This window comes from Elephas maximus, chromosome 1 (genome assembly GCF_024166365.1).
Source record: "Elephas maximus indicus isolate mEleMax1 chromosome 1, mEleMax1 primary haplotype, whole genome shotgun sequence".
Taxonomy (NCBI): domain Eukaryota; kingdom Metazoa; phylum Chordata; class Mammalia; order Proboscidea; family Elephantidae; genus Elephas; species Elephas maximus.
Genome location: NC_064819.1, coordinates 193,728,576 through 194,016,933, shown reverse-complemented (window position 1 = coordinate 194,016,933; position 288,358 = coordinate 193,728,576). Strand labels below are relative to the sequence as shown.

The following is a 288,358-nucleotide window of genomic DNA, read 5'->3' as shown; positions in this document are numbered from 1 at the left end:
ATGGACTCATAAGCTCATATATCTGATAACAGCTCTAGCCATCTGGTGACAGGACGTCAGAGCTCCAAAGGTGAAAATAATCAAGCTAGCTCACTCAAGCAACCCATCTGGGCATATGAAAAGAAAACAAATCAAGAAACTAGGATACATTCAGCAAACATAAAATAAACTAATACAATAACTTATAGATGGCTCAGAGACAATAGTCAATATCAAAACACATGAAGAAACAGACCATGAACACTTCAACAAGCTCTCAGAAAAGAAAATCAAAGGATCTTCTGGATGAAGATGCCTTCCTGGAATTACCAGATGCAGAATTCAAAAGATTAATATACAAAACTCTTCAAGACATCTTCAGACTCTTCAAGAAGGAGATCAAGAAATACATGGAACAAGCCAAGGAACACATAGATAAAACAGTTGAAGAAATTAAAAAGGTTATTCAAGAACATAATGAAAAATTTAATAAGCTGCAAGAAACCATAGACAGCAATCTGAAACTCAGAAGATTAACAATAAAATTATAGAATTAGACAGCTCAATAGAAAGTCAGAGGAGCAGAATCAAGCAAGGGGAAGGCAGAATGGTGACCTTGAAGATAAAGCACTTGACACCAATATATTTAAACAAAAATCACATAAAAGAATTTAAAAAAATGAAGAAATCTTAAGAATCATGTGGGACTCTACCAAGAGAAATAACCTAAGAGTGATTGGAGTACCAGAACAAGGAGGGACAACAGAAAATGCAGAGAGAATTGTTGAAGATTTGTTGGCAGAAAACTTCCCTGACATCGTGAAAGACGAGAAGGTATCAATGCAAGATGCTCACCGAGCTCTACATAAGGCAGATTTTAAAAGAAGGTCACCAAGACGTATTATAACCAAACTTGCCAAAACCAAAGATAAAGAGAGAATTTTAAGAGCAGCTAGGGATAAATGAAAAGTCACCTACAAAAGAGAGCCAAGGAGAATAAGCTAGGACTACTCAGCAGAAACCATGTAGGCAAGAAGGCAATGAGATGGCTTATATAAAGCACTGAAGGAAAAAAATTTCCAGCCAAGAATCACATATCCAGCAAAACCGTCTCTCAGATATGAAGGTGAAATTAGGACATTTCCAGATAAACAGAAGTTTAGGGAATTCATAAAACCCAAACCAAAACTACAAAAAATACTAAAGGTAGCTACTTGGTTAGAAAGTCAATAATATCAGGTGTCAACCCAAGACAAGAACACTGGACAGAGCAATCAGATGTCAACCCAGATAGGGAAATCACAAAAATAAATCAAAATTTAAAAAACGCTCAAAACAGGGAAACAGCAATGTCATTATGTAAAAGAAGGCAACATTAAAGTAATAAAGAGGGACTAAGAAATGTAGTCACAGATATTTCATACAGACAGAAAGACAAGACAATATGGAGAAATAAAAGTTAAGTTTAAACTTAGAAAAATAGGGGTAAATATTAAGGTAACCACAAAGGAGACTAAATATCCTACTCATCAAAATAAAATACAAGAAAAAAACAGAGACTCAGCAGAAAAAAAAAAACCAATGACAATGAAAAAGAGGAAAAGATAATATATAAAGATAAAATACTCAGCACAAAAAATTAAGTGGGAAAAAGAAACTCCCCAAAACACACAAAAAACAACATCAAAATGACAGCACTAAACTCCTACCTATCCAAAATTATGCCCAATGTAAATGGACTAAATGCACCAATAAAGAAACAGAGAGTGGCAGACTGGATAAAAAAACATGATCTATCTATATGCTGCCTACAAGAGACACACCTTAGGCTTAGAGACACAAACAAAAAATCAAAGGACGGAAAAAAATATATCAAGCAAACAACAATCAAAAAACAGCAGGAGTGGCAATATTAATTTCTGACAAAATAGACTTTAAAGCTAAATCCATCAGAAAGGATAAGGAAGGACACTATATAATTATTAAAGAGACAATATACCAGGCGGATATACCCATAAAAAAAAATATTTATGCTCCCAAGGACAGGGCTACAAGATACATAAGACAAACTCTAACAGCATTGAAAAGTGAGATAGACAGCTCCACAATTATAGTGGGAGACTTCAACACACCACTTTCAGTAAAGGACAGTACACCCAGAAAGAAGCTCAATAAAGACATGGAAGATCTAAATGCCAGAATCAATCAACTCGATCTTATGGACAAAAACACAACACTCTACCCAAGAGCAGCCAAATATACTTTTTTTCTAGTGCACATGGAGCATTCTCTACAATAGAACACATATTAGGTCATAAAGCAAGCCTTAGTAGGATCCAAAACATCAAAATATTACAAAGCATCTTCTCTGACCATAAGGCCATAAAAGTAGAAATCAATAACAGAAAAAGCATGGAAAAGAAATCAAACACTTGGAAAATGAACAATACCCTGCTCAAAAAAGACTGGGTTATAGAAGATATTAAGGATGGAATAAAGAAATTCACAGAATCCAATGAGAATGAAAACATTTCCTATTAGAAACCTTTGGGACACAGTGAAAGTGGTGCTCAGAGGTCAATTTATATCAATAAATGCACACATACAACAAGAAAAAAGGGCTAAAATCAAAGAATTATCCCTACAACTTGAACAAATAGAAAGACAGCAACAAAAGAAACCTTCAGGCACTAGAAGAAAGCAAATAATAACAATTAGAGCAGAACAAAATGAAATAGAAAACAGAAAAATAATTGAAAGAGTTAACAAGACCAAAAGCTCGTTCTTTGAAAAAATTAACAAAATTGATAAACCATTGGCCAGACTGACAAAAGAAAAACAGTAGAGCAAGCATATAATCTGAATAAGAAAAGAGATAGGTGAGATTACAACAGACCCAACTGAAATTAAAAGAATCATCACATTACTATGAAAAACTGTATTATAAAAAATTTGAAAACCTAGAGGAAATGGATGAATTCCTAGAAACACAGTACCTACCTAGACTAACACGAACAGAGGTAGAACAACTAAGTAGACCCATAACCAAAGAAGAGACTGAAAAGGTAATCAAAAAACTCCCAACAGAAAAAAGCCCTGGCCCGGACAGCTTCACTGCAGAGTTCTATCAAACTTTCAGAGAAGAATTAACACCACTACTACTAAAGGTATTTCAGAATGTAGAAAAGGATGGAATACTCCCAAAGTCATCCTATGAAGCCACCATATCCCTGATACCAAAACCAGGTAAAGATAGCACAAAAAAAGAAAATTACAGACCTCTATCCCTTATGAACTTGGATGCCAAAATCCTCAACAAAATTCTAGCCAGTAGAATTCAACAACATATCAAAAAATAATTCACCATGACCAAGTAGGATTCATACCAGGTATGCAGGGATGGTTCAACATAAGAAAAACAATTAATGTAATTCATCATATAAATAAAACAAAAGACAAGAATCACATGATTTTATCAATCGATGCAGAAAAGTCATTTGACAAAGTTCAACACCATTCATGGTAAAAACTCTCAGCAAAATAGGAATTGAAGGAAAATTCCTCAACATAAGAAAGGGCATTTATACAAAGCCAACAGCCAACATCATCCTAAATGGAGAGAGTCTGTAACTATTCCACTTGAGATCGGGAACCAGGGAAGGATGCCCTTCATCACCACTCTTATTCAACATTGTCCTGGAGGTCCTAGCCAGAGCAATTAGGCTAGGCAAAGAAATAAAGGGTATCTAGAATGGCAAGGAAGAAGTAAAAGGATCTCTCTGTGCTGATGACATGATCTTATATACGGAAAACCCTAAAGAATCCTCAATAAAACTACTGAATTCAGCAGAGTATCAAGATACAAGATAAACATTCAAAAATCAGTTGGAATCTTCTACACAAACAAAAAGAACATCGAAGAGGAAATCACCAAAACCAAACCATTTACATTAGCCCCCAAGAAGAAAAATACTTAGGAATAAATCTTACCAGAGATGTAAAAGACATACACTTAGGAAACTACAAGACACTACTGCAGGAAACCAAAAGAGACCTTCATAAGTGGAAAACCATACCTTGCTCATGGCTAGGAAGACTTAACATTGTAAAAATGTCTATTCTACCAAAAATGATCTATAGATACAATGCAATTCCAACCCAAATCCCAACAACATTTTTTAATGAGATGGAGAAACAAATTACCAACTTCATATGAAAGGGAAAGAGGCCCTGGATAAGTAAAGCATTACTGAAAAAGAAGAACAAAGTGGGAGGCCTCACACTACCTGATTTTAGAAGCTACTAAACTACCACAGTAGTCAAAACAGCCTGGTACTGGTACAACAACAGATACATAGACCAATGGAGCAGAATTCAGAATCCAGACATAATTCCATCCACACATGAGCAGCTGATATTTGACAAAGGCCCAAAGTCAGTTAAGTGGGGAAAAGACAGTCTTTTTAACAAATGATGCTGGCATAACTGGATAAAACCCAACCTCCATCTGCAAAAAAAATGGAACAAGACCCATACCTCACTCCATGTACAAAATCTAACTCAAAATGGATCAAAGACTTAAATATAAAATCTAAAATGATTAAGATCATGGAAGAAAAAATAGGGACAACGCTAGGAGCCCTTATAGTATACAAAACATTACTAACAATGCAGAAGAGAAACCAGATAACTGGGAGCTCCCAAAATTCAAACCCTTATGCTCATCCAAAGACTTCACCGAAAGAGTAAAAGGATTACCTACAGACTGAGAAAAAGTTTTTAGCTATAACATTTCCGATCAGCATCTGATCTCTAAAGTCTACAAGATACTGCAAAAACTCAACTACAAAAAGATAGGTAACCCAATTAAAAAATGGGCAAAAGATATGAATAGATACTTCACTAAAGAAGACATTCAGGTAGCTAACAGATACATGAGGAAATGCTCATGATCATGAGCCATTAGAGAAATGCAAATCAAAACTACAATGAGATTCCATCTCACTCCAACAAGGCTGGCATTAAAATCCAAAAAACACAAAATAATAAATTTTGGAGAGGTTGTGGAGAGACTGGAACACTTATACGCTGCTGGTGGGAACGTAAAATGGTACAACCACTTTGGAAATCAATTTGGCGCTTCCTTACCAAAAACCAAACCAAACGCAGTGCCTTCGAGCCAATTCTGACTCATAGCGACCCTAAAGAACAGAGTAGAACTGCCCCATAGAGTTTCCAAGGAGCACCTGGAGGATTCAAATTGCCAACCTTTGGTTAGCAGCCATGACACTTAACCACTATGCCACCAGGGTTTCCAGCGCTTCCTTAAAAAACTAGAAATAGAACTACCAGGTGATCTAGCAATCCCACTCCTTGGAATATGTCCTAGAGAAATAAGAGCCTTTATGTGAACAGATAGATGCACACCCATGTTCATTGCAGCACTGTTTACAATAACAAAAAGATGGAAGCAACCAAAGTGCCCACGAACAGATGAATGGATAAATAAATCATGGTATATTCATGGGATATTACACATCTATAAAGAACAATAATGAATCCGTGAAACATTTCATAACATGGAGGAATCTGGAAGGCATTATGCTGAGTGAAATCAGTCAGCTACAAAAGGACAAATATTGTATAAGACCACTATTATAAGAACTCGAGAAATAGTTTGGACAGAGAATAGAATATTCTTTGAAGGTTACAAGAGGGGAGAGGGAGGGAGGGGCAGAGAAGGGTTTTCACTAATTAGATAGTAGATAAGAACTATTTTAGGTGAAGGGAAAGATAACACACAATACAGGAGAGGTCAGCACAACTGGACTAAACCAAAAGCAAAGAAGTTTCCTGAATAAAGTGAACACTTTGAAGGCCAGCGTAGCAGGGGCAGGGGTTTGGGGACCATGATTTCAGGGGACATCTAAGTCAATTGGCATAATAAAATCTATTAAGAAAACATTCTGCATCCCACTTTGGAAAGTGGCATCTGGGGTCTTAAATACTAGCAAGTGGCCATCTTAGATGCATCAATTGGTCTCAACCCACCTGGAGCAAAGAAGAATGAAGAACACGGAAGACACAAGGTAATTATGAGCCTAAGAGACAGAAAAGACCACATAAACCAGAGACTCCATCAGCCTGACACCAGAAGAACTAGATGGTGTCTGGCTGTAACCTATGACTGTCCTGACAGGGAACACAACAGAGAACCCCAGAGGGAGCAGGAGAGCAGTGGGATGCAGACCCCAAATTCTCTTAAAAAAGCCAGACTTAATGGTCTGACTGAGACTAGAATGACCCCAAAGGTCATGGCCCCCAGACTTCCTGTTAGCCAAGACAGGAACCATTCCCAAAGCCAACTCTTTAGATAGGGATTGGACTGGACTATGGGATAGAAAATGATACTGGTAAAGAATGAGATTTTTGGATCAAGTAGACACGTGAGACTATGTTAGCATCTCCTGTCTGAAGGGGAGATGAGAGGATAGAGGGGGTCAGAAGTTGGCCGAATGGACAGGAAAAGAGAGAGTAGAGGGAAGGAGTGTGCTATCTCATTAGGGGGAGAGCAATTAGGAGTCTATAGCTAGGTGTTTATAAATTTTTGTATGAGAGTCTGATTTGGAAACTTTCACTTAAAGCAAATTAAAAAAAAAAGAAAAAACACTCATCCTTCTAAATGTGTATCCTATTTATGGAACAATGAGCAGTTTAGATCTTGAGAAAATTGTATTCTTCTAAATACTCATTATATAAACAATAAAGCATAAAGTAAAATATAATTTGTTCAAAATTCTCCAAACAAATGATTTTACTGCTTTGGGAATGCCCTTTGTGCTTTGAACTATTAAATTAAGTTTTGTAATTAGTTAGGCTTTGTCATTTGAGCCATGTTTCTATTACATGAAAAGACAATAGGACAGAACTTTAGTTTTCAGATTAATACAAGCAATTCCCATAGCTCGTAAACCACAGAGCTGTGTGGCCAAGTGACTGAATCATCTGCACCTGTCTCAGGCTCATATCATTACAAGCACATGAAATCGTTGAAGAAAAATAGACAACTACTCATTAATTTTAAGATCGTATTAAAGCATTTGCATCTATATGTTATAGCTCAGGCCCATGTTTTGAATTTTAAAGGAAAGATATATATTAATTTTACAGTCATATACAATATCTAGCTCTCTGGTGAAATACATAAAATATACTGATGTATATTTTTAAAGTTTTAATGCATACTCACAACAGGTAATTTATATATGTTTCTAAGTTGATCGTGATGGTTAATTTTATGTGCCAACTTGGCTAGGCTGGGGTGCCCAATTCTTTGGTCAAAGACTAATCTAGATGTTGCTATGAAGGTATTTATCTGTGATTAACACTTAAAATCAGTTGACTTTAAGTAAAAAACAAATTACCCTGCAAAATGTAGGTGGGCCTCAGCCAAGCAATTGAAGGCCTTAAGAACAAAAACAGAGGTTTCCTGAGGAAGAAGGAATTCTGCCTCAAGACCGTAAGGTAGAAATCCTGCCCATTTCACGTTCCAGTCTGTTGTCACCTGACCTACAGGTTTTGGACTTGCCAACCCCCACAATCATGTGAGCCAATTTCTTTAAAAAAAAAAAAAAGGTTAGTCTCTCAACCTCATCATCTTTATCTCTATATATAGGTCTTGATCAACCTATCTCTCTGCTTCTCTCTCTGCCTGTCTATCTATCTCTCTGCTTGCCTATCTATCTCTCTGCTTGTCTATCTCTCTGCCTGTCTATCTGTCTGTCTGTCTGTCTTTCTGTCTATCTATCTATCTATCTATCTATCTATCTATCTATCTATCTATCTATCTATCTATCTATCTATCTATCTATCTATCTATCTATCTATCTATCTATCCATCTGCCTGTCTGCCTGCCTGTCTGTCTATCATCTATCTATCTATCTGCCTGTCTGCCTGTCTGCCTATCTATCTATCTATCTATCTATCTATCTATCTATCTATCTATCTATCTATCTATCTATCTATCTATCTATCTATCATCTATCTATCTATCTATCATCTATCTGTCCATCTATCTATATCTCCCATTGGTTCTGTTTCTCTGGTGAACCCTGATAAATATACTAATCGAATAAAATATTTCCAAAAATATGACTTCACAAGTCAGTGACTAATTCAACAAAAAATTATTTATTTCCTATAAAGTTATATTTTTCCTATTTTCTTTCATTCTAAATTACCTTCTAACCACTTCGTTTATTACACTGTATAATCTATGTAAACAAAGTAGGATGAATATTTATTAGTGGTTTAAGCATACTGACTTCTCATTCATTACAAAGTTAACAAAAAAGTTGCCTTTTTTAGTATAAAAATTGGTTGTACAAATTTCTATAAACTAGTTCATAGAAATAGTTCATTACTGAAGAGAAATTCAGTTAAATCAAGAATCTCAGTTTGTATAGGATTTTTTTGGTTTGTTTGTTTTTTAAGCTTTCTTCCTTAATTGTTATTATGATTACCACGAAAAACACCCATTGCCTTCCAGTCAGTTCTAACTTTTAGCAACCCTACAGGACAGAGTAGAACTGCCTCCTATGGTCTCCAGGGAGAGAGGCTGGCAGATCCAAACTGCCAACCTTTTGGTTAGCAGTGGTAGCTCTTAATCATTGCACCACCAAGGCTCCTTGTTGTGGTTGGCTGACATCAAGTCAGCCCCTGACTAATGGTGACCCCAAGCATAATGGGATTGGACTGTTGTAATCCATAGGATTTTCATTAGCTGATTTTTTGGAAGTAGATCGTAGACCTTTCTTCCTACCCATCTTGGTCTGAAAGCTCCACTGAAATCATTTGCATCATAGTAACACACAAGCTTCCACTGAAAGACTAGTCATAGCTGTGTGTGAGGTTCATTGGTCAAGAATCAAACCTGGGTCTCCCTCAGAGAAGGCAAGAATTCTACCCCTGAACCACCACTGGTCCCTCCTTAATTTCTCATGCTCATTAAATTCAAATGTGTTCATATTTCATAAGTGTTTGCATTTCACAATAATATTCAGAAAAGAGAAAATTTAAACCCATTTTCACTTGCTTAGGTGCTAAATGAATATCTTTGAAAAAAAATAGAAGAGCCTACCTTGACCGTTAGGATCTTTTAAGAACTATCTATATGGGATCAAAGTGACAACAGCAATGCAACCGGAAAGATTAGATAGGAACCTTAGGGGCAGGGAGTTTATGTTAATGGGGGAGGAACAACTCAGAAAGGGAGGGTGAGAATGGTTTCACAACTCAAAGAATATAATCAATGTCACTGAATTGCACATGTAGAAAGGTTGAATTGGTGTATGTTTTGCTGTGCATATTCTCAACAACAATAACAAAATAAATTTTTTTAAAAAACAGAAGAATGTGCTTCATTTTCATTTGTGAATTGTCTTATGTTCTTTTGTATGCATGAAATCTGATGTTTACTCTTCAACTGCGTTATATAAAGGTACTTATTCAGGTACTTAAGGAACCCTGGTGACATAGTGATTAAGTGCTTGGCTGCCAACCAAAAGGTCAACAGGTTGAACCTACCAGCTGCTCCACAGGAGAAAGATGTGGCAGTCTGCTTCCTTAGAGATTACAGCCTTGGAAGCCCTACTTGGAAGCAATTCTACTCTGTTCTATAGGGTATGAGTCGGAATTGACTCAACGGGAACAGATTGGTTTTGGGTTTATTCTGGTACTTGAGTTTATATTATCAGAGAATTTTCATATTTTGATTTATTCTATGGTAAATTTCGGAAACCCTGGTGGCATAGTGGTTAGGTGCTATGGCTGCTAACCAAGAGGTCAGCAGTTCGAACCTGCCAGGTGCTCCTTGGAAACTCTATGGGGCAGTTCTACTCTGTCCTATAGGGTCCCAATCAGTCAGACCAGCAGTGGGTTTAGGTTTTTTAATGGTAAATTTAACTTTGAAGAAATGAGAGATTAAAGACCACCCTGTGAGAATGAGTAGCCAGTAAAACCAAAAAACCAAACCCACTGCCATCGAGTCAATTCTGACTAATAGGGACTTTTTTTTTTTTATAGGACAGAGTAGAACTGCCCATAGAGTTTCCAAGAAGCACCTGGTGGATTTGAACTGCCAACCTTTTGGTTAGCAGTCATAGCACTTAACCACTATGCCACCAGGGTTTCCAAGTCAGAAAAGTAGGAAGAAAATCAAGCAAATGTGTTATCCTGGAAGCCAAGTGGAGGTGTTCCTAAAAAGAGGGTGGGATCAATGCCATGATACGCTGCTGACTTGGTATCATAAAGGAGCACTCTGACCCATTCAGATGAGCTCAAGCAAAGCATGTGTGTGTCTCCAGTCTCTTTCAGGCTCCACTTAAATGACAATGAAGAATACTTTAAATATCTGAGCCAACATAAACAAATAGAATAGAAGCAGAGGCCACCTCAGGCTAGCAATTGTAAGAAAGTTTGGGAAGTTGGAAAGTGGATGGACAAGCAGTGACTGACTTAGTTGAGAGGAGAGAGTTCCAAGCTTTCAAAGGGTGGAGGGAAGCCAACAAGAAGCAACACAATTCCCACTGCAGATCACTAGAGTGGATCAAGTATTAGAGGCGTACCTCTGAAGGGTGGGGGAGCTGACAGCAAAGGCTTGGTTGAAAATTGGTATAAGGAAAAGTTACTACCACCGGTGGCTGCTGAGTCTATTCTGACTCATGGCGACCACATGTGTGTCAGGGCAGAACTGTGCCCCACAGTAGGTTAGGCAGAGATGAATTTGGGGCTGAAATGCCAGACTAAAAACAAAGGCATTAAATAAAAGTTTTTATACTAACAGTGGAACTACCAGACTTCTTCCCCCACTAGGCCACCAGAATGCTGCCAGCCAGGTTTGTTCTCCCCAAGCAGAATGGAGGAACTCTTTCTGGAAAAACTGTCCAGGTCAAGAGAAAAGACCTACAGACAGCAAAGAAACAGCTGGTTTTATGACTTTTTCTACCCGATGACCCTGAAGAAGCATGTGTCATATATACCTGAAGCATCCAGTCAAGCTCACTTTTAAATAGAAAGCTTCCAGCATGAGAGTCAGAGTCCAAAATGAATAAGCAGAATAAAAGTAACTTGGAAGAAACAGATTTGAGATATTAGTGGTTCAGTGGTAGAATTTTTGCCTTCCATGCAGGAGACTCAGGTTCAGTTCTGCGTCAAGGCACATTATACGTATATTACGATGCTGAACAGGTTGCAACACAGTTTCCAGACTAAGATGAACTAGGAAGAAAAATCTGGTGGTCTACTTCCAATAAGCAGCCAGTGAAAAATATATGGATCAGAGCAGTCCAATCTTTAACCAATCATGGGAATGGCACAGGACCAGGCAGCATTTTGTTCCATCGTTCATGGGGCCACTATGAGTTGGGGAACAATTCAATGGCACCTAAAAACAGCAACAGAAAAAAAACAGATATATGCACAGAAAAGAAAACAGTGGCAGCTTAGTTTCCCTGAGAAGCAGACTTGGAGATGGAGTTTAGCCTGCAGGATATTTATGAGGGAGTGTTCTTGGGAAGAAGCAGAAGAAGTCAAGCTGCAAGACAGGCTGGATGATGCCCTCAGCCTCTGGGGCTAAAATGGCCTTTCACAGTGATCACAAGTTGAGCCAAGATGGCCAAGCCTTTATAATCCACATGGAACGTTCTTTGGATGTGGCCACCCTAGGAAGGGATGTGATCTTGAGTGAGGTGGCTCTCTGCAGTTGAGGTGTTCTTTAAAGGCTCACAGCTGAAGGTTCTCTGCTCCAGCACCCTCAGCAGCAGGTACAAGTCCTTTCTGAAGGGGGACCTGGGTAGTGCATCCCAAAGTGCATCCCAAAAAAGTTCGGAGGAACTATATTTTTCAGGTACTAACAGACGGTATTATAACCTGTGAGACAAGAAAAGAATGGGGTGTGTGTGTGTGTGTGTGTGTTAACATAGAGTATTCTGAGAATAAGGAACCCCTAGGCAGAGCAAATGGCTTAGCACTCAACTACTAGCCAAAAGATTGGCAGTTCGAACCTACCCAGAGGCACCTTGGAAGACAGGTCTAGCAAGCTACTTCCAAAAGGTCACAGCCTTGACAACCATATACAGCCGTTCCACTCTGTACCCAGGGGGTTGCCACAAATTGGAATTAACTCTACGGCAAGTAACAATAACATTCTGCAAACAAAATAAAGAGCTCTCGAAATTTAAATATATGATAACAGAAAATTTTTTTTAAATCACAGAAGAGTGGAAGATACATATAAGGAAATCTTCCAGAAAATAAAACAAGAAGAGAAATATTTGGCAATTCTTTTGTATAAAAGGAATAAGAAAATTAGAAGAACAATTCAGAAGGTCTAGTACCTAAATAATGAGAGTTATAGAAAGACAACAGAGAAAATGAAGGGAAGAAATTATGTAATAACAAATACACAAAAATAATACAAAAAGAAAAATCACTAAGGGCATATGTTTCAAGGCTAAAAAGTCCCATTAAGTCTCCAGTACTACAAATGCGGGGGAAAAAACATATTTTTTGTGAAATTCCGTTAACTCCAGAAATAAAGAGAAGATCCTGAAATCATCCAGAGAGAAAAAGTAGATGCTACGTGCAGAGTTAAGAATTAAAATTTATTGTTAAAAACTTCTTAACAAAAAAGTGGAAGTAGAAAATAATGGCACGTCTTTAAAATTCTAAGGGAAAATAATTCCCAACCAAAATACACTAGCTAGCCAAGCTTTAATGAAATGTGAGGGTAGAAAAAGACATTTTCATACTTTTTTTTTTTTTAAAGTCTAAAAACTTGCCTTCCGTTCAACTTTGCTTAGGAAGCAGCTGGAAAATAAGCTCTACCAAAAAAGGAGAGAATAAACCAGGAAAAGCATGTAACTCAGGAAACAGAAGCAAAGATGGAAAAAGGCAAGATTCCCCAGTTTGATGCTGAAGGGAAGTCCCAGGATGAGAGTTCAGCAGCGGCCGAAGGGAACAACCAGTTGCGGGGGGAGGCAGACAGGGTGCTTGGGGCAGGGGCTTAGATTCTCCAAAAAATGAAACTGATGGATTACTTATCATAAATAACTATTTTGAGAGGGGCTGTGTACTCCTTTCTAAGATTTGGGGGCTGAATCAATGCTAGATACATAAAAATAAGCTAGTAAAAAAAATGATACAATTTTTATTTTAGGAAAATAGGTAGTTGAAAAAGTAAAAGCAATACCAGCAGAGCACCAGCTTAGCTGGGCTGTGAATAGTATTTCCTTAGTCATAATAAAGCTAACAATGAGCACAGGTTAAACTAAAAAATGATCTAGCAGTATTTAGAGGATGCAGGAATAAAAAGTATATGTTAAGTGATGTGAGGATAGTTGATAGGGCTGTATTCTTTCCTCCTACAAGAGAACACACCAAAAAATGTCTACAGTTTTGTAAAAACACGTTGTTTAGACATTTGGAGTTATATGCCAGGAGAAACATCTAAATGAATTGAGATTGGTTTCCTCTGGGCAACAAGAGTTGGGGATGACAAGTGGTGGACAGGATAGTGTAGTTTTTCATTATAAATCTTATAACACTATTTGATGCTATACACTATACAACCACATTAAGTTGATAAAAATAAAATATTAATTAAAAATCCTGTTGCCATAGTAATTTTACATCTAATCCCTTTGAAAAACTTGATTTATGAAGTTGCAATTCAGTCCAAGAGGAATGAACCCAAGTTCAAGTATATTTTATGATATCTGGGAAAGACGAAATTGGTGAATCCCTGGCATTTGTACTAGGGCTGGCTTTAATGATTTGATTCCCATCTTGGCTCTGATGAAATACAAGGACTTTGTTCAGACTTGACCCATTTTACCCTTCATCTCAGCTAACTTTTCTTCAGCTACCATCAAGCAAGAAGAAACAGCTGTTGGAGTCTCCATAAAACTAACTTTAATGTTGATTTCTTTCCAAATTCTACATTTAACCTGGATGAGTGAATGAAGGGTTGAAGGGTCATCACATTCTCACGTCGTAATTTATGTCAGGCAAGTGAAGACTATTCATGTATCAAACTATCAAGTACTGTCACCTTAATAGAGTAAACAATTAAAAAGAAGAATTGTAACAATCATTTTAATGGGTTTCTTGTTCATTTATTTCATAGGAAAAAAAAAGACTCAAAGTGATTTGTGAAAATAAACTACCCATTCTTTGCCCCTTTCTCTCTCTTTAAAATGATCCATCAACCAGACCATAACAAGTGTTCAGCAAATCTATTTTGTTCCCTTTAATGGGAAAACAGAAGAATGGATCCAAGTGCAGAAAAAGCCATTGTCTGAGTTCCTGTGATCTCTTTTTACCCATAGGTCACAGGAGATTTTCAAAATTCCTAAAGTTGCACATTATTAAGAAAGAATTTGGTACCTTTTTTTTTTTTTTTTTTACTAGGTAAGATAATCCACCACCTCCCTCCAGTGGTCAGTTGGATTAGTTTTCTGTTTCCAGGCCTGACCTGTGGTTTATTGCCAAGAATTGTAGAGGCCTGCCTGGTGGCTAGGCCAAATGGATTCTTTTTCTTTAATAAAACCACTCGCCTTTGCGGGTAGGGAGCTGATCACACTGAATCGTCCTGGCATTTTAACTTCTCTATTTCAAATTCTTTTTTTTTTTTATTTCAAATAGAAATGGAAACCCTGGTGGCGCAGTGATTAAGAGCTACAGCTGCTAACCAAAGTGTTGGCAGTTCAAATCTGCCAGGTGCTCCTTGGAAACTCTATGGGGCAGTTCTACTCTGTCCTATAGGGTTGCTATGAGTCTGAATGGACTCGACTGCACTGGGTTCGGTTTTTTGTTTTCGGTATTTCAATAGGAAAAGATGCTTAACAGGGGCTACCAGTTGTGCACGGGGCTTGCAAACTAAGACTTGCTTTCACTCTAGCCCTTTCTGTTTCCACTTAGGAGCTTAATCCAAACGCCATCATTTATACCCAAAATTTTGTACCATTTTTTTTTTTTTCACTAAAGCAGAGGTGTTAATTCCTGCTTTCCGAGCAAATGCCCCTTTCAGTGATTACACGCTGCCTACCAAACCTTGCTTAGTAATATAGTTTTTAACCAAAGTGGAAAACTTTTTAAAATGTTTCCTCTGTTAATCTCTGAGAGGGAGAAGGGAATGCGAAGGAAGACTGACGCTATCTTTCCGATGAACAACAGTGAGTAAAATTCCTCTTATCTATACTCTAATCATTTTCAGGGCATTTAGCAGCAAAACTTTCAGGAGAAATTTATAACAAGGTACTGCTCTAAGTCATAAAGACTTATTTTAGTTCTAACAATCTTCCAGAATAAAATATACCAACGAAGATGTCTGTGGAGTATTAATGTGAATAAAAATATATGAGTTTATGATATTCATGTCACCCCTTAGGCCTCTGGAAGGGTTAAAAGGAACCTGACAGCAGACATAAGAGCAGACACAGGCATTACCTTTAGTGTCTAAATAATGTTTGTCCAAAGTTTTCAGGTTGATTTAGATAACACATCAATCAGTCTGATAAAATTTGAGGAGGAATTTTTAGCTCCTTCTCTTTTGACCCCAACCACAAGATAAACTAGCTTACTACAAAAATGGTCAGCCTCTCTGGTATTTTGGATGCTCAATTGATTTCTTGATGAAGCCAAAACTCTAGGAATGAAAAAATCTCCACACGTGCACACAATACTTGCTAAACCTGTGTCAAAAAGAAAAAAAAAAGGTCAAGAGCATAGGGGTGGGAGGACCCTGAACTCTCTAATCTCAAAATAAATCAAGGTATAGCGCGGTCTCACTCTTCCACCTTGTTTTAGTTGCCATTGAGTTGGCTCCAACTCATGGTGACCTTGTATATAACAGAGTAAAACATCATTGCCTGGTCCTGTGCAATCTCCATGTTCATTGGTATGTTTGAGTCCATTGTTGCTGTTATTGTGTCAATCCATCTTATTTATGGTTTTTCTTGTTTTCACTGACCTTTTACTTTACCAAACATGATGTCCTTTTTTAGCAATTGGTCTTTCATGTTATATGTCCAAAGTAAGCAAGCCAAAGCCTTGCCATCCTTGCTTCTAAGGAAGATTCTTATTGTATTTCTTCTAAGACTGATTTGTTCATTCTTTTGGCAGTCTACAGTATATTCAATATTCTCCACCAACACCACAATTTGATCATGCCAGTTTTTCTTCTGTCTTTCTTTTTCATTGTCCAGCTTTTGTATGCATATGTGGTAACTGAAAACACCATGGCTTCTGTCAAAGTGACATTTTTCTATACCTTGGTCTACTTTAAACTGACAGGAATACCTGGGTTCAATTTCTGTCACAATTCTATGAGTTTGAGACAGTAGGGTTGAGAAACACTGGAAAATTAGTCAGTGATATAAAACATTTCAATGTATGCGTCCTACTGCCTGAAGATAATAGGTTAATATTATGGTTGGGTAGTTTGAAGCCGGCCTGGGAAAACTGCCTCAGCCTTGCACACATAATAGGCTCCTTTTGATACAGTGTTCTATAAGAAATGGCTTGCCTGTGCTACAGTTGCTACCATCAAGAATAGATGTGGTTGAGACTCACCAGTGTTTCGTTCCTCTCATTCTCTCTCCCTCTTTGCTTCTCACTCTCCTGCTCCTCCTCACTTTGCCTCTTAACTCTCTCACTTTTTTTCCCCCTAAAAACCCAAAAGACACAGTTACAGTATGAAGTTGCAAAAGTGGCTTTCCTTTTTACCCACAAAGAACTAAAGAAAAAGACCCCTCAAGGTGGGGATGTAGACTGAGAATGTAGCAAGATAAACCTTAATTGAAAATTTTCAAATTCTACACAAGCAATCTGTGATAATCAAAGGGACTCAGTGTTGTTTCTACTTTATAAGAAGGGAAACCTCACTCATATTAGTTTCCAGGGAACCAATACCTTGGTTTATTTTTGTATGTAAAGTGCCAAATAGGAAAGTGTGGTTGGGGACAGTATTGCTTTAAGGGTTTGGGGTGGAGCTAAGCATCAACATTTTACTCATTATATGGGTAGAATGCCATAATGAAGTTTCCATATTTTGGTAAATTGAAGGTCATGGGCAGCCAAACAGATGTCAAGAAGTATAGATTCGAAATGTACTAAACCTGAAACTTCTGGGGGCTTTTTGTGGGCCTCCTGGAGTTTAATCAGAGAAGACTCTACGTGTATCTGAAATGAGACCATTCCTTTGTTTTCTGTGACTTAGACGCTTCTGGGTTTGGAGTCCTAGTTTAATAAAGAAATATATGCTTGTGGCCTATTCCATGATCTGTGACTCCACCATCATTCCTGAGAGCAGCCTATTAGGAGTGGAGGATAGTGGGGTGTGGGGAATAGTGGGGAGTGAGAGGTAACAGAAAGGTGAGGAGAGAGAGAAACAAGGAAAGTGTCTTCTTCAGACCAGTGGTCCAAATATAAATCAGATTCTAGGGTAGGTCCTGAGATTCTGTGTGTCCAACAAGCTCCCAGGATCACACTTTGAGTAACAAGGACCCTAGATCAGGGCTTCTCTCATTATTAAGAAGGAACAGTTTTTCCCCTCTAATCCCACACAAAATTCTGCTCTTATTTTTGTCAGGCATTGCCCTGGGGGGGAGAAAGAGTCCACAGTACACACTAATCACTTCTGCAGCACACCAGGGACCAGATGCATGGCCAGAAATTCTGCTGGGTTCCAAGATGGGGATCTGAGAAAGAAGACAAAAAGAATTCCTCACTTCACTGCTTGAGGCCACACGGTCTCTGTAACCCACTGGGGAATGCTGGGTTCTTTTGGTTTTCCTGAAAACAGCCCTGACACTAGCCTTGTATTTAGAGTGAGATTTAAAATCCATTCACAGCCTATTCTTTTGAAAGGAGCAAATCATGAAGTTGACTTTCCATATGCTTCTCATTTCTGAGGTCTGCTCACCAACTGACTCCTCATATTGTGTTTGCCTTGCTGCCTTGCAGTCCCTACAGATGAAATTCAAGATTCTATGGTAACTGTAGCAGGACAACTCCTCAGACCAGCGACCTTCCAAATAACCTTCTCATTCCTCTCTTGTTCAGAGAATGGGAAAGGATGCCAGAAAGCTATGTGAGGGTGAACAAGGGCCAGAATTGTAATTTATATCTATGACCTGATAGAAAGGTGGAAACAGAGAATGTTACTCAATGCTTTTTTTTTCTTCACTGTCCTCATCTCTCCTCAAGGATTTTTTGCTGAGACAAGTCAAATATTTTGCATGAAGTATCTCTCATTTGTACATCTTTGCCACAGTTGGGGAGGACGCCATAAACAGCCATTCTGAATTTAACAAAGGAAAAAGAAAACTCTTCTACTTGAATGTTGGAGCCCTGGTGGCTCGGTGGTTAAAAGCTTGGCTGCTAACCAAAAGGTCAGCAGTTCAAATCCATCATCCACTCCTTGGAAACCCTATGGGCAGTTCTACCCTGTCCTGTAGAGTCGCTACAAGGTAGAATCGACTCAATGGCAATAGGTCTGGGTTTTTGTTTCTTTTCCAATGTTGATGAAACCATGAGAAATCAAACTTTGTTCATCTGGGAAAATTAACTGTTTTATGTGAATGATGTCCACAAATACATGAGTCTATCTAGTTTATTAAAACAGGACCATGATGATTTTTCCAAATTATGCCCTTTCCCACAATCTGATGAGCACCCTTTTATGCCCAGTTAAGAACCTCTTCTGCAGATAAGGGAGTGTCATAGCTCTATGGCATATTAGTGCAGAGAAATGTTTGAGAATTACCTACCCCCAAAATCAGCTCCTCAGCATTCCCCTGGGCTGCCCAATCCCCTTTCCTGTACCTGCAAAGGTCTGACAACTCTTCACAGCACCCCACCTCTGGATTCTCCCTGTTACCCCACAAGCAAAATGTACTTCTCCTGTGTCCCTTTCCTTCACAGCTTTTTCTAAGAGAAAAATAATCCAATCTATCAGCTGCTAACTGAAAGGTTGGTGGTTCAAGTCCACCCAGATGTGCTGAAGAAAAGTCTGGCGATCTGCTTCCAAAAAATCAGCCACTGAAAAACCTACGGAGCACAGTTCTGTTCTGATGCACATGGGTTCGCCATGAGTCGGGGTCAACTCAACAGCAACTGGTTATTAGTCCATGAACAAAAAAAGTGTTGGGCCTTCTCAGATAGCTATTTGGACTTTCTCAATGGTTCTAAGTACAAAGAGGGACAATAAAGATGGAACATTTAGGCCCTGTGGAAGGAATGTAGGGGAGATCTTTATTGCTGACTTTTTGTGACTGTCAAATAGTACCAGGTAGCAGCAGCTAGATTACTTTTTCAATACCAAGTGGCAGCAGCTCCTGAATGCAGGCACCTGTAGTATTGATGGCTCACTGTAACACACCTGTGAGGTTTCTTCTGTGAGCAGGAGTCCCAGGTTCAGAGATAATGTGCACCAGGGCACTGTCCATCATCTCTGCCAGCTCTTGTGCTAATGGTTTGGGGAACCCAAATATTTGAACCTGACAACTAGACGAAAAATAAGCCATCCTGCTTTAAATCTTGGGCCCATTATTTTATACTTCCCTCTGTAGTCTGGAAATAGGGGAAAAATCCTGTAGGCCAGTAGGAAACTTTGTGAACTGCAGTAGCAACTGAAGTTTTCATTAACTCACAGCAAATCCCAAATACTCTCAGGAGAAATCACATTCTAACCAGTACCAAACTATTGTTGTTCTTCCTTAAATTTTCCACAGTATAACAAAGATATGAGAATTTTCATAAGGCTGGAGTACATTGTAACTGAAGTGGTTATGCCACAATATAGCAGCAGCCTCAGGAAAAAAGTTCTAGACATAACTTACTATTACTAAATACTGTTGTGTTTTGTAGGTTCAGATCAGTGGTACGAGCTGACTATACTTGCTATCTGCAAGCAAATGGATTGACTTAAAAGCCAGGAATATGAATTTAGAAGGTGCCAATAATTCAGAATAAAAAAAAGATTAAAGAACCATAAAGGTAATGTTTTAGTTATCTAGTGCTGCTATAACAGAAATACCACAAATGGATAGCTTTAATACACATTTATTTTTTCCTAGTTTAGGAGGCTAGAGATCCAAATTCAGGGTGCCGGCTCTAGAAGAAGGCTTTTTCTCTCTGTTGACTCTGGAGCAAGGTCCTTGCTCCTGGGTGATCTTCATGTGGCATGGCATTTCTCTTCCCTCATCTCTCCTCTTTTGCTTGCTTATTTAATCTCTTTTATATCTCAGAAGAGATTGATTCAAGATATACCCTAATCCTACCTCATTAAGACAACAAATATAACCTAATTCTCATTAACATAACCTAATCCTACCACATTAACATATAGAAACTAGGATTTATAACACATCACAAAATAGGGGATAATTACATCAGATCATAAAATGAAAGACAACCAGACAATACTGGGAACCATGGCCTAGCCAAGTTGGCACAATTCAATCTATGACAGGTGATGTTTGCAAAACCAATCTTACTGGGGAGGGGAGGGGAGGGGAGGGGAGGGGAGGGGAGGGGAGGGGAGGGGAGGGGAGGGGAGGGGAGGGGAGGGGAGGGGAGGGGAGGGGAGGGGAGGGGAGGGGAGAGTGATTCTAAGATAGTTTTAATTGCTTTTTTTTTAATTTAGTTAAATTTTAACATCACAAAACATACTTCCATCTAACACTTTGAATTCAAATACTTAGAAAGATACAGAGACCCTGAAGGTCAACATAAAGAAAAACAATATTTGTGATTTGCTGGATTTCCAAGCTTAAGTGATATTTCTACATAACCCACCCCCCAGGCTACCACCATCACCCCCTCATTCTATCTAAATGGAACCATGGGAGATATTATTTTCTACATAAAAGCTTCCAAGAAAATGGGTACACTTGATGCTTTTATTTAGCTTTGGAATATAGATTTGTTTTCTTTAAAAACAAGGGATGAAATTCAAGGAATATTATGATCTTTTTTTCTAAAATCAGATAAAAATAGCCATATTAGGATGGTCTCAATCAAGTTTTTGCCAGAAAACTTTCCAACTTCCTCTCCTTTAAGAATAACTTTAAAAGCTGGAGAGAGAGAGAGATATCAAACAATGTAGACATGAAATATCTTGTTAATAATAAAAATATATCTGTTTAGTGACTTCTTTACTCAGAAAAAGTAAGTAATAATCTAGTGGCCTGAAGAAGTCATTGCAAAGATTCCCTGCATAGGTAGCAGTGGGGACTAGAGAAAAGAGTGAGACAGAAGGGGCAAAAAGTAGTGCCAACAACATGGAAAAGTGTTTCTTTCAATAAGAGAGAGAAAATACATCTGAAGGAAAAACTTCCTGTGTCACAATTTTGACCAGGCTAGAATATATTTGTATGAAATATTTACTGACTATTCCTATGATTCTAAGCATGTGAGATAAGAATCACATAACTACCAGAGACTCTCTGCAGACCTGATGCAATACTGTGATGGCACAACCGTGACTAAAAATTTCATATAGGGGCTCTGCCACACGATGGGAAAGACAGATGGTTGACCAGACGAGTGTTTCCCTGCTCACATAATTTCTTGGAGCAATACTTAAAAGCAAACCAAAATGACATCTTATTCTAAATATCTCCCTGTCCTCGATGTGATACCTCAGAAATCCCCCCACAATGATAGAATGTTGGCTCCTCAGCTAAACTTAATGATGCAGAAATAATTCAGGACAAGAAAATGGAGAAAAGAAGATGTTGTACTAAGCAAAAAATGTTTTAAGGAGAATTCATTTTCTCTTTATTTTGATCAAGTAATTCAATCACTCCCACAATATAATCATTTGCTTGTGTTTCTAGTTGAGCACAGGGGGAAAATATTTAACTGTAAAAAAAAAAAAAAAGAAAAGAAAATTTAGTCTTTAAAGACATGGTTTCTTAACTCTGATTTGACAAAATACAACATAAAAGAAATGTTCCATATTGGTATTGTCACAGCCTCCACTAATGTAACAAACTGTTACAGCTATCCCTTCCCCAGTTCTGACACTAAAGATACTATGTCGGCAGTTCTAAAAAAAAAAAAAAAAAAGCTGTTGGTTTTAATTTTTCTTAAATCAGTTCAACAACCTGAAATAATTAAAAATAAACTAGAACTTCAGTAACCCAATCATAGCACATGGCTAATTGTGCCCACCCAGTCACCACTAGCACCAAGTTATAATGAAATGAAACCATTCCACTAACATATCCAGCACCACCACCACCGCAGAGCTGTCGGGACACAATGTCATATCTGTCACTGGCCAAAGGGTTACTACCTTCTGTTACCCCAAACACTCCCATTGTCAGAAGATGTCTGAGGGAGGGTTGAGAAAAAAATAATAAATGAACCTTGTTTTTTATTCCCATAATGCTATTTTATATATATATATATATAGTCACTTTTAAAATTATGTCCTTAGCCACCCCAGAATAATTTTTGGTGGGTTTCAGTAGGTTAAAACCAAATAATTTGGAGTTTCTTTCTTTCCATGGAGTACTGGGTTGTGCAAATAGTTGACATGCTCTGCTACTAACTGAAAGGCTAGATGTTCAAGTCCACCCAGAAGCCCCTGGGAAGGAAGCCTTCGTGACCTACTTCCAAAAAAATCAATCGTTGAAAACCCTTTGGAGCACAGATCTACTCTGACACACACGAGAGTCACCATAAGTCAAAGTTGATTCAACCATAAATGGTACCGGTTCTTTCCATAGTAATTACCTCATAACTGAGAGCAGCGCGACTAGCATGAAAGAAGGGGGTAAAATTTCAAAGAGTATACTTTAGTGGTTCTCAACCCTGCACATAAAAATCACCTGGGGCATGAAACGAAAAAAAAAAAAAATTCCGAATTAGTTGATCTGAGGTGGGACCTAGGCATTGGCATTTTATCAAAGCTTCCCGGGTGATTCTGTTGTGCCTTGTGACCAAAGTAATTCTCAATGCCTTTATATTTTCAACAAAGTTAAACCTGGAAAAAAAACCTTGGAGATTATCTAGTTTTGTGTCTCAAACCAGTGAGCACATGCATCACCTGGAGACCTCGTAAAAATGCAGATTCCTGAGTCAGGAAATGTGGGGTGAGGCCTGAGCTTCTATATTTCTAACAAGTTCACTGGTGACTCTGATGTGGCAGGATTGGGGACCACACATTCAGTAGCAAGGAAGTTCTCCCCCTTACTTTTAACAGATGAAGAAACTCAGGCCCAGAGATACTGTGGCTTCTTTAAGGTAATACAGCTAGCAAAGAGACAAAATAGCATCAAAACTCAATACGCTGACTTTAGGTTTAAGGTTATGATCACACAGCAGCTGTCAGAAGGAAAAAAAAATTCATTACTTTAAAAAGAAATTTTCTAATTTTTTATAGAAAGGAGGGAAACTGCATGTTACAACGGAATTTTGGCAATTTAGAGTATAAAAAAATGTATCTACAGAATAAGGTTAATGTAATGAAACTGCAGAAAAGCTACAATAAACACAAGTAAGAATCAGTTACTTTTGTTGTTTTTTTAAAAGCAGGAGGCATAAGTGTAGGGTAAGAAAATAGAACCGAACAGAAGAGAGAAATGAGCAGACCATGCATAATAGTGCATGAAGGAGGGCATGGAGTGGGACAAAATAAAACAATAGACAGAAAATAAAAGGCTGACAAAAGGAAAATAAGAATAAAAGTAGAGAGCTGGAAAATTAAACACAGATTCAAGAATAAAAGGAAAATGCAGCAGCATGAGAGAAAAAAAAACAGGAAAGGAAAGAAAACCTAATGTAAGGGAAGGATTCCTGGAATGTGACCATATAAAATGAATTGCAAGAGAACAGAAATCACAGGAAGGTGGTGTATTAAAGAGAGTCAGAAACATAAGCATGTATAGAAAAATATTTGTCCTATTTAGTATTAAAAACCAGAAAAAGCTTTTCTTTCATTTAGCAGGGATTTAATTTTCTCTGATTATATTTTCAAAATAGCAAAAAGTCTAATTTCTCCATAACCAGCTGAAACCTGAATGATGGGCACAGTCCTGACGGGAGAAGCAAGAACTTGCTGGAGGCTACCATGCCCCTTAGACACAGAAAGAGTTGAACTGAGAACAAGGTTTTACTAAATCCAAAAGCATTCATCGTTTTCGTCCTGTGTAAAGTATACAAGACCCAGAAACTTCCTTCCCTAGCCAGGTAACCAACCACCTGTTCTACCACAGAATGAGTTACAGGCTAATTTGAAGTCATAGGTCCAGTAGTCAATACCATCCACAACTGGCCTCTTGGATACATCTCCGCTTGAAATGTACCTGTGGAAATTAAAGACTCACTGCCTATCTGGTTCTGGCCATTTGGGCAGTCTTTCAGGCACTGGTAACACCAAACACTGACTGCCTGAAAGTACTTACGTTGTGGCTCCAATGAAGCCAGCTTATTTACATATTTTCACTGGCCTTTTCCATTCCCTGACTGTGGCTCATTTTCAATTAAAAAAAAAAACAAAAACTTTGACTCTCAATGAGGAAGACTGTTGAAGTTTTCTTTCCTATAGATGGACGTGTTGCAAATTTAAATGCCTACACAGACAGGACAGGCCATGACATGAGTGAAGGTGAAGGGTTAACAAGACTGTGAGCACGCACCCCACCAAAGAGAGACACCTTCTACCCAGATGCCCGGCAGACGGGCCGAAATGCAGGTGGGCCACCGCCACATGCACCCATTTTAAACAATATACTGGAAACGGAGATTCTTCAGTGCAGTCTCTTGATTTCTAAATGTTAACAACATTAAGGAATGCTAACAACATTTAGGATTGTTAACAACATTTAGGAAACTCTACGGGCCAGTTCTATTCTGTCCTATAGGGTCGCTAGGAGTCGGAATCGACTCGACGGCGCTGGGTTGTCACTGGGTGAGTTCAATTGGTTTTTTGTTTTTTGTTTTTTTTTGTCTCTGAAACAACTGTTTGCAACCTCTGCTTCATATCCTGAATTTTCTTTTAAGATGGGAGCTTATACTAGGGAATCAAAAGGTAAAGGGGTAGAGAGAATGGTATGGAACAAATGGATCCACCGCAAGTAGACTAACCTGTAAAATAAAGCAGGGGAAACTTAGTAGTTTTATATCTTTTCCTCCTAGGAAAGAGGTAAGATGGAAATTCCTACATGGAGGTCTGGATGACCAGTAGGACACAGCTGGCAATTAATGCAACCTTCCTTCTAGCATTTGTTCCTATATCTCTACACACTGGGAGCATTTTCTTCCCATCCATCAATCAACAATTTGGCAGTCATTTCATGTCCAGGAATATGTTTGGTTCTTGAATTTTGACTTGAAATCCTTAGGATGACCACTTCTTAAAAAATGAAACCAGTTGCCACTGCGCTGATTCTGACTCACAGCAATTCCACGTGTGTCAGAGTAGAACTGTGTTCCATAAGACTTTCAATGACTGTTTTTTCAGAAGTAGGTTGCCAGGTCTTTCTTCTGAGGTGCCTCTGAGTGGACTTGAACCTCTGACAGTTGGGTTATCAGCTGATCACATTAACCAGTTGTACCACCCAGGGACTCAGGCCACTTCTTACATGAGGTCAAAGCTTGATGGAATAGCAAAGGAGAAGAACTCCTCTGGCATTCCTTCTTACTATGAAGATTCTGTGGAAGAGCTGAGGTTGACAGTGTAGAAGAAGGATTTCTTAGGCCTCACCGCTCAGCATCAATATTCACTGACAGAGGAAGGCATGTTTCTTAAAGTGATAACCTGCTCCTAGAGCCTCCTGAGGCCCCACTGCACCGGCTCCAAAACACATCTGAAACCATCCAGTGCACATTCCAGTTGTAAATGGGAGGCACTGACCTATGTCCAAGTAAAAACAAAAATCATCCAAAACCTCCTTTCTTTCCAACATCACAGGCTTCTGAATGATATGTTTAGATTCTCCCAGGTTGGAGTTTTTCCAGACAGGTCTGGAGACCAAAGTCACGGTGAATGTCTCAGCTGACTGATTGGAAATAGGCAGACCTAAGCGGAAACACATCTGAGGTAGGAGAGAAAGAAGGCTGGCCTGTTAAGTGTATGAAGACTAAGAAACACACTTCTGTGATATATCACTTGGATAAAATTGAGAAACACTGATGATGAAAACCAGACACAAGTACAGATAAATACATACATACACAGAAATAGCCTTCTCAAAATTTCACTGATTCACTCACTTTATTTTTTATTTAGCCTGGCCACAGGATAGCAAATTAATGTTTTAAGAACTAAAATAATGGGTTTAGCAGGTGGTGAGTATAATGTGTACTGTGATGGTTAAGGTTGTGTGTCAACTTGGCCGGGTCATAATTCTCAGTGGTTTGTCAGTTATGATGTAGTTTGGCAGCTCTGTAATGATGTCATCACCTCTATAATGACATCTGTTATGATGTAATCACCTCCCTGGTGAAACCTGTTGTGAGCAGCCAATCAGTTGCAAGGAATTTTCCTTGGGTACGTGGCCTGCGTCTGATAAAGGTAGACTTTCTGGAAAAGCTCACAGGCTTTTGCCCACTCTGGATCCTGCAGCTGGCTCCTGTTCATCTGATCTCCAGTTCTTGGGACTTGAGCTAGCAGCTTACCTGCTGGGGTTCTTCATCCTCTGCAGCCTGTGAGCCAGCGACCTGATGCATCTATTACCTGCTAGTCTTGGGTTTGCCAGCCCCTGCAGCTACAAGAGTCAGGAGAAGCCTCCAGCCTGGAACTTGGGGCTTTCTAGCCTCTACAAATGTGTGAGCCATTTCCTTGATATAAATCTCTTTCTCTGTGTGTGTGTGTGTGTGTGCGCGCGCACGTGCACACGCGTGCATGTGCATGTGTGTGTAGGCTTTGCTTCTCTATAGAACCCAGCCTAAAACATGTGCCATAAGTAGAGTTTTATTTTTTGACTCACATTGGTTTGGACTTTTGTTTCAAAATTTTACTTGAAGGAAATCAGAGTTTCCTGGTAGGCTCATGTCAACCAATCACTTCTGTCATGCTTCATTTAAAACGAAGCTGTTGATTGGACATGGAAGTGAAGTTCTAATTATCATTTGCCTTTAACACTTGTGTGGTTCCCTGGGTGGCACAAAGAGTTAAGGCTACAAACTGGAAGATTGGTGGTTTGAACCCACCCAGAGGTGACTCGGAAGACCAGCCTGGCAATCTGCTTCCGAAAGATCACAGCCTTGAAAACCCTATGGAGCAGTTCTACTCTGCACACACGGGGTCGCTATGAGTCAAAATTAACTCAGCAGCAACCAACAACAAGAAGCATATGTAGCAAGGGTGTCTGCTATGTTCATTTGAGGATTAAATATGTCTGGTTATGCCTGCAATGATGGTAGCAGAAGGGTCAGGAGAAAAGGAGATGGTTCTGCCAAGAGAGTATTTGGTTAATGACCCTCCGGAAAAGAGCTCATGCTAAGGACAAGAGAGCAGAAACGTAGCTAAACAGCTCTCACGATCAGCACGTAGAACAATGCTCAGGCATGAAGTCTGTCCACTGCTGAGATGGCCATCATTCCTTATACTCCATTCAATCACTTCTGCCTTCCTTCCAGAAATCCATGGACTGGGGGATGAATTCTAGAAAGACGGTGGATCTTCTTCCAGGTGAAGTAGCTATTAAACACACACACGTACAAAACAACAACAAATACCTCTGAGATACATTATGTTAGGTTCAAAAGTGTGAAAAATAAATTTTCTCAACACCAATGAAGTACAGCATGCCCCTGGTATTGTCCTAGCCCACTGGGCTTCATTAATAAATAAACCCCCTACTAAAAAAAAAAAAAAAAAAGAAGAAGAATAACAAATAAATGGCTTTCTCATACGATAGTAGAAAGTGGGTGTTCCTGGTTGACAAGTGGTCTTCCTTCCTGCAGTGATTCAGATACCCTAGCTCTTTCCACCTTGTGATTCTGCCATACCCTAGGGCAGAGAGAGGCCAGCAAACCACAGTCCACAGGCCAAATCCAGCCCTTTGCCTATTTTTGTAAATAAAGTTTTATTGGAACAAAACCACATTATTTGTTTACATATTGTCCCCAGCTACTCTCGCACAGCAACAGCCAAATTGAATAATTAAGACAGAGACCATACGGTCCTCAAAACCTAAATATTTAGTCTCTTGCCCTTTACAGAAGAGCCCTGGTGGCACATTGTTTAAGCATTTGGCTACTAACCAAAAGGTCGGCGGTTTGAAACCACCAGCTACTCTATGGGAGAAAGATGTGGCATTCTGTTTACAGCCTTGGAAACCCTATGGCACAGTTCTACTCTGTCCTACAGAGTCACTGAGTCAGAACGCACTCTACGGCAGTGCGTTCGGTTTTGGTTTGCCCTTTGCAAAAAAAGGTTACAGACCCTTGGTCTAGGTTAATCATCATTAACATCTAGCCAGCACAAAGAGATAGAGAGTATGGAAGGGGCAAGCCAGCTCTTCCAGAAATGTCAAGTAACACTTCCAAATGTGTAATCTTGCCTAGAAATTAGTTATATGGACACACCAAATAGCAAGAGAGGCTGAGAAATACAAAATCACTGTGTATCCAGGAAAAAGAAAAAACAGATATTTGCTCAAAAATTTGTAGACTCTGCCCAAAGCATCAACGAGAGATGTCACTCACATCAGTGCAGTAGCAGCAGCCATGAGGGACCACTTACATGGGATTTTATGAATTCTAGGAGCTTCAAAAGAAGACATCATCAAAGGAAGTGAGAGCTGGGATGGGCAACAAGGGAGAGACAGAAAGATGCCACATGGTAGCTAAGAATGCTGTATTCCAGAACATATGAGTCATCATCTGGGAACATCCAGTAAATAACGTAAGAGGGAGAGACCTTTGTAGGAAAGAGAAGTTCCACAACAGCAGGTGGGAAATAGAGCCAGAGAAATTGTTTTTCCCTGTAATTGTGGTTCTACATTTATTCCAAGCTTAATGTGCCCTTGGCAATCTGGTTTACACTGAATCCAAAAGTAAGTAAAACGCAGACATTTTTTAAATATGGTACCATTTGGCAAAGCTTGCCTCCCATTTATATGCAGTTCTCTGAATCTTGCATATAAATTAAGGGTTCAGAGTACGAAAGTGGCAGTAAAGAGTAAATTATATAATAGATTTAGTCATTAAACATCAGCGGTTGCTAACATCACAAAAAGAGAGAAGACCAGACATTATGTGCCTCCTCTCCTCTTCCCAAGCACCACCTCTAGTCTTGCCAAACAGATCAATCTGAGTCTGATCCAGCCTCTGGATCCAGCTTCCAATGTGCAGAAAATACAGATGACAAAGGAACATGCTAAATTCACTGCGTGTATGCAATCAGCAAAGTCCAGACTGTGGGAAACTCTATGTAAAACAGCCTAGGTCTTCAACAGATGAATTATAAAATAAAATAAAGAGATAGAGGAACTATAGGTTAAAACTATAGTTTAAAAGAGTCTTAAAAGACATATTAAATTTTTTAAATGATGGGCAAGCTCCTATGGCACAGCAGTTAAGAGTTCTGACTGCTAACCAGAAGGTCAGCAGTTCGAATCCGCCAGCAGCTCCTTGGAAACCCCATGGGGAAGTTCTCTTCTGTCATATAGGGTGGCTATGAGTCGAAATCGACTTGACAGCAACTTTTTTTTTTTCTTAAGGATACCCACTTGACTATTAAAATCACACACATACACACAAGGAAACAAGATAAAAGTCAAGACAGTAGTTACATATGGCAGAAAGGATAAGGATTTTATAGGATAGAACATACAGAAGGGCTCATGGGTGGCTGTCCAAGTTCTATTGCTTGATCTAATAATGGTTACAAAGGTGTTAGCCTTAGAGTAATTCATAAAGCAATTCATTAATATATATATACTTTCGTTTTGTGGCATTTTCTGTATCTACATTTTATTACACAATAAATAAATATAAATACTAAACAGAAAAGAAGGAAAAAGTGATGGAATAACAGCAAGATAAAGAAAATAGAGTGACCCTTCTTTTTAACAAAATACACTGTATGTTAATAGAAATCCAAATGGGAATTTAATTTTTTTTTTTCACCAGGTCCATCTAAAAAATTTCCATAGCAAACTGGTGACTTAGAGATAATGCTGAAACAATGGATATACACCTACTTCTCACTTATCAATTATCCAATATTTCACACTTACAACAATAATAAAAAATCTACTATCTGACCGCTTTGTGCATTACCGAGGTACATCTGGCAGTAGCAAACACCAAGGAGTAAGGCAGAATGATGCCAGCTGTGGTGGTTAAAGTTATGTGTCAATTTGGCTGGGCCACGATTCTTAGTGGTTTGGCAGTTATGCAATGATGTAATTTGACGGTTATGTAATGATGTGACTTGACAATTATGTGATTTGGCAGTTACAGAATGATACAGTCATCTTCCATTTTGTGATCTGATGTGGTCATCCTGCATTTTCACATAATGCTTATTTTCACATAACGACCTGGTTTTTGGAACCTAATCAAGTCAATAAGCGAGGAGTGGTATAATATTTTTCATATTAAACCAATATAGTTTCAGTCCTGGTAAATCTGAAATCTTCATTTTCCTATAGTTCAGCATCCCTTTAATTCACTGGCATTCATTGCTTCAGGAAAAGGGCAACACATAGTCGAGAACAGCAGTCATCAAGCATCTTTCAGTTTTAAAACAGAAGTTTTTTTTTTTTTTTTTATGTACATAGCGAGACAATTATCTGAACACAAAGGCTTTTGGTTAGCAGGAGGCAGGCTTTGTTAAACGAATAAAACGTTTCATTGAAACTTCCCAATGCTGATCATTTTGCATATAAAAACTAAGTCTGAAGGATTCAAATCAATAAGACAAGCCAAAACCCATTGCCAGAGTTGATTCTGACTCATAGCAACCCTATAGGACGGAGTATAACTGCCTCATAGTTCCCAAGGAGCACCTGGTGGATTTGAACTGACAACCTTTTGGTTAGCAGCCATAACTCTTAACCACTATGCCACCAGGGTTTCCAAAAGTCCTAGGGTAGATAAAAAAAGAAGATAAGAAGGATATGACCCAGAGCCATTTCCTAGAAGACAAGAAGAGAAAATGGAAAAGCATTTCTAGAAGGAAGAGGAAAAGCAAGAGGAAGCAAGGCATTCATTAGAAGTGAGGACCTTCAGCAGACATTGGAAGTGAGGGCCCTACTTTCCTCCTCCCTATACAGTGGTCAAAATGCAGTCAGGAGAAGTACCTATATACGTTTGTGGGCATCTGAGGAGCCGTTGTTGATCCTCTGCTTTCCTGGGCAAAGACCAGGGCTATCACAAATCTTTTGAGAAGCTCTGCATTGAAATGGCACAGCACCCAAAATGGTGAAGTACAATTGCCACATTTGAGGAAGGTGCCTATGTATGAGCTTAAAAACCAGCACTATAATGTTCACATACTCAAGCAAAGTGTGGAGAAAGCAACCAGAAGTTCCCATGAGCCCTAGTGGAGGATGCAGAGGTCCTCTGAGCCTGGGTCCAAAAAATGTCTGCAACATTGATCAGGAATCTAAAAATCGAAGGTACTCAAGAATCAGAAAATCTAGCAGGATGCTCAAAAGACTAGTCACGCCTGTGACCAGCAAGCCTAGACACTGCAAACCAAGGACCAGAAAGACGACAAGTGGATCAGAGTCACTCCCCTGCCCCATGGCCATGACGTTAGGTGACCTCCCTGCCGCCACACCTTTCTCCCAGATGCCATTAAAGAAATATAAAAGAAGAGGATACTAGGAGAAATCCTAAAAGAAATTATTCCAGATGCTCTTTCCTGAAAAGATACCAAGCTTTGAAGTGCTAAAATGAACACTGACTAAACAATTTAACTTAGGCTGAAAAATCACTGGATCACTCACTGAGCCCTGTGGACTGGGAGAAATTATTTGCCCTAGGCTGACTAGGGTCTCAAGAGTAAAACTGAAACTGACTCCAGGAAAGAAACTCATTTTCCTGCCTGCCTAAGTCGTGGTGGGAGCCCTGGTGGCATAGTGGTTAAGAGCTATGGCAGCTAACCAAAAGGTCAGCAGTTCGAATCCATAGCTGCTCCTTAGAAACCCTATGGGGCAGTTCTACTCTGTCCTATAGGGTCGCTATGAGTGAGAGTCGACTCGATGGCAATGGGTTTGGTTTCTTTTTTAAGTTGTGGTGTAGAAATTTCAGCCTGCTACAATAGATAATACTCTTCCATACTTCGGTTAGTTCCATCACCTGTTAAAAATTCATTTCTACTCCTTAAACTTCCAACATACACATGCACACACAAGCTTCATTATCATTTAGCTTATCTGATATCTGACACTATCAGGACAGCAAAATCATCATAAAACTTGTTAAGAAAATTAATTATGATATTTAAAAATTTTTTAAATCTCAAGTTATATGATTCCATGTGTTAGATAACAGTACCCGATAAAAGTTGAAGGGTTACAGATAAGTGGTAGTGGAAAGGTCAGATTTTATTTATCCCACAGTTAGGAAGTGTTTTTAAAAAGCAGCAAATACCAAGGAAAAAGGTTTTCACTGCCAGTAATTGAAGAGAGGCATACACTCCTCCCAAGCACTAGTGGTACCAATATGGAAGAAACATGGCTGGCATCTGACGTGCGGCCACAAACACATCAGCCCACACATGGGGGCTCCAGTGTCAATGCAGTGAAAACGACTCACTGACAGTAGCCCAGGCTGTGTATGTCGTTGGAAAAGAAATTCTGGTCAAACATTGGTCTTTTCAGCCACATTCACACACATGGTTAACAGTGATCCTCAGCACATCATTTAAAAATACAATGTGCAAAACACGCAATGTGGAACACACTGCTTAAAAAGTTAAATTAGACGTTAATAAGACAGGGGTGGTGAGTGGGTACAGACTGACAATTTGAGTGGTCTTTTCCCACTTTATCATCTGTGATGTGGTGGTGTGCAGATTCGGTTTAACAAGTTTATAAACAAATCAGTCTGTCTGTGGCAACTAAAAGATCAACCCAGCTAAATAAAGAAAATATAACCAGTAAAAATATCCCCCATGGCTTTTTAAAGAAAGGCTTAAAGTAATAGTATCTTTACATGTAAAGAAATCAAACGACGTACGGCATTGAGCAAATCTGCTGCAAGGCCTTTTTAAAGTATTAAAAAGCAAAGATGTCATCTTGAGGACTAAGGCACACCTGACCCAAGCCACGGTGTTTTCAGGCACCTCATATGCATGTGAAAGTTGGACAATGAATAAGGAAGATAGAAGAAGGATGGTGAAGAATATCGAATATACCATGGACTGCCAGGAGAACGAACAAGTCTGTCTTAGAAGAAGTACAGCCAGCATGCTTCTTAGAAGCAAGGATGGCAAGACTTTGTCTCATATACTTTGGACATATTATCAGGAGGAACCAGTCCCTGGAGGAGGACATTTAAAAAAAAATTATTCTTGGTAAAATAGAGGGTCAGCGGAAAAGAGGAAGACCCTCAACAGACACAGTGGCTGCAACAATGGGCTCAAGCATAATAATGCTTGTGAGGATGGCGCAGGACCAGGCAGTGTTTCGTTCTGTTATACACAGGATCACCATGAGTCAGAACCAACTTAACAGCACCTAACAACAATAACAACATATATGTGTGTGTGTGTGTGTATGTATGTATATACATACATATATTAGCGGTTTGCAGGTGGCTACTGACCTAAAGGTTGGTGATTCAAACCCACCCAGTGGGTCCATGGAAGAAAGGAGTGGTGAGCTGCTTCCATAAAGATTACAGTACAGCCAAGAAAACCCTGTGGACCAATTCTATTCTGTAACACATGGGGTCGCCATGAGTTAGGGGTCCATTTGATGGCAGCTAACAAAAATATTTGTGTATATACATATACAACACATATATATATATAAATCACACATACATGAAGTATAAGCACATCATCAAAATACGACTTTACTCTTAAAGGAATTTTAGAACTGAATGAAATGCCGCAGACTAAAACCTGACCAGACAGCTTTAGTTCCGTTCACTTCAGTATCAAGTGAGTTTTGCCTATTGGTTCCCATGAATTAGCAACATTTGGACTCAAACATACTTTAGGGAAATGTTTAAGGATTTTATATGTAAATTTCTTTTATTATCCTTAAATAAAAAGTTATTAGCCATTTTAAAATGAATACAGTTGTCCCAAAAGTTTCTGTATGAATAATGTCATAAATGTCACAGCCTTCTTAAAGATAGCACATTCATGAACTTTCATTGACTATACCCAAGATACAATGTTGTTGAATAACTGAATGGATTTCCAAATCTTTTAGTTATTATGATTATAGACCTTTGAGAGATACTTATGTTTTCTGCAATACTTAGTTGTGAAAATCATCTAGCATTATGCCCTCAGTTTTGTGGATGAAGTATCTGAGGGGCCTAAGAGATTCAGTTATATTCTTTGCGTCTGAACGGGGTTTAGACTGAGGGTCTCTGAAGACCATTTTGGGCACCTTACATTCTCTCCCATAACTCCCTCATGTTCTTCAGTACTCGAGTTGTGACAAGGACAGAACAGAAAGGGCATGCGTTAAGACAGCAAATCTAGACTGTTTTAAAACAATAACCAAATCAGCACGGCTGCAATCTTTCTCCTTAGACTAACACACTGAGTCTAAAGAATTTGGGGCCAAACTTGGGGAAAAAAAATACTTAAAAGCAGCCTCAGCTCCAGCATCACTTTCCACTTTAGCCTGAGAAATAGTTGTTCTCATTTCCTGTATAAAGTATTCAACCTTGGAGAGACAGTTAATACCATTTTTCCATTCATTGTAATCTCTTAATCCCCATTGTCTTCTTCAAGCCTGAGGCATGTGTCTCCCAGTAATCTCTTCATTTAGTAACCATAATCTGTAATCTCTCTTTATAATGCCAATAATCCTTGGATTCTACCTAGGGCAGAGGGCAGTGACTTCCCAAGCTAGCCTTAGTTTTTTTTTTTTCTTTCTTTCTTTTTTAAAAATACACATTATCAAGTCAAAGGCAATTCTCTTTGCCCATTTAGAGATTGAAGTAAACTCGTGTCCACAGCCCTTTTGTTCACCACACATTTTCTTTAAAAGGCTGTTAAAAGCCATAAATGAGTTAACAGATTTTTTTTAAAAACATCTGATGAAATTGCATTAATCCGAAGCCCCACCAGCTCACCCACATTTTATAAAGTTATAAAGTTTTGTGCAAATAGGAATTTAATTTTTTTCTGTGTGGAGACACATGCTCCACCACCATATTTACCCCACCCCCCAAAAAGGAAAATAAACAAATCAGCAAACATACTGCTTATAGCAGAATAAAAAAAGAAATCTTAGTGAGAAAGAGTTGTGAGAGTGAATAGGAGGATCAGAGAAGTAGGAGATAATAGACAAATGCAATCATTTTTCCAAGAAATTGAAGTAAGAAGGTACATAGAGTATAGGAGACATAATGGTGAGATGAGAGAGTGGGTGAACAGATTCCACCATGCTCCTTGTCTGACCTAAGGTAACACCCTTCACTTGGGTCAACTCTGAGCTCTAAATTTAAGGTAACAAAAAAAATTTTTTTAAAGAAAATCCATTGCCATCAAATTGGTTCCGACTCATGGTGATCCCACGTGTTACAAAGTAGAACAATCCCATAGAGTTTTCTGGGCTGTAATCTTATGGAAGAAGATTGCCAGGCCTTTCTCCTATGGCACCACTGGATGAGTTCAAACCACCAACCTTTAGGTTAGTAGTTGAGCACAAACTGCTAGAACCACCTAGGGACCTAAAGTAATAAGTACAGTAAGAAATTTACCAATTTCGTATAAGACATAACCAAACCAAATTTGTTATTGTCGAGTCAATTCTGACTCATAGCAACCCTATAGGACAGAGTAGAACTGCCTCATAGGGTTTCCAAGGAGCAGCTGATGGATTCAAACTGCTGACCTTTTGGTTAGCAGCTGAGATCTTTACCACTGTGCCACCAGGGATTCATGTAAGAAAAAAAAAAAAAGTTGTGACTCATAGTTACCCCATGGGACAAAGTAGAAGTGCCCCATAGAGTTTCCAAGGAGTGCCTGGTAGACTTGAACTGCTGACCTTTTGGTTAGCAGCCATTTAGCAGCCATAGCTTTTAACCACTGTGCCACCAGTTTCCTATATAAGAAATAGAAGAAAGTAAATAATGAAGCTCCTTGAGAGGAAGGAAGGAAGGAAGGATGGAGAGAGGGAGGGAGAGATGGGGGGATGGAGAGGGTAAGGGTGGAGGGAGGTGGGGGGGAAGGAAGGAAGGAAGGAAGGAATGGGGGAGGGAGGAAGGGACGGAGGGAGGGAAGGAGGGAGGGAGGGAGGGAGGAACTGAGATAAAAAGGTCTTAAAACCAAGTAACTAGAAACCAAGGGTGTTTGGTTCTCAGTTTAACCTCTCTACCAAATTGCTAACTGATCTTAGGCAAGTTATGTGAGAACTGAAGGCTCATAAATGAAACAGGAAAGATAATTAGTTCTTTCTCAAAGGACTTTGTGGTATTTTAACAAGTAATTGAAAAGAGCTAGTGTTAACCTGACATGCTTTATGTACATTAATAATATATGAAAATATTCTTGAATGATAAAAGGAAAATAACCCCGATGTATATACAAATGCCATAAAGGAAAATAAATAATAATCCTCCAAAAACTAACAGTAAATGAGAACTAGTGATTCTGATGAGTTAAAATGCTTGTGGAAAAATCTAATGTGATGCATTTAGAAAAGAGATTTCAGCTCTGGTAATAGCTATATCACTCAAAGTACACAAGGGGAAAATACGCAGCTACAACTTAAAGGAGCTGACGTGAAAAATAATCTTTGTAAAAAAAAACACCAGGCACTTGGCCAGATTCAAAGTGCAGAACTTTCTTTCCTTGAAGGTTGCTTATGACCAAATGAGAACCCTAAATTATTAGAGCATTTGTTATTGAGGAAAGGAGCCAGACTTTAGGAACAGCAACATAGAGTATATTTTAATGGCCATTGAAATATTAATGTTTTTAAGTCAATCTAGAGTATCTGGTTCTGCTTGTTTGGGGTGGGTTATGCAGTAAGCACACATAAATCCATACTTTCAAATTTGTCTCCTGGGCTTTATAGATAGTAGAGAAGCCACCATGCCCTCGTATAATGTTTCTTGAGCACCTACTATAAACTCGATTCTACACAAGGTACTACAAAATCAACAATGAATAAAACATGGTGCCCACAGTCACATTTTAGTGATGTAGGGTACCGTGATGTAGGGTACAGAGAATCCAAAGCGAATGAAAGAAGTGATGAAATAGAAGAACTGAATAGAAGATTTCAAAGGACAGCTCAAGAAGACAAAGCAAAGTATTATAATGAAATATACAAAGACTTGGAGTTAGAAAACCAAAAGGAAAGAACATGCTCAGCATCTCTCAAGATGAAAGAAATGAAGAAATAATTCAAGCTTTAAGTTGCAATATTGAAGGACTCTATGGACAAAATACTGAACTATGCAGGGAGCATCAAAAGCAGACGGAAGGAATACACAGAGTCAATGTACCAAAAAGAATTGGCCAACATTCAGCCATTTCAGGAGGTAGCACATGATCAAGAATAGATGGTATTGAAGGGAGAAGACCAAGCTGTACTGAAGGCAATGGAGAAAAACAAGGCTCCAAGAATTGCCAGAATACCAATTGACATGTTTCAACAAACATATGCAATGCTGGAAGTGCTCACTTTTCTATGCCAGGAAATGTAGAAGACAGCTACCTGTCTGGAAAAAATCCATATGTGTGCCCATTCCAAAGAAAGGTGATCCAACAGAATGTAGAAGTTATCAAACAATATCATTAATATCACACACAAATAAAGATTTGCTGAAGGTAATTCAAAAATGTTTGCAGCAATACATCCACAGGGAACTGTCAGAAATTCAAGCCGGATTGAGAAGAGGATGTGGAACAAGGGATATCCTTGCTGATATCAGCCGGATCCTGGCTGAAAGCAGAGAATACCAGAAAGAAGTTTACCTGTGTGTTATTTGACTTTGCAAAGGTATTCAATTGTGTGGATAATAACAAATTATGGATAACATCTCGTACAATAGGAATTCTACAACACTTAATTGTGCTCATGAGGAATGTGTAAACAGATCAAGAGGCAGTCATTCAAACAGAACAAGGAGATATTGCATGGTTTAAAATCAGGAAAGGTGTTCATCAGGGTTATATCCTTTCACCATATTTATTCAATCTGTATGCTGCGCAAATAATCTGAGAGGCTGAATTTTATGAAGATGAATGGGGCATCAGGACCAGAGGAAGTTTCGTTAACAGCTTGAGATATACAGATGATACAACGTTGCTTGCTGAAGGCAAAGAGGACTTGAAGCACTTACTGATGAAGATCAAAGACCACCACCTTCAGTATGGATTAGCCCTCTAAATTTTATTCAGAGCATCATATAATCTCAGGATTTTTTTTTTAAAGGAAGACAAAAATCCTCACAATTGGACCAGTAAGCAACATCATGATAAACGGAGAAAAGATTGAAGTTGGCAAGGATTTCATTTTACTTGGATCCACAATCAAAACCCATGGAAGCAGCAGTCAAGAAATCAAATGACCCGTTGCATTGGGCATATCTGTGGCAAAAGACCTCTTTAAAATGTTAAAAAGCAAAGATGTTACGTTAAGAACTAAGGTGTACCTGACCCAAGCCATGGTGTTTTCAATCACCTCATATGCATGTGAAAGCTGGACAATAAGTAAGGAAGACTGAAGAAGAATTGATGCCTTTGAGTTATGGTTTTGGCGAAGAATATTGAATATACCTTGGACTGTCAGAAGAAAAAAAAAATCTGTCTTGGAAGAAGTAAGTTCAATGCTCCTTAGAAGGAAGGGTGGGGGACTTCATTTCACATGCTTTGGATATGTTAGCAGGAGGCTCCAGTCTTGGTAAAATAGAAGGTCAGGGAAAAGAAGATCTTCAATGAGATGGATTGGCATAGTAGCTGCAGCAATGGGTTCAAACATAGCAACAGTTGTGAGGATGGTGCAGGACCAGGCAGTGTTCGCTCTGTTGTACATACGGTTGCTATGAGTCCAAACCGACTGGACAACATAACAACAACAACAATATATTGCTAACCGTCAAAATTATTAAAATTGGCTATTGTTAATAATATTTATTATTATTCTTATTTAGAGGTTATATATCAGTCACTGTACTAGATGACTTAAATGTACTTTATGTTTTAATTTTCATGTTAAAAAAAAGCCTTTGCAATATATGCCATTATTATCTTTATTTTATAAGGGAGAAAACAAAAAGCTTATATCATATAGCTAATAAGTAAGGGAGACAACACGTCAATCCACATCTGTTTAGTTCCACTCACACTAAGTTATATTACCTTTCCTAATATGCTTGCAAGTAACGCTCAGACACAGTGGTCAGGGGAGCCTTCTCTTTATAGGAGCTTTCATGAGATAAGTAAAGCTAAAATGCATTTGTGACTTTTTTTTTTTATCATTTCTACACTTGGGTCAGTAAGTTTAGCATTAAAGGAGGCAGGTTGACTCTGCCAGGTAAGGTGGTACTCTGTTCAGGGCCCTGTGGCCTGACTGGCCAGGCTCTGGCTGAGGACCAGGCTAACTGAAAAGCAAACAGGGAAATACCAGGAGTGGTAGAAAACAACGATATTTATAGAAAGTAAAAAATTAAAGGAGTAAATCAGTAGGTACAATTTAGTATCACCTCTCTAAATTTTATTCAGAGCATCATATGATCTCAGGATTTTTTTTTTTAATGTCTTCCCAGTTTTCCATTTATAGTTGCAAAGAGAGAATTTCACTTATGTTTTTAATCTACATTTGTATAATCCCTGCAACCCTCTGACTCTTTGGATGGCTCCACTTCTTTTCAAGTTGCCACTTCCACAGCTTCCATCACAGTTAGGACCATGAGGAAGAGCTGAGGACAAGAGGTAAATGTAGGAACAGAACATTCCAGTAGCACCGTGAATTACCTATAGCTGATGATTCAATACAATTCCTTAATAAATGGAGGAACAACCATCACAGACATTAGATTGCGGTTTCGGGTGTTGTGAGTTTCCATCAAGTGGATTCCAACTCACGGTGACCCCATGTGGGTAGGTGCCGCCAAAGAGTGCTGCTAATCGAAAGTTTAGAAGTTCAAATCACCCCAGAGGCACCTTGGAAAACAGGCTAGGTGCACTACATCCAAAAACTAGCCATTGGAAACCCTGTGGAGCACAGATATACTCTGGCACACACAGGGTTACCATGAGTCAGAATCAACTCAACCACAACTGGTAACTAGCACAGGTAGTTCCCAACTTCTGACGTGTTCGAGTTACGACGTTACAATTCAATATACAATTGTCCATTTTGGGGGACTTTTTGGTACATCTTACTGTTAGTAATATGTACTACACTATGTTGCTGATGTTGTCATTCTCAGATGTTCACTCACAGGTGTTCAGTTTTATGATTCACTGTTCAAAACACTGCTGTATGGTTTAGTTTTCTAAACTAAATCAGAGGCTTCAGCTGCTTGAAAATGGAGACTCAAACACTAATCACTCTGATAAAGTCTATAGGCAGATTCAGGAAGAAGTGAGATGTTACCACTAAATATATGCAGAAAAAAAGAAAAGGACCATACAAACAACTCTCACTAATTTTCTGACTAGAAATACTACCCCCATTCCCAGGGACAATCCAGATGATCCAGAACCTTCTGCAAGTTGAGTTACTACCACAAATGACAAAATGCCGACGTAGTACAACTCTTCTTCATTGTTGATATAAATTTTTATGATTTGTGTAATTTTTATGTATGTATTATGTATTAAAATTATCTCTACGTTTATTTGTAGTGTTTCCAACCCCCAAATGCAAATAAAGATCATATTTATAAAGATACTGATAATAAAAAGGCAGTAATAATGAAAACTAAAAAAAAAAAAAAAATGAGGTATTCAACTTACATCAGAGCCAACTTACAATGGAGTAGTCAGAACTGAACCCCATTATAAGTTAGGAACTACCTGTAATTGAAATGTAATGCTTTTCCATAGAAATTTCATGTTACCTGTCGGAATTGACTCAACAGCAGTGGGTTTTTCTATAGGAATATAAACTCTTTCGATTTGCCTAAAATATATGTGTTCTTGGCTAACATTGCTCCCCAGAACAAATTCTCAAATGGTATACAACCACTTCTCAGTTATCACCATCGTTAGGTTCCAAAGACCAGGTCATTATGTGAAAATCAGTGTTATGCAAAAATGGAGGATGACCACATCTGATCACAAAATGGAGGATTGCTTCATCATTATATAACTGCCAAATTACATCATTACATAACTGTCAAATTACATCATTAATAATTGCCAAACCACCGAGAATCATGACCCAGGCAAGTTGACATGTAACTTTAACCATCATAGCCATCATTACTCTCACCTTGCACCTTGGTGTTCATTACTGCCAGATATGTTGTTAATGTACAAAATCGTTGGATAGTAGATTTTTTACTGTTGTAGTACATGCAAAATATCGGCTAACAAGATAGTCACTAAGCAAGGAGTAGGTGTACTTTCACATTAACAGCTGAACAATAAACAACCCAAGATTCTTAAGGATTTGAAGTGATATGATGTTTTGAGTTTATTTATTACTTTGGAGCAGGTAACAGCTAAAAAAAAGCAATGTAAAAGGGAAAAAAAAAAAACAGAAAGAATAAATACTGATAAATAATCCAGAAAAATGGCTCTGAGATCCTACACTCTTTTCTCCTCTGATCCCTGCTCTCCTGAACCTCAAAATCTCTTCTACATACTCTAAATTCCATCCATCCTTCTAGGTCCAATTCAGACCTCACTTCTTCAGTGAGATTCCTCACGCTCCGATCTTCTGGTTCGCATAAATCTTTGTTTTATCTAAATGCTTGCCAATTGAAACTATAGTTATTATTATACAGTTTAGCACTTAAACATCCTCTGGCTAATTAATACAGAGAGTCAGTGAAAAAGAGGAAGACCCTCAGTGATATGGATTGACACAGAGACTGCAACAATGGGCTGGAGCATAACAATGATTGTCAGGATGGTACAGTACAGGTCAGTGTTCCCTTCTGTTGTACATAGGGTCACTATGAATCAGAACCAACTTGACAGCACCTAATAACAAGAGCAGTTCATTAATATCTGATAATTTTAACTCCTCAACAGAATATAAGCTTCTTGAAGTTATAGCTAATAATATTATTAATGTAAATATTAATACAGTGAAACCTGTGAAAGCAGGAACTCAACAGGACTGCCTTGTTTTTCTGGGTCTTGAAAGTTTTCCACCTTTACAGGGTACAGCCTTATCGTTTTTTTATCGCTCAGTTTAGTGGGCAATATTTGAGTTTTCCCTCTCTGACAAGTTTCCACCTTAGACAGATTCCGGCTTTTGTAAGTTTTATTGTAATACAAGCAGCTGCTACTCTCAGCGAACTTAATATGTGCCAGGCACACATAACATTTCATTTAATCATCACATCAACCCTGAAGAAAATACTATTATATCTTCATTTAACACATGAGGAAATCAAATTATAGTTAGATCATTCTGTTAGAAGAACAGAGCTAGAATTTGATTCTACTCCCTAATCCTGCCACTTCTCTTTTCTCCAGAACAAGTAGGACACCGTGTTACAAAAAATATATCTCATGATAATGAGACTAATGTCTTTACTAGTGCTTCTGCTGGGAAAGCTTGGAAAATATCCAAAATACTGAATTATGAATGAGGTTCAATTAACAAGAATAGGCAATTTTTATATTCCTTCCTTACTTCAGAAAAATGCCAAAAATTCAAATTACCCAAAATGTCACTGAGTAAATACACACTTGCTGTCATGTGTGTCCAAGCTTAGTCACTGGCACATGAGAGCAATCATCCATCCTTTAGGTGGAGGCTAAATTCTCCAGGATTTGGTGAATGGGCCGCATTCATACTGTCTTCATGAAATAAAATGCATGGAATAAAATAAATCACGTGGAATATCTGACAATGAAATATAAAACCACAAAGAGGATAGATTAATATGAATCTTCAGCCAAATTGTGGATTCATTTTGAAGAGATGAAGATTTTGACCTCTAGAAGGTAAAGGGTTGAGGAAAAACGATAACATCTTTTGAAGCATAGTTACAAGACTATCTCTAAAAATAAAAATTTTTTTAACCATGTTTAGTTAAAAGGACTGAAGACAGAGCTAGAGATGCCCAACTTTACAAAACACAAAACGGAAATCAAAAGAGAATAATAAACAGAGAGAGAAGGCAAAGTGACGAGCTGAAATCTGACCCTGAAGTGGCTGCTGGACAGGGCTGGGGGTGCAGGCCACGAAAGCCTTTGCTGACCTGCCTTCTCCCCCTCCCACCTTCTCCTGACATTCCTGAGTAGCCCCTTCTGGGAACAAAACGCTTGGCAGCAAAAAAAGTAGCACGGCCAGGTCTATGACAAGGATGAATTGCCTTTACTCCACTGGGTGCCTGGTACTAAATGGAACGCTGGCTGTAAATATCCCCAGAGCCCCTCTCCCTATTTCTTTCTTAAGGCTTCGCCCCAACCTACTAGTTCAGTGGTTTCCTTTTTTCAAATCTGGCTCCTGCATGTTCTCCCTTACCATTTTGTTGCACTCTGTTCCTTCTCCACTTCCTTCCTCTCTACTGTGGTGTAAGGGGAAAAAAAAACTAAGTAGCAGATTAAAGAGGCTTATCATCTCAGCACCAATGGATTCCATTTCCAAAATGCTCCTTTACACTTGTAAGTGGAATTACACTTGTAAGTGGTTAGTCTCTTAAAATCTTTTGATTCACCCTGGAAAGTATTTCTTTTGACCTTTTTAAACTTGTTTCATCCAATTTTCCTTTCTAGAAGGGCTTAGTAAGTGGTATTTATTTGATCTTCTCTCACTTTTTTTTTTTTCAGATCTCTTCTATTTCCTTCCTGTAGTCACCCTAATGCTAAAGATTACAGAGATCCACTTTTTTGCTGGTAGTTTTTAAAAATTATTACGGAGCTCTATATTTACAGACATGGAAAAGTGGTCACACTGAATTCATTAAAAAATAGTTTAAAGCACAATCACACAAAAGCACAATCACACAAAAGCACAGATATAGCAGGCCAGACAGATCTGTACATTCCTCCACTCTGTGTTCCTCTCAACCAGACACTTCTCAGACATTTTTCCTTGTCAGTCCAACAGTAAAGACCTAAATTTTTTTATCTTTTTTTGTCAATCAAGCAATACATATGTGAATCACATATGTGTGTATATATACATATATATATACACATATACCTATGTACATATGTTGTTGTTGTTAGGTGCCACCAAGTCAGTTCCAACTCATAGCAACCCTGTGTACCACAGAACAAAACATTGCCCAGTCCTGTACCATTGTCACAACCACTGTTATGCTTGAGCCCATTGTTGTAGCCACTGTGACAGTCTATCTCGTTGAGGGTCTTCCCCTTTTTTCACTGACCCTCTGCTTTACCAAGCATATATACATATATGTGCATATATATATATATATATATATATATATCAAAGAATATAATTACAAGGAAAAATCAGGAGGTAAGAATTTGGCTGATTTTTTTTTTTTTTTTTTCATTTTCCCCATCTTAAAAATTAAATACACACAGATACGTATTGCTCGACTGACAAAAAAAAGAACAAAAAATGTTAAATCTTTACTGCCTGACTAACAAGGAAAAGTGTGTGATAATTGTCTGGGCAAGAAGGATGCCGAGTGCAGGAACATAGAGATCTGTCTGACCTGCTTTGGGTAAAAACTGGGGATGCTGTCATTGTCTGGAAAGATCTGGGAGAAGCAGATTTCTATTTGTTTTTGAGAAAAGCTTTTTAGTCATACAGAAACTCCACCCATACAAACAGCTTCTTTGCAGCCTCATTAGCTGGTTCTAAATAAATCACACATAATCTAAAAAGAAGAGGAGAAAAAGTTTGGGCTATAAGCAGGATAGGGCTGAAATGGTTCTTCATAAAGAACAAGGAGCCTGCCTTAGTGAGAAAAGAATTGACTAAGAACCTGTAATTTGGATGTTAGCCCTGTGGAAGTGATAATAACCCCATCAAATTCCCAAGAGGAAACAGCTATAGAAATAAAAGGAAAACACCACAACAATGTTTAAAGCTGAAGAACACAAAAACACTGGGCCTGAGCCTTACAAAATGGAACAATAGGACAAGTAAAGTCTAAACTGAGGGAGCGCCAGACCGTGAAATGGAGAAACAATGCCTGTTGAAGTGGGATTGAAGACTCAAAGGCAGCTATTAACTCAAGCAAGATCAAAACAGAAATCAATCTATTCATGTGACTTCCAAAAGATCATTAAAAACTAATTGCTTTCTGTCTACTTTACTCGCTTTGTTGTTTAACTGGTAAATTGTTCTTCCTTACTTTCTCTGTTTAGATGCCTGTGGAATAAAACTGTATGTTCCAACTTAGATCACAGTGAGTAGTGGCCCCCATCCTAGGGCCCAGACACTAACTGTATGTATTTCTAAGCATTACAACAGAACCCCCACTCATCTGCACAAAGCTTATGTACACAAAGGAACAGCACTTAATTACACAAAGAGATGTCATGTATTAATGCAATTTCAAAGCATAAAGGTTATGAGAAACATGCTGAAATTTCTCAAACTTTTATAATCTAATTTTGCAAAAAAAGTCAATTCCTTCTTTTCTTGGGGTATGGCCAGTTGATTTGGCATGTTTCTACTATATTGGTAAATCAGTTCTATTGTTCAGAAAGAGACTAAATGACAACAGGGACAGTCCTTATTTCTTTTCCAAATATGATGCAATTACTTCTTTTCTTAAAAAAAAAAAAAAATTCCGCCACTCAAACAAATTTATTCTAACATCAAGCAATGTTATCTTTATGACAAATATGATCTTTATTAAAGATACTTTTATTAATTTTCATTTGACCTTGCTAAATAATCTCATTTTTCTTTCAAACTAAAATTTTCCATCTGTTTTTCTCCAAATCATAACACCCAATCTTCTTGCATTATATGTACGTATTTTTCAGAGAAAATTCAATCTGCTCTTAGTTATTTCTTAGGAAGATAAGCACTTTCAGTAACCCACAATTGTACTTGCAAAGTAACAAATATCTATTGTCAGAAAAAAATCTTTTTTTTCAGAATTCTATTTGCCCATAGACTTAGAAAATGACCAAGGATAAGTGTGGTGCAATATGATCTTGGATATTAAGAATTCCTGTTTCATGAATGTTTATTGAATTTTAAGAGAAATTTTTTAAAGATGTAATACAATATGTACAGTATCAGTACCTGAATTAATACCTACTGAGTGACTTATATTTGATTACAACTCTATAATTTTCAAAGTTATATTGCATATAAGTTTTTCATTTGATAGTCACAAAATTTCTCTAAGACACATCATTTATTTGGGCAGATGCTTCTCTTTCAACAGTTGAGAAAATTGGGGCCCAGAACATTCACCGGAACTACGAAAATCATTCCCCATGTGTCTGTCAGTTTGTGGTGCTGTGAGGGCTTGCATGTTGCTGTGATGCTGGAAGCTATGCCACTGGTATTCAGATACCAGCAGGGTCACCCATGGAGGACAGGTTTCAGCCAAGCTTCCAGACTAAGATAAACTAGGAAGAAGAACCTAGCAGGCTAATTCTGGAAAGAATTAGCCAATGAAAACTTTATGAATAGCAGCAGAACATTGTCTGATATAATGCTTAGAAGACAACTGGGGAAGAGCTGCCTCCTCAAAGTACAGTTGACCTTAATGACATGGATGGAATAAACCTTTCAGAACCTTTATTTGCTGTTGTGGCACAACTAAAAGAAGAAACACCTACCTGCAAACATCCAATAATAATCAGAACCTGGAAAGTACTAACTATGAATCTAGGAAAATCAGAAATTGTCAAAAATGAAATGGAACACATAGAACATTGATATCCTAGGCATTACTGAGCTGAAATGGACTGGTATTGGCCATTTAGAATGGTACAATCATATAGTCTACTACACCGGGAACGACAACTTGAAGAGGAATGCCATTGCATTCATCATCAAAAAGAACATTTCATGATCTTTCCTGAAGTATAATGCTGTCAGTGATAGGATAATATCCATATGCCTACAAGGAAGACTAGTTAACATGACTACTATTCAAATTTATGCACCAACCACTAAGGCCAAAGCTGAGAACAATCAAAGATTTTTATCAGCTGTTGCAGTCTGAACATGATCGAACATGCAATCAGGATGCATTGATAATTACTGGTGATTGGAATGCGAAAGTTGGAAACAAAGAAGAAGGATCAGTAGTTGGAAAATACAGCCTTGGTGACAGAAACAATGCTGGAGATCGAATGATAGAATTTTGCAAGACCATTGACCTCTTCATTGCAAATACCTTCTTTCACCAACATAAACAGCAACTATACAAACGGACCTCACCAGATGGAACACACAGGAATCAAACTGACTACATCTGTGGAAAGAGACAATGGATAAGTTCAATATCATCAGTCAGAACAAGGCCAGGGGCCAACTGTGGAATAGACCATCAATTGCTCATATGCAAGTTCAAGCTGAAACTGAAGAAAATCAGAGCAAGTCCACAAGAGCCAAAATACAACCTTGAGTATATCCCACCTGAATTTAGAGACCATCTCAAGAATAGATTTGATGTGTTAAACACTAGTACCAAAGACCAGACAAGTTGTGGAATGACATCAGGGACATCATACATGAAGAAAGCAAGAAGTCATTGAAAAGATAGGAAAGAAAGAACCAAGACAGATGTCAGAGGGGATGCTGAAGCTTGCTTACGAACGTCAAGCAGGTAAAGCAAAAGGAAGAAATGATGAAGTAAAATAACGAAACAGGAGATTTCAAAGGGTGGCTCGAGAAGACAAAGTAAAGTAATATAATGATATGTGCAAAGAGCCGGAGATAGAAAACCAAAAGGGAAGAACATGCTTGGTGTTTCTCAACCTGAAAGAACTGAAGAAAAAATTCAAGCCTCCAGTTGCAGTAGTAAAGGATCCTATGGGGAAAATATTAAACAATGCAGGAAGCATCAAAAGAAGATGGAAGGAATACATAGAGTCATTATACTGAAAAGAATTAGTCAATGTTCAACCATTTCAAGAGGTAGCATATGATCAGGAAATGATGGCACTGAAGGAAGAGGTCCAAGCTGCACTGAAGGCGTTGGTGAAAAACAAGGCTCCAGGAATTGACACAATATCAATTGAGATGTTTCAACAAAAGATGCAGCACTGGAGGTACTCACTCATCTATGCCAAGAAATATAGAAAACAGTTTCCTGGCCAACTGACTGGAAGAGATCCATATTTATGCCTATTCCCAAGAAAGTGATCCAACCAAATGCAGAAAATATCAGACAATATCATTAATATCACACGTAAGCAAAATTTTGCTGAAGATCATTCAAAAGTGGCTGCAGCAGTATATCGACAGGGAACTGCCAGAAATTCAGGCCAGTTTCAGAAGAGGACATGGAACCAGGGATATCATTGCTGATGTCAGATGGATCCTGGCTGAAAGCAGAGAATACTGGAAGGATGTTTACCTGTGTTTTCTTGACTATGCAAAGGTATTTGACTGTGTGGATCATAACAAATTATGGATAACATTGTGAAGAATGGGAATTCCAGAACACTTAATTGTGTTCATGAGGAACCTTTTTATAGATCAAGAGGCAGTTGTTTGGACAGAACAAGGGGATACTGAGTGGCTTAAGGTCAGGAAAGGTATGAGTCAGGGTTGTATCCTTTCACCATACCTATTCAATCTGTATGCTGAGCAAATAATCCGAGAAGCTGGACTATATGAAGAAGAATGGGACATCAGGGTTGGAGGAAGATTCATTAACAACCTGCGTTATGCAGATGACACAACCTTGACTGCTGAAAGAAAAAAGACTTGAAGCACTTACTAATAAAGATCAAAGGCTACAGCCTCCAGTATGGATTGCACCTCAACATAAAGAAAACAAAAATCCTCACAACTGGACCAATAAGCAACATCATGATAAACAGAGAAAAGATTGAAGCTGTCAAGGATTTCATTTTACTTGGATCCACAACCAACACCCATGGAAGCAGCAGTCAGGAAATCAAAGGACACATTGCATTGGGTAAATCTGCTGCAAAGGACCTCTTTAAAGTGTTGAAAAGTAAAAATGTCACCTTGAAGACTAAGGTGCACCTGACCTGAGCCATGGTATTTTCAATTGCATCACATGCATGTGAAAGCTGGACGATGAATAAGGACGACCAAAGAAGAATTGATGCCTTTGAATTGCGTTGTTGGCGAAAAATATTGAATATACCATGGACTGCCAAAAGAACAAACAAAATCTGTCTCGGAAGAACTACATCCAGAATGCTCCTTAGAAGCAAGGATGGCGAGACTGCATCTTACATCCTTTGGACATGTTGTCAGGAAGGATCAGTCCCTGGAGAAGGACATCATGCTTGGCAAAGTACAGGGTCATCGGAAAACAGGAAGACCGTCTACGAGGTGAATTGACACAGTGGCTGCAACAATGAGCTCAAGCATAACAACAATTGTGAGGATGGCACAGAACCAGGCAGTGTTTTGTTCTGTTGTGTATAGGGTCGCTATGAGTTGTAACCAACATGACAGCACCTAACAACAACAAAAAACAACACCAAAATCGTATCATTACTGAGAAATAGATTCTGGAATATAATGATCTCTTTGTTAGTATAGTTATTGAGGAAAAGAGGAATTAATAGACATTGAGAGTCTTCAATGTCCCAGGCACCTTACTAGTGCTATACAAAGAACATTTCTTTTTCTCTTCACAACAGCCCTATAAGGTAGAAATTATTATTCCTACTGATGTATATATTGAAATTCGAAAATTGTGAGTGCCTTCAACAAATTTACCCAGTCAAAAACATGGCAGGTCAGCGAAACAAAACCCTCAAAGAGATGGATTCACACAGTGGCTGCAACAATGGGCTCAATTATAACAATGATTATGAGAATGGCACAGGACTGGGCAGTGTTTTGTTCTGTTGTGCATGGGGTCACCATGAGTCAGAACCAACTTGATGACACCTAAAAACAACAACAGAATTCCAATGTAGGTTTTCTGACTAAAAAGTCCATATTCTTTCCATTATTTTATGATGCCATTTCTACCCACAAAGTAGAAGTTTCAGTCTTTTGTTGCATACAATTCAGATTCAGTCACTTAGAAAATTCTACTGATTTGAAAATAAAATAGATAATACTGATGTTTAGAAATCGTAATGTAATACAAATACAATCAAATATAGATACCAACAGGCCAATCACAATACATCCCATGTTTGTGTCCCTCTTTTCTAGGGGTGTCTCTCAAGGACGTGGCATGGCTAGGCTAAAAAGTCTATTCCTTGCTCCCTAAAGAAATGCAAGCAAGATTTTCTTAAAAATCACCCCTCATCTCCTCTCTCCAGTTTACTATTCTCTCACGATAATTGCCTATCCATTCTCCAGGAGTGAAGAGTTAGGTAAGACACAGAAAATCTCCTTATCTCAAAAAAGGCAGGGACCCACCAAAAAAAAAAAAAAAAAAAAAGTAGATTTATTGCTAGGTGGTACCGTTTAACTTTCTTGAGGAGAATAATGCAAGGAAGTATAAATTACACAAACCTCTAACCACTTAATCTTGTGCCTTCAGACTGAAATTTTAGAGCAGTAAGACAAACGGTCTTTGCTTGGAAAAATTAGAGGTTCTTTCCCTGGTAGGGTGTAGCAGAGAGGGGAATTCTCAGGATTGACAGGGAAATGTGAAGGATAGTTGAAAAGAGTCTTAGAATAATGAAGTCTTAAGACAATGCCGTGAGAAAGAAAAAATGATTTCATTTATAATTAGTATAAGAGACATTTATCTTGTTAAGATTGTGTCACTAAGTTTCTCAGTGCTACCACAAGTGGGTGAATTTAGTGAAGAAAAACTCATTTTCTCACAGTTTAGGAGGCTAGAAATCTGGATTCAGGGTGACAGCTCTAGGGGAAGGCTTTCTTTCTGTCTTGGGTCTTTTTAGCTTCTGTCCCTCAGTGCCTTGGCAATCTTTATGTGGCATTTATCTTTTCCCTATTTGTGCTTCCTTCTCTATACCTAATTTGCTTTTTTGTGTCTCAAAGGTGATTGGTTTAAAACACACCCTAGACTGATACAGTTTTATTAACATAACAAAGAATCCTATTCCCAAATAGGATTACATCCACAACTATAGGGCTTTAGGATTTATAACATATATTTTTGGGACAAAATTCAATCCATAACAGACGATGAAATAAAAATACCAGAACTGAGCAAATATTGCCAAAGAGAGGTTGCTGAACTAATACTTAATGCACACCTTTTCAAAATACTGATTTAAGTTGGTTAACTATGTGTCCGAACTTAACAGAACACCTGGTTTAAGTTCTTGACCTCATCACCTGATCTCTTCTTCTCACATAGCCTTCACTGTCCCTACAGTTTTGGAAGTCTAGGAGTAGAGATGCTTCTCTCTGTACTACATTAATTTAAACTTTTGTACCAGAACAGCCTATAGATTTGTATCTTGAGACCTGCTACTTCATACAATCAGTGCTAAAAACAGCAAAACCATCTTTACTGAGTTAACATGTATGTGAAAATATGAACACTTTCAGCTACTTAACTCATTTGGCTGATTACATTGATTAAAACAACAATTAACTGGTAATAATAACTTTTTGTTTGGTTGGTTGGTTTGCTTTTAATTAAGCTGACTGGTATACTCATTTGATAACTGTAATTGGACAAAGCAGTCAATTTACAGTTTACCTTGATAGTTAATATCTAAGATAATTGGATAACAATCCAAAGCCCCAGATTCAATCCTGATGATAGAGAGAAAAGCTCTCTTATGCAAATATAAAGTTTAAGCTGAGTTAAGTACGTTTTTTCCGTAGTGAATTGTTTATATCAACAAAATTCCATCCCTACAACTTATCACACACAAACTTTGGATGAAAGCCAGTAGAGTCACCACGTGCTTTAACATAGCTTCCCTATGTGATAGCAAGGTATTATTTTCTGTTGCTTTGATGAGGAAACAAAAATTTCCTGAAAACTGGAAACCAAGTTCCTGACTTCTGGAGTCAAAGGTGGCATTATTGAAATGTATTACCACTTGGTAAAAGAAAGGTAGGAAGGAGGGGAGGAAAGAAGAGAGGGAGGAAGAAAGGAAGGAAAGAAGAAAAGTTTCTATGATTTTTCAGTTGCAAAATAACTAACATTGGAGACATCACAGAAACTAAAGCAGCAAATGAGTGAAAAATAGTCTATAGTTTGTTCTCCATCATGCATCTGTCAGTTTGTCATACTATGGAGGCTTGCGTGTTGCTTTGCCAGGAGTATTTCAAATATCAGCAGGGTCACCCTTGGTGGGCAGATTTAAGGTGAGCTTCCAGACTAAGACAGACTATGAAGGAGGATCTGGCAGTCTACTTCTAAAAAAATTGGCCAGTGAAAACCTTATGAACAACAGTGGAACATGGTCTGATATAGTGCCAGAAGATGAGCCCCTCCAGCTGGAAGGCACTCAAAAGATGACTGGGGAAGAGTTGGCTCCTCAAAGTAGAGTCAACCTTAATAACATGGATGTAGTCAAGGTTTCAAGACCTTCATCTGCTGATGTGGCACGACTCAAAATAAGAAGAAACAGCTGCAAATATCCATTAACAACCAGAACATGGAATGTACGAAGTATATATCTAGGAAAATTGGAAGGCGTCAAAAATGAAATGAAACACATAAAGAATGATATGCTAGGCATTAAACCAAAAACACCAAACCCATTGCCCTCAAGTCAATTCCTTCTCATAGCAAACCTTTAGGACAGAGTAGAACTGCCCCATAGAGTTTCCAAGAAGCAGCTGGTGGATTTGAATGCCCAAACTTTTGCTTAGCAGCCTGAACTTTTAACTTTGCCACCAGGATTAAGTATGAGGAAAGGATACAACCTTGGCTCACACTTTTCTGTACTCCCAGCTTTGGATGTGAGAAATGAATAGCTCATCTTCCTTTTTAAGGTAGAAAATTTAGCATACTTAGATGAACATGTTGCTGAAATGAACAATTTTGTAAAAACATATATAAATCTGCAAAATTGACTCCAGGATAAGTTTTTTTTTTAATTTCATAAACCAATAACAACTGAAATTAAATAGTCAAAGGGTTTCATTTCAAAAGACACCTAACCTAGAAGGTTTTAATTGTGAATTTTATCAATCTTTGAAGAAACAGATAATTCTCATTTTATATAAACACTTTAGAGCAAAGAAAAAGATGAAAAGCCATCTGACTCGTTTTACAAAGTAAATATAGCATTGATATCAAAACAAGACAAAGCCCAAGGAAAAAAATTATGGGTGAATTACATTTATAAATGAAGACATATACATCTTAAATAAAATATTAGTAAATCAGACATGGCCATACATTATTTAAAAACTAAAACATCAAGACCAAACTGGGTGTATTCCAGGAATGCAAGAATGGTTCAATACTAGAAAAACCTATCAATCATCTCTATTAAAAGATAAAAGGTAAACAATGCAAAGGTATTTAATAAAATTTAACACTTGATTTTTTTTTCCTCTTAGCAAATTAAGAATAAAAGGAAACTTTTAATTTAATCAAATGTTACTGATGGAAATATGCAATATACATCATCCTTAAATTGAAACATTAGGAACTGTATATGAAAGTAAGTAACAAAAGAAGATACTATCATTGCCTATTCAATGTCTATCCACTATTTCTGCCTATCCAATACTAGAAAAAATCAAATATGAGGACTAGAAAGGGATAAAATTATAATTATTTGCAAATGATGGATCTACCCCCAAATTTTAAGAAAATCACTTTATAAATTGTTTGAGTTCGTTAGAAAGTTTAGCAAGGTGGTCAAATAGAAGTTGCAAAATAACACATAATTATAATACAATTTGACCCAAGCCATGGTATTTTCAATCGCATCATATGCGTGTGAAAGCTGGACAATGAATAAGGAAGACCAAAGAAGAATTGATGCCTTTGAATTGTGGTGTTGGCCAAGAACATTGAATATACCATGGACTGCCAAAAGAATGAACAAATCTGTCTTGGAAGAAGTACAACCAGAATGCTCCTTAGAAGCAAGGATCGCGAGACGGCATCTTAAATACTTGGGACATGTTGTCAGGAGGGATCAGTCCCTGGAGAAGCACATCATGCTTGGCAAAGTACAGGGTCATCAGAAAAGAGGAAGATCCTCAAAGAGATGGATTGACACAGTGGCTGCAACAATGGACTCAAGCATAACAACGATTGTGAGGATGGCGCAGGACCAGGCAGTGTTTCGTTCTGTTGTGCACAGGGTCGTTATGAGTTGGAACCAACTTGACAGCACCTAAAAATAATACAATTTATATTTTAAAACATACACACGCATATAAGAAAAAAACAGTGTGATGGATATTCTACACAGATCTTACAAAAATAAAATTAAATGTAGCTACTTCTCAAAAACAGATCAGGATTGGTAGTGATGATCAAAGCAGATTATAGCCTTATCTATTATATTTTTGTTTTTGCCACCTGAATATACTTATTAGTTGTATTATTAAAATAAATATGTGAAATAGAAAATATGAAAAAATAACTCCAACTAATTATGTACATGTTTCAATAACTTTATAGCATTTCCTAATGTTTGATTTATACTTAACTGAAGGGCAGCTTCAGGAAAATAAAGGAGTATATCAAATATAAGGCAATAAAAGCTAACCTTGCTGCTAAGTATGCTTTATTGTTTTAATTAGTTAATATTTATAAGAACTAACTTATAAAGTATAATTGATTTCAATAAATGGATTTAAGAATTCCAAGGCCAAAGATTTCAAAGGTTTCCATATATATGTTTTATATGGAAACCCTGGTGGCACAGTGGTTAAGTCCTACAGCTGTTAACCAAAGGGTTTGCAGTTCGAATCCGCCAGGTGCTACTTGGAAACTCTATGGGGCAGTTCTACCCTGTCCTATAGGGCCTATATATAAATATGGTTTATACATATAAATATGTTTTATATATATAAATATGTTATATATATATAAATATGTATTACAGAGAGAGAGAGAGCAAGAGAGATAGACAGAGGTAAAGATAAATTGATTTTTCCCCAGAACTTCACTAGTATTACAATATAAAATTAATAGACTAGCCATAAATTCAGGTCAATGAAATAGGTTCATTGTGAAAAACATTGAAAGTTATTGCTGAAGATTACAACAACTAAATTTTTAAAATGTTATTTTTCAGAAAATACCACAAAATCATTGACTTTATCTTCTTTTAATTTCCATAATCTAATTTCTTTTTATCTCTCAGAGATGTTAGACATCTGGTAACCAGGTTCTTTTGTATGCTTTTCAGAGGCCTCTAAAAGTTCAGACTGATGGACAAAAAAAAAAAAATCTCCTTCAAAATCAAACATTTGCCTTAAAAATAATAGTAAACTTTTCAAAACTTCCATGTAGATGTCTGATGATGACTCACTGATTTATAGACACTACAACACCTGATAGTGACAGCCTGGCCCTCAGTGTGTGCTTCTAATGACAAATATTCTCTAGATGCAATGTTGAGAGAAAAGAGGCATATTCCTCCTGAAAAGACATAAAAGGTACACAAACTGCCCTATAAAGCTCAGTAAAAAAAACCCAAAGCTCACTACACCCTGTTAATGTTTGGAATTCTCTGGTTCTTGAATTCTGGAGTCACAGCTGGCATACTGAAATGTATTGCCACTTGGTAAAAGAAGGGAGGGAGGGAGGGAGGGAGGGAGGAAGGGAGGGAGGGAGGGAGGGAGGGAGGGAGGGAAGAAGGGAGGAAGGAAGGAGTCTTTTAAAAAATGTAATGCGGCGTTCAGACTACTAGTATCTTAGAGATTTTTATTTATATCATCTGATATTCACCTAATCACAACACACATTATTATACTTTAATAAGAACAATAAAGATATAGTTATTTTTACTTACACCTTCTCTAATTGAAATAGATTTTTACTAATATATCTTCCCAAAAAAAGAAGAGAAAAGGGGAGGGTGGACGACTAAACTCACTCTAGAAATCTCACACAAGAAATTCCTGGTTGTGGATGAATTTGAGATATAGATCGACACACTGAAAAGCAATTCTTTTTCACTGAATATGGAGGCTTAGTTGGCAAAACTTGCTAAAAGCAGTTCTGAAATCTTCCCTGAGATGATGAAACTGTAGTGAAACCCAGAACCTGTGTATCTTAGGCTATCTAGTAATGCTATAACATCCACAAGTGGACGGCTTTAACAAACCAAAGTTTATTCTTTCACAGTTTAGGAGGCTGGAAGTCCAAATTCAGGGCTCCAGCTCCCAGGGAGGCCTTTCTCTCTCTGTTGGTTCTGGGGAAGTTCCTTGTCCTCAATCCTCCCCTGGTTTAGGAGCTTCTCACCTCGGGGACACTAGGTCCAAAGGACGTGCTTCACTCCAGGTGCTTCTTTCTTGGTAGTATGAGGTCCCTCTCTCTCTGCTCCCTCCTCTCTTTTATATCTCAAAAGAGATTGACTCAACACAACTTAATCCTGTAGTTTGTGTACTGTCTCATTAACATAACTATCTCTAATCCTGTCTCATTAACATCATAGAGGTTAGGATTTACAACACATAGGAAAATTACATCTAATCACAAAAGGGAGGACAACCACACAATACTGGGAATCATGGGCTAGCCATGTTGACACACATTTTGGGGGAACACAATTCAATCTGTAACACTGTGTAAGGCAGAAACCTGTCAGAGAAGGAAACTCAAGATATTTTCCACTAACATGTTCTTCTAGCAGTTCACAGTATATTCAATATTCTTTAGAGTTCACTGTTTTGTATATGTTCCTTACTTTTTAAGCTTGTTTTTTTCCTTTACACAAAGGATATATTTTGGGCAATAAGCATTCAGATAATTCACTGGGAAATAAAGGTTTAAAAAATGATCAAATTTAGCTTCTTGACCAAAGCATATTGGTAGATAGGAGAAGAAACTAAAAAACTGCAAAAAAATAACATACTTTCCTCAGTTAAGTTTAGTGGCTCTCAAAAATCTTGTATGTTCTCATTTTTCACCCAAACTTAATTATTTTGTGGGTTCAATTTCTGCTTCCAGCAAAACACAACTTCCTAGTACTGCGGAAGAAAAGACTTATAAAATGGGTTTCGTGGAGCTCAAATAGCTCTTAAAAACAATATCTTGATGAGTTAAGTGTAAATGAGCCAAAACATATGGATTAAATGTCCCTTTAAGTACACATGGTTTTAAAAATTAAGGGAAAAAAGGTTTTGGCAAAATGTGTTTCAGATTTGGTTGAAAGAAAACATTTGAAAGAAATAGTTTGAGGGATTGGACTAACCCAAAACATACCTGAGCTCTTCCAGCCTCCTATAACAAAACCAACTCTAAAACATATGGATTTTATATTATAATTCCCCTACCACACCCACCCTGAGTTTTGAGTTCTTAGTTTTTCTTCCTATGTTGGAAGTCATTAAAAACAGTCATGGTGTCATTATTGTGTTGAAGAAATCATAACATACTGAGATCAGTTTCAGTCAAATAGAAAAAAATGGCATATTGCACATCATTCTACAAAAATAAAAATAATGTTTATTTCAAACTCATACTGTTATATAATTCTCACTAGCACCCATGACACAGTAATACTAGGTCATAGATATACAAAAGATAGGTATAGGTTCTCACCAAAATATGAAATGGCAGGATATCCAGGTTATGGCCATTCACTTAACAAAAGTCAAAAAGCAGACACAAGGTCAACAGGAGAAACACCAAGGTTCACCTTGAAATAGTTCAAGATGCACTTATCTGATGCAGGTAACCAGGAGCAAAAGCAATTGGCCAATTCAGAAGTGAATCCATAGAATGACAGGACCTAGAACCTGTGCTACCCGTGTCTCATGTTTGTCTTCAAAGTTGTCACCTCACACACAACCATAGATGTTATGCTAACTTTAAACTCTACAGGCAGTGAGACTTTTAACACAAGATGGGAGTTAAAACCATTAAAAACTGTGTATATCAAATAGATAACCTATTACCTTTATGAATTTATGAAATTATCAGTGTTGCCATCCCATTTTCCCACAGAATCTCACCAAGTTGATTGAGGCAGGTAGGATATTTATTGGCATTCTCTCCCAGATCACATTTGAAAAACAATAAAAAACATGAATAAATAACCCTAGGTATAATGCCACTAAATTGCCCTAATTAGCATGCACCCTCATCTGAGTCCCCCATGTGTCTGTCAGTTTGTCATACTGTGGGGGCTTGCATGTTGCTGTGATGCTGGAAGCTATGCCACCAGTATTCAGATACCAACATGGTCACCCACTGCAGACAAGTTTCTGCTGAGCTTCCACACAAAAACAGACTAGGAAGAAGGATCTGGCAGTCTACTTCTGAAAAGAATTAGCAAGTGAAAACCTTATGAATAGCAGCGGAACATTGTCAGATACAGTGCCGGAGGATGAGCCCCCCAGGTTGGAAGGTACTCAAAAGACAACTGGGGAAGAGCAGTCTCCTCAAAGTGAGTCGACCTTAATGACGTAAATGGAGTCAAGCTTTTGGGACCTTCGTTTGCTGATGTGGCACTACTCAAAATGAGAAGAAACATTTGCAAACATCCATTAATGATTGGAACAAGCAATGTACAAAGTATGAATCTAGGAAAATTGGAAATTATCAAGAATGAAATGGAATGCATAAACATAGATATCCTAGGCATTAGTGAGTTAAATGGACTGGTATTGGCTATTTTGAATTGGCCAGTCATATGGTCTACTATGCTGGGAATGACAAATTGAGGAGGAATGACATTACATTCATTGCCAAAAAGAACATTTCAAGATCCATCCTGAAGTACAACGCTGTCAGTGATAGGATAATGCCCATACGCCAACTTGGAAACTCTATGGGGCAGTTCTACTCTGTTCTATAGAGTAGCTGTGAGTTGGGATCAACTCAACGGCACTGGCTTTGGTTTGGTTTTTTGACAAGGAAGACTAGTTAATACGACGACTATTATTCAAATTTACGTACCAACCACTAAGGCCACAGATGGGGAAATTGAAGATTTTTACCAGCTTCTGCAGTCTGAAATTGATCAAACACGCAATCAGGATGCATTGATAATTACAGGTGATTGGAATGCGAAAGTTAGAAACAAAGAAGAAGGATCGGTGGTTGGAAAATATGGCCTTGGTGATAGAAACAATGCCAGATGGCGTGATAGAATTTTGCAAGACCAACAACTTCTTCATTGCAGATACCTTTATTCACCAACATAAACTGTGACTGTACACATGCACCTCACCAGATGGAATACACAGCAATCAAACAGACTATATCTTTGGAAAGAGATGATGGAAAAGCTCAATAGCATCAGTCAGAACAAGACGAGGGGCCAACTGCAGAACAGATCATCAATTGCTCATATACAAGTTCAAGTTTAAACTAAAGAAAATTAGAACAAGTTGACAAGAGCCAAAGTACAACCTTCAGTATATCCCACCTGAATTTAGAAACCATTTCAAGAATAGATTTGAGAACACTAATGATCGAAGACCAGGCAAGTTGTGGACAGACATCAAGGACATCATCCATGAAGAAAGCAAAAGGTCATTAAAAAGACAAGAAAGAAAGAAAAGACCAAAATGGATGTCAGAAGAGATTCTGAAACTTGCTCTTGAATGTCAAGTAGCTGAAGCAAAAGGAAAAAATGATGAAGTAGACTGAACAGAAGATTTCAAAGAGTGGCTCAAGAAGACAAAGTAAAGTATTATAATGATATGTGCAAAGAGCTGGAGATAGAAAACCTAAAGGGAAGAACATGCCTGGCATTTTTCAAGCTCAAAGAACTGAAGGAAAAATTCAAGCCTTGAGTTGCAATAGTGAGGGATTCCATGGGGAAAATATTAAAAGAATCAGGAAGCATCAAAAGAAGATGGAAGAAATACTCAGAGTCATTATACCAAAAAGAATTGGTTGACATTCAACCATTTCAAGAGGTATCATATGATCAGGAATCAATAGCACTGAAGGAAGAAGTCCAAGCTGCACTGAAGGCACTGGTGAAAAACAAGGCTCCAGGAATGGACAGAATATCAATTGAGATGTTTCAACAAGTGGACTGAGCTTTGGAAGTGCTCACTATGCCAAGAAATTTCCAGACAGCTAACTGGCCAACTGACTGGGAGAGATCCATATTTATGCCTAGTTTCAAGAAAGGTGATCCAACCAAATGCAGAATTGTCGAACAATATCATTAATATCACACACAAGTAAAATTTTCCTGAAAATCACTCAAAAACGGCTACAGCAGTATATCGACAAGGAACTGCCAGAAATTCAGGCAGGATACAGAAGAGGACGTAGAACAAGGGATATCATTGCTGATGTCTGATGAATCCTGGCTGAAAGCAGAGAATACCAGAAAGATGTTTACCTGGGTTTTATTGACTGTGCAAAGGCTGTGTGGATGATAACAAATTATGGATAACATTGTGAAGGATGGGAATTTCAGAACACATAATTGTGCTCATGAAGAACCTGTACGTAGATCAAGAGGCAGTTTTTCGAACAGAACAAAGGGATGCTACGTGGTTTAAAGTCAGTAAAGGTGTGCAAAAGGGTTGTATCTTTTTGCCATACTTATTCAATCTGTATGCTGAGCAAATAATCCTAGAAGCTGGACTGTATGAAGAAGAATGGGGCATCAGGATTGGAGAAAGATTCTTTAACAACCTGGGTTATGCAGATGACGTAACATGGCTTGCTCAAAGTGAAGAGGACTTGAAGCCCTTACTGATGAAGATCAAAGCCTTCAGTATGGATTACACTTCAACATTAAACAAAAATCCTCACAACTGGACCAATAAGCAATATCATGATAAACGGAGAAAAGATTGAAGTTGTCAAGGATTTCATTTTACTTGGATCCACAATAAACAGCCATGGAAGCAGCAGTCAAGAAATCAAAAGATACATTATGTTGGGCAAATTTGCTGCAAAAGACCTCTTTAAAGTGTTGAAAAGCAAAGATTTCACCTTGAAGACTACAGTGCACCTGACTCAAGCCATGGTATTTTCAATTGCATCATATGTATGTGAAAGCTGGACAATGAACAAGGAAGACTGAAGAATAATTGAATGTACCGTATACTGTGGACTGCCAAAAGAATGAACAAATCCATCTTGGAAGAAGCACAACCAGAATGCTTCTTAGAAGCAAGGGTGGCTAGACTAAGTCTTAGAAACTTTGGACATGTTATCAAGAGGGATCAGTCCCTGGAGAAGGACTGTGCTTGGTAAAGTACAGGGTCAGCAAAGAAGAGGAAGGCCCTCAATGAGATGGCCTGATACGGTGACTGCAACAATGGACTCAAGCATAAAAGTTGTGAGGATGGCCCAGGACCGGTCAGCGTTTCATTCTGTAGTACATAGGGTCGCTATGAGTTGGAAACAACTTGACAGCACCTAACAACAACAACTCATCTAAGTAAGTAAGTTATGATGCCACTGAGATGTATTTATTAAAAGACTGAGATTTTATCTTATACTCTCTAGGACAAATCTACCCTCCAAAGACCTGTGCTAAAGACTTTTTTTGCAAAAAAGATAATTGGTGGTTAAAATTTTAATACTGTTACAAAAGTATTGTGATCTGAATCAATTTGCTAGAGAAACAACGTCTAAAAAAACGATCCAAATAGCTACATACTATTTTAGCAGCCTAAAGTCAAGCCTGAAACTGATGTAGTAATGGGGGGTGGTAAAGGAGGTGGGTGTATTCTGAATGAAAATGATAGCCTCTCAAACATGTGACTAAAATGGACTGACAGGGAAACTGAAGAGATAAACGGTGGATTTGTCTCCAGAAGGGTCAGTCTGGCCTTGTTCCCATGCTCTAATTTCCTTTTAAAGGCGTGGTGTAACTGTAGCTTTATGTGTTGAGTTGAGGATTTACTTGAAATATACTTAGACGTACTGCTTCTACACAAGGGAATTGATGCAAGTTCTTAAAATTCCTGCAATTCTCTCCTTGGGGAGCAAACACTCTATAGCTAAATCCCATAATGCACCACCTTGCCAATACTGCTAAGCCCCAGATCAGTTATCTCCTCTGTGGACTGAGGTCTATGGGGGTGGAAGTTTTCAACCTAACAGTTATCCAGACTGTGACAGGGTCAGAATTTGCTGTAACAGCAATTCTCTTGTCCAGGATAAAATAATTCCCTTATATTTTATGCCTGTCTGTTGTCTTCAGACATGGAAGCTATTATTATCCTTTCTGTGGTTACCAAAAAAAAAAATTCTTAAGTATATTCTGCTTTGTTTTTCTACAGACTTGAAGTACTTTTCAAAAATGTGTCTGGTCATGTCTGCTTGAGGAAATAAATATGAATAACTACAAATATCAATGTAAGAAGACTTGGCTCCAAGAGAACACTTCCCACTATATGCTTAATAATTACAGAAATTATCCTGAAGGCTGATAGATAACCACCCAAATTGTTCAGACGTTATCTTTCAAACTAATAAAAAACCCAGGGCCGTCAAGTCGATTCCAACTCATAGTGACCCTGTAGGACAGAATAGAACTGCCCCACAGAGTTTCCAAGGAGCTCCTGGCGGATTCGAGCTGCCAACCCTTAGGTTAGCAGCCATAGCACTTAAGCACTACGCCACCAGGGTAGAGAATAAACCGATGGTGGCTTCTTTGTATGGAGGACCAAATGTTCATATTTACCTCACATCCGAGTGTTCATTTGGAAAGAGTCACTTGTTAACGCTAACGTTTTCCCATGAAGCCGGACTGCTTGTGGGGAGAAAAATACTTCTACCCTCCTGGAGAAAAACTTGAGAACTGGCTGCTTTGTGGTTTGCTGGGAGGTTGTGGTAAATGTTGAGAACCACCATTTCATAATCATATGGTTAGAGCTTTAAATCATGACCCTGTCAAAAATTCAAAGTTAAAAAATTATTGACCACTTTGGAGAATCAAAGACATGCTATAGACTAACAAAACCAGTGAAATGTTCAAAGAAACTACATTTTGCCCAAAATTTATTTCGCAGAAACATATTATCAAGTTCTCTTCTCTGAATACACGTGATAACACAACCTAGAGTCAGAAGACCCAGCTTCAAGTTCTGGCTTGGCTACCTGGCTACTTGCTGGCAAGTTATTGAACTTCTCTGAAACTCAGTTGACCCTTATTTTAAAGAAAGAAGAGATAGAATTAGTGATGAGAAATGAAAGAAGATAACATATATAAAAGGATTTTGTATGCAATGAAATTCTATGTAGATGTCAGTAATTATCTTCAAAGGCATACTATTCTCAGAATATCTAGAATACCACATCAAATAAGAGTGCAAACTCTTTGAGACCAAAAACCCAGCAGTTGTTTCTTTCATATCTTTTTTTCTCTCACCATCAGTGGAATATCTTCCCTCATATACACAAAACTAGAAAAAGACTATTACAAATCAAATGCTAAAAGGATTTAATTAAACATCTAATATATTGAACTGAACTGATTGACCTCCCATGTATGTCACTGAATCATCATACCCCAAGTCAGAATAAAAGTTTTAGAAGATTGAGGCATTCTCTGATTAGAGCCTTCATTTCCACTTTAAGACTGGAATATCCCAAAGATATCATCTCTGTGCGCCAGTTGTCTCCATCCATGCTAATGATGAGTTCTACTGAACATGAAAACAAAAAGGCCAACTTGTCTACATGGCCCTGAACACAGGATAATGAGTCAGATCCAAAAATACATTGTGTAAAAACAAATGCACTGAGCAACACAGGTAGTAAATGAAAAAAGCGAATTTTCCACCAGAAAAGGCATTCTAAGAACAGATAGAAGGACAACTTTATATTGCTGCTTAAAAGTGAAATGATAGAAAATAGATACACAAACTATCTAGTGCACTCCTGGTACCAGTTACAATGTTAGGAATTGGTTTTGAATTTTAACAATGCAAGCTGAGCTAGCACATTTTCAGCAAAGTAGCACCAAACAAGAGCTAACATGGTTATTCTGCTTCAGGCACTGTTCCAGCATTTACATGCATTAACTCATTTAATCCTGACCACGACACTAAGAAATAGACATCCCCCATTTTATAAGGTAGGAAGCTGAGCCACAGGGAGGCTAAGTAACTTGTCTACAGTTGCACACATTGCAAGGGGTGAAGAAAAGGAAGACAATGTTAAAGACAGGGAAAATCTCTCAGTTTACTGTCAAGGAACAGGAAAGCTGGCAGAGGCTAGAAATCAAGTTCATTTCATCTCCTTCATTTTACAGATGAGGAAGCAATACCAGAAGGCTCAGTGATTGGCCTAATGCCACATTACTAGTTAGTGGTAGACCTAGGACTAGACCCAGGTGTCCTGTGCTGTTTTATAACTCCAATATATAATCTGTGAAAACAATGGCTCACACCAACCACTGGACAAAAAGGCTGTCCCCACTTAAAAGCTGCATGAAAAAACTGCCAGGTGCATTTTCTGCCATGCTCCTATATGTTCAGAGCCTTCAGGTTTGTTGTGTCTCACACAATGGCAGTATCTATAACTTCTAAAGTAAGTTCATCACAACCTCACATGGGGTATTTAATAAGTGTCAGTGTATTAACTGGTGGGCTGAACACATGGTAAATAAATAGAACAAGCGTATGATAGAAATCATTTCAAACCGTATTTATTGAGAATCACTCAGTGAAGGTGAGGGCAATAGCTGTCGTGGAAATTACGAAAATATCTGAGAGATTTCTTTTTGCCATCCGCTGGAGGAAACAGACAAGCTCAGAAGACCATTCTCTAGTCAAAACACAGTAAGTGATCAGGAGCATGGAAAAAAAAAATGGAGAGAACTCATATTGAGGAGGTTGGGGAAACCTCAGAGGAGAAAATTAATAAAACTGAGTTTCATCCCATGTGAAAGAAGTGAGGCTGAATTATTCAATTATAGATCCTCCTAACTGTATTTTCCAGATTTAACCTATTCTTCACTCTCAGTGATAATATGAAATGAATATTTATATTCTTTCCCACTAATTTAGGAAGGAAGGAAGAGGAAAAAAAGGAATAAAATATTATTTTTTACCCAGAAATTGGGCCAAGAATTAGGAATCAACTGACATTTGTTATTATTCTTACTTTAATTGACCCTCTAGTGGAAAAAGCAGCCAAATTTATTTCAACAATGTATAGTGGCACCTGCTGACAAACAGAGGGGTCTAGTTTGCCTATAGGAATAATCCATAGACCAAACATGCTCACACATTAATATCTCATTATTACCACTATAATTGGCAGAATTAAACCAATACCTAGGATGTCTTAAAGCACTCACAACACTATGATTATAATTTTTAAATATGCAAGAGTCTCCAGTCATGACAATTTCAAACACACATAGACTCTCAGGATAGAAGGAAATCTTAAAGACCATCTGGCCCAATCATCCCTTCAATGAGTCAATCCCTTCTACAACATCCCCACCAAGTGGTCAACCACTTTATGCTTGGTTGCCTGGAAGTGCAGAATATTCTTTCTGGGCAGCAAATTTCAGCTTTGAACTACTCTTCTTAAAAACAAAAACCACCCCAAATCTGTCTCCCTACCCCTTTAACTACCTTTAATCCCTTAGAGTCATCCGTTCTCTCTCATATGACAATTTGTTGTTCCTTGCCCTCTTTTAAATTACCCACCTCCAAGTCTTCTCTTCTATAAGTTTACTCTTCCCAGAGTTCTTAATCACTCCTCAGGTAATAAGGCTCTGGGCTTCCACAGACCATCCTGAAGATTCTCCTCTAAACACCCTTTAGATTGTCTACATCTCCTCCTTTGAGCGGTATCCAGTTCGAAACACAAAGCTCAGAAGAGGGCTGAACACTGTAGGGAAGAATGACACCAGCCATCAACCTACTTCTAATATTGTCCATCTACTGAAGCACTCTAAGGTCATATTTGCTTTTATTTCCCTCATCTCCATTGAAGAAATCAGGTAGAATACAAGGAAAACATTTAAAGATTTATCCCACCCCCACTCCCTGCCCCAAAAAGGTGAGGAAAAATCAATCCTTGTTCATAAAGTTCCACAGGTGGAAAGTAATTATTCAGTTTATTTCAATAGTCCAAATCAATCTTAATATCTCAAGAGTATTCCATGCTGTTTGATAACTATCACAGCCCCTGGAGCTACAGGATGTCTGATCTTCTTTGTTGACCTTGGGAGGGATAGAGCAAAGCAGGGCTGGACCAATCAAGGGACTGCAGAGATGTAGGGGCAGAGCGCAGTTCTGTTAAAACACCTAAGTTAATAGAGGCACTTGTTGTTGTTGTGTGTTGTGGAGTCAATTCTGGCTTGTAGTGACCCTATACAATAGAGTAGAACTGCCCCATAGGGTTTGCTAGGCTGTAATCTTTACAAGAGCAGATCGCCAGGTCTTTTCTTCCATTGGTGGGTTCAAACCACTGACCTTTGGTGAGCAGCCAAGTGCTTATTAACCTAAGTAAGGGAGCCAGGCTAGGGCCTTTAAGGAATGTCCACAGCCCAAATACCAGGGAGGGCAAATATGAAGGCTGTTTCTGAAGAGAGCATGAGGTTGGATAAATGAAGCCATGTGTTCAGAACTCTGTGGAGACTAGATCAAAGTGAAAACAAGACAGACACAATTTGAAGGAGGAGGCTATAATCCAGAACAATTGTATGCGGTGATCTGTCACAGAAGGCCAGAAATCAAGATGATGATGGATTTCACAGAATAAAATACATACGAAGATCAAAACCCAATTTGGAATCTGCAATTCAGTTATTAACAATTACTGGTTGTGATGGATTGAATTGTGTCCCCCAAAAATATGTGTATCAATTTGGCTAGGCCACAATTCCCAGTATTTTGTGATTGTCCACCATTTCGTCATCTGAAGTGATTTTCCTATGTGTTGTAAATCCTACATCTATGAGGTTAAGGAGGTGGGATGAGTGGCAGTTATGTAATGAAGACACAACTCAATCTACAAGATTGAGTTGTGTCTTCACTTTTTGGTATGTAAAAGAGAGAAGTGAGCAAAGAGACAGGGGGACCTCATACCACCAAGAAAGCAGCACTGGGAGCAGAGCGCAACCTTTGGACCTGGGGTTCCTGTGTGGAAAAGCTCCTAGTCTGGGGGAATATTGACGACAAGGAGCTTCCTCCAAAGCCAACAGAGAAAGACTTTCCCTGGAGCTGACACCCTGAATTTGAACTTCTAGCCTACTAGACTGAAGGAATAAACTTCTATTTGTTAAAGTCATCCCTTGTGGTATTTCTGTTACAGCAGCACTAGATAATTAAGACGCTGCTGAAACAATTAAATGTTGAAACACATTTTAAAATATATAACTTGCTATATACAAAAGCAAATATTTCATATTTAGAAATATGTGATTAATAATAGAATAAGAACATAATCTGGGGAAAGAAATAGAATGTCTTATCTTACAAATTTACAGATTAAATGTTCATTTAGAAGTTTCCCCTTTTTTAACTAGCACTTCAGTTTCCTAATCTCTAGAGTAGGCTTGAAAAGTCAAAGGTCCATTAAGGCCAAACAAATAATGTAAATGTATATAAAACAGCCAGGTCTACTTCAATAGGAAGTGGTGGAGACCTCACCAAGTGGGACCGATCACGCCCTGCCTAAGGGGGTCAGCCCCTACTCCATTCTGCTTCATGTTGCCACTCAGAAAGGTGGTTCAGTGTTGCAGCCTCTTTTAATTTTTCAAAAAACCTAGAAGTCCAAATGTGTGTGTGTGCACACGTATGCATACACACACATGCATTAGAGACAGAGAGAAAATATCTTCATTTTTAAATATTGACAATATATTCCTTTTTTTTCAGTACTTTGCACTCTACTGAAGGCCCCAAGTCTTAAAGAAGTTATTTGCCCAGTATTTGAAATGAGAGCTGTGTGACTCCAAAGGCATACCCTTTCATCACTCTTATATTAGATTAAAACATTATAAATCACAGAGAAAAAGGGAGGTAGCTGTATGGTGTCTTCAACAATACTTACTAAGACAATGCAGAAAGAAGTGCATAGGGAAGACTGTTGTTAGACCATCTTATCACAGATTTCTTGAGGAGAGGAACCATGTCTATCATGTTCCTCACGGTTTCACCAGTGCTAGCACAATATCCAATGGCCCAGCATAGGACCTTGATAAATATCCATTGAATTAGCCAAGATAGAAAATTCAATAAAAAAGAAAGTATTGGTAGAAGAGTCAATTATTATTAATTACTAAATTATTCAGATAGATCTTTAAAGTTATGTCATTTAACACCACTGAAGTCATACCTATTAGATAAACATTCACAGGAAAAGAAAAAAAAACCAGAATTAGAATCAAGGAAGAAAAAAATAAATAACTGGAGATATTTCTGTTTAAACATGATGTAATGAAAATGCAGTTATCCCCACTTTCTCCTAAAATCCTTCTACCTGAGAAGTTCAGTAATAAAAAGGCCCAAGACCCAAGAACAAAGAGAGTCAATGAGGAGATCACAGCAAAGAAAAGAGAGTAGCAAAACCTCAGAAACTAGAAAGTAGATGGGGATATGTTAACTGACTTAGCCAACAGGAGAAAGCGAAAGCTTGGTACGAGAGAGGGAGAGTCAAAACTTAGCCACTCTGCTCATGCCTCAGCCCTGGGAGGGTTCAGGCAGGAATTGCTCATCAGAGACCTTTGAGTGTGAGGTCTAGTGTGTGGCTCATGAGAATTGGTCAGAGAGTTGTATGAGGTGCAGTATAAAGGCAAAGCTCTCCCTCACCTCATAGCTGATGACGTTTTCTCCCCAATCTGCGCAGAAGACAGGTTAATTTCTGAAGAAGTTTGTAGCCCTGAGAATGGGGTGAAACCCTATAGCATAAGTTACCTGTTATGGCAATAATGCTTTGTAACAAACAACCACAAAACCACAGTGGTATTCAACAACAAAATTTTATTGCTAATGAAGTTGGAGGAGGTTAGATAGGTGGCTGATTTTGGTTGGACATGCTCACATGGTAGGAGATCAGTTAGCTCTCAGCTGATCTAGGTTGACTTGTGTTGGGATGACTGGGGCAACTCAGCTCTGATCCACAATCCTCTCATCCACCAACAGAATAGCTCTGAATGTTCTCCTGTTGATGATAGGCATGAGAGAACAGGCAAAATGCACAGGGCTTCTTGAGGCCGGGGCTTAGAAGTGACAAACTGTCAATTCTGCACTATTCTTATGCTCAAAGCAAGTTACCAAACCAAAACCAAACCCACTGCTGTTGAGTCAATTCTGACTCATAGCAACCCTACAGGACAGAGTAGAACAGCCTCATAGAGTTTCCAAGGCTGTAATCGTTACAGAAGCAGACGGCCACATCTTTTTCCTGTGGAGTGGCTGGTGGTTTCAAACTGCCGACCTTTCAGTTAGCAGCCAAGCACTTAACCGTTGTGCCACCAGGGCTCTTTAGGCAAGTCATAGCCAGCCCATATTTAAGGTGTGGAGAAAGAGACTTCACCTTTTTAGTGAAGGTATGGAGAACTGTGGCTATTATTTTAATCTATTACACTGGTCCTAAAAAAAGAGGGTGATTGAGTTCTGAGATCACTGGCAGCTATCCTTATGCCTCCAAGACAGGAGAGTGGAAATTTTTCCTCCAGAGAAACTGATGGACCGAAGAGAAAGGAGCTAAGATTCAGGTATTTTAGGGACCACCCCGCCCATGAAAAATATTGCTTCCTTCCTTGCAAATCTTCTTTGAAGCACATTTCCAACAGTCTTTTTAGTACCTCATTCATAATTCTGAATTGATGACCAGAGTACACCAGATATTTGCAGAAACTAAACCGAAAAAGAAGAAATTCAAAGGAAACAGTGCAGGGAGTAGAGAAAACCAACAAACCAAGTAAATCTCTTCAAATGTAAATTTTTGAATATTACACCAAAAATATTCAATCAAAGGATTAGAAAATTAAGTTGAAAAAAAATCTCAAAAGGACAAAGATGGCATATGGAAAGTAGCAGAAAAACAAAGGAAAAAAACTAATAAATCATTTGAAGAGGTCTAATATCTGAATGCAAAGGGCTACATACCAGAAGAAAGTTCCTAAAGTGACAAAATGACTTAGCCATAAAGTGTAGATCAGGACACCAAAGCAAATGATATACTTCCTTTATTTCTTAATTATCACATAATCTGGTTACTTGGTTATCCACTCAAGCATGCAGTTACATTACTATTTCATTAAATATCCATGCTGCAAACAGAGGTAGGAATTACATCAAAAATTAAAGACATTCCATTATCAAGAGGTTCCTGTGTTTATTCACGTGGTCAGCAGCATTTGAAAAAAAGAAAAAGAAAAATCCAGTGGTGCCAAGGTTGAAGGACAAGATGTCTCAGACAGAGCCACCAGTTCCCTTGTCTATTTGCTGGAAGTATTCAAGTCTGTCGCTGCTCAAGCGATGCTCCTTATCTCATTTGGTGTCTGGCAACATTTTTAGTGCACTGTGTTCCTTCATTAGTGCTGTTAACAAATCCAAACCATAGTAAGGTACAAGTCTCCAAACCATATACTCCCTTCCTCATCCCAAAAGATGGTGCCAGGTCTACAACAGGAGCTTCATTTAGTAACTGGAATACTGGGGCCCAACATGGCCTTTTTAAGAGCTCCAACTTTTAAAGCAATTTATTGGAGTTGCTAACTTTTGTTGACATTTACTATGTACCAGGTTCCATAGTAAGTACTTGGCAGACATTAGCTCATTTTTATCTCAAAGCAACCCCAAGAGGAAGATATGATTATTATTATTCCATGTTATAAGTAAGTACAGTGGCAAGATTGTTAATCCAAGAAGTTTGGTTCTGGAACTCACTAAACTCTCCTTCTTTGCTAGTAAATTGTGCTTTGATTATGCAAAAGATTCATAGAATACATACTTATAACCAAGTAGAGTTTTACTGCTTACATGTGAGGTTAATTTTCCAGCTTAGTATTCCCTCAAAATTTTCAAAGGAACTGCTCTTTGGGATGATGTGTAATGGGAATAGGCTAGCAACTCCAGAGTAACAGGCCCAGAAATTAAATAAACACCAACCACCAAAATGAGGAGGCTTAACCCTGGCTTCCCAATAGGGCATAAGTTGTCCTAGACATGATGGATCCTCTTTCTTCATGAGTATAGACACCTAAATCTATGGCCAGACACTGCACTAAGTGCTTTCATGCATGATTTCATATAAATCCTAACAAAAGTAGATAGCCATTAATTAATTAACCTCCCATTCTACAGGTGAGAATTCTGAGACATAAAGAAGATATACGATTTACCCAAAATCCCACTGCCAATAAGTGCCAAGGTCAGGTTCAAACCCAGTTTTTTCTAACACTAAACCTCAGGTCATTCTACCATACTACTAAGAAAAAATAAACCCTGGAGATAGGCCCTGGTAACTCTAATCTTGATTAGTTCGTAGCTCTGTGTTCCATGTTTTCCATCCGTAAATAGTTTAGTCTAGAAAAATATCTCATGAAAACATGCAGAAGCTTTGAACATTTCATTGTGACTCTGAGTGGAGTAATTTTTGAGAGCTGATAGGTGGGTGGGAATTATAGCATCATTTCTAAATTGCATAAACAGCAGGGGTCAGACTCTAGGCCAGGCAAATTACCATCTGATTTCATTAAATATATAAGTTCAGTTGTTTGTGCCAAAATGGGCAAGGCATGGGGGGTACAAAGGTAAGTAAGACAGAGCGTCAAACCAAAATACCAAATCTGTTGCCATCAAGTTGATTCCAACTCATAGCAACCCTATAGGACAGAGTAGAACTGCCCCATAGGGTTTCCAAAGCTGTAAATCTTATTGGAAACAGACTGCCACGTCTTTTTCCTGCAGAGTGGCTCGTGGTTTGAACCACTGACCTTTCAGTTAGCAGCCGAGTACTTAACCACTGCATCACCAGGTCTCCTTAGACAGTTCTAGCCATTGCCATCAAGTCAATTCCGACTCATAGCGACCCTACAGGACAAAGTAGAACTGCCCCATAGAGTTTCCTAAGAGCAGCTGGTGGATATGAACTGCTGACTTTTTGGTTAGCAGCCCAGATTTTAATCACTGTGCCACCAGGGCTCCTAGACATAGTTCCAGTGCTTAAGAAATCGTCAATTTCATAGGAAGTTAATGTAAAAATAACATAAGGATGTCCTGGGGGTGTAAAGAAGGGGGAGAGCACACCCCTTTGGAGCAGCAGTAGAAGCATCAAGGAAGAGCTATGACTTAACAAGGGCCTTAAAGAACATGAGAGAAGTCAGATGTGAGGTGTATTCTAGGTGGAGGAAAGATCATCAAATGGTACCAAGGCAATGAGGACAGGCCTCCTTTTCAGGTACGTCAGATATATCTGATACATGAAAAGGAAACCAAGCTTAGAAAAAGGGTATTGATGACACTGGTCCATGTCCAGAGAATAGATGGAACTGTTAAATATATTGCTGGGCTGAGAGGAACTTATTCCTCATGCTTCCTCTGCTTCTTGCATGTTTCTATCATTGTCCAGTTCTAAGAAAAAAAGCTTAGAAACATCTCTCTATGCTAAACTCCATCCGGCTTGTCTTTATCTCCAATTTGGCCACAGCAAGCTACCATACTGTCCAAAATCAAAAATTAGGTGCCAAATTTCATCTTATGTAGACATCTTTATGCTAGAATTACAACCCTCGAACATAAAGGACCCATACGTAACAGAAAGTCTGACAGATCTTTAATTACTCACTGGGAAGTTGCTGCACAGCAAGAGTTGCCCTCCTTAGAGGACACCCATATTTTAGGTTTACAACCTTAATACAAACATTTGGTCTTGGATGAATTTTTAATAACTTTTTTGTTTTCTGAACCTAGAAGTAATAAATGACCAGTGTGGAAAATTTGAAAACTATAAAAAGGAATAAAGAAAAATAACAAGCATCCACAGATAATCACTACTGAAATTCCACTCTCTTGTCACTGCGTGTGTATTTTATATGCCTGAGATTATATCTTAGTCTATTTTATATGCCATTTTAGTCCTTTTTATAGCATAAACTCATTCCCATAATATTCTCCTATTAAAATTCAACTTATTCCAATATTTTTATATTATAAATAATGCCCTTAGAGAACTTCTGCAGGTCCAAATTTTCTCATTTCTGATTATTTTCTCAGGAGAGAGTCCTACAATTAAAATTATTATTTCTAAATATATGAATGCTCTTTATCCCCTTGGTAAATATTTCCAACTTTTTTATCCAGAAAGATATTCTCAATTTCCACACAGCCTAATGCTCATGGGCACATCCCAAAGGCTAATACAGTGTATATTGCGTCCTCACTCAAACTCAAGACATCTGCTAGACTACCAGGAAACCCTGGTGGTGTAGCAGCTAAGTGCTATGGCTGCTAACCAAAGGGTTGGCAGTTTGAATCCACCAGGCGCTCCTCGAAAACTCTATGGGGCAGTTCTACTATGTCCTATAGGGTCACTATGAGTTGGAATCAACTCGGTAGCAATGGGTTTGGTTTTTACTTTACTAGGCTACTAAGGAGCCATGGTGGCACATTGGTTCAGCCCTTGGCTGCTAACCAGAAGGTCGGTGGTTCAAACACACCAGGCGCTCCACGAGAAAGAAGTGACAGTCTGCTTTCGTAAAGATTACAGCCTTGGACACCCTGTAGGGCAGTTCTACTCTGTCCTATAGGGTCACTATGAGTTGGAATCGGCTCCATTGCAACAGTTTAGACTAGTGAGTCCCTGGGTGGCATAAATAGTTGAGGTCCGGCTATCAATCTAATGGTCTCATCCTACTGTATTTTCTTGTCAAAGGAGAATGGATCTTTTGAAGTCAAACACACAATGATATCAAGACCTTTCCCAGGGCCGTGGCCATTTTTTAAAGAGAATGGCCTAGAGAAGCTAGGTTTAACCCAAAGGAGTAATATGCTATTTGTAGAAATAGAGGTTCCACAGGGAAGGTATTTGGAACAAAAGTTCGCAGATTTCTCAAATCATAACACATAGGCAACCATGAGCTTTTAAGGAAAATTGGACTCGCTTTTATTGTGAAAGACAAAGCTGCATGGGGAGCTTTCACTTTGCAAATGACTCACATTCACATTTATCTAGTGACTAATGGCTGTGATGAAAGTCTCTTCAGAAAGGACTCCATGGGCCAGGCTTCAGAGGACTCACAGGACTAAATGTAGGAGACGAATGGTATATATTTTGACCCAGGGATTTGGATCCAGAACTCTGTGGAAATAAAGCGAAAGTCCATGCCTGTCAACTTGGCCCTTTGGGAAAGTGTATAAAAATCTTACCTACCTAACAAAATGTTTATAAAAGAGATTTGGCAGCCTAGGTAGCTGTCATTCTGTTTATTAATGAATAGTGATACATGCAATTTAGCTTTAAGGAAAGGGAAAAGAAATGGCTCCACAGTGAATAGCTGTTAAAATATATATGATAAAGAGGTCTAATCATACACAAAGTACCTGCCATAATTTTTTATTTGGATATTTCTTAATAGACAATTTTTCTACTATGGAAGGAATAAGGAAAGTTTGTTATCAAATTCTCAAAGAATCAAAAGAATATAAGAGAAAAACAAAGTCAGAAAACAATTCATTAGAGCTGCATTCAATTCTTGAATCACGTATTTGAAAGCTGGTCATTCCTTCAAGAAATAGAACCAATGCTCAGTTTCTCAACAGAATCACTTCATCAGCCTTTCACTCCAACCCCACCAGACAGAAACATTAGGAAACTACCTCTAACTTCTCCCTTGAGATGACAGAACTTTGTTATGATTGTGCATGCCTTTTTGTTTAGTATTGTTTTGAGTGATTTTGTTGTTTTTGTGAGGTTGGGGATATTAAAACAAGAAAGAAAATGTGATTTTTTTTTTCCAGAAACTTTTAGAACTCTTAGAAGATAAGGAAACATCCTCTGAACTAGAAATTACTAAGGACTGACAGCCACTTAGAGTGTTATCGTTTCCTGAGAGGGTCTGCCGCTGGTTTTGTGGGCACTATCTCCACAGTAGCAGGCACTTAGTCTTTCAATGTTATTTGAAGAGGTTTAAGAGGTGCTACAGCTGTTGCATCTCAGGGTTCTATTTTTAATCGGGATGAGCTTAACTGGGGTCTGAATCTCTTCAAGAGAGAGACTCTCAGGAAACATTTATGGGAAATCTACTGACAACAGCAGAATATAAAGATAACTCAATAATTAAATCCTCTGAAAATAAAGCACTTTTTCAAAAGTCAACCTGAACAGGTTGGTGGAATTTCTAGGCTCTTAAGAGTTCATCATCTGGGAGCTGAACAAAATGCATATTACAACTTACATTATACATCATAGAAGGGGAAACTAAGGTTCAGAGAAGTTAAGTGACTCATCCGTGGTCACACAGTTAATGAGTGGTAGTGCTTCCACTATAATCCACATTCCCTGACTCCATTCGCAATGATCTTGCTACTGTTTAGTGCCTTCTGGAGACAAAAGTTTTGAAGGGTTGTTTTCTCAATCATATGGCAGGCTTACAGTTAGTCACCCACATTCCTTTTAAATTAGTGAATGGATTTAGAGTTCTAGTGAACAGTTACAAATCAAAACGAAATGTTCTATTGATGTTCTAGATGGCACAAGATAGGCACTCAAACTAACTAATCAACATAAAAGTAAACTAGATTATATTAATAAAATGGCTTAGCTTACTCATTCAAGTTAAGAGAAGATGAGTGATTGTTCCCTGGCTGTTCTTATACAATAATGATACCATTTTCAGTCCAGATTACAAACAGGAAATGACTCTCCCTATCAAAGGGATATAAACCATCCCTCCCAACATCATAGAAAGAGAATGCTGACTCCACTGAAAAACAGACTCATCAAAAACTAAAAAAAACAAATTCACTGCCATCGAGTCGATTCCGACTCATAGGGACCATATAGGACAGAGTAGAACTTCCCCACAGAGGTTCCAAGGAGCGCCTGGTGGATTTGAACTGCTGACTTCTTGGTTAGCAACTATAGCACTTAACCACTATGCCACCAGGGTTTCCAACTCATCAAAGGCATTCAAGATTTCCTTGGATTAGAAAAAGAGAGATACGCTATCGCTAAGACAATTCCACAGATAACCCTACGAATGTTTAAATCCACAGATACTGACTTAAATTCTTCTATAGTTAATAATAAGGGTCAGAAACAAGGAATAAAGATCTCATTGGAGACCAGGCGGTGTAGAAATCATAGTGGAAGCTGTTATCAAATTTCCTTTAAATATACTGGTTAATAGCAGAGATATAAAAATCTAAAGTATAATCTTGACAGTTGATGCACTTATGGCAAAGTATCTCAAAAACATTCATGGGTTTAACATTTGTGGTTTCAGTTATTTACAAGTATCCCTCAAAATTCTTCCTTTGTGAGTTTTTGGTGTACCAATTTGAACCATAGGCTGGGATTGAGCCTCTATGCTGGTGCTTGATCCTAGGTACAGCATCTTAGTAAGACTTGTTTCTCTTTACACTGTTGCATTTGCAGGAATTCTCAGGAAGTGACTAAAAACTTGATTTTTAGCACACACACACAAAAATTCAAAAAAGAACATTAACTTGTAGTCAAGTGGTAAGACAGTGAAGCAGTCTAGGAAAATGGAGTGTGAACTTAGCTCTTCCTCATGAATGCTCAAAGCTCACTCATCTCAGTGTGTGAGTGAACTCATTGCTTACACAAAAATTGTTATAAAGTTAAATACATTAGGTGCTGTAGGTACATTTGGAGCAAGTGGGACTTCCCTTCATTTTAGAGTTGAGACACTGATGACCAGAATGGACAAACCTAAGAAAGTAGCATCTACATTATTGTCTTTAGTGGGGTTTATATCTACATAGACTTACTACATGTTATACAAGAACAGATAGGATGATCCCAGGCATGCCACTCTTGGCAGTAGGAGTAGTAAATCCCACACCCAAGAGAAGATTAACAATTTGTGCATCCCTATAATTAAGGACAAGAGACTGCAAACACAGAAAAAAATTATAAGCTATGGGTTTGTGGGAAGGAAAGAGGATGGAGGGCAGAAGGTTTGTGTTATTAACAAATGTCACTGTGAATTACTATAGGTTCTTTCTTGCTTATTTATCTCTGATTCATGGTCTCAGAGTTTTTCAGCTGAAACAGATATAGAAAAATTACGAAGGTAAGAAGGTTTGTATCCAGTGGCCTTTCGTTCCCCACATCTGCCCACATTTTTTTCACTGTAGCATCCTCTCCCCAGCCCTTGCCCTACTGGAAAATTCTTTACACACTCCCATTGCCCCACACCAAGACAAACTACCTGAACCTTCTTGTTCTTTGCCTTCTTAGAAAGCCCACCTTGTTACAAAGCCCTGTTTGTTAAACTAGATAATCTGAAGACTAATTTGAAGTACCAATGCCCGTTGCCAACCAGTTGACTCCTGCTCATGGTGACCACACGCGTGTCAGAGTAGAACTGTGCCCCAGGGAGTTTTCAATGGCTGATATTTGTGGAAGTAAATGACTACACCTTTCTCTTTAGGTGCCTCTGGGTGGAATCGAACCTCCAACCTTTTGGTTAGCAGCTGAGAGCACCAGCCATTTGCATCACCCAGGGGCTCCAATTTGAAGTAAGGTGTTCTAAAAGTCAGGATCCAAAGAACAGAAAAACAAATATTTCTACATAGGAACTTAATATAGAAAATTGGGTATACAAGAGGTAGAAGATAAAAAAAAAAAAAAAAAAAAGCACTAAGGTAACAGAGGTAACAACCATAAGAAATTACCACATCCTAAAATCTTGGAAACTATATGGGGCAGTTCTACTCTGTCCTATAGGGTCGCTATGAGTCGGAATTGACTCGACGGCAGTGGGTTAGAATCTTGGAAGAAGAGCTCCACGGAGCACTGACAGACTTGGATTTTGTTGTACCTCTTGGGGGTACAATAAAACCCATTCTGGGATTACCCAAGAAGCTGAAAACTAGTACCTACTGCCACTACAGGGTACAGGGCCACTTCCTGGTGTAACACTGATGAGAGCTGGAAGCAGACAAAAAGGAGTCTCCTTATTCTCTCCTCTAGTGTCTCCTGGCTGGCTAAGGAGAAATATACAGCTTGCAGAGTCCTAGCCCAGCATCACAAAGCAAAATATAAACCAAACCAGTTGCCATCAAGTCGATCCCGACTCATAGCAACATTATAGGACACAGTAGAACTACCCATGGTGTTTCCAAGGAGTGGCTAGTAGATTTTACCTACTGACCTTTTGGTTTGCAGCCAAGCTCTTAACCACTATGCCACCAGGGTCCCAAGTGGAATATAGAAGGGTGTATTTGAAGCCATGAGACAATGGCTTAATAGCCAACACAGGTGATAAGTCAAGTAATCATTTAATACTTTTTCCCTCCTGGATAATATGCACATTTTAACTGCTTTACCTCAGATTAAACAATAGTGTAAATATTTTCAGATTCAGACAGGGCAAGCATGAACTAGAAGAGATAGACTGAAGGAATTTCCTAAACTTTAAATATCAAGTGGTAGCTTTTTCTACCTTAACTGTTGTTCTTAATCTTCACTGCACATTGGAATCACCTGAGAAGCTTAAAAAATATTAATGCCTAGGCCCCACCCCCAGAGATTCTGGCTTAATTCGTTTGGAGTGCAACCTGGGCATGAGTATATTAAAAGTTCCTTGGAGGATGACAATGTGCAGCCAATGTTGAGAACCGCAGGAAAGGCTGGTAATGTTGACAACAGTTGTCGAGCACCAGCAATCACCGAGGCAGGAAAGGTTTGGACGTAGAGTTGGTAGGGAGAGGATGCGCTCTTCCATGAATGCACTCCCACTGTGGCACAGGTGTAACTAATAAAACGTATTATTTCGTTAATAAAAAGCTGGTTCCTATGAGGCGGGGGTTAAACATGTCCCAGATTTCCAACTTCTCAAGCTGCGGCACCACTCCATCATCTCTGACATCGGCCACTCCCCCGCCCCTCAATTCTCATCTTTTTTCTGTTGAGTTTGATAATTTGCTTCAACGTCTCACAGAACTCATAAACTGTACTTAAAATTATATGGTTTATTAGGCTAGTAACAGGTTACTACTTGGATTGGGATCAACTTGGAAGTAAGAGGCTACAACTCGCATCAGGGAGCATGCAGGTAAGGTCTAAGGTCTGGAAACCTCCCCCAGAGTGAAGAGCACATCCCTCCCTCCCTTCTTCAGTGTAGGAAGTTCTCCCAGCTCTTTCTCTGCCACAAAAACTCCCTCAGAATAGGCCTCCTCTAGGCCTTGTACACTGCTAGACTCTCTGCAGTGTTACAGCCCTTGACCTGTATTATGACACTTTTATTACAACACTGCAAGCCTTCTACCCAAAGGTACTTCTCCATCTCTCTCCCTCTCTCAGTCTCCCTCTTTTCTCATTCTCCCCTTTCTCTCTTCCTCCTTCTCCCTCTTCTCTCCTTTTCTCTTTACCTCTATCCATCTCTGGGGGGTTGGTTCCTTTTACAGGCAAGTGGCTCAATCCTATTGAGTAAATTTTCAAGGCACTATTTGCATAATAACTGACCAATCCCCTTGCTGGACTAAACTGACCAATCCCCTCACTGGACCGCAAGTGGCTCCAACTATTTGCATAATAACTGATATTTTCTGTAGGCAGGGACTGGCTTCTTCCCTAGGCGAAAGTAACAAGCTTTTCCAAAGAACTAGGGCAACTGTAACAAGAGCCATTGTTAACAACTCCTCCAACCTTAGAGGAAAAACCTCCCAAGCTGTTTTTTTTTTTTTTTTTTTTTCTTCACAGAACCAAGGCCATATAAAGGAAATCATTTAACCACAGCATGACTATACCCACCCTGTGGCACAGCCATGACCGTACTCCTACTGTAGCTTAGATGTAACCGACACCCTCCTGAAAAGTAGCTGGAGGATAGATCTTGAGGCCATGTTAATACAGCCCTTTAATGAATTAGGGAGCACAGTCTATGGAAGAAAGACAGACAAAGCAAGAAGTGCTTGGAGGTGAAAGATGGGGATGGACACATAGAACTTTACAAAAGGAACCAAATTTAAACAAGGGAGGTGAAAATTCAAACAATACAGCATAAATATTAGTGTCAAAGGTGATTTGTTTCCTCTCTATAGCTATATAGTTTAGGCCACAATAGAGTTTTTTTTCATGGGTTGTCTCTTATTTAAGACTGTTTACCTGTGTGCCTTCAAGAACTGCTGTAGCACAGCTGACCGAAAATCCTTTTTGCAGAATAATAGGGAAAATATTTGTTGGATAAATAAATTTAATGAGCATATACTATATTCTAGGTATTTAATTAAGCCAAAAAAAAAAAAAAAAAACCCATTGCCATCAAGTCAATTCTAACCCATAGTGACCCTAGAGGACAGAGTAGAACTGCCCTATAGGGTTCCCAAGGAGCGGGTGGTGGATTTGAACTGCCAACCTTTTGGTTAGCAGCCATATCACTTAGCCACTGTGCCACCAGACTCCAAATTAGGCACTGAAAAAAAAGAAAGATAAGTAACACATGGTTATTCATGAGGCAGAAAAGGCCTCAATTTGAACATGAAGTATGGTGAGTACTATAAAAGAAATGTCACATTAAAAAAAAAAATTCACATTACACTGTGAAAACTCCTACTATGGGTCAGGACTGCTTTAGGCTGTAGGTATGGCACACAGGATTTTTTCCCTGAGGAGTCCAAAATGTTGGGTCACACAAAAGCCTAGTGGCAACTGGCACATGTCAAATAATCATGCTGTCTCACTACTCGAAACACAAACTGCCACCCCTGATGGGGTATGTTCATAGCACTACTCTTCTCCTTTTCCCTGGAGTCCTCATTAGGATTCTGGATTATTCCAATGTTAATAGAATCCCTTTGGTGTAAGCTCTCTTTTCAGGCTGGAGTCATCTCTGAGAACTTCCTTCTGTGCCTAGATTAGCCAATCTAGAACAGTACTTTCAAACCTTTATTGACAGAGACTCATATTGAAAAATGCATTTTCATCAGGACTCAGTACACACATATATCCATCTGTGTTTGTCAGTATCTACCATCTTTACATGAAATGTACTCCAATTTTTTCTCTTCACACTTCTATATTTAAAATGCTTTTCAATATGCTGGTCACAACCCACTATATTGATTTCATGTGCCACTAGTGAGTTGCAACCCACAGTTTGAAAAACATTGGTCCAGTCCTTTACTACTCAATGTGTGATCCATGGACTTGTAGCACTGGTATCACCTGGGAACTTGCTAGAAAAGAACAAGAAGCTCTGGTCCTACGCAGACCTACTGAATCAGAATGTGCTCAAATCATCAGGGGATCTTTTTTAAATACAGATTCTGATTTCATAGGTCTAGATGGTCCTGAGATTCTTCCTTTCTAACGAGCTTCCAGGTGATGTTGATGCTGCTGGTCTTGGAACCACACTTTGGGTGGGAAGGGTCTACAGGGAAGACACAAAACAGGTGCATCCAATTAAAATCACTTTTAGAGGCTCTACTCTAAGTTCCATGGGAGCAGAGATATGTCTATATGGCTTATCACTGCATGCTTAGTGTCTAGTGGACTAAATGGCACATAGCACTCAATACATGTTGAATTCATCCTTTCAGCGGATGGATAAATGAATGAATCAACAAATTCCAGTGTAGCTTTAGAATCAATCCAGTCTCTCAGATCTACCCTAACAGGAACACTTGCTCTCTGAAATCATGTTGAATTCAGATCTAGATTTCTCCAAGACCAGCATTTGTTTTCACCTTCACACTGTAGCTAAACTATGAGGAATCACTGCAAGCAATTTTCTCCAGCATCTACTACTATAAGGAAGAATGGTATGGAGATTTAGAATAACAAAATATGAGTTTTGAATTCTTTTTTTTTTTTTTTTTTTCAGATATTTGTTCAATTCCTTGTCATGGACTGAATTATGTCCCCCCAAAAATGTATGTATCAATTTGGCTGGGCCATGATCCCTGGTATTGTGTGATTTTCCTATACTTTGTATTAGTGAGGCAGGGCTCAATCTACAAGACTGGACTGTGTCTTGAGGCAATCTCTTGAGATATAAAAGAGAGAAGCAAGCAGAGACACAGGGGGACCTCATACCACCAAGAAAGCAGCACCAGGAGCAGAGCATGTCCTTTGGACCCAGGGTCCCTATGCCTGAGAAGCTCCTTGACCGGGCGAGGGTTGAGGGCAAGGACTTTCCTCCAGAGCCAACAGAGGGAAAAAACCTTCCCCTGGAGCTGATGCCCTGAATTTGAACTTTTAGCCTACTTTACTGTGAGGAAATAAATTTCTCTTTATTAAAGCCATCCACTTGTGGTACTTTTGTTACACCAGCACTAGATGACTAAGACATTCCTCAAGGAGTTATTTTGAAACACAAACGAGTAAGGGAGAAGTCTTTTGAAAAACTCATTCTATTGTTGAACCTATTTACAAAAAAAAAAAAAACCTAGGGGCAGGGGCAAATGATTGTCATCTTATATTTGATGTACTTTGAAAAAAGTACAAGTATTACTGTTGGTGAAAAAAGGAACCAGGTCAGGAACCTACCCCACTTCCTCAACCACTAATACAAAGCCATGCAGCTTAAGAATTCTTAATGAATAGGAATGTAATTGCCCCCAGATCAAGTTAGTGTCATATATTGATTCTTGGTTTATAAATAGGGAGGTCACATCATTTTTCATCCAAGTAGAGATACTAAGAGTGACACCAAGGCCCTATTAATAAACCAGAACTTCCTGGACAGACAGAGACATATGGTCATTCTAGAAATCTAAATATTCTAGCTCACTTCAGATCAATGTGGGGACATATCACACCCCAAAACACTTTGTTTATACTTTATTTATAGCACTTAGCACACTGTATCACCATCATTTATTTAAAGGTTAGGTTTCCCAACTGGAATGTGAGCTCCTGAAGGGCAAGGAGAATATTTTACCTTTATGTCTCTAGCTGCCAACCTAGGACTTGGCCAGTTCAGACCCTGGGTTAATAAAGGTATATGGAATTGATTTGGTAGCCAAGTCTAGAAACACACCTCAGTAATAGTTTATTTGGGAATAACCATTGAAAAACAGCAGATAAAGAAAAACAGAAGACATGAGGAAAAACTAATTCAAAGGGAACTCAGTTTCCTTCCTTACAACTAAGAAAGACATTTAATCTCTGGTTCAGAGAAAAATCACAGTCAACGCTAGTGGCTGAAAGAAGGATGATGAAGTAGAGGGAATAGGCCAATCTGTAGTGAATTTGTGGTAGAAACAATGGATGAGAGAAGGCTAAGAAGTATGAGTTAGAAGTTGTCAGCAGCCAAGCATAAATGCAGAATAATTAATAAGGTTCACATTCTCAGACAACCAATTATGCACCCAGCAATTGTTATTATTACTGCAACAACTGATCATCACAGATGGCAAGACCAGGCTATCTGTAAGCTCTCCCACAGCCAAAATACCCTGGAGGAACTCTCGGCTGGCTGGCATCTAGCCAAGCTGTGTCTGTTGAGGGGAGCTTCATATCTTCACTATGTCAAAGTGAAACTGGTGTTTGAAGCAAAACAGAATTCAAGAGAAAACTCTTTAAAAAAAAAAAAAAAAGAATTTATAGATCCAAAGATCCAAGCAGTTGTAACCACAGGAATTACTGCACAGATCTAGAGAGGCTGAACCATTCCTAGTAGACATTTAGTAAAGGGTTGCTGACTTGGGATTTATTTAAGCTCTGTGGTGGGATCCAGAGAGATGTATCACTGAACACATAACTCAGTTCTCCAATAGGCAGGTGGTGGCACCAGGTCACTCACCAAGGAGCGATGGGAAGAAAGGTAAAGACTAAGCAAATCCTAGCCCCCAAAATAGCAAATACCTTTGCACAATATAGCCCAGTTCAGGCTTCTTATTCTGAATTTAGAGTAAGACTAGGATGTAGACCATCTTTTACGCCTTCTCAGCTTAGTTCTCAGAAGTTTACAAGAGGCTGGGATAGAGGGGAAAGAAGCTAAGAACCATATTTCCCTATGCCAACACCATATTATATGACTTCATTTAAGATTCAGAGCCACACAAGCAATTAGGAACCATTATCCCTAATTTATTTTCAGACAACAAAGAGGCAGACAAGTTACTTGCTAAAGATTTCACATAACTAGGAAATTGTACCAGAAGTCTAAACTTGAGTCTTTCTGGTCTCACAACTCTATTTGAAATGTCCCATAGAATCAGTGGTTACAGAGGCAGCTGATAGGGAAATCCTGGCTTGCTCTGCTCCACTACATCTTGGGACAATGTGCCCTTCAAGCCCAGATGGCAAATTTCCTGTGTGAGTTGCAGAAATAACACATGATTACCCAGGAAACCTGCAGTTTATTATTTCTGTCTTACTCTTAAAACACATGGTGGCCATAGCAGTTTGAAACAAATGGGAGGTGATCTGGTCCTGGGAAAGTGAGCAACCATGTAATTAGCGAAGTTAATATTGTACAGTTTCCATAAATAACATGCAGTTTACTTTTGTTATTAGAGGCATTTAATATTAAAAATGTGGTACGCCACTTTTGAGGTAGGAAAAAAAAGATGGTGTGAGGCACATTTTAAAGGAAAAAAAACTTATTCTAAGAAGTTATATCTTTATTTGTGAATGACATTTACATCCTTAAAAAAAATTCATTCAGGGTTTCCCTTGTGTTTGAGGACTTGTTACACTGGCTATGCAAGTGGTAGAGTAAGACTCCCACTTGAAAAGTTGCCTACAAAGAGGACAGCTTGTTATTATTATCCAGGACAGGGAGCCTTCTCATCAGGATTCCACCCCATGGAGCCTCAGTTGTGGTAGAGGAGGATTAAATTGCTAAATTATGCAGGCTGCATTATCCCTCCCAGGGTTTTTGGAAATGGCTGTGAACCAAACGTAAGCTAGCCGTTTAAGTCTCCTCACACTTTCTTCATTCCTAACTGCCTGGGTCAAACTCATTTTCTCCTTACCTACCTTTCCTGGGAATGTATTATTCAACATTTCTGTTTTGCAAGTATTTTCATCTTTTTTCCATTTTGTGGCTTTGCTATCTAATTTCAAACATAAATCTACTAAGCAGAGTTGACATCTAGTTCCAGGGTCTATCCAGGGGATTTTAGAAATAAATGTTTAGGCAATAAATGTTAAATCATGATGACAAGAACAACAGACCCAAATAACAACGTGATCACAGTGAAACACTTCATTTTCCCAATTCCATGAGTTCCGCAACACTTTGACCCCAAAACAGCCCCCGCAACACACACGTTTCTATGGCTTCTATTACCATAGGAAGAGTTGCCATTCTGTCCCAATGTATGTTTATACAACATCTCATTGCTATGGTCTCTAAAACATTGCATGAATTAAATTAACAGGAAATATGGGGAAAGAGAGAAAGAACTGAAATTTAAAAATCTGAAAGACAGCAGAGAATTATAAAAGGTAATAATTAAAAGCAATTATTTTCTGAAATAATTTGATTCTGACACATTTCTTTATTAATATATATTTCATTGAGCATTCCATTTCCCTTTATGTTTCATCTGCTCGAAGGTATGGAAAAGAAGCCATATTTCTCAGACCTAAGGTATTTCTTGGAAGGATACTGAGCACTGACAAAATCATGCTATGCCTTTCCAAGCCTAAACAGAATAATAGCCTTGAAAGAGAGAATATTTCATAAAATGACAAAATAATAATAATAATGTTGCTGTAAGGTGAGCTTGGCTTGGATTAGGTGAGTATAACTGCTCGTGCTGATTGCATAATTGCTGATTAGGAGCCTCAGACCTTTAACAGCGTAAGCTGGTCATGCTGTCAGACTTGGTCCACAAACTCTGTACCTCACTTCTCACCCAGCTGGAATTCTCTGATATTCTTCCTTGTTCCCTAAGACCAGTGGAGACCTTAGGCTAGAAGTTTAACTAGTTCTCTAGCCCCATTCTTGGGAGCCTTTATCAAGTGACATTTAGCACCAGCTCAGATTTGGTCTTGTACCCAGGTTCTGTAATCTTCTGATTTGCTCTCCTTGGCTAGAGAACCAGTCCCTGTATCTGCTGAATGCCCTAAGCCCTTTACAGCTGGGCTCTCATCTGTCTTTCCTCCGCTAATTTGCTTCTCCATCCACATCACCCTACACACTCACCCTCTCCATGTCCCATGACACTCACACACACTCACACAGACAAACACACATGTACACACACTAGTGGGCTACTGATACCTGTTAATAGGCTCCTAGGGTCATTATGAGTTGGAATCAACTCGACGGCAAAGAGTTTGATTTTTGGTTTGGAGGACCCACCTGACTACCTGTCCAAGTGCTTGCCTCCTACATGGTTTAACATAATCACCCACCGTTCACATGTAGCACTACCACATATTTTCCTACTCATAAGAGATAATGTTCTGCCAAACTGAGTTTCCTCCACTACATAGGAAGGATGCAGTTTCAGATGCCAGTCCTTCCAATTTAACTGAGTCCTGCTTCAATGAATTGGCCTTGTCCAGCAATGGCACAGACCTAATTTGACTACACTCACTATCTCCATTCAAGAGTAATTGCTCTAGAAATGGCTGTGCTCATCCATAATTTGAATCTATAATAAGCATATTTTTGGCACATGAGTATTCCAATATTACATTAATCTCATTAAAGGTTTACCAAATATTGAGACACTTTCCTAAGTACCAAGAGAATCATAACTTGAGCATTATAGTAGTAGAGATGAGATCTAGGTTAATACTCCCCAAAGCAATGCCTCATTGAATCACCACTTTCTACAAGACTGGGCCTGAGACTACAGGTCAGGAAACTAGCTTTTTCAGAATACCCAAAGCTTATTGGGTAATTGGGAGCCCTGGTGGTGCAGTGGTTAAGTTTTTGGCTGCTAACCAAAAGGTTGGTAGTTTGAATCCACCAGCCACTATTGGAAACCCTATGGGGCATTCTACTCAGTCCTACAGGGTTGCTGCAAGTCGGAATCGACTTGATGGCAACAAGGGATTAGGTGGTCGAACTGATTTGCAGGAAACTAGCATCTAAATTTAGTTTTAATTTTAATCCATTAAAAATTGTAACTTTACAGTGGAGAAACCAGTTAACATCATCAGTAAAGGGACAACTAAACATCATATGGCTCCTGATATGAGTCACTGAGAATCATGATCTCAGTGTTATTCCTGTCAACACTGTATAACTTCACTAAATCATGAGGCAATATCAGACAAACTAAAATTGAAAGGCAATCTACAATTAATGTGTATTCAAAAAAAAAAAAAAAGTCAAGGTGAAAAAGAAAAAGAGAAGTAGAGAAATTGTTCCAGACTAAAAGACACTAAAGAAACATAACTAAATGCAACATGTAATCCTTAGTTGGTCACTGAATACCCTCCTAAATAGTTTTATTGGGACAAGTGGCAAAATATAAATAAAAACTATAGATTAGATATTATCATTTAGCCAGCGTTAATATCTAATTTTAATAAGTATAATGTAAAATATTACAAATATTACAATGAAATGTGCAAAGACCCACAGTTAGAAAACCAAAAGGAAAGAACACACCTGGCATTCCTCAAGCTGAAAGAACTAAAGGAAAAATTCAAGCCTCAAGTTGCAAAATACTGACCAGTGTGGGAGCCATCAAAAGAAAATGGAAAGAATATACAGAGTCACTATACCAAGAAGAATTGGTCAACGTTTAACCATTTCAGGTGGTAGCGTATGATCAAGAACTAACAGTATTGAAGTAGTCCAAGCTGCACTAAAGGCATTGGCAAAAAACAAGGCTTCAGGAACTGACAGAACACCAATCGAGATGTTTCAACAAATGGATGCAATGCTGGAGGTGCTCAGTCATCTATGCTGAGAAATTTAGAAGACAGCTACCTGGCCAACCGACTGGAAGATATCCATATTTGTGTCCATTCCAAAGAAAGGTGATCCAACAGAATGAATAAATTATCAAACAATATCATTAATATCACATCCAAGTAAAATTTTGCTAAAGATCATTCAAAAGTAGCTGCAGCAGTACATTCACAGGGAACTGCCAGAAATTCAAGCAGAATTCAGAAGAGGTCGTGGAAGAGGGATATCATTGCGATATCGGATGGTTCTTGGTTGAAAGCAAAGAATATCAGAAATATGCTTACCTGTGTTTTATTGACAATGCAAAGGCATTCAACTGTCTGGATCATAACAAATTATGTATAACATTGAGAAGAACGAGAATTCCAAAACACTTAATTGTGGTCATGGGGAACCTGCTTAGACCAAGAGTCAGTTGTTCAAACAGAACAAGGGAATGCTGTATGATTTAAACTCAGAAAGGCATGTGTCAGGGTTGTATCATTTCACCATATTTATTCAATCTTTATGCTGTGCACCTAATCTGAGCAGCTGGACTATGTGAAGAAGAACATGGCATCAGGATTGGCAGAAGGCTCATTAACAACCTGCAATATGCAGATGACACAACCTTCCTGTTGAAAGTGAAGAAGACTTGAAGAACTTACTGATGAAGATCAAAGACCACAGCCTTCAATATGGATTATACCTCAACATAAAGAAAAGAAAAACACTGACAACTGGACCAATAAGCAACATCGTGATAAATGGAGAAAAGATTGAAGTTGTCAAGGATTTCATTTTACTTGGCTGCACAATCAATGTTCATGGAAGCAGCAATCAAGAAATCAAAAGAGGCATGTATTGGGAAAATCTGTAGCAAAAGACCTCTTTAAAGTGTTAAAAAGCAAAGATGTGTCACTTTGAGGACTAAGGTGTGCCTGACTCAAGCCATGACATTTTCAGTCACCTCATATGCATGCAAAAGCTGAACAATGAACAAGGAAGACTGAAGAAGAATTGATGCTTTTGAATTATGGTGTCGGCAAAGAATATTTAATATACCATGGACTGCCAGAAGAATGAACAAGTCTGTCTTGGAAGATGTACAGGCTGAGTGCTCCTTGGAAGCAAGGATGACGAGACTTCATCTCACAAACTTTGGACATGTTATCAGGAGGGACCAATCCCTGGAGAAGGACATCGTGTTTGGTAGGGTAGAGGGTCAGCAAAAAATAGGAAGACCCTCGACGAGATGGATTGACACAATGGCTGCAACAATGGGCTCAAATATAGCAACAATTTTGAGGGTGACACAGAACTGGGTAATGTTTCATTCTGTTATGCATAGAGTCACTATGAGTCAGAATTGACTTGACAGCACCTAACAACAACAATGTGATTATGTAAGAGAATTTCCTTGTTCTTAGAACATAAATACCAAAGTATTAGGTATAGTAAAGGGGCATCACATCTGCAACTTATTCTCCAATGATTCATAAAGATAATAATGATATAGAGAGAGAGAGACAGAGAGAAATAAAAACAAATGTGATAAAATATTAACAATTGGAGTATTCTGGGTGAAGGGATGTGGGAGCTCTTTATACTTTTCTTGTAGCTTTTTTGAGTCTAAAATTATTTCAAGTGAAAAATTACAAAAAAAAAATGAATCCACTATAATGGAAGATCCCTTTTTTCTAGTTATCAGAATGCCTGAGTGGTTCAACTACATTACTGCTCATTAGCAAGGCACCTGAGAAGACAATGCAATCCAACAAGAGTCAATTGGGCAACTAAGATTTCCTCAGCCTCATTCTTGGTAAAGGAGCCCTGGTAGCACAAATGGTTAAGCACTTGGCTGCTAACCAAAAGGTTGGCGGTTTGAACCCATCCAGCAGCTCTGTAGGAAAAAAGCCTGGTAATCTGCTTCCTTAAAGATTACAGCCAAGAAAGTCCTAAGGGTCAGTTCTACTCTATCATAAGGGGTCGCTATGAGTTGAAAATGATTCAATGGCACCTAAAAACCCAAACCCATTACTGTCGAGTCGATTCCAACTCATAGTGACCCTATAGGACACAATAGAACTGTTCCATAGGATTTCCAGGGAGTCCCCATGTTATCCTTCTTTCTACATTTCACCTTCTTTCTTCCCATCCTCCTCTTATCTTCTCTATTTGTTTAGGCTCTTGTTTTCCAGGGTATCACATTCAATGAAATGTATGTTAATGTTCTAGACTGGGAACCTAGCGCAGTTGTTAAAAGTAGGCTGTTAGGATGCGATTCCCCGCTCTTTGGTTTAATACCAAGGTATCCCAGGGTAACTTTATTTCTTCATCCCATAAATTAGGGTGATAATAACACATATCACATGAGGTTGTTACAATGATTAAATAAGATAAAAATATAAGGTACCAGACATTTAGGAACTTTTCAACAAATGTCACCTACCAGTATTATTACATCAAGTATATTGAGAACCTTGGAGAAAGAAGAAAAATTTGGATCTCATAAATAAGTAAGTTGGTACTATCCATAAAGAGTTCACATCATTAGAGCACAGTGGTCTAGAATTCAAGAAGGACTGTGGATTCAAGCAACTATATAGCCATGACTGAATTAAGAAACGCCCCCAAATCTAAACTAATAGAAGACATGAGCATAAATAAGCAACTTAATTCCATTTTAGAGCTGTGACAAATCTAAAACAAAGTGGAAATTACAGGCATCAGCTTAAGGAAAAATGAAACCAAAAAACAGTACCTTGCCTCCCAGTGGAAGACTTAAAAAGATAGGGAAGAATATTTGATTATGAGACAAAAACATGTGTAACTTTCTCATTTCCTGCTCACGAGATGCTCTGGCTGCCATTATTTAAGCTGTGTTGAAGACGTATAATAAGAGACTAAGCAGATATAAAAGTTCAGCAGGACGATGCTTTATGGCTCTTTGGCACTCCATGCCAAACATTAATAAGGTTTACGAGAAGCCGGTGAGCACTGTAAATTGCTCTCCTTCTAATTTGAATCATGCTGCAGAGTTCATTCGTTTCCTGCCTGTTGATCTGACACTGAGAGATAAATCTGATAAAGTTCTCTAACTTGGAAAGAGATTTGTTTTCTGTCCGGGGAATATATATCTCTATGAGGAAAGGTTATTGGGCCTAGAGCCATGGGCAGTAATATGTGTACCTGAACCACCCGTTAGATATTCTGAGTGTTGTCATGTAAGACACTTTGCTTATTCAGCCATTTTAAATGGTCCTGAAGGAATGTTTTGTGTAACCCCCTCAGCTGCAAACTCGCCTGCAGGGAAGTGATTTAGGACTGAAGTGTCATTAAGTGAGCTGTATTTCACTTGCAAGGACTGGGTGGCCATCATTTCAGCGTCCTCTGTCACCCCAAACTCCATTGCTTATTTACATTTTTAATATTTAGGAGAAAAATGGTTCCAAAACACATAATCTAGCTCATACCTTGTCCAAGGATCCTGCAAGCAGGTCAAAGAAAAAGGAACTGATGACCTCACCTTGATTTTCATGTATTTCAGACTGTTTTGCATTCTGACCCTAGTGATATTCTTCCTAAAACAGTGTGTTGTATTAGAATTGCATATAGGCAAAGTTATAAGTGACAGCTGTTAGAAAGGAAATTTTCCGTCTTGTGGAAGAAGATACCAGAAATTTCATATACATTACAGTATTCTCATTCTTTCCTAAAAGACTGGAATCACAAAAACTATATTTAGGAGTTAAAAAAAATATCCAAGCAATACTCTTCATCCAAAATAGTGAGGTTCTTTTAATAAATATGAGTAATAATTTCTTTTTTTAATGCAAGGCTCTCAAAATATACCCTGAAAAACTAAAGAAATGGTTAAGTTAGAACAAAAACAAATTATACACAGGACAATAGTTATACTGCCACATCTGAATCCCAACTTTAACAAGAAAATAAAAACTTGCAATTATTGATGCATTGCAGCAATATTAGTAATGCTTGCTGTTAGTTGCCCTCAGGTCAGCTCCAACTCATGGAGACCTTATGTATAACAGAACAAAACGTTGCCCAGACCTGTGCCATCCTCATTGGTATGTTTCAGTCCATTGTTTGTAGCTATTGTGTCAATTTATCTCCTGGAAGATTTCTTTCATTTTCACTGAGATATATATGTATATATACAATCAACTGCTAATCGAAAGGTTGGTGGTTCGAAACCACCAGCAGCTCTGCAGAAGAAATATGTGACAGTCTGCTTCCGTAGAGATTTATAACCTTGAAAACCCTATGGGGTCTCTATGAGTCGGCATCAACTTGACAGCAGTAGGTTTGGTTTATATATACGTGTGTGTGTGTGTGTGTGTGTGTATGCATATGTACACGTATATATACATAAAAAAAATGCATGTGCATATATATGTATATATGTGTGTGTATATACATGTGTATATATCGATGGCACTAGTTTTTTTTTTTTTATGTGTGTGTATGTGTATATATACATGTGTATATATATATATACATATATTTTTTTTTACAAGTAAGATGAGTGGATCTTAGAGGGATTAAATATTCTGCCCAAGGTCACAGTGCTCATAAGGGGCAGAGCCCATATTTGATCCCATGTCTCACTCCAGGGCTCAAGGTTAGCCTCTTTGCCATACTGCCTCTATATTGTTCTCTTGTCTAAACCTCAACTCTCTTCTAAATCTGGCTTATTTCTCCAGCAGCAGGAGCCTCCAGGTGATGTATAAGGTTGGTGGTTCAAGTCCGTCCAGAGACACTACAGGAGAAAGGCCTAATGATCTACTTCTGAAAAATCAGCCATTGAAAACCCTATGAAGCACAGTTCTACTTTCACACATGTGGGATCACCATGAGTTGGAATCAACTCAACAGCAACTGATAATCTCTAGCAGCAGTACTCTTTCCAAGACTGTTAAGTACTATCGATGCCATAAAGCTAGCAATGTCTTAGAAGACTCATCTGGAGTTCTAGTCAGGAAAAGGAGAAGGATGTAAAAATTAGGATGTCACCTGTAATGTGGAGGGACACAGGAAAACTCCAAGATCCCAACAATGGCAAGTAGCCTATGTGTTAAATTCAAAAAATATTTATTGAGCACCTACTGTGTGCCTGGAATTGTCCCAGACACTTGAATTTATAGAGGTAACACACATTTTGGTTTTACTGTATTCATTCAATGCTTTTATCAGAAACCCAGCAAGTAACAGGTTCTGTACTACTAGCCAAGGCATCCAAGTTCAATAAGACACAATCCTTCATTTCAAGGACCTCACAATCAAATGCAAGCCTGACAGACAAGCATCAGTCATGCTTTGTTCTATACTACTATGTGCTTTCTCCTTGCTCTTTACTCTCATTTCTTCTCTCCCCTAAAATACAAGGGTCATCTGCCCACAGACAAAATACCACATCAGAACTTTGAGATACATCATGTTGGTTTTTGTAGTTACCTTCTAAAAGAAGCAGTATGCAAAGAACCATTTTCAATTCATAGAATCAGAATGTGTGAGAGCTGAAAGGAACCTTAAAAATGGCCCGTGCTCTGAGTCTACAGGTGAGGAAACTGTGGCCTCAGTCTCACAGGGAACAACAACCAGAGCCTCGGCTCTGACCCATGTCATCTGTTCCCCAGTGCACCATGCCGGGCTACCTCCTGCATGATCAACCTATGTCCCTTCTGCCTGCCAGAAGAAAATGAAAAGTTTTATTGTTCATAATTTTGGATAAGTTGCAATACTGTGGGTTCATATAAATTCACTCACAAATTATACTCAATAAACCCCAGTGAGCAATTTAAAGGCATGATACCACCCTCTACTCTTGCTGTGAGGCCAAGGTAATGATGGAGCAGGAGGGAGGAGAATGGGGGACGCTCATAAATTATGTGAAGCAAAGGAGTGATTTCATCAAAGTGCCAAGCTTAGTCCATGGAATGTTTCAATTGTATAAAATTTATAGTTTTCTGAGGGGGATGATTTACGGGCTCTAATTTTCCACAATAAAAAGCTCAGTGGGGATTCTGTGAATGAAATATCTTTTTTAAAATAAATAAAAAATGTAGTTCAAAATGAGGGTCAATGGTGCCACGTCTGGGGAATAACTCTTTTTCGGATCTGTTCCAAAAATGAGTCACAGGAGAAAGACCCCATAAAACATGTGGTATTTAAAAAGGCATAGGAAGCTGTATAATAAGTAAGCAATACGTGGAAAAGCATATCTGATCCAATTTGTTTAATCGATAGAATTATATCTTCATCATCAGGTTTCAATGAAACCTATAGTAATATAAGGCTTTCAATGAAAGCTAAGCCATTTCAAGAAAGAAGAGTGGGGGGAAAGGAAGACAAAAAGAGAAATATTATTAAAGATAATTAAGGAAATGTGCCTTAAAGTGGTAACTTTGGTAAAGGGTAAGACAGTACACAATACCAGGAAGCAAGCACAACTTGTCCAAGGCAAGGTCATGGAAGCTTGAAAGACACATCAAAACTCCCTGAGGGACTGAATTGCTGGGCTGAGAGCTGTGGGGACCACAGTCTCAGGAAACTTGTAGTTCAATTGGCACAACATAGTTTACAAAGAAAATGTTCTACATTCTATTTTAGTGAGTAGCGTCTGGGGTCTTTCAGGCCTGTGAGCGGCCATCTAAGATACTCCACTGGTCTCACCCCTTCAGAAGCAAGGGTGAATGAAGAAAACTAAAGATATAAGGGAAAGATTAGTCCAAAGGACTAATGGACCACATCTACCACAGCCTCCACCAGACTGAGTCCAGTAAAACTATATGGTGCCCAGCTACCACCACTGACTGCTCTGACAGGGATCATGTTAGAGGGTCCCGGACAGAGCTGAAGAAAAATGTAGAACAAAATTCTAACTTACAAAAAAAGACCAGACTTACTGGCCTGACAGAGACTGGAGAAACCCTGAGAGTATGGCCCCTGGACACCCTTTTAACTCAGTAATGAAGTCACTCCCGAGGTTCACCCTTCAGCCAAAGATTAGACAGGCCCATAAAACAAAATGAAACTAAAGGGGCGCAACAGCCCAAGGGCAAGGACTAGAAGGCAGGAGGGGACAGGAAAGCTGATAATAGGGAACCCAAGGTCGAGAAGGCAGAGTGTTGACATGTCATGGGGTTGTTAACCAATGTCATAAAAAAATATGTGTACTATTTAATTAGAAATTAGTTTTGTTCTGTAAAACTTCATCTAAATTACAATAAAAAAAAATTCTGTAAACTGTAAAAGCTTATCCAAGTATTAGGAATTTGAATTCTTAGGGAAAGTTTTCCTGGAATACCTTATTTCTGTTTCAGTGTTTTCTCTTCACCGTAATGTTTTTGTGATTTGATTTAATTCATCGTCCATCAAAGCACCTCCTGTGCTCTATCTCAGGCTGGGTTCTGGGAAGGTGTGGTGAGAGGGATGCTGATTGATAAGTCCTTGCCCTTGTCCTCAAGGACCTTAGCCTTTGGTCTCAGTAAATTAAATTCTATGTATGTAGCTAGATTTTCTCTTTTTTTTTTTTTTTTGAGATAATGATGGTTAGGGAGAACTATTAGTAAAATCATGTTGATTGACAAAAAAAGGAAAATGTGCCTTAGGTTCAGGGAAAAACAAAAAGTGAATGTGTATTGCTTTGCCTAAGCTCAATCAATACAGAATCAAAGAGTACATTTCATGAGATAATTGTCAGTCCCTTCCTTCAGTGAGGCCTCCTACAGGGAGTACATTGGTAGACTCTTCTCTGCCCACAGGTGTAGCCAAGTACTAGTCCTATGAGAGAGAAAGACAAGTCCTCTGAGTCACAATCCAACCTCAACTCCATCTTCGTGTTGGTCCACACTTCATGGATGTGGCTCCACCTCAGCCTCCTGTGAGCAGTTGAATTCTTCAGTAGACTACCTCCCTGTCCTTCCAAGCTAAAACCTGGACTTTGCCAACTTCTCTTCCTGAGAGACTGAATGAACTATAGTCTTAACATATTCAACCCCTAGATGTCCACTCCCAACTGGATAGCCTTATATCTCAGCTCCAGCAAGAGTGAAGCTTGAGTTGAGCACACAACTTTGGAAAATGACTGTTTCACAAAAGCTATGAGTGAAGCTTGAGTTGAACATACAAATTTGGACAGTGTCTATTTCACAAGAAGTTACTTTGCTCAACAAATACCCCTAGTTGATTTATTCCTGGACTCCATCACCACCAGCCAGAACATGCTGTTTAGCCAAGACCATCTGAATTTTGATGATAAAATTTAGTAGTTAGGACAAGAAGATTGTAATCAGGTTTCTGAATTCTGTTTAAAGTACTACTATTGATTTGCTAAATGAATTTGATTAAGTCAAATATAGTGGCATCACTAGGGAGATGTGGGGGGCATGGACTGCACTGGGTGACAGTGTCAGAGGGGGTGACACCAAAATGACTGTCTATAAAATCTTTGTGCAGTGTTTCAGCAGAAATTTATTATTTTTTATAAAAATATACCTACAGTTAGTTATAACAACAAAAACATTTTCATAAGCTCAGCTTACCTGTATCAATATACCTAGAAGGCTAAAACTCCATGTTAATTTACTTTTTGAAACTTCTAACGCACTCTGGTCAGAGCTGCCACTATTACCCAATTACAGTGGTGCTTCGAATCACGTGGTTCCATCTGCATGTGCTACAAGCACATGCTGTTGTTTTCGTTGAGGTCAGTGTTTTTATAGTCACTCATTTTGTCAAATTATCATGTGCTTTAGCTACAATATTGTGGTAATTCATATTTGTGAAGCTACACCAATAACTTTTTGAGAATGAAGTAGTAATTAAAGGAAAAGTGATATATAGGAATTACAATTTATGAATAACAGTACAAAAAACATTACTAAGGATTCCGTATGGTTTGGTGTGGGAGGAGGTCCATGGGGTGGTGGGGGGGCGGTTAACACCATGAGTTACCATACTGGATGACACAAACCCTACTGACACCACTGCTCAAATATGTGTGCATTTGCTTCTTCTTCTTATACTTTTGTGATAGATTCTGGGATATTCCTCCCTCGATCCCCAACTCTTGATGCTCCTGCCCCTTGTATAATCCTCTCCCCTTGAGAGTGGGTGGGAACAGTAACTTACTTCTAACCAATAGAATATGGCAAAGGTGACCAGATGGCACTCTATGATTACATTATATAAGACTCTGTCTTACTAGCAGACTAGCTCTAGAGACTCAATTGCTGGCTTTGAAAATGGAAACTGTCATATTGTAAAAGGATATATGGACAGGACAATGCAGCATGGAACTGTGGGTAGCTCCAGGAAGCTGAATGTGGCATCTATTTGACAAGCAGCAAGGAAATGAATTCTAGTAACAACCTGAGTGAGCCTGGAAGTGGATCCATTGCCAGTCAAGTCTGCAGATAAGAACCAAACCTCCACAGAAGACTCAGTTAAAACATGTTGGGCTCAGAGGCAGAGCCAACATGGCACCCTAGGCAGTCACACCATGCCATTCCTCTGCAGCAAAGAATCAAAAAGTTAAGTAAAACAGATACAAACATCAGTCCTGGAACCCTAAGCATCAAATGAAGGGATAAAGAACTAGATCAAACACCGAATGGAAGAAGAAACTGATGGAAAACAAAGAACAATTTGACATATGGAGTGGAGATCCCCTGCCAACTAACACAGCACAGCATCACCATCTTGAAATACAGCCAGCAATGACCCTGGGCAAGGAGTACAGGAAGGCAACTTCATGGAGCGCCCAACAAGAGACAAAGCACGCAATAACTAGAGAAACACACTTTCCTGCTGCTCAGCCTTCTGGCTTCCACCTTGCCACTTCAGCCAGAGAGTCACCAGGCCACTGCCACCCCAGGTCTGCCTGACCCCCACCAGCTGGCTCCCATCACGGCACCATTTTTCTCCCTTTCTCCCTTTTCTTTCTCCCTCCCACCTAGTCCCATACACCACCTCTACCCTTTCCCACAAGCCCCTGCCATGCTGCGTCAGCTAGAGAGCCACCAGCCCGCTGCCACTCCAGGTCTGCCCTGCCCCTACATGCCAGCTCTCACTGTGCCACCATTTTTTTTGTCATTTTTTCTTCTTTCTCCTTTTTTTTTCTTTCTTCCTTCCACCTAGCCTTGTACATCACCCCCTCTTCCTATCTGCCCTTGGGTCCACCCACCATCACTCCCCAGCCTCCACTGTGCCAACATTTTTTTTCCCTTTCTCTCTCCCACCTAGCTTCATATGCCACCTCTACCCTTTCCTGCCAAACTCACATTGTACCACCACAGCTAAAGAGTCACTGGCCCACTGCCACCTCAAGTTCACCTTGCCCCCACCCACCAGCTCTGCCATGACACCATATTTTTTCCTTTCTCCCTTTCCTTAATCCTCCACCTATCCCTGTATACCACCTTCCCTATTCCCACCAACCCCTGACTTTCTGCCGTGGCTAGAGAGCCACCAGCCTACCACCACCCCAGGTCTGCCCCACACCCACCCACTGGCTCCCGCTGTGATGCCATTTCATTTTCCCTTTCTCTGTTTTCTTTTTCCCACCCATCTAGCCCTGTACGCCACCTCCTCCCTCCCCTTCCAGCCAGCCCCTGGTGTGCCACCAAAGCTAGAGAGCCACCAGTCCACCACTGCACTGGGTCTGCCCTGCCCCCACCCACTGGTTTCCACTGCACCAGCATTTTTTTCTTCCTTTTTTTTTCTTTCTCTTCTTTCTCTTTCCCACCTAGTCCCATACATCACCTCCTCTCCCTTTCCACCAGCTCCTAGATCCACCCACCCTCACTTGCCAGTCCCACCATGCTGCCATTTTTTTCCTTTTATTTTTTTTCTTTTCTCTCTTTCATCCTTTTTTTCTCCCTCCCATCTAGCCCCAATGCCACCTCCCCCACTTTCCACTGGCCCCCACCACACTACCTCAGCAAGACAGCCACCAGTAAACCAACCCACCACTGTCCTGGGACTGCCCTGCCTCCACCCACCAGTCCCAACACAATGCCTTTTTTTTTCCTTTTATTCTTTGTTTTCTTTCTCCCTCCCTCCTAGCTCTGTACATCACATACCTTCCCTTCCCACTGGGACTGGATATGCCTTGCCCCCACTTACGGGCCCACACCATGCCACCAATTTTTTTCTTTTGTTTTTCTCTTTTTTCCTTTCTTTTTCCCTCCGACCTAGCCACATATGTCACCTCCCCACCTTCACACCAGCTCCCACCATGCTGCCACAGCCAGACAGCCGCCAGCCAGCCCACTGCCATCCCAGGTCTGCTCTGCCCCCACATGCTGGTTCCCACCAAACCACCATTTTTTTTCTTTCTTTTCTTTCTCCCTCCCACCTATTTTATAAGTCACCTCCCCTCCCCTCCCACCAATCCCCTGGTCTGCCCAGTGCTCAACTGCCAGTCCCCACTGCACATTTTTTTTTTCTTTTTTCCACTCTTACTTTTCTTTCTCCCTTCCACCTAGCCCTGTAAGCCACTTCCTCCACTTCCTAGCCAGTACCCACTGCACCATCATGGATAAAGTGCTACCAGAGCACCAGCCAGTCACTGCCCCAGGTTTATCCTCAACCACCAACCCCCACCATACAGCCATTTTTTTTCTTTTTCTTTCTTTCTTTTACTTCTCCCTCTTACCTAGCCCTGTACATCACCTCCCCTACCTTCCTGCTGGCCTCCAGATCATCATGCCCCACCCACCAATTACCACATACCACCCCATTTTTTCCTTTCTCTCTCTGTTCTTTTCTTTCTCCCTCACACCTAGCCCAGTACAACACCTGCACCCTTCCTGCTGGCCCCCACCACACAGCCCTGGCTAGAGCATCCCTGGAGCTCAGGTCCACTGCTACACTAGGCCCACACCACCCCTCCCTATCACCACTCAACCAGCTGCTGAACAGTGGGAAGTGAGCCCATAAAACCCCCATCTGTCACCCCTGCCCATCTGGCGAGGGGCTATGAATCCACTTACACTGCTGGACCAACATCAGAAGGCACACAGCACCCACCTGGTCTGCCCTAGGCCACCTCACCAAACCAGTATACAGAAAAATGGCATCAACCTGCTTGCTGCTGCCCTGCCCACCCCGACAAGGCAATGAGAGCTATCGTGCCCACAGACAAGAAAGCAGCATATCATGCCCAGCCCACCTGCCCTGACATATCAAAACAAAACAAAAAATCAGGACAAAAAAACAAACATACAATTAATAAACAAAGAAAATAACACCTTAATTTCTTAGAGGTAGCCGGCAATATCAAAACATATAAAAATGCGGGACAAGATGACTCCAGCAAGTGAACAAAATAACCAGCTAAACTTCTGATACAATAAAAGGCAGTGGAACTACCTGATATGGAGTTCAAAAGACTAATATCTAGGGCTCTCTGTTAAGACATTAGGAAAGAAATCAAAGAAAACACAGAAAAACCAAGGGAAAATAGATAAAATCAGGGAAAACACAGACAAAACCAACAAAAACATAGACAAAATCAAGGAATCACAAACAAAGCAACAGAAAATTTCAGAAAAATAATACAAGAATAAAACATCAAAATAAATAATTAGAAATCATGCAAAAACAGCAACTAGAAATCCAAAAGATAAACGACAAGATTTCAGAAATGGACAACTCAATAGGTTTTAGGAGCAACTTTGTAACAATGGAAGACAGACTTGGCGAGATGGAAAACCAATCCATGGATGCCACTTTGTTTGAGGAAAAATCAGAAAAGAATGAAGAAAACCTAAGGATTAGGTTCAAGAGCATAATTTTGTGCATGATCATAGTTCAGAATATGAGGAGAAAAATGGAAAACATAGAAAAGATTGTTGAAGATTTGCTGCCAGAAAACTTCCCAAATATCATGAAAGATGAAAAGTTGACTCTCCAAGAAGCTCAATGAACCCCATATATGATATACCCCAAAAGAAAGTCACCAAGACATACCATAACCAGACTTGCCAAAACCAAAGACAGAGAAAGAATCCTGAGAGCAGCTCAAGAAAAATGAAAAGTCACATTAGAAAGTGGAAACAATAAGACTAAACTCTGATTACTTGGCAGAAACTATGCAGGCAAGAAGACAATGGGACGACATATATAAAACATTGAAAGAAAAAACTGCCAACCAAGAATAATTTATCTTGCAAAACACTCCCCAATATGATGGTGAAATTAGGACACTTCCAGATAAACAGAAATTAAGGGAATTTGTAAAAACCAAACCACGCTTACAAGAAATATTAAATGGAGTCCTTCGATTAGAGAACCAACCTCAGACAACAACCAGTGTCTAGGACACAGGACGGCACCAATAAGATACCAACCTCAGTAAAAAAACTCTGAATAATAAAACAAAGCAAAAAGACTTAAAACAGAGAAACACAGATGTAAATCTGTACATTACAACAATGTCAAAACAATAAAGGGGGAATAAATGACGTAGGTACAGAACTTTCAAATGGAGAGGAAAAACATACCAATACAAAGATGTTAACCTCACAACTTGAACAAATAAAAAGAGAACAGCAATGGAAGCCCATTGCCACTAGAAGAAGAGAAATAATAAAGATTAGAGCAGAAATAAATGAAATAGAGAACAGAAAAACAATAGAAAGAGTCAACAAGGTGAAAAGTTTGTTCTTTGGTGAAAAGATTAACAAAACTGACAAATTATTGGCCAAGCTGTCGAAAGAAAAACAGGAGAGGATGCAAATAACCCAAATAAGAAATGAGATGGGGGACATTACAACAGACCCAACTGAAATAAAAAGGATCATAACAAAATACTATGAAAAACTGTATTCCAACAAATTTGGGAACCTAGAGGCAATGGACAAATTTCTAGAAACACACTACCTACCCAAACTAACAAAAACTGAAGTTGAAAATCTGAACAGACCCATAACAAGAGAAGAGATTCAAGATGTAATTTAAAAAAACTCCCAACTACAACAAAAACAAAAAAGCCCTGGACCAGATGGCTTCACTGGAGAATTCTACCAAACATTCAGAAAAGAGCTTACACCAGTACTACTCAAACTATTTCAGAACATAGAAAAGGAAACAATACTCCTGAATTCATTCTACGAAGCCAGTATAACCCTGATAACAAAACTAGACAAAAAAAGACACCACAAAAAAAGAAAATCACAGATCACTGTCTCTCATGAATATAGATGCAAAAATTCTCAACAAAATTCTAGCCAATAGGATTCAGCATCATACCAAAAAATACTCCACTATGACCAAGTGGGATTCATACCAGGTATGCAAGGACTGTTCAACATTGGAAAATCAATCTATGTATTCACTACATAAATAGAACAAAAGAATCACATGATCTTCTCAATTGATGCAGAAAAGGCATTTGATAAAGTCTAACACCCATTCCTGATAAAAACTCTCAATAAGATAGGAATAGAAGGGAAATTCCTAAACATAATAAAGGGCATCTATACAAAACCAACAGCCAACACCATTCTCAATGGAGAGAGACTGAAAGTATTCCCCCTGAGAATGGGAAGAAGACAAGGGTGCCCTTTATCACCACTCCTATTTAACATTGTGCTGCAAGTCTTCGCTAGAGAAATAAGGCAAGAAATAAAGGGCATCCAAATTGGAAAGGAAGTGGTAAAAATACCGCTATTTGCACATGATTTGATACTATACATAAAGAACCTCAAAGATTCCACAAGAAAACTGCTAGAATTAATAGAAAGATTCAGCAGAGTACCAGAATACAAGATCAACACACAAAAATCAGTTGGATTCCTCTACACCAACAAAGAGAGCTTTGAAAAGGAAATTAGGAAAACAATGCCATTTTTAACAGCCCCTAAGGCAGGGACTGGAAACCCTGGTGGTGTAGTAGTTAAGTGCTACAGCTGCTAACCAAGAGGTCAGTAGTTCAAATCCACCAGGCGCTCCTTGGAAACTCTATGGGGTAGCTCTACTCTTTCTATAGGGTCGCTATGAGTCAGAATCAACTTGATGGCAGTGGGTTTGGTTTTGCTTAAGGTAGGGACTGGAAGGCAGGAGGGAACAGGAAACTGGTAATAGGGAACCCAGGGTTGAGAAGGAAGAGTGTTGACATGTCGTGGGGTTGTTAACCAACGTCATATAACAATGTGTGTACTAACTGTTTGATGAGAAACTAGTTCGTTCTGTAAACCTTCATCTAAAGTTAAATAAAAAAGAAAAAATATAACAGTCCCTAAAAAGATAAAATACTTAAGAATAAATCTAACCAGAGATGTAAAAGATCTATACAAAGAAGATACTATTGCAAGAAATCAAAAGAGGCCTACATAAATAGATGGAGAGATTATCCATTTATATAGATGGATACCAAATTTTGTTGAGAATTTTTGAATCTATATTCATGAGAGATATTGGTCTGTAATTTTCTATTTTTGTGGCGTCTTTGCCCGGTTTTGGTATCTTGGATAGGAAGACTCAGCACTGTGAAAATGTCAGTCCTACCCAAAGCAATCTACAGATATAATGCAATCTCAATCCAAATACCAGTAGTGTTCTTTAATGAGATGGAAAAACTAACTACCGACTTTATATGGAAAGGAAAGAAGCTTCAGATAAGAAAGGCGTTATTGAAGAAAAAGAACAAAGTAGGAGGCCTCACACTATCTGATCTCAGAACCTACTATATAGTCATGGTAGTCAAAACAGTCTGATACTGGTACAATGACAGGCACACAGACCAATGGAACAGAATAGAGAACGCAGATGTAAATCCATCCACCTATGGTCACCTGATCGTTGACAAATGACAAAATCCATGAAATGGGGAAAAGACAGTCTTTTTAACAAATGGTGCTGCCAAAACTGGTTGTCCCTCTGTAAAAAAAAATGAAATAGGATCCATACCTCACACCATACACAAACACTAACTCAGGAGGCAGAGCCAAGATGGTGGAATAGACAGACACTTCCGTCAAGCTCTCTTTACAACAAAGACCAGAAAAAACAAGTGAAACGAGTATATTTGTGACAAGCTGGGACCCCTGAGCATCAAAGGCAAGCTTAGACAATGAACTGAGGGGCAGGGAGAGGAATAGACCTTTCAGAAGTGGAGAGGAGTTACCGGACCTGAATTGCGGGGAGCCCTCAGGCACAATTCCCGGAGTGGCAGCGGCGGCAGGCTGGTACTAGCGCTTGGCTGCAGTTTTCTCAGGGAGAAGCAGCCAGCCACGCAGCCAACTCACACCTCCAGAACCTGAGGATAACAGAGCTCTCGGCAAAAGCTAAGTACTTGGTTATATTTTACCACACCTCCCCACCCCCAAACCGGCTTCAATGGCTGAATCCCTGGGCCTGAGATAGACCCTGGTGAGCACCTAGAGCCATCCTCCCAGCTTTGGGAAAGGAAAAAATTTGCAACTGAGGGGAAAAGATAATTTGCTAGCTCCATTAACCAGGGAGCTCAGGACAGAAGCGGCTCCAGTCCAGGCATAAACTGTCAGTGGACCTTGAGCACCTTTCCCTTCTGCATGGACCTAGTGTGGGCCTATTTCAAGAGAATAGGCCCTTGTTGGCAAACTCCAACCATTTCAGCTATGTGGTGGAGAGGTGGGTGCTTGAAGTTTGACATTGCTTTGCCTATTAAACAAGGTCCTCCCCTACCCACAACAGGGACCTAAGGACTGGTAGCTCCACTCAGGTCACCCGGCCACCTGTGACAGGGGTCCAGAGATAACTGGTACCTCACAGTCCTTACAACAAAAACTTTGGGTGCCTGTGGTCCCTGTGCAGAACCCACCCACCAGCACGCTCTAGGGAACAGAGACGCGTTTCCCTCAGAGGCACTTGGGGGTTGGTTCTCAGCCCCCTGCCTTGTTCAGAGCTTGACCCCCCAACTGCAATCAGATACCGCTATATATGCCAACCACCCCTGCCCCTCTAAGACTGTAGGACAGAGCCTGTACCACACACTTGATATCAGCTACCTGGAAACCTGAGCTGAATTCATACAAGAAAACTGAATGGACTCCTAGACTGATATACCTGATAACAGCTCTAGCCAGCTGGAGACAGGACACCAGAGTCCAAAGGCGAAAATAATCAAGCTAGCTCACTCAAGCAACCCACAGGGGTATAACAAAGCAAAACAAAGCAAGCAGCTACGACACAGTAAGCAAGCATAAACTAATACAGTAACTTATAGATGGCTTGGATACAACAGTCAATGTCAAGTCACGTAAAGAAACATACCATGACCACATCAACAGGCTCTTAAAACAAAGAATCCAGGGATCTTTTAGATGAAAGTGCATTCCTGGAATTACCAGATGCAGAATACAAAAGTTTAATATACAGAACCCTTCAAGACATCAAGAAGGAAATGAGGCAATATGCAGAACAAGACAAGGAACACATAGATAAAGCATCTGTAGAAATTAGAAAGATTATTCAGGAACATAATGAAAAGTTTAATAAGCTGGAAAAATCCATAGACAGACAGCAATCAGAAATTCAGAAGATTAACAATAAAATTACAGAATTAGATAACTCAATAGAAAGTCAGAGGAGCAGAATTGAGCAAGTAGAAGCTAGAATTTCTGAACTCGAAGATAAATCACTTGGCACTAATATATTTGAAGAAAGATCAGATAAAAGAATTTTAAAAAATGAGGAAACCTTAAGAATCATGCAGGACTCTATCAAGACAAATTACCTACGAGTGATTGGAGTACCAGAACAGGGAGGGATAACAGAAAATACAGAGAAAACTGTTGAGGATTTGTTTGCAGAAAATTTCCCTGATATTGTGAAAGATGAAAAGATATCTATCCAAGACGCTCATCAAACTCCACATAAGGTAGATCTTAAAAAAAAAGTCATCAAGACATATTATAATCAAGCTTGCCAAAACCAAAGAGATAATTATAAGAGCAGCGAGGGATAAAAGAAAAGTCACCGACAAAGGAGAGCCAATAAGAATAAACTGGGACTACTCGGCAGAAACCATGCAGGCAAGAAGGCAATGGGATGACATATTTAAAAAATTGAAGGAAAAAAGTTGCCTGCCAAGAAGAATCACATATCCACCAAAACTGTCTCTTAAATATGAAGGTGAAATTAAGACATTTCCAGATAAACACAAGTTGAGGGAATTCGTAAAAAGCAAACCAAAACTACAAGAAATACTAAAGAGAGTTCTTTCGTTAATAAATCAATAATATCAGGTATCTACCCAAGACTAGAACACAGGGCAGAGCAACCAGAAGTCAACCGAGACAGGGAGATCCAAAAAAACACAGCAAGATTAAAAAAAAAAAAAAAAGCCCAACACAGGGTAACGGTGATGTTATTATGTAAAAGGAGACAAAATTAAAATAATAAAGAGGGACTAAGAAATGTAATCATATACCTTCCATATGGAGAGGAAGATACGGCAATACAAAGAAATAAAAGTTAGTTATAAATTTAGAAAAATAAGGGTAAATAACAAGGTAATCACAAAGGAGACAAACTATCCTACTCATCAAAATAAAATACAAGGGAAAAATACAGATTCAGCACAAACAAAATCAACAACAACAAATATGAGGAAAGGACAATATATAAAGAAAATCTACTCAGCACATAAAATCAAGTGGGAAAAAGAAGCTGTCAACACACAAAAAAAGACATCAAAATGATAGCACTAAATTCATACCTATCCATAATTACCCTGAATGTAAATGGACTAAATGCACCAATAAACAGACAGAGGGTGGCAGAATGGATTAAAAAATAAGATCCATCTATACGCTGCCTACAAGAGACGCACCTTAGACACAAACAAACAAAAACTCAAAGGATGGAAAAAAATATATCAAGCAAACAACAATCAAAAAAGAGCAGGAGTGGCAATATTAATTTCTGACAAAATAGACTTTAAAGTTAAATCCATCAGAAAGGATAAGGAAGGACACTATATAATGATTAAAGGGACAATATACCAAGAAGATATAACCATATTAAATATTTATGCACCCAATGACAGGGCTGCAACATACATAAAACAAACTCTATCAGCATTGAAAAGTGAGATAGACAGCTCCACAATAATAGTAGGAGACTTCAACACGCCACTGTCGGTGAAGGACAGGACATCCAGAAAGAAGCTCAATAAAGACACGGAAGATCTAAATGCCACAATCAACCAACCTGACCTTGTAAACATATACAGAACACTCCACCCAAGAGCAAACAACTACAGTTTCTTTTCTAGTGCACATGGAACATTCTCTAGAATAGACCACATATTAGGTCATAAAGCAAGCCTTAGCAGAATCCAAAACATTGAAATATTACAAAGCATCTTCTCTGACCATAAGGCCATAAAAGTGGAAATCAATAACAGAAAAAGCAGGGAAAAGAAATCAAACACTTGGAAACTGAACAATACCCTGCTCAAAAAAGACTGGATTATAGAAGACATTAAGGATGGAATAAAGAAATTCATAGAATCCAATTAGAGTGAAAACACTTCCTATCAGAACCTTTGAGACACAGCAAAAGCGGTGCTCAGAGGTCAATTTATATCAATAAATGCACACATCCAAAAAGAAGAAAGGGCCAAAATCAAAGTATTATCCCTACAATTTGAACAAATAGAAAGAGAGCAACAAAAGAAACCATCAGGCACCATAAGAAAACAAATAATAAAAATTAGAGCTGAAATAAATGAAATAGAAAACAGAAAAACAACTGAAAGAATTAACAAGACCAAAAGCTGGTTTTTTGAAAAACTCAACAAAATTGATAAACACTGGCTAAACTGACAAAAGAAAAACAGGAGAAGAAGCAAATAACCCGAATAAGAAATGAGATGGGTGATATTACAACAGACCCAACTGAAATTAAAAGAATCATATCAGATTACTATGAAAAACTATACTCAAATTTGAAAACCTAGAAGAAATGGATGAATTCCTAGAAACACACTACCTACCTAAACTAACACAAACAGAGGTAGAACAACTACATAGACCCATAACAAAAGAAGAGATTGAAAAGGTAATCAAAAAACTCCCAACAAAAAAGTCCTGGTCCTGACGGCTTCACCGCAGAGTTCTACCAAACTTTCAGAGAAGAGTTAACACCACTACTACTAAAGGTATTTCAGAGCATAGAAAAGGATGGAATACTACCAAACTTATTTTATGAAGCCACCATATCCCTGATACCAAAACCAGGTAAAGACACAAGAAAAGAAAATTATAGACCTATATCCCTCATGAATGTAGATGCAGAAATCCTCAACAAAATTCTAGCCAATAGAATTCAACAACATATCAAAAAAAAAAATTCACCATGACCAAGTGGGATTCATACCCGGTATGCACGGATGGTTCAACATTAGAAAAACAATTAATGCAATCCACCACATAAATAAAACAAAAGACAAGAATCACATGATTTTATCAATTGATGCAGAAAAGGCATTTGACAAAGTTCAACATTCATTCATGATAAAAACTCTCAGCAAAATAGGAATAGAAGGAAAACTTCTCAATATAATAAAGGGCATTTATACAAAGCCAACAGCCAACATCACCCTAAATGGAGAGAGCCTGAAAGCATTCCCATTGAGATCGGGAACCAGACAAGGATGCCCTTTATCACCACTCTTATTCAACATTGTGCTGGAAGTCCTAGCCAGAGCAATTAGGCTAGATAAAGAAATAAAGCGCATCCAGATTGGCAAGGAAGAAGTCAAAGTATCTCTATTTGAAGATGACATGATCTTATACACAGAAAACCCTAAGGAATCCTCAAGGAAACTACTGAAACTAATAGAAGAGTTCAGCAGAATATCCAGATACAAGATAAACATACAAAAATCAGTTGGATTCCTCTACACCAACAAAAAGAACATTAAAGAGGAAATCACCAAATCAATGCCACTTACAGTAGCCCCCAAGAAGATAAAATATTTAGGAATAAATCTTACCAGAGATGTAAAAGACTTACACAAAGAAAACTACAGTACGCTTCTGCAAGAAACCAAAAGAGACTTACATAAGTGGAAGAATATACCTTGCTAGTGGATAGGAAGACTTAATATTATAAAAATGTCTATTCTACCAAAAACGATCTATACATTTAATGCAATTCTGACCTAAATCCCAAGGACATTCTTTAATGAGATGAAGAAACAAATCACCAATTTCATACGGAAGGGAAAGAGGCCCCGGATAAACAAAGCATTACTGAAAAAGAAGAACAAAGTGGGAGGCCTTACTTTACCTGTTTTTAGAACCTATTATACCACCATAGTAGTCAAAACAGCCTGGTACTGGTACAACAACAGATACATGGACCAATGGAACAGAATTGAGAATCCAGACATAAATCCACCCACATATGAGCAGTTGATATTTGACAAAGGCCCCAAAACAGTTAAATGGGGAAAAGACAGTCTTTTTAACAAGTAGTAATGGCATAACTGGATATCCACCAGCAAAAAAATGAAACAAGGCCCATACCTCACTCCATGCACAAAAACTAACTCAATATAGATCAAAGACCTAAATATAAAATCTAAAACAATAAAGATCGTGGAAGAAAAAATAGGGACAACGTTAGCAGCCCTAATACACAGCATGAACAATATACAAAACATTACTAACATTACTAACAATTGATAAAATCATTACTAACATTTGTATACTAACAGTATACAAAACTAGATAACTGGGAGCTCCTAAAAATCAAACACCTATGCTCATCCAAAGGCTTCACCAAAAGAGTGAAAAGACTACCTACAGACTGGGAAAAAGTTTTTAGCTATGACATTTCTGATCAGCACCTGATCTCTAAAATCTACATGATGCTGCAAAAACTCAACTGCAAAAAGACAAATAACCTGATTAAAAAATGGGCAAAAGATATGAATAGACACTTCACTAAAGAAGACATTCAGGTAGCTGACAGATAAATGAGGAAATGTTCACAATCATTAGCCATTAGAGAAATGCAGATCAAAACTACAATGAGATTTCATCTCACTCCAACAAGGCTGGCATTAATCCAAAAAACACAAAATAAGAAATGCTGGAGAGGCTGTGGAGAGATTGGAACACTGATACACTACTGGTAGGAATGTAAAATGGTACAACCACTTTGGAAATCGATTTGGCGCTTCCTTAAAAAGCTAGAAATAGAACTACCATACCATCCAGCAATCCCACTCCTGGGAATATATCCTAGAGAAATAAGAGCCTTTACACGAACAGATATATGCACACCCATGTTTATTGCAGCACTGTTTACAATAGCAAAAACATGGAAGCAACCAAGGTGCCCATCAACGGATGAATGGATAAATCAATTATGGTATATTCACACAATGGAATACTACGCATCGATAAAGAACAGTGAGGAATCTGTGAAACATTTCATAACATGGAGGAACCTGGAAGGCATTATGCTGAGTGAAATCAGTCAGCTGCAAAAGGACAAATATTGTATAAGATCACTATTATAAGAAATTAAGAAATAGTTTAAACTGAGAAGAAAACATTCTTTTGTGGTTATGAGAGCGGGGAGGAAGGGAGGGTGGGCCAGGGGTATTCACTAATTAGATAGTAGATAAGAACTACTTTAGGTGAAGGGAAAGACGGCACATAGTACAGGGGAGGTCAGCACAATTGGACTAAACCAAAAGCAAAGAAGTTTCCCGAATAGACTGAATGCTTCGAAGGCCAGCGTAGCAGGGGCAGGGGTCTGGGGACCATAGTTTCAGGGGACATCTAAGTCAATTGGCATAATAAAATCTATTAAGAAAACACTCTGCACCCCACTTTGAAGAGTGGCGTCTGGGGTCCTAGATGCTAGCAAGCAGCTGCCTAAGATGCATCAATTGGTCTCAACCCACCTGGATCAAAGGAGAATGAAGAATACCAAGGACACAAGGTGATTACGAGCCCAAGAAACAGAAAGGGCCACATGAACCAGCGACTACATCATCCTGAGACCAGAACTAGATGGTGCCCAGCTACAACCGATGACTGCCCTGACAGGGAACACAACAGAGAACCCCTGAGGGAGCAGGAGAGCAGTGGGATGCAGACTCCAAATGCTCATAAGGCCAGACTTAATGGTCTGACTGAGACTAGAAGGACCGTAGTGGTCATGGCCCCCAGACCTTCTGTTGCCCCAGGACAGGAACCATTCCCGAAGCCAACTCTTCAGACATGGATTGGACTGGACAATGGGTTGGAGACAGATGTTGGTGAGGAGTGAGATTCTTGGATCAGGTGGACACTTGAGACTATGTTGGGATCTCCTGCCTGGAGGGGAGATGAGAGGGCGGAGGGGGTTAGAAGCTGGCAAAATGGACACAAAAAGAAAGAGTGGAGGGAGAGATTGGGCTGTCTCATTAGGGGGAGAGTAATTGGGAGTTTGTAGCAAGGTGTATGCGGGTTTTTGTGTAAGAGACTGACATGACTTGTAAACTTTCACTTAAAGCGCAATAAAAATTATAAAAAAAAACTAACGTATAGTGGATCAGAGACCTAAATATAAAACCTAAAATGATAAAGATCATGGAAGAAAAAAATAGGGACAATGCTAGGGGCCCTAATATATGGCATAAACAGAACACCAAAGATAACTAAAAATGCATACACAGCAGATGAACTAGATAAATGGGGCCTCCTAAAAATTCAACACTTATGCTCCTCAAAAGATTTCATCAAAAGAGTAAAAAGAGAACCTATACACTGGGAAAAAAAAAATTGGCTACGACATATTTGACAAGGGTCTAGTCCCTAAAATCTATAGAATACTTCAACACGCCTCAACAATTAAAAAAAACAAGTAATCCAATTAAAAAATGGGCAAAGTATATGAACAAACAACATCACCAAAGAAGATATTCAGGTGGCTAACAGTCACATGAGAAAATGCTTGCCATCATCAGCAATGCGAATGAAAACTATAATGAAATATCATCTCACCCAACATTACTGGCACTAATCAAAAAAGCAGAACATAACGAATGTTGGAGGGGTTTTAGGGAGATTGGAACTCTTATATACTGCTGACAGGAATGTAAAATGGTACAACCACTGTGGAAAATGATATGGCACCTCATTAAAGAGCTAGAAATATAAATATTATATGGTCCAGCAATTCCACTAATAGGAATATAACCTAGAGAAATAAAACCAGTCACATAAATAGACATATGCACACCTATGTTCATTGCAGGACTATTCACAATAGCAAAAAGATGGAAAAATGCCCATCAACAGATGAATGGATAAGCAAATTATGGTACATACACACAAAGGAATAGTACAAAAAGTTAAAGAACAATGATGACTCCACGAAACTTCTCACAACATAGATGAATCTGGAAGCCATTATGCTGAGTGAAATAAGTCAATCATAAGTATTGTATGGACCACTATCATAAGAAAACAAAAATCTTCACAAGTGGACCAATAAACAGCATCATGATAAACAGAGAAAAGATGGAGGTTGTCAAGAATTTCATTTTACTTGGATCCATAATCAACACCTAGGGATGCAGCAGTCAAGAAATGAAACAACACATTGCAAAGGGGCAAATCTGCTGTAAAAGACCTCTTTAAAAAGCAAAGGACTAAGGTCCACCTGACACAAGCCATGGTATTTTCAGTGGCTTCATATGCACATGAAAGCTGGACAATGAATAAGGATGACTGAAGAAGAATTGATGCTTTTAAACTATTGTGTTGGCGAAGAACATTGAGTATACTACGGACTGCCAGAAGAATGAACAAATCTGTCTTATTAGAAGTACAGCCAGAATGCTCATTAGAAGCAAGGATGTTAAGACTTTGTCTCACATACTTTGGACATGTTATCAGGAGGGACCAGTCCCTGGAGAAGGATATCATGCTTGGTAAAGTAGAGGGTCAGCGAAAAAGAGGAAGACTCTAGATGAGATGCATTGACATAATGGCAGCAACAATGAGCTGAAGCATAACAACAATTGTGAGGATGGCTCAGGACTGGGCAGTGTTTCGTTCCGTTGTACATACAGTCGGTATGAGTTGAAACCAACTCGACAGCACCTAATAACAACTATTATAAAAACCCAAGAAAAGTTTTACAAACAGGAAAAAAACAACCCTTGATGGTTACAAGATAAAGGATTAGTGGGAATGGGGAATCACTAACTAGATAATAAACAAGTGTTAACTTTGGTGAAGGGAAAGACAACACATAATACAGGGGAATTCAGCACAACTTGACCAAGGCAAAGCTTCCTAGACACATCCAACCACCTAGAGGGAATGAGTTTCTGGGTCTGAGGGCTGGGGACCATGGTCTCAGAAGACATCTAGGTCAAGTGACAATATAGTTCATAAAGAAAATGTTCTACATCCTAATTTGGTGAGTAGCATCTGGAGTCTTAAAAGCTTGTGAGTAGCCATCTAAGATACACCTATTGGTTCTATCACACTCGGAGCAAAAGAGAATGAAGAACACCAAAGACACAAGGAAAATATTAGTCCAAAGCACTAATGGACCACATGAAGCAAATCCTCTACTAACCTGCGCCCAGAAGAACTAGATGGTGCCTGGCTCCCACCACTGATCGCTCTGACAGGAGTCACAATAGAGGGTCCAGGACAGAGCTGGAGAAAAATGTAAAACAAAGTCAAATTCACAAAAAAATACCAGACTTACTGGTCTGACAGAGACTGGAGGAATCCCTAAGACTATGGCCCCCAGACATCCTACTAACTGAGAACGGAAGCCAGTCCTGAACTCCACCTTTCAGCCGAGGATTAGATAGGCCTGTAAAACAAACAATGGCACACATGAGAAGTGTGCTTCTTAGTTCTATCAAGTATTGAAGACCAAATGGGCAACACCTGCTGAAAAGCAAAGACAAGAAGGCAGGAAGGGACAGGAAAACTGGACAAATGGACGCGAGGAGCCTGGCATGGAATGGGGGAGAGTGCTGATATATTGCCGGGGGGGGAGGGGGTTGCAACCAATGTCACAAAACAATTTATATATAAATTTTTGAATGAGAAACTAATTTGCTCTGTAAACTTTATCTTAAAGCATAATAAAATTAAAAAAAAAAAGAATTTGGACTCCTGACCCACAGAAATTGAGGTAATAGAGGTGTGTTGTTTTAAGCCACTAAGTTTGTGGTAATCTGATAAATAGCAATAGATAACCAATACAACTTCAATTCAAGCAAATCCAAAGAAAATCATTCATAACGTGTCATAATGTGCACTGCAGTGGATGCTACAGAAGGCATTTTATTTCAAATTCCTAGGACAAAACCACTAACTCCCTTTCCCTTGATGAAAAGATTAAACAAGGTTGAATAATATCATATGATAAATGAAAGTTGGTATAGGGAGGTTTTTGATCAATCACCAAATACATGAGGCAGACATAGCGCTCTGGATACACTGTAGGAATAAAGGTCACTGGGTCCCAGGAAGAATTCATGATAGAAGTAGAGCAAGCCCCACCGTTCCTGCAGGATGGATAGGGCTTGCTTTGGCAGAAATGAAGAACATCACCCTTGAGACAGCAAATATACCTCCTCTAAAAAACGATCAACACACCCTTATCTCTGTAGAATAAAAATGTAATTTTCTATGCGATCAAAAATTATATGGCCTTGGCAAGTTATGTCATGTCTCTAAACCTCAGTTCTCTCAGTTCTTGTATTCCCGTCATGTTGTTGTTGTTGTTGTTCGGTGCTGTCTAGTCAATTCTGACTCATAGCAGCCTCATATGAGAGAATAGAGCTGCCCCATAGGGTTTTCTCCTGTGGAGTTGCTGGGTGGGTTCAAACCACCAACCTTTCAGTTAGCAACCTAAGGGATTAACCATTGTGCCACCAGAGCTCCTTACCTTCCTTATTAGGTTGTTTTGAGAGCCAAGTGAGAAAAAGAATTAAAATGGTCAGCACAGTAAGTACCTGATGAATGTTCACTGTTATTAGCAATAGGATTGCTAATGTTTGCTAGCAGAAAATAGTGCAGTTCATAAAAGAGCTCCCTTTTCAGCAAACCTTTTACCTACTCAAAAGCAGGCTAAGAGTTTTGGCCTCTCTCCTAACATCAGGCCATTCCAAAGAAATGTTGCCTTTCTCTCCTGCCTCCTGCCTTGTGTTATTGTTGTTGTTAGGTGCCGTCGAGTAGGTTCCAATGCACAGCAACATTATGTACAACAGAATGAAACACTGCGTGGTCCTAACGGAGACACCCTACACTTAACCACAAGTGACTAGAGAGCAAAGGTCTTATTTATTTCATCTTCTTAACTCTCACCAGGTCCAAAGCAAAGGGCTACATGTAGTAAATCCTCCTTAAGTGGTTTTGTTTTGTGTTTTCATCCTTAATACTTAGGCCAGAATCTCAGGAAGCTAGGGGGAAAGGAAGCTAAAGGTATTTCCTAAAATTCTAGTCTACACCCTCTGGACTTCAAAATATTTTGCTTGAGGTTTCAGAATATAAACCCCACTCTGTCCAGCTTCAGAGGAATCATCCTTCAATTTGCATAGGCAGTTCAACCCTTTAGTTTTTTTAATATATCTGTTGCCTGTTTCCCTCTTTTCTTTCAGGATCCATTTTGAGAAATGTTCCTTGTTTGGAAGTCTGTCCACAACAACCGACTGCTGCGGCCAGTAACGGCAGTGATAACCTGAGGAAGTCCCATTGATTTGTCTACTTGCAAGCTGCCACTGACTCCACGGAGACAGGATGCAGCGCCTCTCTTGCACCAAAAAGTCAGATTTAGAATGTATTACATCTACTGGATATTTATAAATACACGGCATATGTGAGTCTTCTGGTTAGCTGATGGAATTTACAGTCTTCCTGTTGTTCAGTGCTGACACTGGAATATAAGTCCCCAGGAGTTTACTGGAATATTCACATATGGTCAAATATTACACATACATTTGGCATCTTGGTATACTTGCAATGCAATGTGTTTTCACACAGATAACCGGCATCTGGTTTGAATGCTGAAAAGTATAGAGGGAAACAGAGATGTTAATAGGAAATCAAAAGAAAAGAGGAGCAAGGAGAATGACTTTTCTCCCAACCATCGGATGATCAGCTACCCAAGTCCGAAAATTCAGTGTTTTTTCACGGTACTTTTATTTAAAATTAATCCAGAATGTTGCTTCCTTCAAATAAATGAAAAAGACCTAAACAACAATCAGAGTTGATTTCTTTTAAGAATTGAGGCCTTTAGGAAAAGAATGTTGTGGAAAAGTTGAGAGCTCTATCTCCATAATTTACCAGTTGTGTGCCCTTGGGCAAACTGCATAACTTCTCTGAACATCAGTTTCCTCATCTATAAAATGGGAACAGATTTACCTGCCACTTAACTGCATTGAGTAACTGTGATTCCAATAAGTTATGTAAAGTATATAGCCTTATAGAGATATAAACAATTATTATTATGATTAGATTCATTTTTATATTATTTTGTAAGTGGGGTATACATTAAAAATTATTTTGTAAGTGGGGTACACATTATAATTAATTTCAAAATCATTATTGTGCCACCCAGGTGGCACAAAAGGTTAAGCACTCAATTACTAGCTGGAAGGTTGATGGTTTGAACCCACCCAGAGGCACCCTGGAAGGGAGGTCTGGTGATCTGTTTCCAAACGGTCACAGCCTGAAATCCTTATGAAGCCATTCTATTCTGCACACATGGGGTCACCATGAGTTTGAATCAACTTGACAGCAACTAACAACAACTTAGTAAACTTTTTTTTTGTACACCTAAGGAAACCCTGTTGGCATAGTGGTTAAGTCCTACAGCTGCTAGCCAAAGGGTCGGCAGTTCGAATCCACCAGGAGCTCCTTGGAAACTCTATGGGGCAGTTCTACTCTGTCCTATAGGGTCGCTATGAGTCGGAATCGACTCGACGGCACTGGGTTTGGTTTTGGTTTGTTTGGTTTAAGGCCACACTTGCCTTTGGGGACTTCCCAGTCAGTTATTGCCCTTCCGCTATCAAGACCAGACTTCATCATTAGTATATAAGCCACCATGATAGTATAGCATGACTCCAGCCCTGGCCACAGATGACTGGGACAATGCTCCTGAAGCTTAGCCACTTTCCTCTTCTCAGTGTATGTGAAGTACTCCCATATTCATACAGCAGATTTCCCTTTTTGCTCAAGCTTGTTCAAACTGAGTTTCTGTCAACTGCAACAAGAAAGAAGTCTAAGACTGTATGGGAGACAATAAAGAGTTATGGATAAGAAGGGAAAGTGATGAGTAAGAACTGAGCCTGCCTAAGATACTAGTTTACAGCAGTTGAAATCTCTGTGTTCAGACTTACTAACCATATGACCTTGAGCAAATCACAATCTTCTAGTGCCTCGATCCTAATCTATAAGTGGAATTGGTTTGAAATGTTTACAACACTCAGGATGCAAATATGATCACCAAATATAATTAAAACCAACTCAAGAATCCACACACTAGCTAGATCCCCCACTTTCACTACGCCTACATCATCTGAAAACCCCCAGGTGTCTTATATAAACCAAAGAGGAAAGCCACCTAACTTTCTGCTGAAAGCATGCAGAAAGTGTCATGGACCGGCGGAGTCCCTGGAAAGAGAACAGGCTTCCTGTAGCACTATTCTCTTAGCCCTACACTCCACCCAGCCTGCCCAGTTCTGCCAGGCACATACTCAGCCAGTCCCCTCCAAAGTCTCTTCTGCTCCACAGGCTCCATACCCAGACTGGGGCAGGTGCCCATCCCTTCCAGAACTCATAACCATGTCTCTCTTTCCAGTCCCAAAGATAACCGCAGGAGTCTGACTTCTTACCTTTTCAATCGCTGGGGTTTTTTAAAAAATGGCTTACGCCGCTTCTTTCCCTGATACTGGAACTACCCATGTTTCGCCTCCCCCATGCCACCTCTTTGCCACAATAGCTACCTGGTCCATCTACCCTCCTAGAAGTATCTTCACTTTAAGCCTTAAACCTAACTATCCTCCCCATCCCTTTTACTGGGCAGATCTTTAGCCTTGTTGCCCTTCTGGACCACAAACTCCTTGACAACTGAGACAGTATTTTTCATTTTTCTTTGTGTCAAACCACCACCACCACTACATTCCAATTAATGCCTAGCAAAGTGCCAGGCACATAATCAGCTCCGAAAAGTATTAGTCAAATGTGAAATTGAATGATCTTTACCAAAGAAGAGAGCCCATTTGACTTTTACATTCCTCCAGCCACCTCCCAGATCATGCCATGGTAAGGGTCACTCTTCATGGGTAGGTCCGGCCTCTTGTTGACCACAAAGGGGTAAGTTAAACTCACACGAAAAGGACTGTCTAATCTGATCATGATTTTCAAGCAGAGTTAGAAGGGACACTTGTGTACTTTCTGTTTGACAAAATACTTTGCATTCAGGCTTGGCCCTCCAAGTACTCCACTGCCTTTACCCAAGAAATTTTGTCATCACCTGACCTTTGGCTTGTAAGAAAGAAGCTTCTTATAATAAAAGCTTGGAGCATTTAGATATTATACAATCCTTTAGACATTTTGTAAAGCCTCTGGATCTTTTTATATTCATGAATAACTAGGGATAGATTTAACCCATGATTCAGAAGTGAAAATTCTGGAACTGTCATATTTATGAATATAAATCTAGATTTTGTTTCACCCCTAAAACTATTTCTCAAAAATGAGAGAATTACCATATATTGAAGTCTCTGGTATTACGAGGGAATTTCTCCATTGTTTTAATTTGAACAGCAAAGTAATGTTGACTGAAATGACACCAATGTTTATAGAGGTCATCTGAAAGAATGAATTTAGAAAAATTAGGTAGGATGCAAAGAAACTTGATACAAGTTTAGCATTGTAAGCACGACTTTTGAAAATAACTTTAGAGTAAACCAAAAAACCCACTGCCGTCGAGTCAATTCCGACTCATAGCGATCTTATATGACAGAGTAGAACTGCCCCGTAGAGTTTCCAAGGAGCACCTGGCAGATTCGAACTGCTGACCTTTTGGTTAGCAGCCATAGCACTTAACCGCTACACCACCAGGGTTTCCAACTTTAGGGTAAGTAATTAAAATACAGAAATCACACATAGAATAAAATCTCCAGTTTTTGCATCATGTACAAAATCAAACAATATTATAACTCAATCAGTTTAGGTAAAGATGAAGATGATGTTGTTTGGAAGTTTTTGATAAATGATTCAAAGAGTTCTTCTAGTGATATAGTGATGTAAAGGGCACTCATGTTGAAGATGTATGTAATGTATTAAGAAAAAATATTTCATAAAATACAGTTTCAGGAAATATAGAAGTGGGAAAAAGAAGTATTTCTAAACTAACATTTTATATAAAATGTTATTTCAAATATGTATAAGTATTAATCGCATAAAAAAGGTACACTTCATCTGTTTTATCTGTGCCTAAAAGACTTTCTGTATGCAAATGGGCCACGGTACTGGGTTGAGTAGTGTCTCCCAAAAATTCATGTCCACCCAAAACATCAGAATGTGCCTTTATTAGGAAATAGGGCCTTTGTAGATATAATTTCTTAAGCTGAGAGGAGGTCATGCTGAATTAAGGTGAGCCCTGAATCCAATGACTGATGTCCTTATAAGAAGAGAGGGGGACACACAGAGAAGAGGCCATGTGAAGATGCAGGCAGAGACTGGGATGATGCAGCCAGAAGCCACCCGAAGCTGGAAGAGACAAGGAAGTGCTCTTCCCTAGAACCTTCAGAAGGAGCAGAGTCCTTGCCAACACCTTGATTTCTGACTTCTATTGCCCAAGACTTTGAGAGAATAAATTTCTATGGCTTTAAGCCACCAGGTTTGCAGTAACCTGTTGCAGCAGCCCTAAGATATTAATGCAACTGCAAAACTGTTTTTATTATCTTCTCATTAAAACACCTGGAAAATAGACTAATACTTGGGGTTGCTTCATACTTGGACACATATATCAAAATGAGGAGATATTTAGTAATATCAGTAAGTTTTTACTAAGGTCTAGTTTTTGCACACATGTCTGTCAGTTTGTCATACTGTGGGGGCTTGCATGTTGCTGTGATGCTGGAAGCTATGCCATCAGTATTCAAACACAAGCAGGGTCACCTCTGGCAAACAGACTTCAGCTGAGCTTCCAGGCTAACGCAGACTGGGAAAAAGGACCCAGCAGTCTACTTCTGAAAAGAATTAGCCAGTGAAAACCTTATGAATAGCAGCAGATCATTGTCTGATATAGTGCCTGAAGATGAGCCCCTCAGATTGGAAGGCACTCAAGGACTACTGGGGAAGAGCTGCCTCATCAAAGTAGAGCTCACCTTAATGATGTGGATGGACTCAAGCTTTCGGGACCTTTGTCTGCTGATGTGGCGTGACTCAAAATGAGAAGAAATAGCTGCAAACATCCATTTATAATCAGAACGTGGAATGTACAAGTATGAATATAGGAAAATTGGAAATCGTCAAAAATTAAATAGAATGCATAAACATCGATATCTTAGGCATTAATAAACTGAAATGGACTGGTATTGGCCACTTTGAATTGGACAATTATATGGTCTACTATGCTGGGAATGACAACTTGAAGAGGAATGGCATTGCATTATCATCAAAAAGAACATTTCAAGATCTATCCTGAAGTACAACATTGTCAGTGATAGGATAATATCCATATGCCTACAAGGATGACAAGTTAATACTACTATTATTCAAATTTACACACCAACCACTAAACTAACGATAAAGAAATTGAAGATTTTTACCAATTTCTGAAGTCTGAAATTGATCAAACATGCAATCAGGATCACTGGCAGTTACTAGTGATTGGAACATGAAAGTTGGAGACAAAGAAGAAGAATCAGTAGTTAGAAAATACGGCCTTAGTGATAGAAATGACAGACTTTTGCAAGACCGGTGACTTCATTGCAAATACCTTTCCTCACCGACATAAACTGCGACTATACACGTGGACCTCACCAGATGGAATACACAGGAATCAAATCAACTACATCTGTGGAAAGAGACAATGGAAAAGCTCAATATCATCAGTCAGAACAAGACCAGGGGCCAACTGTGGAGCAGACCATCAACTGCTTATGTGCAAGTTCAAGTTGAAATTGAAGAAAATTAGAACAAGTCGACGAGAGCCAAAGTACAACCTTGAGTTTAGCCTGAATTTAGAGACCATTTCAAGAACAGACTTGACACATTGCATACTAATGACCAAAGACCAGATGAGTTGTAGAATGACATCATGCATGAAGAAAGTAAGAGATCATTAAAAAGACAGGAAAGAAAGAAAAGACCAAAATGGATATCAGAAGAGACTCTGAAACTTGCTCTTAAAGGCGGGTACCTAAAGTGAAAGGAAGAAATGATGAAGTAAAAGAGCTGAAAAGAAGATATCAAAGGGTGGCTCTAGGAGACAAAGTATTATAACGATATGTGCAAAGATCCGGAGATAGAAAACCAAAAAGGAAGAACATGCTCGGCACTTCTCAAGCTGAAAGAATGAAGAAAAATTCAAGCCTCAAGTTGCAATACTGAAGGATTCTACAGGGAAAATATTAAACCACACAGAAAGCATCAAAAGAAGACGGAAGAAATACAGAGTTACTATACCAAAAAAGAATTGGTCGACTTTCAACCATTCAGGAGGTAGCATATGATCAGGAACTGATGGTACTGAAGGAAGAAGTCCAAGAGGCACTGGAGGGAATGGTGAAAAACAAGGCATCAGGAATTGATGCAATACCAATTTAGGTGTTTCAGCAAATGAATGCAGCCCTGGAAGTGCTTACTTGTCTATGCCAAGAAATTTGGAAGAGAGCTACCTGGACAACTGACTGGAAGAGATCCATATTTATGCCTATTCCCAAGAAAGGTGATCCAACAGAATGTGGAAATCATCAAACAATATCATTAACATCACACACAAGTAAAATTTTGCTGAAGATCATTCAAAAGCAGCTTTAGCTGTACATCTACAAAGAACTGCCAGAAATCCAAGCAGGATTCAGAAAAGGATGTGGAAGGAGGCTGATGTCAACCATTGCTGAGGTCAGATGGATCTTGGCTGAAAGCAGAGAATACCAGAAAGATTTACCTGTGTTTTACTGACTATAAAAGGCATTTGACTGTGTGGATCATAACAAATTATGGATAACATTGCAAAGAATGAGAATTCCAGAACATTTAATCGTACTCATGAGGAACCCCTACATAGATCAAGAGGTAGTCGTTTGAATAGGACAATGGGATACTGTGTGGTTTAAAGTTAGGAAAAGTGCGGATCAGGGTTGTATCCTTTCACCATACTTATTCAATCTGTATGCTGAGCAAATAAACTGAGAAGCTGGACTATACGAAGAAGAACAGGGCATCAGGATTGGAGGAAGACTCATTATCATCCTGTGTTGTGCAGATGACACAACCTTACTTGCTGAAAATGAAGAGGTCTTGAAGCACTTAATGACGAAGATCAAAGATCACAGCCTTCAGTATGGATTACACCTCAACATAAAGAAAACAAAACCCAAATTCTCCTAAAAAGACCAGACTTAATGGTCTGACTGAGACTAGAAAGACCCCGATGGTCATGGCCCCCAGACCTTCTGTTGGCCCAGGACAGGAAACATTCCCAAAGCCAACTCTTCAGACAGGGATTGGACCGGACAATGGGTTGGTGAGGGATGCTGGCGAAGGGTGAGCTTCTTGGATCAGGTGGACTCTTGAGACTATGTTGGCATCTCCTCCCTGGAAGGGAGATGAGAGGGTAATGGGGGTTAGAAGCTGGTGAAATGGACATGAAAAGAGAGAGTGGAGGGAGGGAGCGGGCTGTCTCATTAGGGGGAGAGTAACTGGGAGTATGTAACAAGGTGTATATAAGTTTTTGTGTGAGAAACTGACTTGATTTGTAAACTTTCACTTAAAGCACAATAAAAATTAGAAAAAAAAACCTCACAACTGTACCAATAAGCCATATCATGATAAACAGAGAAAAGATTGAGGTTGTCAAGGATTTCATTTTACTTGGATCCACAATCAACACCAATAGAAGCAGCAGCCAAGAAATCAAGAGATGAAAAGATACATTGCATGGGGCAAATCGGCTGCAAAAGACCTCTTTAAAGAGTTGAAAAGTAAAGATGTCACCTTGAAGACTAAGGTGCACATATCCCAAGCCATGGTGCTTTCAGTCACATCTTATGCGTGCAAAAGCTGCACAATGAATGAAGAAGACCTAAGAAGAATTGACACCTTTGAATTGTGGTGTTGGCAAAGAATATTGAATATAACATGGACTGCCAAAAGAAGGAACAAGTCTGTCTTGGAAGAAGCACAACCAGAATGCTCCTTAGAAGCAAGGATGGCGAGACTGTCTCACATACTTTGGATATGTTATCAGAAGGGATCAGTCCCTGGAGAAGGACATCTTTCTTGGTAAAGTGGAGGGTCAGTGAAAAAGAGGAAGACCCTCAAGGAGATGGACTGACACAGTGGCTGCAACAATGGGCTCAAGCATAACAAGGGTTGTGAGGATGGTGCAGGACCAGGAAGTGTTTGATTCTGTTGTGCACAGAGTCACTATGAGTCGGAACCAACTTGACAGCATCTAACAACAACGGTTTTTGCACAGTTTTGCAAAGTTGTAAGGAGAATTTTACAATCCTTAAAGTGTTTCATTTTCTCTTTCCTTCTCAAAATTTATTCAGGGAAAAATTTTCTTGCTGTTTCCCACTATTATGTTTCTGATGCCAAAGAAGAATCTGATTTTTCTAATACTCCCAAATATATCTGCTAATTTTATTTATTATTATTATTACTTAATCTAAGAGTCTATTTCCTCAAATGCAAATAAGGAAAATAAATGAAACTATCCTGACAGGATTAGTATAAGATTAAATGAGACAATGCACATAAAACCCATCCCAGTTGGCATCAATAAATGTCAATTGCTATCATTATTATTAGGAAAGTACAGGGATCCAATCTGCTATCCAGGAAATTTATCATAATTTTCTGGTAGATTTCAGCATGAAGTCACAATTACTAATACACAGAAAGTCAGTTAACTATAGTACATTATTGCTCATATCAGTTCACAGGTGGCCAAGTTGTGATTAATACATAAAATTTACTTTCACTTTAACAGGAGATATATACAGGAGATAACAAAACAGAGTTGTGATGAGCAGGTGCTATGATGGAGTGTATAGAATGTGCAAGTGAGGGCAAAGAGGTATGGTATTAACACCACACTAGAGAAGGAGAATGGATTTACTGAAATCTGAGACAAATTTCCCTCCTGAATTCAAAACACAGTACACTTGAAGCAGTACACAATTCTACACAATGCAATACATTCATAAAGGACAAGCAAATGATAGGAAGTTAACTATCAATAATATAAGGATGCCACCAAGTTTTTAGCAATAGTAAGTATACTGCAAAAACAAAGGTGTTGAGAGTAACTCCTGGGTAGATTTAATCCTAAGTGAGTAGCTCCCTAGTTTATCTATCTTCCAACTATGGCTGGTACATAGTTGGCACTCAATATACGCATGTGGAGTTAATGAATGTCAAATGCCTATATTTTCTAAATTAATTTGTGGTTTAAACCCATAATTCCCTGCCCCTTACTTAAAAAAAATTTTTTTCCTTTATTGGCAATTTTCTAAACTACTAAAACATGAAAGGGCAAAATGTATAGTCATCTGGTTATCTGGCTCCACCTGAGATAGGGTAACTGATCCTTGGGTGATCACTAGAGTGAGGGACTGGCACATAGATATCAATATTCCTTTGTAAGCTCCTACTAACTATGCTCTTCTTTTGCAACTTGTCGTGGCCACCCCTACACCCACCCAAACTCATCTTGTCAATCTCTGACAAGAAGGATAAAGAAAGAAAGTAATGGCAACTCTGTCAAGGGAGAAATACAGAATTGCTGCTTGGGAGATGAGATGAGTGCAGGATGGTAAAAGGGTTGAAGAGTAACTGTGGCCTAATGGAGTGATTTGATGCACACTTATAAAAAGCTCAGATCTTTATGGAATTCAAGAAACACACCATTCTTTTGCATGACAATGATACCTCTGAAGCATGCCCTTAATTAAGAGGCAAGTATGACTATGAGGAATTCCTGGGTGATTCAAATGTTTGACACACTTGGCTGCTGATTGAAAGTTTGAAAGTTCAAGAGCACCCAGAGATACCTTGACAGAAAGGCCTGTCAATCTACTTCTGGAAATCAGCCATTGGAAACCCTATGGAGCATAGTTCTACTTTGATACACAAGTGGTCGCTATGACTGGGAGTCAACTCAATGGCAACTACTACTGCTTCATATGTAAAAGGAATAAACATGATTCACTGAGTGAATCATTTCTTGAATAATTCCTTGTATAAGGATCAGCACAAAGCTGGTGCCTATGAGGCAGAGGATAAAGGTATCCCAAAAGTCCATCTTTCCAAATTGCTTTCCAACTCCATCATCTCTAACATCAACTATTTTTCCTCCCCTCAGTACTCTTCCTCCCATCTTTCAGTTCTGTAATTTGTTGCAACCTCTCACACAACTCATGTATCTCAAGGAAATGGCTCACACAGTTGTGTAGGCTGGCAAGTCCCAAATCCATGGGTCAGGCATCAGGCTGGAGGCTTCTCCCAAATCACATGGCCGCAGGGGCCAATAAACCCAAACCAGCAGGTCAGGTGACAGGCTGCTGGCTCACAAGGTTGTGGAAGCTGGTGAATCAGGTCAGGTAATAGGCTGCTGGCTCAAGGAGCAGCAGAAGCTGATGAATCCCAAAATCGGCAGGTTGGACAGCAAACTTCTGGCTCAAGCTCCAAGAACCAGAAGTCAGATGATCATGAACCATATGCAGGATCCAGAGAAAGAAAGGGCTTTGCCAAAGCATCCATCCATCCATCCATCCATCCATCCATCCATCCATCCATCCATCCATCCATCCATCCATCCATCCATCCATCCATCCATCCATCCATCCATCCATCCATCCATCCATCCATCCATCCATCCATCCATCCATCCATCCATCCATCCATCCATCCATCCATCCATCCATCCATCCATCCATCCATCCATCCATCCATCCATCCATCCATCCATCCATCCATCCATCCATCCATCCATCTAACTATCTACCCATCTACCCATCTACCCATCTACCCATCTACCCATCTATCTATCTATCTATCTATCTATCTATCATCTATCTATCTATCTATCTATCTATCTATCTATCTATCTATCTATCTATCTATCTATCTATCTATCTATCTATCTATCTATCTATCTATATGATGCATATCACACCCTCAAGGAAACTCCCCTTACTTGAGCAAGGCAATGCAAAGATATGACTTGAATAAGGGTGATAAGGGTGGGGACTTGAGTCATGCCCTCTGGTAAGGCAGTAACTCAAGATACATCCCACACTAATCCTGTCTCATTAACATAACAGGTTAACCCACTGCTGTCAAGTCAATTCTGACTCATAGCAACCCTATACGACAGAGTGGAACTGCCCCCATAGTGTTTCCAAGGCTATAATCTTCATGTAAGCAGACTGCCACATCTTTCTCCCAAATAGGACATATTAAGTAACTCATTGCACCACATCACACAGGATAATTCTTCAAAAATTAAATAGCACCTGAGACAAAGAAAACATATTCTAATAAGATGAGGGTGATGAAGCTTGGAGAGGGCAGGGCTGTGAGGGCATTATACCACGAGCTTGCCAAGGCCGCAAGGAACAGAGGCCAGAAGGATGTGCTGCACCTGACTGAGAAAATGAGGGCAGGGGCAAAGAAGACAAGGAGGGGAGCATAGATGGAAAGTGAGTGGACATCAAATTAAATAAATAATTACTTCAAATTATAGCTTAAATCTAGAGTGCAGGGAAGGAGGGGAGGGAGAGGAGAGCTATCTGGCTCTTCCATGAGAGGAAAGGCTATCTCCTCCAGGGTGGCCTGCTGAGTCTAGAGGTATGCCCTGTCCAGAAAAACAGTGGGGAAACTCCATACCAGGCCACATGCCCTTCCATTTAGTGTTCCTGAGGAAATTTTGAATAATTCTTCAAGTCATTAAAATCCAGGGAAAATTTCAGGGAAATTATCCTACCCAGTACTTTGTAAAACCACTTACCATAAGAATAAACAAAAGAGTTTGGAGACGTGTCTTTAAAATGGGTAAGAGTCATTTTTAAAGTGCTTTTCTCCACTTCCTCTCCTTACTGTCTGCACTCCCCAGACCTTGCCCCGAGAACACACACATATCGAAATATTAAAAGAAAAAAAAATTTTTTTGGAAACAAAGGGCTTAAATAAATTCTAGTCTTCATAAGCCAACCAAATTCCTAGAGGCAAAAGAAATAAAGATGAATGAAATTTTGGTTCAAGATCAGAGTTTTTTTTTGTTGTTGTTTTTTAATTTCAATTGATTAAATATGTAATTAGAATTTATGACTATATGATCTTCCCAATATACAATGTAGGTCCTGTGATACATACATTATTTATAGCTGCTTTTTAACAGCCTGTGGAACACCAACGATGCTAACAAATAGAGAGCCTGAGGCAGGGAAATTACCAAACCAAAGGGGAAAATCATTTTCCAATCTAGGTACTCTATTAGAAGTTCCTAACTCTTTCCCTGACAATATCATCAAAGCCTTTCTCTATTTCATAGCCATCATCTTCAAATTACAAATTTGGAGGGAAACACAAACCCACTTGCTTCATTATTTAGTCATCTTTAGTTTTTATATGTGAACATCCAATAAAAGTTATGCTGTTTGAGAGGAAGAAAAGTCTGCAAGTTGGTATCATCTAATGAGACAAATAACGTTCCCTGTAATTACAAATCATTATGGCCATTGACTGTGGTTATAAACCCCAAGCTTGTATCTGCAGCAGTGATTCGATGCCTTTAATTCTGTTCTCCTAATTTTAGTCTTACACATCTCTGATATAATGAGCCTCCTTAAAAAGTTCTTCAAGGAAGTTTGTTAACTTAAATCAATTTCATATTAATAGATACTGAAAAGTAGTAGCAAGAGACTGATTGTAGATGGAACCCAAAAATTATTTACAGGATAAGTATGACTGAAGTTGTTCTTTAGTGGACAGGACTACATTCACAGGACCATTTTAGACAAAAGGGGGGATACGAAAATGAGTAAGACTCATTCCAAATTACTAAGGTTTAAAGGCAAGGCCACAAGAAGCAAGAATACCCTAATGGTCATGACTACCTTTGATTCTCATGAAAAAGGAACTGCAATCTATTTTATTCAGGCTTTTGAAATTAGAGGTAGCATGAGTCAGTGATGTAAGCAATGAGCTAGGACTGAGAGGACCTGGAGTCTAACTTCAATGTGCTGCTAAGAGTTGGAGACAGCCAATTAAGGAAGTAGGAAATATCATACAAAATACCTGTGGCCCACAGAATGGTTTCCCATTGTGCAGATCAAAAAATTAAGTTTACCCACCTACCCAGAGTTGACTAGGCCCCAGGGGAGACCGAAACTTACAAAGCTTACAAATAGAATGAATAGTAACCCAGAACACCACTTTACCAATTTACAGTAGGCAATGAACTTAGTCATCAAGGAACCTGGAATTCTATGTTTGGGTCCACTGGCCCAAAAGAAAGTCTCAACAGAAAACTGAAATACTCTACTTTGCATCAAGAGTTAACTTCCAAGGGAACCAGAGTTCTCCTACTGGTCAGACATAGCAAACTCTCTCCCTTCAGCTGCCTCATCATTTTTTGTAGAATAACAGCCAAAAACCTTGGCCTGGCAATCAAAGTAACTCAATGTCTGATGGGAACTTGATGCCAGTTTCTTTTCTCTTGAATGCCTGCTCATAATTTCCATAAAACCAAGCTCCAGTCACACACAACCTGCCACTCTTTCCTCAATAAGGCATGCCTTGATGCCTTGATGCCTCAGTAAATGGCTGACCTGGATGCCTTAGTAAATGACTGATCTCACCTAGAAAGTTCTTCTCCCCTTCTCTCATACTGCAAGACCCAGATTAAGTGTCTTTTGCAGTGTAAACAATTTTATGATTCTTTCCTCTCCTCCACTTAAGCCTGGGCCCAGCAGAGTTAGTTGCTTCTATTGCATTCTGTTCATATCTCTGTTATATTAGATATCTCATTCTGAAGTAATTATTTTTTATATATTTAGTTTCTCTCTTCCTCCCCCATCCCAAGTAGACCATGAGCCTCACTGGGACAGGGACAGGGACAGGAACCACATTTCTCAACTCTAAATGCATACGCCTAGCACTTGGAAGACTCAAAACAATGTTTGCTGAATGAACAAAATGAGTCTACCTTGAAAGCCAAGTTGGTATCAGAAGCTTATACAGAAAACAGAGAAACAGAGCAAGGGAACTGAATATTTCTAATGAGCAGGATCATTCAGTGATTCTAGCATGATGCAGTCTTCTCAAATCCAGGGCAGTATCTGCCACAAGGACCAGGATGGTCATTCCTTAGAATGTACTTAGAACTCTGACAGGCTCTTACGAATAATTCAACTCTTTCAATCAACAGTAGGTAATATGTAAAACTAAAAAGATTACTTTTCAGTTCTGTACTCAGGTTACCTGCCTCCTCAGGGAGAACTTGAAAGCAATTTATGTTTTCTACATGATCACAAAGGAAAGCCAGCCTCATTCATTATGTGTTGATTATTACTAGTATTACCAGATCATTCCAAACTCATTGCCAGTGAGTCAATTTTATCTGATGGCAACCCTACAGGACAGAGTAGAACTGCCTCATAGTATTTCCAAGACTGTACTCTTTATGGAAGCTGACTGCCATGTTTTTCTCCTGTGGAGTGGCTGGTGGGCCAAACTACCGACCTTTTGGTTGGCAGCCAAGCACTTAACTGCTGCACTACCAGGGCTCTTTTATCAGATTATTACCAGTACCCATTTCCAAAGATTATGTTTTTCCCATGTTGTCCCTAAATTCTAGGGGCACACTCTATTGTGAGCTTAGAGCCAGTCCTGACTACATGTAAAAGTAGTACCTTGAAGATATAACTTAACCTCTGTGTTTTGGGTAAGGAGCCTTGATGGTGCAGTGGCTAAGCACTTAGCTGCTAACTGAAAGGTTGGTAGTTCAAACCCTCTAGCCGCTCTTCAAAAGAGAAAGATATGACAGTCTGCTTTCATAAAGATTACAGCCCAGAAAACCCTATGAGAGGGTTCTACTCTGTCCTACAGGGTCACTACATGTCAGAATCAACTCGACGGCAATGGGTTTTTGTTTTGGTATTTTGGGAGTTTATCTCTATGGAGAATGAAAATATAGAGAATTTTAGTAGCATCTTATTTTAAAGATGAGGAGATTGAAGCCATATATACAGTTTTTTCAGACTGGTTAGCAATATGCATTTAAGTCTGTGTGTGTGTGAGAGAGAGAGAGAGAGTGTGTTTTCACAGCTTGACAGCTACATACTATACGATATTCCAGCTACATGATATTCTGGAAAAGGCAAAACTAGAGGAACAGTAAGAATATCAGTGGTTGCCAAGGGTTCAGGGGGTGGGGGAAAGAAGGAATAGTTTGAGCACAGAGCATTTTTAGGGCAAAAAAACTATTCTGTATGATACTGTAATGGTAGACAGATGACATAAGCATTTGCCAAACCCATAGGACTGTACAACACAAAGAAAGAACCCTACTGTAAACTACGGACTTTAGTTAATAATAATGTATCAATATTAGTTCATCAATTATAACAAGTGTTTCGCACAAATGCAAGACGTTAATAACAAGAGAAACAGGTAATCAATTTCTTTTAAGTAATTGGTTCATTTCATCTATGTCATCTGACTCATTGGCATAAAGTTGTTTGTAATATTTCTTTATTGTCCTTTTGATGTCACATAATCTGTAGGATGACCCTTCATTCATTCCTGATATTAGTACTTTCTGTTTCTCTATTTTTTCACTCATTTAGCCAGAGAGCTGGAGTGATCATAAGGTTCTCCTTGTTTGTTTCTCTTTCCTCAAGGATCACAGTTCTGCATTGTCTAAAAACTTGTTTCACTTACTTAGTCCAGTTTTTTAGGTGTTTACAGCAGGAGGACAAGTCTAGTCCCATTTACTCTGCATGGCCAGAAGCAGAAGTCAGTAATGACTTTTCTAGATATCTTCTGAGTACCCAATTCTAAACCCCTCCATGCATGGAAATTCCTAGTAGGAAATAAAAGTTATTAGAATATTAATCTTGAGCTAGAATCGCTTGCTTCCTCCTACAAATTTGTGGAATCTTACTGACCATGCCTCTATTCAATATTAGATAGTAGTTTGTGATTTTATGGCTGACAATATAGAGGGCTGGCTTTTACACTGTCCCTTGGAGAACTAAAGTTCTGAGAAACGCCTCAAGGACCACAAGGGCTGCTGAGAACACAGGGGAAGGCAAGAGAATAGGGCTTGGAACTTCCTGCCCTCTGCTCCAAATAGAATAGTGTTTCTTTTACTTGTTTTATGTATTTGAGCTTAATGTCATATTTTTTAATTATAGAACCTTCATTCCAAAAATAAGCTTGAAGATAATTAATATGAAGAATGTATGTGCACTTATATGACCAACACCAATATCATAAGTTGAAGAAGGATGTTTGCATGCCTTCTCCCAAGGGCACTAACAGGAATATCTGCACTACTTCCCCCATCACCACAAGGATGGCCCTGCCTGTGAGAGGCAGACTTATGTTAACCAGGCTTTCTGGTTAGTATGTTTTCTTTTGTAAAGGCAAGATCCCTAGGATACTGAATTATGACCAGGGTATTGATTGCTTGGGGAACATAGAATTAAAAAAAACAAAAAAAAGATTTTTAAATATGACTCCAATGTTGGATGGCATTAGACTAGGATAACCACAATAAAGATAAGCTGGCCGCTCAGATCAGGCACATTAGTTCCCCAGTCTTCACTATTAACAAGTTTGGACAGACTCAGCTAATTTTAATTTCCATGAGTTTGTGCTTTCAACTGACAATCATGGGATTTTGTTTTTTAAATGTGGTTGACACAGTCTTTTTTCTGTTTTTAAGTTCTTGCGTGAAGTCCAGCACCCAGTACTAGGATCAGCCAGTACTAGGGGTAAAAAAAAAAAAAAAAAAGTCCCATTATTTGCACTGGAAACCCTGGTGGCATAGTGGTTAAGAGCTATGGCGGCTAACCAAAAGGTCACAGTTCAGATTCACCAGGCACTGTTTGGAAACCCTATGGGGCAGTTCTACCCTGTCCTATAGAGTTGCTAGGAGTCGGAATCAACTCTAAGGCAAACGCATTTGCGGTTTTTTTTTTTTTTTTTTTTTTTTGCACTAGGGTACCAAATAGGACACTTGTGGCCAGTACACTGAAGACTATGAGCAGCATCACCCCAGTTTCTCAAACCATACTACACTCATAAGAAGAAAGCAGTTACAAGTTCCTACTACTGGTCTCCGAACAGCTCATCCTACATATTTATACTAGAATTAATTATCTTTATATCTAATTTATCTCAAAACCCCAAATACATAGCACACCAGAGGGTATGCTATGAGGAAAGGAATCTCGTAGTGCCACAGGAAGGACCAATAGTGCTTGTTTCAGCCTTTCAGATGTCTGAAGTTCAAATTAAGCAAGGTGATGAAGTTAACATGCCAGAATTTTTAATTTATTATGTGGTTTTTATCCTATCCAGATAACTCACATTTATGATTGCCCAACTGTGAAGAAAGGAGCCTTGGTAATGTAGTGATTACAGTGGTCAGCTACTAACCAAGAGTTCGGTGGTTCGAACCCACCAGCTGCTGTGCAGTAGAAAGATGTGGCAATCTGTTTCCATAAAGATTTACAGCCTTAGAAACCCTACAGGGCAGTTCTACTCTGTACTATAGGGTTGCTAGGAGTAAGAATCAACTTGCCAGCAGTAGGTTCGGTTTTTGGGTTTTAACTGTGAAGATAACTTACAAAATTCTCAAAATTATACCTGAATTTGTAAAGAGAGAATTTAATTTCTTCCCAGGAAATTATCTCCCTCTTTCTACCTCTATTAAATTAGCACTGTGGAAAATAATTCATAAGTAAGAAATATTTCACAGAAAAGATTAAAAGGTAAGATTCCTTTTCACATGAACTCTTGCACAAAAGAAACTTGAGTGACATGTCCAAAGGACATCGAAATAAACTTTCAGAAGTGTCGTTTGGCTACACCAAGATTGGAAGAGCTCACCCAGGATCTGAATCACAAGTAAAAACTGTGTCATTGCTACCATTTGTGAACGTTCCAGCACCCAATTGATTAGCCAGCAAGTAATCTTCGAAAACAGAACCCCTGAATTGGTAAAAGTTCCTGGCATTTCCAGAAATCACCAGAACAAGTGCAGTAGTTCACAGTTGCCATGGACTCCAAATATCATAACAAAAAGTAAATAAATAAGCAAGCAAATAGCACAATCGATGAGAAAAATACCTCCAGATTGTATTCACTGAGTCTCCAAATCCTCATTCTAATGAAGAAAACCAGGTGGTGTACCTGAATTAAAACCAAATGTACACAGAGAATTCAAAGACTCTGAGCAAGCCATCAGGATTATTCATACCAAATTAAGTTTTTATAAAACTACTTTAAACCTAAGTCATCGAGTAATTGCCTTAACTGACCATTTTGTGTTTTTTGCACAGCTTCTTAATTTCAAAATCATATGGTTGTATATAATTTCAATGTTTCTTTGTATTCATGAAACAGATGAGTTATTTTTAACTCCTCTCTCCTGAACAATTTAAACACATGACATATATAGGAATACATTAGGAAGTCAGAATTTGGGCAAACTGAAAAGATCTGAGAAAATTGAATGAATTTCCATGTGGCTATTTTAAGGCCCAAGAAAATACAGAAGGAAAGGAATCAATGCGTCATCAAGATGCAGACCATCCTTTAGACTGAGAGATAACTGTTTGAGTTTTACTATTTCAACACAAAAGATAACTAGTGTCCTTTAGGCTTCTAAGTGAGAAATCAAGTTGCCACACTAGATTGCTTTTGCCCTCAGGAGACGTCTCACCCTTTGGCATTGAGGACCCACAGAGGGCTAGACAGATGAGACCTGATCCCTTTCACCCAGGAGACATTACACCAGATATTGCTGTTCTGTATGAGAGAGCACATCTGTTTTAAACAAAGGGGCTGGAAGTAGACACTGTTTCCCATATTAACAAACCGACACCCATACCCACATGAATGGATTCTTTCCCAAAGTAGGTATTTTAGTCACGAATAGCCCATAGACAAATGGCAGAATGAACCCAAACAGTGTTATAGGATCTCTTGGTATGTTAAAATTTATTATTACACAGAATATCAAAATTTTAAAAGAGGTAAACTGACTACATGAGGCCAAGATTTATTCACATACATAAATACTGCTATCTATGCTACTGTAAATCAACTAATTGCTTTCAGAGAAGCATTTATTTTTGCCCAATATTTAATATATCTATGTGACCTATGTATACCAATGTGGTTGTTGTTTTTGTTGTTAGTTGCTGTCAAGTAGGGTCCAACTCATGCCAACTTTATGTATAACAGAATGAAACATCGCCTGGTACTGCACCATATTCATGGTTTTTGGTATGTTTGAGTCTATTGTTGTAGCTATTGTGCAGTCCCTTCCAACCTAGGGGTCACCTTCCAGCACTATGTCAGACAATGTTCTGTTCAACTATAGAGTTTTCATTGGCTAAGTAGATTTTTTTTTTAAGTAGATAGCCAGACCTCTTTTCTAGTTTGTCTTAGTCTAGAATCTCCACTGAAATCTGTCCACCTTGGGTGACCGTGATAGAATTTGAAAGAATGGTGGCATAGCTTCCAGCATTAGAGCAACATGCAAGCTACCACAGTACAAAAAACTGACAGGTGATGGATGTATACCTATACTTCCCTTTGTTGTTGTTGTTGTTAGGTGCCATTGAGTCAGCACTGACTCATAGCATCCTTGCACACAACAGAATGAACACTGTCTGGTCCTGCACCATCCTCAGAGTTGTTGCTATGTTGAAGCCCATCGCTACAGCCACTGTGTCAATTCATCTCATCAAGTTTCTTCCTCCTTTTTGCTGACCCTCTACTTTACCAAGCATGATGCCCTCCAGGGACTGGTTCCTTCTGATAATATGTCACAAGTACATGAGAGTAAGTCTATCCACCCTCAGTTCTAAGGAGCACTCTAGTTGTACTTCTTCCAATACGGACTTGTTCGTTCTTCTGGCAGCCTGTGATATATTCAATATTCTTCAACAACACCATAATTCAAAGGCATCAGTTCTTCTTTGGTCTTTCTTAAGCATTATCAAGCTTTCTCATGTATATGAGGTGACTGAAAAATCATCTTTTGGGTCAGGCACACCTTAGCCCTCAAAGTGATATTTTTGCTTTTGAACACCTTAAAAGGTCTTTTGCAGCTGATTTGCCCAATGCAATACGTTGTTCCATTTCTTGACTGCTGCTTCCATGAGCGCTGATTGTGGATCTAAGTAAAACGAAATCCTTGACAACTGCAATCTTTTCTCCTTTTATCACGATATTGCTTATTGGTCCAGTTGGGAGGGTTTTTGTTTTCTTTATGTTGAGGTATAATCCATACTGAAGGCTGTAGTCTTTGATCTTCTTCAATAAGTGCTTCAAGTCCTCTTCACTTTCATCAAGCAAGGTTGTGCCATCTGCAGCATATCACATGTTGTTAATGAGTCTTCCTCCAATCCTGATGCTACATTCTTCTTCATATAGTCCACACCTCAGATTACTTACTTAGCATAAAGATTGAATAAGTATGGTGAAAGGACACAACCTGATACACACCTTTCCTGATTTTAAACCATGCAGGATCCCCTTGTTCTGTTCCAATCACTGTCTCTTGGTCTATATTCAGGTTCTGCATGAGCATAATTAAGTGTTCTGAAATTCCCATTCTCCACAACATTATCCATAATTTGTCATCCACACAGTCGAATGCCTTTGTATAGCCAATAAAACACAGGTAAACATCTTTCTGGTATTCTCTGCTTTCAGCCAGGATCCATCTGACATCAGTAATGATATCCCTCATTCCATGTCCTCTTCTGAATCCTGCGTGAATTTCTGGCAGTTCCCTGTCGATGTACTGCTGCAACCATTTTTTAATTATCTTCAGCAAAATTTTACTTGCATGTGATATCAGTAACATTGTTCATTAATTTCTGCATTCTCTTGGATCACTTTTCTTTGGAATGGGCACAAATATGGGCCTCTTCCAGTCAGTTGGCCAGGTAGATGTCTTCTATATTTCTTGGCAGAGATAAGTGACCACCTCCAGTGCTGCATCCATTTGCCGAAGTATCTAAATTGATATACCATCAATTTCTGGAGCTTTATTTTTCACCAATGCCTTCAGGGCAGCTTGGACTTCTTTCTTCAGTACCATCAGCTCTTGATCATATGCAACCTCCTGAAATGTTTGAACATCGACCAATTCTTTTTGGTACAGTGACTGTGTATTCCTTCCATCTTCCTTTGATGCTTCCTGCACCATTCAGTATTTTACCCATAGAATCCTTAACTACTGCAACTCAAGGCTTGAATTTTTTCTGCAGTTCTTTCAGCTTGAGAAATGCAATGTGTGTTCTTCCTTTTTGGTTTTCTAACTCCAGGTCTTTTTCATTTCATTATAATGCTTTACTTTGTCTTCCGGAGCCACCCTTTGAAATCTTCTGTTCAGTTTTTTTAATTCATCATTTCTACCCCTCACTTTAGCTACTCTGTGTTCAAGAGCAACTTTCAGAGTCTCTTCTGACATCCATTTTGGTCTTTTCTCTCTTTTCTGTCTTTTCAATGACCTTTTGCTTTCTTTGTGTATGATGTCCTTGATGTCATCCTGGAACTCGCCTGGTCTTCAGTCATTAGTGTTTAGTGCATCACATCTATTCTTGAGATGGTCTCCAAATTGTGGTGGGATATACTCAAGGTTGTATTTTGGTTCTCTTTGATTTGTTCTAATATTTTTCAGCTTCGATTTGAACTTGCATACGAGCAATTGATGGTCCGTTCCACAGTCTGCCTCTGGCCTTTTTCTGACTGATGGTATTGAGTTTTTCCATCATCTCTTCCCACAGATGTAGTCCATTTGATTCCTGTGTATTCCATCTGGTGAGGTCCACTGTATAGCTGCCTTTTATGCTGATGAAAAAGAGTGTTTGCAATGAAGTAACTGATCTTGCAAAATTCTATTATGCAATCTCCAGCGTCATTTCTATCACCAAGCTCATATTTTCCAACTACTCATCCTTCTTTTTTGTTTCCAACTTTTGCATTCCAATCACTATTAATTAACTATGAATCTTGATGGCATATTTAATCGATTTCATATTGCAGAAGTTGGTAAAATCTTCAGTTTCCTCATCTTTGGCAGTAGTAGTTCATGTGTAAATTTGAATAATAGTCGTATAAACTGGTCTTCCTTGTAGGCATATGGATATTATCCTGTCACTGACAGCACTGTACTTCAGGATAGACCTTGAAATGTTCTTTTTGATGATGAACATGATGGCATCCTCTTAATTTTGTCATTCCTGGCATAGTAGACCATATGATTGTCCAATTCAGAATGGCCAATACCAGGCCATTTCACCTCACTATGCTTAGGATATCCATTTTTATGTATTCTATGTCATTTTTGATGACTTCTGATTTTCCTGGATTTATACTTTATACATTCCATGTTCTGGTTATTAATGGATGTTTGCAGCTGTTTCTTCTCATTTAGAGTTCTACCACATCAGCAAATGAAGGTTCCAGATACTTTACTTCATCCACATCATTAAGATCGACTCTACTTTGAGGAGGCAGCTCTTCCCCAGTTGTATTTTGAGTGCCTTTTTGGGTTCCAATCTAAGGGGCTCATCTTCTGGCACCACAACAGACAATATTCTGCTGCTATTTGTAAGATTTTCACCGGACAATTTTTTTTAGAAGTAAACCCCCAAGTCCTTCCCAGTCTGTCTTAGTCTGGAGGCTCCGCTGAAACCTGTCCACCAAGGGTGACCCTTCTGGTATTTGAAATATCAGTGGCACAGCTTACAGCATCACAGCAACACACAAGCCACCACAGTACAACAAACTGACAGACATGTGGTAGACACTTCCCTTCGGGGAAAAAAAATACTTTGGGTGACAGGATTTCAAATGGAGTAGAAATCTAATTAAGTCAGGATGAAGGCTTTCCTTACCTTTCAGAGCATGATCTCTTAGGTAAATTCCAATTTTTCTAAATCATTATTCATTCAACAATTCAACCAATGATCTACTGAGCATATGCAATGTTCTAAGCACTGAGGATACAAAATCAAGAAACAATCCTGCCCAAACAAGGATTCCCAGCTCATAGGAGAAAGAAGTAGCAAATGATTGCTACTGATATCGGCAAAAACTGTAACAGAGCAGGTCATAAGGAATAGACTGAGGTAGGTGTACAAAGGGAAAAAGTTATTTAGGCCCCTTAGGTGTGGAGCGAGAAGAGATCAGGAAGGGAAAAGATTCCTGAGCACCTTTGAGGATGAGCTGGAATTTTCAAGTAGAAAAGGCCAAGAGGAGGGAGGATTATGGTCAAGAGGAGCAAATAGCATGATGAACATGATGCCATTCCTCTTAATTTTGAGTTCTACCACATCACATAGAAATCACAGAGGCATGAAACAGCACAGCACATTCGAAAACCAGCAGTTGAATTGTCATTGGATTTAAACATAGAGCAGTTATGTTAAACCATTCCTTATAAATAAACTTTGCATTAAAGCCACATTGCTACTATTCCTCATCTTCTAACACTGGAAAAAATCCCACGAATTTTCTTTGAAATTTTACAGGATCATCCAAAACACATTTTAGTGGAAAGTTACAAACACAATTACAGCAGACATAAATTCATAAATGACTTACAGTTGAACTTAAATGAAGAGGAAAACCCTTACAATTTATTTCTTTTCCATCACCCTTGGATTTTGGGTTAAGCGTCTCATTCAGTTTTTTATTCAGCTGCACCAGGTGGTAGAAATTATTCCCAGGAACACAGTGCAGAGGTTAAGAGTTTGGGAGCGAGACAGGCCTGGGTTTGAATCCTACCTTTGTTTCTCAGTAACTTTGTGTCCCTGGGTAAGATTTTTATCTTTTCAAGCCTTAGTTTCCTTGTGTATAAGTAAGTGTTATACTAGCACACGAAGAATTGGTGGTTCAGAAGCAGAATTCTCCTTTTCTACATGGGAGACCTAGGTTTGATTCCCGGCCAATGCACTCACGTGCAGCCACCACCCATCTGTCAGTGAAGGCTTGCACATTGCCATGAGGTTGGAAAGGTTTTAGCAGAGCTTTCAGACTAAGATGGACTAGGAAGAAAGGTCTAGAAATTTACATCCAAAAATCAGCCAGTGAATACCCAATGGATCACAATGATCCAATCCACAGCCAATCATGCGGATGGCAGAGGACCAAGCAGTGTTTAATCCCATTGTGCATGGGGTTACCATGAGTCAGGGCTGACTTGACAGCAGCTAACAATAAAAACAACACATGTCTCAGATGGATAGTCTGATAATTAAATGAGACTATATGTAAAGAGTTTTGCAGAGGGGCTTGTGTGAGAGCTTGATAAAAAAAAAATTAAAAAATAAGAACAAAACAAGATAATGTGATATCGGTCAGTAAATACAAGCAAAACAAGGAATTTATCAAATTACCCAAACAACTGAGAACGAAATACTTTGTTCTTGAGAAATAACTATTTTCTAAAAAAAATAATATAGGTTTCACATGAAAATGGTTCAAGGCTTGATTTTTCTGGAAAAGTAAGTCAATTCTCATTTTCCCTTTAAGTGTATAAACCTATCCTAAACTTCTGTTCTGCCTGTTGTTTTTGTTGTTAGGTGCCATCAGTTGATTCCAACTTATAGCGACCCTATGTACAACAGAACAAAACACTGCTTGGTCTTGCACAATCCTCATGATCATTGTTATGCTTAAGCCCATTTCTGCAGTCACTGTGTCAATCCATCTACTTGAGGGTCTTCCTCTTTTTCACTGACACTCCACTTTACCAAGCATGATGTCCTCCAGGGAGTGGTCCCTACTGATAACATGTCCAAAGCATGTGAGACGAAGTCTCACTATCCTCGCTTCTAAGGGACATTCTGGCTGTACTTCCAAAACAGATTTCTTCATTCTTTTGGCAGTCCGTGGTATATTAACATTTCTCGGCAACACCGTAACTCAAAAACATCAATTCTTCTTCAGTATTTGTTATTCATTGCCCAGTTTTCACACACATATGAGGCAATTGAAAATACCATGGCTTGGGTAAGGTGCATCTTAGGTCTTAAAATGATATCTTTGCTTTTTAACACTTTAAAGAGGCCTTTTGCAGCAGATTTGCCTAATGCAATAAGTCGTTTGGGCATTGATTGTGGATCCAAGTAAAATGAAATCCTTGACAATATTTTCTCCATCTATCATGATGCTGCTTATTGGTTCAGTTATGAGGATTTTTGTTTTCTTTATGTTGAGGTGTAGCCCATACAGAAGGCTATAGTCTTTGATCTTCATCAGTAAGTGCTTCAAGTTCTCTTCACTTTCAACAAGCAAGGTTGTGTCATCTACCTAAACTCCCTAAAATTTTTGGACTTTGGCTCTCCCATTTTACCCTTTAGTTAAAAAATGCTTATATAAACATTTTTTTTTATATAAACCATAAAAACCCATTGCCGTCAAGTCGGTTCCAACTCATAGCAACCCTATAAGGCAGAGTAGAACTGCCCCATAGAGTTTCCAAGGGGCACTTGGTGGATTCGAACTACCGATCTTTTGTTTAGCAGCTGTAGCCCTTAACCACTAAGCCACCAGGGTTCCCAATGCATATACAGTTTACTATAAACGGCTGTCTAAAAGAAAAGTACCTGTACTCCAAAAAAGGGGATGTTTGGATATTTAAGAAGCCTAAAAGTTCAGAAAGATCATGACGCACTTGAAATGGGCAGCTATTAGAGGCCCATAGGAGCAGTGGTAACCTTGGTAACCTTGAAGAGACTACCACTTCTACTCTGTCCTATAGGGTCGCTATAAGTCGGAATAGACAGCAATGGGTTTGGTTTTTTGGTTTCGTGCTCAGTGACCACAGTTGATTGTCTGACTATTGATGGCGAGCACAGTGCTTTCCAATCCTGGCTGAATGTTAGAATAACCCGGGGATCCTTTCAACTTTTCTTATACCTTCTGGTTTAATTGGCCTAGGCAAGAGTTTTTGCAACTGTATTTTTTAAATTCCTCGGGTGATTCAAATATACATTCATGATTGAAAACCACTAGTATGAGCAAGAATTGACTCAACAGCAATGAGTTCCAGTATGGTATAATGCTCACTTATATGGAAAACAATAGAGGGAGAAAAGAAAATACTTGTTATATACCGGGACACTTGAAAATGCTCACATTCTACTTTTTGTTTCTATTAATAATATTGCAACAGAAAAATAAACTTTGCCATAAAATGTCCTGTGTTTACTTTAATTCAATTTAACTGTAGTGTTTGTTGAATGCCTACTATACATTGTATAGTGTACTAATTAGTGTCAGGAATATTTTTTTAAAAAGCGACAGTTCTTGGCAGGGGGAATAATTTGGTTAGGGTGACAATATTTACACACAAAAACAACACGAGCAATTGAAAAGTCCAATTCCAGAGCTCCGGGGAGGTGAGAGAAGAGGGAGCAGCAAAAATGGCCAAAGTGGCTAGAATCACTGGGGAACAATTCAAGGAAACTGAGGGAATTTGAGACAGAGCTAAAAGTGGTAAGATTTGTATGGGCAGAGAGGAAAGGGGAAGGACTTTCAGGATTTTTCTCTTTTTTTATCTACAAGAAATGCCCTTTTTTTTTTAATCATTGTAAAAATGTAGATAATACATTTGACAGTTCAACATTTCTCAGGTGTACAATTTGATAAAACCAATAACATCAATCATGCATAAACATCACCAATATTCCTTACCAAATTTTCCATCCCCCTAAACAAAAACTCAGTGCTGTCTAAATACTGATTTCTCCCCCTATCCCCTTTTCCATCCCTGTAAACTCTGATCTCTATACATTTGTCCATCCTTTGTGGGGTTGTACATCGGGAAGAATCCAGTTTTTGATTAGGGATATGGAATTGTTCTTGTTGTTAGGTGCTGTCGAGTAAATTTAGACTCATAGGGACCCCACGTGACAGAGTAGAACTGCCCCATAGTGTTTTCTAGGCCGCAATCTTTATGGGAGAAGATTGCCAGGTCTGTCTCCCATAGAGCCACTGGGTGGGTTTGAATCACTAACCTCTCTGTTAGTAGCTAAGCACTTAATCATTGAGACACGAGGGCTCCTTGGAAAAAATCCAGTTTTAACGTCATCTCTCGGACTACATTTCATTTATCGTTACCTAGTTTAAAGGCATACCCAGCTTGCCCCTGGCCTCTTCTGACTGAGGCCAGACAGCAAAGCAACAACTATTTTTTCTTCATAACTCAGTGCCTGTGTAAGGTGTGAGCAAACATATCAAAAAACAAAACCCAAACCCGCTGCCATCAAGTTGACACCAGCTCATAGTGACCCCTTAGGGTTTCCAAGACTGTAAATCTTTACAGAAACAGACTGCCACATCTTTCTCCTGTGGAGTCGCTGGTGGTTTCAAACTAACTAAAGTTGGCAGTTGAGCGCTTTAACCACTGTGCCGCTAGGGCTCCCTGAGCAAACACACACCAGGATAAAATGTCAGCTGCAGTCTTTCTACAAAGGAAGAGTCTACTCAAGCCTCTGAAATCAGCTTGTGGGAAACAAAAAACAATAGGGAAAAACATATGGTAATCAGAAATTTTAAAACTCTTGAATTTATTTCATTTTTACTCATTGTCCAAATGGGCTCCCTGACATTTTATTTTCTTGGCTAACATTCTTTAACTTACCATTTGTCTTCATTCTGCAGCCTTAGTCCTTTTGATTTGACTGTGCACTCCCTTTAAAATGCTGGCAGTACTTACTTTAAAGTAGGTTTTAATATTGGTTAAGGATTTTTTTTCCTTTAATTTGCAATTTGTGGTTGGGAAATGATCTGCTTTTTGTTTCAGATTATTTAATGTTTTCCAATATAATATCCCTTCTTGCACTCCAGTGGGTTCATTTACAAAACATTTAATGTCATTTGTGTCTTTGAAGAACAGTGTATTTGGTTAGAACAAAAGTAAGTTCCTTCATAGAGCTTGTGATGGGTTATAATTGGTAAGCTATTAACTTGACTAGGTTTGCGAACTAATAAAGAGAGCAGGAAACTTTGGATGTTCACTCTTTTCCTTTTAATTGTTAATTGATTCACTTAACAAATGTTTACTAAAATACTCTCTCCATGCCAGACACCATGCTAGCCACAAATAAGGCTCAGCTCCTGCCTCCAAATAACTTATAATTCATTGGGAGGGAGGTGAAGTATAGACAGAAGACAGAAAAATAAAAAGATGGCTGAAGAACAATGTGAATAATGCCATGATAAAGGTAAGCACAGTTATGCTGAGTGAAATATGTTAGTCACAAAACTTTTTTTATAGGCAAATGTAGAGATACCAAAGTTTATCAGTGATTATCAAGGGGGTGAGGGAGGAGGAAAGAAGAAGTCATTGCTTAGGGGATACTGAGCTTCTATTAAGGGTGATGGAAAAATCTGGAGAGATACAGTGGTGATGGTTGTACAGTATGATGAATGTAATTAATGTCACTGAATTGTACATGTACAAAATGTCGGAATGGTAAATGTTTTGCTATATATATAGATATGTTGTTATTGTTGTTAGGTTCCGTCGAGTCAGTTCCAACTCATAGCAACCCTAAATGCTACAGAATGAAACACTGCCGGGTCCTGCGTCATCCTCAGTTGTTGCTATGTTTGAGAACTTTGTTGCAGCCACTGTGCCAATACACTTCGTTGAGGTCTTCCTCTTTTTTGCTGACCCTCCACTTTACCAAACCTGATGTTCTTCTCCAAGGAATGGTCCCTCCTGATAACATGTCCAAAGTATGCTAGACAAAGTTTTGCCATTCTCGCTTCCAAGCACTCCAGCTGTACTTCTTCCGTCTTCCTTCTTCATTGTCCAGCTTTCACATGCATATGAGGTAACTAAAAATACTATATATATACATATACATAGAGTTTCTGTGTATATTTATGCAATAAAAGAAGTAAGCACAGAGGGCTGTGGGAAATCCAAAAGTAAGTGGAATCCCACCCCACCGTGATGCCTTAACTTAGTAGTAAAAGCAAATGGGTTTAGCTGCAGAAATAAGAGAGGAAAAGTCACCTCAGGCAGAAGAAGCAGGGTGTACAAAAGCTTAAATCATGAAACACCACGAGGCTTCGAGTATGGAGGAAGTGACACGAAAAAAGACTAAAGAGATAAGCAGAAAGTAGGCATGGAAGATCTAGTATGTGGCGCCAAAGAACGTGAACTTAACTCTATAGGCAACATGCAATCACTGAAGTACCAATGAGGTAGGTGTAGAAATCAGTGAGAAAAAATAAGAATATGAACCACAGTAGTAAAAGTTCAGTTATAGAAGAAGGGATGGATTTGAGAGGCAGCAAGAAGGTAAAACTGATAGAAGTTGGTAAATGATTTAATGAGGATAGGGATGGCAATGGAGACAAGGATAAGGGTAAGGTCTAAGTTTCTGCCTTTGGAAACTGCATGGATGTGATGCATAACTAAACATCCTTCCCCTACACTCATCATAACTTAAGTAGATTTCACCCAGAACTAAACAAATGTTTTTAGATAGTAATGGAAGTTTAAGTAATTTGTTCATGATTCAATATAGAAAACTGGGCAAAATCTCATCTGCTGTTATATTTGGATGATATTTGAATTAAAAAAAACTTCTTAATTTGAATTTATTGCTTTTAAATGATTAGCACAGGAAAAAGAGACTAGCAAATGCACTGTTTTAACGTGAGTCACGTAAACACTTTTTCTCCAATTATTAAAATGATGAGCCTCTGATACCACTTCTCACCCATTTGGTTTAACATCTGAGCCTGGAAAAGAGAAAACAGGCAGGTATCACCTTGAACTCAGGATGGAAACTGGCCAAAGAACTCCCTTGTGTTAAGGACTGGCCTGTTGTAGCTCACTGACCTTCCTGAGCACATGGAAGACATTTAGCACATTCAGGATCTGAGGGAGCAGCTTTCTTCATATTACGTGTATTATGCTATATTACATATCAAATATTTTTCTAATTTTTGATGTTTAGAAGGTGAAAGAGTTTAAAACAGTAAGAGGCCAAAGGAAAATGTGAAAAGGACCTAGTCCTTCTATGAAATAAAAATAGGTGAAGTAACTTTACTATTCATGAGTCTAGAACACTGCCTGGCCCATGTAAACCAGTACTGAGTGTCAGGAACCAAGCCAGACTCGTGCCCTTTTTCTAGTGGAAAAGACAGACATTTAACCAATGATAAAGGCTTGCTGAGATTTAAGAAAAGGAAGGCACAGAATATAAAGGAAGTAAACAGCAATTTTTTTTTTTTTTAAACAGCAAGGGACCTAACTTAAGAGATCAAACCTAGGGTAAAGGTCATAAAAAAAAAGATATTTATGCTTAGACTTAGCTCAGCTCACTAATGCCTAGGATACAGGTGTTTATGCATTCCACTTCATTTTTGATGATTTCTAATTTTCCTAGATGCATAGTTCTTACATTCCAGATTCTGATTATTAAAGGATGTTTGCAGCTGTTTCTTCTCATTTTGAGTCATGCCACATCAGCAAATGAAGGTCCCAAAAGCTTGACTTCATCCATGTCATTAAGGTCGACACTACATTGAGGAGGCAGCTCTTCCCCAGTCGTCTTTTGAGTGTCTTCCAACCTGGGGGGCTCATCTCTTGACACTATATCAAACAATGTTCTGCTGCTATTCATAAGATTTTCACTGGCTAATTCTTTTCGGAAGTAGACTGCCAGGTCCTTCTGCCTAGTCTATCTTAGTCTGGAAGTTCAGCTGAAACCTGTCCACCATGGGTGACCCTGTTGGTATCTGAATTCTGGTGGCACAGCTTCCAGCATCACAGCAACACACAAGTCCTCACAGTATGACCAACTGACAGACACAGATACATACGTATACAATACAAAATAAAAATTGATCAGTTTTTTTTTTTTAACAAACGAATGAACTTTATGAACATGAATGGTATTTGATAAAGAATTTTGGAGATCCAGAAGGAGAAATGGCCTTCTTTTTCAGCTGAGAGGAAGAGGTAGCATCTGAAATGAACAACTCTCAAAGCGTTTGTTCAAATAACACATAAAAGCTGCCTACAGAGAGCAAAAAGTAAGAGGATAGTACCTGATTGTTTTCAGGGTAGACATAGTTAATCTAGATTTTCACAGATCATTGACAAAGTTTCTCTTAGAAAAGATGGAAAATTTTGCCCCCCAGGGAACATCTGGTAATGTCTGGAACTTTAAGGTTATTACAACTGGGGAGTATGCTACTGCCATCTAGTTGGTAGTAGACACAGCTGCTGGTAAACATCCTATGCTGCACAGGACAGCGCCTCACAATAAAGAATTATCCTACCAAAATTTCAATAATGCCGAGGTTAAGAATTCCTGATGTATAATAATGTGGGTGCCCATTCTGAGTGGTCCATCAATATACTTCTTCTCTAGAATTCCTTCTCGTCAGCCTTCCATTCCTGTCCCTTCAACATACATGACCATCTGGCCAAGCTCCTAGCAAAAACTCATAAACCAACGTATCATTCAAAGTTCTGCCCACTCGGAGGTTTTTCCTTCACCATTGTCCTTCAAGGTCACCCCTTAATGGGGTTATAATGATGCAGCTGCCCACTTTTGGATTGTACTGGCATAACATGCAGACCCATCTGTAAACTAGGTTCAAGATTTTTTCTTTCTCATACGGAACTTCACAAGAGGTCATAGACAGGGGTTGAGGATGTGTCACATAAGAGGCAATGTAATAGTAGTAAGTGTTGAAAGAGCCTGAACTACCTACTCAAGCAACTTACAAATACCTTCTAGACCTACCCAAGCCCAGTCTCTTATCCATCATTTCCACTTCATGATATATTGTTGCTGCACACACCCAACCTTACTGGCTAGGTAGGTCAAACACCACCCAATTCATGATGGGAAGCTCAAGCCACATGGTCACTTAATGTCCCATGGTTAGTCTTCAGTCCCTACATGGTCCAGTAGTAATACAGAAGCTGTTTTCAAAAAAAAAGAATAATTAATTACCTGCAAAAGAGGGAATAGACCTGCTCCAAAATCCAGACAATCTGCACTATGATTTTCCTTTTTTACCAGAATCTCCATGTAAATCTGCTGGGTCATAAGGCCCATGTGGTACAGCAGCAGGCATTGCAGCCTGGACTTCGCAGAGCATTTCATTGCTGCCACTCACAACTGGTAGCTTTATGAGTGATTCCGTACTTAGGTAGGAGCAGCACACTCAAATGTGCTATATGTGGCCAAAAAAAAAAAAAACCCATACCAAGTATTGTGCCACTTTTTCCATGATAGATTTTAAGAGTAACAGCAACTTATCTTTCTCCTTGGAGAGAATATCTCAATATACTCCAGACATCATCGATCCCCCAGAAACTTCACTGAGGTAGTAGACCCCTGAATCTTTGTGTGGTTTATGTTCTTCTCTTTAATTTTCATATATCTTAAAAAAAAAAAAAAATTTTTTTTACTACCCACTGCCATTGAGTCAATTCTAACTCATAGCAACCCAACGTGACAGAGTAGAAATGCCCCATAAGGTTTCCAAGGCTATAAATCTTTATGGAAGCAGATTGCTACATCTTTCTCTGGTGGAGCTGCTGGTGGGTTCAAACTGCCAGCCTTTCAGTTAGCAGCCAAACACTTAACCACTGCATTATCAGGGCTCTTCATATATCTTACTAAGGTATATAAACTGTATTTTCTGCTCATCAGATCCAATTAACATAATGTCATTAATGTACATGACCAGTGTGATGCATTGTAGAATGTCAAAATAATCAATTTCTAAGCAGACTGTATTATGGAAAAGGGTAGAAATGACATAATCCTGAAGTAAGAATGTGAAAGTATACTGTTGGCTGTGCCATATAAAAGCAAACTGATTCTGATGGTCCTTGCAAATCAGTATGGAATAAAATGCATCATCCAGATCAATAGCTGCATGCTAGGTGCCAGGGGCTGTGTTTGTTCCTGTAAAGATGCCACATTTGGGATAGCAGCTGCTAACGGAATTATCACCTGATTAAGTTTATGGTTCACAGTCATTACCCATCATTCAATGACTTCACAAACCAAACAGATGAGTTAAATGAGTATGTGACAGGTATCACCCTACATCTTGCAAATTTTTTATAACACTAATCTCTGCAATTCCTGCCAGGGATGCAATATTGGTTCAGGCTCTTTTATGTTTACTATCTTTGTAAAGGAAAGTTCCGAGAGCTTCCAATTTAGCGTTTCGTACTATACAGACCCCTTACATCATGGGTCAGAGAGACAATGTGGGGTTTCTGACAGTTGCCAAGTATGTCTATTTATTAAACATTCGGAAAACATAAAGCAGGTCCATTGGCCAAGTGGGCCCACTGTGAGTGGAACTTGGGCTAAGACTTCATCTGTCCCCTGACAACTGGAAGCCCCCACTTCATCTGGTGGGCTAGAGTGGGCATTTTGTGCCACAGGAATTAATATCAGTTAAGATTCAATGCACATATATGGATCTCTTCTAGTCGGTTGGCCAGGTAGCTGTCTTCCATATTTCTTGGCGTAAACGAGCAAGTGCTTCTAGTGTTTCATCCATTTGTTAATGTATAGTAATCCCTAAAAGATGTGAGTATTTCCTTTTCCACAGTCCCTTTGGGTAAAGGCTTAGAGGAAGATTTATGGTTTGTACTTATAGCAATGGTACAAGGAAACGTAGCCTCCCCTTCAAACACGGGCTCTGGATCTGTAAACTGACTTAAGGGCAGGGAAGCTTGGTGAGTGGCCCTAACTCTCCATTGTAGCAACTCAAGTTAGGTTTTAGGCCACCAGAACTACAGTTTTTTTCTATTATACAGATCAAGCAATACTCTAGTAGACTGCCCATCTATTTCATTCGTAAGGACACCATGACCAATCAGCCACTGCAAAAGATCCCTGGAGCCCAGTGCATTCTGACGACAAGTATGTCCCTGCTGCCCTTTAGAGTAAACATGCCCACCTTGGCTTTGGTAAATAAGTGCTTCTGCTTTGCCTTTAATATTTCAGGAATCCACCATCCCCATTGAAATCAGGTCACCCATCTTAAAGGTGGCATCTTCCGTGGTCATACCTGCCCTACAAAAGGAGAGCAATCACAGAGCTTTGCATGGATTCAGATGTTCCCCTTAATGGATTTTTCTAAGTCTTAGTGAAGCAGGTGTCTTCTAGCCTTTCTCAGTGGTTTAGGATGGGTGTGCAGCTTGTACATGATACATCCATTCCTACATTCCTATTTCCCCTAAGTCTTTGGATTCCCTCCTCCACATTATGCCCAGGAAGCTCTGGCGTCTCAACCTAATTCAATATAGGCAGTAGTGTGCTGAAGCCAGTTCATACCAGCTCACACAAGCCTAATGTTAAACTTTCAGCAATTTCACAAGCCAGTTGGTAAACATAGCCATTGTTAAAAATTAACTTTGTAAACCTACAACTTCAGTAAAGAGAAAACCCATACCATGGGAAGAACAAAAGGGTGCTTATGCATCTTGACCTGGGATTTGCACGGTAAAAATGATTCTCTCTGGAAAAATTGTAACATGAGGTTTGGCGTTCTGACTTATTCTACCTTTGTGGTCCACGGACTACCCAGTTGAGAAACTGACAAGCAGCTTTACCTTTCTAAGACCATAGTTTGCTCATCTGAACAACATAAATATTAATATTGGCCTTCCTCAAAGAGTAGGTGTGAGGATTAAATGTGACAGTGTACAAAAGCGCATGGCACAATGCAGGGCATGTAAGAAATTCTCTGTAAACATTAGCTGTTACTATTATTTCATAAGAGAAGAACAGTACACATAACTTCTACATACAAAAGTGCAACATAGCAATCATGCACTGTCCAGAGTACCCGGACAACAGCAGTCAAACTCCAGAATGTCCCAGGGTCATTTTTTGCCACTTGACTTCTCTGAAGCAGCTGTCCTCCCTCAAATTGACTGAAGTTTTATACCTCGCCTCCTCTGATGGCGGCTACGTGCATACCCACGGCACTGGCTAAGTTTGTCCTTGAAGCAGCTTGACTCTCTAACCTTAAGTAAACTCGGCAGTCCAGAGCCTATGACAAATGCACAGAGAGGACGACGTTACGACAGAGGAGCTGCTTGATTTATTGCGCCTTATGAAACAGAAACCTCCTCACATCATGGGAATTAGTCATGGAATTTCAAAAAGAATAACAAAATAAAATCAGGAACGGAAGAAAAAAATGTCCGGGTCCAACTTAAAAAAGAAAAAATTTCTAATAAAAAATGCAAACCAGATGCGGTTGGAGATGACTGATAATTAAGGATGATAAATGACTAATGTTTTCTATTGAATTATCCAATGCACACTATTGTTTCTACATGAGGGAACAATTTACATATGGCTGCTGGGCTATCTTTTTACCTAAGTTTGATTTCACAGGCAATTCTCCCCATCCCAAAGTACCGTTTCCATCACTGGGTCCCATATTTCCCTCAGGAAAGTGACTATCTTACCTTTCAGAAATTACTTTTACAACAATAAGAAAGGACAGGATTGATTATGGATAAATATTCTCTCCAATGAGCACAAAAATAATGCAACGAATCCACTGTAAGTAGGATACAAACCCTGTTTCCCCAGTGAAGATGATGTATTAGCATGGAGATACCCATATTCCCAAACCCAGTCTATCTTGTGACTAAGGGTGTGTGTTTTTCAGACACATATAGCGAGTGAGATACAGACACTGTGACTAAACCTTTCTTTAAATCCCAGAACAATCCAGCTTTCAAAGTTATTTATTATGGCCGTGGCCTTTTTCTCAAGCTCCTAAAGAGTTTAGAGCCTATGCCACATAACTGAGTATTAATAACATGCTGTCTTTTACTAGTAGCCATTGTTCAACCTATGCTAGTATTACCTGAACAACTAGATTGTAGACAAGGTAGAAACCTGACCTGCTGCCCCCATTGACTTAACACCATGTGAGCGCATCAAGTATCCTCAATAAATACTTCCTGATTGGCTAACAAGAAAAGTTCTCTCAATCATTAGAATTATGCTAATATTCAGCTGAGACAACTAGCTTCAACCTGCACTTGGTTTATATAACTTCCGGATTTTTTAGACATGAGGTGATCATGTTAATCACATAAAAACAAACCACCAAACCCACTGCCGTTGAGTTGATTCCAATTCATAGCAACCCTAAAGGACAGAGTAGAACTGCTCCATAGGGTTTCCAAGGAGCGCCTGGTGGATTCAAACTGCCCATCTTTTGGTTACCCACCGAACTCTTAACCACTACATCACCAGGGTTTCCTAACCACGTAAGGAGAGTTTTAATAAAGAAGAACAAACTAATAGTCAAATGATCAACCTCTTTTTACCTCTGGATAGTCCTACTTAAGGCCTAACATTTCCCAGACAAATTTACTTTTACTTTGAAATTGTCAACTGAGTTGCTAAATTTTTACTCAACCAGAGGGAAGAAAGTAACATTTACTTTACATGTGTTGAAGGAAAACAGCTCTACCTAAGAAAGGAAATGTGTTCTGAGAGAAAACCTGATTCCTCCCACCTTCTCTTCTAGGCCCAGTAACACTTTCTACCTAGCCAGTAAGAGGGTTTTGGTTTCATTCACCGTATTACCTGATGACATTCTACAGGAAATTTCCTGTGAATCCTAATGCAGTTCATTTAGTTATCTTCAACAATAAAACTTTCTCTACGCTTGCTGCCTTGCTTGTAAAAGAAGAAGAATTTTACTTACCAGAAAATGTTTCCAGTAAACTTTGACAGAATCAGATGACAGGAACTACATAAGAAAGGATCATGATCACTTGGAGCCCCTTATCTCATTTGGATGTCCACGTGTCTTGTTGGATTTTCTAGTCACACTCTTCAAAGCCCAGATGTTGCACATCTGGAACAGAGCAGGTTGGACGCCGTGGTGATGACAATGTTAAAGAGAAGTCACTCTTCAGTTCGATGTCAGACAGCCAAATTGCTCTGTTAGTTTTAAATTTTAAAAATTGGCCCCAGCTGTTCTAACTCCTTTTGGCTCCTGATTTAGAACACTAAATAAAGACAAATAATTAATCAGCTTATTGGAAAGAAAGTAAGCAAATGTCGTATGATTTAGAGGCTGAGGTTATAATAGTTTGGGTCACTAGAAAGTTATTGTGTATCTTCCTGCAGACTTTTCTCATGACAAGTGGATGAAATCCCCCCAAATATTCTGCAGAGCTTGGATCTGGTGGTGAGATCTATGCCCTTATGGTGCCATGGTAAGGAAACACATAAATCAAATTTACTTTAGATATTTGCAAAATACTGTCTTGCCTAATAGTCTATGCCTATGTCAAAATACTCTATTGCCTAATGAACTATGATTAGAAGAAACATATATGGTAACTATTCATTTCTCATTTATATAGAATCTATATCATAAAAGCAATAATTCTATAGCATAAATGTATAGCTCATAATTATGGGTACCTTCGTAAGCAACTTCTAACTATTTGGGCTTAGAGACAATGGAGGATAAGTTTAGAAGTTTTGTAGAGGGATAATTTCTAGCTCTTCTCTTTCAGTTGGCAGTTACAGAAACCCTACTCAACCCAGCTCAAAAGAAGGGAATGCATGGCTTGGCTTACGTAACTGGGGAACTAAAGATGTGAATCTTAGGCACTGCTTGATCCAGGGTTCAATCAATGTCGTCCAAATTCTGTCTCTTTTCTCTTGGCTCTACAGTCTCTTAGTTTGACTTCATTTTCAAACAGACACACCCACTGGTGGTACTATATTGGCATGGCTCTTGGGCACTATAAGCACGTTGTTGTTGTTGTGTATCGTCAAATGTATTCCGACTCAAAGCGACCTTGTAGGACAGAGTAGAACTGCACCATAAGGTTTCCTAGGTGGTAATCTTTATGGGAGCAGACCATCAGGTCTTTTCTCCTGCAGAGCTGGTGGTAGATTCAAACCACTAACCTTTTGGTTAGCAGCTGAGCATTTAACTACTGCACCTTGGAGTCTCCTTACTATAGCCATACATAGTCCTTAAAGCTAGGGATACCTGAATGAAGGGTTCTCCTTGTCCCAAGCCTATCTCTGATTGGTCAGGCTTAGGTCACATGCCCACCCCTGGAGGAAAGAGGAGGTCAAGACAGAACTTTATGAACTGAAATTGGGAGAGAGATGGTTTTCACAAGGCAATAATGTTCCGCTACCAGAACCTTTAATAGATAGTAGATATCTACTTCATATGGCCTCTTATCCTCAATTTCACCCTGGCCCACTAACCTCAATATCATATTAAGCAGGCAGAAAAGGGAAACGGAGTAAAATTCTAATTGCCAAGGTTTTGGGGGCAGAAGCACTTAGCGCTCACCAACCATCCACATGGTCATCTACATTTCTCAGCCTCTGCTAGGGCCCTGTGACTAGACATGTGACTCATGTCACTTCTGGGCTGAGGCAGCTAAGGGCCAGTGTATCTTCTCCATCTTCCTCTTCCTTTGTAACAGTGATCTTGGAGGCTCTGTGGTCCAGATAGTATGACTACCAGATACAGGGTGATTCTCCAACCCAAACAGGACTCCATGTGAGGTAAAAATGAACTTCACTGTGTTAAGCTACTGAGATTTTGGGATTTCCTTGTTGCAGCGTGGTGAGCAGCTAGGGTTAATTAGCCTAACTAATGCATTACTATTTTAGCTATAGGTCCTAGTCTACATATTTTAGCTTATATGTCCCCAAACCCATCCCAAGAAGTCTTCTTTGATGAGAAAAAATCTAGATATTATTTATTCATTCAACAACCGGTGTACTTCTACTATAAATAATCAAACTCATGCCCTGCATTCAAGAAACCTGCACCACAGTGCAGCAAACCATAACCAGCAATCATGGTGTGATAAGTACTCAGTGCCATGAGAGACAAGAGCAAAGGCAGGTAGAAGACTTCCCTGAGGAGGAGATACCTCAGCTTAGTCGTCAGGGACTAACAGCCTGGTAAAAACACCAAGTAAAGGGTATTCCAGGCAGAGAGCACAGGCACAGAGACGACAAGAGCAAGGAGGACTGGCTAGTTTAATATCTTATGTAATCAGGATATTCAGGACTCCATGTGAAACCATGGACAGCTTATCAAACTCATCCTTTTTTCAAAAGACATAATTTTACAGCCAGCTAAGCACTGCACTGCTAACTAAAAGGTCGGTGGTTCGAACTCACCAGTCTCTCTGAGGGAGAAAGACGTGCAAGTTTGCTTCTGTAAAGATTTAGCGCCATGTAAACCCTGTGAGGTGGTTCCAGGAGGCAGAACCCACAGGCTGAGCTAATTGGCTTTTTGAGTATTTGACTAATAGAAAAGGTGGACCCAAATACCTTGAGGTTCAGTGAGCTTCCTTCTGACTCCTGACTGTGGGGTGGACCCTTAGCCCAGATGTTTCAAGACCTAACTGTGGCTAAGCTGGTACAGATCTGCCACTCTAATGAAAACACCACTTAGAGACCATATTTCTTGCTTTTTGTTGTTAGTTGCCATCGATTTGATTCCAACTCATGATCCCATGTGTGCAGAGTAGAACTGCTCCATAAGGTTTTCAAGGCTGTGACCTTTTGATCACCAGGCCTGTCTTCTAAGGCACCTATGGGTGGGTTAGAACCACCAATCTTTTGGTTACTAGTTGAGTGTTTTTTTTTTGTGCCACCCAAAGACTCTTTTCTTGAGGGCAGGTCAGTAATATATTTCAATATAAAGGGCGGCATATTTTTACATAAAAGGTATATACTTTATTCATTTCCCCATCATAAAGATCATTGCTTCAGGAAACTACAGGAGATTTGCCTATATTTTCACCATTCAATCTGTATCAAGTTATCACATAACAGGTTTGTGTGTTTTCTGTTGTTGTTAGGTGCCATCGAGTTGGTTCCAACTCATAGCGACCCTACGTACAACAGAACGGAATACCTCCTGGTCCTGTGCCATCCTCACAATCCTTGTTATGCTTGAGCCCACTGATGCAGCCACTGTGTCTGTCAATCCATCTCTTTTTCACTGGCCCTCTACTTTACCAACCATAGGTTTTTTAGTTTGGTTATTCACGTATATCCTGCCTCTATCCAAATGATTTTAGGTAGTTTATACCAAGCCAAAAACCAAACCCACTGCTGTCAAGTTGATTCCAGCTCATAGCAACCCTATAGGTCAGAACTGCCCCATAGAGTTTCCAAGGAGTGCCTGGTGGATTTGAACAGCTGACCTTTCAGTTAGTAGCCATAGCAGTTAACCACTATGCCACCAGGGTTTCTAGGTAGTTTATAAGGATATGTAAAACACAGAAAGACAGCATAAATTAAAAATTGGTATAACAGAGACATGCTGTTTAAAGAAAAAAGTGGTTCACAACACAGTTACATAAATACATAATAATGCCAAAGTGTAATATAGAGATGTATAATATAATGGAGATATGCACATATGCATAGAAAAAGATTCCAAAGATATTTTGTTTTTTTGTTTTTGTTCTGCCTTTTGATATTTTCCAAATATTCTAAGATAAGCATAATTATTTATAATTATAAATTATTTTTAGCCTTTTGCCATTGAGTCGATTCCAACTCACAGCGACCCTAGAGGACAGAATAGAACTGCCCCATAAGGTTTTTTTTTTTTATAAGGTTTACAAGGAGCAGCTGGTGGATTTGAATCACCGACATTTTGCTTAGCAGCCGAGTTCTTAACCACTGTGCCGTCAGGGTATTTTTAAGTATATGAAAAAAATAGACAAGAAATAAACCAAAAAAAAGACAAAAGCACAAACCATAAAGTTAAATACACTTTTGACAAGGTGAACTCAAGCTAACAGCTACTATGAAAAGGGAAACTTGATTATTTACACATTTCATATTGTTTGTAGAATTAAAAGAAACTATTTCTAATGCTGATATTTCTGTTACTAATATTGAGAAAAAATTTCTCCCAAAGTCTTCCCTAAGACACTAAAAAAAAATAATATTACACTCATAAGAAATACAAAAGCATCTTGACTCACTATCTAACCAATCAACCTTTTTTTTCATTTTTTAATTGAATTTTGTATTGTACTTTTGATGAAGTTTTACAGAACAAACTAGTTTCTCATTAAACAGTCAGTACACATTACTGTTTTATGACATTGGTTAACAACCCCACGTCATGTCGACATTCTCCCTTCTCAACCTTGGGTTCTCTATTACCAGCTTTCCTGTCCCTTCCGGCTTTCTAGTCCTTGCCCCTGGTCTGGTGTGCCCCTTTAGTCTCATTTTGTTTTATGGGCCTGTCTAATCTTTGGCTGAAGGGTGAACCTCAGGAGTGACATCATTACTGAGCTGAAAGGGTGTCAGGGGGCCATACTCTCAGGGTTTCTCCAGTCTCTGTCAGGCCAGCAAGCCCGGTCTTTTTGAGTTAGAATTTTGTTCTGCATTTTTCTCCAGCTCTGTCTGGGCCCCTCTATTATGATCCCTGTCAGAGCAGTCAGTGTTGGTAGCCAGGCACCATCTAGCTGTACTGGACTCCGTCTGGTGGAGACCATGGTAGATGTGATCCATTAGTCCTTTGGACTAATCTTTCCCTCGTATCTTTAGTTTTCTTCATTCTTCCTTGCACCCAAAGGGGTGAGACCACTGGAGTATCCTAGGTGGCCGCTCACTGGCTTTTAAGACCCCAGACACTACTCACCAAAGTAGAATGTAGAACATTTTCTTTATAAACTATGTTGTGCCAATTGAGTTAAATGTTCCCCAAGACCATGGTCTCCACAGCCCTCAGCCCAGCAATTCGGTCCCTCAGGGAGTTTGGGGGTGCCTGTGGAGCTTCCATGACCTTGCCTTGTACTGGCATCCCCAGTATTGTGTACTGTCTTACCCTTCACCAAGATTTTCACTTATCTATTGTCTATTTATTGTTTTTCCATCCTTACCCCTCCCCTCCCTCGTAACCATCAAAGATTGTTTCTTTTTGTATGTAAACCTTTTTGTGAGTTTTTACAATAGTGGTCTCATACAATATTTGTCCTTTTGTGATTGACTTACTTCACTTGGCATTATGCCCTCCAGATTCATCCATGTTACAAGATGCTTCACAGATTCACCGTTGCATAATGCTCCATTGTATGTACCACTGTTTGTTTATTCATTCCTCTGCTGATGGGCATCTAGGTTGTTTACATCTTTTTGCTATTGTGAAAAATGCTGCAATGAACATGGGTGTACATATGTCTATTTGTGTGGTGACTCTTCTTTCTCTAGGATATATTCTTAGGAGTGGGATTGCTGGATCATATGGTATTTCTATTTCTAGCTTTCTAAGGAAGCACCATATCGTTTTCCAAAATGGTTGTATCATTTTGCATTCCCACCAGCAGTGCATAAGAGTTCCTATCTCCCTGCAACCTCTCCAACATTTGTTATTTCCTGTTTTTTAGATTCGAGCCAGTAATGCCAGGGTAAGATGGTATCTCGTTGTGGTTTCGATTTGTATTTCTCCAATGGCTAGTGTTCGCAAGCATTTCCTCATGTATTTGTTGGACGCGTGAATGTCTTCTTTGGTGAAGTGTCTGTTCATTTCCTTTGCCCATTTTTTAATTAATTGGATTATTTGTCTTTTGTGGTAGAGGTGTTGGATTTTCTTTTAGATCTTAAGAGGTTAGACCTTTCTCTGATTCTCGAGGAGTCTTTTGGGTTTTCTATGTATAGTATCATGCCATCCACAAATAGGGACAGTTTGACTTCTTCATTACCAATTTGGATGCCCTTTATTTCTGTCTCTTGCCATATTGCTGTAGCTAGGACTTCCAACACAATTTTAAATAGAAGTGGTGATAAAGGGCGTTCTTGTCTTGTTCCTGTTCCCAATGGGAATGTTTTCAGCCTCTCTCCATTAAGAATGATGTTGGCCATTGGTTTTGCATAGATGCCCTTTATTATGTTGGGAAATTTCCCCTCGATACCCATTTTATTGACAGTCTTTATCAGGAATGGGTGTTGGACTTTGTCAAATGCCTTTTCTGTGCCAAGTGAGATGATCATGTGAATCTTTCCTTTCTTTTTAGTTATGTGGTGAATTACGTTGATTGATTTTCCAATGTTGAACCATCCTTGTATAGCTGGTATGAATCCTACTTGGTTGTGGTGTATTATATTTTTGATATGATGCTGAATTCTATGGGCTAGAATTCTGTTGAGAATTTTTGCATCTATATTCATGAGAGATATTGGTCTGTAATTTTCTTTTTTTGTAGTGTCTTTGCCTGGTTTTGTTATTAGGGTTATGCTGACTTCATAGAATGAGTTCAGAAATATCACTTCCTTTTCTACATTCTGAAATACTTTGAGAAGTATTGATGATGTAAAATCTTCTTTGAATGTTTGGTAGAATTCTCCAGTGAAGCCATCTGGGCCAGGGCTTTTTTTTCTTGGGAGTTTTTTTTTTTTTTTTTTATTACCTTTTCAATCTCTTCTCTTGTTATGGGTCAGTTCAGATTTTTAACATCATTTTGTGTTAGTTTGCATAGGCAGTGTGTTTCTAGAAATTTGTCCATTTCCTCTAGGTTTTCAAAATTGTTGGAGTATGGTTTTTCATAATACTTTGTTATGATCCTTTTAATTTCAGTTGGGTCTGTTGTAATGTCCCCCATTTCATTTCTTATTTGGGCTATTTGTGACCTCTTGTCTTTTTCTTTTGTTAATTTGGCCAGTGGTTTGTTGATTTTGTTGATCCTTTCAAAGAGCCCACTTTTGGTTTTGTTGATTCTGTTGTTTTTCTATTCTCTGTTTCATTTATTTCTGCTCTGATCTTTATTATTTCCTTTCTTCTGGTGGCTGTGGGCTTCTTTTGCTGTTCTCTTTCTATTTGTTCAAGTTGTGTAGCTAATGTTTTGATTTTGCCCCTTTCTTCTTTTTTGATGTGAGCATCAAATGCTGTAAATTGACCAGTCAACCTTTTGATGCTCCCTAACTATAACAGAAGAATGAAATAGGTGCTATTTTATATTGATGTTACATAAATTCTTTCGGTTCTCAACGAGTAGGCAAATAACTATTTCCAAAGTGATTGATTTTATTTTGTGACTTCGTGATTCATGTGTGTATTTGAGAATGAATAACAAGAGTGGGTCGTAATTTCTCATTGCAGACTTCGTTTACTAACCAAGGAAATAGCCCCAGCATTTAAAAATAAAAAAATGGAATTATCAATATGTATTATTTGGTGTACCGAGTCCAATGATTCAGACGGTATTTTACAATACAGTATTGTTCAGTAGCCTCTCCTGTAGGCTCATGAAGACAGTGAAGGCTTCAGGCGAGTGCTCATTCTCCTGGACTTTTTGTAGGCAAAGCTCCCTCTGAGTTAGTTCTCAACTGGGGCTTCCAACATGTGCGCTATGACACAAAGCTGCATTTTCAACTATGTTCAGGCCCCAGCTATCAAGGGCTACAGGAGAAAGCCCTCCACAAGGGCACAGAACCAGAAAGATGCTTCTAGAAATCCTCAGTAGAGAAACACTAAAACCTTTGATGGAGAATCCACCATCATCTGAGCCCCAAATGCTCTATTTTGACCTTCAACTTTTGTGAAGATTAAGGAAGACAGAAAATTTGTTCTCCCATCTCTGTATAAATCTTAAATCACATATAAAGTATAATCATTCTGATTCTTCCATCTACTGGGAAGATACTATTTTAAAGATGAGCACATGAGGCACTGTTTACATTTAAAATCCAGTGGCTCCATTCAATGAGTATTTATTGAACATCTAATATATTCAAGGTATTCTATTAGGTGTTATGGAATCTGCAAGGACAAGAACACCAGCATCTGACTTCCAGAAATAACAAAGTTTTCTTTCCAAAATATAAGTGCTGAAAGTAATTATTGGGCCCCACTGCACTGCCTATGTTCAATGGTACAGCTTCTACATTCATATGAGGATCAGACTCAGAGGGATGTGTTCCATGATCTCATGCTGAAGAATATTAGTTCATCTTCAGAACTCTCCAGAAATAGAAAATCCTCACCAATGTTTTAAGCAAAGCAGTTCCCACTCAAAGTGGAAGAAACAATTAAGCAAATGTTTTTCTCAGCTGGGGTCCTAGCAGATGCCATTAGGTATCCCACAGTGATTCTCAAAATGGCCCATAGGCTTGCACTAGACATGATACTGATTTGAAGAACCAGAAGGCACAAAGAAGGGCTCAGGCCACTAGCTGAAATTTAATGTTTCCAGCTGTGGCCATAATGTTCTGAACCTGTTCTGATGCTCCATCTCAACACTAGAGCCCAATTATAGTGTGACTTCTAATCCCATATTCTTGGGAGAGCTCACTTTAGCTTCTGAGGAAAAAAAAATTATTTTCTCTCTTACTGATCAGTATGGCAGCTTTTATTCTTAGAACCAGGCCTGTACTGAATTATCTGCAAAGATCTCAAAGATCTTTAATATTCCACCAACACATGGGAAAATAAACCACTGACAATGTGTTGATGCCTTTTTTTTTTTTTTTTTTTTGCTTTGCTTTTCTGTGATTCAGTTACTGAAAACAATTCATAGTTTTTGCAATCCTGGGCTCTGTGGGCTAATGGGAGATCTACTAAAAGTGTCATAAACTCATAACAATTTGGTAAATGAAACTAAGAATTTAAGCTATGATACATACGAATGCCAGTGCCCAAGTGGCTTATGATTAAAACATGACGTACACTTTTCATGATTTTACAGCTAATTAGAAAGACTCATTGGCATCCCAAGGAAGCCCCCCAGAGGAAACCGGGCTACATGCAGTGATTAATGACGACCAGTTTCCACTTAGAGTGGAAAACTACTACACTCCAAAGGCTCATGTAGGACCTATTACTTGTGAAGGCAAAGAAATGATCAGAGTTGGGGACATAATAAGGTCATAAATAACACTGACTTGCAGGCTTCTTCCATGCATCCTTCATGATCAACTCAAGTCCCATCACCTCTACAAAGCTTCTCTCACTGGCCTCTTATTTCCTTTTCCTACAATGTAAATTATCGCAGCCTGCAAGGCACAGTATAGCGCTTAGTTAGAATTATATGCTCTGGAATCAGACCAGCCTGACTCTTCCATTTAGGAAGCATGCAATGCTGGGCAAGTTCTTAATCTTTCTAAGCATCAGTTTCCTCATCTGTAAAAACGTAGTAAATAATATTATCAACATCACAAATTGTTTTAAGGATCAAATGATGTTTAGCACATTGTTTAAGTAAATACTGGACAAGTAGTGCTGTTATGGTGTTATTATTGTTCAAATTTGGTTTATGTGTGATGGTGTCACCACCTAGAAGGTATTTTTTTTTTTTTTTTTTTTTTTGGAGGACAAGCAATAGGTCTATGAGTTTTTATAGAAGAGAGGGAGGGAAAGAAGGAGGGAAGGAAAGAAAATCATTCAAAATCTCCCACCAATTTGCTGATACCTGGAACTCCGTCTTCAGAGCTTCATTCCTTTGTTTTCAGTTTCTTTTCACACGAGTTTAACCTGTTTTTGCAAATATTTCTCCCTTAGGATGAATGCAAGACGTGAAATTATTTTTTATTCAAATTTGAATAAAGAGAACATGTGAGGGAACCATTTACATGGGAGGGGGCAAAAAGAAAAAAAATCAAGAGAAGAAGGTGTCTGTGGCACCAAAGATAAGACTTGCATAGTTCCAAAATTTCCTGGTGTCATGAATTGAATTATGTCCCCCAAAAATATGTGTATCAGTTTGGCTGGGCCATGATTCCCAGTATGGTGTGATTGTCCACCATTTTGTCATCTGATGTGGTTTTCCTGTGTGTTGTAAATTCTATCACTATGATGCTAATGGGAAGGATTTGCACAATTATACTGATGAGATCTACAAGATTAGATTGTGTCTTAAGCCAATCTCTTTTGAGATATAAAAGAGAGAAGCAAGCAGATAGATATGGGGACCTCATACCACCAAGAAAGAAGAGTAGGGGTGTGCATCCTTTGGACCCAGGGTCCCTCCAATGAAAAGATCCTAAACCATGGGAAGATTGATGACAAGGACCTTCCACTAGAGCTGACAGAGAAGAGAAAACCTTCCCCTGGGGCTGAAGTCCTGAATTTGGACTTCTAGCCTACTAGACTGTGAGAGAATAAACTTCTGTTTGTTAAAGCCATTCATTTGTGGTACTTCTGTTATAGCAACACTAGATGACTAAGACAGAATTTGGTACCAGGAGTAGGGTGCTTCTCTAACAGACACCTAATGTGTGGAAAAGGTTTTGAAACTGTGAATGAGTAGAGGCTGGAAGAGTCTTAAAGCACCCAATAGTAAAATGCCTTGAAAAGACTGTTGGTAGAATTATGAACATCAAAGATAATTCCGGTGAGGATTCAAAAGGAAGTGAAGACAGCTGTTATACTGGAGACGGCACAGACAGCAAGAAGCAGCAAAGAAATGGCAGCAGCAGAGAATCAGCAGCAGCTGAACCAGGAGACCGGCATGAGACAGTGCTGGAGATGACCCATGGAGCAAGAGAGCTGAGTGCCTTTGCACAGGAGACTTCCTGGCAAAGTCAGGTGCCTCCAGGCACTTACCAGTGGAGCTAGGCTTGCCAACCCAAGGAGCAAGAGAGATGAGTGTCTTCCAGCTGAAGTTTACTGGTGGAGTAGGGTGCCTCCAGCCATTTATTGGTGGAGCTGAAGATCTTTGGAACACTTCCCCCGGTAGAGCAGGCATGGGCAAAGAGGCCTGAGGGGCCAGGAGGCCATGGAACCAGGAAGCAGAAGCTGAAGAGATAAGGAACAGAGGAAGCAGAGCTGCTCAGTCTCAAAGTATAGAGTCACCACACAGGTCTAACTAGGAGAATGAGGCCACCCAAAGCCAAGGGAGCAGAATTGCCATTCCAGTGAGCCTGGAAGGTGGAGCTGAAGCCCAGGGCCAAGGGGCCTCCACTCAGAATCCAGAAAGCACGGCCAATACCTAGAGTCTGGAGGGCAGGGCCATTGTGTAAATGGTCTCAGAGAACAGAGGATTATTTTCAAGCCTTGAGGGTTAATATGATGTGTTCTGCTGACTTGCTTGGTACCTGTTATCCCTTCTTTTCCTCTAATTTCTCCCTTTGCAATGGAAATGTCTAGCTTGTACCTGTCCCACCGTTGCACTCTGGAAGCAGATAACTTGTATTCTAGATTTCATAGATGAATAGGAATTTTTGGATTCTGGGTTTGGAGTTGACTTAAGACTTTTGTTATGATATGGTGGGGTGAATATGTTTTCTATGTGGCATGGACATGAGTTTTGGTGGGCCAAAGGGTAGAATGTCATGGATTGAATTGTGACCCCCCAAAATATGTGTATCAATTTGTCTGGGCCACGCTTCTCAGTATTGTGTGATTGCCCACCATTTTGTCATCTGACATGATTTTCCTATGTGTTATAAATTCTGTCACTATGATGTTAATGAGAAGGATTAGTGGCAGTTATATTGATAACATCTACAAGATTAGATTGTGTCTTAAGCCAATCTCTTTTGAGATATAAAAGAGAGAAGCGAGCAGAGAAACATGGGGACCTCATACCAACAAGAAAGAAGAGCAGGGGGGCACATTCTTTGTACCTGGAGTCCCTGCACTGAAAAGCTCCTAGACCAGGGAAAGATTGATGAAAAGGACCTTCCACCAGAGCTGACAGAGAAGAGAAAGACTTCCCCTGGAGCCGATGCCCTGAATTTGGACTTCTAGCCTACTAGACTGTGAGAGAATACTCTTCTATTGGTTAAAGCCATCCACTTGTGGTATTTTTGTTATAGCAGCACTAGATAACCAAGACAGCTGGCTTCTGACCATCAGCAGCAAACTGGAAACCACTATAGAGACCAACATGTCTCTTGATTCTGATATGGAAATCCTAGCAAGAAAGCAAAAGAAGTGAAAATTTTTTGATTCTCAGATGAGGAGAACATCTTGATCACTTTCTCCAAACATTAGTCTCTCCTGCATTTAGCTTCTATCCAGAGAGCTTAGAAGAGGCAGCCCATGGCTAGTACTTAATGTGTCATCTGTGGGTTTGTTTTTATTTTGATTCATGTGGTTCTGCTTTTATAGGACCCTCTAACTGCTCCAAATCCACCCAGAGGGACCAATTGCAGAGTAGCAACATCTTACCTCCTCTATTTGACTCTTCATAAATGAAGGTAATTTTACAGGTCATTTCTAATAGATCTTTTTTTGTTTTCAGTGAAAATAATAAATTCCTTCTTCATCTGAAAAAACCATCTTTTATGCAAAGGTATCACTATTGTCAATCTTTCACCTCATGCCCACAGTCTCTGCCTTCAAAAACAGAAGAAAAATTGCTCTTAAAGGTCTCCAATGACCAGAGAAGCCACCGCCTCTGAATGCTGGCAGGTACACTGGTCTTGGATGACAGGTTCCTGAAACAGAGCCACCCTTCTGGCAGCAGCACATGGAGAGTTGCCAGCATGAAGCTGTTAACAAATGGGAGTTAAGACACCATCCAACTTTGCAGCTAGATGGTTATCTCCAATTGCAGGGCTCCGACAAGGATCCAAAATAACTAAAACCAGCAAGAACACCTAGGTATAATTTAATGTTGGGGTTCCATTTTATTTGAGAAATTTGCTTCATTTAAGGGGGGAAGAAAAAACTAGGCAGAACCAGAAAAATCCAAATAATTATTGTTTTGGGGATGTTGTCAGAATTCTCCCAGAAACAGTAAAGCAAAGCACAGTCAATAGAGCTAACAGCATTCAGGTTAAACACCATAAAGGCAAAAAACCGTGTCCAGGACCATCTCAGTGTTCATATAAACAATTTACTGAGCATCAGCTGCGTGCCAGCCACTTCCATAGCTTACTTTCTTACATGCTTCCAGTAGCTCATTTTATAAATGAGTAAATAGGGGCTAAGGGGATCGAATTTATTTATTAATTGAGTAATTAGTATTGAATTTATTTATTTATTTAAATAAATTACTTAAGACTACATAGTGTATAAGCAACAACATGCCAACTATTTCTTATATTAATCTCCCCCACTGGACAGTAAACTCTATGAGAACAAGGATTTTAAATTTTACTCACTTAATGCAATTACTTAAATGCAAAGACTCAAGATGCTCTTGAATAAAAATGTTTTTAAAAGAAAAGAGCATCTTGACTCTGCATTTAAGTAATTTCATTAAGTGAGTAAAAACCACTTCTTGCCATCACAGATTTTTAAAGGAAATATTTATCTTAGGAAAAAGATAAAATTACCAACCAATCTGAAGGATCAGCAACCTGCAAGCCCAGGTTCCTTTCCTCCAGATCTGGGTCCCATGTGGTTTCTGTGTTTTAGTTCAAAGCAAAATTTGCCTTTTATGGTTTATTGAGTATTATCATCTTGTCAGAAATTGTCATGGTTCATTAAATACACAGTTTCAAAAGAGTGTCTCTAATCTTTAACTGGAAACCCTGGTGGTGTAGTGGTTAAAAGTGACGCCTCCTAACCAGAAGGTTGGCAGTTCAAACCCACCAAGCACTCCTTGGAAACTGCATGGGGCAGTTCTACTCTGTCCTACGGGTCACTATGAGTCAGAATCTACTTGATGACAACGGGTTTGGTTTTGGTTAATCTTTAATTGTGACTTTAATTGCAGCTTGGAGGCAAATTAATTTTTTTGAGTCTGCCTTTCCAGTTGCCAAATGCAAGGTGATCAGGAAATGCAATCTAATAGAAATTCTATAAATTAAGTTCACATGTGTTCTGGACAGTGCAATCCTCTGTGCATTGAAGTGATGCTCATAATGCTTTCCACTCAGTGGTTCCTGTATTGGTAAGTAATGCATATGAGCAATTCCTGTCTCTATGCATGTGAACATGCTACCAGTAAGGTTAAGTGGTGAGGGATGAGAAGGAGATGACCACCCAACAAGAAGCATGGTTGGGCCTTCTTAATATTTTCCTTGTGGTTGCGGAACGACAGGGTCTTTATTAGTGATCCTTAAAGATTTGGAAAGTAGGTATAGGATCACATAAGAAGATTTTTCAAAATAGTCATGCAACCCTGCTCTGCATCCTGAAATTCTTACTGAGTAGTTCTGGAAGGGAGTCCCTGGGTAGATCAAATGCTTAAAACTTGACTACTAACCAAAAGGTTGGTAACAGCACCTCAGAAGAAAGGTCCAGCTATCTTCTTCTGAAAGGTCACAACCTAAAAAGCCCTATGGAGTTCAGTTCTACTCTCCACACATGAGGTCACTATGAAGAATCAAATGAACAACCGGTTTGTTTTTGTGTTTAGTTATGGAACACTAAGGATGATGGAGGACAAAGGGAAACAGGTTCCAGGCATGTATGTGTTAAAAAAGTTGCTCCAATGATTCCAATTTGCTGTGCCCACTCCCTCACCCCCAAAGTAAGAATCACAGGTTATATGTAAACGATGAACTGTGCAAGAAGCATGTTTTACTCACCATTGCATTCTCAGGTCTCTGCATTGTGCCCAACATTGTTGTTGTTAGTTGCCATTAAGTCAGCTCCAACTCATATTGACCTTATGTATAACAGAGCAAAACACTGCCCAGTCCTGTACTATCTTCATGATCATTTGTATGTTTGAGGCCATTGTTGCAGTCATTGTGTCAATCCATCTTATTGAGGGTTTCTCTCACCTTCGTCAGTCGTCCACTTTACCAAACATGATGTCGTTCTCCACAAATCAGTTTCTCCTGATGATATGCTCAAAGTGAGCAAGTTGGTCTCAGACAATATTCTGTGATCCATAGGGTTTTCATTGGCTGATTTTCAGAAGTAGATCACTGGGCCTTTCTTCCTAGCCTATTTTAGTCTGAAAGTTCTACTGAAACCTGTTCACCAGGGGTGAGCCTGCTGGTATTTGAAATATCAGTGGCATAGCTGCCTGGAACATACCATGTGCTTAAACATCAAGCTTTCCTCTAACATAGCATCCTCATTTTGCTTTGCCAACTGCACTTCATCAGGTTGCTAGTTCGAGGCTGAGCAGTAGCAGATGGGATAAAGCAGTTCGATCAGAACAGGTAGCAGGCGACTTTACCAGTCAAAAGACAGCATACGCTCTTTGAATGAGCATTGGACCAGGAGTCAGGAGGCCCCCAGGTTCCAGTCCAACTTTTGAGAGAATAAACTTCTGTTGTGTTAAGCCACCCAGTTTGTGATAACTTGTCACAGCAGTTCTAGGAAACTAATAAAATATACAGAGGGCTTATTGAAAGAAGGAACTTGCAATTTCCTAATTCATCTCCTGTTTTCAAAAAATTTTGATTGCCTAAAAGAAGCTCCTCCCCTAACACACAGCTATGCCTAACACTTCTCTGTGTCTTCTGCCCATATAGACATGGGCTGGGTGGTGGTGGTTGTTTTAACCATTACTGGCTTACTTAATCGTGGCAATGCCCCTGTGACATATTATACATCTCAATTTCATATATGAGGAAACTGAGGCCAAAAGAAGTTATGGAACCTGCCCAGAGTCACCAGCTAAGCTGGTGTCCTGATTCCTAAGCCAGGAAACCACCCCCTGTGCTATCCACCTCCCCAAAAGCCCTTAAATGCATTTGCAAAATTGAACTAAGAAGCACTGCAGTCTTCTTGTTTATAAATACAAGATTTTGGACAAAAAGATTGCCTTTATTTCATCTTTAGTTCTGTTAAATTGTCCATATATCAAATGCCCACCTCAGGTTTCTGCAGGAGGAAAAACCTGTGGGAAGCAACCATGTCCCCTGCTGCTTTCTAGGCTTTTCTAATTTGTAAGAAATAGTAATGAGTCCTCTATGAAGGTTTTATGAGTTGATCTGTGTCCCCAAAAAAGATATGTTCAAGTTCTACTTCCCCTATCCTGTACCTGTAAATGTGACCTTATTTGGAAACAGCATCTTGGCAAATGATATTAGTTAAGTTAGCATAAGGTCATACTGGAGAATCCTGGGCCCTAATCCAACGAGACTGGTGTCCTTATAAGAGGAGATGAGACACAGAGGAAAGACGTACATGTGATGACAGAGGAAGACCAGAAGCTGGAATAGGCAAGGCAGGGTCTTCCTCAGAATCTTCAGAGAGGGCCCAGCCCTGTCAAAATCCTGAATTCAGAATTCTAGCCTCCAGAACTATGAGAGAATAAACTTCTGTTGTGTTAAGCTGCCCAGTTTGTGATAACTTGTCACCGCAGTTCTAGGAAACTAATACAGAGGGATTATGGAAAGGGACTTGCAATTTCCTAATTCATCTCCTGTTTTCAAAAAACATTGTGAGTGCCTGAAAGAAGCTCTTCCCTTAACACACTGCTGGCCCATTTTCCCCTCACTGTCAAGTTCATGATGAAGCAGTGAAACCAGTCAAGAAGGAAAAGACAGCAATCAGTGCAGGACGGGTAGCGAGATAAAAAGTTTAAATTCTGCTCCTCTACTGCCCTGCTGTGTGTGCCTTGGCCAAGTTACTTAGCCTCTCTGAGCCCCAGTCTCCTCATCCATGAGACACGATTGCACATCTTACTCCACAGACGAAGCTGCTGTCATGATTTAAAGGGGTAACATGAGGACATGCCCAGCACAATCACTGGCTCCGACTGCTCTATACATATAGCTGAATTAGAAAGTGCAGGAACGGTGCATCACAGGATCATCATTTGTACATAACAGCTTTAGAGAAAACACTTCTCCTGAGATAGTAACAATCACTCTTATTTCCCCCAGTGAGGCGTATGGGACAAGCCTGCAGTTTGAACTGAATGACTTGTGAGCCTCAAGCAGATCATCCACCCCCTGACCCCTTCCCCCTCCCCGCCTCCCCACACCTGGCTGTTCAGGGGGACCTCAGCAGCCACCATCACAGGCCTGCCTGGTACTGAGCTAAAAAAAAAAAAAAAAAACAGGCAGCAAAGCTTGATTTCAAAGCTGCCTACCTCATTTTCTCCCATATAACCTCTATCCAGAGACCCACGGCTCTGGGCTGCCCTGGCAACTATGTAGTAAATTTACTCTGATTCCCATTGCATTCTTAAAAGGGTCAAGAGCTCTGGCTTAACCCAGGGTGCCAGTAGCAGCTGGCTGCTGGGGCTGTCCTCAGATACACCAGAGGTCGAGGGCCCTAAATTGTTGCATCGCCTGTTCCTCCCTCCATCCCACCCCTAGCTACGCTCAGGAGTCAGCATCAATGTGTAGACCTCACCATTTAAATTTTCCCTCCCCTCCACAGTTCTACTCTGTCATATGCAGTTGTTATGCATTGAAAATTTACCTGATGGCACACAACAACTACAAGAACCCCCCATGCTCACAAGCCACCACCCCTCTCCCATTCATCCTCTCCAAAAGTTGCCAATCTCTAGTTCTTTCTAATCCACTGAGTGAAGGAGACTAGCTATGGTATCATCAGGAGGATTATATTAAACAGTATTGTAAGAAATAGCCACACTGGTGGATGGTTTCACTCCTCCCATGGGCTCCCCTTGGCCCACATTGAAAAATTTTGATCCAACATCCCATCTTCATTCTTACTCCTAGATCCTGACCTCAGTCCCACTATTATGAAACATTCAAATCCTAGAACCAGAAGGCCCAAATTCTTCCAACTCTCTGTCCTGGGCTTCAAAAAGATTTGGCTCACCAAATGGTTTATTAGCCTTTGGCTTGTGATTTCCAACGTCATTAAAATCAACAACATTTGTCTAGAGACCCTCACCATTCAAAGTGTGGCCCGGCACCACCTGGAGGCAGGATGGAAAGGCAGAATCTCAGGCCCCATCCCAGACCCATCTGCATTTTCACAAGATGCCCAGAAAATTCATCTGCACAATAAAATTTGAGAAGCTAGAAGACAGAAATGTCTGTTGTAACAGAAAGTTTAATTTATTGTTTTCTTAATCCTCAACTCTAGGACTTCTTTACAAAATCAAACACAACTGTTTCAGAAATATTTTATTAATTTAACTTCCATTGAATTTGGTTAATTTAAAAAAAAACTATTAAGACTTTTCCAACATTCTCAAGGAAAATTAGTATTTCTACATAACCCTGGTGGCATAGTGGTTAAGAGCTACAAAGGTCAACAGTTCAAATCCACCACCCACTCCTTCGAAACCCTATGGGGCAGTTCTTCTCTGTTCTATAGGGTTGCTATGAGTTGGAATTACCTTGATGGCAATGGTTTTTTTTTTTTAAATATAACTGACATTTACTACATCCAGATAGCCAGACTAATCCTTAACATATCCCCCTATTAATTTATGTCCAAATTAAGCTAATTTATTTTTAACTAAAAATTACTTTTTGCTTGTTTCATGTTATAAAAGCATGTTTTTAGAGAAAAATCAGGAAATATACAGTTAGAATGAAAATAAAACAAATCAATGAAATAAAATAAAACTGCCCAAAGATAACCACTATAAGACATTGGAATACCTCCATGTATATGCAATATTATGATAAAAACAGGTTTTAAAATGGGATCACATGGCACATACTTTTTTTTTCACTTAATCTATTATGAACACATGTCCAATCAATATTTATCTACAATATTGTTTAATGGCTGAAGAGTATTGATTATATTTAGAACATCAAATCAACCAATGTTTCACCAGGATCAACTTCCATTTTTTCCAAAGACATTTTTAAAATAAGAATCGTCTGCTGTAAGTCATCCCCTAGGTTTGATTCCCACCACTTGTCTGTCAGTTTTTCACACTGTGGTGGCTTGCATGTTGCTATGATGCTGGAAGCTATGCCTCTAGCATTTCAAATGCCAGTAGGGTCACCATGGTGGACAGGTTTCAGTGGAGCTTCCAGACTAGGAAAAAGAATTGGAAATCTACTTCCAAAAATTAGCCAATGAAAACCCTACGGGCCACAAGAGAATATGGCCCAATATAGTGCTGGAGGATAAGCCTCCTGTGTTGAAAGGCATTACAACAGCTGGAACAATGGACTCAAACCTACCAAGGATCAGGAAGATGGTTCGGGACCAGGCAATGTTGTACACGGGGTTGCCATGAGTCAGAGCAAACTCCACAGTAGCTAACAACAACAGGCTTGAGTCAATTTATTTTTTATAAGACAGTGTTATTTATTCGCATGTCCCTGGGTGACACAAACAGTTAAGTGCTCCACTCCTAGCCAAAAGGTTGGTGGTTTGAACTTACCCAGAGGTGCCTCAGAAGACAGGCTTGGTAAACTGCTTCCAAATTGCCACAGCCCTGAAAACCCTATGGAGCAGTTCTACTTTGCAGGCATGAGATCACCATGAGTAGAAACCAAATCAACAGCAACTAACAACAATTATTTATTCGTTTGATTAATCTCTATGACCTTCAATCTCTCGTGTTCACTAATAAAAACTACATTTGTTGGAAAAGTGTGTGAATTTTTATGTAGCTATTTGGATAGATAAAGCAACTAAAATCTGTCAACTAAGTAATATCTTTTGATTGATGGTCATTAAATGGTTTGGCCTGTGCTAACATTAATGTTTTCCGTATGGTAGATTGATAAGTTATACATGAATTCTTGTTTGTTTGGTTTTTTTTTTGTCCTAGGGCTAATTTTTAACTCAAAAATTCTAAAAACATCTGAAGACCAAAGTCATAAGTTTTAAAACAAAAACACACTGAGGTTAAGGTGACAAAATGACCTATATCCTGGTGATTATTAATCAATATTACCTGTTCACATATATAAACCAAAATCAAACCAGTTGCCCTCGAGTTGATTCTGACACATAGCAACCCTGTAGGACAAAGTAGAACTGCTTCACAGGGTTTTCAAGGCTTTGAACTGGTGGATTTGCACTGCCGACCTTCTGGTTGGCAGCGCAGCTCTTAACCAGTATACCACCAGGGTTCCATTCACAGATGCAGACAAATATAATAAACTACAGCAAGTTAAGGGACAAAGTTTGAACAACCCTAAAATCTTTTATAGCTGGCTGTGGAATATCATCCAATCAAGGAAACGGGTGTGAAGTTGTAGTGATTGGTAAGCATGCCTGTTGTCCTCATTAAGAGCCAGATGGCTATTTTTCCAAAACATAAATGGCATTCAGATTCCTTTGCTCAGTTGGGGTACTTCGGTTTAAATCAACAGAAAGGGACTCTGGCTATCTTAGGTAAATAAAAACGGACCGTATTTCAAGGATATGGACTATGGAATAGCCACAGAAGGAAAAGCTGGACAGCTAGGCCTCAGACCCCACAGTAATCTGGGAAGTTTGGGGCTCTAGGGAGCGGTCTTTTCAGCTATTATGATAGAATATAACAAGTTTCAGGCTCATAATAACATGACAAACCTGGCCAAAGAAGGGGAGAGGACCTTGATTGACAGCCCCACCAACCTGCAGGCCTCAAAAAAGGAAGGTGCTGTTACCAAATGAAGGAGAAACAAGTGTCTGGGCAGGCACTCAACAGCCATTATTTTCTAACAGTCTTGTGACTTAATACTGGCTAATGGCAGCAAGAAGGAAGCCAATATACTCAAATGTCAGATTGAACTGATTACAGGTATCATAAACTAAAAACTCTGACTGATCCTTAGTTTATTCTGAGAATTGTGAAGCATGAAGGAAACAAGCAAGCCCATGAATTTAAAATATAATGATTACCAATTGTTGCTGTTGTTGTTAGATGCCATTCAGTCGGTTTTGGCTTACAGTGACCCTATGTACCACAGAACGAAACACTGCCCTGTCCTACACCATCCTCACAATTGTTGCTGTGTTTGAGCCTGTGTTGTGGCCACTGTGACTATCCATCTCATTGATGGTCTTCCTCTTTTTTGTTGACCTCTGCTTTATCAAGCATGATGCCCTTCTCCGGGGAACGGTCCCTCCTGATAACATATCCAAAGTACACGAGACGAAGTCTTGTCATCCTTGCTTCCAAGGAGCACCCTAGCTGTATTTCTTCCAAGAAACATTTGTTCTTTCTTCTAGCAGTCCATGGGGTATTCAATATTCTTGACCAACACCATAATTCAAAGCCATCAATTCTTCTTCCTTATTCATTGTCCAGCTTTTGTATGCATATGGGGCGACTGAAAATATTATGGCTTTGGTCAGGTGCACCTTAGTCCTCAAAGTGACATCTTTGCTTTTTAACACTTAAAAGAGATCTTTTGCAACAGATGTGCCCAAATGCAATGTCATTTATTTCCTGACTGCTGCTTCCATGTGTGTTGATTGTGGATCCAAGTAAAATTAAATCCTTAATGACATTAATCCTTATTGGTCAAGTTGTGAAGATTTTTGTTTTCTTTATCTTGAGGTATAATTCATACTGAAAGCTATAGTCTTTGACCTTCATCAGTAAGTGCTTTAAGTCCTCTTAGCTTTCAGCAGGCAAGGTTGTGTCATCTGCATATCACAGGTTATTTACTGATAGGCACCATAAATGGTTTCAAGGAGAGCAGGTGATTTTAGTTTAAATAAGCAAATGATGAGCCTTGACACCAAAAGTTTAAGAATTATGTTAATGATTTTCTTCATCTTTCTTTTCTGGTAGCCAGGGCTCGAACTCGTTCATTCCAGTTCAAACCCCTCCTGAGAATTTGCATTTCTACCCCAGATATACTGAATCATGATGTACGTTTTAACGATATTCCCAGGTGATTCTTATGTATCACAAATTTTGAGACCCATTGCTTTACTAGTGGCTCTCAGAACTGGTCCCTAACCAGTAGCGTTAGCATGGCCTGGGAACTTGTTAGAAAAGCAAATTCTCAGCAGGGGGTTAAATTGGAAAGAACCAGTTTGAAACCCTGGTAGCAACATATGTGGTGTTTTTAGTGTCTTGTTTTGAGTTTAGACCAGTGCTTCTCAAGTTCTAATGTGCATACAAATCACCTGGGGATCTTGTTAAAATGCAGAGTCTGATTCGGTCAGTCTGGGCTGGAGCCTGGGACGCTGCATTTCTAATAGGCTCCCAGGTGATGCTGCTGATGCTGGTCCACTGGGGACACTTTGGACAGTAAAGCACTGGAGGACTGGGCCTCCCCCTCCTTTATGGATCACCTGTGGCCCGTGATTCTCCTTTTACATTGTGCAGTCCCCCATTCAGCCGCATGACTTCTCACTAGCACTTCCAAAAACCAGAGGCCACTTACTTTTTGGCAGCTCTTAGAAAACGCTGGTGGGGAACTAAAATGTGTTTTGTGAGAAATGATCCCATTTCCCTGAGCACAGAAAATGCATAAATGACAAATGTGTCCTCTGATTCGAAGGTAGCCAACAAGCAGTCTATGTTGCCTTCACAAAATACTGTTAAACACAGAAATCTGATACACTGACTTAGATCCAGCTCTTAAAATGAGACATTGTCGGTCATCAGAGTTGGGGGATTCATTTCTCAATCAAAAGAAAAAGGGAGAAGCTTTGAAACTAATCTATTGTGTGCGGGCTGGACAGAACCCAGGCCTTGTCCTCACCTCCAGCAGTGACTAGCCACATCCTGTGAGCAGGGCCAACCCAGACTTTCTGGGCGCTGTGATGTTCTTTTATCTGCACCTTGTCACAGATGCACTGAGTGACGGAGCAGCTGGTGAATGGCCTATTCTCTAGGCAGAGATGCAGAGTCAACAGCCTTCTTGTACTGCACTTGGCCTAACTTGCCCGGAAGAGAGGAGGGAGGCCCGCACACCCGCTCTGGCATTTCACTTCTCTTGGTGGGCAGCTTGAGCTGGAGAGCTAATGATAAGATAAAAGCAAAAAAGAAATGGCAATGTCAGATTCTGAGGTGGAGCATTATTTTTAGAGCCTGTTGGGTTTGGGTTTGTAGGTACCCTTCAGAGAAAAAAAAAAAAAACTATTTCTCCATTTTTAAATTTAAGTTCTCAATTTACAGTTCTGAATTTAAGAAGTATACTAAAAATTGGGGGGTTTGGGTTAATAAAAATTCTTCAATGGAGGCTAGGTTGGGACTACAGCAGGAAGAAAGAAGAAAACAGAACCTGTTCAGGAAGAGTCTGTTTCAATACACTTGAAATAATCCATAAAAAAAAAAAATCCATAGGGTGTATATATTCTTTCTCTGGTTCTTGGTGGTCCCTGTCAGTTCATTTTCACTAGAATGCTGGGGAGTGGAGGACTTGGGAAAACATCAAGGTCAACAGAAACAGTTCTTACCCATATTTCCATTGACCATAATTTGCTTTCCTCCCTTTCCTCCAGATAAATGTTCTAAATATTTCTCAGAGCTGTCTTCGGACATGGTAACATACAGTTCCATGTCAATGGAGGCCTAATAGTTTTGTGAGAGGAGGATTTAATTCCATAAAACGCCCTATGGTTAGGCATTGAGAACACTAAGATGAATGGTCAGAGGCTTTATCCTGGAGAAACTTATAGCTTATGGGAGACAGTAGCTAGTAGCTACTGGTAGTAGAGTATAATGGTTAGAAGTACAGATCTTGTCAGGAAGATGTAGGTTCAAATCCCACCTCCAAAATTACCCACTATTAAACAACTCAAATTGCTTAACCTCTGTGAATTTTAGTTTCCTCATTTGTAAAATGGATATAATAATTTTTTTAGGTCATAGAATGGTAATGAAGATTAAATGTTGCATGAAAATGCACTTAATGCAATGTCAGCCCATTAAATATTTAGTATATAGTAGACACTATATAACCACTGGTTGCACAGTGGTTAAGTGCTCAGCTGCTAACCAAAAGGTCAGCGGTTCGAACCCACCAGCCGCTCTGCAGGAGAAAGATGTGGCAGTCTGCTTCCATAAAGATTACAGCCTTGGAAACCCTATGAGGCAGTTCTACTCTGCCCTACAGGGTCACTATAAGTTGAAATCAACTTGACACCAACAGGTTTTGGGTTTAGACACTTACCATCAGTATTGTTGCTCACTGAATCCCCCACTCCAGTCCCTGCCTTCTACCCCCTAACTGCATTTCCCAGTATTCATGTTCCGGCTCTGTTGATGAAGGCTGTCATGAATACTCACATTAGCCGCGGGCTTCCTCATCTAAAATATATTGAGAGTGAAGAGGAGCACCCTAAATACTGGGATTTGCTCTTGACTTGCTCCATCTCTGGTATCTTTCTGGAACCAGAATCTTAGAAGTGAATAGAAATGTAGAAATCTAATAACTAGCCCATTTTATAGTAGAGCTATTATCTGCTTCACCTTTGGCCATTGTCTTAGTCATCTAGTGCTGTTATAACAGAAATACCACAACTGGATGTCCTTAACAAACAGAAGTTTATGCTTTCACAGTCTAGTAGGCTAGAAGTCCAAATTTAGGCTAGAAGTCCAAATTCAGGGCATCAGTTCCAGGGGAAGGCTTTCTCTGTCAGCTCTGGGGGAAGGTCCTTGTCACCCATTTTCCCCTGGGCTAGAAGCTTCTCCACACAGGAAGCCTGGGTCCAAAAGACACGTTCTGCTCCCAGCACTGCTTTCTTGGTGGTATAAGGTCCTCCTGTCTCTGCTCAATTCTCTCTTTTATATCTCAAAAGAGATTGGCTCAAGACACAATCCAGTCTTGTAGGTTGAGTCCTGCCTCATTAACATAACTGTTGCCTATCCCACCTCATTAACAGCATAGAAGTAGGATTTACAACACATAGAAAAATCACATCAGATGACAAAATGATGGACAATCACACAATACTGGGAATCATGGCCTCATCAAATTGATACACATATTTTTGGGGGACACAATTCAATCCATGACAGCCATGAATAGAGAGACACTGGTGTTGATAAAGGGAGCAGAGCTGCAAGGAGCTGACTCATTCTTCACCTCATTCTCCAGAGAAGTCTAAGAGAATAACTAGAAGACTTGAGGCAGGCTCCTAGGCTGGTCTGAGGTAACAAAACAGTAACAAAAGCCAGCCAACTTAGCCATAGACATTGGCCCTGGCCTTTTGAAATACCACTGAGGAGGTGGAGTGCCTTGCTAAGTCCCTCAATCCTTGCTTGCCCTCTAGCAAAGATGCTCTGGTAGAAAGACTTTGAAGACAACCAAGGCAATAAGGAGGTAATCTCTTAGGCCCCCAGGTCTTGACCTAGGTTGCCTAGTTCCACCAATGTCAAAATGCTAAAACTACTTCACATCCAGGTGGTGGGTTTGACTGAGTGAAGGCAGTGGTGTAGATGACACATTTTCTGTGTTTCCATGAAACTAATTGCTCTCTGGGCAGAAGCATTTTAGCTATTTTAACTGTTACCAAACCCATTATAAAGCTCTTGGTGTCAACCAATTTTAAGCAATTTGTTTAACTGAGCCAGTTCTGGTTCATTGATCAATACGATTTCTTCTAGAATTACTGTATTCATAGCTCTGCTTTGTATTCAACACTGGCCAATAAGCCGCTAACCCCTTCCAGTCAGAAGCAGGCACTACACACTTCTCCAGAGATCCCCTACTAGAGCAGTGAACAGAATCAGTGTCTCCATCCAGACATAATTTACCAACAGAGACTCTTAGAAAAGTATCTGACTTTTCCCTGATACACAGAAGTAAATTTAAAGATAATCCACTCCCAGCATCAGAAAGTCAAGACAACCAGACACCATCAGATATTACCTGCAGAGTAACCTTTACTTCTTGCACAGAGGATTAGGGGAAAGGAGTGAGGGAGAGAAGAGAGCCAAACTTGGATACTCTCCCAGGCATCCAGGGCTTTGCTTAGGCTGCTCTGTGAAGGAAAACAATGTTCAAGTTTATGATTTATCAAGTCTCTGCAAATAAATAACTGTCTCTTGAAAAAAGAGCCTTCAAAGGGCATAAGCCTAGGATCACTTTGATAAAATTGCACCAGAGTAACTGACAGGAAGGACACTGGTCCCTTCCACAATTACTGCAGGACTCTATTTGGCACCCCACAAGACTCAATGGTCTGGACCAGAGCTCCTATCTGCACTGGACAGGGCTTCTCCAGGGCCACGTGCAGGCACACAAGTGAAAGCTCGCATTATCTCTGCTTTTTGCTTCCTATCTTCTGTGGATAAACAAGGGCTCCGGCCCCTGGATATCAGGCCAATTCCCCTCACACATGCAAGTTAAACTATACATTGGAGTCTGCATTCCTTCCTGAAGCATAATTTCCTCTGAAGTAAATGGCAAGGTTTGCCTCAGGGAGGGCGGTGACATCAGTCCTGAAGTATCAGCCCTACACCAAAAAAAAAAAAAAAAAAAAAAAAACCATCACTATCAACTCATTTTCGATTCATGGTGACCCCATGTAGAACTGCTCTATAGGGTTTCTTGGCTGTAATCTTTACAGAAACAGATTGCCAGGCCTTTTTCCCTGGTGCCACTGGGTAGATTCAGAACCCCAAACATTTATGTTAGTGGATGAGTGCAAACCATCTGCACCATCCAAGGACCTTAATAGCCCTATAAACCCTTTGCCATCAAATTAATTCCAACTCATAGTGACCCTATAGGACAGCACAGAACTGCCCCATAGGGTTTCCAAGGAGCAGCCGGTAGATTCGAACTTTTGGTTAACAGCCGAGCTCTTAACCACTGTGCCACCAGGGCTCCATTGTAACAGTCCTATAGCAGTATGCATTTTCTCCCAACTTACACATTTTTAAAAGTAGCCTTGACCATAGTTACATGTGATTGGAAACTACAAACCAGAAAGGAATCAAGCAGCCCAGGAAACAAGCCTCAGCTGACCCCAAAGGTGGTGGATCAGGCAGCTACAAAAGGAGTCACATTGTTTGCTTAGGTATGCACCTAGAAGAGTCAATGGTTTCTAGCTAGGTGATGGGAAAACTGAAGAGAGGATTTGAAAACTGACAGGAAATAAATCCACCTTTTATCCTTCCCTATTGGGCCCAATAGCCTCTCCACATCTCGACATTGGAAGCTTTGAAATCAAATGAAAGGGTTTCTTGGGTAACACGCTGGAAAATTCATCTCCTTCCCACGATAAAAATGCCTGATTGAATTTAGCTTGAGGCTCTGGCTTTTTTTCTTCCCTGGTCTTTATAACGCTTTTGTAATTAAAATCATATAAAATATGTTCATGTATATCATCTCAATGGATTCTCATACCGAGAGAGAGAGCTAAGGAAATATTACTAGTCTTAGATTAAGGGTGAGAAATAAGACACAGATGAATTAAGAGCTGACATGGTAGGGCAGGGGAGGACCCTCTAACTCCTGGTCCTTTGTTCTTGCCATTGTTCACCCTGGTGTTGCAATTTTTTTTTTTTTATATATAGGTCGATTCTGTGTGAAAAGCACTGAACTAAACCATCTGTGACCGTGGTTGTTTCCAGGGCAGGGAACTGGGTGACTGAGAGAGCCACTGGGAAGAAAAGAGGAAGAGAGAGATACTTTCCACTGGGTATACCCTTTTAAACTGTTTCAAATTTGAAACCATGTAAATTCATTGTCTCTTCAAAAAATTTAAATTTTTTAGAAAAGATTGTAGAACTTTATAGAACACTGAGGAAGCATGAGAAAGACGGCTGTAGACTTTAATAGGGAAACCCTGGCAGCCTAGTGGTTAAGTGCTACGGCTGCTAACCAAAAGGTTGGCACTTCAAATCCACCAGGCACTTCTTGGAAATTCTATGGGGCATGAACATACAAAGAAAATGGCTTAGACATTAAAAGAAAGAACATACTGTAAAGTAGGAAAATTTTCAGTCCCTCTAAAATTGACCACACTGCCCCACCCTTCCTCTCCTACCATTCCCGACCACACTTAATACCCCTTCCAGAGAACAGAGTATTGAAAGTAACATAGTCTTATTTTTTTGTTTGTTTTTTCAAGTACCAGAGTTTGGGACTCAGAATAATTACTAATATTTTGAACAAAAATTAATTAAATCAAAAACTATGTATGACTTTTGGCCTAAGAAACACATTCTATTCATCTTTGTGTTCATAGATCTTAGCCCAGTGGTTGGTGGTTGGCACGTATCAGGCATGATGTAAATGTTGAAGGAGAAGTAGGCAGGGAGAGATGGAGGAAGGCAGAGAGGAAAGAAGGATGTCAGACAAGGGCTAAAGGGTTCCACCCTGTCCTCCCTCTAGTCCTCATTATTCCCTGCTTGTTAAAAGATCATCAGAATATACTGACTCTAAAAAAGGCTGGATGCTCTCAGTAGGCTCTTTCAATGAGATGGAAAAGAGAAGTGCTGGAATTTCTGAGCCATTTTCTTTCAGGGAGCACTCTGTCTCAGAAGACAGCACAACAGACCTCAAGGCAAAGTTCTGAAATAAGCAACAGCATTTGAGTCATGAAGCATTTTTTACTTATGTCAGGTTCCTTGAGGTTGATCAGTTAAATATCCTTTATGTATATTGCTAGGATTTCAAAATCATGACACTTCAACTGCTCATTTGTCTTGGAGTAGGGAAGAAGCTCCCTGAAACAGTGTTTGTGTTTGTCCTTGCAGATAAGGACAAACACAGGCTGGCAATCCGCAATCATTATTTTCATCAGCTTGCTCTTCTGCAGGCCTACACCGTCAGCACTGTGAAGAGTGAAATCAATAAAAATAATCTCTCTCGTTGCAAGAGGCCAACTTGAGACTGTTTCTTGGCTTTGGAGCAAGTGTCTGTCAGTCAGGGTCAGGGAGGTTTCTGCTGCATTTATCTGGGAAATCTTTTACAAGTTTTTTTTTTTTTTTTTTAACCAGGAACATAAGGGGGTGCTAAAACTTCGGTCCTCAGGTGGTGATGCATTGCTTCAGGCAGCCTGAAGGATATGGTTTGCCTCAAGCTGGGCTCTTGAACACAGTTAAAAAATACATAAGGTAGTTTTACTTCTGTCCCACCACAGGCCCAATTCAGAAGTCATTAACTGAAACTCAGAACCAAGGGAGAAACAGACTCTAGAGTAAAGGCAAAAACCCCCTTTCCACAGACCCCATTTGTCAAGCAAGTGAAGTGCCTCGGCCCCAGGGCACCATTTTGTAAGAAGTTAAAACTTTGTCAAGCCTTGACATCACCACAGGGGGACCAACTAATAGGGAGTGACTTCTCCCAGGATCAAATTCTTAGCAAGGCATAAAACTCCTTTATGAGCTGACCCTCATGACCTCTCCAGCTTCATTTCTCCTCTTCATCTAACACATTTCGCTCCAGTGTACCAACTACTTGAATTATTATCCAAATGTGCTTTTCACACGCTGTTCCCTCTACCTGGAATCCTCCCTGCTCTTACCACTCAACTTCATCTTGTGACTGACCACACTGTATTTTAATTGCCCTGGTGGCACAGTGGTTAAGCGCTCAGCTGCTAACTGAAAAGTTGGCAGTTCAAACAAACAAGCTACTCCACGGGAGGAAGATATGGCAGTCTGCTTCCGTAAAGGTTATAGCCTTGAAAACCCTATGGTCAGTTCTACTCTGTCGTATAGGGTCACTATGAGTCACAACTAGACAGCAATGGGTTTTACACATCTCTTAGAAGCAAGGATGACAACTTGGCCCGCTTACTTTGGACACGTCATCAGGAAAGACCAATCTCTAGAAAAGGACATCATGTTTGGTATAGGGTCAGCGAAAAAGAGGGAAACCCTCAATGAGATGGATTGACATGATAGCCACGACAATGGACTCAAATATACCAATGATCATGAAGACAGTGCAAGACTAGGCAATGTTTTGTTCTGTTAAACATAAGGTTGCCATGAGTTGGAGCCAACTCAATGGCAACTAACAACAACTTATCTCTTTGTTTCCCCCGTTCCTCCTCCAGCAGCCTCAGACTGTAAATTCATTGAGGACAGGGGCTCTGTCTTACTCATTGTTGAGAATGGCAGCACAGTGTATGCAGATCAGCTTGACTGGCTTCAGGGTCTAGCTGCAGCTTCCAATATAATGGCTGACATTCCCTTGCCATAGAATGGAGTCTCCTGGACCAATCTGTCCAAACTTACACTCAAGTGAAAATGTGTAATACAACTTCCCTGAGAAGACTGATCATTACACACCAGTCTTACTCTTCTTTACTTAGAAACTCACTTAGAATCATAAAGGGGTCTCTATTGGGTTCAGAAAGTCAAACTAGAAGCAAAAACAAGGTTCTACTGTTTTCAGGCTCTTGATCTCTTTCTCCAAAACTAAGAAAACATGCTAACAAATCCAAGATCAAAAAAATAAATTTTTATTCATTTATTTTGCTCCAAAAGATAAGATTGTTTGTAGAATTAAAATGTCAAGGGACCTCATAACATTTCCTGGCAGAATTTGTGTGTGAAGCTTTTAACCAGTCAGTTTAATCCAAATTAGTAGGAGCTTTTTTTTTTTTTTAGAAAAGGCTTTTGGCTGGTCCACAGCTGGAAAGAGATTTTGTCATGAACTCTGCCAAATGCATAAGGATATATAAAAAGAGGGTTGGGGGAAATTCAGATTTTTGGCACAACATTTTTTAATAAATGAAAAAACAACTGAAACCCCAGATTTAATTAAAATGTTCCCCACACTCTGGCCTACTCTGCGATTTTTACGTCGCTGTCCAAAAGCTATTATGTAGTTACTTAAACAGGAGAAAGGAAGAGGAAGTATTTTTAATTTTAAAGGATAAGAAGAGGAGAGGAAAAATGCTTAGTTTTTCTTTTCCACATCCCAACAGTGGTGGCCTCTGCATATCTTTGGCTGGTTTTTCTTAGAGGCAACTAACAGCAGCTTATCAGTTCCTCCAGCTCCTGACTGTGTGACATAGCAGCTATAGAACTTACAGAACAAATGGAGCACAGCACATCCACCCATGCAGCTCAGGTAGGAGCAAGTCAACCCAAAGCTAGTGTTGTTCTCGGCAGCTTCATCTTATTAGCATTTTGAGTATAAATTGCTTGTAATAAACTTGGAATTGCTTGATCCAGTTTCATAAGTATTGTGCTATGCCAATTCTCTTTGCCAAAGACACATATCATCCAAGAAAAGGAAAAAATATACAAAATAAATCTTAGAGCTGTACAGTGCATCTTAACTCAGTGGTTACTTGTCCCATACTGGGCTCTTCCACTCCCACATATGTAATCATTGTCTGGCTTTGGTCTTGCATGGTCAATCACCTGCTGGGCAGTTCTTGGTGCCTGTTCCATATGTTCCTCATGTTCAGGAGGTCCAAATCTAAACTCCTCCTCTTCCCACCATCTTTAATTTCAGTTTGTGTCACACCACCCACCCAGACGCCCGTGACTCCTCATCCCATACCCAACCAAGCACCAGGACCTGCTTATTTTACCTCCTTCATATTTCTCCAGTCTGTTCCTTGTTCTACTATCACTGCCCCAGTCGTAACTCTTACATCTGTCACCTGAATGATGCATCAATCTTCTGACTAGCATTCCAGCTTCTAGTCTTAGTCTTACCTCCCTCCGCTCCAAACCACCACTGCCAGAGTGATAACCAAAACCAACTTTGACCATAACTTCTCGCTGAGAATCCCTGAGATAGCTCCCATCTCTCAAAGAGGAGAAAGCCCATGGTACTCAAGTAAGCATTCAGAGCCCTCCCTGCCATACTGCCTAGCCTTACTTTGTTGATAGCTAGCTCACACTTCACGTTCAGCAATCCTGAAGTGCATGTAGTTCCTCTACACAGCACACTCTTTCTATGCCTTTGCCCCCAAGGACCTTCTGTTTCACAGATCTCTTGAACTTTATTACCCATGGCATAGTAAGCAGCACGGCAATCTTCATATTTGAATCGATTATTCTTCATCCTCAAGTCCTACAGGGGTGATCTGGATAGGGTCAGATGGGTGCCTGCACCTGCAGTGGGTTCCATTATAGGAGAGGAACCCTGAGCTTAAGGAATACAAACCTTTTATAATGGGCAGTAAGCACGCCCACCCTTAACTCTGGAGAGAAGACATTATCTTCCAAGGCTGTATACAAACTTTTTCTTTGTCCAGCTGTGGGGAGGGCAGGAGAAGGAGAGACACTATCTCTAGCTTCCAAGGCTGTTTGCAAACATCCTCGACAAGAGTCCAGGACACAGGGAATCGGTGCCTCATTTACCAAGACATACAGAAATGCAAAAGATCCATGGAGAATTGTCTCCAATACGTATAAACTGCAGGAAAATAATGCAAAAGCAAAAACACATTTTACTGTTTGTTCTGGAAGTGCTCAGACTTGTGGTGAGATACTCCACTTTACAATTTATAAACAAATATGAAGGGACTCAGATTTTTAAAGCTCACCAATACCAGCTTTGACCATCTTGACCCACTTCACAAACTTACAACACGTTAGATAAATTACCCTGCAAGTCCAGCAAAGCACAACTCCCAGTATCATAAGCAACATTTCCGTTTCTATTTTAATTTTCTCCTCAGTCTTTTTTTTTTTTCCTGGTAAATTTGACTGATGTCGCACATAAGCCCAGCTAATCTTCACTGCTGGATGTCAGCCGAAATAGAGTACTTCAGCTAAGCCCTCAGGAGAGTCAGAGAAGCTTGATTAAAGGAGAGGTTTTAAAGTCAAGGAGGTTAAAGCCGATTCCTACTACAACATGATTATCTTTAGTAAGAACATACAAATTCTAGAACAAAAATTTACTGAGCACATCCTGATATTCCAAGAAATAGGGCTAGCAGTTACATAAGGGCAGTTGGCTTATCCTAACATTCATCTCTTAAGCACCATTTTGGTCCATGACCCAGGCTTCTTAAGAAACTGCCATGACAATTTAACCTCTACCCCGCAAAGATCCCATCTACAACGGCTTATGAAGGAAGGAATAAGAGCCAAATTCCAGGTTGGCCTCAGTTATGTCTAAATGTCAAGTTGCTTATCCCACACAGTGAAACATACGAACATCCTGAGGCAGGGCTCTGTTAAGGGAATAGGGTCAGGTTCTCCAGTAAGCTTTTTCACCTCAAAGGATAGACAGGAATGTGCTGCCTCTATGATTCCATGGCTAGATAGAATCACAGATATGTTTTATCATTCCATTATAATTCTTTACACTCTAGACCTTATGTTCTCAAACCACTCTGTTTTACAGAATATCTCAATATTTTAGTAAAGTGCAAACACCATCAGTCTAGTGTTACCGTGTCCATGTATATGTTCTGGAATGAGGCACTTCTTTTGTTTGTTTGGATTACAAGCCACATTACTTGATAAATATCTGAGAAAAATGGGACTGCGTGAGTTGGAAGGAAAAGTAGACTCCACTTATTCTATGAATACAACCCTTCTAAGAAAAAAGGATTCTCACAAGAGTTTAGTTTTCTAAATAACGTTATAAATGGAGCAAAATCACACTCTTGCAAAAAAGATCCAAGGCCCATACTCTGGTATAATTTATTCCCTTTTCGTGAAACAGGAAGATCAACAACAAGGTCACCAGTTCCCTCAGCAACACCCAATTCCATTTCCACACCTAGGCGCCATTAATGAATTTATTTACTTATACCCTGTTTTACCTCAAAGGATTTCTTTTCTATTAGAACTACTAACATCAGCTTAGTTCCATTGTGCTTTTTAAGGGAGATTTATTAAAACAGTAAAGAAAAATTTTTTTTAAAAGAAGTCAATTTTCAACACGCAAATTTTACATTTTATTCCATCTCCCTCTGATTAGCAATATTTGATAATTCTTCCAGAATAGGATGTCAGTAGTCCTTCCAACCCAGAACGACTAAGGCCTTTGATTCAAGAGCCAGATTTGCTCACACTGGCATTTAAATAGCACGATCTTAATATCAAATTAATTTCCTGATGTTAAAAACAAAGTCAAATCCCTGCTTTTAAAATTTACATTGTATAAAGCATATTACCTAAAAATCCATTTCCACATCTCAAACTTTTAAGTAGGGCTTCAAAACCAGTTCATTCGGGTTCAAACCCCTGCTGAGAATTTGCATTTCTAACAAGCTCCCAGGCAATGCTAATACTGCTAGTTAGGGACCAGTTGTGAGAACCACTAGTAGAACAGCCCCAAAGGGTTTCCAAAAAACCCAAACCCGTTGCCATCGAGTGGATTCCAACTCATAGTGACCCTATAAGACAGAGCAGAACTGCCCTATAGGGTTTCCAAGGAGCAGTGATGGATTTGAACTGCTGACCTTTTGGTTAGCAGCTGAGCTCTTAGCCACTACGCCACCAGGGCTCCAGTGCAGCAGCGATTCTCAAAATTTATTATACGGAAGAATCACCTGGGCATCTTGTTAAACTGAAGATTCTGAGTCAGTCTGATCCCCAGGTGTCTCTTTCACATAGGGTGGCTCTGAGTCAGAATCAACTCGACAGCAACTGGTTTGGTTTTTTGATTTCCCTAACCAGCATCATTAGTATTACCTGGGAACTTGTTAGAAACGCAAATTCTCAGCAGGGGTGAAAACCTGAGTGAAACTTTTGAAGCCCTGCTTTTAAAGCACATTTTTCATCCAATAATATAAACATACTATAGGGAAACTCTGGTGGCGTTGTAGTTAAGAGCTAAGGGTGCTAACCAAAAAGCCAGCAGTTCAAACCCAGCAGGCACATCTTGGAAACCATATGGAGCAGTTCTATAGGGTCCCTATGAGTCAGAATCCACTCAATGGGTTGGTTTTTGGCTTTATTCACTATAGTGCATCTGCTGATGTTAACTCATACCCTATTTTCCTCCACCAAACTAGAAATAAGAGTCTTTTTAATCACCATCTTTATATATATAGGAAATGTCAAAATTTGACTGTTTTTAAACATGGAAATAGTGGTCATATGGGCTTATCTCCCAAAGCTTAGACAGTTTGAAAATGTTTTATTGCTTAATTCTTGCATTTAAAGAATTAGACATAAGGAAGTTAATGGTGAGTGAGCTGAAAGCTGGGTCACCCTGGGCAGGAAGTGGCCGAGAAATCTGTAGCAGTAGATTTTAAACTTTTTTCATCTGCTGGTCACTTTGACTAAACACACCAAAGACCACCTACTCCACTATTCCCTCCCAGCTGTTATAGCAAAAAAAATACTTACCAGAATGAATAGGAAGTAGGTTACTTCTGATGAAACACCACCAAGGTAACCATCCGAAGTTTATGGATATTTAATGTATGCCAGAAACCAAATTTCAGACTTTGTCGTATTATAAACACTGAAGAGACTAGCCCACAGACCACCTAGGGTTCCCTCGCAGATTATACTGTAAATTCAAACTACAGGGCTATTTGAAATGCTAGCATTTTGCTAGGTGATATTCTTGCTGCTGAGTACATGAGGAATACAGTGGTCACATGCAAAATTAATCCTGGAAATGATCTCCTAATAACTTATGTAAAAAGTAATAGAACCCTGATGCCAGATAATAATGTCTCTCTTTTTAGAAAAAGAGGGTTTGAGACCTTGAGACCTATAATCAAAACTGGCTGAAAGTGATCAGGTTTCATTTTCACTTCTGAATACCAACTTTAAAATGACTACACAAATTCACTCTCTGAACCTAGTGACATTCTAGGAATGGGAAACTGAACTTATCTATATGAAAATAAGCCTCATAATTACTAGACAAACTAAAGATCAGAAGATTCAACTAGAAGTAACACAAAATAGTCTAATTTTTTTTTTAAATGTCAAGATAATTTTTAAAAACAAAGTGACTAAAACCAATGTTGCCTTTTTTTCCAGAACTACTCAGGCTAATTTTTGTGACAACAAAAAACGGACTAAGCTAAAATCTCGCATTACAAATTTAGTCGGCTACGAAGTTTCAAACTCACCCCCTCATAAATCTCAAATTTTAAATAAGATGGTTTATAACAGAAATACTGAAAATAAATCATCCTTGAATACTTTGATTTTCCCCAGTGCACCACAAATCACATCCAGAAACCCAAACAAAATCCCTGACATGTTTGAGATCTGCTGTGAAACCCAGGGCTGCAGGACAACAAAAGGAGAGAACGAAGCAGAGGGCCTGCCCTCTGCTCAGGCAACACTGGTCTTTTGGAGGTTTTTTTTTTAACCCATGCACATTAATATCGTAAGTCCATAAAAGCCAGCAGAAACTAAAATAATGATAATAATAAATAAAAATAGGCTCTGGTTAGAGGCACAGGATCCATTTACCGCTGCTCTGCTGAGGTACATTTGACCACTGAAGACAGGAAAGCTATTAGCATCCTGAATTAATGGGTAGATGGTTTTCAAATGAGATACTTTCATGATGGATACAACGTAGACTCAGCAAAGTTTCTCCTTCAAGAAAAATATAGCTTCTATTTCAAAGAGCACTGATTAGGCTTCATACCATTAGGGAACCATCAAGGATTTGTGTTGTTGTTACTGTTTTAACTATCAGTTACTTTCTAAACCAAAAATTGTGGGTAGTTAACGTGACCGACAGTCAAGGTTTAGGAATGCAAGAGCAAATCCAAGGTGCAGACTAGCTTCAGACGTAGACAGGCCTCGAGGAGTCTGGAAACTTTTTACGTTGTCAGGTCCTAACTTTTTCTCATCACCACCATTATCACTGTTATTACTAACTTGTCTGGAATTTATAATAAGAATTCATTTTACTTCATTGCACCCCCCCAGAAAGCACTTGAATACCATATGATTTTAAGAATTCTCAGTATCCTTTATTAGTGGCAAGGTAAATCAATTACAATTAAAAACCAAATTAAACAAGTCTACCTAATGAGTAATTCTCAACTACTAGTAACTGCCTATAACACATCTATCAATACCTGTTTAAAAACCAACAATAATTATTCCCTTTGTAAATTAAGGGTCAAAAATATAACTGTGTTGAGTCAATGTCCATTAATACTTGAAAGTACAAATATAAAGTTCAAAAAAACACAATAAAATATTCTCTAAAACAAAGCTAATTGTAAAAGGATTGCTCAATTTACTTTGTAGTTTTTTTTTTTAGCAAACTCATTTTTAAAACTATGTTTTCTGGATCATACATTAAAGTTCACATCCAGATGTCTTTTCTATGAAATCTTTATTCTTTCTTCATTGTCAAAAATCTTAATTTTCACTCCTGGCTGGACTTTTCTTCCTTGGCAATTCTTTTTGTTACCCCACTGAAATATTTCTCACGAAAGGAATTATGACCTTGGTACGGCAGAATCTGGTCACTCAACAGGTGTGAATACTGGTCCCGGTCCTGGTTGGTTGGAAAATAAAGATGTTTATTTCCTTAGTTAGCTTGCAACCAAAGCAGTCATTACTAGAAACAAAATTTCATTTTCTGTTGTACATTTGTGTTTTTTTTATTGCCTAAATCAGAAAAATACCACACTTTACTTTTGTATCATGCTTGAGTATCCAAAGTTTTCACTCCACCTCATGTGATACAATAATCCTCTGCAACAGAGAGGACAAAAACTCTGACTGAGAAAACAGGCCCAGAGAGTTCCGCTAAAGAGATCATCTCAGGTAGCACAGAACTACACCTGCATCTTCTGATCCCTAGTTCAGCACAAACTCAAATCACCTGTGACTATGACTAAGCATCATCAAAGAAGGAAGCTTCTACTCCAGATGAAGGTGTGTAACAACAAATCACTGCGTGTGAATGACATCACACAGATGAGTAAAACTGTTTGGGGATATACCCAAATTCACATATGAAATAAACAATTCCTAGCAACTTTAAGTAAACACAGTAGATGAGTATACAGGTCAAACAAGTGATTCCACACTGGTAGACTCCAGAGACAAGCTGACATCTGGACACTTAAAATATTCATCCAGGTTAGACTGCAAAACACATTTAGGCTTACAAAACTGAGTAACAGTAAGACTGGCAGGAAACACTGAAACACCAGTTTCTCATCTGATTTCACTAACCATCCAAATGGTGAGAAGACATTAGAAATAAAAATTTCATTTTTCATGCACTTCTGTAAATTCATACTCAATTACACATTGATCAATGTGATTTGAAAACAGGTAAGGAAAATCAACCAGACAACATGAAGCCTAATTTTTTATCCTGATTTCAGTAACACAAACTTGTTGTTGTTGTTAGGTGCCATTGAGTCGGTTCAGACTCATAGCGACCCTAAGTACAACAGAAGGGAACACTGCCCAGTCCTGCACCATCCTCACAATTGTTACGCTTGAGCCTTTTGTTGCAGCCACTGTGTCAATCCATCTCCATGAGGGTCTTCCTCTTTTTCACTGGCCCTCTACTTTGCCAAGCAAGGTGTCCTTCTCCTGGGACTGGTCCTTCCTGATAACATGTCCAAAGTATGTGAGATGAAGTCTCACAATCCTTGCTTCTAAGGAGCTTTCTGGCTGTACTTCTTCCAAGATAGATTTGCTCATTCTTCTGGCAGTTCACAATATATTCAATATTCTTTACCAACATCATAATTCGAAGGCATCAATTCTTTGGTCTTCCTCATTCATTGTCAGGTACTAATATATCTGGATTATATCAATCCTCAAAATATTTTTGTATTTTTGCTTATTCCTGTGTGAAATGAATTATCTTCATCCTTTCCCTCATCTCTAACATTAATAAAAACCTGAGTTCAGCTAAAATAAAATTATATTGGCTCCTTTGATTATTCACAAATTATTTTGCTACATACCTTAAAAACACACACACACAATATGTACTAAAAATTATTTCCTACTTCATCAAAAATAGGTGGCTACTTAAATTTTATGGTACTAAGTTTATTACAGTTCCAAATTCTTACATGCACAGGAAAATCAGCCAATGGTTACTAACTTCTAGCTATATACAATACCCAAAAGATAAATTTTATCTAGTCAGCCTGTAAGTATACAATTAAAAAATACCCAGAACTATGCTAAATGCTTTACATGCATCATCTAATAAAAATTCACATCAGCTTTAAGAAGTTAGTATACTATTAGCACCATTTTACAGATGGGGAATTATTTAAAAGTACAGGCTCAAGATAACACAGTTGGTAAGCAGCAGAACCAGGATTTGAACTCAGGTCTATTTGACCCCAGAGACTCAACAAAGTAGAAGGAGCTCTGGGAATAAACAGGTGATGGACTCAAGGCGTGGATAGCAGGGCTGCCTACCACGAATAGAACAGAACTGGGTGAGAAGTACAACCATACTTCTACTCCCTAAGAGGGTACATTTCAATGACACAAAGTTTTCATACACAGGGGAGAAATAAGGAGCCATGTTTGAGGGATACCATAACCCTAGCAGTACAGTCGACTTCACAGGAGGGTGAACCTGGGACAGCAGCAAGACAGAACAAAAACGTTTCAGATTTAACCTTGACTTTTTCATTTAAACTTTTATCAAAAGTTTGCCTGAAGGGTCGTAAGAAAGAAAGGGACATGCTATCACCCGTCTACTCCTCCAGGTATTTTCACTCTGTCCTTATGCCAAGAAAGGTTACTAGGAAGCCTGCCGACTTCCTGAACTACATTAGCTTAATCCTGGCAGAAATGTTTTCACTTGGTTATAGTATTTTAAGGCTATTCTAGATAATGTTCTCTTTCCTGCTCCTATGCGTCCCCTTACAGTTCTTTGCATCATTCTCCAGCCAGTCATCAAAATGAGAAACCTGGTGCTAACCTCTCTCTCTTCTCACATTTGATCAGTCAACAAATCTTAAAGATTCTACATCCTAAACATCTTAAATCATCTGCTGCTCTTCACCTATAATTCCGGTCATTTACTTTAGGCCTTCCTCATCTCTACTTTTTTCCCTAAGTGGCCAGTTGTCCTGCCTTCAGTGGCTCCCTTTCTGGTCATATTCTCCATACTGAGACCAAACTCAACTTATTAAAACATAAATCTAATACGCCAGTCTCCTGGCTAAAATACAAATGAGCAAATTTTCCCCAGTTCTGAGGTTTATTCCTTGACGTTTGGGAGTTAAGATTCAATGACACATCAGTTTGCTGGATGACGTCTCCTCACATTCTTTGCCTGTACAGGAAGAATCAGAAGACAGATGGGCAATAAAGTCCTTCGCGGCTCTGCCCTCCTGTCCTTTATTCTCCCTGTGGCTCCTCTAGATCACGCAAGATCACCTCTACCCCCACACACTGTGGACTACTTCTTGGAATATCCTGGAGCAGGAATAGTGAGGAGGGTAAGGTCGGATGGACATGGGTGATTATAGTGTGCAATATTGGAGGGAGAATCATGGTAGGACAGCTGAGGATGGGCTGGAGGGCTGACTCAAGGCTCAGTTGCTAGTGTGCCTAGCAGACCTCAGCTGCCCTTATGTAGCTATCAGGGGAAACAGAGGACAAATGCAGAAGCACAATGGAAGATGGGTTTCCTTCACTGACCTGAGAGAGAACTTAATGAAACAGCTTCTTTTTGACTGAAGGATATAAAGGAGGCAAACTGATGATAAAGAACAGAGAATATAAAGATCAGAGTCAGAAACAAGGAATGAATAGAAGAAGCCTGAAAAACCTAAAAGTAATGATTAAAATCTGTGCTAACCAATATTTTCAAGAAAACGTGTACTTCAGCATTCTTCTGAATAGTTTAGATTCCAAGATTTCCTCAGAACAAAGTAAAAATCAAATAAATCCTTAACAGACTGGGTGTTTAGTGGAAATGACATACATACTACCGGAAAAGTTGGGAAAGACCATCAACCTTAGAAATGCAACCTCTGGAGGAAAAAAAAAAAATCCTATTTTCTTTATCTCCCCAGCAGTAAAGAAGAATCCATGTGAAGTGTGGGTTTGGGTCCTACGCTGAAATGCCTAGTGCTACAGGACTGCTTGCGCTTGCACCCTGTGAAACAGAACTTTCATAACAAAAATTCCTGTAGAACCCAAAAGCTCCAAATTCTTTGTGCAGCCATTCTATTACCTAACAGCATAAATCCTGCTTCAAGGTATTCAAGGATTTGGCTACATTTTCACCTACGTGGAAAAGATATGGCTCACAAACTGTGCCACAAGATTCAATCTGTGTGACATATATCTATGGTCTAACACATATCATTACGTACATAGTCTCAGGTAAAAAGCCCGTATACCTATGAACAATATACACTTAAAAAATAACCTTTGTTGTTGTTGTTAGGTGCCACTGAGTCAGCTCCAACTCATAGCTACCCCATGTAAAACAGAACGAAAACACTGCCCAGTCCTGAGCCATCCTCAAAATTGTTGTTATGCTTTAGCCCATTTTTGCAGCCACTGTGTCAATCCATCTCATTGAAGGTCTTCCTCATTTTCGTTGACCCTCTACTTTACCAAGCATGATGCCCTTCCCCAGGGACTGATCCCTCCTGATAACACGTCCAGAGTATGTGAGATGTAGTCTTGCTGTTCTTGCTTCCAAGGAGCATTCTGGTTGTACTTCTTCCAAGACAAATTTGTTTATTCTTCTGGCAGCCCAGGGTATATTCAATATTCTTTGCCAACATCACAATTCAAAGGCCTCAATTCTTCTTCGGTCTTCCTTATTCACTGTTCAGCTTTCACATGCATATGAGGTGACTGAAGACATCTTGGTCCATGTGAAATATACTATTCATACCATTCAGAATTTATGTTGCCTCAATGTTAAGAAAACAACAAACTCAATTTTTGTTTTCTTTTTTCTCTGTAGCTCTCTCTCATCCTATCTATAGTTCAGTTTACCAGAGCTACCACTTGAGATGATGATGTTCAACTTGACATATTTTTCACCACCTTTTCATGTCTCTTCTTTATGCACATTCCCTACCCAGCTCAACTAAGAATACCTTCAGACTTTTTTTCAACTCAGTATCTCAAAGGCCACAGTGTTTACTTAAAAGGAAAAGAGCATCCTCACACCACCAACCTTCTATCTCCCTCATTAAACTCCAGCTTGTCCTGCTGTTTGAATTTTTATTTCTCTATTTCCAAATCTACATCATCCATGATAACATCTACATATCATAAAACCTGAGGTCTGCCAATTTTTGTTGAGCAAGAAATACTTGATGGAAAATAAAAACACACAAAGAATTATGAAATGCCAAGAGATAAAACTGGTGATGAAAGATTAGACTACCTTTCCCAAATTTCATAACTACTGTTTAAATTTGGAATATGGTTATACTAATAAGATATGAATAAAATATTATATTGAGACCACTGGTTACACTGTTTTTATCATTTTGTTATAACCAAGAACTAAGACTTTCTGTAGAAAAATTTCTGTTATCACAAATAGCTATATAATGGAAATACATAGCTTTCAGACCTATCACTTAACCTTATAAGATGATCAGTTATTAAAAATATTACAAGAAATAGGAGTACCTGGGTGGCACAAATAGTGCTTGGCTACTAACCAAAAGGCTGGTGCTTTGGGTCTACCCAGTAGTGCCTTCAAAGAGAAGCCTGGTGATATACTTCCAAAAGTTCACAGCCACTGAAAATCCTATGGAGTCAATACAATAAAAACCAGTTACTGTGGAGTTGAGTCCAACTCATGGCAACCCCATGTGTTGCAGAGTAGAACTGCACTCCCTAGGGTTTTCATGGCTATGACCTTTCAGAAGCAGGATGTCAGGCAGGCTAAAACTGCCAACCTTTCAGTTAGTAGCTGAGTGCTTAACTGTTTGCACCACTTAAGAGTCAGTACAATAGGACTCAATATATACGCCTAAAAAAAACTATAAGAAACATACAAGCTCTGATTCCAGAAGGAACTAATATATGTTAGTACCAACTAAGCTGAATTCTTTATATAAGTCAATTATTTAATTTTCTGCATCTTTTCGTGGTAGATTATTATCTATTTTGAAGGTAAGGAAACTGAGGCTGAAAGAGTTTAAATACTCTGCCAAAGGTAACACATCCAGTAAGCAGCACTGTAAGGATTGTAGCATATATCAGACTTCAAAGTTCATGCTTTTTCCACTACACTTTTTTTTAGTAGAAATTATATCAAAACAACAGCTGAAGAGTTAATTTCCATATGGTAGATTAGTGGGTCTTTCAAAATGGAGTTTGACATTTAGAAAACACTCCTCACTGAACAGCAACATTATGGTAGCACAGGTTTCAGATCTAAACTTTTAGACAGAACCCTGTTAACCACTATCCCACCCAACTAATTTCCTGTCCTATCAGTACTGTTAATTCTAAACATAAACCACTCAAGGAATTTTAAGACACTTGCCAAAGAAACCAAAGCCTTACAATTGGTAGTATACTTCTATGAGTACACTGCCCTCTGCTGGCTGGAGCAGACAAATCCTTCACAGTATTTCCCAATGTGGATTAAAATAGTTTAAAGCAATGCCAACCATGCCTCTGGCATTCAGGAGTGCTGTTTCCCTAGTTGTTTGCGAGTCCTGATAGCTGTAAACATCCACGTTGTCACACAGCCCCAACATGACCAGGACAGCTTTTTTTCCTTCAGGAAGAATTATTTATTCACACCATGTTATTTTTTAAAGAATGATGTGGAAATACACAAATACATATTCACTTTGGTGATTCCAAGATGCGTAACTGTCATCTATGTCCAACCTACAATTGCAAAATATTCTTTAGAACAAGAAAGAAGTAGTATATGGACCGGACCTTACTCAAGTTAATTCTTAACTATTTTCACAACTAACTGCACATCAAAAATAGAGTGCCAAAAATAACAAAAAATGACACTTCAAAATTTAATAATTAATTTTAATCTCAAAGACAACAAATTCACAAGAAATAAAACTGTGTTCTGTAAGTAACATTTGAAACAGACAATTGAAATGGATCTATTTGATATTTTGGGTTACTACTGTGAGAATATACATATACAAGTGTTTCTCAAGCTGAGAATCATAAACCACTCAGACATTCAAGGAACTAAAGATTCTGGATTGAGAACTCCACTTACATAAAGCTATTCTTTTCTAATTACTGCCTTTTCCCAGACATTTGCCATTCTCTTTTACCATCTCCTCCTTAAACAACTAAAGGGAAGGTGTTAGGATTTTCTACAGTATGGTGATCCAGCTGTTTTTTTTTATTTGCTTCTCGGCAAAAAGTGAGGTCTAAGCACCATGGGTGTTGGAAGAATACTGAAAATACCATGGGCATCCAAAAGAATGAACAACTCTGTCTTGGAAGAAGTACAACCAGAGTGCTCCTTAGAAGCAAGGATGGCGAGACTGCATGTTACATACTTCGAACATATTGTCAGGAGGGATCAGTCCCTGGAGAAGAACATCATGCCTGATAAAGTACAGGGTCAGAGGAAAAGAGGAAGACTCTCAACATGATGGATTGACATAGTGGCTGCAACAATGGGCGCAAGCATAACGATTGTAAGGATGGTGCAGGACTGGGCAGTGTTTTGTTCTGTGGTACACAGGGTTGCTATGAGTCAGAACCAACTCAACAGCACCTAATAACAAGAAGTACCATGGCATTACAATGTTTCCGTACCTCTGATTTTTGAAGAGTATCGTCACAGTAAATATTCAGCATACTTTCAAAGAGAAAACATTTGACTACTCATGATTATGTGGTTCTACTCTTTCTTCAAAAGGATGATTGAAGAACTATTAAATTCAATTGTTTTTATTTTACAGGGGACCAAAATAATCACTGAGCAGTTACTATTCATCCCATAAATATGTACTGAGTGGTAAACAAAACAGCCAAGATTTATGAATTCACAGAGCTTATATGCGAGTGAGAGAGACAAATTAAACAATATACACTCAACATACACTTCCAAACTGTGATTAAAGACTGGGAAAAGAGTACCGTAAGAATACAAGGAGACACCTATTTAGGTGGTCTCCTTATATACATAGGGTCGCTATGAGTCGGAATCGACTTGACGGCAGTGGGTGGGTGGGTATTCAGGTGGAGTGAAGAGGATGGGCTAAGGGAATGACTTTATCTGAGATCTAAAGAATGACTTAAACGTACTCATACAAAGAGTGGTAAAGAAAACATTCTAGGCCGACGGAATACAATGTAAGAAGACCTGAGATTGGAAAGAGTTAAGTACATTTTGGGAACTGAAAGAAAAGTGGGCTAAGGCTTGCGAAAAGGAAGGTGGCACAAAATGAAACTGGATAGAAGGGCCAGGACCAGATCAGGCTGGTTCGTGAAGATTATGTGAAGAATTTTAGACCTTATTCTCAATTCCACAGAAAGTCACTGATGAGTTTTAAGCAGAGTTTCATTATCTATTTACATTTTGACAGATGAGGACTGGCTACTGGGTAAGAAATGGAGGCAGCAATTGTAGAAGCAGGGAAACCAGTTGAGACTACCGTAGTAGCCCAAGAAAAGCAGTTTTGCACAGTGGTACTTTCTGTGGGGCGATAAAAATACATCCAAGAAAATTCCTACCCACTCAGTTACGCCAAGCCAGATTTCTGAAAGTCATACTTAACTCCTGTCTCCCTTATGCCAATTACGTAATCATTCACTAAGCTCTCCTCTATCTACCTTTCCAAAAAAACTCGATTCCACCATCTCCTCTACAACCTCCAACTCTACCTTTCTTAGTTTATGGCCTCAACATCTGTGCCTGACCATACCAGCATCCTCCTCACTGGTATCACTGGTCTCTTTCCATACCTCAAACTCACCTGCACATTGAAGTCAGAGTGACCTGCATAAAACATTAACTTCTGTCACTCTCCAAACTAATGACCCTCATGGGAACACCATCACTTGAAACTCTTTGGTATATAAGATCCATCAATATTGAGCATTGTTTTAACACCTTTAGTTTATCTCCAGCCATTGCCCCACAAATACTCAGTATTTCAGTCATGCTGAAACATCTATAGTTCCTTGAATGTACCACAACCCTTCCTATGTCTCTGGACCTTACCAATTTACCCACCTGGTGCAGTGCTTAAGTGTTTGGCTGCTAACCAAAAGGTCAGCAGTTCACATCAAACAGCCACACCCTGGAAACCCTATGGGGCAGTTCTGTTCTGTCCTATAGGGTCACTATGAGTTGGAATCAACTCAGTGGCAACAAGTTTGGTTTTTTTGTTTTTCTGGAGTGTTTTTTTTTGGTCACCTCAAGCATCATCTCCTCAGGTCACTGCTATATTTTACAGATCACTACAGCAACAACTCATTATGTTGGAATATTTGTGGGACAGCTTCTCCCACTGAACAAGTTCTCCAAGGATAAGGACTATATGTTAAGTGAAGGAAGCCATGGCTTTCCCTTCAAGGAACATGTAATCAGGTTGGGGAAACAAAATGTACAAAAATATAAAAAGTACATAAAGATAAAAAATAAAAACATAGCTTTCTTTCTTGTTTCACATAGCAGTTTTTTTTAAATTCCACCTATCCTCAAGTCCTTACATTAATTATCTGTTTATTTACTCTCAGCAAAAACTTCTCCTTTGCCATCACGTAGGATCCTCCTAATAGCCTTGTCTCTCACACGGCTCCCCCACCCGCACTCTGTGTGAGGCCAAAATTCTCTCTTGCAGTGTCCCTTTACTGCCCAAAAACTTCAGTGACAATATCTAAGGAAAATTATCAAATTATAAAATTACTGATCTTTATAAAACCAAGAGATCTTCCCTAGAAAGGTGTCATTTGGGAGATGAAATTGCAGGACTCTATAATCATTCAGGAAACCGTGGTGGTGTAGTGGTTAAGTGCTATGGCTGCTAACCAAAAGGTCAGCAGTTCAAATCCACCAGGCGCTCCATGAAAACTCTATGGGGCAGTTCTACTCTGTCCTATAGGGTCGCTGTTAGTCGGAATCAACTCAATGGCAATGGGTTTTTTTTTTTATAACTGTTCAACAGAAAATCGAATGGCTTCTATTTTAACTATAGGTCAGGTTTAAGTCGTCCTTTTACCCATTAACAGTTCCTGATAATGACATAACAATCTCACTCATATTAACCTTAAGTCATTTGTATTCTCAAAGCAACAGCAGTTTATACAAAACAGCAGTTTCACTGCAAACGTTTGAATACAAATGGCTTCTGAGACTTATTCTGTGATAAATGAAAACCAATGCTGCTATCACCATAGGTAAGCCACCAATCTGGCACTGCTCATCGAATTTGGTCAGGAAGGACTTTTGGACCATGGAACAAGCTAAAGTTACGCTATACATTCTTAAGTAAGGTGAGAGAGGAAGGCAGTGGGCAGATTTTCTTTTTTTAATTAGCACAGAATGAAATGAAACGTAAATGACAGAGCTGAATATAATGGGCCTCAGTTCAGCTTCAGGGTAATTACCCATGTCCGGCTTTTGTTTAAAAATCTTGCTCCCCTTATCAAAGCTTCCCACTGTTCTACATTCGGTGCTGGACAGTAGCTATAGAAACCACTTGTGCTAAAGTTATACAACTATAAACAGCACTAGGCCATTTCTAAACCAAGGTCAAGCAGGTCAAAAGTCCAGCATCTAATACTACTAAGAGGAACCCTAGCATTATTCTTAATGGGAACAAGGTAAGGTTGGAAATCTTCATCCTTAACTGAGGGGTTTACATATAATCAGTACTTTTAAAAAATATCATTACTCTGCAAGATATTAAATTACCTAAGCTCTATGAAAATCACATATGTTAATCTTCCTGTCTAAAGTTCTGAAACATGAATGAAATTTAATGACTGAACTTTGACATCTAACCCTTAGCACATAATTTCTTCCTAACTATAAAAAGAGCATTGTAGATCTTCATGCTGTCATGATGATAAAAAATTATTAGCACTTTCTACACGCTGTCTACTAAATTCTCTAACTTTTCATAAAATTCAAAACTTAACCTCAAATACTAAAAGAACACAGAGTCAACAACATCAGACAACAATTTAATGACAATACACACCTACTCCTCACTTATGGACTATCTCATTATCCAACATTTCACATTTACAATAGTAAAAAATTTACTCTCCAACTATTTTGCCTATTAAGGAGGAAGGCATTAAGGGGGTGAAGGAAGAGGAGGAAGTTGAGGGTTGTGAGAGGGAGGGGGCCGAGTCAGGCCGGGTCACGAAGAAGAGCCAGGTGGGCCCATAGAATGTGCCCAGTGGGCAGACAGCTAGGAGCTAGGGCTGCAGGAGCCAGGCAGGGGGCTCAGAAATCTCTTCTTCCAGAGGGGCCTCTCTGCCACCTCCTCAGCCTCCACCAGGCCCGGCAGCCAGGCCACACCTGCCCACAGGTCTGGGAGCCGGTCATCACTGAGGTCCGTCTCTGGGGCCTTCAGAGCAAGAAGGTGAAGATGTGAGGAGTGGGCGTCCTTGCAGAGGCCTGGAGTGCGGCCAGGTGATGGGAGGCCCCAGCTGCACCAGACAAGGCAGGCAACCCTTGATCACCGCCACCAACCCCACCAACCCCTGCAGGCTCCACAGTGGTGGGGAAGGTGTGGTGGGGAAGGTGGCCTGCTGCACCAAGCACATCCTAAGACACCCCTAGGTGCCCAACAGACAGTGAAAAAATCAGCGGGGGGAGGGGGAGATACCGGCAACAAAGACTGGATGCTGCCGACTCTCGAGTAATGCAGGTTTTCACAAAATGACCTGATCTTTGGAACCTAACCATGTGGATAAGTGAGGAATATGTGTGTAAGTTTTTGTTTCCAATATTTAACTAAAACTGAGAAGAATGTTGCTTCCTCTCTCAGACAGCAAAGGATGAGTAACAAAAACTTGCACAAGCACTCACATACATACTCTCTCGCTGTAATATGGAGACTATTCATCACCTGAGTGACTTTTTTAATATTCACAATCCATTAAAAGAAAAATAAAAATTCATATACACTAATACAAAGGTAAAACTATTCTCCTTAGAGATGAAGTCAATAGTGATAATATTACCAAATAAAAAAAGCAAGAAAATGGCAACCATGAAAGCCAGGACACTGGCTACATCCGCCAGGGGCTGGGGGAGGTGGGATGTTATGATTAGAAAAAGACACAAAAGCCAGTGGCTCTGGGATGCTGCACTACTCTGTATCTTGACCTTGGTGGTGACAACACATATGCTCACTTTACTCGTTAATTGTACATTTATGTTTCGGGCAAAAAATAAACATATGAAGCAGAGCCAAGATGCCAGAGAAGACAGATGCATCTGGCGAGCCCTCTTTACAACAAAGACCCAAAAAAACAAGTGAAACAAGTGTATGTATGACAAGCTAGGAGGCCTCAGCATCAAAGGTAAGCTTAGAAAACAAACAGAGGGGCAGGGGGAGGAAGAGACAGTTCAGAAGCAGAGAGGAGTTACTGGACCTGAATCGCAGGGAGCCCTCAGGCACCATTCCTGTAGCAGCAGCAGCGGTGGGCTGGTACTAGTGTTCGGCTACAGTTTCTTCAGGGAGAAGCAGCCAGCCATGCAGCCTACTCACACCTCCGGAACCCAAAAAGAATGGTGCTCTCAGCAAAACTAAGTACTTGCGTATATTTTACAACACCCCGCCACCACCAAGCCAGCTTTCGTGGCTGAATTCCCTGGGCCTGAGATAGGCACTGTTGAGCACCTTGGAGAAGGAAAAAATTTGCAATTGGGGAAAAGATAATTTGCCAGCTCCACTAACTGGGGAGCTCAGGACAGAATCGGCTCCTGTCCAGGAATAAATGGTCCGTGGACTTTGAGCACCATTCCCCTCTGCATGGACCTGTGTAGGCCTCTTTCAGGAGAATAGGCCCCTGTTGGCACACTCCAACCATTTCAGCTGTGCAATAGAGAGGTGGGTGTTTGATTTTGACATTGCTTTGCCTATTAAACAGGGTTCTCACCTACCCACATCAGGCGCCTAAGGACTGGTAGCTCCACTCAGGTCACCCAGCCACCCATGACAGGGGTCCAAGGATAACTTGTACCTCCCAGTCCTTACAACCGAAATCATTGGGTGCCCATGGTCTGTCTGCAGAACCCACCCTCCTGCATGCTCTAGGGAACAGGGACGTGCTTTCCTCAGAGACACTTGGGGGTCGATTCTCAGCCCCCTGCCTTGTTCAGAGTGTGACCCTCTGCTGCATTCAGATACTGGTAACTACACCAATCGCATCTGCACCTCTAAGACTGTACGACAGACCCTGTACCACACACTTGATGATCAGCTACCTGGACACCTGAGCTGAATTCATACAAGAAAAGTAAATGGACTCCTAAACTGATAAACTGGATAACAGCTCTAGCCATCTGAGGACAGGACGTCAGAGATCCAAAGGTGAAAATAATCAAGCTAGCTCACTCAAGCAACCCATTTGGGCATATCAAAACAAAACAAAGCAAGAAGGAACGACACAGTAAGCAAAGATAAACTAATACGATAACTTATAGATGGCCTGGAGACAATAGTCTGTATCAAGTCACATAACGAAACAGGCCATGATCACCTCAACAAGCTCTCAAAATAAAGAATCCAGGGATCTTCTAGATGCAAGTGCATTCCTGGAATTACCAAGGGCAGAATACAAAAGATTAATATACGAGACCCTTCAAGACATCAGGAAGGAAATGAGGCAATACGCAGAATAAGCCAAGGAACACACAGACAAAGCAACTGAAGAAATTAGAAAGATTATTCAGGAACATAATGAAAAATTCAATAAGCCTGAATAATCCAGAGAGAGACAGCAATCAGAAATTCAGAAGATCAACAATAAAATTACAGAAGTAGACAACTCAACAGAAAGTCACAGGAGCAGAATTGGGCAAGTATAAGCCAGAATTTCTGAACTTGAAGATAAATCACTTGGCACTAACGTATTTGAAGAAAAATCATAAAAGAATATAAAAAAATGAAGAAACCTTAAGAATCATGTGGGACTGTATCAAGAGAAATAAGCTCAAGTGATTGGAGTACCAGAACAGGGAGGGATAACAGAAAACAAAGAGAGAATTGTTGAAGATTTCTTGGCAGAAAGCTTCCCTGATACCATGAAAGACGAGAAGGTATCTATCCAAGATGCTAATCAAACTCCACATAAGGTAGAAGTTGAGTCACCAACACATATTATAATCAAACTTGCTAAAACCAAAGATAAAAAGAGAATTTTAAGAGCAGCTAGGGATAAACGAAAAGTCACCTACAAAGGAGAGCCAATAAGAATAAGCTCAGACTACTCGGTAGAAACCACGCAGGCAAGAAGGCAATGGGATGACTTATTTAAAAAATTGAAGAAAAAAAACTGCCAACCAAGAATCATATATCCAGCAAAACTGTCTCTAAAATATGAAAGTGAAATTAGGGCAATTCCAGATAAACAGAAGTTTAGGGAATTTGGAAAAACCAAACCAAAACTACAAGAAATAGTTAGAAATTGGTTAGAAAATCAATAATATGAGGTATCAACCCAAGACTAGAACACTGGGCAGAGCAATCAGAAGGCAACCCAGACAGGGAAATCAAAAAAACAAAGCAAGATTAAAAAAACAAAAAAAAAGCTCAAAACAGGGAAACAGCGATGTTATTATATAAAAGAAAGAAAAAAAAGAAGATAACATTAAAACAATAAAGAGGGACTAAAAAATGTAATCATAGGCCTTCCATATGGAGAGCAAGATACGGTTATACAAAGAAAAAAAAGTTAGGTTTAAATTTACAAAAATAGGGGTAAATAATAGCATAACCACAAAGGAGACAAACTATGCTACTCATCAAAATAAAATATAAGAAAAAAATAGAGATTCAGCAGAAACAAAATCAACAACAATGAATATGAGGAAAGGACAATATATAATCTACTCAGCACATAAAATTAAGTGGGAAAGAAACTGTCAACAACACACAAAAAAAGACATCAAAATGATTGCACTAAATATTTATACCTATCCGTAATTACGGTGAATGTAAATAGACTAAATGCACCAATAAAGAGACAGTGGCAGAATGGATTAAAAAACATGATCTGTCTACATGCTGCCTACAAGAGTCACATCTTAGACTTAGAGACACAAACAAACAAAAACTCAAAGGATGGAAAAAAATATATCAAGCAAACGACAATCAAAAAAAGAGCAGGAGTGGCAATATTAATTTCTGACGAAATAAGACTTTAAAGTTAAATCCATCAGAAAGGATAAGGAAGGACATTATATGATTAAAGGGACAATATGCCAAAAAGATATAACCATATTAAATATTTATGCACCCAATGACAGGGCTGCAAGATACATAAAACAAACTCTATACCTGCATTGAAAAGTGAGATACACAGCTCCACAATAATAGTAGGAGGCTTCAGCACACCACTTTCGGAGAAGTACAGGACATCCAGAAAGAAGCTCAATAAAGACACAAAGATCTAAATGTCACAATCAACTTGTCCTCTTAAACATATACAGAACACTCAACCCAACAACAACCAAGTATACTTTCTTTTCTAGTGCACATGGAATATTCTCTAGAGTAGACCACATTTTTTTTTTTTTTTAGACCACATATTAGGTCATAAAGCAAGCCTTAGCAGAATCCAAAACACTGAAATATTACAAAGCATCTTCTCTAACCAGAAGGCTATAAAGGTGGAAATCAAAAACAGAAAAAGCAGGGAAAAGAAATCAAACACTTGGAAACTGAACAATACCCTGCTCAAAAAAGACTGGATTATAGAAGACATTAAGGATGGAATAAAGATATGCATAGAATCCAATGAGAATGAAAACACTTCCTATCAGAACCCTTGGGACACAGCAAAAGCAGTGCTCAGAGGTAAATTTATATCAATAAATGCACACATACAAAAAGAAGAAAGGGCCCAAATCAAAGAATTATCCCTACAACTTGAACAAATAGAAAGAGAGCAACAAAAGAAACCATCAGGCACCAGAAGAAAACAAATAATAAAAATTAAAGCAGAACTAAACGAAATAGAAAATGGAAAAAAAAATGAAAAGAATTAACAAGACTAAAAGCTGATTCTTTGAAAAATTCAACAAAATTGATAAACCACTGGCCAAACTGACAAAAGAAAACAGGAGAGGAAGCAAATAACCTGAATAAGAAATGAGATGGGCGATATTACAACAGACCCAAGTGAAATTAAAAGAATCTTATCAGATTACTATGAAAAATTATGCTCTAATAAATTCCAAAACCTAGAAGAAATGGATGAATTCCTAGAAACACACTACCTACCTAAACTAACACAATCAGAGGTAGAACAACTAAATAAACCCGTAACAAAAGAAGAGACTGAAAAGGTAATCAAAAAACTCCCAACAAAAAAAAAGCCCTGGCCTGGATGGCTTTACTGCAGAGTTCTACTAAGCTTTCAGAGAAGGGTTAACACCACTACTAAGGTATTTCAGAGCATAGAAAAGGATGGAATACTACCGTACTCATTCTATGAAGCCACCATATCCCTGATACCAAAACCAGGTAAAGATACCACAAAAGAAAATTACAAACCTATATCCCTCATGAACTTAGATGCAAAAATCCTCAACAAAATTCTAGCCAATAGAATTCAACAACATATCAAAAAAATAATTCACCATGACCAAGTGGGATTCATACCAGGTATGAAGGGATGGTTCAACATTAGAAAAACAATTAATGTAATCCATCACATAAATAAAACAAAAGACAAGAATCACATGATTTTATCAATTGATGTAGAAAAGGCATTTGACAAAGTTCAACACCCATTCATGATAAAAACTCTCAGCAAAATAGAAATAGAAGGAAAATTCCTCAACATAATAAAGGGCATTTATACAAAGCCAACAGCCAACATCAGCCTAAATGGAGAGAGTCTGAAAGCATTCCCCTTGAGATGGGGAACCAGACAAGGATGCCCTTTATCACCACTTTTATTCAACGTTTTGCTGGAGGGCCTAGCCAGAGCAATTAGGCTTGATAAATAAAGGGCATCCAGATTGGCAAGGAAGAAGTAAAATTATCTCTATTTGCAGACGACACGATCTTATACACAGAAAACCCTAAGGAATCCTCAAGAAAACTACTGAAACTAAGAGCTTAGCAGAGTATCGGGATACAAGATAAACATACAAAAATCAGTTGGATTCCTCTATTCCATCAAAAAGGAAATCACCAAATCAATACAATTTACAGTAGCCCCCAAGAAGATAAAATACTTAGGAATAAATCTTACCAGAGATGTAAAAGACTTATACAAAGAAAACTACAATACATTTCTGTAAGAAACCCAAAAGAGACCTACACAGGTGGAAAAACATACCTTGCTGATGGACAGGAAGACTTAACATTATAAAAATGTCTATTCTACCAAAAACAATCTATACATTTAATGCAATTCCGATCCAAATTCCAACAACATTCTTTAATGAGATGGAGAAACAGATCACCAACTTCATATGGAAGGGAAAGTGGCCCTGGATAAGTAAAGCATTACTGAAAAAGAAGAACAAAGTGGGAGGCCTTACTCTACCTGATTTTAGAACCTATTATACCGCCACAGTAGCCAAAACAGCCTGGTACTGGTACAACAACAGATACATAGACCAATGGAACAGAATTGAGAATCCAGACATAAATCCATCCACATATGAGCAGCTGATATTTGACAAAGGCCCCAAAACAGTTAAATGGGGAAAAGACAGTCTTTTTAACAAATGATTTTGGCATAACTGGATATCCATCTGCAAGAAAATGAAACGAGACCCATACCTCACTCCATGCACACAAACGAGCTCAAAATGGATCAAGGACCTAAATATAAAATCTAAAACGATAAAGGTCGTGGAAGAAAAAATAGGGACAATGTTAGGAGCCCTAATACATGGCATGAACAGTATACAAAATATTACTAAAAATGCAGGAGAAAAAGTAGATACCTGGGAGCTCCTAAAAATCAAACACCTAAGCTCATCCAAAGACTTAACCAAAAGCGTAAAAAGATTACCTACAGACTGGGAAAAAGTTTTTAGCTATGACATTTCTGATCAGTGCCTGATCTACATGATACTGCAAAAACTCAACTGCAAAAAGACAAATAACCCAATTAAAAAATGGGCAAAAATATGAACAGTCACTTCACTAAAGAAGACATTCAGGTAACAGCTACATGAGGAAAGGCTCAGGATCATTAGCCATTAGAGAAATGCAAATCAAAACTACAATGAGATTCCATCTCACGCCAACAAGGCTGGCATTAATCCAAAGAACACAAAATAAGAAATGTTGGAGAGGCTGTGGAGAGACAGGAACACTTAATACACTGCTTGTGGGAATATAAAATGGTACAACCACTTCGGAAATCGATTTGGCGCTTCCTTAAAAAGCTAGAAATAGAACTACCATACAATCCAGCAATCCCACTCCTTGGAATATATCCTAAAGAAATAAAAGCCTTTACGCAAACAGATATATGCATACCCATGTTCACTGCAGCACTGTTTATAATAGCAAAAAAACGGAAGCAACCAATGTGCCCATCAACGGATGAATGGATAAATAAGTTATAGTATAGTCACACAATGGAATACTACGCTTTGATAAAGAACAGTGATGAATCTGTGAAACATTTCATAATATGGAGGAACCTGGAAGGCATTATGGTGTGTGAAATTAGTCAGTTGCAAAAGGACAAATATTGTATAAGACCACTATTATAAGAACTCAAGAAATAGTTCAAACAGAGAAGAAAATATTCTTTGATGGTTACGAGAGGGGGAAGGGGGAGTGGGATGGGGCATTCACTAATTAGACAGTAGATAAGAACTACTTTAGGTGAAGGAAAAGATAACACACAATGCAGGTGAGGTCAGCACAACTGGACCAAACCAAAAGCAAAGAAGTTTCCAGAATAAACTGAATGCTTCGAAGGCCAGTGTAGCAGGGGCGGGGTTTGGGGACCATGGTTTCAGGGGACATCTAAGTCAATTGGCATTACGAAATCTATTAAGAAAACATTCTGCATACCACTTTGAAGAGTGGCATCTGGGGTCTTAAATGCTAGCATGCAGCCATCTAAGATGCATCAATTGGTCTCAACCCACCTGGATCAAATGAGAATGAAGAATACCAAGGACAAGATTATGAGCCCAAGAGACAGAAAGGGCCACGTAAACCAGAGACTACCTCAGCCTGAGACCAGAAGAGCTAGATGGTGCCCAGCTACAACCGATGACTGCTCTGACAGGGAACTCAACAGAGAACCCCTGAGGGAGCAAGAGAGCAGTGGGATGCTGACCCCAAATTCTCATAAAAACACTCAACGGTCTGAGACTAGAAGGACCCCAGTGGTCATGGCCCCTAGACCTTCTGTTGGCCCAGGACAGAAACCATTCCCAAAGCCAACTCTTCGGACAGGGGTTGGACTAGACAGTGGGATGGAGAGGGATGCTGGTGAGAAGTGAGCTTCCTGGATCAGGTGGGCACTTGTGACTATGTCGGCATCTCCTCCCTGAAGGGGAGATGAGAGGGTTGAGGTGGTTAGAAGTTGGTGAAATGGACACAAAAAGAGAGAGTGGAGGGAGGGGACGGGCTACCTCATTGGGGGAGAGCAATTGGGGGTATGTAGCAAGGTGTATATAAGTTTTTGTGTGAGAGACTTACTTGATTTTGTAAACTTCTGCTTAAAGCGCAATAAAAATTAAATTAAAAAAAAAAAAATACATGTTAAAATTTCAGTGTTAGACTCCTGGTGGGTCATGGAGTGGGAGAAGGACACAAGTTCACGTCTGATTTTGAAAAACACAAGGAAGAGAATTCTATGTTAATATTATATATTATATATAACCATATATAATATTACACATTATATAACTATATACTAATGTTTATATGTTAAATATTCACATAAAGAATAAAGAAAAATACAAAAAATGAAGAAATGTGTCAGTCACACAAGAATTATAAAAGAAGCTCTACAAGATTATGCTGACTGCACACATTAACCTATTTGCCTAAACCATTCTTACCTTGGATTCCCTGGATCATACGTGACATATATGCAATTGACCCATGCCTGAGATCCTGTAACACTAATACAGTAAAGGCGGTTTTACTATCATAGCTGGAAAACATGAGCTTTAGAGCTGGAGCACAAAGAAAGATAATCTCTCTGCCTTCAAAGAACTGCTTGTCTTCTGCAAAAAGTTACATCCACATAGCACTATCTGTAGCAGGATCCAGACATCTTAAACCACTGCCTTCCGTGCCTGGGGAGAAGTTGATTTTTGCTTGCTCTAGGTTTAACGGAAACAATAATTTAAAACTAGTTACAGGTAGCATTAACAGAAATCCAATTTGTTTAGCAAAATCATTTAGTTGTAGAAGTATAAAAGTCTCAAAAACTGAAATTCCAGGAAAAGTAACATTAACAGCAAAAGCAATTCATTCAGAACTAAATAGGTCACACGACCCTTAAAACTGAATTCATGCAACTTGATAGGCGGTACTGGCAGCTTTTATAAGTCTTCTTCAAATATTTTAAGTTAAAACAGAATGTAAAGATAATGCAAATTTGCTTCCTTCTGAATTGCTATGCAAAATAATTTTGAAAAAGGCTGTCTTACCACTATTATAAGATCTTGAGAAACAGTATAAACTGAGAAGAACACATACTTTTGTGGTTACGAGGTGGGGAGGGAGGGAGGGTGGGAGAGGGTTTTTTACTGATTAATTAGTAGCTAAGAACTGCTTTAGGTGAAGGGAAGGACAATACTCAATACATGGAAGGTCAGCTCAACTGGACTGGACCAAAAGCAGTTTCCGGGATAAAATGAATGCTTCAAAGGTCAGCGGAGCAATGGCGGGGGTTTGGGGACCATGGTTTAAGGGGACTTCTAAGTCAATTGGCAAAATAATTCTATTATGAAAACATTCTGCATCCCACTGTGAAATGTGGCGTCTGGGGTCTTAAATGCTAACAAGCGGCCATCTAAGATGCATCAATTGGTCTCAACACACCTGGAGCAAAGGAGAATGAAGAACACAAAGGTCACACGATAACTAAGAGCCCAAGAGACAGAAAGGGCCACATGAACCAGAGACCTACATCATCCTGAGACCAGAAGAACTAGTTGGTGCCTGGCCACAATCGATGACTGCCCTGACAGGGAGCACAACAGAGAACCCCTGAGGGACCAGGAGATCAGTGGGATGCAGACCCCAGATTCTCATAAAAAGACCATACTTAATGGTCTGACTGAGACTAGAGGAATCCCGGCGGTCACGGCCCCCAAACCTTCTGTTGGCACAGGACAGGAACCATTCCCGAAGACAACTCATCAGACATGGAAGGGACTGGACAGTGGGTAGGAGAGAGATACTGATGAAGAGTGAGCTAATTATATCAGGTGGACACTTGAGACTGTGTTGGCATCTCCTGTCTGGAGGGGAGATGGGAGGACAGAGAGAGTTGGAAGCTGGCAAAATTGTCACGAAAGGAGACACTGGAAGGGCTGACTCAGGGGGAGAGCAAGTGGGAGTACGGAGTAAGGTGTATATAAACTTATATGTGACAGTCTGACTTGATTTGTAAACGTTCACTTGAAGCTCAATAAAAGTTAATAAAAAAAAAAAAGGCTGTCTTATGCACACACAGATACAACATTTTGACAGTAATGACTACTGTACTACATAAGACCTAGACTGAATTCATGTCCTAGTGCACATTCTTGGAAACCCTGGTGGTGTAGTGCTTAAGTGCTATGGCTGCTAACTAAAAGGTCGGAAGTCCAAATCCACCAGGCACTCCTTGGCAACACTACGGAGCAGTTCTACTCTGTCCTACAGGGTCGCTATGAGTCAGAACAGACTTGATGGCAACAGGTTTTTTTTTTTTTTTTTTGGCCACATTCTTACTTTGTGTCACTTAGTTTTCTCACCTGTAAGTGAAGTATCTATATCCAACCAGTCAATTCCAGCTCACAGCAACCCTACAGGACAGAGTACAACTGCCCTACAGGGTTGCCAAGGAGTTGCCAGTGGATTCGAACTGCTGACCTTTTGGTTAGCAGCCGAGCTCTTAACCACTATGCCACCAGAGGCTTTATATGATTTAAATATCTCATGCCTGATTTCTAATCTTTCATAGCTCTAATTAAAAGGAAAATATCAACAGTCTTGACAAAAGATGGGTAAAACACAAAGTATTTCAAAAGGAAAAGTCAACCAGAAGGAACTACCTTTAACTCAAATAAGTTCCAAACTGGTGGCGTAGTGGTTAAGTGCTACGGCTGCTAACCAAGAGGATGCAGTTCAAATCTGCCAGGCGCTCCTTGGAAACTCTATGGGACAGTTCTACTCTATCCTATAGGGTCGCTATGAGTCGGAATCGACTCAATGGCAGTGGGTTTGGTTTGTTTCCCAAAGAAATACATAACATTAATCCTTAGAAATGACAACGTGTAATGGAAATAGGCTTATAGAAGCATGAAGTCAGCAAAACACCGTATTATATGATTAGCAATCCTACTTTACTATCATCCTAATATGTAAATTACTTGTCATAAAGACTAATTTCTTCTACTTCAAGCCATTCATAAGTCATTTTCTCAACAAAGTAACCTCTGTGCCTTTTCCCCTTTTCTCATTTAAACAATATTGTTACAATGTTAATGGTTATCTCTCCGCACGCTCACAATCTTTCAGTCCCTTTAGTCATATCCCTAAATTCTGGCTACCTTCCATTCTGATTACTGTATTCATCAGCTTCATGTTACTGGTCTCTTACATTCAATCCAAAATAAAAAATTAGATTAACTTTCATCACCTACCTCTATGATCTCCCAATATTCCCTATTTTAAATCATCTGAGCTATACCTGGTAGCTATAAATAATATAACAGATTTACACAATACTTTTAACTTTGGTATAATATTAATCTACATATAACATCTTATCTATACTTTAGGTAAACAAACCACAGAGCAAATAGGACACATGTTGACTCAATGCAATGGTAACTTAAATAATTTTTTTTATATTAAAGCACATCTCTAATATAGAGTAGAATATAAAAGTTACGTGAGTTTTTGAAAACAATTTCAAGGAAACCTTGGAGCTTGAAGAGGGCTACTTTGAATACCCTTTTGTCTGTACAAGTACACTCTGGTAGAAAAGGCTGAGAGGAATGCTGCTCAGGTGACTTTCATTTCAGACCTAACTATTATATTCTGATATTTTCTGGACAACCCTGGAGATCAGCATCTTAATCTTTCGAATTTTATATGAGAAAAATGCTTTTTCAGGAGTAACCAATGTGATTTCAACTATATATACCAGCATCAATTACTTCTTGTTTCAACAGGGGAGATGAGTTCTAATAAAACAAATCACAGTCTATCATGGCCCATTGAGCAACACCAGCTAAACACAATAGGGGAACGAAAGGCTATTTTTAAAAGAAACTAGCTTTATATACCACTCAAGAATATTTCCCTTTTAATCCCAGAATATTCTAATGGTTAAAAAATATGCTTTGGTACAGAGGTAATACGTTACAGAAAAAAGACACAGAATTTCAAGTACAAAGTTCTGGTCTCAACTCTGCCACTTACTAAATTATTTAAGTGACCTGTAATAGGCCTGGGAGCCCTGGTATCGCAGGGCTTAAGACCTTGGCTGCTAACCAAAAGGTCAAATCCTTCAGCTACTCCTTGGAAAGCTATGGGGCAGCTCTACTGCATCCTATAGAGTCACTATGAGTTGGAATCAACTTGATGGCAATGGGTTTCAATGGGTTTTGTTTCTTTTTGGTGGTGAAGTGGCTAAGAGCTCAGGCTGCTAACCAAAAGGCCGGCAGTTCGAATCCATCAGCTGTTCCTTGGAAACCCTATGGGGCAGTTCTACTCTGCCCCATAGGGTCACTATGAGTCAAAATCAACTCGATAGCAATGGATTTGGTTTTTAGTTTGGTTTGTAGTAGGCCTAAGCCACTTCTTCATCTCTAAAATGGGAAAAATAATAAGGATCTAAAAGTTTTGTAAACAATGAAGCATTAAAAAAGTGTTACTTATCATTTACGTGGTTTTTCAAAATATATAAACAGGAAAAATGACCCCCAAAATGGCCCTTTTTATCCATCATCTTCATAATTCTAACATGGTTATCAAATTCTTTACTAGTGATGCTCAATAAGCAGGTCTAAAAACTATAGCCAATAATGTAAAGAGAGAAAATTTTATAAAATACCTATAGTTGTAGATAGTTTTTGCATTTATAGCTTATATTCTAAAAAAGGAGGTGAGGAAGGACATTTTATAACCAACTAATGAGTGGCCAAAAGTTATGCTGAAGTTAAACCTAGTAAGTGACCGATCAGAAATGAACACAGACAGCATACAAAAGCGTAAAAATCTAAAATTAATAGTCTTCTATTGCCAAAATCAACAATGCTTTATAAGCCTGAGACTAATCTGTTAGATACACATGAGAACTGTTTGACAATTTTATGTCATCACTTGCATTATAAAAAGCACTGGGATCTTGCTGCAATTATATACACTCCTCTCCACACAAACAGAAGGTAGAAATGAAGTAATTAATTAAAAACCAAACATGATTAATTTAACATGACAACCTATTTAACTCCATACTAGTTGCAACTCACTCATTAAATGTGATCTTATAAAAAAGTTTTTTTTAAAAATTAGTTAAACATTATTAGGCTTTTCTTTGTTTCTTTTAATCAATTTGAAAATGACAAAAATAAAATGATAAACGGCAACCAAACAAAAATTAACTGTCTTTATAAGTTTAAAAATACCCAAGTGCCCTCATTTATCATTTTTATGAAGGAGAAAATTTCTCAGAAGCATCCTTAGATCACTCCATCAGCTCTTCTTCTGAGTCTCAAATAAATTTCCTTAGAGAAAAATTATAAATCTGAGAAAAAAATACTATACTTTCTTAAACAAATTAAACTCGGGGGAAAGCTACATGGTTCTCCTTGCCACTTACAGCAAAATGAGAGAGGAAAGAGATGGACTTAAAAATGAACTGCACAAAATGAAAACAAAACTTAAAAGACTTGGAAAATTCTGTTGTACAAACTCAGGACACACAGTCTAGAATGTTCACCAAGGATGTGGCTACACAATCCTTCGTTAAAGAGATTAAGCCTGTGACTGATGGATCTAACCAAATACCACATCAGAAAACCTATCAGCTTAGACTGAGGGGACAGGGACAGGATGAAAGAGAGAAAAGCTGTCTGCCTCTTGGAATTCTATAGGCAGGAAACAGGCCAAAGGCGCTACATCTGTTGACCTCCAAGAAAAGAGAAGGACCATCCCTGGAGTAGCTCAAAGACCAGCAGAACTGTTGGAAGGAACATGGGAAGTAGGGCTGACTCTGTTTCAAGGGGTGGAGCCAACGTCTCCCGTGTTTCAAAGGCTGGGGCCACAGCCTCCTAGGTTTCAAAGGCTGGAGTCACAGCTTCCTGGGTTTCAAAGGGTGAAGCAGAGATGGGGGAAGACAGAGGCAATGCCACATAAAGATAACCAAGAGCCAAGGAATAGATATTGAAAAGAGACAAGGACCTTCCCCTAAAGTGGAGAGAGCCTTCCCTAGAGATAGCACCCTAAATTTGGACTTCTAGCCTGCTACACTGTGAGAAAATAAATTTCTGTTCATTAAAACCACCCATTTATAGTATTTCTGTTGTAGCAGCATAAGGTAACTAAGACACAATGCAATCTGGGTACAGAAACCTAGATTCTGATAACTTTTCCCAATCTTTTATAGTTATCTCACCCATTCCCAATTAGAATCTTTTTTCACAACTCAGTTTATCCTGTCTTTCTAAAGCATTCAACTTAGTTTTCATAGAAATGACAACTTTATTTTCATACTCACATTTTACTGGTTTAGCAACCATTTAATCAGATTACACAATTACTATAGCAAATGTAATGAGGATAAATAGCTTTGGCAACAAACACAACTGACTCTTGGTATACAGTTCAGCTGGTAGATGCAGAATCACAGATACAGCAGCGGGCAAGCAGCTAAATGGCTGAAAGCTTTCAACAAGTTATAGGCAGCAGGCAATGTGTTTCAGAGCAGGAACGGACACTATTGGTTAATCAACTGAGTCTGAAATGGAGATGTACATTCAAATAAATGTTGGTCATTCAAAATGCCACTCTGAAAGGTTTTCCCTGTGTCAAACAACCTGAAAATTCCTTTCAAAATCTGCATCTACACAGCATTTTAAGTGTTCAACACTATGTCATCCTCCTTGGGACAGGACTTAATTTCGAAAATTAACTTTAATTTAATAAGTGATATGTCTGGTGTGAAATGTGAGCAGCAAAGTCCAGCAATGCCATTTGAATTGAAAACAAGGTGTTACTATAAAGCAAAAGGACTGTTTAACATGAATAACAGACTTCTTTAAAGGTAAACCTAAAAGATAAAGTTTCAAAAACATGCTGAAAAACTACGAAATAAATAGAATGAATACATATATATGTCTATATGTGTGTATATATTATACACACACATACACATATATATAATAGATACCAATCAATTACTTATCTACATGTACAGCTTAGCTTTCTGAAATGCTCTAATACTTGAGCCTGATTACTGAGAAAAGTTTGTCATGCTGAGAAATTTCAACTTTATTCAGAAATAAAAATGAGTCACTAAAAGTTTTTGCATAAGGAAGTGACATAATGTATTGCTGAGATTTGTTTAATAGGTAAGAACTAGAGGTGTGAAAAATGAAAGGAGAGAGATCATTTAGGAGACTACCAATACAAACCAGGTATATGATAATAAGGTTTTGAATTAGAGACAGCAAATGGCAATAAAAATTAAATTATATGAAATAATACAAGCAGAAAGTGCTATACAAATGTTAGTTTTCATTACTGTGAAAGAATTTATAAGATATAAATTAGATGACAACAATCCAAATGCTTTGTAGTCATGGGCATCACAAAATCTTCAGGCAAGAACACCATATTCTTCTGCCTTGCCCTATAGATCCAAAGCAAAGATGGGGCTTGTCCAAGTTCCCAGTGAATTTGGAAAAGCTGTGGTTGTCAATTCAGGTTACGTTCAGCCCAAAGAGCACTCTGTAGATTTAATTAAGCTCCATTATTAGACACTGCGCTGATCAGTTCTGATCTGGACATGAAATGAAAGATGTTTTACTCTTCCTTCTCAAACTTAAATGAGGATATGTGTGTGTGTGTGTGTGTGAGAGAGAGAGAGAGAGAAGGAGAACACATGTGTTCTACCCCAACAGATGCGGAAGAAATTACTTTCTCCCTTACAAACCAACGTTTTCTCTTCATTACAGTCTGTAACCAAGTTAAGTTCTGCTTTTGGAGAAAAATCTTAACTAGAGATTGCTAATTAAACAATAGTTGTTTAACCAAGAGTGCTCTGTTTTCTGAGTTAGTAATAAGGATGTCAAGTAAAGTCTGAGAAGTTAAGATTAGCTTCTAGTTCTAGTCTTCTATTCAACTTCCATATCCTAATCCTACCCTCCACCCCAAACCACACACCATAAACCTCTTCGAATTCTGTCTATTCCTGAATTCACCCGTCATTGTCATTAAAAAATATAAGGCTAATATTTCTGTAATGGACTGAATTGTGTCCCCCAACAATGTCAACTTGGTTAGGTCATGTGTGGTTGTCCTCCATTTTGTGATTTTCATGTGTTATAAATTATAATTTCTGCCTGTGGTTAACACAGGGTAGGATGTAACACCCTTACTCAGGCCACATCCCTGATCTGATGTAAAGGGATTTTCCCTGGGTTGTGGCCTGTACCACCTCTTATCTCTCAAGAGACAGAAGGAAAAGGAAGCAAGGAGAGAGTTGGGAACCTCATACCATCAAGAAGCAGCGCTGGGAGCAGAATGCATCCTTTGGACCTGAGGTTCCTGCACTGAGATGCTCCCAGACCAAGAGAAGACTGATGACAAGGACCTTGCTCCAGGGCTGACAGAGAAAGCCTTCCCCTAGAGCTGGCACCCTGAATTCGGACTTCTCACCTACTGGATTGTGAGAGAATAAACTCTTGTTAAAGCCATCCACTTGTTGTTTTTCTGTTACAGCAGCACTAGATGACTAAGACAATTTCCAAATCCATTATGGGAAACCTATTTAGAAAAAAAAAGGATTTCTGAATTTTCCAGAATTTATCCTAAAAATGCCAGGATAATTTACCTCAAATGTCTTCACCTTTTCCATTGTTATCAAGCGCCTTGATGTGTGACTGGAAAGCTTCTGCTCACAGTTGCTAATAAGCTGCAGGCAAGGGTGCCAGGGTACCATTTCTTCGGTGTATCTGATGAAAGAACAGTTGATTGTTATGAACACTTGAATGTGCGCCCCACACAGAATTATCATGGGGTTACCCAGTGTGGAATGGAACATCTTTCTCGTACACATTGTACATATTTTGTAAATGCTAACTGTCCACATACTGCATAAACAACCTACCTGTACTTTCAAAAAGTACAATAGTTTAAAACTGCCCACATCCCAGCAAAAGCAGTTTAATTTTTTTTACCTGTATCTTTTATTGAAGAATGCCAAAGATTTAAACTATAAAAAATACAAGATGATTCCACTTCAAGGATCCCACAAGCGCAGATATGACAGAGAGAAATACACTCTACAACATCCCCTTCACATTCACAAGGGACTGATTTATCTGGAGATTTTGATAAATTCCCAAAGTATACAATCCGCTTCAGCATATCTTTTCCCTAGAAAATAAAACCAAGAGCCCCTGCAAAATTTTAATGACATCTTGAAACCTCAAATGATTTTTTAAATACAGCACTGAGGTTATTTATAAAGTGATTCAAATAAACTGCCACTGAAAAAAACACTACAGATTACATCAGTACTGTGGTCACATTAACCACGAAACACAACAGAAGCCAGGCTGCTGAGTGGTGGCGACTGCTGCTGCAGAGTACATGTCCTACATGGACGGAGATGATGACACCGGTACCGCAGGCCAGAGTCAGGCTGCAGCAGATCAGGACCTGCCTCCCGACAGGTTATTGGCATCAATCCTGGCAGCAGAAACAGATGACAGATGTGGGAAAACACAGCATTCATCTATAGAGCAGAATACGGAAGAACAGCAGGGGAAAGAGCCCACTAGCTATGAATCCCTTTGTGCGTAACTTTGTGTACACTGCGATTGCCAGTTTCTATTTGTCTTTTGCACATCTTTATACATTTTTGGATAGTCTGTGCAAGCATTATTACATCAGTAATCTTAAAGCTCTGATCCAAAATGGGAAAGGTGCTTATTACTATCTCATGCAAAGAGCCACTGCCATCTCAGCTAGACCATTCTAAGGCATCAGCGTTGTCTTCACCACCACTTCACCACCACAAAAGTTACCAACTTTTCTAGGTCTCTCTGACCTTCAACAAGCAATCCTTCATTACCTTTACCACATGCTCAAAACCATCATCACCCACTTACCAAGCAACATTCATAGTGCATTTCACTTTATTATCAGTGGAAGGAATTCTGCCTCCTTCCCTAAGGCTATCCAAGAAGTAATGCCCATTTCAGGTTTCGCCTCATCTAATAATTCCTTAATATTCACTTCGCACTAGGAAATGTTGTACTTTTGTAACATCAGCTGACATCAAATTGGAATCTTCATACAAAGCAGTTATAAGAATGAATACATTCTACGCCCTGGTTGAGAGATTTAAAAAAAAAAAAAAGTATAACAGAGAGAAAGAACAGCCTTGGCCTTAAGCTTGCTAACAGCAAGGTTTGTGGTTACCTGGAACAGTGTTTTTCAAAATAGTAACGCACCCACTTAAAGGTAAAAAAAAAAAAAAACACTCCTTTAATTTCCTGGCTGGACTAACAAAGTACTTTTATTAAAATGTTACTTCAGTATGTACAAACATAAATTAGACATAAACTCCTTATATCTGTATCTCTTGTACAACCATAAAAGTAAAACAAATTTATAAATCAAATTCAAAAGTACAATGCCAATACAATTTGAATTAATATTTGACTGAATGATAAACTTCTGACACAAAATTGTCAGTGTTTGGCCTGACAGCAGAAAAACATATGTACACGTTTTATTTTTTTTCAACTTTATTCTTTTGGTTTTAAGCATGAAGGAATATCATTTGGGTTAGTAATCTATTATTTTAATGAGTCAATCAATCTAACAGTATAGTCCCAAAATAGCACACTAAAATATAAAAAATATTTAACAAAAATTATTCACTGCATATCTATTAGTATATTTCATACCAATGGACTGCATGCAGATTGTTAATTAGAAGATACAAATTCGTACAACAAATGGACTATTATGACAGTATAGTATCCTATCTCAATTCCCTGTTTTTATCCCTATCCTCCTACAATCCAAGTGGTCTATTTAAAACCTAAATCAGCCGAACAGGCAAATCCACAGACAGAAAAAGCAGTCTGATGGCTGCCAGGGGTAGAGGCAGGGAGTGACAACTGCTAAGAGGTATGGGGTTTCTTGTCCGGGTGGTGAAAATATTCTGGAATTAAATATTGGGGATGCACAATTTTGTGAATATATTAAAAACCACTAATTATATGTTTTAAAAGGCATATAAATCATACGGCAGTTTTTCTTTAAAAAAAAAAAAAAGTATCTAGGCTCCTGGCTTTCTCATGCATCAATTTTACGTGACAGTCACTCGTTTTCCCGTGAATATCCTCATGCTTCAAGTTAACTACTTTCCAAATGTCACTACAGTTTTATTTCCCATTTGCGAAGAAGACTTTCCGCTGACTGAAGCACTTACTAAAGTTTGTGGAATCACCTTTCCCTGTTTCCTAGAGAGAGATGAAAAACGTGTTCTCTTCACTGGTCTGAGTCACCACAAAATTCACCTTACAATTAAAATTTATCCCCAAATCCTATTTTGGGGGACATTACTAGGATTCTTCACTTTGTCATCATTTTTATCACTAGCACCAGTAGGTGGACTTCTATTAAAGGTCATCCCTCACAAAGAAACAAAGTTTTTCATCACATCACAGAGTTATCTGTGTGTGATGACAATTAGATAACAAAGGTTATGAGGATATGTGGAACCTAGGCAAACAGCTACATTCACTCAGTACCTTAGTGACAAAGTATCAAAGACATATGAGTTGAATTTATGCACTGTCCAAATGAATATATCACAGGTCTTCAGATCATTTCCAAACTGAAACTGTGAATGATAAGCTCACAAATATCAACAGTCTAGAGTAACTCTATGTGGTAAGTTTTCTATGTGTGGTAAGAACAAACAACTGTAAGAACACAGATGAGGAACTGATTTATTTTGCTGAAAAGGGTCTGGAAAATTGTCACAACATTTAAGTCAGGCCTTAAAAGACAACTAGAATTTCACTAGCTGAGGAAAGGCTATGTCACGCAATGTGGGCAGGATAACCATCTCCTGCCAGTCTCTCCTGCCATAGTTTCTCTGCCACAGCTTCTCACCATCTGTTATGCTACAGCGCTTTCTCTCAGTCTCCTGGTTCCAGGAGGTTCTCGGCCCAGGGATCCCAGGTCCAAAAGACACACCAACTCTTCTTCCTTGGTGGTGGTGGGATCCTCTGTCTGCTCTAAAATTGGCTCTTTTTTAAGGCTAAACCGACAAATTCCCTGGTAGGCTACAATTGCCCTATCTGTACAGTCCCACCCAATCACTTGGGTGGGAGTTACAAGACCATTGCTGAAAAGGCCACCCAAAAACAATCCATCTCACCGCACTTTTCTACTTTTAAAAATGTCCCTTGGGTTATATGCATTTGGAAATTCCCCTAAAAACAGAAAAGTCACTGAAGAAATATCCAGTGGCTACTTTTTAACATCTTCAGAAATACTGAAAGTGATTAAAAGTACCTCCAACTTTACTTGTGTAAAGATGAAGAATAAATCAGAGAACACCAAAGGAAATTCTTAACCATATATAATTTCAACTATAAATAATGAATGACACAACAGTAGACGATCAGATATCTTCAGTTAAAACTCAGCCTTGCAGGCCTGCCCTTGCCATGTTCCATTCCTTTTGCTTCCCAATGCAGGGAAGGACAGAAGAATCTAGCCTACTAACATCCAAGGATCCAGGTGCTTGTAGGGTGAGGAGGTACAAAGGTAAGTGGATAGAGAAGGCAGCAGGCATGGTTGGGAGACTGGTTACATTGACCAAATAAGTAAAATGATTAAGGAAATACCTATGTTGGTGGCCTGGCAAAACAGCTATGACATATCAGGCACTGAGCTAAGTGTGGTATAAAACAGGAGTTTGCACATTTTTTCTGTAAAGGGCCAGATGGTACGTATTTTAGGCTTTGTAGGCCACATGTCTCTGACACATACTCTTCTTTGTTTTTTAAAAATGTAAAAGCCAATCTCATCTGAAGGTCCTTACGAAAACAGGCTAAAGACCAGACTTAGCCCACAGGTTGTGCTTTGCAACCACTGATGTAAAATAAAAAGATCAAAATAATTCAACCAATAAAGAAGGGGATTGTTTTATATGTAAAAGTATGTAAACAAAGGTTATCAATACACATTAAATTCAAAGATACTTAATCTGAATATAATTAAAAAAACAAACCAAACCTACTGCCATGGATCTGATTCTGACTCATAGCAACTCTACAGGACAGAGTAGAACTGCCCCATAGGGTTTCCAAGGCTGTAAATCTTTCCGGAAGCAGACTGCCACATCTTTCTCCCGTGGAGCGGGTGGTAGCTTCAAACTGCTGACCTTCTGGTTAGCAGCCAAGTACTTTAATCACTGTACCACCAGGGCTCCTTTGAATACAATCAGAGATAAGGAAAAAAATTATGTCCGATTTACAAATAACACAAGAAAAATGGTGTTATATATAAAATTATGTAAGACTACATACTCTGGTGTGTACACTGGTAACCAGTAGACTAGTCTTCCACCTAATACAAGGGTCTCAGCAGCAAAGTTTAATAGGTCGAAAAACATATCACTCAGATGGTAGCTCAAGGAAACAGGAACATGGCTTTCTGGACTAAACAAAGAAAACAGAAATTAAAAATCAGTAAAAAAAATGTTAAGACTGTTAAATTAACTAAAAAGTAGCAAAACGCTTCTCAAAGTAGAAAGTCTTCATATTTAAATTTCAGACTTACCATTTGTCTATTCCCTTTGGTATTTCCTTCTGCGAACCTGTTCTCCTGGTAGCTTCTCTGATACCATACGGGGCTAGACAGGACATGGAGGTAATATGGAGAGTCACAAGTCACAAGAAGGGCAGAAGCACACCTTGTGCCTCCAGATATGACACCTGAGGACACAACATCATCTAGGCAATGAGAGAGCTAAGAATGAATAACACAAGGAACATTCGATTTTTTTTTTTAAGGGGTAACTATGTTCTTTAAAATTGTCAACATCATAACAGACAAAGGAGGTCTAAAAGATATGATTATTAAATGCAATATCTGACCCTAGACTGGACCCTGTAATAAAAAAAAAAAGGAAAATATGCTATAAAGGATATTACTGGGTCACCTGACAAAACTGGATGACAGACTATAGATTAAAATATTGTACCGATAGACCGAAACTGGTAACTATACTTTGACTACCCTTTTCTTTGGAAACACACACTGAAGTTTAGGGGTGAAGGGCCACAATAGATACATCTTACTTAACTACTCAATTAAATTACTTTCCTGTCCTACAGTCATAATTTTTTCTTTCTCACTATGTGAAGAAGTTGGGGATGGGAGGAATACTAGTACAAGTTAGTATTTGTGTGTGTGCTGATTAATTTTGTTCTTTAAATGTAAACGCTTTAGGAAACTAACACTACTCTTACTTCCGTATAAAACCAGACTTACGATCAGTGATGACTGCATCAAAATATGTGCCCTTCCTCCAACAAGGTTTAGATGCATCTGAAACCAAGACATCAAGGTAGTACTTCTCTAAACCATATTGACGAAGATTTGCCCTAATGTTTTCATCTGGTCCTCTCCATTTCTGGTTTTTCCTACTAGCCTTTCCTGGAGAAGAAGAAAAAGGAAGGTAGAAAGTACTACATTAAACATTCTTATTTTCTGTCAATGAGCTAAAAGTAATAATTTAACTTATCTAAACCTACATTTACTCAAACAAAATTTGCTTTTATTTAAGGTTTAATTTTATTTATGTAAATAATTATTTTGATTTCAAGTTATTAGAAAAATGTATTTTGCACAATAAAATGTGTTGATATCTAACTGATCTGAGCCCATGTCGTTCTGTCACCTTTCAAGTAAAACTGCCTTAAAACACTTATTCAATACTTATTGAGTACCAATTATATTCTAGTAAGATACAAAGTTGAACAGAACATGGATCCATTACTCTAATAGCAAACAGTCCTATGTAGAAATTATTGATGAAACAGATAAACCAAACATAAATTAAGGGAGCTAACTTGGGAAATGCAGCAGCTGCATTTTGTACTTCAACTTAGGTGCCAGTTATATAGTGTTTACTCTATGTTGTTGTTGTTAAAAAAAGTTGCTCTCAAATCGATTCCGACTCATGGCAGCCCCACGTGTGCAGAGTAGAGCTGCACTCCATAGGGTTTTCAAGGCCGACCTTTCGGGAGCAGATCACCTGGCCTTACTTCCAAAGCACCTCTGGGTGGGTTAGAACCACCAACCTTTCAGTTAGTAGTCCAGTGCTTAAACATTTGTGCCACCCAGGACTCCTGTTTGCTGTAAAATCATTCTTATATTTTTACACACTCTTCTGTATTATGATCTAATTCACAGTAAAAGGAAACCCTGGTGGCATGGTGGTTAAGTCCTATGGCTGCTAACCAAAAGGTCAGCAGTTCAAATCCACCAGATGCTCCTTGGAAACTCTATGGGGTAGTTCTACTCTTCACAATAAAAACCAGACTTAAAATTCAAAGGAAGAATGACACAACTGAATGACATGTAGTATGATAGAAGGAGGAGTCCAAAGACAGACAGATGCCTGGAGAAAATCAACATTTAAGCAGGGTGTGATGAATTACTTAATATGGCCTTCCTCACCTTGGTCTTGTAACTCCCATCCAGGTGATTGGGTGGGACTGTGCAAATAAGATAATTGTAGCTCACAAAGAGGCCTGGTCACTTTTGCTTTAAAAGAGAGCCAGTTCCAGAGCAGAAAGGAGAACCCACCATCACCAAGGGAGAAACCAGCAAGAGGGACCGGCAGGAGAGACCCACAGGAGACAGTGCAGTGGGCTTCCCGGCCCACAGAGCAAGAAAGCTAAGCGCCTTTGGGCAGAGCCTGAGGGCCAGGGAGAAAGAAGCCTATGCCTGCCCCACGCATTTGGGAATTGCCAGCCTCTACAAACACGTGAGCCATTTCCTTTAAACAGGGAGTTCTGTGAGACGTTGCAGCAAATTAGGGAACTAAAAGAGAGGTAGAAAAGTACTGAGGGGAGAGGGAGTAGCTTATGTTATAGAGGATGGAGTGCTATAGCAGCTTGGATGAGTTGGACATTTGGGACATCTTTGACCTGCACCTCATAGGAACCACCTTTGTGCTGATCCTTACAAAAGAAATTATTCGTCTAAGAGTCAAAGAAAATTGCAGAGGCCTTAGGGAGACTGAGGTGGAACAGACAAAGAAATAAAAGAAGTACCCAACGAGATCACTGACGAGGAAACCAAAGGGGGTTTTATGAAGGTCAACACTGCCAAATGCTGTAGACCTGCAGCCTTAGTAGGAGTTTTGAGCAGAGTGACAGGCACAGAAGCTGGAAGGTAATGGGCAGAAGAGTGAGTGAGAGATGATGAAGAGGAGAACTGCAAGTAAATACTAGTTTTTCATGTAGCACTTGGACAACAAGAAGAAGAACACAAAGTGGCCCTATAGGATTGACAGAAAAGGTGTTTGTAGTTTTAGGAGAAACTCGGGACTATTTCAGAGCACAGGTGAGGTTAGAAGCATAGGGAACAGAGGACCTACCTGAAAGCATCTTGCCTAAGCTCTGAGGAAAATCTGCCTCAAACAGAATTCTACCCAAGTAGACTGGAAGGTTAGGACATAACTTTTAATCACAGCTTTAGTAAATAGAAATTTAAATAAATTATATACAGCAATTTATTTAAAGCAAACATATTGCCTGTACTAAAAGCCAACTGGAATAACTCTTAGCGCTTTGTCTACTCTCACATAAACTGCAGACAAAGAATATTCTTTTCCAGTTAGCTCATTTATATAAACTTGATAAAATATAACTCATTTTTCCTCATGAAAAACATTACTAAATTCCATACAGCCAAGACAGGGAAAAGACAGGTCATCAAGTACAATACATCAAATTGCTTTGGCAAATGAAAATAAACTATAATAAACTCTCAACTATGCAATAATTTACACTGGGTGAGAGACAGGAAAAGGGAAGTGTTTTAGGGATGATTCAAATTACAATAATGAAATGCCAGCATAAATACTGTTCCAAATTTATCGAGAAAAACAGCCATTTTTAATAATGTTCAGCTATAAGGAAATACTTTTTCAGTTTGATTCAACTCCATTTCATCACACACCATTACAGAAGCTTCAAAAATTGAGAATATTTTCCAAAATTGCCTCAAAAGCAAAGCAGATCCTTATCTCAGACTACCCTCAATCTAAGTAAAGCAGAATCTTTAAAGTTACTACTACTGTAAGTATTTTTAAGATGTTTTGGTCAATTATGAAATTAAAAACGTATATGGTACTTGAAGGACTCAAAATCAAAACAGTATATGCACAATGTATAGTCGCTGAATAAACGAATGGCGATAATCTTTAAACACAAACTGTGCATGTTTTACTAACATGTACATCCTGATTACAAAATGGCTAGTCCCTATCTCCTACCTCTTCTCTCCCAATCCTGAACTTCACAATCTTAAATATAGTTTTCCACATTTCTCTCTCTCTTACTAAGACTGCAAATACCTCTGAGGGGGAGGGCTTTATTTTACTCATCTTTGTGTTCCCCCAGGAGATCACTTGGACACACTGGATCTCTTCATAAAAAATAGATACCCAATGAAGTTTTAACGTTGCCAAAATAAGCAAAATTATATCATAACTTTGTATTCTAACATTAAAACTAGATGTATAATACCACATAAAACTGCTTTTACTATTTTAAAGGCACATTTGTTACAACAGTGAAGACTGTAACATTGTCTGGAACATGTACTCACCCACGCCATGAACTGTGTTGTAGTCTATGTCTGTCCCGTATACATACGCACCAAAATGGGCAGATGCTATCAGCAAGCCACCTGAAAGATCACACAAGTGTGATCCATTACCAGAAAATCTCAGACTCTTATTTTGTCCCCATTTAATCTGATCCAGAATCTTAAAAACTAGCTGCAGACAGAGTACCCTGGAATGACACTAGTCTTGGCCACAGGTAGTAGGCCTCAGAATTGAAGAGATAAACACCTAAACTATGATCACCGAAATGGTCACGAAACAGGGAATTAATGTATGCCCTAGCATGAATACTTTAAAAAGTGTTATCTGTTTTGATGAAAATAATGTATATTTATACGTTTTCATTTCGAGAGGTCAATACAAAAGCACCTTGCTCCTCTCTTACACGTGGCACATAAGGCTGCTATACAAACAACTAGCAACAAACAAAACCAACAACTAGGCTCAACTCCACCTTAACCCGAAGGGTTTCGAATATTTAAAAAGGGCATAATTAATACATGAGGCATTAATTTTTACAAAAATTAAAAGATTAGGACGAGATATAGTTATTCCTACAATCAGCCAAGTAATTGTCCCTCCTTTAATAACTGTAAACACAAATTTCAGAATAACTATTATCAAACACAGGTAAAAATAATTTATACAAATATTTGTCTGTGTAATTCTGTGACCAAAGTAAGAATAAATATCCCAATACACTTTGGCTAGATTAAGTTATTCAGTAGGCATGATCACTCACATACGAAGAAAAGCCCTAAGAGACATTTAAAAAAAATAATAAAATCCTTTAAAATAAAATGTGGTAGTATTTTTTTAATTTTTAAGAAAAGAATGTCATAAATTAAATAAATTTTATTAATTTATTTATTGATAAATCTTTATTAAATTGTACTTTTTCTAAATTTTGCTCTTTTTTTATCATCCAAATCAAAATGTTCTTAGTGGCTGGGCTAAGCCTTAATATTTAAAATGCAGAAAGACCTGTCAAACTGAAATCAGAAATATATTCTTAGACTACAAAACAGACACTGACAAGGGAAGAAACTAGGGTTCTTTCTCTTATATCTTTCCCAAACATAAGTTCTAAAACTAAGATGGGTAGTACCTCCAAAGGGTCAAGATCTATAAAGTAGTGGTGTCCCTTCCATAGCCATTTAAAACATCATCTGGTAACTTGTCCTTAAAAATACTTTGTTCATGAAAAATATTGTAGCTGACTGCTTCCTACTGAAGAGGGAAACGCAGGACTGAAAGTACAGCAGAAACCAAAACCTAGGTCCCCTCATACCAACTATAAAAATCACTTGTGTGAAAGGTAGAGTAAATAAGACCTCACAATTCTTACTTTGTAAGTGGGACAGTCCATATTTAGGGCAGGGACTATATGTGAGGACTTGGAATACTCACAAAATCACTTCACCCAAATTATGAGGAATTACTACGATTCTGCCAACTTAGGCAGATACTCACCTAGAAGAACTAGTTGTCAAGGGGAACAGAAAAGCTTTCCTGTGCTTCCTTAAACAGAACCTTATCCATTTGGTTACAGTGAGTATTGAGAAGACTCAATTTACAGTACACTGCTGAAAGGAGATGAATATTCTGTTAGACTGTATCTGTTAACTTTTTTTTAAGCTTTTAATTTTTAAAAATAAAATCATGATAAATTAGCTACTCTGAACTGACTGCTGGGCAATCACTGTTAATCCTCTAGTTGTTTTTCAGTTAAATTGAAGCATTTTTTGCATTTAGTCATACCTCAGCTGGAGTTTTCTTGGAAGCTGTTTTAGTGCAAGAAGGGTACAAAACAGGAGGGGTGAAGTGTTGACTCACTGATTTCTTATTATGCTACTAAACGTAAGATACCACACATGTGATCTAAACAAGCAAATCAATGTTTATAATTTCTCCTTACTTAAATAGTACCCACTTTATGTTTAAGGGTAAAGAGCCGTGGAGGTGCAGTGGTTAAAGCAATCAACTGCTAACTGATAGGTCCCCGGTTCGAAACTACCAGTGGCTCTGCAGGAGAGAGATGTGGCAGTCTGCTTCGGTAGAGAGTCGCAGCCTCAGAAACTCTACGGGGTCGCTCTGAGTCAGAATCGACTCAACGGCAGTAGGTTTGGTTTTTTGGGGTTTTATGTTTAAGGGTAATATCCTCCAGGCAAAAGAATACAACAGTCAATGAATTTTTCTCTACGGTATGTATATTCTATACAGAAAAATTCATGATTTCCATCTTTAGAGATTTAAGTGAAAATGTTCATAAATGTGTGGAGAGTCTGGGCTTTGGTTTGGCTGAAGGAAAGGGAAAAAAGAAAGAAGAATAGTGATATTACTACTTCTATTTTATCCTTTAAAAAAAAAGTTCTAATTAAGTAAACTAGCAGCCTATGCTAAAGAATACTGCTAGAAAATAGAAACGCTACTACACAAACCATGGGACTAAGGGGGACTACGAAGAGTTGGAGACAAAATGCAAACAGAAAATAATTACACAGATCTACAAATATCCATTATCTCATGCTCCTAACTTTCTCTTTTCCTTCCCATCGTTTCCTCCCAGACCTAGGACACTTTCCCAACACCTGGCTCCTGTGCCTCTGTACTCTGCCATGATACAATTTCAAAAGATGCCACGCTCCTTTCCTTACACCTATCTGAAGGACAAGAGGTCAAAGAGTATACATGAGTTTCCAGAGTGCATCCTGAATTACCAGAGAAGCTGGCTCACCTGAGAGAAGGGAAAGGGAGAAGAAATCAGAGCTATGGTTACAGAGCTCTGTCACAGAACCACACCACAGACACCTACAGCATTCAGCAAACACTTGAACCAACTATTTTAGATACAAACAAAGAATTAGAAGTTTACAATTTTAAGCCTCAACTTCTTTGTCTGCAGCCGTAATTTGCCAACAGTTGCAAATTATATATCCCCCCCACCCCATCCTGGAAATTAGCCACAGAGGGAAGTAGAAAATGAGTGCATGGCCAAACTATTCTTCATCACCATTCAATATTAACTATCTAACAGTTTTCACCAAAAAAAGCATCTACATTCTTAACAATAATTAAAAAATAATGATAACTACTGCAGTTGATTGTCTATCACGTGTCAGGCAACTTCCTAGAAACATTACCTCACTTAATATAGTATATTACTTCACTTAATCCTCACGATATATTCCTACTTCCACTTTACGAATAATAGAACTGAGGCCCAGACAAGTTAAGAATCTTGTCCAAAGTCACACCATAATTGGTAAAGGATTTAAGCCTCGTTCTATGTACTCTTTTCTCTACACTATATTGCCACCGTTGAGGATCAGCAACGGCTGAAGCAAATATATATGTATCAGTTTACCCATTTATATACAAAAGCAAAATTTGTTATTAAATACATTAAATAAAGTAATACTGCACACTCAGTTAATATGAGCTGTATACTATTCAGAGTCTTTTGCTACAATACAGGTAGGGCTGTGTCATTATAGGCATTCAATATACTTATGCTGATCATTCCTTTAGACACGCTCATAACTAGAACAGTTATTGCTGCTGTTGTTATCGGTTGCCATTGAGTAGATTCCAACTAATGGAGACTCCACGTGTGCAGAGTAGAACTGCTACATAGTTTTCAAGGCTGTGACCTTTCGGAAGCAAATTACCAGGCCTGTCTTCTGAGGGTCCTCTGGGTGGGTTTGAACTGCCAACCTGCTGGCTAGAAGTTGAGCACTTAACAGTTTGCACCACCCAGGGACTGCTACTACTTCCTAACAACTGAGATCCGACCCAGTGGCATGAATCTTCCCCTTTGCAAAATGGAAATATACAACTTAAAAAAAAAAAAAAATTTACTAAAGTGAGAATCAGTAAATTTGCTGAAATGGAAAGGAAAGTGTGCTTCTGCAACTCAGTGTCTTTCTAGACAGCAGTAGCAGACTGTCTGAAAGAACATGGAAAGGTTATTTATGCCGAAAAAGATGGTATCTCTCCTTTCAGTTTCTTAGCTTTCTAACCCACTCTGTAACCTTGAGAAAATCACAGGTCATAAGTAGTCAGTGGGTAATGCATTCGGGAAACTACACAGATTTCAATTTCACCTTTAAATTGTAAAAGGGATTATACACACTAAAAAAATTTAAAAAAAGAAGGAAAATACCATCTAATACTTTGTGAAAAACTATGGCCATGGAGGAGAGCATGTGACTACTTATTTCTCCAGTCCTTCAGAAGGTACTACCCAACAAATAGGCAAAAGGTCCAAGAAAGAGATCAACTTGCGCTTAGGAACTGTGCTACTCACAGTCATTGGCTATTACCAGTTCTAAAACCAAAGCACCAGAAACTGGCTAAAATCTGAAAGCTATGCTTAAAGCACAAATATAAATTACAAAAATGTATTTTAGCAGCATCTTTGCAAAGATCTTCATCACATTTTCCACTAATTGTCCTATATGAAGAATCAAATAAGCTTCCATTTATAAGGAGCTACTCTAAAGTAAATTAAGGAAAAGTCTCCTTGCTCCTCACCACACCGAAGACAGCCAGCACCTTGACTGCTGAGGAAGTTAGCATTTCAGAATACACTTGACTTCATCTATGTCCAGGGAAAGAAATTTAACTTAATACTAGAAATCGTAATTAAAGCTTTCTCAGTTCTCACTGTGGAAGAAGGTGCATATAAACATGAATAAAAAAGCAAAAAAAAAAAAAAACTCGCTGCCGTTGAGTCAATTCCAACTCATAGTGACCCTATAGGACAGAGCAGAACTGCCCCATATGGTTTCCAAGGAGCACCTGGTGGATTCGAACTGCTGACCTTTTGGTTAGCAGCTGTAGCACTTTAACCACTACGCAACCAGGGTTTCCATAAATATGAACAGTGGTAGGCAAAAAGAACTCCTGGAAAATGGACTGGAATTTGTAGTATAGATGAAAATTCAAGATTCCTAAAATATGTACACACACAAGCATTTCTAGGTGAATATACACATACTCGCACATACTTATGTAGGAGTATGTGCATATGGACATGCATGTACATATAGTGTACCCAAACCAAAAACCAAACCCATTGCCGTCAAGTTGATTCTGACTCATAGCTACTGTACAGGACAGAGCAGAACTGCCCCACATCTTTCTCCCATGGAGCAGCTGTGGGTTCAAACTGCTCACCTACTGGTTAGCCACCAAGTGCTTAACCACTGCACCACTAAAAACCAAACCCATTGCCACAGAGTTGATCCCGACTCATAGCTACCCTACAGGACAGAATAGAACCATCCCATAAGGTTTCTAAGGAGTGGCTGGTGGATTCGAACTGCCAACCTTTTGATCAGCAGCCAAGCTCTAAACCACTGCACCACCAGGGCTCCTATATTGTGTATAAACAAACATATATATCCTAGCATTGTCCACTGAAAAAACCTAGAAGCAAAGATACCGAGAAGGCAGACTATATGAAGAAGAACAGGGCAAGAGGATTGGAGGAAGACTCATTAACAACCTGCGATATGCAGATGACACAACCTTGCTTGCTGGAAGTGAAGAGCACTTGAAACACTCACTGGAACTTACTAATGAAGATCAAAGACTCCAGACTTTAGTATGGATTGCACCTCAACATCAAGAAAACAAAAATCCTCATAACTGGACCACTGAGCAACATTATGATAAATGGAGAAAACATCGGAGTTGTCAAGGATTTCATTTTATTTGGATCCACTATTAACACCCATGGAACAGCAGTCAAGAAATCATACGATGTATTTATTGCATTGGGCAAATTTGCTGCAAAAGACCTCTTTAAAGTGTTCAAAAGAAATGATGTCACTATGGTATAGAGCCCTGGTTGGTTAAGAGCCTGGCTGCTAAACAAAATGTCAGAAGTTTGAATCCATCATCTCCTCCTTGGAAACCCTATGAGTCAATTCTACTCTGTCCTACAGGGTTGCTATGAGTCGGCATCGACTTGACAGCAACAAGTTTGGTTTTCTTTTGGTAAATATATGGTCATCAATTTTAAAAGATACATTTTTTGACCTTGTGACTTAAAGTCTTTTTACCCTGCAAGAGTTTTCCTGTTTAAATAAGGTATAAAACTTTCTAACATTTCTACAATGTATAATTAATAAACAGCATTGCTAGTTTATCTGCTATAAACTCCCACCCTAATACTATAGTTTTATTTGGGGAAAAAATTCATAAAATTTTATTGACATTTTCTTTAAAGTGGCAAAATTGTTAAATACTTTCTATTACACATGTGTGTGGTTGTCTCTCAGTCACTACTGAATGATTATTAAGAGATTATTCTGTCCATTTAATCTTTTAACAGAAGTATTACTATGACCTTGACTAATACAAACAAGTAGCATCTCTAACATTGGCTTAACAGTTAAATAAAAATACCTGTTCCAACAAATGGATCAAAGACAATATCATTTTCTTTCACTTTTCCATGGTTGGCCATGATGAATGATAAACCAGCATCCATGCTTGTATTTCCAATAAAGTGTCTCTTTTTAACACTATAGGACTCAATAAGCTCCCTCTGTCCATCTGCAATCTAGATCGGAGGTATTTTTCAAATAAGTATAACCATTCAGAAAAGATTTAAGATAATCATTCACAGTAAAACCACAGTTTCTTAATGATGAGAACCTCAACACTTTCTACTGCTCTATACTTGTTCCTTTAATAGTTATGAATAAACACCTATTTCTTGATGTCTTTCAAATTACTGTGTCTTTTCAAACCAAATTTGAATTGGATTTGAATGCAATTATTCCAGGTGTCGGTGGTGAATAAATCTGGCATATCCTAAATAACATTATTCTGCAACATAAGCCACAGTTTCCACTTACCCACCTAAAGCCTTTGGGGAGTGGGCAGAACTGCTATGCAGTAATTCTACTTCTTTTCAGAATGGAAAACCACATCTGAAAAGCTACACAAACGAGATTCTTCAACCATCACATCTCTGCTTTACTAAAAAAAGCAGCCCAGATTTTCTAACAAGTCTTGTTTAAATGTTTCCAGGTACATCACCTCCTCCCAGGGCTCTATATTTAACAAGCCTCTTGAACTTCATAGAAATCTTTGCCAAAAAAAACCATAGCTACATACTCATCACTGATTTTAATTCATAAAGTAGTCCTGACCATTTAGCTACTTTAAAGCTCTACAGTTACGGGGTCGAGTTTAGCTTTTAAAGCTAACAACAAACTGAGATGGATAGGAAGAACATCTGCTTACCCATCTACCAAAATAAATATTATGTGGATTCTCAGGGATGCAGTTTGGGTTCAAACCATAATCTTCCAAAATAGAAAATACATGCTGTGGCTTTTTTAAATTCACTTTTCCTTCAAACGGCAGAAATTCAAGCGCCTGAAAAATAATTTTTTAACAAGTCTGTTGTCAGCATTAAACAAGATAAAACATAAAAGTACTTACCATAAAATGTGGTATAAAACAAGCACTTCGTAGACGTTAGGTATTACTATACGTCAGTAGTGGCTAAACTAGATTAATCTTACAGAACTTGTGTTAAATTTACTTACATCTATCCGTTTAACTTTTTCTTCTTGTGTCAAGGTTTTATTAAATGTATGAATCTTTATTTTGTACGTGGAGTCTGAATGTAGATATGGAATCTGAAATAAAAGCAGGTAACTTTTTAAGCTTAGTAATTCTACAGTATCTGCAGACCTGCCTATATAAAACCGTATTTTATTACGCACCATCTTCTCCACAGGGTAGTTTTTAAGAGATCTGTACAGCTCCTCTGGAGATCTTCCATGACCCCACAGTTCAAATATAGACCTAGGGGATAAATGAGCAGTACTAACCTCAGTAAAGAAATTAGTTCACACGCTAACACTTAACAGCTATTTCATTAATTCTTTATGCCCAATCCTCTAAAAACAAGTATTGCTAATGCTCTCTAAGCTATAAAAGAGAAATCCTGGATGCAAATACAGCTTAGAGCCAAACCACACAGAGTTGGACTTAACACAGAAGGAGGGAAAATTCAATGCAAACTCGGGTTTTTTCCCAATTTTTCACAACTGGATTAATATTTAGCTATGAGTTAGTAACATTTAGTTACTAATAATTGCTACGATAACTATTACAAGAACGAAATTCTTACTATAAAAAAATTGTCAAGCTCTCATCCAAGTCAAAGAACATTTAAACAATTACAAGCAAAATTTCACTGCAATCAGATTAAACAGCTCTTAAAGTCGGTTGTAATGGAATTTGATCTCTGTATCAGCAGTTTAACTCATCTAAGTTCAAACAACTACTTCATAACTGTAACCAATGCTGTGACTGGAATGTAAATGTTATCATTTGAAAACTAATTCCACCTTTTCTTTCTTCTAAATTAGAAAGAGAGGGCTTCTATTATACTACTACTCTTACTTTGTTGCTGTGAGCTGCGGTGGACCCCATACACATCGGGAACAAAACCCTGCCTGGTCCTGCACCACCCCCATGACTGGTTGCAGATCAGATCATTGTGACTGACAGGGTTTTCACTGGCTCACTTTTGGAAGTAGATCCCAAAGCCTTTTTTCTAGTCCGTCTTAGTATGGAAGCTCCACTGAATCCTGTTGCACATCATAGCAATGCACGAGCCTCCCCAGAGAGACAGGGGGTGGCTGCTCCAGAAGTGCACTGGCTGAGACTCAAATCCAGGTCCCCCGTATGAAAGAATTCTACCACAGAACCACCGTTTCCCCCCCTCCTTACTTAACTATCACTTAAAGATTAACTTCGACTATGCAAAACATACAGAGAATAAAACGCAGCCAAAAAATTAACAAAAAAACTATACATTCAGCTTTTTTTCTTATTCTCATTGTTTAAAAAAATTACAAGCTTGTTATATTCATTCATTCATTCATTCAACAAATATTTATTAAAGACTACTATATGCCAAGAATTGTTCTAGGCACTGAGGCAGAACAGAGAACAAAACTCACTGCCTTCAGGAAACTTATATTCTAAGAGAGAAGAAAGGTTCCTGGAAGCACAAACTGATGGTAGAATAGATAACCTTAATCTGAGAATGATTCTGGGTGCGGAAGGCTCTTGGTAGGGAATACTTTGAAAAGCAAAGAAAATAAAAAATAGTAACAGCCTAACATTAATAACATAATTCTAAGTACAAGGGCCACAAGCCATCTGATGCCTTGCATGTTGCTATGATGCTGGAAGCTACGCGAATGGTATTTCAAATACCAGCAGGACCATCACAGTGGGGCTTCCAGACTAAGAAAGACTAGGAAGAAAAGCCTGGTGATGTATTCCCAAAAATTAACCAATGAAAACCTTACGGATCACAACAGAACACTGTCCGATCCCCTTGCCTTGGACACGCCATCAAGAGGGATCAATCAATATAGGAAGACATTATGTTTAGTCAACTGGGGGGCCAAGGAGGGTGAGGGAGACCCTCAGTGAAATGGATTGGCACCACAGCCACAATGATGGGCTCACGCATGCTGTCGATCATGACAGGACCAGGCAACATTTCATTCTGTCGTAAATAAGGTCACCATGAGACAGAGTCAACTCGATGGCAACTACAAATCTAAGTTCAAGACACTGTTGAGGACATTTAATATTAACTCGTTTATTCCTTCTGGCAACCTTATGAGGTAGATGCCAGTATCATCACCCATTTAACCAATGAGAAAACTAAGGAACAAAGAGGTTAAATAACCCTCTCAAGTCACACAATAAGTTTTGGAACCACGATTCAAAGCCAGTCAGTCTGGTTCAGGAATCCATGCTCTATACTGCTATGGTATATTGCTTCTCAGAAATAAAAATGCAAAAAACATAGGAATCCCAGGCCATTCAGGAAAGAGAAAATTCTTCACAGCTCACAAGAATCTCTAATGAACTATTAAACAGTATAGTACAACAACTAATGCTTATAATGATAATGTAGAGTCAATAAAATACGAAATAACAGCTTTATATCCCTCTTTTTCTGAAGGAAATTATACAACATATTAATAAACCTTGTGGCATAGTGGTTAAGTGCTACGGCTGCTAACAAAAGGTTGAAAGTTCGAATCCACCAGGCGCTCCTTGGAAACTCTATGGGGCAGCTTACTCTAGAGTCACTATAAGTCGGAATCGACTCGACAGTACTGGGTTTGGTTTTTTGGGTTTATTATATTTAAAATGGTCAAAATAAAAAGATTTGGCATTTAACATCATAAGCTTTGGTAATACTGAAACATTAATTTTTAATTCCTTTTATGATTTATAGTTTTTCAGAGTAAACAATTTTCCTATATAATTGCACTATTATAATACAGTTTAAAGATTATACAGCTAACACTCATACGAATACCACATTTCCCAAGTACCACATCTATATGAATAACAACGGATATCACCTTACAACAATACAAAGTCAACAATGAACTAAAATATTTTATTATTAAAAAGCAATATCAAACCTTATTAGCAAATAAAAATGCTTTAAGAAACAGTCCTCTGAAGGAAGAGGGAAATGGAATTGAGAAAGGTGCACAGACAGCTTCAGTGGTTTACATTATAGTTTATCTCTTTAAAAAAAAACCTCAGTGGTAAATATCTTCACATGTTGAGATCTAACCAGGTAAGTGCCTAGATTTTTGTTACAGTATTCACTCTTTTCTTTTTTTTTGGTATGCTGAAAATATTTCAAGCTAAAAATAACTAAAACAAAATTAACTTTCAATCTCTGTTCTACAACACAAAAATTTAAGTTAATATTGAATCTTTGTCTATGAAAGTCTATTTTAGTTACTTCATTCTGTACCATTAATCAAATATACACATCAGAAGATAAGGGCTTTGATGTAAGTACAAAAGTTCTTGATACTCAAGACACTATTGTAAATTCAACAAACTATATCTTTAGAATTCATATAACCTCTTACAGTCATAAATTATAATATGCTAATCTAAAGTAGGAAACCCTGGTGGCATAGTGGTTAAGTGCTACAGCTGCTAACCAAAAGATAGGCAGTTTGAATCCACGAGGAGCTCCTTGGAAACTCTATGGGGCAGTTCTACTCTGTCCTATAGGGTCACTATGAGTTGGAAATGACTCAATGGCAATGGGTTTGGTTTTTTCTTTTGGAATCTAAAGTGATAGTTTTTAAAAGGTTGGGTTTTTTTTTAGTTATGTTTCAGTTTTCTAGTAATTTTTACTTAATAAATAAGACCCATTAACAAATTTCAGTTATACACTTAGTTAAAAGATAAAATCTTGGACTGGGGAATTCAACAGATTGATTTTAACTAAACACAGGGTTGTAGCCTATTCAATAATAGAGCAATTATACATCAAACGTTAAAGTATTGCTAACCATGTTAATAAAACTAGATCTATGTATAAGTTCTTATTTGAATTGTATTATTAAACATTATCATTTCTACAGAAAAGATAATTTCCAGCAATCTGCCAAAATATTCAGAAAAAAAAAGGCAACTCAAGGATTACACAAGCTGCCCAATTTTTAGGATGGTAATTGAGAATTCAGCTTAATTTACAAAGCTGAAAATAGAAAAAATATTTTAACAGTATAAAAAAATAAAAACACAGAAAAAGGAGTGGATTCCAGTAATAAAATCTAAAAACACACAGGTAGTATAAACAATAACACCAATACATTAATTCATACTAAGATATGAAAATCAGAATTCATTTCTCTAACAAATAAAATAGAAAAGCACTTCTTGACAGTCCTCACTCTATCATCTTGTACTTCACAAATCTACTCATCCAACCAAAAATCACACGTAAGAAAACATTTTTTGATTTCCAATACTTTGGACATAACTAAATGTGGCATCTACCTTATTAATAACAAAGCATTTATGTTTCATGTTATACTTCTGCTTAATATGCAAGTTTCAAAGAAGTCTTCTAAAACAAGTGTTTCTACACTTCGCCACTCATTCTCTCACGGTGTTTTGGTAGAATGGCTCTCCTCCATTCCACCACCACCATCTGGTGGCAAAGCCGTGTAACTGCAACCTAAATTGAGGCTCCCCCCCGCCCCCCGCCCCCCGCCCCCCGCCCCCCGCCCCCCGCCCCCCGACCCCCGCCCCCCGACCCCCGCCCCGACCCCGCCGCCGGCAACACGCACACCACCTCCTACTTTCTGACAATACAGCAAAATGGAGGTAGAGTAGTTAAGAGAAGTATGGTGTACACTCATACAGGAGAACATTGTTAAGTTTCTCTTACTTGGCACACACTGTCCGTTTCATTAAGTTTCTGGCAATATCTTCAGAGGGAATGCTAAGTATCCAAAATGGAGACTGAAAGGAAAGACAATGAACAATTTATTTCTAAGTGGTTATGTAGCCTCATATGCTTTCATTCAAGAAATCAAAAAGGAGAGATTCCTATCTCATGTACAAATACGTGATCTGACTCTAACCAAAACAAAAATCACTCCAACAGTAAAAAAGGAAATAAATAGGTGACCTGTTAAGATAGATAATACATAATAAATGCAAAAACACTTTTATAAATGACCCTATAAATGAAAATGTTAGCAAATTAAATTTAAGGTTATTTAAATTTAAGATTAATTTTGTATTTGCCCTTTTAGTAAAGTTGATTGACTAAAAGAACTAATGCATTTTATGCTAAGTATAATCTCTAAATTTTTTTCTATTGTTGTTAACCATTCCTTATAAATACAGGTATTTTATTTTTAACTTCTAAGTAATGTATTTGTTGCTAAACGATCTCTCTTTTTCTAGGTACTTGTGGCCACCCAAGAAGTAGAGGAGGTGCCCTTTGGAATAATTATGATAGAAAATCAAGGAATACATTTTTAAATTATCACTAATTTTCAGAGCTTTATCATTTCTTCTAAAGGCAAAAAGCTCCAGGTACATCAGTGGAGTTTCCCTAGTCCCATGTCTCAAAAGCCAAGATTGAGAGCGCTTTTAAGCCCCATGCAACTCAGATAACCTCTTGCCAGAACACAGCAAACCCAGCAGAATACCACACTCTCAGTTCAGTACCCTCACCCAATCTGACCCACCCTCTCCCTCCTTTTCTCCTGGGCCTCCCCTCAAGTGAAAGTCACTCAGGAATACAAGTCCAGCCCAGGGCACTTTCAACTTAAGTTCTCTCAGCTTGTGCAAAAAAATTCTCCCTGTCCATCCATTCTTTCTTCTTCCAATATTTACACTAGAGAAAATAACCCAAACAGGAAAAAAGGCTGTCATCTTATTCTTTTTACTAGGAAAATTTTAAAATCAACGTGACTGAAAATGAAATGGTTAGGTAATTATGGTAGAGCTGGTCAATGAACAATATTACCCAGCCATGTTAGTGCTGAAGGCTGTGTAGCACCATGTGCCTATGGTAATACTGCCTGTGAAAACCAAAGAACTCAGAAGCCCATGACCAGTGGGATTACAACTAAGACAGAAAAAGCATATGTAAAAAGACTGGAAGGTAGTACTACCAAATTATAAGCCAGGTCAAGGAGGAAGAATTGTGAATGTTTTTTTCTTTTTCTATTTCCCAAACTTTTTCTAATACACACTGATATATTATCATATACAAAATACAAATCTTATAAACTCACAATCTTACATAATACATAATTCCAAAGTTTAAAATGATTGCCAATGTAAGCTCAAAAACTCTAACATTAAAAACTCTAATTCTAAATTTATCCCATCAACAGAAGACGGCCCTTTTTTCCAATGAAAGGACACAGATACAAATTATGGTACAACTGTTTTTAAAAATTATAAACTAATAAAATCAATAAACACTGGAAGTAAACCTAAATTAGTTTCCATAACTACAATTTCTCAAAATATCCTTTTTATTCAATTACCCCTAGAAAGAGATATAAGCAACCTCACAAACATAAATTTAAGATTTTCAGTTCTTCTCTTCAAATCCCAAGCTTCCTTTTGTAAGTATACTATAAGGTTTAATGAAAATATATAATTTAACTTACCTTTCCATAGGTTTCCTGACTGGTAGTGAATTGACCTCCAAAAAGTGAAAGCAAAGATTTTATTTCCTATAATAAAAATATTATAGAGAATACATTTCAACATTATACTCATTCAGTTTCAGATTTTAGTAACAGCATTTATAATACTTGAAAATTGTTCTCCAAGTTTTATATCATTTATATCAGTTACACATATCACATTCTGCACAAAGAAAAAAAAGAACTGCTATAGGACATTGTAGAGAAGAGATTCAAATATTGGTTAAGGGCTACTGATCAATCTTTCAGATTCCTTCTGTCCCTCAGAATTCACAAGAAGTGTTGCAAGTATAAAGAGTAATAATCACTCAATAAATACTTGTAAGAAAATTAAAGCATTTTGGCAATCTCACATTAGGCAAAGAGAACTTTCAGCCAGTAACTTTACAGAGGGAAAAACCATCATTAATCCATTAATTAGTCGCTCCTAGTTTTCAGCATTAAGCACATATTTCTCCTAACAAAAGATGGAACATTAAGAGTAATTAATGTGCGCAAAGACTCAAGGGAACACTAAGAGATTGAAACCCAGGTTTCTTAATTCAAATCAATTTCTCAAACTGTTTACTGCAATGAAACTGGCTAGAAAAACAGGAAACAAGTTATTTTGGGAAATTACTATTAAGAACCATGTGAAAGTACGTGCTAATGTTTTTAGTCAAAGTGCCTGTGCTAACAAATTGGTAGAGATCAGGAACAAGGACGGGCAGCTTTTAAGCAAGTTTTCAAGAATTTCTGTAGTGGTCCCAAAAGAAATTCCTACATAAGCAGAAAGTTGGAAAACTATTTCAATAACTTGCAGGGCTTAATACAAGGGCTAGCACAAAATAGGCATTTAATAAATATTTACCAAAGGAACGAATAAATGAATGATCTCTTTGCCTAATGTACTTACTCAGCAATTTCTAGTCTATAAATCAAAGCTGGCTATGTTCCTAGTTAAAACCAAAAAAAATCAAACCCGTTGCCACTGAGTCGATTCTGACTCATAGCAACCCTACTGGGCAAGAGTAGAACTGCCCCACATGGTTTCCACCCAGCAGCTGGTGGATTTGAACTGCCAACCTTTTGGTCAGCAGCCAAGTTCTTAACCACTGTACCACCAGGTTTCCTGTGTTCCTAGTTAAAGCAGGTTTCAAAGTGTTTGTAGGAAAACTCTCTACCTTACAGTTTAATAGAGAAGATTAAGAATTCTTAGTACAGATGGAGCCTGGGTGGGGTAATGGTTAAGAGCTTGGCTGTTAACCAAAAGGTCTGCTGTACGAATCCACCAGCCACTCCTTGGAAATGATATGGGGCAGTTCTCTGTCCTACAGGGTCGCTAAGAGTCAGAAGCAACTCGATGGCAATGGGTTTTAATAATGATGGAAAGATGCTCAAAGAAAGCTAGAACTAAAAAATTCTAATGAGTCAGAAAAGAGTCAAACCCTGAGTTAAGATACTGTTAACGGAAAAATCTGATACAACATAAAGAACAGTAAATTCTTCACAATACTTAACTAAAGAAGTGTGTGGCTCTTCCCATAAAGTAGCAGCTGTAAAAGTGTGCTCCACAGACACAAACCCAACCAAACCACACCCAGTGCCATCGAGTCAATTCCAACTCATAGCGACCCTATAGGACAGAGCAGAATGGCCCCACAGAGTTTCCAAGGAGTACCTGGCGGATCTGAACTGCTGACCCTTTGGTTAGTGGCACTTAATCACTACGCCACCAGGGTTTCCCCACAGACACAAACCCCTGAAAAATCTCCAAGGTCAAAATTATTTTCGTAACAACATTAGTGTGCTATTTGTTGGTTTCCTGTTGATATCTGCAGTTACAGTGCAAAAGCAACAGTGGTACCTTAGCACAAATCAAGTTAGTGGCACCAAACTCTCGTAATAGTCACTGTATTCATCACCTTGAGCTCACATAAAAAAATAAAAAATAAAGCAAGTTTCACTTAAGAATGTTCTTGATAAAGAAGTAAAACTTACTGATTTTATTAAATATCAACCTTTTGGAAATTATAAAATATCAGCCCTTGAGTCTTCTGTGTGACAAATGGGTAACATACAAAAACCACTTCTGTTGCGTATCCAAGTAGAAAAGCTGCTTCAAGGAAAAGCAGTTGGGCAACTGTTAAAGTTTTGAGCATAATGAGACAGAATTTTTATGGGATACCATTTTTTACTTGAAAGAGTGACTGTAAGACAAACTATTCACACTAGGGTATTTGGCAGACATTTTCTTATAAATGAATAAAGGGAGCCTGTTACTTCAAGGAAAACACCTGACACATAAAGTGCCAATGATAAAATTGAGCTCTCAAGTAAAAGTTAGAATTTTAGAAAACTTGCATTGACCACCACGAGCTTAACAACTTCCCAATACTTAAGAGAGTTTTCTCATGCAATCAATGATATTCACAAATGTGATTTTTTGATAATGCATCAAGAAATGTGTCAGCATTTGGAACATCTGCATAACTCAGCGAACCAATATTTTCCAAATGATAACGCATGTTACAAAATCATATATGGGTTAAAAAAAAAACATTCAAAGTGCAAGGTAAGACCAATGGGTTTTAACGTAACAGTTCACTGACAAAGGTTCAGATCGCATTTTGCCAACTAACCTTTAAAAAACCGTCACTCATTGAATTTGGTGTAGTATTAAAGAATATTTACAATTATCTGAAAATTCTATTAAAATACCTTTCTCTTTCCAACTACCTGTGTGAGGCCAGATCTTCTTCATACTTTAACCAAAACAATATATTGCCAAAGATTGAATGCAGAACCAGAAATGAGAATCTAGCTGTCTTTCCTTAAGCCAGACATGAAAGAGTCATAAAAATGTAAAATAATGCCACTCCTCTCATTAAATTTTTTGTCGTGAATAATAGTTTTCATTAAAAAAAATTTATTCATGATAACATGCAATGAGTTTGTTTTTTTTTTTTAATTTTTTAAAATTCTTTGCTTTTAATTTTACTGTAAATATTGATAGATTTTGGGGTCCTCAATAACCTTAAAGGATATTAAGGGTTCCCTGGACCAAAAAGTTGGAGAACTGATGCCACAAAAGATACTTTCTGAAAAAAAGAGCATTCGTTCTTAGAACATTAAGGAATCTAGACAATAAGAGGTACAAAGAATAACATTAACAAATTCTGAAAAATAAGAAAAATAGTGAGTCTGAGATTACTTGCTAGAGCAGTGGTACCCAAAAGCTAAAGCACAGAACAATCTCCTGGGGAACTAGTTAAAAAGACAATTTTCCAGGGCCCCACTTTCAGAGATTATAATTAAAACCAAAATGATTTCTATGTAAGTGTGGCAGGAAAACACTGGAAGAAACACTACAGTGTAATGGTACTTAAACATCATCTGCATTAGAATCATCTGAAGGGTTTGCTAAAACCCAGATTGCTGGGCCTCACCCCTAGTGTCTGATTCAGTAAGTCTGAGAGGCGGCTCAAGAATATGCATTTCTGACAATTCCCAGGTGATGCTGATCCTGCTGGTCCGGGAACAACACTTTGAGAATCACTGTTATCGAGAGAACATAAACTGACGTGGTTGTGAGGTGTGCTCTGATGTACTCACATCAGAGAGAGCCAACGTGACAGCACGCATCCATCCCTCTTTTACCCAGCTTCAAATGTGAACTGTGAAAATTATATTGCCAGAAAAAACCTAGAGAAGAAATGTACACTGACTATAGAATTGAGATAGAAACAGATTTTGAGGGTGTGGTGGCTTTAAATTACGCCCATAAATTCTTAGATAGTTCTCCCTTCAAATGGTCTAACCTAACTGCCCTTCTCTTGAGTGTAAGCTGTACTTAAACCAAAATCAAACCAAACCCATTGCCACTGAGTCTATGCCAACCCATAGCGACCCTATAGGACAGTGCAGGACTCTAAGGAGCGGCTGGTGAATTCAAACTGTCAACCTTTTGGTTAGCAGCTGTAGCTCTTAATCACTGTGCTACCAGGGTTCCTTGAGCTGTACTTACTGACTCGCTATTCATGCACAGAACTTGAAGGAAGAGATAGTTTGTGACTTCCAAGGCTGAGTCATAAAAGACATTATGACTTCAGTGTGGGTTATTCCCTTGAGGGGACAACAATCTCCATGTTGTCAGGACATTTGAGAGGACTAAGGTGCGCCTGACCCAAGCCATGGTATTTTCAAACACCTCATATGCTTGTGAAAGCTAGCAATGAATAAGGGAGACGGAGGAACTGATGTCTCTGAATTATGGTGTTTGCAAAGAATACTGACTATACCATGGACCGCCAGAAGAACAAACAAATCTGTCTTGGAAGAAATACAGCCAGAATTCTCCTTAGAAGCGAGGATGATGAAACTTCATCTCACGTACTTTGGACATGTTATCAGGAGGTACCAGTCCCTGGAGAAAGAATATCATGCTTGGTAAAGCTGAGGGTCAGCAAAAAAGAGGAAGGCCCTCAATGAGATGGACTGACACAGTGGCTGCAACAATGGGCTAAAACACAGCAACGATTGTGAGGACAGCTCAGGAGCAGGCAAGGAACTGAAGCCTTCTGCCATAGCCATGTCAGTGGACAGCACTACAAGTGGGCAAGTGGGTCCTCCAATCCCAGTCAAGTCTTCAGATGACTATTATTCTGGCTGACACCTTGACTGTAACATCAGGAGAGACCCTGTGCCAGAACCACCCAGCTAAGCTGTTCCTGAATTCCTGACTCATAAAATCCGTGGCATAATTTTTGTTGTTTTAAGTCACTAAGTTTGGGAGTAATTTGTTATGCAGCAATAGGTAACTAGTACGGAAAGTACAGATAGTATTCCTATATTTTCTTCCAGTAGAAATAGGGAGCCTGACAAACTTAAGTCAAATTCCAACTCTGGCACGCAGGGTGTTTGATCTTAAATTCTGTTTTCGTTTTATCATCTATGAAACGATTACTGGGGGAAAAGGCAATAAAAAGATCAGGAAGAAGTTTGAGGGTCTCAGGTATATTTTAATAAACAAAGTAGAGTGGAGATAATAAATCAATTAAACTTAAATTTTGACACAAGGAGAAAAAAATGATAATGGTATCAAGATAATTGGGATGAAGTCAAAAATGGTATAATGAAAGAACATAATAGTTAAAGATATATCAAATAGAAACAGTACCACTAGAAGTCAAAAAGTATATTCTTGATTAAAATTCACAAACCTACAAGTTTGCAATAAGTAAAGAACACATGCAAAAGCCTAAAAGGAGAGAAAAGAGGAATAACAGAGATTTTGGGGTACTCTGCAGGCTACCTGGACAAAATTGGAATGCAGGCAAGATAATGATAGTTATGGGGAACTTCAATGACCCATGTTAAATATGACCCATATTAAATTTGATAAATTCTTTACTTGACTGAAATTCACCTCTGAGGAAGCAGAGAAAAAGAAAAGTTTGATACACTGAATTTCATCTCATTAACAACAGAAATCTGGCTGAAGATGTGAAAGTAACAAGATCCTTGGTACAACACAGGTGTGACATCCCAGAATCAAAAATACACAGGAGATAAATGAAAAACACAGACATGTATCACAGACATCAGGAAAGCCGATTTCTCAAAGTGCAAAATATGCAGGTATAAAGCCGTAAAGTCTAGAGGGTTTTTTAGAAGGGAAAACTGTAATGTTAACAGATGACACAGAGAAAAGAGAACCACAAATTTCTATCATTTCCATCTATCTGCAGAAAGACAGTCAAATCAGAAAAGATAAAACATTCGTAGTTAAGAAACTGTAGCCTAGAATATGAGATTTTAAGGAATGCCCATGTCCCATGTTCAGAGTAAGTCCAAGAACACAAAGATGAATAAGCCTTGGACCTTGTCACAGGCAACTCAATGTCTACTAAGAGGGACAGGTATGGGTCATATGACAAAGAGTGGCAGGGTGATGACCAACCTGAGGTATTTAAATTTCAACACCAAACAAAACTTAGGGCTCTGAAAAATTTCAGTTACAGCCACAGTAAGCTGTTTTCATTTCCAAGTGGTTCCATAACCAAAAATACCATAAGTGGGTGGCTTTAAAGAACAGAAATGTATTGTCGCACAATTCTCAAGGCTAAAAGTTCTAATTCAGAGCATAGCTCTAGAGGAGCTATGTTACTTTCAGCTCTAGTAGCCAGCAAACACATTAGCATGCTTGGATTTGTAGATGTATCTGCCGTGTGTATGTTTTCACACGGCATCTTCCTTGTGTGTGCATGTGTGTGTGTGTGTTAAGTGACACCACTCAGAAGGAATTAGGTTTAGGATCTATCCTACTCTAGTACAGCTTCATAAACATAACAAAAAATTGAAGAGGGAAGAGACAGATAAAATTACCAGGTACTAGGGATGCTATTCTTGAGACTATAGCCTAAGCACTCTATTCCCATTGCATTTCCTTACTATATTTTTTTATAGGCACTCATCCTTCTTGGCCTCTCTCTAGTTCCACTCCAGTATCCTTTAAGTGCTTTCCTTTATCTGATCCCCTAACATTATCGTTCTAAAACAAAAATGATCTTGGCACTTCCTGCCTTTAAAAAAAAAAATCGTCATCAACTCTCCATTACGTCTAAAATAGTCTAAACTGAGTGCCTTTGATCGTGCTTTTGTTAATCATTGAAGTAGGCTTTCCAGTCCTCTTCACCCAAAGAACATCTCCTTATCAATTAAAACCCAATTAAAATATTACCTCCTCTTTGAAACTCTATGCCCTCTGCACCTCTATCTTCCCAAGGCATCTGCCCAGCAAAACATTAATACTGAATCAATGCCATAATCTTCCTTCATAACGTCTAAAAGCCAAAAGATCGAGCACTACTTAAGAAAATCATAGAATCTTGGCACAATTACAAACAAATGATCTCCGCCCTCAGCTGAGTTTTTAGCATTGTTCTAATATATGTTGTTCTCAGTGACTACTTCAAATCCCACTATTTTTCCCAAGCGTCACATTCAATTGCTGTTCCCCATCTTTCAAGAAATAACCTTGGCTCATTCAAGGTTAGTGCCTCAGGCAGCCATCCCATCCCACCCCATCCTAACCCTCCTTTGCTCAATCTCCCCTTCTACTGAAAGGCCATCAACCGACACTCTGACCTTATATCTATCCTCCCCTTCACTCCTCAGCCTACCATACTCAACTGCTACACTTGCGGGGAGAGAGGGGTTCCTACCTTGACCGTAATGAGTTGCTGTTGAGTGGGAGTCAACTCAGGGCGACCCCATGTGTGTCAGAGTACAACTGTAATCCCCCTCAAACTTTAACCAATCTCGTATTTCCCCTTCTTATGCTCTTAAGAGCACTCTACCCTGTATCTCCTCCTCCTCATTTTCCAGTGACTAGTAAACCACTTTTCCACTTAACTCTCCACAACAGCTCTAAGAAAACTGATCAACTTTCTTCTAATTTAGAGTGTCAATGAACACTTTTTCATTCTTGTTTAACCAAAGAGCAGCTGCATTCAACGTTACCAATTTCTCCGTTTCCTAAAATTTTACCTTCCTGATTTCTGTGGCTTCACATCCTTCCTGTTCTGACACTTACCTTTCACACTGCCTCCTCTTCTCTGAACTCCCTTAATATCAATGTTTCCAAGCATCTGCACTAGGCCCGTCACTTTTTTGGCCCTACACTTTCTAAGTAATTTCATCCTCTTAGTTTTCCTATAAGGAGCCCTGGTGGTGCAGTGATTAAGCATTTGCCTGCTAACCAAAAGGTCGCAGTTTGAATCCACCAGTCGCTCCTTGGAAACCCTATGGGGCAGTTTCTGCCATGTCCTATAAGGTCGCTATGAGTCAGAATCAGGTCCACAACAACTGATTTTTTTGCTTTTTACTTTTCCTATGCAGAAGATTCTCAAATATTTATCAACAGTCCAGATCACTCTTATCATGCTCTTTGCATACTTACGTATCCACTGTCTCCTGGTCATCTCCACTTGGATGTCACACAAGCACATCAAATTCAGCATAACCAAAATTAAAGTATTATGTCTGCTTGTGTTTTCTAGCTTAAATGGAGGCACCTCTGTGCATCCCAGGAGTCATCTTGACTGGTACCTCTCCCACTGCACACTATTCCATCAATCATCAAGCCCTGATGATTTTATCACCTAAATATTTTCCCAGTCTGTCCAATCCTCTTACCCCTTGCCTTCTTAGTCTATTAATAAGACTATTCCAGCAGGCTCCTAACTGATCTCTAAGCTCCAGTCTTATTCCCCTCAAATCCCAAACCCACCCTCCATATTGTAGCCAACGAGATTTAAAAAAAAAAAAAATCAAATTGTCATTCCTTTGATTAAAACACTTCAATAAATTCCCCTTCCAAACCCCAGGGTATACAAGGCTTTGCTACTCTGTAGTTTACTTCTCCTGCATTCTTCTTACCATTCTCTGCCATCTATTTGGCCTGCCTAACTCCAATTCATCCTTTAGGTAACAGTTCAAATGTCATATTCTAATGGAATCCTTCTCCAAAGGCCAACCTGCCCCTAAACCATAAAGATGGTCTTGGTCCTCAAGAGTTCATTCTAACTGGTTTACAGGACATATGCTCTTGAAAAATTGATTCCCCCTCTATATGCTCTCACATTACTCTGTGTATCTATCACTGCACTTGCCACGTTATTATGTTTGTTTTGCTCAGCCCTTTGTCCAGACAGTAGTAAGTTCCTCGAAGGTGCAACCACTGCTGTGGAGTCCTTTCAACTCATAGCGACCCTATAGGACGGAGCAGAACTGCCCTGTAGGGTTTCCAAGGTGGTAAATTTTTACAGAAGCAGATTGCCACATCTTTCTACCATGAAGGGCTAGTGGGATATAACCACCGACCTTTTGGTTAGCATTAACCACTCCGCCATCAGGTCTCCTTCTCCTTGAAGGCAGAGGCTGTCTCTGTCATCACTGTATACATGCCTGGCACATGCAATAGCAGGTATTCTGAAAATGTTTGTTGAATAAGTAAAGCACTTTTCCCAACTTCCCCAACACACCTCCTCCCCCATCAATCTTGGCCCGCATATCTGACACTTAAAACACTACACTGACTGTCTCTGTTCGGATGTCTCCATCCTCCACCAGACCAAGGGGTCTAGGAGGGAGAGGACCCTCCATAGCTCCAGTACCTGGCACACGAGCAGAGGAATGAATGAAAATGCTTAGCCACAATGAGGTGGTCTGTTTCGTACCTCTTTTTCACACACCCTTCGCTGCGCTAGGACCTACCCCAGGAGCCGAGGGATTGGTGGACGCGTGATCCCCCAAAACAAGCACAGACCTCCAAATCCCTGACTACCCAGCCTGCATCTGCCGCCTCCGCACACTACCAACCCCCACCCCGCTGCCCTCTCCGGGTCGAAAGTTGCGAAGGGCGCTGCGGGCTCACCGGCAGGCGGAACTCCAGGTGCTCTTGCGCCATGAGGAGCAGATACCTGTTTAAGGGGCACGACAGCGCCATTGCAGCCGCCCACCATGCGCCTGCGCGGCCAGCGCGGACAGCATCCCCCCGTGTTTCCGCCGAGGCGGGGCCTGAGCGACCAGAAGCGGAAGCAGTGCGAGGCGGGCGCTGTCCCGTGGTTCCTCGCGGGCGCACGGAGAATCCCGGTCGCTGTGGGAGAGGCTAGGTGGGCCGCGTCTCAGCTTCTCCCCTGGAGCTCCCGAAGCCCAGACGCCTACGGACATCAGAGTCCGGACATAGTTGGTGTGAGGGGCAACACTGTTTTCCCGAGCAGGTTTCAACCAGGCAGTGTAGGTCCTAGCGGTTCTTCTGCCTGGAATGTGATGTAAAGGAATATTTTTTCTGTCCCCACCACCATGCGCCAGTAACTTAGTAGTGATTAAGAACGTAGGCTGTGGGTGCCAGTCCTAGGTTCAGACCTCTCAATCCCACCATTTATCACCTATATGTTCTTGAGCAAATTTCTTAACCTCAGTTTTCTTACCTAAACTGGGATAATACTGCTTCCTTCAAGGAACTGTAACAAAGATTAAGTAGAGTGTTTAACATAATACTTGGCATAGTGTATGGGGTTAATAAATGGTATTTATGGAGACTTTTCTCTTTTCAAAGCCATATGAGAATTTCTCTTAGGAAGTGATCTGCCTTAGTTAGGAAGATGCCTTCATAAGTCCACTTGGGGAGTCCCTGAGTGGTGCAAACACTACAAAAGGTTGGCGGTTCAAACCCACCCAAAGGTGCCTCAGAAGACAGGCCTGGCAATCTGCTTCTGAAAGGTCACAGTCATGAAAACCCTATGGAGCAGTTCTACTCTGCATATATGGGATCACAAGTCGGCAGCTGACAACAACAAAGGCCACTTGAGATAAGTATATCTCTGAGGAACATAGAAGTTTCTTGCTCCAAGGCTCCAGAGAAGGCGATAAAAGTGCTCTGTATGAGACAGGGAAGTTGTTTCCTCTTTAAGGAGAGGCCAAGGTGGAAGAGAAAACCAATGAAATATTAGGGAAAGGATGTGCAGTACGTCATATGACCCATTCTCAGAAATTGTGAAATCTTCAGTAAAATTTCCAAACAAAATTTTACAGGGCACTTTTTTAGGAGATATAAAAGAGTTAATTTTCATGACTGAATATGCTGCTGTGCAGAGGTAGCAAATGAAAATGCATAGCCTAGGAGAACCCAGATGGAATCAGATTACACTGGTTTTTCACCTGGGATCCTTTGAGCTAAGGTTCAACAAGTTGTACCTTATGCTAAATCCCCACTCCAGAAATTACCAGGAGGGCATCTGCATCATGAATCTGAAACTGTTGGAATCATGGTGTTATGGATTGAATTGTGTCTCCCAAAAACATGCGTCAAAGTCCTTACCCCTGTACCTGTAAATAGGACCCTGTTTGGAAATAAGCGTTTCCTTTTGTTAAGTGGAACATACCAGAGTAGGGTGGGTCTTAAACCTAATTACTTTTTTTTTTAACCTAATTACTTCTGAGTTATAAAAAACAGAATAGAGATACAGAAGGAAGATGGACACCATGTGAGGACCATCTACAACAAAGAAATGCCAAGGATTGCCAGCAGTCACCAGAAACTGGGAGAGAGGCCCATAGAAGGAATTGACTCACCCAAAACCCTGATTTAGACTTTTAGCCTCCAGGACTACAAGAAAATTAATTTCTGTTCTTTAAAGCTACCCATTTGTGCTATTTTTTGTTATAAAAAGCACTAGGTAACTAAGACGCATGATGTGGGGAAGTAGAGATTAACCTTGCACTGGCCATGAGGGTTAGTGTGGAACTACTCTGAGGTCAATTAAACTGCCTTCAGGGGACTGCCAGCCATACCTGTTCTATGATTTTGAGCTTACTAGAATTACTAAGGAGCTGCAGAAAAGTAGGGACTTTAAAAGTTACTGTTCAAACCAGCGTAGAGAGACTTGTTTTTATGTACTGGAATGGGCAAGGTCTGTCTCCAGGGAACTGATCCTATCTATGCTCCATCCATACTCTATCTACCAGGGCAGATCTAATGGAGGCTTGGCTCCTGTAGACTGCTATAGTGCAAGCATTAGAGCCTCTAACATAGGCTGCTGATTACAAAAACCAGAGCCATCCCTGGGAAGTAAGCAGCAGAAGTTATAATTTTGAGTTCTCATTAAAACATGCCACTACAGTGTTGAGACTGGTACGACACAAAGTCAGCAAAGAAATGAATAGTTAACAGGTCCCAGCAGCAGAGGTCATAGGTAATGTCCAAATTGTCCATGCATATATCTGTGTAACCCAAATCCCTATCAAGATATAGAATATTATCATCACCCCAGAGTTTCCTCATGTCCCTTCCAAGTCAATCTCTGCATTCACACCACCCCCAAAAGCACCCACTGCTCTGATTTTTTTACCTTATTTTTGCCTGTCCCAGAACTGCATATAAATGGAACCATATAGTATACTGTTGTGAAAGCTGCTTTTCCAACATGTTTCTGAGATTCATCCATGTTGTTGCATGAATAAATGTTCCATTTTTGTGGCTGAATAGTACTGCAGCATGTGAAAATACTGCAGTTCACTCATCCATTTTCCTGCTGATGGTTCTATTTCCAGTTGTGGCCTAGTATGAATGAAGTTGCTATGACATTCTTGTATGCATCTTTTTTGTAGATATGTATTTTCAGTTCTCTTGCTTTGCAGTAGAATTGCTGAGTTACAGGATAGTTATATGTTTAATTGTATAAAAAATTAGGATATGCATGATTTTTTGATAAGCATAGCGGGAACTACAAGTGTAACGGCAGGACCCAAGCCTGGTATGTTTGTGGAATGGCAAGAACAGTGTGACTGCAGCAACAAGCAAGAGAGATAATAGGAAATGAGGTGAGAGAGTTAAGTGGGCAGGGCTGATCATGTAGGGCTTTGAAAACAACTTTGAGAGCTTTGCTTTTGATGAACAAGAAGGGAAATCAATGGAAAGTTTTGAGCAGAGGAGTGACATGATCTGCCTTATCTTTGAATAGGATCACTCTGGGTGATGTGTTGAGAACAGACTGTAGAGTGGGCAAGGTCAAAGGCAGGGAGATCAGTGAGGAGGTTATTCCAAAAATCTAGACAAAAGATGATGATTTGGCCAAGGTGACAGCAGTAGGAGTGTTGAAAAGAGGTCAAATTCTGAATATATTTTGAAGATATTGCCAACAGCGTTTACTAATGTATTAGATATGGAGTATGAGACAAGTCGAAGACTCCAAGATTTTTGATCTGAGCAACTAAGAGATGGCAGTTGCCATTAATGATGGGAAAAGACTGTGAGAGGGGCAGGCTGGGAAGGGGAGGTGGGACATTTTAAGCTTGAGGTGCCTGTTTTATATCAGAAAATATAATACACTTACTTGGAAGCTTATTTGGCTTAGGGATAAGTTTAATTTATGCATAATTGTTGACTGTGGATCCATCTCTACCTATGTGGTTTTAAATAATCATACAATGAGGATCTGATTTGATTTAATGAATTTGAGATCTGATGTTTTGTATTTATATTACTAGAATAGAAACTAATTGATGAACAGATGAATTAACAGGTATCAGCTTCATTTCAGTGACCTCACACTTAATGAAATTGTGGGCATCAACTTTTGCAGGTGATCTTTTGACATCAAAATCTAGAAGTGTATGAGTGTTACAACAATATAGATTGTGCTCTTGACCTTGGAATCTTTACATTAAAAAAGAAGATATTTCAACACCTCTGACAGTGAATCACATATTACAATTAGCCAATTTATTAAAAACTGTCATTTGAAATTCTGTTTGTAGTACTATTAAAAAAAAAACCCAAGAGGCAAATTTGATGCAGTATTTTTCCATTTTTATTTAGCTTTCTCCTAGCTAAGTAAGCACAGTTTGAAATAGCTTATTATTGATAATTTTATAATTCTGCAATTACAAATAGTATCATAACATGCACAAATAATGCTCTCAATACTACTATGTGCATTTTTAAGAAAGGTTATTAGCCACTCCCTAGCTAGTCATTACATAGCTAGGAAGTTACCAGATACTACTGAAAAGGCTAAATGAATTTTAATTGTAATTTGATAATTAATCTTTACAAGCAAAAACAGAGAATCGACTAAAAATGTGAGTTTCCAAGGGTTTTACAATAAAGAAGAAAAATTTATATGAGTGGGGATATAAATTAAATCAATGGGATCATCACATTTTTGAAGAGAACCATGAGGCTTTAAATACCTTGAATACCTCACACACTATTGTCAATTATATCATTGCAAGTTCACATTGGAAAGCAAGGTTGTACACGTTGAAATTCCTGGAGCTGGTCAGATTTTAACTGATATATGGAAACGTGTAATTGTCAACCTAAATAGGTCCTCCACAAGCTACTTCACAAAGCAGTGCTGAAAAATCGCAATGCAATTCTGAGAGCCCATAACACCTACTTCCAAATCCCCTTTCCCACCTGCCTCTAGTGATTAAAATGAAATTTTGACATTCAGTTCCATTGTCAAAAGAATTTAAGAAAAGTACATGTGGAGATCTTGGCCTACACTGCCACTGTCTGCCTGCCTAACGTTGAGTCTTCAATACTTAGTTCCCCTGCCACTTGCTCTCAGAACTGTTTCCCCCTCCACAGCCTCTTCTGTGGCCATAAAACCATTATAGCACTTAGCACACTAAATTCTATTCACTAATTTTGTCTGACCCCAGAGTTAGCAATTGAAGGCAGACTGTTTTTCTCATTTCTATATTCCCTGAGCACAGGGTCTGGTACATGTTAAATATTCAACAAATGTTTGCTGAATGAACTAAACAATATTGACTCCAGATGTTTTAACGAAATATTGCAATACGTATTTCATTACTTAAAACAATGTTTTTAAAATAATGCCCCCCTCCCAAAAAAGTGAGAAGGGAAACTAGTAATCACAGCCTATTTCCAACATCAATACATGAATTTTTATGTTTGTTTATGTTCATGTACACTAGCAAACGCAGGATTAGCTTTGAGCACCTACTCTTCACATTCACCCTTGTTACTGTAGATTACACAGAAGTATTAAAATGGTTCAGCACCAAAAGACAATTCATAAGAAGTATGCCTTAAAATTTTATGAAATGATATATCAATATTATTATAGTTACTAAAATAAATTTTCTCATCTAAGCTTATCTCCACTTTCAAATCAGACCTTTTTTATGATAAAAGCTGTCTCACCACTTTTTATTCTAATTTCCCTTTGATATAAAAAACAAGCCATAAAGCAATAGTTTCAGCCAGTTTTAATAAATTATAACCATTTTATGTTTCTTCCTCATTTATGTTCTTAAAGGTAAAGATTCCATTACAGTGAATTCTGTTGGATAGCCAAATTAATTTTTTTTGAAAATTCACCATTAGAAATTATGTTCTCAGCTTTCAGGACCAATATATGACAAAGATACAAGGCTTCAGGAAGTGAAAACTAACATCTGAAATTTAGGTGAGAAGTGACACATACACAATTCTTTCCACCAACAAAATCACAAATTGGCTGTGTATTATGGTATTCTGTATTTTGAAAATTTACATGTAATCCATAGAATTGTCAGTAAGTAGTTCTTTTTCTCCTTCATAGTAATAAAGGTTCCAATAAAGTACTTTCTAGTTTATTCTTCATAGTGAATACACATAAATAAATATTGCTATTACAATTTGATTATCTACTGAGAAATGAAAAATTTGAATCTTTAATACAGAGCCCTTCTTTATCAACGGAATTTGTTTTAGTGGTATTTTACCTTTAATATCTTATAGCCTAGGTAAGTAATCACTAGAAACAAAAAGGTCAATGACAAAGTATTCGTGTAAATTATATCACTGATCTCGAGAAACACACTCATTCAGAAAGAACTTAAGGCTACTCAGTAAGAGCCTCTCATAAAACCCAACAAACCTAAAAACTGCAATTTGACCTCAAGGAGACCAAAATATTAGTTTATGTTAAGCCAAGATTAGGGAAATCTTCCACTGTTGACATTTTCATGTCCTTAGTTTTTCAATCAAATAATCAGCCTGTAATTTAAAAGGGAAAAATAAATTAATGCTATATATGATAACCTGTATCAAATAATTCTACTGGCATTCCCATTATAATAAGCCACATAGTAAGAGCTGGATACTACACATTTTGTTCCTAAAAACATTCTGCCAAAAAAATAGCAACTATAACAGTTTATAAACTATAGCGAAGTCTATATTGTATATAACCAGGCAGATTTTTACCTATTCATTTTGCATATTCACTAAAAAATTTCAAAAGGAAAATACATATAATACTAAAGTTTTAAAAAGTAAACTAAAATCTTCATTGTATCAATTCAGAAAGCTTTTCTCAATCATGGAATCTGGAAGATTATATAGAAGATTTTAGAATAAACGCCAATATCTTAATTTCTTCAAAGTCTCATAAACATCAATTTCTTCAAAGTCTCATAACATATACTGACAAAGTTCCAGATTTAAGAAGAGTTCAGATTCCTAGGATGAACCATTGGCAAATCTTACAATTTTTTTCATTTTTTTTCCAATTAAAAAATAAGTTAGCCTTTTGTATGAGAAAATACAGTTAAAAACATTACAGAAATGTATTTTGATTACTTTTTTATTACAAAAGCATGGATCTTGTAGAAAATATTGCACTTTTTAAAGAGACTACACCAGCTGTTCTACAGAATGTCCCACTTTTTTATTTCAAATGTATGTGTGTATGTGTACACATATATTTTAAATATACATTTTTTGGTTAAAATCATCTGGATAACCAGGTTAAAAAGAGGGACAATATGTATGAAATATAACATTTCTAGAAATCAGAAAATCAGATGCTTTTTAACTTCTATACTATACTAGAATAATACCATGCATTAACTAACGGTAACTAAGTATTATTTGATGGTTACTGAGATATAGCAACTATAAGTCACCTCATCATCATGGAGATGTAAAATAAAAGCCTGGTAAATTACTGTCCAAGAAGCTCTATGAGGACCAGAGTCATTTAATAACTAAGGCTTGACTGTCAGAACCACAGGTCTCTAAACAGCTGAATTCCATTTCACTTTTGCCTCAGCAAAGCAAAACTCTGCAATCTTTTAAGGCACAGAGCTTCAATCTCAGATCTGGCAGTTGGTGCTGCTACTATAGCCCTTTTTTATGGTGTTTAACATAAGTCATAAAAAGTCAGCTTCTGCACTGATGATGTTGATGGCTATTATGATGAAGGCAGAAGGTAATATTTATTCAGCACTTACTGTGTGCCAGGTTCTGTATTGTGTTATACATATGAATTACCTCATCATTCCCTTCATTTACCCTATGAGGTACGTACCATTATCTATCTGCAGGAAATAAAGAACTTGAGCCTTAAAAAGGTTAAGTAACTTGGACCTGGTCCCTCAGTTAAATACTGGAACCAGAATTTAAATCTAGATATGACTCCAAAGTCTAGGGCTTCTATATCATATCCCGTTTGCAATAGTGAAACTTAGCCACAGCACCTCTTCCCACCTATCTGATGACCTGGAAAATCCCTAAACTAAAAATATCATTTTGGACATATGCAAGTAATATGCTAAAACAGTTGACCAATTCTATGAAAGCTCTAAGTACCTCCTGTTGCCAAGTAAAAACTACAACAAAAAGGACAAGTATTTTAAATATATTTGTATGCTGTTGATACAACAATAACACTTACTGTTATAAACCAGTAGGAATTGGCTCTATAAATCAATTTTGATATGAAGCCAAGCTGATTCACCGGTGCTAGAACATGAAGGTGTAAGTGGGAAATGGAACAGAATGGTGGCATATGGAAACCCATCCTAAAACAGAAAGGTTGGTGACAATTGATGTATCTGTTCTACAATAGTTTAAATCTGTTTTTCAGGTTGAAACACATTAAAGACATCCAAAATAGTACTATTTTTCTTTGTATACCAGAGTATTCACAATTCCCTCTTCATTTCATGTTATGTTCACATTAACATAAAACTCTTCAAGTATCGAAGAAGGCCTTAACAGCATAGTATGCCTCAGTACAGCATTTATGAAGTCTGAATTGCTACTCTGTCTTATCACTTCAGTTCTTAACATATAAAGCTTTGATTCTTCTATGATTCTACAATGAATCTTTTAAAAAATTACTGAACTCTCAAGTAATTTACTCCAAGACATAGCCAGTAGATGGCGCTCTTTCTTCCTATCTCTAATAAAGTTGGCCAGGCATTTCCTTACCAACCAACAATAGTTCAGTAGTGAGATTAATTATATAATCATAAAAAAACTTCATCATCACGTAAGTTTCTTATTTAATACTTAAAATAAATTAGATGAGTTATATTTTCTTTACAAAGCATTTAAAAGAGAATTCCTTTAAACAGTTTTTTAAAAAATTAAAACATGATTTAAAAACTTAAAATTCAATTAATACACAGTTTTACAAGTCCACATATGCTGAGTGGAGCGAGAACACCTGTGCTGCTTCTGGCCAAAGTGTCTCCAATACCATCTGTTCCTTGTCATTATCAATAATTGGATTGTGCTTAACAGTTTTCAGAGGATTTCTGCACATATCATCTCATTTGAGCCTACAAGTAGACAGGGTAGGTATTATTCTGGAGAGTTTAACGGCTTGTCTAAAGTCACACAGCCAGTACAACAAGTAGCACAGGCGGTATTAGAATTCAGATCCTCTGACTGTATGCTAGAAGTAATCTCCACTACCCTGTACTGACAAAGCAAAGTCAGATTATCTTTTAAAAAGAACATTGCTCAGATTAATTAACAGTTGATAAATTGAACATTGTGTGCTTTTGTACAAACTCTGGCAATCATCAGCTCAGCAGACAATGACTTCAAATTAATTTCATGCTGTTGTTGTGTGCCAACAAGTCGATTCTGACTCACATCAACCCTACAAGACACAGTAAAACTGGCCTATAGGCTTCCAAGGAGCAGCTGGTGGATTCCAACTGCCAACCTTTTGGTTAGCAGCCTGAGCCACTTCGCCACCAAAAAGAAACAAAACCTGTTGCTGTCAAGTCAATTCCGACTCAGAGTGACCCTATAGGACACAGTAGAACTGCCCCATAGTGTTTCCAGTGAGTGGCTGGTGGATTCGAAATGCTGACCTTTTGGTTAGCAGCCAAGCTCTTAACCACTGCACCACCAGGGCTCCACTTCGCCACCAGGGCTCCTAATTTTATGCTAGAAGTATAATAATGTATTTTAAAATCACATAAAAGTTTTTCTAAGTAAATTCAATTTACACACAATTTTATAGGAATACATGTATTAAACAAGGCAAGGTAGACATGTAACTACTATTTTTACCTACTACCCATTGTGTAAGGAGCCCTGGTGGTGCAGTGGTTAAGTGCTTGGCTGCTAACTGGAAGGTCAAGGTTCAAACCCACCAGACCTCCACAGGAAAAAGATGTGGCAGTCTGCTTCTGTAAAGATTACAGCCTAGGAAGCCCTTTGGGGCAGTTCTATTCTGTTCTATAGGATTGCTACAAGTTGGAATCTACTTGATGGCACACAACAACAACAACAACCCGTTGTATATGCTTGTCTGCCCAAACAGTAAGTGGAGATTATTAAAAGATGTTAAGACCAAATGAACTATATTCTCACTTTTAGGAAAACTGCATTTAAACCATGAACTCTGCCATCTTTGCTTCCATTTTTCATTAAAAAATTAATGCAAATGTGTAATACTGATTTCTATCTCAAAGTAAACATACCTCACATTTTTGAAGTCAGTGAAATTATTCCTTTCAACGATGGTTTTTCCAACAGCTACCATGTTCTCAACTACAAAACAGAAAACAACAATTATCATTATACTATAAAATTTTTGTACTCTAGGAGACATTAAACCAAAAAAAAAAAAAAACAGTGCCATCAAGTCAATTCCAACTCATAGCAACCCTATGGAACAGAACAGAACTGCCCTATAGGGTTTCCAAGGAGTGGCTGGTAGATCTGAACTGCCAACCTTTTCATTAGCAGCCGTAGCTCTTAACCGCTGTACCACTAATGTCATTACTAATCTTAATGTTTAGGGTTCTAGTAAAAAGTCATATAAAAAAGCTAAACATTTAAAGACACATTCAATAGCCCTAAGTGACTCAGAAGATTGCTTATCAACAGCTGAAACAAACGTTCACATGAAGCCGCAGCTGTAACATCACTCTCAGAAAATATTTCATATAGGCTGACTTTGGCCAGCTGTTAAGGACTATCTAGGACACCTGAGCCTACTAAGGACTAATTCTAATCATAAGAAGACCAAGTAATTAAACATATTGTATGAGTTAAGAAGAAAAGACAGGAAAGCTTTGAATTTGTCTTTGAGTTCAAAGCAGGGATATGATATTCCTTCAGTCAGCGCAGCCTTGATCAGCCAAACATTTAAAAAAAAAAATGACTATAGCTTCCAAACTATACCTACCTCAGCATCTTTCTTGTCTCGGTGCTCTATAGCCTTCAGATGAATAATCATCCCCATTAGAAAAATTTTGGTAACCTCGGGTGTTCAACATACAATGTCAGATCTTAGGACTCCTTTATTTTTGAATTGGATAATCGTGTGTTTAAAAAGAGACCGAAGTGAAAGAACCTACAGAGGACCATTTTTATACCGAGGCATATAAAATCACTGCTAATGTTTATTTCACCAAGTCAGGCTTGAGCTAGAAGACTGCAATGACTAGGCCAATACCATAAGGTCAATAAAACGCTCTCAAGTTACTGCATGCCGGACTGTATTTTGTTTTCTTTTAAAATACCCCCAAGATCCCAAATATGTAGGTAAGTATAAAGGTCTAAATTTTTCCTTCTAATTTCCTTAAAAGACATACCCAGTGCCCTCAAAAAAGGAAAAAAAAAAAAAAAAGGGCACATAATTATTTAAAGCAAAAATTACAACACTATTAAGGAACTACAAAGTAGGTAGGTATAATATATATGACAAGAGCAGCACAAAGCTTGTTGTAAAGTTTCTTACATTTTACATGAGTTGGTACAATATTAACTCTAAGTAGACCATGAAAATTAAAAGATGCTCATTGTAACCTCTCTAGCGCAACCACTAGAAAAAAAAAATGCAAAAAGGAATAGCTAAAAATGCAACCTGTAAACCTGTTGCCGTCGAGTCAATTCTGACTCGTAACGACCCTACAGGACAGAGTAGAACTGCCCCATATGGTTTCCAAGGAGTGGCTGGTGGATTCAAACTGCCAACCTTTTAATTAGCAGCCAAGCTCTTAACCACTGCCTTACCAGGGCTCCAAAAATGCAACAGATAATTTAAAATAGAACACTAAGAAATATATTTGATCAACCACAAAAAGGCAGGAAAGAAGAAACAAGGAAACAAAAAAAAATTGGAACAAATAGAAAGCAAATAATAAGATTATAAACCTAAATCCAACTAATAAAAAAGCCAAGACCCAACAATGTGCTGCTTCAAGTCTTTAAATATAAATATTCTGTTCGATTGAAAGTAAAAGGATAGAAAAAGATACACAATGTAAATAAGCAATGAGAAAGCTGGGATAGCTAAATTAATATCACACAAAATAGACTCAAGGAGTACCTGCAAATATAAAGACGGTCATTTCATATTGGTAAAAAGAGCCAAGTCACTGAGAAGACATGACAAACAAAATTATTCACTTAATAGGAGATTCAAAACACATGGAGCCAGGAGGTGGCGCCAACATGGTGCGATAGACAGAAGCACCATGCCCATCCCTCTGCAGCAAAGACCCAAAAACAAAAAAACTAAATAAAACAGATACAAATATCAGTCCTAAAACCCTAAGCATCAAATGAAGGAATAAAGAACTCAATCAAGCACTGAAGCGAAGAAGAAACTGACAGAACAGAGAGCAAGGAGAGCCAGGGAGTGGAGGTCTCCTACCAGCTAACTTGGCATGGATTCACCATCTTGGACTACAGCCACCAAGAAACGCAGACAGGGAGTACAGGAAGGCAACTTCACAGAGCTCCCAATGAGAGGCAGAATACCCAGTAACCAGGAATACATGCTTTCCCAGCCTCCACCCTTTTTCTCTGTACATGGATTCCACTGCTTTCCAATGGGCCACAGTTGCTCAGCTGGAAAGACACCAGCTCATGGTCACCTGGATTCGCCATGTTGGACCCCAGCCACCAAGGACCATGGACAGGCAGTACGGGGAGGCAACTTCACAGAGCTCCCAACAGGGGACAACACCCAGTAACCAGGGATGCCACTTAACTCCCCCCCACGTACACACCCTTCTTCCCTCTACACAGCCCCACCACTTTCCAATGGGCCACAGTCACATGGCCAGAGAGACACCAGCTCACTGCTGCCTGGGTCCGCCCCGCCCCCACCAGCTGCCCCTTCAGTGCCATTTTCGTTTGCTTGTGTTTTATTATTGTTTTCTGTTGCTCCTCTCCATCTCCCTTTCTTCCTTTCTCCTTTCCAGCTAGCCCCATATGCCATCCCCTCCCCTTCTTGACAGGCTGTGCCACACCGCTCAGCTAAAGAGCCACTACCACACAATCACCTCAGGTTCGCACCGCCCCTGCTGGCAGGCTCCCTCAGTGCCACATTTTTTTTTTTTCCAGGTTCTTCTCTCTCTCTCTCTCTCCCTTCCTTCCTTTCTTTTCTCCACCCCACCTAGCCCCAAGAGCTGCCCCTGCCCCTTCTCAAAGGGCAGTACTGCACCACTGAGCTAGAGAGCCACTGATGAAGGGCTTCCCCAGGTCCAGGCCACCCCGATGACTGGCTCCTTTGGCGCCATATTTTTTTCTTTGTTTCTTTCTCTTTATCCCTTCCTTACTTTCCTTTCTCCTATCCACCTGGCCCTGGGTGGCATTTCTACCCCTTCTTGACTGGCTTTGCTGTACTACTTAGCTAGGGGCCCACTGGCACATGGCTCCCCAGGTCTGTGCTACCCCATGAACTGGCTCACTCAGCACCATGATTTTTAGTTTGTTTGCTCTGTTCTTTTTTCTTCTTTTATGTTTCTTTTCTCTCCTTCCCTTCCTCCCACTCACTTAGCCCTGTGCACCACCCCTGCCACTTCTTAAAGGGCCATGCTACACGGCTTGGCTGGACAGTTAACTGGCACACAGCCTCCCTGGGTTTGTACTGCCATCACCTCCCTCAAGCACCATTTATCGTTTGTTTGCTTGTTTTCTTTTTTGTTGTTGTTTCTTGTCTCTCCCTTCCTTCCTTTCACCCACCCACCTAGTCCCATGCGCCTCACTCCTCTTTGTGGACTGTGCTGTACTGCTTGGCTGGAGAATCTCTGGCACACAGCCTCCCTGGGTCTGCACCACCCCCACAGGCTGGCTCCCTCAGCACCATATTTTTATCTTTCTTCACCTTTCCCCTTCTCTCTTTTCTTTCTCCCTTCCACCTAGGCCCTGCACTACCTCCACCCTTTCCTGATGGTCTATGCCATGCTGCCCTTGAGCGATATGTCAGTTCACCACCACCCCAATTCTGCCCTGCCCCCAATGGCCAGCTCCTAAACCAACATATTTATTTATTTGTTGTAGCTTTTATTTTCTGTTTGTTTCTTCTCTCTCTTTCCCCTCTTCCCTTTCCTTTCTCCTATCCACCTAGCATCAGGCACCATCCACGCCGCTTCTCAACAGGCTAAGCCACACCACTTGACTACAGAGCCACTGACACACGGCTTCACTGGGTCTGCCCCACCCCCACATGCTGAATCCTACCATGCCAGCATTTTCCTTCATTTTTTTCTTTTGGCTTTTTTTTTTTCTTTTCAGCACCATGCCCCTGAGCAGCACTGATGCAGTTCCTGGACCCTGCCCTACACTACCCCCCAGCCCCATCCTGTAAGCCCCAGTTCATGCCACAAAGTACCTATCCCCATATCTCCCCCCTCACTGGACCTGCCCTGCCGTACCATAGCTGAGAGACTGGTTCTGCCCACCTGGACAAGGTGGTGAGAAGTATCACGCACACAGAGAAGCAAGTAACAAAACACGTCCAGCTTGCCTGCCCAAACATAACCAAATAATACAAAACAGAAAAAAAGCAGGATGAAACAAACAAATCTATAATCAATAAATGAAAAAAATAATCCCTGAATATCCCAGAGACAGCAAACAATATCAAAACCTATTTAGAAAATTGGGTAGGATAGCCCCAGAAAGTGACCAAAATAAAACCCAGATGACACTGCAGTAGAAAAAAAGACCCTGGAACTACCTGATATAGAATTCAAAACTCTAATATTCAGGGCTCTCCAACAGATAAAGGGAAATGGAAACAAAAATAAGGAAAAATGTACAAGAAATCAGGTAAAACACAGACAAAGCAATGGAAGAATTCAGGAAAATAATACAGGAACAAAATATAAAGATAAACAACTAGAAATCATACAAAAGCAGCAATTAGAAATCCAAGAGATAAAAAGATTTCAGAAATGGACAGTGCAATGAAGGTTTTAGGAGCAAATTTGAAACAATGAAAGACAGGATCAGTGAAATTGAGGACAAATCCTTGGATACCACTTTGTTTGAGGAAAAACCAGAGAAAGGAATTAAGAAAAATAAAGAAACCCTGAGAATGATATGGGATAAAATCAAAAGCAAAAATTTGCACATGATCAGAGTTCCAGAACAGAGGGAGAAAACAGAAAACACAGAAAGGATCACTGAAGATTTGCTGCCAAAAAGCCTCCCTAATATCATGAAAGATGAAAAGCTGACCATCCAAGAAGCTCAACAAACCCCATACAGGATAGACCCCAAAAGAGAATCACCAAGACATATGATAATCACATTTGCTAAAACCAAAGACAAAGAATTCTGAGAGCAGCCCAATAAAAAGCAAAAGTCACATACAAAGGGGAAACACTAAGACTAAACTCTGATTAATCAGCAGAAACAATACAGGTAAGAAGGCAATACAATGACATATATAAAACCTTGAAGTAAAAAAAACCTGCCAACCAAGAATAATATATCCTGCAAAACTCTCACTCAAATATGCCAGCAAAATTAGGGCATTTCCAGATAAACTGAAATTAAGGGAATATGTAAAAACCAAACCAAACTTAAAAGAATTATTAAAGGCAGGTCCATTAGAGAACCAACAACACTGGACTACAACCTGAATCTAGGACACAAGATGGCATCAGCCAGATACCAAACTAGGTAATGATAAGGATAAAACAAAACTAAAAGATTTACAACAGGGAACCAGAGAGGTCAATCTGTAAATGACAACAACATTAGAACAATAAAAGAGAAATAAACACTGTAGGTACAGACTTTCAAGTTGAAAGGAAGTCAAGGCAATATCAAGTAATAAAAGACTGGTTCAAACATAAGAAGATAGGGGGTAAACTTCAAGGTAACCACAAAGAAAGTTAGCACACCTACTCATCAAAATAAAGAAGAAAAATATAAGCTCTCAGTAAACACAAAATCTACAAAAACAAAAGAAAAAAGAATCCATAAACAAAAGGAATTCAGCACAGAAGGATAAGGGGAACAAAGTAAACATCAGCATCACCAAAAAAAGCACTACAAAATGACAGCAATAAACTCACTCCTATCAATAACCACACTGAATGTAAATGGCTTAAATGCACCCATAACAAGAGAGTGACAGAATTGATTTAAAAAAAAAAAAAGGACCATCAATATGCTATCTACAAGAGACACACAGAAACAAAAAAGACATAAATATATTAAAAATCAAAGGATGGAAAAAAATATATCAAGCAAACAGCAACCAAAAAAGATCAGAAGTGGCAATACTAATCTCAGATAAAATAGACTTTAATACTAAATTCACCATAAAAGAAAAGAAAGGACATTATGTAACGATTAAAAGGACAATCCACCACAAGGACATAAACATAATACATATCCATGTACCCAATGACAGGGCTCCAAAATACATAAAACAAATTCTAACAGCACTGAAAAGAGAAACTGATAGCTCCACAATAATACTATGAGACTTCAACACACCACTCTCGGTAAAGCACAGAACATCTAGAAAGAAACTCAGTAAAAAGACAATATCCAAAGCCCACAATCAACCAACCTGACTTCACAGACATATACAGAACACTCCACCCAACAGCAGCAAAGCGTACATTCTTTTCCAACGCACATGGAATGTTCTCCAGGACAGATCACATCACAAAGCAACTCTCATAAAATCCAAAACATAGAAATAATAAAAAGCATTCTCTCTGATCACAATACCATAAAAGTAGAAATCAATAACAGGAAAAACAAAGAAAAAAAATCAAATACATGGAAACTGAATAACACCTTGCTTAACAACAACTGGGTAACAGAAGAAATCCAAGAGGGAATAAGAAAATTCCTAGAATCAAATGAGAATGAAAACACATCATACCAAAACCACTGAGACACAACAAAGGCAGTGCTCAGAGGTCAATTTATAGCAATAAACATACAGATCAAAAACAATGGGCCAAAATCAAAATGTTGGCCCTATAACTCAAACAAATAGAAAGAGAACTGCAAAAGAGGCCCACAGGTACCAGAAGAAAAGAAATAATAAAGATTAGAGCAGAAAGAAATGAAATAAGAGAACAGAAAAACAACAGAAAGTATCAACAAGACCAAAAATTGGGTCTTTGAAAAGATGAACAGAATCAACAAACCACTGGTAAAACTGACAAAAGAAAAACAGGAGGGGAAGCAAATAACCCAAATAAGAAATGAGATGTGCGGCGTTTCAACAGACCCAACTGACATAAAATGGATCTTAACAGAGTACTATGAAAAACTATACTCCAACCAATTTGAAAACCTAGTGGAAATGGACTAATTCTAGAAATATACTACCTACCTAAGCTAACACAAGCCAGAGTCAAAAATCTGAACAGAACCATAATAAGAGAGAAGATTGAAAAGGTAATTTAAAAAACTTCCAGCAAGAGAAAAGCCCTGGCCCAGATGGCTTTACTAGAAAATTCTACCAAACATTCACAGAAGCTCTTACACCAGTACTTCTCAAACTATTTCAGAATGGAGGGGATATTTCCAAATTCATTCTATGAAGCAAGTATAATCTCAATACCAAAGTCAGGCAAAAATACCACAAAAAAAGAAAGTTACAGACCCATATCTCTCATGAATACAAATGCAAATTCTCAAAAAAATTCTAGCCAATAGAATTCAACATCATATTAAAAACATATATATACATATACACACAACCAAGTGGGATTCACACCAGGTATGCAAGGATGGTTCAACAATAGAAAATCAATCAACATAATCCACCACATAAATAAAAATCACATAATCATTTCAGTTGACACATAAAAAGCATTTGATGAAGTCCAACACCCATTCCTGATAAAAACTCTCAATAAAATGGGTATAGAAAGGAAATTCCTCAACATAATAAAGGGCATTTATACAAAACCAACAGCCAACATCATTCGTAACAGAGAGAGGCTGAAAACATTCCTCCTGAGAACAGGAACAAGACAAGGATGCCCTTTATCACCACTGCTATTTAACACTCTGCTGGAAGTCTCAGCTAGACCAATAAGGCAAGTAAAAGAAATAAAGGGCATCCAAACTAGCAAGGAAGAAGTAAAAATATCCCTATTTGCAGATGACATGATACTATACATACAGAATCCAAAGGATTCCACAAGAAAGCTAGTGGAACTGTTACCAGAATAAGGTTCTTGTCTCTCACTGGTCAAGAATGAGCAGGTAAGGCACGTAGAGTTTTCCACATGAGCAAAGCTTTATTGACGAGGCCTGCAAGCGGAGACGAGGAAAGCCCAGAGCAACGCTTACCCTCATCTCCCAGAACAAAAGACAGGACTGAGTTTTTAAAAGTTTTGGGGTGGGAAAAGATTCATGTTTATTCATAGACACAGACTGGGATATGTTAGCTAAGGCGCGTGCACAGCAGCTTTCGAAGCTGGATCCTGTCCCGGAGGGCTCTGGGATTGGTAGCAGGACTTATTATGGGGTGTCACGCATGCGCAGTCTCTCACTCCCCGGGTTCAATTCCCTGGCTGGGGCTGCAGCCCCTCACTGCCCCTGTTGGAAGTTACACAGTGGTCACAGGTAGAAGTTCTGTGCATGTCCCTGGGGCTGGTTTTCTCCAGATGTTTCTGAAAGGCACCTTTAAAGAAGTTTGTGGGCTACTTTTAGATACGCTGACACTGTTCTGGGGAATGGCTTTGTTTCTGCGCCCTGGCCCATTTCTTGTTACTTTGTTTGCAGCTTTGGGGGCCCTTCTGTTCCTTGTCTTAAAAGGTCCCTAGGTTCCATAACCAATCCCCTATTACCTCCCTTATGGTATAGCCTATCTCCCTTTTAGTTACTTCTCCTCTAACCACACCTGTTTCTTTGCTATTCCTCTAACAGGCACCCTTCCATCTCGGGGACGTTGCTCCCTGTCTGAGAACTAACAGAAAGATTCAGCAGAGTAGCAAGATACAAGAAAAACATACAAAAATCAGTTGGATTCCTATAAACCAATAAAGAGAACCATGAAAAGGAAATCAGGAAAGCAATACCATTCATAATAGCCACTAAAAAAAAAAAAAAAACAAACTTAGAAATAAATTTAACCTGGGATGTAAAAGACTCATACAAAGAAAACCACAAAACACTACTGAAACAAGCCAAACGAGACCTACATGAATAGAAAAACACCATGCTCATGGATAGGTAGACTCAACATTGTGAAAGTGGCAATTTTACCCAAAAATAACCTACAAATATAATGCAATCCCAATCCAAATACCAACAGAATTCTTTAACAAGACAGAAAAACTAATTATTAACTTCAAGATCTATCCTGAAGTACAACGCTGTCAGTTATAATATCCATGTGCCTACAAGGAAGACCAGTTAACACGACTATTATTCAAATTTAAGCACCAACCAATAAGGCCAAAGATGAACAAATTGAAGATTTTTATCAGCTTCTGAAGTCTGAAATTGATCGAACATGCAATCAGGGCACGTTGATAATTACTGGTGATTGGAATGTGAAAGTTGGAAACAAAGAAGAAGGATCTGCAGTTGGAAAATATAGCCTTGGTGATAGAAACAGTGCCAGAGGTCAAATAATAGAATTTTACAAGACCAACAACTTCTTCATTGCAAATACCTTCTTTCACCAACAAAAATGGTGACTATACACATGGACCTTGCAAGATGGAACACAGAGGAATCAAATCAACTGTATCTGTGGAAAGAGCAGATGGAAAAGCTCAATATCATCAGTCAGAACAAGGCCAGGGGCCGACTGTGGAACAGACCATCAACTACTCATATGTAAGTTCAAGCTGAAACTGAAGAAAATCAGAGCTCTTGTGGAGAAATTTGGCTCCACAAGAGCCAAATTATGACCTTGAGTATATCCCACCTGAATTTACAGACCGTCTCAAGAATAGATTTGACGCATCGAACACTAGGGACCGAAGACCAGACGAGTTGTGGAATGACATCAAGGACATCATACATGAAGAAAACAAGAGGTCACTGAAAAGACAGGAAACAAAGACCAAGATGGACGTCAGAGGAGACTCTGAAACTTGCTCTCAAACATCAAGCAGCTAAAGCAAAAGGAAGAAATGATGAATTAAAAGAACTAAACAGAAGATTTCAAAGGGACTCTCAAGAAGACAAAGTGAAGTATTATAATGACATGCGCAAAGAGCTGGAGATGGAAAACCAAAAGGGAAGAACACACTCGGCGATTCTCAAGCTTAAAGAACAGAAGAAGAAATTCAAGCCTCAAGTTGCAATAGTGACGGATTCCATGGGGAAAATATTAAACGCCACAGGAAGCATCAAAAGAAGATGGAAGGAATACACAGAGTCATTATACCAAAAAGAATTAGTCAACGTTCAACCATTTCAAGACGTAGCATATGATCAGGAATCGATGGTAGTGAAGGAAGAAGTCCGAGCTACACTGAAGGCATGCATGAAAAACAACGCTCCAGGAATTGACGGAGTATCAATTGAGATGTTTCAACAAATGGATACAGTGCTGGGAGTACACACTCATCTATGCCAAGAAATATGGAAGACAGCCAAGTGACTAGAAGAGATCCATATTTATTCCTACTCCCAAGAAAGGTGATCCAACTGAATGCGGAAATTATAGAATAACATTAATATCACACACAAGCAAAATTTTGCTGAAGATCATTCAAAAGCAGCTGCAGCAGTATATCGACAGGGAACCGCCAGAATTCAGGCTGCATTCAGAAGAGGACATGCAACCAGGGGTATCATTGCTGATGAGAGATGTATCCTGGATGAAAGCAGAGAATACCAAAAGGATGTCAACCTCTGTTTTATTGACTATGCAAAGGCATTCGACTGTGTGGATCATAACAAGTTATGGATAACATTACGAACAATGGGAATTCCAGAACACTTAATTGTGCTCATGAGGAATCTGTACATATATCAAGAGGCAGTTGTTCGCCAGAACAAGGGGATACTGAGTGGTTTCAAGTCAGGAAAGGTGTGCGTCAGGGTTGTATTCTTTCACCATACCTATTCAATCTGTATGCTGAACAAATAATACGAGAAGCTGGACTATATGAAGAAGAACGGGGCATCAGGATTGGAGGAAGACTCACTGAAAACCTGCGTTATACAGATGACACAACCTTGCTTGCTGAAAGTGAAGAGGACTTGAAGCACTTACTAATGAAGATCAAAGACCACAGCCTTCAGTATGGATTGCACCTAAACATAAAGTAAACAAAAATCCTCACAACTGGACCAATAAGCAGCAGCATGACAAACAGAGAAAAGATTGAAGTTGTCAACGATTTCATTTTACTTGGATCCACAATCAACACTCAAGGAAGCAGCACTCAAGAAATGAAAAGATGCATTGCATTGGGCAAATCTGCACCAAAGGACCTCTTCAAAGTGTTGAAAAGCAAAAGATTTCACCTTATAGACTAAGGTGTGCCTGACTCAAGCCATGGTATTTCCAATCGCATTATATGCATGTGAAAGCTGGACAATGAATAAGGAAGACAAGAGAAGAACTGACACCTTTGAATTGTGGTGTTGGTGAAAAACACTGAATATACCATGGACTGCCAAAAGAACAAACAAATCTGTCTTGGAAGAAGTACCACCAGAATGCTCCTTAGAAGGAAGGATTGTGAGACTGCATCTTACATACTTTGGACATGTTGTCAGGAGAGATCAGTCCCTGGAGAAGGACATCATGCTTGGCAAAGTACAGGGTCAGCGGAAAAGAGGGAGACCCTCAACGAGGTAGATTGACACTGTGGCTGCAACGGGCTCAGGCATAACAACGATTGTGAGGATGGCGCAGGACCAGGCAGTGTTTCGTTCTGTTGTGTACAGAAACCTATGAGTCGTAACCAACTTGACGGCACCTAACAACAACAATAACTTTATAGTGAAAGGAAAGAGGCCCGAGATAAGTAATGCACTACTGAAGAAGAAGAAAAAAGTAGGAGGGCTTGCATTACCTGACCTCAGAACATACTATACAGCTGTGGTAGTCAAAATATCCTGGTACTGGTACAACATACACATTGACCAATGGAACAGAATCGAGAACCCAGATATAAATCCATCCACCTAAGGTCACCTGATCTTCAACAAAGGCCCAAAGTCCATTAAATGAGGAAAAGACACCCTTTAACAATGGGTGCTGACAAAATTGGATGTCTACCTTGAAAAAAAGAAACAGGACCCATACGTCACACCATAAAAAAAAAAAAAAAAACTAATTCAAAACGGATCAAAGACCTAAACATAAAACCAAAAACTACAAAGATCATAGAAAAAAAGAGAGTCAACACTAGAGGCCCTAATACACAGGATAAATAGGATACAAACCATAACAACAATACACAAACACCAGAAGATAAGTTAGATAACTGGGATCTTCTAAAATTAAACATTCATGCTCTTCTAAAAATTAAACACTTATGCTTATTAAAAGACTTCATCAAAAGAGTAAAAAGAAAGCCTATGGACTGGGAAAAAAATTTTGGCTATGACAAATCTGATAAAGGTCCAATCTCTAAAATCTATAGGAAAATCTAACACTTCTACAACAAAAAGACAAATAATCCAATTAAAAATGGTCAAAGGGCATGAACAGACACTTCACCAAAGAAGACATTCAGGCAGCTAGCAGACACATGAGGCAATGCTCGAAATCATCAGCCATTAGAGAAATGCAAATCAAATCTACAGTGAGATACTATCTTACCCCAATATTTCTGGCACAAATCAAATTTAAAAAAACCAGAAAATAACAAATCTTGAAGAGGCTGTGGGTAGCTGGGAACTCTTATGTACTGCTGATGGGAATGTAAAATGGTACAACCGTTTTGGAAAACAAGATCGTGCTTCCTTAAAAAGCTAGAAATAGAAATACCACATGATCCAGCAATCCCACTCCCAGGAATGTATCCCAGAGAAATGAGAGCCGTCACATGAATGGACATATGCACACCCAAGTTCACTGCAGCATTATTCACAATAGCAAAAAGATGGTAATGATCTAAGTGCCCATCAACAGATGAATGGATAAACAAACTATGGTACACACACACAATGAAACACTAGGCAACAATAAAGAACAATGATGAATTTGCTAAACATCTCACAACATGGATGAATCTGGAGGGCATTATGCTGAGTGAAATAAGCCAATCACAAAAGAACCAGTACTGTATGAGACCACTACTGTAAAAACTCATGAAAAGGTTTACAAATATAAAGAAACAATCTTTGATTTTTATGAGGGAGGGGAAAACACTAAATAGACAATAGATAAGTGGTAACTTTGGTGAAGAGCAGGGTAGTACACAGTACTACTGAGCTGAGGGCTAGGGACCATGGTCTTACAGGACATCTAGCTCAACTGGCATAACACTTTATAAAGAAAATGTTCTATACTATACTTTGGTGAGTAACGTCTGGGGTCTTAAGAGCTTGTGAATGGCCATCTAAGATACTCCACTGGTCTCACCCCATCTGGAGCAAGGGAAAATGAAGAAAACCAAAGACAAAAGGGAAAGATTAGTCCAAAGGACTAACGCACCACAACTACCACAGCCTCCACCGGACTGAGTCCAGCACATCTAGATGGTGCCCAGCTACCATCACCGACTGCTCTGACAGGAATCACAATAGAGGACCCCAGACAGAGCTGGAGAAAAATGTAGTACAAAATTCTAACTCGCAATAAAAGACCAGACTTACTGGTCTGACAGAGACTGGAGAAACCCCTAGAGTATGGCCCCAGACACCCTTTTAACTCAGTACTGAAGTCACTGCTTAGGTTCACCCTTCAGCCAAAGATTAGACAGGCCCATAAAACAAAATGAGACTAAATGGGCACACTAGCCCAGGGGCAAGTATGAGAAGGCAGGAGGGGACAGGAAAACTGGTAATGGGGTACCCAAGGTCGAGAAGGGGAGAGTGTTGACATGTCATGGGAATGGCAACCAATGTCACAAAACAATATGTGTATCGATTGTTTAATGAGACGTTAATTTGTTCTGTAAACCTTTATCTAAAGTACAATTAAAAACACACACACACACACGGAGCAAAAACTTTTGATTGTTCTAGATCTCACTGAAATCTCTGATTGTTTTCTTTTTTTTTTTTTTGTATTCAGGGGCCTGGGTAATGCAGTGGAGAAGCACTCAGCTGCTAACTCAAAGGTCAGCGGTTCAAAACCCACCATTAAACCCACCAGGTGCTCCATGGGAGAACAAATCCCTCTGTAAAAATTACAGGCTTGGGAACCATATGCAGCAGTTCTACTCTGTCCTATAGGGATGCTATAAGTCAGCATCAACTCATTGGCAATGGGTTTGGTTTGGTTTTTATTTTTATTTGATCTGCTTGCCTTTTCCTAGTTTCTTCATATGTAAACTTAAGTCATTGGCTTTAAACCTTCCTTTTTATAGGATTTATAGCATTTAAAGCTATAAGTTTTCCTCTAAGCACTGCTTCATCTGCATCTCACGAATTTTGATATACTATATTTTTATTACTAACTAACTCATATTTTCTAACTCCCCTTGTGATTGGTTTTTTGAGTGATTTATTTAGGACTTATTTCTGTGTGATGTTTGACTTTAATGTATTTAGGGCTACCCTGATGCTGGTGTTGTTAAGTGCTCAGCTGCTAACTGAGAAGTCAGAGGTTCAAACCCACCATGCACTCCACGGGAGAAAGATGTGGCAGTCTGCTTCCCTAAAGATTTACAGTCTCAGAAACCCTATGGGGCAGTTCTACTCTGTCCCATAGGGTCACTATGAGTTGGAATCAACTAGACAACAACAGGTTTACCTAGATGTTGCTATTTTTCTGATTCAATTCCACTGTCATCAGAGAACATATATTAAAATTTCAATCATTTGAAATTTATTAAGCCTTATTTTCTTGTCCAGAATATGGTCTATCTTGGTGAGCATTCCATTCTCTTAAAAAGGTATATATTCTGTAGTTAGGTGGAATTCTATAAAAGTCAACTAAGTGACAGTAGTTGATAGTGTTATTGAGCTTCTCCATATACTTTACTGTATAAAAGTTATAAATTACAATTTTTTTAATACTTTTTATTGTGCTTTAAGTGAAAGTTTACAAACCAAGTCAGTCTGTCACATATAAGCTTATATACACCTTACTCCATACTCCCACTTACTCTCACCCTAATGAGTCAGCCCGCTCCCTCCTTCCAGTCTCTCCTTTCGTGACAATTTTGCCAGTTTCTAACCCTCTCTACCCTATCTCCCCTCCAGACAGGAGAAGCCAACACAGTCTCAAGTGTCCACCTGATACAAGTAGCTCACTCTTCATTAGCATCTCTCTCCAACCCATTGTCCAGTCCCTTCCATATCTGATGAGTTGTCTTCAGGAATGGTTCCTGTACTGGGCCAAGAGAAGGTTTGGGGATCATGACCACCGGGATTCTTCTAGTCTCAGTCAGACCATTAAGTCTGCTCTTTTTATGAGAATTTGGGGTCTGCATCCCACTGTTCTCCTGCTCCCTCAGGGGTTCTCTGTTGTGCTCCCTGCCAGGGCAGTCATCGGTTGTGGCTGGGCACCATCTAGTTCTTCTGGTCTCAGGATGATGTAAGTCTCTGGTTCATGTGGCCCTTTCTGTCTCTTGGGCTCATAGTTATCGTGTGACCGTGGTGTTCTTCATTCTCCTTTGATCCAGGTGGGTTGAGACCAATTGATGCATCTTAGATGGCCGCTTGTTAGCATTTAAGACCCCAGACGCCACATTTCAAAGTGGGATGCAGAATGTTTCCATAATAGAATTATTTTGCCAATTGACTTAGAAGTCCCTTTAAGCCATAGTCCCCAAACCCCCGCCCTTGCTCCACTGACCTTTGTGCATTCAGTTTATCCCAGAAACTTCTTTGCTTTTGGTCCAGTCCAGTTGAGCTGACCTTCCCTGTGTTGAGTATTGTCCTTCCCTTCACCTAAAGTAGTTCTTATCTACTAACTAATCAGTAAATAACCCTCTCCCACCCTCCTTTCCCACCTCGTAACCACAAAAGTATGTGTTCTTCTCAGTTTATACTATTTCTCAAGATCTTATAATAGTGGTCTTATACAATATTTGTCCTTTTGCCTCTGACTAATTTCACTCAGCATAATACCTTCCAGGTTCCTCCATGTTATGAAATGTTTCAAGGATTCGTCACTGTTCTTTATCGATGCGTAGTATTCCATTGAGTGAATATACCATAATTTATTTAACCATTCATCCGTTGATGGGACACCTTGGTTGCTTCCAGCTTTTTGCTATTGTAAACACAGCTACAATAAACATGGGTGTGCACATATCTGTTTGTGTAAAGGCTCTTATTTCTCTAGGGTATATTCCAAGGAGTGGGATTTCTGGGTTGTATGGTAGTTCTATTTCTAACTTTTTAAGAAAACACCAGACAGATTTCCAAAGTGGTTGTACCATTTTACATTCCCACCAGCAGTGTGTAAGAGTTCCAATCTTTCCGCAGCCTCTCCAACATTTATTATGTTGTGTTTTTTGCATTAATGCCAGCCTTGCTGGAGTGAGATGGAATCTCATCATACTTTTAATTTGCATTTCTCTAATGGCTAATGATCAAGAGCATTTTCTCATGTATCTGTTAGCTGCCTGAATTATCTTCTTTAGTGAAGTGCGTGTTCATATCCTTTGCCCACTTTTTGATTGGGTTGTTTGTCTTTTTGTGGTTGAGTTTTAACAGAATCATATAGATTTTGGAGATCAGGCGCTGGTCGGACATGTCATAGCTGAAAATTTCTTCCCAATCTATAGGTGGTCTTTTTACTCTTTTGGTGAAGTCTTTAGATGAGCATAAGTGTTTGATTTTTAGGAGCTCCCAGTTATCTGGTTTTTCTTCATCATTTTTGGTAATGTTTTGTATTCTGTTTATGCCTTGTATTAGGGCTCCTAACGTTGTCCCTATTTTTTCTTAATCGTTTTAGTCTTTATGTTTAGGTCTTTATCCACTTGGAGTTAGTTTTTGTGCATGGTGTGAGGTATGGGTCCTGTTTCATTTTTTTGCAAACAGATATCCAGTTATGCCAGCACCATTTGTTAAAAAGACTATCTTTTCCCCAATTAACTGACACTGGGCCTTTGTCAAATATCAGCTGCTCATACGTTGATGGATTTATATCTAGGTTCTCAATTCTGTTCCATTGGTCTATGTGCCTGTTGTTGTACCAGTACCAGGCTGTTTTGACTACTGTGGCTGTATAATAGGTTCTAAAATCAGGTAGAGTGAGGCCTCCCACTTTCTTCTTCTTTTTCAGTAATGCTTTACTTATCCGGGGATTCTTTCCCTTCCATATGAAGTTGGTGATTTGTTTCTCCAGCACATTAAAAAATGTCATTGGAATTTGGATCGGAACTGCATTGTATGTATAGATGGCCTTTGGTAGAATAGACATTTTTATTATGTTAAGTCTTCCTATCCATGAGCAAGGTATGTTTTTCCACTTACGTAGGTCCTTTTTAGTTTCTTGCACTAGTACTTTGTAGTTTTCCTTGTATAGGTCTTTTACATCTTTGGTAAGATTTATTCCTAAGTATTTTATCTTCTTGGGGGCTACTGTGAATGGTATTGATTTGGTGATTTCCTCTTCGATGTTCTTTTTATTGATGTAGAGGAATCCAAGTGATTTTTGTATGTTTATCTTTTCACCTGAGACTGTGCCAAACTCTTCTATTAGTTTCAGTAGTTTTCTGGAGGATTCCTTAGGGTTTTCTGTGTATAAGATCATGTCATCTGCAAATAGAGATACTTTTACTTCCTCCTTGCCAATCCAGATGCCCTTTATTTCTTTGTCTAGCCTAATTGCTCAGGCTAGGACCTCTAGCACCATGTTGAATAAGAGCGGTGATAAAGGGCATTCTTGTCTGGTTCCCATTCTCAAGGGAAATGCTTTCAGGCTCTCTCCCTTTAGGGTGATGTTGGCTGTTGGCTTTGTATAGATGCCCTTTATTATGTTGAGGAATTTTCCTTCAATTCCTATTTTGCTGACAGTTTTTATCATGAATCGGTGTTGGACTTTGTCAAATGCCTTTTCTGCATCTATTGATAAGATCATGTGGTTTTTGTCTTTCGTTTTATTTATATGGTAGATTACATTAATGATTTTTCTAATATTAAACCAGCCTTGCATACCTGGTATAAATCCCACTTGGTCGTGGTGGATTATTTTTTTGATATGTTGTTGAATTCTATTGGCTAGAATTTTGTTGAGGACTTTTGCATCTATGTTCATGAGGGATATAGGTCTGTAATTTTCTTTTTTTGTGGTGTCTTTACCTGGTTTTGGTATCAGGGATATGGTGGCTTCATAGAATGAGTTAGGTAGTATTCCATCATTTTCTATGCTTTGAAATACCTTTAGTAGTAGTGGTGTTAACTCTTCTCTGAAAGTTTGGTAGAACTCTGCAGTGAAGCCGTCTGGGCCAGGGCTTTTTTTTTGGGGAGTTTTCTGATTACCTTTTCAATCTCTTTTTTTGTTATGGGTCTATTTAGTTGTTCTACTTCTGATTGTGTTAGTTTAGGTAGGTAGTGTTTTTCTAGGAATTCATTCATTTCTTCTAGGTTTGCAAATTTGTTAGAGTACAATTTTTCGTAATAATCTGATATGATTCTTTTAATTTCAGTTGGGCCTGTTGTGATGTGGCCCATCTCGTTTCTTATTCAGGTTATTTGTTTCCTTTCCTGTATTTCTTTAGTCAGTCTGGCCAATGGTTTATCAATTTTGTTAATTTTTTCAAAGAACTAGCTTTTGGCTTTGTTAATTCTTTCAATTGTTTTTCTGGTCTCTAATTCATTTAGTTCAGCTCTAACTTTTATTATTTGTTTTCTTCTAGTGCCTGATGGATTCTTTTGTTGCTCGCTTTCTATTTGTTCAAGTTGTAGGGACAGTTCTCTGATTTTGGCTCTTTCTTCTTTATGTATGTGTGCATTTATCGATACAAATTGACCTCTGAGCACTGCTTTTGCTGTGTCCCAGAGGTTTTGACAGGAAGTGTTTTCATTCTCATTGCATTCTATAAATTTCTTTATTCCCTCCTTAATGTATTCTATAATCCAGTCTTTTTTGAGCAGGGTATTGTTCAGTTTCCAAGTATTTGATTTCTTTTCCCTAATTTTTCTGTTATTGATTTCCACTTTTATGGCCTTGTGGTCTGAGAAGATGCTTTGTAATATTTCGATGTTTTGGATTCTGCAAAGGTTTGTTTTATGACCTAATATGTGGTCTATTCTAGAGAATGTTCCATGTGCGCTAGAAAAAAAAGTATATTTGCAGCTGTTGGGTGGAGTGTTCTGTATAAATCTATGAGGTCAAGTTGGTTGATTGTAGCAATTAGGTCTTTCGTGTCTCTGTTGAGCTTCTTACCGGAAGTCCTGTCCTTCTCCGAAAGCGGTGTGTTGAAGTCTCCTACTATAATTGTGGAGGTGTCTATCTCACTTTTCAGTTCTGTTAAAGTTTGTTTTATGTATTTTGCAGCCCTGTCATTGGGTACATAAATATTCAATATGGTTATATCTTCCTGGTCTATTGTCCCTTTAATCGTTATGTAGTGTCCTTCTTTATCCTTTGTGGTAGATTTAACTTTAAAGTCTATTTCGTCAGAAATTAATATTGCTACTCCTGCTCTTTTTTGCTTGTTGTTTGCTTGATATATTTTTTTCCATCCTTTGAGTTTTAATTTGTTTGTGTCTCTAAGTCTAAGGTGTGTCTCTTGTAGGCAGCATATAGACAGATCGTGTTTCTTTATCCAGTCTGAGACTCTCTGTCTCTTTATTGGTACATTTAGTCCTTTTACATTCAGCGTAATTATAGATAAGTATGAGTTTTTTTTTTTTATGAGTTTAGTGCTGTCATTTTGATGCCTTTTTGTGTGTTGTTGACAATTTCATTTTTCCACTTACTTTTTTGTGCTGAGACTTTTTCATTGTAAATTGTGTGTTCCTCATTTTCATAGTAGTTGAATTTATGTTTGCTGAGTTGTTATGTTTTTCTTGGTTTTTATTTTGAGTTATGGAGTTGTTATACCTCTTTGCGGTTACCTTAATATTTACCCCTATTTTTCTAAGTAAAAACCTAACTTGTATTGTCCTATACGGCCTTGTTTCCCTCTCCATATGGCAGTTCTATGCCTCCTGTATTTAGTCCCCCTTTTTGATTATTGTGATCTTTTACTTATTGACTTCAATGATTCCCTGTTTTGAGCAATAAATTACAACAATTTTTAAGCTTTTATTATAGAGGTATTCAAATATACACAAAACAGAGAATAATATAATGAAATACCATACAACCACCATGTTTGCTTCAAAATTATTAACATTTGATTTGCAACGATTTAAAAAAAAAAAAACTAGTTACATCAACAGCCTCCATTTTCCATAAATCCAACTCTACCTTGAAGATAAATGTTTAAGAATTCCTAAGAAGCCAAAAGATGACCTCTAAGAAATAACTACAAAAAGGAAAACAGGAACTTTTTTTAAGAAAGAAGAAATACTAGAGTGTTTCAATCACTGCCAGTTAAATTTAAATTGGATCCAGTTTTTACAAGCTCAAAAGCTACCCTCAAGTTATGAATCAGATATGTTCTGAAATGTGCTCATAGAACTTTAGATGACTAAGGAGCTTTATAGTACCCAGAAACAACAATTTAAAAACTGGTAATTCAGTAGCCTAAACACTAATAAACTACACATCAACATTTTCCACCAAAGAGGTTTTTTATTCACCTTCAAAAAATCTGGCCCAGTTTATCTATTCTATAGGCTGCCTTGGAATACTGAACAAACTAATCCCAAACTCTGGTGAAAAGGCTACCGAAGTAGATTTGAAGCAAACTTAGAAATGTCTTAGGAAATGATAGCTGACAAGTCACAGAAGGCAAGAAAAGGAAAATATGAGATAATCCTGTAAGAGACAGGATTCAGAATCTCCTTTTTAGAGGCTAAAACTTCATCACTAAAATCCCCTAAATAGGTTTTGGTGCTAATTAACTTCATCAACACAGTTAAGAACCTACAACATGGCCTTAGTACCAGACAATGCCACATCTACTTGTTCATAATTATTCATAGCACCTTTCAAAGTCACAAAAAGCCATCATTTAAAAAGTAATAATGAAGCATTATCTTTTACAGCTACATATTATTTAAAAATTAAATAACACGGTGTCTTGGATTTGCTTCAGAGTAATCCTGTAGAGGGCTAATATATGAAATAAGATCAGCCATTAGTTAATAAATGTTAAAGTTGGGTGATTAATACATAGGGATTATACTATTTCCTTTATTTTTGTGTACAGTCATCCCTCAGTTATCCACATGGGATTGGTTCCAGAATTCCCCCTCAGATGCCAAAATCCACGGATGCTCAAGTTCCTTTATAAATAGTATAGTATTTGCATATAACCTACTCACATCCTCCTATATACTTTAAATCATCCCTGGATTACCTATAATACCTAATATATTATAAATGCTACATAAATAGTTGTAATATCATATTGTTTAGGAAATACTGATAAAACGAGAGGCAAACAATGCTCAAGCAACGAGTGCTAGAGAGAGAGACTGAGAATCTGTGAAACGGTGGGAAGCTATAGCAGGGTATGCCAACACATCACTTCATTCCCATGGATTCAGCGTAGTGCTCAGAACTTTCTTTTTGCTGAATATTTTTTATCCTTGGTTGTTTGAATCTATGGATGCAGAATCTGTGGATATGGAGGGCCGACTGTATATTTGAAATTTTTCATAATAAAAGTTCTAAAAAGTCATAATACTCCTTTTTCATAATTAAAAACCTGGACAGACTTTATCTTCCCTGTTATCACTGATGCCAATTCAAGATGATACACCCACAAAGGATACTGCCGTCATCTTACCCAGTTCTACTTGATCTTTCTTTAGATCTCTGCAGTTTCCAACATGCTTCTTTGGCACCACAAGGTAATGATAAGGTGCTGCGGGTTTGATATCTTTGAAGCAAACTAGGTCTTCGTTCTAAAGGAAAAAACATAGCATTTGTTATTCAATGAGTTTTTTAGAAGAATTTCCTAATGTTGTTCTGGCATGACTTAAGCATCATAAATCCCAGAGTGATATGGGAATGGTACTTATATTACAAGGAGCCCTCGTGGTACAATGGTTAAAGCGCTTGGCTGCTAACTGAAAGGTGGATGGTTCGAACCTACCACCTGCTCTGCCAGAGAAAAGACCTGGTGATCTGCTCCCATAAAGATTATAGCCTAGGAAACCATGGAGCGGTTCTACGCTGTCCTGTATGGTTGCTATGAGTTGGAATTGACTTGATACCACAAAAGAACAACAATTTATGTTGCAACTAAGCACCATTGGGAAACTCAAATATTTCGTGATTATGTATTAAGTCTATAAAGACAAGCTTTAGCTTCCTTCATGAGATCCTCATTTATTCCAAAGAATAAAAACTTTTTATAAAGTCCATTTCACAAAAAACAATTTTGAGTGAAGTTCACCTTCAGCACTATACCTACTACCTTCAGCACTATACCAGACAATATTCTGTTGTGATCCTTAGGGTTTTCATTGGCTAATTTTCAGAAACAGATCACTAGGCCTTTTTCCTAGTCTATCATAGTCTGGAAGCTCTGCTGAAACTTGTCCACCATTGATAACCCTGCTAGTATCTGAAGTACCAGTGGCACGGCTTCCAGCATCGTATTAAAACGCAAGCTCCAAATTATAACAAACTGACAGAAAGGTGGTGGGTTTTACATCCTAAATATGTCTTACATTGATCAACTTTTCTTCAGCTCCACTGCCATATTCTTATTTCAGGCTATCATCGGGCTCCAGTACCCTAAAAGATCTCTGTGCCTCCAGACCGGCCCCCCTCCAAATCATTCTCCACAACAGTGTCAGAACAGTCTTTCAAAGAGCAAATCCCTTCATGTCACTCCTCAAGCCCCTCCCATCCCCTCAAACTCTATGTTCCAGTCAGAATGAATTTCTTTTAGTTCTATGGCACAAAGTTCTGTCTGTCTTCTAAACCTCTGCAGGTTGTCTCTACCAGGAATATTCTTCTCCTCACCTGGTTAACGCCTACTTACTTATTCAGGTCTCACTTCCTCTGAAAAGCCTTCCCTAATCCCTCAAATCTGGGTCAGGTGCCCCTTCCTCCAGCCTGTAAAACCACCTTGCAAGGAATTGTAATTGGCTGACTCCTCTGTCTGTATTCATTCTCCCTTTAGACTATAAAATCTGGACTGGGACTATCCTTTATCTTGTTCACGAGTGAACCTCCAGAACAAAGTACTTAGAAAGAATTCAATTTATTTTTAACAAATTAATTAATGATTACTATCCACAGGGTCACCCACGTGTCTGTCAGTTTGTCTTACTGTGGGGGCTTGTGTGTTGCTGTGATGCTGGAAGCTATGCCACTGGTATTCAGACACCAGCAGGGTCACCCATGGAGGACAGGTTTCAGCTGAACTTCCAGACTAAGACAGACTAGGAAGAAGGACCTGGCAGTATACTTCTGAAAAGCATTAGCCAGTGAAAACCTTATGAATAGCAGCAGAACATTGTCTGATGTAGTGCTGGCAGATGAGCCCCCCAGGTTGGAAGGCACTCAAAAGATGAGTGGGGAAGAGCTGCCTCCTCAAAGTAGAGTCGACCTTAATGACGTGGATGGAGTAAAGCTTTCAGGACCTTCATTTGCTGATGTGGCACAACTCAAAATGAGAAGAAACAGCTGCAAACATCCATTAATAATCAGAACCTGGAACGTACGAAGTATGAACCTAGGAAAACTGAAAATCGTCAAAAATGAAATAGAATACATAAATATCAATATCCTAGGCATTAGTGAGCTGAAATGGACTGGTATTGGCCATTATGAATCGGACAATCATAAAGTCTACTATGCTGGGAATGATAACTTGAAGAGGAATAGTGTTGCATTCATCGTCAAAAAGAACGTTTCAAGATCTATCCTGAAGTACAACGCTGTCAGTGATAGGATAATATCCACACGCCTACAAGGAAGACCAGTTAATATGACTATTATTCAAATTTACACACCAACCACTAGGGCCAAAGATGAAGAAATAGAAGATTTTTATCAGCTGCTGCAGTCTGAAATTGATCGAACATGAAATCAAGATGCACTGATAATTACTGGCGATTGGAATGTGAAAGTTGGAAACAAAGAAGAAGGATCAGTAGTTGGAAAATATGGCCTTGGTGATAGAAACAATGCCGGAGATCGAGTAATAGAATTTTGCAAGACCAACGACTTCTTCATTACAAATACCTTCCTTCACCAACATAAACAGCGGCTATACACATGGACCTCGCCAGATGGAACACACAGAAATCAAATTGACTACATCTGTGGAAAGAGACGATGGAAAAGCTCAATATCATCAGTCAGAACAAGGCCAGGGGCCGACTGTGGAACAAACCATCAATTGCTCATATGCAAGTTCAAGCTGAAACTGAAGAAAATCAGAGCAAGTCCACAAGAGCCAAAATATGACCTTGAGTATATCCCACCTGAATTTACAGACCGTCTCAAGAATAGATTTGATGCATTGAACACTAGCGACCGAAGACCAGACAAGTTGTGGAATGACATCAAGGACATCATCCATGAAGAAAGGAAGAGGTCACTGAAAAGACAGGAAAGAAAGAAAAGACCAAGGTGGATGTCAGAGGAGACTCTGAAACTTGCTCTTGAACATCGAGCAGCTAAAGGAAAAGGAAGAATTCATGAAGTAAAAGAACTGAACAGAAGATTTCAAAGGGCCTCTCAAGAAGACAAAGTAAAGTATTATAATGACACGTGCAAAGAGCTGGAGATGGAAAAACAAAAGGGAAGAAAACACTCGGCGTTTCTCAAGCTGAAAGAACTGAAGAAGAAATTCAAGCCTCGAGTTGCAATAGTGAAGGATTCCATGGGGAAAATATTAAACAACACAGGAAGCATCAAAAGAAGATGGAAGGAATACACAGAGTCATTATACCAAAAAGAATTAGTCAATATTCAACCATTTCAAGAGGTGGCATATGATCAGGAACCGATGGTACTAAAGGAAGACATCCAAGTACTCTGAAGGCATTGGCGAAAAACAAGGCTCCAGGAATTGATAGAATATCAATTGAGATGTTTCAACAAACAGATGCAGCGCTGGAGGTGCTCACTCGTCTATGCCAAGAAACATGGAAGACAGCTTCCTGGCCAACTGACTGGAAGAGATCCATATTTATGCCTATTCCCAAGAAAGGTGATCCAACCGAATGTGGAAATTATAGGACAATATCATTAATATCACACGCAAGCAAAATTCTGCTGAAGATCATTCAAAAATGGCTGCAGCAGTATATCGACAGGGAACTGCCAGAAATTCAGGCCGGTTTCAGAAGAGGACGTGGAACCAGGGATATCATTACTGATGTCAGATGGATCCTGGCTGAAAGCAGAGATTACCAAAAGGATGTTTACCTGTGTTTTATTGACTATGCAAAGGCATTCGACTGTGTGGATCATAACAAGTTACGGATAACATTACGAACAATGGGAATTCCAGAACACTTAATTGTGCTCCTGAGGAACCTTTACATAAATCAAGAGGCAGTTGTTCGGACAGAACAAGGGGATACTGATTGGTTTAAAGTCAGGAAAGGTGTGCGTCAGGGTTGTATTCTTTCACCATACCTATTTAATCTGTGTGCTGAACAAATAATATGAGAAGCTGGACTATATGAAGAAGAACGGGGCATGAGGATTAGAGGAAGACTCATTAACAACCTGCGTTATGCAGATGACACAACCTTGCTTGCTGAAAGTGAAGAGGACTTGAAGCACTTACTAATGAAGATCAAAGACCACAGCCTTCACTATGGATTGCACCTCAATATAAAGAAAACAAAAATCCTCACAACTGGACCAATGAGCAACATCATGATAAACGGAGAAAAGATTGAAGTTGTCAACGATTTCATTTTACTTGGATCCACAATCAACAGCCATGGAACAGCAGTCAAGAAATCAAAAGACCCATTGCACTAGGCAAATCTGCTGCAAAGGACCTCTTCAAAGTGTCGAACAGCAAAGATATCACCCTTAAGACTAAGGTGTGCCTGACCCAAGCCATGGTATTTTCAATCACATCATATGCATGTGAAAGCTGGATAATGAATAAGGAAGACTGAAGAAGAGTTGACGCCTTTGAATTGTGGTGTTGGCAAAGAATATTGAATATACCATGGATTGCCAAAAGAACGAACCAATCTGTCTTGGAAGAAGTGTGGCCAGAATGCTCCTTAGAGGCAAGGATGGCGAGACTGCATCTTACATACTTTGGACATGTTGTCAGGAGGGATCAGTCCCTGGAGAAGGACATCACGCTTGTCAGAGTACAGGGTCAACGGAAAAGAGAAAGACCCTCAAGGAGGTGGACTGACACAGTGGCTGCAACAATGAGCTCCAGCATAACAACGATTGTAAGGATGGCGCAGGACCGGGCAGTGTTTCGTTGGGTTGTGCAGAGGGTTGCTATGAGTCGGAACTGACTGGAGGGCACGTAACAACAACAACATGCACAGGGTCACTATGAGTCGGAATGGACTCGATGGCAACGGGTAAACATCCAAGGAAACCTCTGGAGCGGAATCAAAAGGTGGTTTCTTTAAAGACAAGTAGGCCAGTAGAGCAATGTGTATACAGATACCTGTTTAAAATATCTGGGCAAAGTTTTAGTGCCCTTAAATTTTCTACACATCCCAAGTGGTAACACTTCCATGAACTGCAACCTTTAGTGGAAATCAGAGGCTGTTACTAGTTGGACCTAAGACCCACTCCTCCCAGCCTATTTTCAGACAATCTAATAAAGTTTTTCACAATTACCACTGTTTATTTTCTACTAGTTTTCTCTTAGGCATTGATACTAGAATGTGCAGAAGGGAAAAAAAAACTTTAATAAAAGCAGAAGTCGAAAAATGCTATTTTCCTACAAGCCCTTCAGAGAGTGGCCCAGTTATTTGGCTCTATCGCTACGTTATATCCCCTCCAAACAGCACAAATATCGCTGGAGACACTTCCCGCCCCCTGAGAGAAGCCTGCCTGTCATTAACACTAGGACTCCAGCAGAAAGGAGCATCCAGCTTCTCCTCCCTCCCAGCCACACCGGGGAGCCTTCCCCCCTGCACATCCCCCTCCCACCCCCGAGCTGGCGAGCGGGTTTCCGCACCCCGCCTACACTGCCGAGGACTCCCTCCGCCTGCGCTGGGGGCAAATCGGGACCCTCCTCACCGCGGTCCATACAGCCCAGGCTCTCCCTCGGGAAGCTCTGAGGGGCTGTCAGGACTCCCGCTCCCGTCCACACGGGCGAGGCCTCCCTCTGGGAACTCTGAGGGACGGCCAGGACCCCCGCCCCCGGTCACACTGGCGAGGCCTCCCTAGAGGAGCTCCGAGTGGCGGTCGGAACCCGAACCCACCCCAGCAGCGCAACGCAGCCCACCTCACAAGGCAGAAGTTCGGTGTTCGGTTCCTGCCCCCGCGCAATCCGACAGAACACGCACTTGCTGTCGTAGTCCTCAGGCTCCGGTGACCCCGCAGCGACCTCAGAGGTCTGCGTTGGGGACACTGTTGGTTCTGCACTCGTCGCTGGCTCACGGTTGGAGTCTGGCTCAGTACTGTAGCACTCCTGCTCCTCCGCCATCGCACCCGCTCCCGGCGGCGGAGAGCCGCGGCTTCTCTAGGACCACTGCGCCCCGCGAAGGGTCAACCTCCCACACCTAACCCGGTTTCACCTCGAGGCGTCGCCCCTCGCGGGGAGCTGGGCTGGGCAAGCAGGTGGACGCATGCGCCGATCTAGGCTGACGCGAGAGGGTGGGCGACGTGGTGATGGGACTCGAAGCCAGCAGCCACTAGGGGGCGCGCAAAGGCGCTGCAAGGAGGAGCCGGCAGCGGTGGTGGGAGTCGTCCCGCCGCCCTGCGCCTTCTTGATAAAAACGCTCGACGTCCACCGTGACGCAGAAACGCGCCGCGCGTGTTAATAACGTCACCGGGAACTCTGGCGCCCAGATTAATCGAAACTGTTGGGTGTTCTGAACTATCTCTTATTTTAAAATATTCTGTAGCCCGTAATATAACCTTCCCCGGTTTATTACACTCTTGTTTTAAAACAGAAATATTTTAG

The 288,358-nt window shown here is 39.0% G+C and overlaps 2 protein-coding genes across 9 annotated transcripts; both read right to left on the bottom strand.

Moving 5' to 3' along the window:
* Window positions 1-162,302: 162,302 nt before the first annotated feature.
* On the bottom strand, window positions 162,303-250,914 carry TRMT11 (tRNA methyltransferase 11 homolog). Of its 8 annotated transcripts, XR_007519206.1 has the most exons (14): window positions 250,434-250,913; window positions 240,977-241,042; window positions 239,230-239,303; window positions 234,707-234,788; window positions 234,527-234,619; window positions 234,219-234,353; window positions 233,373-233,529; window positions 226,937-227,017; window positions 223,586-223,750; window positions 222,872-222,944; window positions 222,619-222,750; window positions 217,890-218,010; window positions 175,396-175,654; window positions 162,303-163,726 (listed from the first exon to the last, which is right to left on the bottom strand). XR_007519206.1 is itself a non-coding variant. In XM_049900328.1 (13 exons), exons 1-13 carry the CDS (start codon window positions 250,503-250,505, stop codon window positions 175,571-175,573), a joined length of 1,335 nt encoding a protein of 444 aa, XP_049756285.1. In that variant the 5' UTR covers window positions 250,506-250,913; the 3' UTR covers window positions 171,566-175,570. The 8 variants fall into 8 exon arrangements, 5 of the variants coding, with proteins under 5 accessions (XP_049756285.1, XP_049756297.1, XP_049756307.1 ...); XM_049900328.1 differs by lacking the exon at window positions 162,303-163,726 and having other exon boundaries at window positions 171,566-175,654; XM_049900340.1 differs by lacking the exons at window positions 162,303-163,726; window positions 175,396-175,654 and adding an exon at window positions 180,779-184,977.
* Window positions 250,915-254,355: 3,441 nt separating this feature from the next.
* On the bottom strand, window positions 254,356-288,062 carry HINT3 (histidine triad nucleotide binding protein 3). The gene is made up of 5 exons (XM_049900471.1): window positions 287,678-288,062; window positions 282,056-282,173; window positions 260,306-260,375; window positions 258,256-258,382; window positions 254,356-256,574 (listed from the first exon to the last, which is right to left on the bottom strand). Exons 1-5 carry the CDS (start codon window positions 287,876-287,878, stop codon window positions 256,542-256,544), a joined length of 549 nt encoding a protein of 182 aa, XP_049756428.1. The 5' UTR covers window positions 287,879-288,062; the 3' UTR covers window positions 254,356-256,541.
* Window positions 288,063-288,358: the final 296 nt, after the last annotated feature.

Excerpts from the sequence above, each read along its gene's own strand:
- TRMT11 (XM_049900318.1), bottom strand. The coding sequence starts at position 250,505 with ATGGCGCTGTCGTGCCCCTTAAACAGGTATCTGCTCCTCATGGCGCAA. Across the intron at positions 234,620-234,706 it reads ACTACCCTGTGGAGAAGATG|ATTCCATATCTACATTCAGA; the intron begins GTGCGTAATAAA and ends CTTTTATTTCAG. Across the intron at positions 218,011-222,618 it reads TTACCAGTGTACACACCAGA|ATACACCGAAGAAATGGTAC; the intron begins GTATGTAGTCTT and ends TTCTTTCATCAG.
- HINT3 (XM_049900471.1), bottom strand. The coding sequence starts at position 287,878 with ATGGCGGAGGAGCAGGAGTGCTACAGTACTGAGCCAGACTCCAACCGT. Across the intron at positions 258,383-260,305 it reads ACTGACTTCAAAAATGTGAG|GATGGGTTTCCATATGCCAC; the intron begins GTATGTTTACTT and ends TTTCTGTTTTAG. Across the intron at positions 256,575-258,255 it reads ATTCCTACTGGTTTATAACA|GCTGATTATTTGATTGAAAA; the intron begins GTAAGTGTTATT and ends TTTAAATTACAG.